Source organism: Aphelocoma coerulescens, chromosome 4 (genome assembly GCF_041296385.1).
Source record: "Aphelocoma coerulescens isolate FSJ_1873_10779 chromosome 4, UR_Acoe_1.0, whole genome shotgun sequence".
In the NCBI taxonomy this organism is placed as follows: Eukaryota; Metazoa; Chordata; class Aves; order Passeriformes; family Corvidae; genus Aphelocoma; species Aphelocoma coerulescens.
The window spans coordinates 13,403,669-13,692,026 of NC_091017.1; the positions used below are offsets into that span (position 1 = coordinate 13,403,669).

The window sequence follows — 288,358 nt, forward strand, 5'->3', positions numbered from 1 at the left end:
CACTGATCTCAGGGATGTTAACAAAGCTTGGGAAGAAGGATGTACCTGTGGACACAGTGGATGTCCCATAGTGCACACTAAAAACGCAGAATTTAGGGGCCAAGAGAACTATGTAACTTGTAGCAAACACACTAATCCCTTTGTTTGCCAAAATGTATAAATAGGAAAAAGCTGTGATAGTTGGGGCGCTTGATCTGTGGATTATCAGGGAGCACCGAGGGTTGTGCAACTCTGAAACAGATACTCTATGTCTCTCTCGAGTATTGGCTTGCTGCACACCGGGCGATCAATCCGGTTTTTGCGGGCATCGGTCGCTGCCCGGCCCGGAGGGGCAAGAGGCGGACGGGCGGGGGCGGGCGAGGGAGCAGCAGCGCCCGAGGCCGATAACGGCCGCCGGGAAAAGGAAGCCTCTCCCCAGCCGGCACTTCCGGCTCGTCCCGTACCCGCGATCACTTCCAGGTCGGGAGTTGGCTTCCGGCGGGATGCGGGTGGCGGCCGGGCCTCGCTCGGTCCCCGCCCTGCTCTGAAGGGCCGCGGCGGCCCGGCCGCGAGAGGGCGCCGGCGGCAGCGCGCGGGGGGCGCGGGTGGGGCGGGCCGGACGCAGCGCCCGGGGCCGGGCCGGGTTCGGGCCCCGCCAGAGCGGGGCCGCCGCCCGCGGAAGATGTGGGCGCACATCTGGGGGTTCCTGTACAGCAACTACTTTCGGTTCTGGCTGAAGTGGATCCTGCGGCTGCTGACGGGGAAGTGCGAGCTGCAGCGCGTCCTGGGCGGCGCGGAGGCGGGCGCGCGGCGGACGCTGAGCATAGGTAATGGAGGGGCCGGGGCCGGGGCCGCGAGATTGCCTCGGAAGCGTCGTGTGGAGCAGCAGAGTCACAGGATCATTTAGCGTGGAAAAGACCTCCAAGATCATCGATTTCAGCCAGTAACTCAGCACTGCCAAGCCCATCACTAAACCATGTCTCCTAGTGCCACATCTTTTAAATCTCTCCGGGAATGATGGTTACTCAACTACTACCCTGGGCAGCCTGTTCAGTGCTTGACAACCCTTTCGGTGATGACACTTTCCCTAATATCCAACCTAAACTTCCCCTGGCACAACCTGAGGACGTTTCCTCTCCTCCTGTCACTGGTTACCTGGGAGAAGGGACTGAACCCCGCCTATCCACAGCCTCCTTTCCAGCGGTTGTAGGGAGCCATCGTGTCCCCCCTGAGCCTCCTGCTTTCCAGTAGCTGGAAACCAGTACCTGGTGTGCATCCCCAGAATTGTCACTCTTCCTTTCATCCCAGCTATCCTATGAGAATTCTAAATCAATGCCAGAGCTAGCTTCCTTGTCTGCTTGCTAAGGAAATTCCAGTGTCATCAAAAAGTGAATCAGAAATCATACCTTTTCCCCCAGAGTCTTCTCATTACTTTGTGTACATGTTTTTACCTTCCTTAAATGAAAAAAATTCACACTGGATAGACATAAATGCATTTTTTGGAGGTGAGGGAGGAAGAGTGATTTAACTTACAGTTCTGCTTGATGCAGAATTTTGATCTAAAATAGCAATTGAAGAAACTACTGAACATTTTTGTGGTTTTACAATAACTTGCGGAAGTGACTGTACTTCCTTATTCTTCAGTAATAAACACAAAATAATTTCTGAGAACAGGAAAACATCAATTGACATACTTCTCTCCTGACACCTTTTCAAATTTGTCTTGGTTTTGTACATGTAATTGATGCTTTAAAAAATCCTAATCTACTTTCAGCATTGTACTGAAGAGTTATAAAAAAATCTGTAAATTAAGACATTCTGTTACCTGACAACATGTTCATTTTAAGATTGAGTAATTTTTTATTATATGTATAAAAGGGATGTAAATTTTTATAATACTTATATACTGCAGGAAGACTTATTGTCAGTTATTTAAAATAGTTCAATTTAACTGTGGCATCTACTTTTTTTCCATATTGCAGAACATTCACTGGAATCATCAAAAAATAAGGTAAGAGATACTAGAGATGAAACTGTAATAAAACCTTTTTTCAGAGACAGATCCCAGAAAAATAACACATGCATTTACTTTTTGAGAGTGGAGAACTGAAGAAGAATAAAGGGCAGAGAGGAGAAAACTTGGAATTTTGTGTTCTGTATGCTAGGTTTATTTAAGGTTTCTCAAAAGCAGTCCCATGCCCCTTCAAATGTTTCTTTCATTGAAATCTCAGTTTTGTTAGCTACCTGTCTCCTAATGCTGAAGCCTTTTTACCTTGGCTGCACTTGTTTCAGTTGGACTAGGAAGAACATATTTCAATTCAGCAGTTGAAAGCAAACAAGAATCTAGACCAAGCAACTCTCCAGCTCTGTATTTATTCTTTATGCAACTCCTATGTAAACGTTGTTTACAGCCTAACAAAGTTACAAATTATGCTTTTATGCCATTATTAGGTTTTAAGAAATGCTGTACATGTTGAAGAAGCTGAAGTGGAGAAGTGTGTCAGAGATATAATGAAAGAAAAGAAGATTGAACAGAAGGATACAGGGTGTGTTTGGAAACCTCTCTCCGTTCTCACTTCTTAGCATGTTCTTCCAGTTGCTTAACCTGATGCAATATTTAGGCCATTCAACACAGGTATTCAGAATGAAATCTGAAAATAAGGTGTGGTTATGTCCTCATCAATTCTAGAAAATGAATTGCAAAGTTGTAATTGATGTGGATTTGGGATTACTGTATCTCTGTTTTGCGAGTCCCTTCTGTTACTCTATATTTCTAGCTATTAATAATCAACCTATTGCGTAGGTTGATTACAAGAACTATGTAATTCCTTAGATATATTTGAGAGAGTATAGTGATGCCTGGTTAATATTTGCATTCATCTGCATAAGTAATTAGTGAGTGAGAGAATAACCAAAATTTTAAAGTCTAATGAAATTCTTCTTTGAAACTGTAAGTATTTCTCACAAAGTTTGAATGTAAGACTTACAAAAAGTTTGCGGGTAGGTGGAGGTACAGGGGTCAGGATGATATATAGAGTTTTCTTACGTCATAACAGATTTTAGCTTATTTTTTTTCTTCTGTAATTTAGGGTAATAGAGTCTGACTGCAGCACAGGAATCAGCTAAAGATACTTAAAGTATGTAAGATCCATGTAATAGTGTACTTAACCAGTATGCTGTAGTTTGAAAAATGCACATAAAGCACTTCCTAGTTCTGGTGTTTACATTGCATTAATATAAGAAAGGTCTTATCTGGTAATTCAGCAAGAATTTATGGCTAAGTAGGCCTATTTAAAAACTTCTCTATGGTGTTTTGTTATTATTTCAGGTTTAAGACAAATTTGCATATATCCTTACTGCAGATATCAGGTTATAAAAAACTGTATTTGAATGTGGAAAACCTGAGGAAGGTCCCATATGATTCAGAAAATGAAGAACACGAGGAACAGTTAATTGAGGTGAAATAATTTTTTAAATACAAATGCTGTTTATTTTTCTTTTCCCCCTCCAAGTCCAATACATTGCATGAACTTATTGGTAGCATTCTTACCAGCTGATCTATTTAAAGCTCTTTTCTACTTACAAACTACAAAGCCATTATAGAACCGACACACTAAAATAAAACCTCAAGCCAAAAAAAAAAAAAAAAGGTAAACTAGAGTTACTTGCAATGGAATTATTTTGTGTGAAATTAGACATAACACATCTAAGTAACAAAACAGGTTTGTTACGGGTCACTGAAGAATCACTGCTAAAAAGGTACTTAACCTTATGGATACATCTAACTTTGTAAACCACTAGTTACTAAATTAAAAGAAGACACTAGTTTTTTCTTATTATTGCATCCCAGTCAATGTCAAGGAAGATAGTTTGATGCTGGAAGATAAAAACTACTTAACTATTTTCTTAGCACTTCATAATTATCTCAACTTGCTATGGAAATCCCAACACTGACAGGTTAAATAAGTATTCATTGAGAATTTGTATTTCAGTTTATAGCTGACCTATTACAAAACGATGCAGAAATTAATTTCTGAGGTGAAACAAGTCTTTGTTTCTTTAGTATTCATACAGCATCTTTGTCTGTGAAGGGAAATTACCACATTTAATGTTAAATGTAATAACTTTCATAACTGCTGAAGTGAGACATTGTAGCAGACTCCAGATTGCTACTAAGAGAAGAGCAGCATGCAGATTGTATCCTGTTCCTTGGTGAATGGTTTCTAGTGTGCAGCAGCAAGTGTTCTGAGTTATGTGACTTGGAATACTTGAGCAGCATAACATGGAAGTATATTTCTGCAGCTCTGGAATTTGCTGATGCCTTACGAGAATCTGAAGGCCAGAATCAGCAAACAGTGGTGTGACATCGGCTTCCAAGGTGATGATCCCAAAACAGACTTCAGAGGAATGGGGCTGCTGGGCTTAATGAATCTGGTGTAAGTGAAAAGAAGTATTTCATTCCTTTTGTAACTAATTTTCATTATCTGTATTTTCTCTAGTTAATGATATTTCTAATAAAAACTGAATAGAAGCAAATAGAAAGGAGTATGTTCAGCATCACTAGTGGCTGCACATTGTAAATGTGGTGTGGTTGGGTGAGGACAAGAAGTGAGGGAAGGGACAGAAATTTACCCAAGACAGGTTATTTTTTGGTTGCCATATGATAGCATTAGTAGGTTGTACCTAACTTGTCAAAAGCTTTAAAAATTCCTGAATGTAAAAATTCTTACTGTAATGAAAAATAGACAAGTTTACATATCTTTGCTAAGATAATTTTTGGACTAGGTTGAACTTCATATTTGATGTTCAGATCACAATGATTTTTTTTTACAGTATTAGTTCATGCTGAATATAATTTAATTTTCTACCTTTTCCTTGGTTTTCATTTTGTGCTATTTTTCAGTACCAGGCTAGTTTTCACCTTTAGTTTAAAGCTACAGATTTTAATGTTGAACACAGTATTTTTTTTCATGAATTTAAAATAATATTTTACACTGCCAGGTATTTTAGTAAGCATTATACCAATGAAGCTCGTCAGATCCTTTCTCGATCAAATCACCCAAAGCTGGGGTAAGTCACTTTAGGATTTTTTCTGGCTTCTTCTATGTAAGAACTCATGTGAAGACTGCTAAATATGTGTCCAGAAAATAAAGAGGAAAATGTTTGTGAGTTTTTTCCATTAAAGAATGAAAAAAGGGTCAAAATAGGTGGGAGAAACCAACCACAGAAAGCAATTTCTAGCTGGGAACTAAGTGCAGCTTTTTTTTTTTTCCAGAATGGATTTGTTGGGACAAAAATGTTGCAAAATATCATCTTTATTTAACACAGTGAATACCTTTAACATTATAGTTAGTTTTATTTGTAATAGACTTAGATTAGATTTAGAAATTCATACTTATTTTTCACCTTCTTACTGATCCTGTGTTGGGATAGTATAGGTTACCTCATAAGATCCTTTTTTTTTTTTTGATAGGTTCCTGCTCTGTACTAGGTATTTACAAACAGGTGTTTTGTTGTTGTTCAGCTTTAAATTTGTTTTCGAAAACTTCGCATATTTGAACATTTAACTAATTTTACAGGGAAATATACTCTCAAACCAGTCAGATAAAATAATCTGATCCCCAGTTAATAATCTGGTCCCTAGTTAACTTGATGGCCTACCAAATAGCAAGAGCCCTTCATGACTTTGATTGTAAATAACATTACCCTGTGCAACTCTGTCCTGAACAGGATATGTGAGACTTTTTGCTCAATTACATAACTATATAATTGGCACAAATTAATTAAATTTTTACTTTTCCTTTCTCCACAAACACTTTAACTGTTGTTTAAGAATTTCTATTATACTTTTTATACCATGTAACAGAAAACCAGATTCTTTCAGCTCAAACAAGAGGTTGAAATAGCCATTCCATTTATACTGCAACAATGTTTTTCACTTCCAGTTTTTAATATTCCAGCAGATCTAAGGATTTCAAATGAACAAGTTGAAGTCAGTGTTGATTAGCCTTACCATCTCAGTATTACAATAACTTTTACATCGTTGGATGCACTAGGGAATGGTCTGTAGATTGGAATCACCCCATCAACAAGTATTACAGGAAAAATTTTGACTCTCACAGCTATCCTAAAGCAGAGTGTGCCAGGGAAGCTTTTATGTCTTTCAATCCATAAGGTAAAACCGTGATTTGTGTTGCAGATACTCCTATGCCATAGTTGGGATCAATCTGACAGAGATGGCATACAGCTTGCTCAAGAACGGTGCTTTAAAGGCTCATCTCTACAACATGGTCTCTGGGTTGCCACAGATGGAGCACTTCCATCAGTTTTACTGTAAGTATCTGTAGCTTCTCTAGAACAGACTACTCAGGATAGGCTGTAACATAGAGTTTGGGCTCTTTGGAGTGCATTTCCACTCTTTTCTCATTAGCCAGAGGGAGCTGTTTGTCTTCTGCATCAGGTATTGGAAACGTACCTGCTGCTTAAACATTGTGCTGCAGAAATGTAAGTTTAAGGATAATTTCTGTGGCTTTCTATATGTTAGAGACTCCAGTCTGAAAACTCAATATTTATCCAGCAAGCATCCAAAAGCTTGCTGTAGATCAGGGTGGGACAGTCCTTGTTTTAAGGGGTTGAAGAGAATCTCAAGGACCACTTAGGACTGGCTAGATCAAGGCATGAAATTTTGGAGGTCATTTTTGCAGATCTGTATTTTATTTTCTTCACAGGTTATCTAGTTTATGAGTTTGACAAGTTCTGGTTTGAAGAGGAACCAGAAAGCATTATGCACTTCAACCAGTACAGAGAGAAATTCCATGAAAAAATTAAGGGACTTCTACTGAATTGCAATGTGGTACTGACCTTACAAGATACAAAGAAACCTTAATTCCTCTGCAGTATATGAGGTTCTGTATCAAAAATCGAGTGATGCATTTGGATGGAAGTCTTGTGTTTCACCAAAAACTGTCTAACAATAGAACTTTTTTTTTTAGAGTAAAAAAAGGAAAATTAGCAAAATTCAGTAAAGAAAGCTTGGACAATCAACCTCTGTTTACAGGTATTTTTATGCTATTCTCCAAAGGCAGCTTTTTGAAAAGAAAGTGAAACATAACCCAACCAACAAACTAACACAAAAAACAACCCACAAATCTGAAGAATCTCTGGATTGCTTACTTTTAAATTTTATTTTATACTTCTTGGTGCAGGGAAATTAAGCAGGTATTTATGCTGCATCATATTTTCTATGAATAGGTTTGACTATTAATGGTCTTTTAAAAGACAGTTTAAGTTCAACTTTTCAACTTTAAATTCCAACCTTTTAATGTAATAGTTGAAGTTCAGTTTTTAGTTGAAATTATTGTGGTTTTAGATTTTTTGTGTTCTTGTTCCTTTATATGTCATTGATTGTTCACTCAACAATGTTGAATTTCTTTGTAATTAAGAGGTCCTCAAAGGGAACATATTATTTGTTTATAATTTTGGAGAAGAGGCTTAATCCATCAGCGTACTGATGTACTTACTAGAAATGACTTCTGGATAAGGAAGTTTATCTATGGATTTGTACCAGCCAATTCCTATGCTTGGAAGAAGTTTAGTTTGCAAACAAACAAAAAGAACCACGTGTCATCAGCATGAGGATAAGATCCTCAGGCTAAAGCTACTCTTTCTAAAAGTATTCCTACTGTAAAAACTTTTGATTCTTTCTAATCTGACTTCAAGTGCTGAGCATGATTGACTCAGTATCTGTTGTCAGCCCTTTCTTTTAGCAGCTAAGGGGGTATTCTTAGTGGGAGGTACAACAGATCTAGTTTAGCCCTTTTATAAAGAAAAACCTTTATTGCAGCCACAATCCTTATTTTGTAAAAATGAATTCACTTCTGAGTACAAGTCTAAAAAAGATGTATTTTCCATGGAAGGGATGCAAATTTGATGCGTTCCTTAGTTGTGCCATCCTCAGACAATCTAGTAAATAGAAATTCATGCCTGTATTGTGACTAATTATTGCTTAGAGCAACTTTAAATGGATTTGGTATGACCATCACTTTGTTTTCTAAGAAGACCTTCTATTAAATAAGTGCCTTCTGCAGTTTTCAATCAGCTTTTTATTTTGATTCTTCTAGCTAGATCACAGCCTTAGAAACTTGAGTAATTTCAGAAAGATTTTTTCACCATATACCTAAATAGCTTACAGTGGCACAAAATTTGTAAGCTAATACAAGCTTTCATATTTTTTTTTTTAATCATCTCAGGTAAACTAGTTAATTTCTAGTCAACGAATTCTCCAGATGAGATTCCTGAAGAATATAAGCATTGAACACAGTGAATGCAAGCATGAGAAGGAAAAAAAAAAAGACAACCCCCTTTTTGTAATGATTGTTATTACACTACATAAGTATGAAAAATAATATGTAATATTATTATAATGCGAATTTCTTAGAGATCATCAAAACCCACTTGGACATGGCCCTAAGCAGCCTCCTTTGAGGGACCCTGCTTTAGGCAGGGGATGGGACTTGGTGATCCCCAGAGGTGCCTTCCCACCCCAGTAATTCTGTGAGTCTGTATTATGTAAATAGTGACTTGTTGCACTGCATCCACCCTTGTGCTCTTGATCCCTTAAATGCTGGGGATCTCTTGCTTGTGGGGAGGCCCCTGATCAGGGTACACAGTACGCGTATATGGGGTAACACAGTTCTCTTTTCTTTTTATGATTCCTTAGGTACAGACGAGAGTCAAACAAGTTGGATGCGTGCAGGGTGGGGAAGGGGTCAGTCTCACCTGTGTTGGGTTGATGCTGTTCTACCAACATTAAAAAAACCCCCAAAACCCAAAAAAAACCACTGTGAAGATTGTCATAGGGAGAGTATTTATGGTTTGCCCTGACTTGTAAACTGAGCAGCTGAACTGGCCAGATTAGATACAAACTGACAATGGGAAGCCCAGGTCTTTTGCTACTCCCCCGTACTTGGATCCTGGAATTCTCACCACTGAAGAGCTGAGGTCCATGGAGAGCATTCTGGGATTCAGGTCCTGTGGTGGAGCTCTGTTTCTCTGAGCCTTGCAGATACTGGACATGCCACAAATCCAAGGAAGGAAGTGGAAAGTGGACTCTTCCCAGTGGCCCAAGTGGTTATTTTCTAGCCCCAGCTTCTCTTGGGTTTGTTTTCATTAATAACTTTCTCTACTGTTTGTAGATCTCCTTTGCAAGCAATATGAGACTGATGTTTTGAATTTCAGAAGTGACCCCAATTATGTTTGGCAGGAGCCAGCAAAGGAGATCCTATTTGTTTCCATCTACTGCCTGCCAGCTAGTTTCAAGATTGTTTGAGCCATCTCTAAAGGCTCATCTGAGCTATGTCTGCAAGCTTTTTTTTTTTTTTTTGCAACAGTTGCAAAAAAAATCTGCACCCATGTATTTTCAGCATTGAAACTTTCACTGGACTCCTTGTTCACGGGGAGACTGACATATTGCTAAGGCTTCTAAAGCCCAACCATAGAGTTTCAGTATTCCTATCACACACCTGAGATGTTTTAGTGTCAAATGTAGTTCATGCTTTTAATAAGATGCATCTTTGCTAGTTTTTTTCTTCTTAAATCAATAGGTGATCTAGAAGTAAACTGTGGCAGTACATGAGGAGAAAAAGTAAATGCAACCATCATCAGATGAGTGAGACATACGGGAATACACTAGTTTGCATGTAATAATTAAGGTGAATGCTTATGTTAGGCTCCAGTGCACCTTCCCAGGAAATCGTTAGAATTTGCATGTGGTTTTATATGATCAACTAGCCCAGTAATTCTGTCTAGGAGTCACTCACTATATGTAGACTAGTACTGGGTGTCCCTGTTTGCACCAGTGGTAGGTTAATTGTATTATGGTAGTAGTTAGAAAATGTACTGAAAAAGGTAAAATTGTGTTTAGAGAAGGCAAGAACAAGGCTTTACTAGTCAGTGGTATTTTATGCTAACCGTTGTAGGGTGACAATTCTAAGGTTATGAAAGACTGGAAATTGAGGTAGGACGCTTTTCTGCAAGTTGATATAATCTTTAAACATCAGAACTTGTTGCTCACAGGTTATTCTAAGGGTCTTAAAAGCTCAGTAAATTATTATTTATAACCATCATGTTTTAAGTACATATCTTACTAGAACTTGCAAGTGCTGTTAGTTTTCTGACTTGCTGCCTCTTTAGAACATTCACTATGTGAAAGCTTGTATGCAATAGTATTTTAAGAAAAAAAATTAAAACTGGAGACAAGGTGGTTCTCTAAATTTGTTGTTGTTCCTGTAGCAACTGTTTAAACAACAAAAGATAGTTTGTTAGTGTATGCTTGAAACATGGTGCCACTCTGTGAACAAAGATGCTCATAGGGATGAAGATAAGCAGAAGATAAGCAGAAGTTTACCACAAGCAATTGTAAAATCTAGTCTTTCACTAAGTAAACACATTGTTTCAGAAGTAACTAACTTGATTGGAAAGCCATCTGAAGACAATGCTACTGAGGAAGAGAGAAACAATGTTTTTAAACTGGTTGTGCTTCTGTCATCTGATAAAGCCATGTAAAGAATAGGGCATTTTGTCCTAAAGGGCAATAGTAAAAGGAGTCAATTTAAACACCTCAGATAAAGAGTTTTGGACTTTCAGTCTTTAAAAAACAAAACAAAAATGCAAACAAAAATTAAACGCACACACACAGCCCCATTGGTTTTCCAAATTTTCCATCCTAGTTTAAATAAAATTTCACCAAAAAAATTACTTAGCCTTGTTTTAGAAATGATGACAAAAAAGTTTGTATTTAGTTAGGTGGGAGTTGAGCAGTCAGTATTCTTGACAATACTGCTAGTGATGTGTGGTGAAGATGTAACCTGTGGCTTCCTTCTGTCATTCTTGTTTGTGTTGCTGTAGTACCATGGTGACCCATCTTTGGACTGGTGTTTCTTGTGCCAGTCTAGATACTGTCTTTCTCTAGGGAATTAAGAACAACCCAGCCCAAGACAACTTGTGGGCAGTTTCTTATGACACTGTGCTTAGATAGCTGCATACTAATAGGAATTCCTGTTTACCACAATATAAAAGCAATAATGTAAACTGTGATGTCTGTGTAATAGAGACGTTTACAATGGTAGCAAATAAAAAACGGGTTATTCCAAAATATTGACAACAGTCGTGTCTTTGGCCTGCTAGAAAATGTAACAATTTTCAGTTTCATGCACTGGGATATGAGTGAAGGCTTTATCCTACCTTTTTCTTCCCCCGTCCTCCCCACTTGCCTCCAGCTTGCTTAGAGGCCTACAGCTCTTGAGCCTGTTATGCAGATGGGCTACCATACTCTGCTGCAAGTGGTAGAAGTTTATTACTGCTTCATTTCAGTTGCTTTTAAAATTCTCACTTGAAAAGAAGCTCTGTCTTAAACTTAAAAAAAAAAAAACAAACTAGCAAAAACCAAAAACCCCACAACCAAACTGACCAAAACCCCCAAAAACCCCACACCAGTAATTTTGTTTGAAGGACCTGGAAGTTAACCCTCTGAGGCAACTCAAAATGTGAGCGTTTTTGTTCAGGAGGAACAAAATTGGAAAGCTGGAGAACACCTCTGGAAAAAGAAAGAGAAACCCTCATGTGTTGATGGTTTGTTGTTTTTTTTCAGACTGTATCTTCTGGCATGCCTTCATACAAGCTATGTTAAATAATTTGCTTGGGTTTTTTTAGCTTATTTGTCTCTCTCAGGCAGCCTTTGTTTCTCCTCCTGAATTCTGGAGAACAAATGCTCTTATTAATGTACCGAAGTGCCATTCCATGAGAATTACAAGATCTTACCTGGAGCAATTTTTTATTTCTACAGAAGCACAGAACAGGCCCTGCCACTACAGGAACATCCCAGTCCTCCAAACTCCAAATGTTGGGTTGATCAGTTACTTAAATGTATTATTTTAGAAAATGGGATGAGCAAGCAGCTACTCAGGAAATCTAAATTGAGATACTGAGTACCACAGGAAAGAGAAGAACCAGAACTTAATTGTCTTCTAAAGTGACATTCTTAGAGATATCTGCCACCATTTATCAGGAACACCTTGCACTGCAGTTAAGACTGACTAAGCTGTATTTCACAGCTTGTATTCCCAGCTCTAAGCCACTCTTGCACAGCAACGGTGCTGCTATCAGCACATGTCCCAGGTTTCTATTAATTAGCCATTTTCCAGTGTAATGTTCACTGCCACATTATCGTTTTTTACTATTTGCTGTCGGGCCAATTTCTGGTTTTGCTATTGAATAAATCAACATTTTAAACCGTGGCACTTTTGGCTGGGGTAGAGTTAATTTCCTTCCTGGGGCTGCTATGGGGCTGTGTTTTGGATTTGTGCTGAACACAGGGTTGATAATATAGAGATGTTTTTGTTATTGCTGAGCAGGGCTTACACAGAGCCAAGGCCTTTTCTGCTTTTCGTGCTGCCACACTGGTGATGAAGTTGGGGTTGCCTTGGAGGGTGGGAGGAGACATGGCCAGGACAGGTGACCCCAACTGACCAAAGGGATATTCCAGACCATGTGACATCATACTCAGTATTTAAAGTAAAGGGAAAGAAGGATGAAAGGGGGCACATTGGGAGTGATGCTGTTTGTCTTCCCAAGTTACATATAATGGGATCCTGCTCTCCTGGAGATGCCTGAACACCTGCCTGCCCATGGGAAGCAGGGAATTCATTCCCGTTTCGCTTTGCTTGTGTGTGTGGTTTTGCTTTCCCTATGAATCTGTCTTTATCTCAACTCACGAGTTTTTAGACTTTTACCCTTCTGATTCTCTCCCTGATCCCACTAGTGGGGGAAAGAGAGAGAGAGTGGGTGCCTGGGCCTCTGTGGCTGCCTGGAGTTAAACCACAACGTTAAAAGTCATAATTGCAGCTTGAACTATATAACACTTGACTGAAGACTATCTTCCAGTTGAAAGAAACAGAAATAGCATAGAAGGAATGTTCTTTCCAACCAGAGGATAAGGCTCAGTAATAGATACAACTGCTTCACTTTCATTCTCACCATAACACTTCTGCTCACCTAAACTGGTGAGCTCTAGTCACAGACCAGCCTTTTCCCTCAGCACCAGGAATTGACACCAGAATTTGAAGGAACACTGGAACCTCATACTCTAACCAAGCAAAAGTCCAGGATACCATGGCACACTCTGCCCTAGTCTAAGCTGATCTACCAACTCATACACAATTCCTCGCTTTGTCTCATTTGTTCAAAATGTTTTACTCTAAGCCCAACTAGTCCACATTTCTTACAAAAATGGGTACAACATATCAACTACTTTTTATGTTAATACCTAATTTCTGATAAAAGGTGTCTTCTAGCTACAGCATCCCTTGTTAGTACTGGATAACCAAGAACTGGAGCAGACCTGGCACCACAGGGATGCCAGAAGTTTGCAGAGCAGCAGCACCAGGATTCACCATGGCATGAACAACCCAAACTTGTTGAGCTGTTCTCCCTGCCTTTAATACACTGGGAGAGTCCTCTCTGACCTACTGCTTCTGCAGTCAGGCAAGCTGTAGATTTAGTGTTTATGCAGCAGCTTCGTTGTGTGGCTCTAAGTATTCTGATGGAATTAAAACTTCCTGACTTTTTTTTGTCGGTTACTGTATCACACCTACTGCTGCCAAACCCAATTACCACAGTTCCATTATGATGCTGCAAAATTAAAGATTAGTAATGAAGGCCCTCTGACAGGAGGGATCCAGAAGCTTGTGGAGTACTCAGGAGATACCAGACCTGGCTGCACAGCCTTCCAAGCAAAAGCACCGTCTCTTTGCCTGACCAGCCACTTTCAGGCTGCTCCCGTTCTCTCCCACAGTTCCTCACATGCCACATGATATATCCCACACCAGCCTCCACCATCTGAATTTATGACACAACACCTGACTTCTACTGTAACAGAAGCTCCAATATCATTGTGTAAGAACTCATGAAGTGCTTTACGCTTTACAACAGTTTTGATGTCATTTTTTCAGTAGGTTTAATACATCACATAATGAGCTGCTTATCTGTCTAACACAAACATTTGCAAGTCTCAACCCTCAGCTCTAACACCTAGAACTCAGGAGCTGCAAGATGCTACAAGGAAGGAGGTAAGCACCACAGAACTTCCAGGTGTTAACAGTGTCTGACTAACCTGGAAGAAAAGCCATAAAGAAATATCCTCAAGTTTTTTCTTTTTTTTTTTTTTTTTAGTAGTGAAAGTTCTATATAAAAGAACCTATAAAAAAGCTCTATAAAATAGCAGCCCCAACTGAACGGTACAATTCACAGAATAAGGAGACTGTATCTCCAAGCACATAAAGCAGAAGACAGAGGTACTTCTAAAGCCATACTCACTTTCTGTGTAGCACACCTGCACATAAAATAAGCCTTTAAAAATATTCACATTTTCCCAGAAATTCCACACCACTGTATGCTGGTCAGTTGCATTCTTGTGTAGCTTTCTGTTCACCAGCTCCCAAACAGCTACTAAAGAACAGGGCACAGCAGATCTTGTCATCAAATAGGCAACTGCACGGTGGTCCTGATCAAGTGAGCAGCCTCATCCAAACAAACCTGGAGCAGATCAGCTCACCTGGCTGCTACCTATAGCAATGCCATTCTTAAAGAGGACCAGGCTCACACTTGGGAGCTTTGCTAATGTGATCAGCAAGGTAAGGAAAGCTGCTAGTGCAAAACAGAAAAAAGTTGCCTTGACAACTGGCTCATGTTACACCAGAGATCCACTTGTGTAAATTCTTGTTACAGTAGCCGGAACAGCATAATTCTTGTGAACCGTTGCATCCCCTGCCCTGTAGGTGGGATGGGAACAAAGCTGACAAGGCCTTCAAAGATAAATGTTTTGGAGCTGTGTCCTATGTGTCTCTAGGGGTGTGTGTAAGCTTGCTGACAGGCTTAAATTCACCTTACCATAACAGACACCTAAAAGAGCTGCAAACTTAAAAAGGTCAGTAGTCCACTTAAGGATGTTAATTCTTAAGGCTGAAGACTTCCATGACAGCTTATTCAGCTGCCAGGCATTACAATAAAGCACCCCACTCTGGCCTTGGCATCTTAAATTAAAACAAAGTAATAGTATCCAAAATGGTGATCATGGCTTCAAATTAATATCATTATTTAATAGATATGTTCTGTCACAGCAGAAAGACTATACTGCTTTTTCATACTGTTACCAGTAGACGTACTTACATTTGTCTGCGTAATAAAGCATAACCACCTCATTTTCCCTCTAGCATGACTTTAATAGTTAAAAATCAAATCTGTGCAGTGTACTTTATTTGTTCACATTACCTATTTGTGGTTAAAAACCACTTCATCTGACAGTTTAAAAGCATTCTTTTAAAATAAAATAATTAAACATAGCTTGTGCTAAAAAAATCTGCAAGTTACATGGATGCAGTATTATACAGGAGTATAAAAAAATCAACAGTATTCTACAGAAAATATTCTCAAAACAGCAAATAAAGATTAGGCATGTAGGCATGATCCTGAAACAAACAGATACGAATTAAAAAACAGCTAACAAAATTTAAAAAAAAATCCCAGATATCTGTATAAAAAAAGCAAGGATTCAAAGTGCAGGTGCTCCAGTTTTCATTTTAACATATTATTCAGTAAGTCAATACAGGATACTATTCATTTCATATAAAGTGACAGTGTTCTCAGTAAGACTTAAACATTCAGTTACATTATCTTGGAGATTTTTTTTCATTACTGCTGCTTTACACTGTAGTAAATAAAGATGTATGCAATACAGGCTTTTATTTTCTTAATCTAACAAGGATATAATAAGTTGGTGGTAAAGGTTACTTTTAAGAACTAAGCTATATTTACTGTAGATCCAGCCTTAGAAGTAGATATATATAATTTTTTTTAAGCTTTTAAAAACAGACTTCAAATTTTGAAACGAGACTCTACCAATTTGTTCTGGGACCTGCACACACTGTCTTTGGATAACACCAGTAAAGCTTCCAAGTCCCCTGGTTAGGAATACAGCCCTGGGCAGGGTCATGTTGGAGATCTTCCTTTGGTGGCCGCAGCTGGGAAAGGGCTTTCTCTCTGCTAAACCCAGGGAAAGGCAAGTGGGCAGAAACCATCACATTAATCCACATTTGTCTGATGTGGCAGCTAGGTTGGGATGGACTTCTCACTTTTACTTGAGCATACCGGTCCTCAGGCAGAGGAAGTTAGGAGCCAGGCAGGTGTCACCGAAGTGGTCTTTCATATATTCAAAAAAGTAAAATCAAAGCATACGTTCAAAGCCTCTTTGGAAAAAAATTGTATGAAATAAAGCTAGGCATCAAGGATGTTGCCTGGAACTTATTTTCACCTGAGGTCCTTTTCAGGTTGACAGCGTCCCCTTAAAATTTTAGGCTCTTCCCATTTTGTTAATTTTTTTTCCCCAAGCATCAGATCTCTATATATGTCTATTTTAAAAATGCACATAAATATTGGCATTAAGTTTACATTTAGAAATTAAGAACTAATCTTTACCATTATACACTGACAGCAATATTAATAATACACACACTTCACTGACAAGCGTTATTTTTTTTTCTGTATTTTGAGTAAAATTTGCATTTGTGTCACATTTCCCACAGAAAGAGTGATTATACTTGAAGATAGTTAAGTTTGCACCCCAACATTTTCACGTTAGTGAAAACAACTATGTTTTGAAAATACCAGGGCCTCTGCCAGGTACTAATAAATAGAGAATAAAAAGAAAAAATAAAATAAAAAACCCGACTGCCTTTTATCCCGACATAGTAGAGATTTCATAGTCACTGGCCGAGGTTATTGGTTTACCCCTCATCCTTATGTTTTTAGCATTAGTAATCCTAGCCATCATGGACACAGGCTTGTCAAAGTACCTGACCAGCGCTGGCTCAGTCAGAAGGGAGGCTAAAAACTGTTCGAAGGTGATGGCCCAGTCCCTGTCAATGCTTGTGCTCCTGCGGAGGGCAGGGGTGTGGTTGCTCCGCACCAGAACTGTGTCCTCCCCGATGTCCTCACAGTGCAGCTTCTCCTCGTCATGTGAGCCCGCGCTCAGCACCGAGTAGGAGGACATGGAACTGTCATCTTTCGTGTCGTCATCGGAAATGAGCATGGAGGAACAGGCTCCGTTGTCCCTGGGAGAAGAGTCTTCCAGCTTAATGTCTTCCATCTGCATGCCCAGGGCGCTGTCGGTGCAAGCGGCCTCCTCCTCGCTGGCCATGAGGCTGCCCCGGAATGCCTTGTGCTGTTCCAGGGCGTACTGCTGGTGCTCCTTCTTCTGGAACAGCTCGCTCTGAATAGCTTTGCTGCAGTTGTTGCTGCTGTCTGTGTCGTTGGGGGGCTGCATGCTGAAGAGCTTCCCAACCTCCCCGATCTCCAGAAGCAAGCTCGTCACGGCAGCCGTAGCATGGTACAGGTCCTGCTCATTGGGGTCTTCACTGAACATGTTGTACATCGTCTTGCACAGCTCAATGAACTGCCCCTAAACACAGGGGGAAGAAACATTAACAAGAGCAGGAAAAAATCGTGCCAACATCTTCCAAATCAGTTTTAAAAGTCTAGGATTGAGGCACAACACAAGAGTTTATGTGACTAAAGAGAAATTCGAAATAACCCAGGTGCAGTCTAGGACTGCAGTCAGATATGTTGTGATCTCAAGGGTATTTAGAATAAATTATTGGATGTTTTGTCCAACATATCACAAATATAATTCTCTGCAGCCACAGGAGGGCAACAGAGGGTGAGCAGTGAGACACCTCACACTCATTTTGGTGAATTTTCTTGCAGGAATGATGCTAAGTATAACTAAGGGTTTGCTAAAACTGATGGGAAGTAATGAAAAATGAAGACCTGCAGCACTCTTTAGCTGACTGAAGTAACTTAGCTGGATACAAGTCTTTTGAAATTCAAAACTGATGAACTAAATAGAAAGATTTGCTCAGGGCTACCTTAAGTAAGAATCATTGTTCTACAGGGAATAAACCTTCCCTATGTGCTCTAGAGGAAACAGCTATCCGAGTGGGTCCCCTCCTCCTTAGCAGCTGTGGATCTAAGGGAAATGAAGCTAGCATTACAAATTACAAAACATGAAATACTTCTTTCAGGTTATGTTTATAAGACAGTAAGAGCTGGCTGGTGATATTCAGTGTCACATCCTTTTCTAGAGATCAAAATAATATGTTATCATACCTATATGTGAGTATCTCATTTTTGGGATGTTTTGGGAGCTGAATGCCAGTTACAGCATTTTGTAAACAGTAAACTTCTGCAATCAGCAGACTGCTGCTCCGGTAAAAAAGTCTCTGCTCAAAATAAAACCTTTGCTCAGTGTTAATACATTGAATATTTATATATATGTGAAGAAAGTTGAAAGTTAATGAGAAGTAAGTGTCAGCAGAAGTACCTGATTCAGCTTTGGCAAGTCCTTTGTGGTTTTTGCTTTGGATTTATTCTCTTGGCTCCACATTCTCAGGTAATTTCGATTCTCTTGTGAGCTCTTCTTGCCTACTGCCAACCAATTACCCAGAGATGGAGGAAAAAGTCCATGAAGAAACCTTAAATTATTACCTTTATTCCTCACTTTCAAAAGCAGCATCTTTACATGAAATGAAAGATGTAACTCACACAGAGACACCAAGCATACCTTTGTCTGTTTTCAGACTCACTGTAACAAACCCATCATCTACTACTCCATGTTTGTTCCTGCTGTCTAGGCCAACAACTAGGAAGAGGAGGGGCAGGGGGAGAGAGAGATCAGTGTGGGTTTAGATACAGACATTGTTTTCATGTGTACAGTGCAAAAATAACGAAATGTTTACAAATATTTACAAACTGCAAAAAAAGCAGAGTAAAAATTACAGGAATAAATGATGATTTTTGCTTATTCTTATACCTGCTGACAAATTCAATTTAATTTATATCACTACTGAGGCTGGCACAATCTTAGGTTTAGTTCGTGTAGTACAATGATTAACCCGTGCTAACACAACACAACTCCTAGCATGATACATGTTTGGTGATTATACTATTGCATCTTCTTTTGCCTCTCAGGACTTAAAATTGCCATTTCTAGTCTATTAAGTCTTATCTGTACCTTCAAACAACTTTCCTCCCACTTATAACATGAAGGATGGTTTATATTTTTCTTGAATCAGAAAGAAACTTCACATCAAGTATTTCAAGAAGGAGAAAACCATTTAAAGCAGCAGCAATTAGATGCTGGCTCTCATTAGGGCACGTAAGATTTCAAACTGCTGAGCTACATTTTGATGTATCTTTTGCTCTTGGTTTTTTAGAATCTTTTAAGTTCTGATCCAAACACATCTTGAAAGCCAATCTATTTATTCTTATTCTCTACAAAATTATTTCTACTACAACATACTGATGGCATTATTCTGAAAGCACTTCAGCAATGCACAATTCAGGGGGACTCTTAGTATACACATGTCCACACCTCTAAAGATATCAACAAATCTACAGATGCTTCTTAATTCTTTTTACAGAGAATACTTTGCTAACAAAGTTTAATCCAGCTAAAAAGAAGCTCCCTAAAAAGACATGTTGATTGAAATGCATCACCTCATCTTCTCATACCCGAGACAAAAGAGGCCTACCATGTGTACAGTCTGGTGTGATGTCCTCAAAAAAGTACTGAGTAGCTTCAAAAGCAGAGTCTGGCTCTTCTTGCTCAGGGGATGGATCTAAGCAACACAGTAAAATTCTTTCATTAAAATTTCCACCCTTCAATTAAAAACTGAAAGTTATTTCCATTAATACATTTAGAATGTTGATTTCTAGAAGTAAAGGTATGAGGGTGTGATGGGCTAGGATTCATCTCTTCTTAACTCACAGGAGATAAACAACTGGACCTGAATTGTCTCCTTCCCAACATCCAATACTGTCTCATATGGAGCTGTTTGCTTTCAGAAGCTTGCTTGCTTTCAGAGGCTTGCTTAGCCATCTTCCCATGTCTACTTCCAATACTTTCTTCTGTGCAGCTCAGTGTGTCCTAAGCAGGGTGTGAACTCTTTCCTAGCTGGAAAGAGTCTGTCATCATTTGGTATGAGCTTACCAGTCCCCAAATATGAGAAGCTGCATTCTTAAGAACAGATATTTTCTGTAATAGTTCAATTTTTTTAAAAAATTAAGTATTTTTAAAAAGTATTGTAAGTATTTTTTCCCAGTTAAATTACTTAATCACTCAGGCCTACCTCCAAGCAAAGCCAGCTGGGAGCAATCAAGGATGCATGTTCAAAGCATAGAAAGGTGAATGTCCTCTCAAAGTTTTTAGATGTATTTACCAGAGCATGTAAATGTGCACAAGAATTAAACTACCCAAGCAGCTGCAACATTCTTAAAGTGCAAGTTCAGAGAGGACAGCAGTAGGTTCTTTATGGCATGTGTGTGACAAGCCAGAGAGGACACAGTTCCAGTATAGCATTTTCAAAACTGTTTTGAGGTGTTTTCATCCCCTCTCCACCCTTAACTGCCTCTGTCACTTAGCTGAGTCCAGGTTTGTACAGCTCTCTGGAAAATACATCTATGAAACGATCTGGAGCTTCCCTCTGCAAACAGTTCTGCCAGCCCAGAGGGGAAACCAAGAAGCAAGCCTGGGGACAGAAATGAGGAGCCAGGACATGCAGAACATTTCAAACTAGCTTAATTTTCAAACTCTTAAATAGAGTGCATTATGGCAACAATGAAGAACACTGGATTTATGCCTGGGGGATATCACTAACAGGCAAGAGACATACAAATGTTTGTGTAGAGGAAGCAATTGAGGACTGTGAGGGTGCTTTCAGACTTTCAAATCTCTGTCTGGTTAGAGTAGAAGCTCTCTTATTTTACTGCTGTATAAACTGGTACAATAATTCCCACAAATTAATTTTTAATTAGGAAAGCCAGTCATAACAACTCTGCTCCAAATTCCTGTTCTCAGCAAAACAAGAGCTATTTTAACATCATTTACTTACCAGGCAAAACATGCATTTTATACAGGAGCTTCAGCTTCTCTGTGAGATCTCCATGGCACGCTGCACCTAAACAACATTACATGCAGAACATTACTACTCAGCATTCCATGCCATTTGATTTATTATTGCTGCAATATTTTGGTTTAGAGGCTGCTATATGCACTCTGGGAAGTACTGTACCCCTCTACAGTACTTCCCCAGCTCGAGATCATATGGCTTGACTTCTAAGATCATACAGTAGAAATAGTAAAAGAGCACAGACAAATCTACCCTGAATTTTGTACTTCAATCTTGGGTCCTTTATTAAATGCCTATTTCGTAACACTCCATCTATGGTTATGGCATTATCACTCAGAAAGGCCTCCAGCTGGAACATAACATGACCTTTTTTGTGAGGACTTCCGACTTTCTGATCTGAGGATCCAATAACAACATCACATGTCTCAGAGCATTAAAATATTTACAAAAAAAAAAAAAAAAAAAAAGAAAGAGAAATTCAAATAAACAGCATTTATCATAGCTTAGCCATGGACTAAACTGATGTTCAGGCAATATTTTCTGGTGATTTTTTCCACATCAACCCCTATTCTTTTCTGGACTACACTACAATTAGCTGTATGAAATCCAAGAGGTCTGTTGAAGCCCCTCCTTCCAATTAATTAAATAGATAGAACATAGTTTTAAAGTGATGAAATAACCAATAATCAGTTCATAAAACTTCTTGTGACATGCCATTCATAAATAAATGAATTAACCTTCAATAATTAGATTGTGCACAGATTTATTTTACCTTATAGGTGACTGTGTCAACTTGCCTATGCAAACTACAAAGTGTAGTGTGGCAAGTACTAACAATCACAGTCTCTTGTAAAGCTTAACACTCCAATAAATACAGATGTTAGGCCAAAAATTTGAGGACATCTACATTAGCCATTCTGCTTTCAACATGGTCCTTTTTAAGCACAGAACCTCCTTATGTTCCTATCTGGTGTATCATACCATGCAGATAATGCTTTCCTGTGGGGTATGCCCAGCCCCCACCCTGGAGGGACATCTGCTGAGATAAGGAGAGTGCCTAAACCTCCCAGCAGAACTCCCCTGGAAAGGGAGCTACTCTTCAGTTACGGTGAGAAGAAGATAAACGCAGAATCCTCTGGGAGACCCTATGCAGATCCTTTGTAACCCATTGGCCCTTACCCTCTGATACCCACCCCCTGTTTTCCTATAAAGCTAGCCCTCTTCCCCTGCGAGGGCAGAGAGAAGCTCGTCCCTGGCTCCCCTTCGCCAAACTAATAAAGCTACCTCGTGTGGAACAGCTACACGGGACTCTCATCTCTCTCCCTGGTCTGGCCTGGAGGCTGCCCTGCACACCTGAGCTGACAATCACTGAAGAGCTGACAGCTTCTGCATGGGCCCTCCTAGACAGCAGCTGAGGGAAGACATGAGGCCTCGGGAAGACGATCTCTTTTGGGACCATCTCTCCGGACCGGTCACAGCTTCCTTGGTCAGAGCTACTGACCCCACACCAGCTGCCATACTTTCCCTTCTGGTAAAGGCAACATGAAGTAACCAAAGGACAGAATGGGCTGCACTTCTGCATCCTCCATCAACAGGGAACTGCAGGGAAACAGTCACCAAAACAGGATTCAGGGCACAGGGTGACACATGTAGGCTTGCTCATCTCTCTGTCCCCAGATATGAAGAGAACTGAAAAAGCTCCATAGCTACTGCTTGAGATCAATCTGTGTGTGCTTTCTGATGCACACTTTTCCTTCCTCCTAATGCGCCCCTTTTCCTTTTTGCTCAAAATTAGGAAGAGCATTACCAGCAGGTCAAGGGAGGTGATCCTGCCCCTGAAAGGCTTGGAGAAGTGGTGAGGTTAACGCTCTGTTTTTTGAATATCCTCCTCCATTCTGTGGTTGAAAAAAAACTGTTTGCAAAAAAAAAATACACTCAGGTACTCCTTGCAAGACACAGCTTTCATGGTGCTGACTTCAGCAGGAGGCTCTGGCAAGTGCTGCAGTCAGCAGCAGCCACTGGAGAAGTGGGAGAGCTGCGTGCTCTGAGAAGAGAGTATTGCAAAAACACGACAGGAGGCCACTTTGAATCTATGTAGAGATCTCTGTAGTTTACTTGGATGTGCAGTCAACAACCGTCATGCTATAATCCAGTGTGCTACAGGGGTGCAGGGGAGCTTTGTCATGAGTGAATAACCCAAAGAGCTCCTAACCAAGGCTGAAAACCTCTCCTGAGCAGCACAACTCACTGGGCAAACCACCTCTATATTTGGACTATATTATTGCAACAGGGCACAGAGTAAACATAAAGAATACGCCAGTAGGAAGTTCTTAAGCTATTTGTTGTAGGGACAATGAAAAAGAAATGGAATTATTAAAAGTCCTGGGGCATGGTGAAATATGCTCAAACAGATCCATTGTTCTTTTGTTGACTGCATTGTCCTTGCTGCTACTCACATCCTTCTCAATGAATAAAGGGGTCAGCAGGCTTGACTTATATTTTTGGAGGAAAAAAGGTTTTCAAATTATACTACACTGGGCTTAGTTTCTGAAAAATGTGAGTTTGCAGAATGAGCATTTTTGATTGTTTTGCTCACTGAAGATTTTAATTCAGTCATGTTGGCTTATAGCCACATTTGTGTATTTTACATTCATTTCTGTTCACAGTGCTCAAGACTAGCCCTTGTTCTTATTACTCATTACTGATTCCAAAAGATGCTGTCTCAGTCAATAACTGGTTGACTGTTACTAACAGCATCCTGTAAACAGGAAGATTAGTTAATTCCTGGGTCCTCAAAAGGGCATTGAGTGTTACCTGGGAAACAGTACCTCAAATACCAATCACTGCATCATGGGAAGCACTGGGATTTTTTGGGTGGTGTGAAGGGGAGGTGTGCAGACAGTTTTACTGTCACAGCTATTTTGCACTTAAAAGAGAACAGGTGCTGTACAGAGGTTTTAATGCAAGGCTGCATTTGGAGCCCTAATGCTTAAACATACTGTTACAAATAGTTGCTGAAAGCCAGACTGGGAAACTTTTTCACTTTCAAAAAGGATCAAAATGTAGAGCTGGAGGAAATTCCAGGCTGCCGTGTATCAACATGGTAGATGGTGAGATGTTGGGTCATTTACAGCAAACAACTCCTGCTATATTCAAAAAAGGAGTGGCTGGCTCCTACCTCATCTGTGCTTCTTCATGTTAATCCTGGGGCTCACCATGTTGACTTTCATGCCCTGAAATCTTGCTTCTTCAAGACTAAAAACGCTCAGCCTCCCTCTCTGACCTGCACCTCCACTTTCTCCTTTTCAGGGAACTTCCAAACTGCTTTCTGCAGTCTTGGTTACTGACAGAGGTAGCAGCTCAGACTATAACTGTGACTAGGAGTAACACACTGTTAGGCACACGTGTTGCAGTTAATTTTGTGTTGAGTTAGCAGTCAGTGAAATCCTCAAGTCCTAACAGATCTGTTCACATGTTGTCCTTTTCCAGCAATACACCACTGGCTAATGTAGATTCACCTACTAAGACCAGCCTAAACCCCAGAGGGAACCACTGTCACAGGCATGACAAAATGAGCTGAACAGAAACAAACTGGTTTGTCACGTTGCTCTGAAAGTGCTGCGGATCCTCCTTACTTAGCCCAGAGACGAATTCACGGAAGTTGATGAGCAGGTCTCCATTTTCATCCAGAAGCCTGAACAAGCGGGCAGCCAATATATCTGAGTGAGTTCCACATGCCCAGGGGAAGAGGAGGGCGAACATGCCCTTGAACTGCTCAAAGTCAATGCGGTACTGCTCCAGGTAAGGCAGGCTGGGGTCGTGCCGCTCCGTGGCATTGCTGTTTCCTCCCCAGTAGCAGCTGGTCAGGTGTTCTGCCTGAACAGAAGGTAAACACCATGAGATTATCAGCACCTCTATAAACAATTCATTGCTCTCCATGATAAAAAAAATTCCAAACAACTCTTCCACCTGCATTCTTAAAACAATGCAAGATAACACATGCATTTCAATTCACCCAGCCCTTCCACTTCTGGAAGAGGTTTCTCCTCTAACCAGCATAAAAAAGCATCCCTCTATTAAAAAACAAAAAAGAAGGTAAAGCAAAACTTTTTCTGCTTCCTAGTCAGATGAAACATGAAATACCTGTTTTGGTCAGAGCTGTGACTTCACAGGCTTGTTGTGAGTAGTCACCCTCTGCACCCTCATCAAGCTGTCAAGTCAGAAGTCTCATGAAATCTTTATTTAATCTTTAATCATATGGAAATAGCTGTTTATTTGAAATATTTTTTGTTGCACTGTAGATTCTCAAAAATACTGAATAGTGTACTATTCTTTCAGTCTTACTGAAGTCAGTGGAGGTTCTGGAGCTGATTCTGGCAGAATCTAATTCAAAATAATTCAGAAGCTTAGAGAAAAAGATCCCAGCCCTGCACAGCAATCAACTAGGGAGGACTGTCTGACTTGGTCTCACTTATTTCTGGAAGACTGAAAGAAGGCACTACAGGATTTGGACAACTTGGACTTGTCGTTAGAGACGGGAAATTAAAAGGAAATAAATTCTTCATCATATTAAAAAAAAAATTCTGTTATAAAAAAACCAGAGGAAGAAAGTAATTTGTTTTAAGACGTTGTGGATGAAGGTGAAGTTAACGCATTTAAATGCTCACCTTTAAATTTGTGGATCTAATGGCAATGTTGTACAACCAACTTACGAAGACACATCACTTTGTCATATTAAATTCCCATGTAATGCATTAAAGCATTAACAATGGCAGAAATCAGCTATTGCAGTAAGAAAGTATTAACTGTCTGAGACAATAGAACAATTGTGATAAATTCCAAAACTTGGGTTAGGTAGAGAGAGACATATGTTTAGTTCCTAATGACTGATCAAAAGCCACTATCCACTTTTTCATTTAATAGTTTCATCAGTACATACTTTTTTTCCGTGGACAAATCATCTAGTGAATGAATCCTTTCCAGATGTTTAAAAACTGCTTGAGTTTTTATTTTTTTGTATATCAATAATACAGCAGCTAATTCAAGTTTGTGTCAGGATACCCAATAATAACTGACAGACTTGACCTGGTGCTCAGAAAAGACAGAGTCCCACATCAAAAATGAACATTTACACTTCCTGGAGGCACATGATCTTATCTTCACTTAGCTTTACCTTGAAAAGTGCATATAGTTCCTCCAGTTCATCGATAGTAAAAGAAGTCTCTGTCACAATAGTTCGTACCTTTTGAAACACAACATTAACAGTTAGAGATTTGAAATCCATGTCTCACTGAAAAGTTAATTTAAACTTCAGAAACTGACTGAACTTACTATTTGCAAAGAACATTATTTCAGTACTTACCACATTGCGCTTCGTAGTATCTTCTAGGGTTTGGATGACTTTCAGTCTTTGTTTGAATCTCATTTGTTCAATTAAATCTGCCCGGATACTTCCAAATTTCTTGAAAGAGAAAAAGTAGTACATGATTGTCTGTGTATTAATATTCAGAATATTTAGATTGCCTTTAATGTATTTGAGAAATTAATTTAATTACATGATGTACCATAAATGAAGCTGCTGTTAATGCATTTTTCTAACACATTACAAAGTTACAAAGACTTTAGGAATATATCACTAGATTTTATTTTTCCCAAGAACTTATTTTAATTTCAAAGGTCTTTATTCAATTTCAAACTCTCTGATTTCAAACTGTAATATCAGTAGTTAAGAAACTTCTTGCTGGGCAAATCTCTGTGAATAGATTGTTTCGTAAGTCCTCCTGCACAGTTTTATTTCAGCTTGTCCTGAAATGTCTCATAATCACAACAGAAAGAGGATATTGAACTAACTGGATCTCTAATGGCTGAGACAGTACAGCAGTCCTTACATTCTGAGAATCTGAAACCAACTAGCAAGATTGCAATTTCCACTAGGAAGATATTCTCTTTAATACCCAAGTCTTACTTTAGAAAGTTTTATCACAATGCATATAACAGTGTCAGTGTCCTGCACATACTACAAAAACATCCTAGGGGGAAAACCTATTAGGAATAATATTCTGTATTTTCATATGCAGAGGAATGCCTGATCCCTAAGATTTATTTTTGTATAAGTATTGTAAGCAGAAGTTTCTTGTCATCCAAAATCCACTTGTAACACTGAGGAATGCACAGATGATCAGCAGGAACAATAATGCCAGACATCAACTACACCACATATAAAGCTATAAATGGGTGGCAGGACACACTTTCACACAAGATGGGTTTATATTTCCAGTGCAAGTGCATCTACATAAGCAGGTCGTAATTTCCTGGCACATTCTTGTAAAATGAAATTAATGCTAAAGCTGCATTTATAGATAAAGGTGTTCACCTTTATCATGTACCTTGGCAGTAAAAAGAGGCTTCATGTACTTGTGAGCATTTTACAAATAAAGAAGTCTTTCGACAAAAATGGCATGTAGATAAACCTTCATGAATATCAAGCACCACAAAGGTCACAAAAGCTTGAAAAGACAGATCTTTTGTGGCTTTTAGGCCACACCTATTCCAGTAATCAGAGTTTATTCACTGGTCTGGGGGCCAAATAAGAAGGTCTGTTCACATCCATAAAACTAAAACTCATGTAGTCTACCAAAAAGGAAGGTTGCAGGTGATTACCTTCTGGGAATGGTCCTTTGCCCGTGCAAAGTTTCAAACTGTACAAGGAGTTGTTGGAAGGGTGTCACCTGTTCTAGATCAAAACAGTATCAAACCTTTCCACAGCACAGACCTTTGAGTGTCAGCCCTTTAGTTAAAATGGCCAAGATCCAGATACCACTGTACACACAACTGAAGTGTTGAAGGCCTATTTTTTTTCCAAATTACCTAACATACAAATTAAATGAGTTAAACACGTAACAGCTCTGATTATGAGTCTACACTCAGCTAGTGAGTTATGCACAGGCTCTTAAAACTGCAGTGACTATGGATTATTTCAGCCACTTCTACTATAACTATTATGACACCAGGACCTATGGCTTCTGAATTAAATACAAAACTGAATGAAAGGATAAGAGAATTCTTACTAAAAATTGTTTTCAGTATATTAAGAAAGCACTGGCAGTGTAAAACGCACTTGTTATGTATATGCTCTTATTTAAAGACTGTTTCTCCTTTAAAAGTAGAAAGCTTGCTCAGTATCATCACAGAGAGGGGTGCTAATCACTTATTTACCAAAAAATTCTTCTGCATCACTTCAACTTTTACTGGAGACTTCTCATATATGCATCTGACATGACTACATAAGAGCTGGACCGTGTCAGAGCATGATGGAAAGCAGATCTTCATAAAACAATTCAAATATTGTGCCTTTGCCAGTGCCATCAAGTTCTCAGACTCATCACATCACACATGACAAATATCATAAGACAGTCTGGAAGGGACAAAGTTTTCCCCTCTCCTTGGGGATGGTGTGTGTATACTTGAGGGAAAGCAAAGGTCTCCAGAAAAATCCCATCTTTTCTTCAGCTGTAGGTCTTCCTATTATTTTCAAATGATAAATGTCTACAAGACTAAAAATAGATGGTTACTCAGCAAGTATTCTTAACAGTTTAAATTCAAAAAAATAACAAAAATATGCTCAGTTGATATTTTATTCTTTGTAGCTGTAACAAAGCTAGCAGTAAGTTCTCAGCCCTGACTGCACATACCTCATGGAGAAACGTAACAGGTGTAACAGATGCCTTAAAGTTTTTGAATCTTAATAGCTTACTAAAGAATTGTTGGGGTTTTTTTAATAAATTAATTAACAGCAACTCCCTTGAAACTAATTCTCTTTGCACACAGCTCCTGCTTTCCTCACAGTTCCTCACTCCCCATGCTACTTGTTTTGCCTAATTATACTGAAGTGCACTTGGTTATTTACCTAGAAGGAGCTACAAGGTTCTGTGCTGCAGAGGGCCCAAAAAGACAGACTGGCTCTGCATGGAGTCAGGTTATTCATCTTAGAGCAGTTATGCCAATGCAAGCAGTCTTCAAGGTGAGGAAAACGGGAAAATGTAAGGGAAACACAGTTTCACATAAACTCCCTCCTGGCCATTCTGACATCTACCAAACATCCAACTACCCTGATACACTTTTCCTTTTAGCACAGAATACACAAAGGACTGCCTACTTCCTTATTAAACATGGTATGTTAAAGCAAGGTGGGGTTAGGGATATAGGAAGTGCCTTTGACAAAGCTATGCCATTGCTAAGTATAAACCAACTTCCCGAACTAAAATTACTCATTTACTCTGCATGTCAATAGACGAGAATAATGTAAATTAAGGAGAAAAAAATATGTGCATTTTTTCCTTAATTTTTATAAAAAATGGGTATGTCAGTGTAACCATCAGAGGTATTTTAACTGATGACATTTTTTTAAAATTTAAGGACAATGAAACCAGTCTGCAGATTTTAGTTGGTTTTGCAGGCTTTGTCCTGTCCTTTATAGATATAAGTTATTACTAGCTCCTTTCACTTGAATTTTTTTTTAGCTTTGGTGATAGTAGAGAATATAGTCACAATCAGCCCATGGTCACAATCAGCACTTGTTAAGAAAAAAAAAGGCAAAAGAAACAAAGTTTCACTGATAATAGAAAGGTCTTCTGAAATCATACAGATTTCACTACTATTTCAGTTTGGAAAAGCACAAAAAAGCTTAAATGACAATTAGCATTTTTCAAGTTAAAAGTTCAGCCTTTTGTTTGTAAATCACTTTTTGGCTGTGGGCTGCCCTCCTTTGAGGCCTCAGACTTCTCTATGAAACAGCTCCAATTACAAATTTTGGTTAAAGGAAGATGAAAGTCTAACTCCTCTTCCTTGCTCCATTTCAGCCTTCTCAGATGAGTCTGCCTTTCTTCTATGTCCTTTCTGTTTCAAGCAAAGCCAAACCATAGCATCAAATCCTCTGTGAAGCAGAAGTTGTGTGCATTGGCAAGTTCCTGTTAAGAAGTCTTATCCTACCTCATAGGAAGACCTGATTAGCCTGAAGATATCCACCTCAGGATAAGGCTCTACATCATCACTGAGCAGGGAGTGAAGATGAGGAATGGGAGGAAGAGTGCTGTCCTTATTAGTTATGCTGTCCAAATATCTGGTGGGGAAAAAAATAAGGAAATGAGAAACCCAAGATAAATTTGTACGCCCTCCCTTCTGAGGGTTAACAGCATACGGATTGCATATTGATTATCAAATGTAAAAATGATCAAGCCATTCTCTAGGAAGAGTAAGGTTATACTACTGAAATTTATTATGAAAAAAATTCCAAAGTTCCAGCAGCAGCTTGAAAACTGAACATGCTACCAAGCACAAGGAAATCAGAGGTTATACTCAGCAGTATTAGTTCCGATTAAATGACTCAAGCCACTCTATCCATCATCATCCTGTTTCACTGAGATCTGTTTGTTCAAGATCCTACCTAATTCTTCTGAGTTCTACTTAGTCTACTCCCAAAACAATCTCCCTCGACATCAAGGCTTTTTCTTAGTAACATTTAAAAGGCAGCAGGCTGAAGTAACAAAACTCATGTAATCCACTAAAATAATGAATCAAGTTAAATTTCTATAACCAGATTTGGGAAGTTTATTTGAATGTCTTGAAAGAAGGATTTATATCTTGTTGGCCACTTAGCATTATTTTAAAATAATGGAAGGACTACCTTATGTGGATGAAAGGGGACTATAAGCATGTAAAAGATTTACATATATGGTACCGGTTTAAATTTAGTATTTCAACATAGAATATAAATCAGAAGAGCAAGCAAAAAAAACCCCAAAAACATGAAGATACTTAATTTTCTGTAATAAATACCTTCCCAAGACTGTCATGGCTTCTCCATCATCTTTACAGTTAAGCAGCTTGTCTACATTAGCTTCGAGGACAGCAAGTGCTAACTGAAATATCACCTTTATTCCTTCACAGAAGAAACAATCCACAACCACCACTGCACTTTCAAATGGCATTACACTGAGGAAAAGAGTGAGGAACCAGGACAGGGAGATGGTGGAGATTACACCCAAGTCCTGCATGCAGTCATAAAGCTGTGGAATGTAGTCACGAGCCAACTCTTCAAAGACACCTTGATCAACCAATGCTCCTGTTAAAGACAAATAAGGCTAAATTAATCCAGGAGCAACTGACACATTGCCATTTAGGGGAGGAAAAAACCTTCTGTATATCCTATGTATATAAATAAAAAGCCTAAGAATATTTTGCATGGTGCTTATGCACATTTTCTCACTTTCAAATAAGTAGTGGATTCTGTTACACTACTGAGCTATATATACAAATTGAGCCATAATAAGGTTTTTTCTGTTTTAATTATATACTCCATAATAAATAAAAAAGGATTAATTTGGTCTAGCACCAGCTGAAGTTAAACAGTTGCTTGATATTATCATTACTAATTGGAGTAAGACCTCAGCATCACCTGTTGAATGAGGCCAAGGGTGACTGTGAGGGTTTATATTTACTTCAAGAGAACCCCATGTTATACATGCCATTTTAACCAGGACAAGAAGAATAATTTCTAAGGCTGAGTATCTCAAGTATTTGTGAGACATAGTAAAAACAGATTCCATGATACACTGAAGTCACTCGCTTCCACATACACAAGGAAGCTCATCTGACAACAACAGCTTTCTGAAACTTGTGCCCTTTCAAATCAGAGGCACAGGCACAAAAGACTTCTACTGCAAACCGCTAAAGCTCCTGTCTCCACCTTACCACAGTCAGCTAACTGGATCATCTAAAACTCAAATTTTAGCCTCCCATCTCTTCTTAAAAATCTACTTTGCTTAAGCACACTTTAGAATGCCATCTGATCCTAAGTAAGTGATAAACTATTAACTGTAACAGTACCTCTTCAGGAAATTGTCTTTATTCTCCTGAGCAAGCTGTCTTGTCACTAGCATGCACAGATACATCTACCCACATATTTGTTTCAGTACAAATACCACCAATTAATTTGGTTATTTCTTGTAGTGTTGTTTCAAAAATGTCCCCATAGCATACCAACAACTCTTGTGTTGTAGTAGTCAGGCAGCATACGCTCACACAGAGCCACCAGCAGCCAGAAAGCTTCCTCCTCTTTTGCATAAAGGAGGAGCACTGAAGTGACAATATTCATAGCCTAAAAAAAAAGGGAAATACAATTATTCAATATCTAGTGCTGTACCTGGGCAGGTAAGTGGTTAGGAAATTAGCTACATCTCTCCCTGCATATCCCAAACTGTTCGAGTACTTCCCTGTAAAAACAGCAGTGTTTCCCAGTGCTCAAAGAAAGGCTTAAGAAAGCCTCAAATCACAAAAAAATGTTAAGGTTTTTCCTTAGTTTTCTTGTTTTACTGGGGTTTTTTGGTGGGTTTTTGGGTTGGTTGGTTTTGTGTTGCAGATTTTTTTCCTAATCAAGGGCTGACTCGGGTCTGCAAGCATCACTGTTATAATGATACTGATATTCTGCCATAGGTGCTCTTGGGGAATCTGGGTCTGGAGCAGCCAAAACACCTCCCACAGCACTAGTCATGTGCCTGAATTCTCACTGTAGCTGGATCAAATCTCAAGGTTATTAATTACTGTGACAGCTTTACGGACCAGTACTAAAGTGTCTTTCTACTGCTCCTCTGTTAAATAATCTTTGCAAACATTGCAGCTATTACTTAGTACCACACTTTGTTATTAAATAATTTATGATGGTATCTGTTAGAACTGCTTGCACTATGTTGCATCTAGAAGTCTTAACAGTCAGACATTAATCAGGCTTCTTAATACTAATGAGTTTAAGTCTCCTCTTTGCAAAACTACGTAGGAAGGAAAAAAAAAGGCCCAGGTGATAAACCAAAATTATGTAGTAAGAAAGAATGATTTAGGACCAGAAACTAAAGTGACTTGAATTATGGACATAAGAACCTCAAAACCATGCACTGGGGTCAGCATTAACTCTACAGATACATGGTTGGGACTCACAGTCATATCTCCTAGGATGCTTTATTTTTTGCCAAGTGTTTGGGGTTTTTTTGCTTCGATTTTTGTTTGTTTTCTTTTTTTCTTTCTTTTTATTGTTTTGAATGATTGCATGGCATCATTGAAAGAGGAAAGGAGGTTCTGGAGGGTTATAACTTATACACTGAATTCATGATAGGAAGAATAGATAAAAATAGACAATAATTTAAGGCTCAACAGAAAGTGTTTTGGTTTTCAGGAGATTTTTTGTTAATAAGAAAAGAACCCCTTCACGGTTCATTGTCATTTTCTGTAGACAGCTCTGTTATCATCTGTCCAGTTTCCAGATTTATGAGCAGAAAATACGCTTACAGAAAACATCTCTCAACATGTGTGGCTAATACTGCTGTTAGAGCAGGTCCTTGTGTGACGTCCCTCTGGCCTTAGCATTCCTGCCTCTCTGCAGCACTGAGGCTTGAGCTCACAGCACCATCCACACCTCAGTGTACTTCACACAGCCAAACACTCATGCGCATGACTGAAGAAACACGACTGCAAGAAAAGAACTGGAATTCCAGAAACTGAAGGAGTGCAGGGTATTTCAATTACCTGACAATATCCTATGTTTGGATTTCTGAAAGCATAAGCTGTCAAGACTCTCCTTAAAGCAGCAATACCCATCTCATTCTGGAATGCAGGGTGCTCTGGAAGGGAGCGGTGCAGATCCCTCTCTATCTCTTCTGTAGCAAGATTGTATTTTCCCATCGATTTCTCCACTAGGTCCTCATAGTAGCCAGGATGAGTGGCCATTTCATTAATGGCTCCTAGGAGAGGGAGGACAGTATTAAAACCAGGAGAAAAAGGAAGATGCAGGTACAGCATTCCAACATTATGATCTACTCCCCTTCCATTCTGAATGTTACCAAGAACTTTCAAAGCAAATGTGAAAATATTATTTCTTTAAAGGTGATTAAAAAAAAGGATGTGCCTTGATGATTATCACTCCTTCCTGTCTTCTCTACAGGCATTTTTATAATGAGGTTAAAACCTCCCTCAGCCAGAACAGGAGGCATGAAGAACAAACCAACTGTGCAGTCACATGGTATCATGAGCTCCCTCTGCAGCTGGCTGTGGGTTTTGTTATCCTAAATAACTCAAAACTTGTCTCTGAGAAAGCTACTTGCCCTGAGGACAGAGTAGATTAATGTTTGGTTGCAGAGAGTATGATATGTCAGCCAAAAGCAAGAGACAGAAACTCATGAGCTCTATTCCTACTTCTGAAAATGACTCTGTCATCTTGGGCAGGGCACTCAGCCTGAGGGATACCACTGCATGCTCCCAGAGTTGCTATGAGATTTCACTACTGACTTTACAACTTCTCTGGAAAAGAAAATCAAGTGTCAATAGCACAAAGTAATGTACATAGAAAACACAAATTATAGATACACTGTGAATATTGGTCCAAACTAGCTGTTAATAGGACACAAAAAAGAGCTGTGCATTCCTGTGCATATTTTCTGAAAACATTTCTTTAGTGCCCAGCAGCAAAGTGAAGATGTACATTAGTATGTATTACTAGAAGACAGACCTGAAACAGAAAACAAACCTGAAAGCATCATGTGCTCATACCCTAAGTGGTGTGGGTAGCTGTGGTAACTATCTTGGGGAGGGTAGAGCTAAAGAAGGCATATGGTGATAGGTAATGAAGAAAGCCCTAGGTAGGATTGATTTCCATATAACTAATAATAAAATTCTTCAACTTCAAAAAAGAACTTTAAGTGGACACAGATCTAGAGAATCCTTTTTAGCACAGAATCCCAGACAAATATTTTCCCACCATTTTTCACATAATGGAAGCATCTAATAAAATGTTACAGTAGCTTTATTATCAACAAAAAAAAGGTAGTGGTTACATGCAACATGCCTAAACTTTGGAATTCCTTGCAACAATTGCTGTGAAGGCCAACAGCCTAACTGGATCCAGAAATTAATAAATAAATGGGAATTAGGCTTGCTGGTGGTTGCTGAACATCTAGAAGGTCCCTACACTGCTGGCTTCCAGCTACAGAGTATGCATTCTGCTTTTTATATATTCTTCCTTAATTATGTGAGCCTGTTTGAGAAAGGGTATTTTCTGGTCTGAACAGAAATCTTGTCTAAACCCGTCTGATGCCTGTTAACAATCACAACCTTACTTATTCCAAATATTTTCAGACACTTATTATGTGCACCTTTAATTATCTTTGAAATCCTTTCTTCCCTCATGCTTTTGCTTCTATCCCGCAGACACATACAACTGAAAACCTACCTGAAAAGAGCAGCCAAAGTTCCCCCCTCATGCTTTCTGGAATGCCCTTTAGCACAAGGTCTCTTGTTTTCTCTGTACGATACATACAGACCCCTTGGCCATATTCAGCAAAGTGAATCTTCCAGGCCTGTTCCTTCAGGAACTCCTTAGCCTAAAAGCAAAGAAAGGCAGGCACAAAGATGCAGCTTCTCTTTCTAACACTCTGATCCACTAAAACCTTGAGTGCTAAAAAGCCTGCAATATCCTAACTTTCCAAGTGAGCAAGAAATAACTTGGCTACAGTCCAGTTACCTTCTTAATGGGCTGCCTCCTCCCATTTCCTAGTTTCTATGCCAGTACACCTTGCTGTTAAGAGAAGCAGTTATACTTAAGAGCAGGAATACAACCTCTCCTTGAATTACATCCAACTTGCTTTTATGTAGTGAAGTTATTTGTATGGGTAAAACAACAACATGTTCAAGCCTTTACTTCTGTGAAAAATACTGCCTTTTCTTAATTGTCTGGCAGAACAAAACTCTTCTGTGTCAGAAACACGGGTTTTAAAGCAAACATAATTTAACAGTTTTTTCAGTCAGGTGGAGCACTCAGAGGTGTATTTTACCAGCTTAGGGTTGAACTCCTCAGGTGACCTGCGCCGATACATTGTCATTAAAGCCTGAGTTGCTGTTGGAATGCCATTATCATTGAGGTTGAACTGTCGCTCTCCTTCTGACTCAGAGCTCAGGCTTTTGTGAGGGCTGGCAGAAATTAAACTACTTGACCTTGTAAACACCTGTAGAAAGCAGTCACAAGCAATACAGGCATAAAGATGAGCCAGTGTCTGGACTTCTTACTTCACTTTACTTAAAAAATTAAACATGCTAACAGTTAACAAAAACATATGGCAGCAGAAATTAAACCAGTACAGAATAATGAAATAGCTTCCAGTTTCTCAATAGCTCTCCTGAAACACAACCACATTCTAGAACTAGAATTGCTAAGGTAATGTTAACCTTAACTAGCCCTGGGCAACTGAACCAGCTCCCTTGGTCTGTCAACATCATAGGACTGTTAGATTGTGATTTGGAAGAAAAAGGATTTTCTGACTTCTCAAACAGCTTTAAAACTGCATCACAGTAAAATCTCACAGAGCAGTTCACACCAAATGCCTGAAATTGCAAGTAGGCAATCAGGCATATCATATTACAAATTGCAGTAAATGTTTACAATTATTTTGTGTTTATAATTCAGTAGGTAGAATACTTAGATCCATTTACGGCAAAAGTTCCAGCACTATACATGCCTATGTGCTCTGGTGTACAACAACACAGTAATTATACCTCACCATCAACAAAGCAAGTAAAAACAATTATTTTAAGACACCTGTGACAAACAGGGTAGGGCTATTCAGGACAATACTATGGTATGGCTTAGTATAGACTTGGAATGTGAGATCTACCTACATAAAACCAAAATGATATGCCACAAAAGCATTTTCTCCTTTGAGATCTGAGTACTATACTTTGCTGGGTTTAACAGAACTGATGAGGTTGTTATATGAGGCATCTGAATTTCATACATAAAAGCTGGAATTCAGCAGAAGGCTTGACATTCAAAGAGCCTAAGAAAAATGTATCTAATCGTATCGTTTAAGAAACATTTACTTTGCACACATATATAAGGAGGTGGTTCAGAATAGGGAGGGTCATTCGATGTTCAGGACAGGGCTGTTGTCTTCTTGTTAGGTCAAATGTTCCAAAGTGCACTAGCAGTGCAAACCTGCGCAGCTTAGACATTATTTTCAGAAGAATCAAAAGATGGGATTTAGCAGCTAAAGTCTTGAATAAAAGGAGTTTCATGCCAACTGATAATTTCTTCAAATTATTAAAATTCCAGAATTCCATTTGAGTTGGACAAATTAAATAGATATTAAAAGCACTATGCAATTAACCAGTTAATTAACTATGATACTTTCTAACAAGATACACTGTAATTTCAGAATGCAGCAGCAAGAATTAGAGTAGCTCTTCCTCAGCAGTGATGATTTCTCTTAGGTTTAACATGAAAAAGACAGATATCCTAATTGACAAATTTGAACACTTCAGCTCAAAGGCATTAACACAAAAGAGGTCACATTTCTGTGCCTAAAGGTTTAGCTTTGCAAAAACTTCAAGGTGTTTCCTGGTTCCTCTCTCCCCACACCAGTTAAAATCCCCTTCTAGTAAATTATTCATGTTCCTTCACATACCTCATCATCTGAGCTGATATAGCTTCCGGAAATATTTTTATCCAAGTATATTTTTGAAGTGGTTTGTTGCAGAAAGTCTGAGATCCTCTGTACAAGAAAGTCTCTGTCTTTCAAGTTGGCAAAGAGGAACGTCATTCTGTTTTTCGTGCTGATTGACAGTGGGCTGGGCAGCACACTGGAGCTGTCTGCCTTTTCCACTATTGTCACCTAGGGAGAAACAGTTGCTGCAGCTTAAGATCTTTAGTTAATCAAGCTGCTTGGTCTAAGAAATCATCTTAATACAATAAATCCATGCTCCTTCCACCCTTATATCTAATTCCTATGGACACCCCTTTGCCAGAAAACATGGTTTGCATACAAGGTCTTACAAGCCTGAAAGACGAAAGCTTTCATCCTTCAAACAACTGGCTTCAGTACATTTTCCATCAAAACTCCCCTGCACTACTCAGTTGATTTTCCTCAGGCTGTATTTTAAAAGAATCAGTAAAACAAAATTTCGTCTCTGGGATACAAATCTATCAGTTTTTTTGTAGGACTTCCAAATCCCTCTCCTGCTTCCTAGCATCATCAGCACAGGCTGAATCCACAGAAACCTTTGCCTACCTTTTACTGCCAATACATATGAATAAACCATTTTTGAGATGACGCTCCTGTACAACTGTATTTTAGTTGTATTCTGTGAAAACAGTTGCACAGTGTTATTTTAACTGTATTTTCACAGTACACAGAAACTTGCAACCAAGGGAAACTAACCCCATGTCTTCCCTTACAAAGGAAAATAATCTAACCCTGTGAGGTGGAGGCTTCTGTTTGGCCTTCAATTGTTAGGGAAGTGGTCACTAATCTAACTGAACTCCAAACTGTAAACAGTACTCATACCACAATCTACTGAGTACAGGGAACAAGTTCCCTGAGGTTTTGGTAAAGCACATTAACACAAAGAAATGTCAGGGCTAAGTCATACACTGTTGATGAATTATATTAAGAGTTGTGTGTCCTAAACATTACCACTATTAGCCTTAAAAACATACCAATCCATCAAGTTTGTGCACTTCATACATTGAACAAAACACTTCTATGACTTTAGATGATTTCTTAGGTAATGAAAACTGACTTACCGCCTTCAGAATAGAAAGTGGCACATTTAATTTTGCTAGGACTTTTACTTTTGCTCCCTTAACCCTTTTTAAAACAGGAATCAATGGTAAGACGTGAGTGCTATAATATTAATAGCTCTCTAGCTAAATGGATAGGGTAACCATTTTTCATGCATTCTCTTTGAAGACTTATAGACTGCAGTGCACTGCTCAGGTGCTAAACCATTTCTCTGTTCTCCCCACCTCCCTTTATTCTTCTGTTAACTACAAATCTACTAGTTATTCATTAACTTAAAGGACTTCACTAATAGCATATTGAAGTTAGCTTAAAAGTGTTCCCTATGTTTTCTGTTCCACTTAAAAACTCTCTGAGCACAATCAGCACAAAAGACAGACAAGTTCTAAAGGCACAGGACAAACACTATTAAAGCAAGCTTAATTATAGCTCTGCTATAATGAGAGCTGATATCCACTTATTTCCTATTCAATAGAGACACACGTATCTGAAGTGCTTTGTCTTGGAGAGGGCACCTGCTGTAGGTACAGTGAGCAGCGCACTGAAAAACACTGAAAAACACTGAAAGCCACTGAAAAACATCTTTCCCCATCATAATTTCTGAATCAATGCTTTGCTATTGTCTCATCTGTCAAAACACCTCCAGGATATTACAGAACACTGGAATTAACTTAGGGTCTAACCCAAAGCTTTAATTAAATAGAAAGCTTTGCTTTAATTACTAATGGTACTGATCAGTTGTTCTGAGGACTGGCACTACCCCCTGGTTTACTATTCTCCTTGCTGGTGCTGAGACTTAAAGCTGTTCACCCAGAAGCACTTATTCCTTCAGCTACTTCCGTCTCTTCAAGCTTTAAAGCTGCTCCGAATCCTGTGCTGCTGTGACTGTGGTTATCAAAAGCAGTTGCTGAATCTGCATCCAGGAAATGAGGTCCTGTTAAATGAAGACTTTGCTCTCCTCCTCCACCACTTTACCTGCAGGACTGACATTCCCTTTGATTTCCAGACAAACAGTGCAACCATAGTCAAATGTCTCATCCCAAATAACCAAAGTCGTTGCAACAAGTTGCTGAGAAGCTGTATTCAAAGTTTTTTAACAAGTACCCGTTTTACTCTTAATGATTTGTGGAGGAAAACAGTGCCTTGAAATATTCTGTGGTTCTTCAGTCAAGCCAAACTGTCCTTGGTTACATCAGCTTTACTACTACTTCCAAAACTTTCTTAACAAAATTTTCCATTAACCTACAAATCAAGTCAACCACAGAAAAACTCCCCAACGTAATTATTTTTTATTGCATCAAACATACTCTCCCTACTGAACATCTGGTTTAAGTAACCAGCTTTAAAAAGGGAAACACACCAGCTTGAAAAATGCTGACAAAATATTTTCCACATACAAGAATAAACAATGGCAAGTCTGTGTGAAGAGGCAATTCAAAACTTTAGGATTATGAATCTTTTTACATCTGACAAAAGCAAATCTTAACTGATAAGATTCTTTAACAGAATTTCCACTCATCAATCTGGGAAACTTCACCCTCCACTCCTCCCTATGAGGCACAAAACATGGAAAATTGGGCTGTAAATCAGAATACAAGTTATGAGAGAGGAAGAACTCAGAGAGTTATGAAACTGATGGAAAAAACTCCATGTGAATTTTAGTAGTAGGAACTGAGAACTAAGATACACAGTCATTAAATATTACTTAGAACACATCAGAATGGCATGCTCACAAGAGATTAAAAGCATGAAAAGAGGCTTTTCTCCAAAAACAATCAACAAAAATAAACAAATAAAAAATAAATAATAGTAAAAAGACTCCACCAAAATAAAAAAATTCAAAGCTAGGCTGAAATATCTAATAAGATATTGCTTTACTACTTGCCCTATAAATTTAAAAATACAAATATTTACCTCTCGAAGAGGGATAATAAGGCTGCACAAGTTCTCTTCTTTACTAGTAAAGCAAATGTAGTTTGTAGAAACAAACATCTGACCCAAAATATGCATTTTGTTGAATGGAGTCCAAAGAGTACAGTCTGTGTGTCCATCTAATTTCTCATCCTTGGGAAGTCGGAACAATGCACGATATCTCTCGCTCTTTGCTCTGGCATCAAGATCCCTAAAAAACCCACAGAAAGATTTTTGTGTTTTAAGGAATATATAGTACACTTTAAGATATATTTTATGCAAATCATTGCAAGCTACCTGCAAAATATAACTCAGCTAAGCAAGGAGTGTACAGCAAAAAGGTGGAAATAATTTGCATATAGGGGAGGTATAGTCTGCACTTTTGGAAGGTTCTAAAACTACATGAAAAAAAAAAGTCTGCCATGAATGACTTAGACATTCATCCTGAGTTCTCAGAGAGGAAAGACTAAGTGAGTTTTTCATATTCAGCCCTACTGTCTCAGAATATATACAGTGAATCCATTTTTTGCTAATAGTTATAAAAAATGCTTCTTTGAGGCTTATTTATTAACATGATGGAATCCTTAAGGTTAGAGTTTGTTAACAATTTCAAGACAGTCTTGATAATGCATTCAGTGCAAAACACTCAATAGTAAGGACAAACAAAAGTGAATAATGCATTTCGGATGTCACTAAGTAATGAGAAATATAAACAAGCACTGGCTATAATTCTGTACGGTACACTAACATGAACAACATATAAAGAAAAAATGTAAAAGAAACTAACAAGCTGAAGTATGATGTAAAAAAAGCAGAAATATTTTCCAGGTAACTTTTCACCCCTTAGAATTTTATGTCAATTTTTGTATCACTGTTATCTAATTCTAGATTGAATTAATAATCCAGAGTAATTTCTCAATTCCAGCAATAAGACCAAGTATGAATGCTAGGCACATATCTTAACAACACATAAATCACTTTATTACCTACCCCTACTGACATAAAATGGCCTTACAACAGATACCTAAATGCAGCCAGTGTCAGGAGATACACTTAAAGAGCTTCTGAACAAACGAGCATTTGGCTCAAGTAACTTTATTTTTGCAACATGTTAGTATTCAAGTGTTTTCCCTTTCCTATTTCAACCAGATACCAAGTAATTATACTTAAATAATTATTCATATTTTGCCACTGCTGGAATCAACTATTCCTTTTGGAGTTACAGTAAATGGCAGCAACACTAGAAAACTTTTGGACAAAATCCTGCAAGTAAAAGGACTGAGGAGGAACAAATGAGTAAGAGCCAGTGCTACCTACCGTTTTAGAGCAGATACTTTTTTGGGGGATTTCTTTTTCAGTTTGGGTAATGACCTGTCTTGTTCAAATCCTTCATTGTCCAAAAGCTGTCGCATAGCTATATTGGCAAGCTGTTCCATAAGTTTAAATGTCTCACTGATATTAAGGAATACTGAGAAGAAATGTTCGCTTGACCTTGTGCTCACTTTGATCATATCAGGGAAGAGCAGTGTAGCATTCTTCTCAAGCTGAGTGATATCAACCCAACGGATAACTAACTTTGCTGAACAGGAGCAAACAAAAAAACAAGATTCAGTACAAAAGAGCATATTCAGGAGCTTTTAGCTTCTTCTTCCTGTAACATGCATTCAGCTGACTTTTTCTTGCATCTTGAAAAGTTGGGAGCACAGCATAAAGAGACCAAGTTTGTACAAACAAACCATTATCACCTGACAAGCAGCAGATAAAAGAGTTTAAATATCATTTACTTTATTTACAGAACACCACACGAGCATTACAAAGCTAGATGAGCTAACATGACTTATCATTGTCACTGTACTTGCTCAGACTCTGATGTCCTCTTTTCCTATGGAAGCAAAGAAACAGTCTAAACGCATCAGACAGGCTTGTGTTATTTTTACACAGTAAAAAGTTTCAAATATTACAGCCATGACAGAACCTTAGCTCTTCTTCCAACACCAATACAGGTGGAGTCCTTATAGCAGGGACTAAATCCTAGGACTGATCCATTGCCCGTAACCAAATACTGCTCAATTGTTCACCTCTACTGTGCTTTGAATTAACTCCCTGTAGAGCAGACTGGTTGCAGCCACACTATGCAGTTCTTTATTCTGGGTCTCCTCTGAAACCTTTCTGATGCTCTGGTGTTGTACAAATGTAGCTGTGTCATTTAAGGTTGCAAAGTCTGCCAGAATAGTACTTGAGGATTGTGTAAGAGCAGAAGGAGCCAGAACTGGTGTGAACTTGTCCCTGTTCCCTTTCGGGCATAGCCCCTGAGGTGAACTATGTTTCTAGACAATGCCAGGTACTGTTTTACACAGAACTACTTTGAGAAAGACAAAACAAACAAGAGAACAAGCACACAGGTAAGCACTGTGACAAATCAGGGAATTGCTCCCTGCTTCTCTTTTCCTCAGCAGTGTCTTTGTACCTTCAATGATCAGTACATGAACAGTAACAAACTACAGGAGATTTCCTAACAATTTTTAGATGCACAAATTACCATTCCACTGAAAACATACCTTCCCTGCCCATGAGGAAAGAGTAAAAGCAAAGGTGATTAATGCTGAGATACACCCAGCCCTGACGGGGAACCTTCCCCTTCCAGTAACTGCAGGAGTAGTAGTTCACTAATTTCTCTTCTTCTGGCATCCCAAACAGCTTGTGAAATTTCACTATGGCTTCCTTGAATTTTTCTGTGTCATCGTCCTCTTTGATGCCGTTGATTTTGTTGTACTCAGCAATGATGCCCTGGTAGGGAATGGAAGAAGGACACAGTTAGTGGCCATGGGCTATCAGATATCCTAATTCCCATGGCTGTCTGTAGCACAGGCCACAGCGGTTATTGCAATGCCAAGGAAGTCTTTCAGTCATTCTTTGGCTTATGTAGTTATTTACTTTATTCAAGGCTTTCTTTCTGATGACCTTACTCCCTACCGTGCATATGTTAAAAGCAACCAAACACCAACCCCTTGCCAGTACCTTGTTTTAAATTAACCAGCCTAACTCAAATACTCTTAACAGCTCAGTAAAGCACCTATGATCTGTAGTATTAAATGACTTCTATGACCCCTCTTATTGGACCTTGAGCAAAAAAGAAGAGCAGAAGGGGGGAAGAGAAAGAAAAAAACTGCAAGAAATCTTCTATTAGATTAACTAATGGGATGGAAAAAAATTCCCATTTTCAGGTGCAGATGAAAATCATGAAATTTGAAGTGGCAACAGGTAAAAAGATGTTTTTTCATATCTCAAAGACTATACTGAAGTTTCTATACTGAAACTCGACTTTATTAGCTTATTTTCCCAATCTCCTTTACAATCATCTCTATTGTCTTTTATATTAAAAGTTATAAAATGGAAAGTGACATTTTGCCTTTAACTTGCTCCATACTTACGTGAAGAGCAGAGTATAAGACAGAGAAGCATCGTTCACATTTAGTATTCATCCAACTCTAAGAAGTAACAATTTCCTTAAAGGATTATATTTCAAAACACAGATGTCTTCATGTATAAGGTATTTCCATGACCATCTATACCTGATTCACTGATAAAACACAAGCAACTGTGGGATTCTTAAGAGAGCTGACTTACTATATGAAACATTAAAAGAGGAAGAAGGCAAAGCCAGTGCTTTGAACACACACACAGTAAATAGAGTAATTTTGCTTACAATCTTTTACCAAAGTGTTTATTTTTAGATAATTATTAGTACCGAAAAAGTACATTTTGCCAGTATGGCTATTATCTGTCCTATAAAAAGAAATTCTGAGAAAACCAACACCCCTACTTCCCACCAAGCAAACAAATCAATGAAACAGCAACCCTTAACACCTATATGAAGTGTAAATGCCAATAATACAGGATTTAGCTACACAGAAAGGGGGAGGAGACATTATGAGTGCATTTAAAAAAATTGAAATTAAGCCTTGCAATGGAAAAACAGTTGCACAGACTACTGTTAAAGATAGTCAACAGTGCAATTAATTTTAGAACTTAAAAAGCTTTAAGCCCTGCCTATATATTTATATGGGTTTTTAAAAAATCCCACTGCTGTAGCTAAGTGCACTACTCCCAGTTTCCCTGATTTTTTCACACATGTTGCTACTTAGCATCTGGTATTCCATCAAAAAGGCAGAGCAGCCTAGGGACTACCAGCTCCAGTTTGTTTCAAATTCATATCAGTTTTTCTTCCACAGTCATATTTATCATTAACAACATTTGTAGTAATAAATACACTACCTGTATTTTTCCTCTAACAAATGTGTTAATGTCGTTCTCATTTTCAAAGATTGAAAGAGTTTGCAACAAATTCTGTTCCAGCCATTCCCAGTGTTCAGTGATTTCCTTCCTCGAGCAACCTATATAAAAAAAAAGAACCAAACCAAACCAAAAATGAAAAAAGAAATAATTCATTAATGTCAATGTCCTTTTAAACATAAACAAAAACTCCAAGAAAACTTGCCAGTAATTGGAGATGCAATATTTCACTAGATGCTGTCCTTCTGGAAATTCCAAAATTTTCTCATATGCCAATGAAGGCAACAGAATGCAACATTCTGGGCAACTTCTAGGGGAATGTCACAATTCTGGTGGAGCACAGATACATAAATCACATTGCAGAACAGCCTGCATATGTAATCAATATTTCAGAATCACAAATGATTGCCACTGCTACTTCTCCTTAAAACTACTGGATGCAACCAGACCTTTCTGGAACTCAGGAGGTGATCTGAACACTATTTTATTTCTTGTTGGCTTTTACACTGCTGTAAAAAGCAATGATGAAATGCATGAGCTATGTATATAAAACTAAACTGTCATCAGAAAAATTGCTTAGCTCATAAGAGCAGCGACAAGCAGTGCAGACATGCTATCATGATGAACTGTTTCTTAAGCTGTCTCCTTCTGGTTTGTGGTTCATGAATTATTTTTCATCACTTCTTCTGAAACTGGTTTGTTTGATTATTCTCAACCCGTAACAATACATTTCTTTTTTCCCACTGCTTTTTGTCTCCATTATCTTACTATTTACTCTCCCAGTCTCCTCTACAGCAGATCATGCAATCAGCCCAAAACCTACACCCCAGTTCTCAACAATTCATCATCACAGGATAGGTCTTTCTCTTTGCTTTGTTTACTCAGGATTAAAATACACATTTGCTGCAATGTTTTAAACTACAGGTTATTTTATCTCTGTTACTGGAAAGTTTTTGCCTATCTTAGCATATTAAAAGTATTCACCATTTTGCCATCATTGGCCTCCTAGGTAAATTAAGCTCTTCCCTGGCTCTTAGGGAAGGGGAAAACACCCAATTTAACAGTTAAAACACTGCACTTCAAAATACAGAGCCATCAAGTCTGGCTGGAAATAAAAATGAAAATCACTACAACATAGCAACTTGCATGAAAATACATATAATTACCATTACCACAAAAACCCTACAGCAGTTCTATACCTGAAAAACACACAAGCCACTGTAAGAATGACTGATTTTATAGGTGGAGAAGGATCAAAAAAGTCGTTAATTTCCAAACAGAATTTACATATACCACAGTTTTTGCTTTACACTGAGCACGAGCAGACTGGGAGGGACACTGGCATGGGAGACAGCAGGGCTACTACAATATGAAAGGCTGACTGTGTACAACATTTCGCATTCCTAGCCTATCAGTATGCTTAAAATTGTTCTTCCAAAGTAACTAATAACAATTCTCCTGTATTGCTACAGTGGGGATACTGTAACACGCCTATATCAAACCAGGAGTCCCGTGGAAAGGAAATATATATGGACGGATTCTTGATAGATGTTTCAGAGATGTTTATTTCTCCAGCTGCATGGCCGGGGCTCTGCCGAGGAGCTGTCACAGTCACGGGACCTGAGGGTCCTTGCCCGCTCAGGGGAACACAAACCAACCAATGGGGAACGAGGCTGACCAGGGGCAGGGAAACCCCGTGTCTCCCCCCCCAGGGCCCCTCTCCGAGGGCTCCATGGCAGGGGGAGAGACCTCGACACTGTATAATTCAACAGACAGAACTCTAAGCTGTGACACCTTTAACCCAACACTGCACTGGAGAAAGGGCTGTTAACAAGACTTCTTTCCAGAGCTATAAGGCTTCAGATCTACCAGCCAGAATTCTCATATGGCCTAGATCAGTAGAGTTAATATCCATGAAAATTCACCTTGAAATCTAATTATAAACAAATCTGTCTAAACAGTCATTTTAGAGCAGACAAACCCCCTTGGATTACTTTCACCCTCAGAATAGTCTTGTACTGAGCAAGACCAAATGTCATGAACAAATCATGAAACAATCACATTTCTTTGAGTCACTCTGTACAGCTACCTACTGAAGATTATTTATTTATTGAAGGCAGAGAAAAAGACAGATTTCTGTAAAAATAAGAGATTACAGGTACCAATTAACCAGCAGTCTACCCTTAGGGAACAGGGAGGGACAATGCAGGACAAATCAGAGTTGCATAGCTAAATGCAGCCAAAGCCCTTAGTAACCGGTATAATTTTAACAACCCTTTATCAGTTCAGAAAGAATTGCTTTAGTTGCAAATTCATAAAATAACCACAGCGCAGAACCTTAGGGAGCACTGGGCTGCTCAGCTTCAAAGTTGTATAAAAAAATTATTTGCTCTCCATAAAATTTTACCTCCCTGTTTGATCCACACTATTCCCCTCAGGTGACAAGACTATGCTAATGCAGTCTTTTAATTTAACAAAAATAACTAAGCTATCAACCAGGTATTAGGAGACTAAAAGTTCAAGGAACACTCCACAAAAATGGAATCACAGATATATACATTAACTACATTAGCAACTTCAATTAAGGCTAAGATTCATAATTGAAGAGCATGATTATTAATACTAGCTTAAATTTAGACAGAGCACTGTACTTCTACATAAAACCCACAATATCTTTCTCAGAAGAGAAACAAAATTCTTACAGTTCAGCAGCATCATAAATTTCTACATGTATGGTACATTTATTTATTCTGAGGCCATAACTCATAACTCTGCTTTCCATTTTATGCCCCTGCTTGAGGACACACTGTAGGTATAAAACTACAGTCATTATCTATAGGTGTCATGCAAAAAAACCTAAAGAGAAGTCACATGGCCTATTTCCAAAGTCTTAAAAATAAATTCTGAATATATGCACTGTATAAGGGTCTTTGAAGAAACACTATTTTGTTGAGAGCTTTGTGATTGCGCTATTTTCTTTGGAAGAGAGTCTGCAAACAACAAGAAAACTTGTGTCCTCAGCTGCCCCCTTTCAAGTCTATGGGATGGAGGTGGTTACTAGTTGCTGTGCATTGACATCTGGATGAAAATAAATAAACATACAAGCAAGTACTTTTACCCTTCTTTCTCTTCTGAGATCCATGGAAAGCTGACACGCATTACATATGGTCACAGCAGAGTAGATGACAGTACAAAGCATGCCATTAAATACAGATTTGGAAACAACCTTCTTAATACTGACAACTTCATTAATATCTGGTTTTAGTATTAGTTGTCACTAAGGGTAAATTATGTTATATGAATTTTTAAATCTTCAGGGAGTTGGTATTAACGGGTGTAGAAGGAAAAAGATTGTTTGAAGTGATGCCTTCTTTCAGGTCTGATACTACCAAAACCAGTAAAAAATACTTGTGCTAATAAGAGCTATTAGAAAAACTTCTGATTGGATTCAGAACGCGACACTTTGATATCACCTTGTCAGACACAGAAATCATATGCTCCTAAGAACAGAGCCTGCTTTGAACTAAAATTATTAGATCTATAGCAAACCTTCATCTATTCCTCCTTCTCTTCCCTTTCCAAGAGGGTATTTGTCTGGAGGAAAAGTCATCCAAATAATCTAAATGTCAAATTTTATTGGGAGAATGGGCACTAATGAAGTGGCACAGTTAGGCCAGAAGAAGCAATAGCTTCATTAACCAGCATTTTTGAATGTCAGGCAGCACTGAGGGTGCTGGAGGTTACCAGGCCATTAAAGAGATGATAGGTATGTATGCACTTCTCATTTGTTCTCTCTTCTCAATTTTCTTCAAATGAACAGAATTTTGGCTGTTGCCAAAAATGTTGTTGGCAGTGGAACTTTTGAGCTGGAGGAGCTGCACTGAAAAGTTTCCATTTGCTAAGACTGAAAAGCAATACTACCAAACCAATGATCTGACCTGACAAGCTTGGCTAGTCAAAGCTAAATGACCTGGATCTTCTGCATTTAACTCCAAACACTATTTTCAGAGACAGCAGACAAAACCAGAGACTAATTGCATTCTGTTTTATGCTACCCGCAACAGGTACCTGACCACAGAAATAAGCATTTAGTGCAGGATCTGATACATGCGAAAATCCTATTTGATGTACAAAAATATCAACTCAATTGTTTTCACTACTATAATGACAAAATGAGCTCTCTCACTGCTAGATCTGTCCAAGCTGGAGCATTAAAGACCAAAACTCTTGTGTTATTCCATCTCTGTAAGAACATACACTTCTGTAGTTAACTTTAGCCTAGCTACCACCTTGCTGAATTCTAAGTACATTATATTTAGAAAGACCATACACTGCCTGAAATAAACATCCAGGAGGTAGGGCATCCCAGGGATTTAGATGGTATTAACCTGCAGGAGAGAAAGGAAATGTCACACTGCTTGCTATTTAGTATTCACGTGAGTGCTGGGGCTGCACTTTCTTCCTGGTTACCATTGCAAGGGAAGCCAGGTGCCCTGTCTGGGTAACTAGGTTGCTATAATCCAAGTACTCCTCCCAGCAACCTCTTTAGAGACACCCCATCACCCAGGAATGCTGCCATCACTTCAGAAGTGCTGTAGGAGTGAGCCCTGGATATGGAGAAGAGCATGCAAGAAGGAGGAATGGGTACTGCTGGTTTGGGAACATCTTTGGCAGAAGAAAAGTGGGAAATAACAGATGTTTCTGTCCCAGCTCCATGGCCATTTCTGGTTTCATTCAGTCATTGTGCATAACACACACCCCCATGCTGGCATTCAAGGTCTGACTATCAGAAACTCTGGAACATCTGAATTTTATCACTACAACAGGTTTTCATCCTGACCCATTTATTTGTCCTGAGATGACTGTGCTCAGCAGGAAGGATGCTCTCTTAGCTGTGACACAGTATCCAGGAAGAATAAAAATCCATGTCAGTGTATTTGTCCTTACCACAGGCAATAGTCCAGTAGACCAAGTTGTGACACAGTATCCAGGAAAAATAAAAATCCACATGTCAGTGTATTTGTCCTTACCACAGGCAATAGTCCAGTAGACCAAGGAGTCTGGTGCTTGGTAGAGTATTCGATATGGTGCCACTCTGGCACTGGAGTCCAACACGACATCAAGAGTACCCACAAGGAGACCTATGGAAGAGGAAATTCTGATGAACGTACAGTGATGGAAAATCCAAGATCCCACAGGAGGAGGCTCTGCAGCCCCTCCTCATTCCATTTCACCTTCCACAGCAAAATGCAGATCTATATATTCATTCTCACGCTTGTTGTCTCATGTTGTAAAGAGGAAGAGTGATTTAACAGGGAAACATCTTCAGTTTAAACAAGACTTCAACTCTTTGATGTACATCAATGCTAGCACAAAGATGGGCAAATTGAAGCAAAGCAAAAGTTAGTTGTGTTATAAAATCATGTTTAAAAGTTATTTAGTTCTTTTCTGTGTTTCATATACTGCTGGAGCCCTGAGCAGTAAAAAACCTACCAACTACAAACCCTCCTCCAACACCAACAAGAAACCCCAGACAATACACCCTATAAGGGTTCGAAACTCAAATGTCAGATAAGTAAAACTAAAGACGTCCAGCAAAAATAATTGTGCAACAGTCTGATTATTTAGGGTAGGAAGGATCAAAATGCCTCAGAGTCAAGCTGTTTTTCAGATGAAAGGATACTGAGGAAAGACAAAGCCATACTGTTTTCCAGAAGTAGCTTTGAAAATTCTTTGCTCCTGAGGGAGCCACCAACAGCTGCATACCAAAAGCTACCAATAATTCTTAACTATATTTCCACATAGTCTAGATCCTATTTTTATAATAAACTACACATAAAACAAAACTCTAACCCCCCAAACTCTCTCCAAGAAGGACCTATTTATTTTTAAACTATGTAAAAGTTTTCTCCCTTTTCATCTCCACAAAGAATTTTCATCTCCCCTGCAGAGATGTCAGATTTAAACTCTCACGTTGAAAGTCTCAGCAGATTGTTTCAATTGTTTGAAAAAAACCTGAAATATATAAACAACAAATAGATGAACTTTCAGGGATTTTTTTTTTGGTGGAAATATTTATTGGGGTAGAAAAAAGGGGTTTTTTTTTAAACAGCTGAAATAAACTGCATGCTCCAAAAAAAATTTAAAACACTCCTGTTAAAAGCTCTCTTCTCCTTTCAAGTCTCATGTTTTCATCTTTTACTGTCATAGTTTTATTAGTTCCTCATTTTGCTCTGTCGTAACTGGTATACAGAATACTGCTTCCCTTGCTGTTCTTCTTTCAGATTTGTGCTGTGCATCATAAAGATATAAAAGCACTACCCTTTTTCTGTCTCAGTAGGTCCCTCAAATCTAAACTGAAACTAAGAAATACCCCACCTATCAGTGATTTTGTATTTCCCCCATTCTATGTCTTTTATTCGTATTTTGTTTTATACAGATCTTCTCAGGTTGGATCAACTGTAATCTCCTTCTGCTCAATGAATTAACATGCACCACTTCTTAATCCAAGAATTCTGAAATACATGAGAAACAACTTGGGCACAACATCAGGCCATTAGTAAGGTATGCTACAAAGCTGTCTGACAATTATAAGATCCAAACACAAAATATGTAAAATATCCCAATATACGTAAGTCTCACTAGCTTTAGTTGCCTCTCATCTCTCACACAATCTGATTACTGGTTGTACACTGACAAGCTGCCTCTGAACAATTCTCCACCAGCCCTTCTAGATACACCCTGGCTCCTTCCAAACTCAGGAGAATGAAGTAGGTTAAAATGTACCTTTAATTATTTTTTTCTCTCCGAGCTACACAAATGTAGTATGGCCCTGGCCCAGAAGACACATGTCACTTCAACCAAGGGCAAAATCCTCAAACACTTAAAGCTGCCAGTATGGCTCAACTGGAGTGCGGACTAAGCCAGACATTACACTTTGTTCATCATCTGGGTTTGCTGCAAATACAGCAAGAATATTTTCTTTGTGCTTTTCAACTTCACATGACTACTGACAGTAATAAATATGCAATAGGCATGATGTAATATCTAAATAAAGTTGTATGCTGGCCAAATGCAATCTTCTCTGAGATACAGAAACTGTTCATTCCCTGTATTCTTTAAAAATATGCTTGCTTCTTTCCTCCTGCTGTATTTCCAAATTCATTGGCATGTGGGCGATCCTGCCAAACAATTCTGCCCCTAGCTCTTGCAGCGCTGTAAAAATTGGGATATGCAGGTAAGATCAGGAAGTCAGAACAAACCTACTGACTTGTACAGCAACATCATGCTCAAAGGACCTTCCATCCTACTTTCTTCTCCCCTGGATGTGGTAGACAGAGGAGGAACATCCTCCTGTGCCACCAAACACTGTAAGACAGAGCAATGCATTTAAGAAATGTGAAGAGCACTATGAAAAAAAAAAACACCAACAAAAGAGAGAAGCCAGCATTAACTGAAACAACAGATGGGAGGTAGGAAAGGAAAAGAAAACAAAGACTACTTTCCAATGGTGCAGTAAGTAGGAGTTGGTCAAGGGCTTTTCAGAAATTTAAACACGTTGAAAAAATAATCACATAGTGAGGTTAAAGGAAGAAAATTGACAGAATTCCAGAAGATTGCATGGAAATTCAAATCCGAGCTTGCCAAGATAATTGCAACTGACAGTTTATCAGTAACATTTGACTTGTATCATGCAATTGCTGTTTTGACAGACGATATGCGTGATATTAAAAAAAAAATTATGTGTTTTCATAACATGAAAACTTGTGCAACCATGCAGCTACGCCTGCTTGCTCTCCTTCATGAACTGTTCCTTCTTGTGTTGTTAGGTCAGTGTTGGTTGTTTTGGGTTTGGGTATTTGTTGTTTGGTTGGGTTTTTTTGCAATGCAGACATGTGATGCAACCAGAATGAAATCACAGCAGTTCATACTGATAATCTGTTTGAGGATTTTCTACATGAAATAAAAGTGAAAATTAAAAAAAAAAAAAAAAAAAAATTAGAGCATTTAATACTGTTCATTAGTTCATTAATTCTTCACGTAGCAAGTACCTTTTCAGACACGATTACATAACTGAATTTCTATAGAAACAGAACAGGCAACAAAGAATCATACTCCTCAGATTAGACTGGCCCTTGGGCAAGAGCCAGTGAATTACCCAGGCATCAAATCACATGACTACACTGATTGCAAATTTTTTCCCATTATTTCATCAGCATTTCATATGCATTCTGACTGCATAATGAAATAAGGGGAGAAATTTCCAGTGTAAGAATACTAAATCTGCGAGCCATGTTGAAACAAGAGGTTTTCATGAGAAAAGGTTTAAAGCACATGGCATAATTTGTAGGATTAGCATCTGGCTAATCGATGGGAGCCCCAATCCTGAAGGCACGCAAGCATGAGTAACCATATGTGTAGGAACAGTCCCATCACATACACATGCCAGATTTGTAGAGCAACCATACCTATCCATGGGGGCAGGAGTGGAAAAGGGAGGGCTAATGCCTTCACTTTGCTTGATACAACTTTTTAATAAAGTCAGTGTTTTGCAAACTTGAATTCTACAGTGAAGGTCCAGAAGATTTATCACTATTCTCTTTCTTTTCTGTAAAACATAGGCATTAGCAGAGGAAAAATAATGATATATAATATCTGGAGCCAGGGAATACAAAGCCACAACTGGCTGGGGGGCCTGGGCAATTGGTCTTGCATCACATTACTGGAAGGACATACAATGCACTAGAGGGAATTACTGAAAAAGGGGTTCAGTTACCTGATGCACCTTGTGCTGAAGGAAGAAATCACACTATGCTTTACTTATCTGACCACATTCAGTGGCGGCTCACATTTAGTCATAAATTGGAGGGGGAGCCTATAACACTTGCAGAAAGTACAGATTAGTAGTCTTTATTCATTAATTAATTTACGATGTGCTCTACTTGTATCCTTACAACAGTAACCAATTTTCAACCTGTGTTTTTTGCTAGAAGGGATTATGACCACATGAAGCCTGACCTCCTCCATAACACAGACCCCCTTAACAAATTATTCCTATCTCACCAAAGGGTATTTTTCAGAAAGGTAGGTCATCTTGGTTTGAAAACTAAGCCAATAGCTTCAGCCAGTTGAGATTCTCCAAGCACCACTGCAGTCCTTGCTCCTTGGAGACCAGTATTCCAGATGGCTTACAGTCCAGACTGATTACAAACTGTCCACAAACAGTAATGAAATCAAGCAATGACCTGTAGAATCAAGCTGGTACATTTTAAGTTGCCACTGAAAGCACACACACCTAAGAGTACATGGACTCAAAACCTGTCGTAAGTCACAATATCTGTGACTATTTGGACATCCATGGCACAGATCTTTGCTGCAGGAATATTTCTCTCTCTTTTCTTTCTTTTAAAATGTAACTAGTGATTATTCTTTATCTTTCATAATAATTTGCAAGTGTCTTTGTAAAACATCAATTACTGGTGTTTTTAAAGGAAAAGCAAGTTTATGCACTGTACACATGAACAAACTCTTCATTAGCAAAGGATTTTCTTATGACATACACTAACCCTCTTCCACAGAAAGCTATGTTTTCATTTAAAACCACAAAGATTAAGTAGTCTTTATCATCCTTCTACAGTCCCCCTCACAGCAAGATTATATTTGAGAGCCTTTGTGTTTTACCTGTTCAAAGTAAATTGGATTACATATTCAAGAGTGAGGATCTGGATTATATATTACCTTTAGTGCACCCTAATAAAACACTGAAGCCAATGAATTATAATGACACTTCAAAGCTTAAGAATTACCAGCAGCCATGGCTTTGTTGCACAGCAAGCACCACCAAAAAGCTTGGGATGGCATCACAGTGATGCTTCCTAGTCAGCTCTAACCTCAGAGCACAGGTGCTTTCAGCACACACCAGCGACCTGTGACACATCCATTCTTCAGTGACACAGGCAACCTGTGTCACACCTTGCCTCGAGCTGAAGGACGTCACCCTGCAGTTGCTGCCACTGACTGCTGTGCCCTCCCTTCCCCCAGTTTGCCAGAGTACAAACATATGTTATTCACATGGCTCCTGGGAGAAGAGCCCTGCCCTGTCATGTCCTCCTCCCAGATCGACATGAATCCATACCTCAAAACACCTTTTGTTAGAAGATTTTTATCTAAAAATGTCTAAACAAAGAGCATACACGTTTTTAGCACACAGAGCAAATACAAAATCATACACCACAAAGAGGTGTGATATAATACAGGTCAGACTGTGACTCTTGGAGTCATGCTCATGAGCTATCGCTCAGTCTCATGGACGTCAGCAGCCTATTTGTATTTCCTGCAACCAGGAAAACTTGGAATGTCACATGTGTCACTTACAAGAACTTTTCAAAACAGGCACTGTAACATTCCAACACTGAATCAGAAACATACTGCTTAAAAGGTCCCCAGTATTTAAAGCGCGCTGATGACTCCTCTTTCCACTAAAGTAAGATGGATACATAATGAGTTCCGGTCATAAACCTGAAACACCCACGGCACCTATTTAGATTGTGTATGTCAGCTGATTTTCAAGAAAGCTTCAATCAATATGGTTGATTTAAGCCATATTTGCACTCTGAGCATTCAGTTTTATATTGATTTAATGGACAATTAATAAACTCTTCCTAAAGTTTACGTGTTACTTCCTGAGCTATAAAAACAATAACTCATAACAACACATGACTAAAACATACAGCACAAGGGATTGTTTTTCACCGTAACAATAATGAATCGTTACTCTTCCATTCTTTCTCAAGGCAGTTCATGTGATTAGCTCTCTCATTTGTTATTACAGGATGAGGTCATCCCATTACTTGTCTGTCAAAACTCAATCTAGAGGAACAATCTGAACTCCACAGGTAATACTATGGACAAATCCTTTTAAAAGGGAGGGTCAATTCTATTTGATTTAATTTCATGGGAAAGCCTATATAAATGGGAAATACTATACACCACACAAAAATAATTAGAGTGTTCAACTTTCAATACTGGCAGAAATACCCACAAAAGTAAGAATATAACCTTTTCATTGTGAACACCACCCTTAAAACTTTATGAAGGGCAATACTTTTTTAATAGGTGTTCATTCATATAAATGAAGGTAAAATGACTTCTAAAGACTTATTTCCTAACTGTCTTCCTATGTGGCTTATATGGGCATCTAATGTGGTATCAAGAAAACCAAATTCTTCCTCTGAACTTAAGGCAATTAATATTTTTAAATTAACTAAGAAATTAATAATTACATATATTTCTTAAATATATGCATTTCTTAAGAAATTAGGATTTGTTAAGTTTTCCTCAATGTCTGCCTTTGCTGCTCTCTCTTCCTACCAACACAGTTCAATAGAGCACTGATTTGTCCAGCCACCCTTTTCTTTGCACAGGAGTTTTCAAACACGTTCAGTGAAACTGATTTTGAGGAAGAATTGTCACTCTACTGACATTCAGCAAGAAAAGCAGCAAAGCCAGTACTTAACTTTCTCTGTCTGCAGGCTGATGAGCACAAATGAGAGGAGACTGAAAACCTAACCACTAATATTTAAAGAAAAAGCTTGGGAAGGGCCAGTGTGATATCTGGCTCAATTACCAAGGGATAAAGCAGCAACAAACAATCAAGCTTTCATCTGCCCTTCAAGTTTAACAATTGTGATTGAATCAGATTATCTTCCAAATATGTTAATTTAAAAGGGATCAGCTGTACTTGTTAATGTGTACAAACATCTCATGACCATCCCTGTAAAAAAATCTGTACCTTAACTTGAACCTAAATCTGGTTGGGTTTAGACTTTCAGCTTTTACAACTTTTTGTAACTTCTTCTGCTAAGCTGAAGCTCACCGAAAGAGATGATCACTAACGGGACATGCCACAGCTACAAGTATGTGAAAGCTTACAACACAAAGAAAACTGATCTTTTGACAAAACCCCAAACAAATTATCTCACACTACTGAAAAAAAATTTATACTACAGATCAATCACGCCAGACTATATGAAATTATGGAGAAACAGTGAAAAAAATATAGATGGAGTTAACAAATGCCTTCTAGGTGTGATGTAAACAATTACTCATAAGTTTGTAAAAAACACTTAAGAAAAGCATAATCAAATATCACAGACCAAAACAGCAGAGAAGTCACTGAACTTTACTCACAACTAATTATTTTTAAGTATTCCATTCCGTCAGAGTAGCATAAGCAAATTTAAAAGATTTCATCCAACAGGAAAATTTAAATCTGTATCTGCACCAACATAAGATTCAGACAAGCTGTGTAAGATGAAAGAACAAATCAAGTAAGTATGAGCAAATTAAGAAAAAAAACCCACCAACAAATCCCAACATCACCACTGCTAACCTAAGAAAAATTACTGTAAACTGAATCTAGTCAAATAAATCGATTGAGGACTAAAGTGGGCACAGTAAACTCAGCTTGAACTCAGAAGGAACGGTCCTGAAGCATGTTGAAATAGTTTCAGAAAAAGAGAATTTTAAATTCTCATAGTTCTGTCTGAATACCTGCAGACAGATCAGATTTCAATAAGCTATCAGAGGAGGCACTTTACCAGGGAAATGAACAATGCTGAACAGAAGATCCCAGTAACTGTGACTGATAAAATACTGGAAAAAGCACAGGGGAAGAACAAGACAGACTGTGAGGAAAGAACAGTAAAATCCAAAACATTAAAAATGAGCTGAAACTGAGATTTATCTATCTGGAAACTTCAGGAAAAAATAATCACAAATCCAGCACAGAAAACACAGTCTTTCCTTTGGAAAGAAAACAAATGGAAATATTTGGAAGAAGTCCTCTAGAACCTAAGGTCACCTAAGCACCAGATTTAAAGTCCAAATGCAAATGTAATTTCTGAATATCAACATTAATCAGACAACAGAAGTATGCTTAGTAGTCAACAAGATAAAGAAAAGCAAGATTTCAGTCAAATGCTCAGGGCTCTTCATACACATTGTATCATCATGCTTTAGCAAAGTCAATGGCAGAGACAACTCCTTTCTGTTACAGGAAAAGCCATATGAAGTGTGATACTGTGAAGGATAAAACCAAGTAGATTCAACCTGTACCAAGTATTTACAAGAAGAAATACCACATGAGAATACACATGTTTAAACTAAGTTCCAAAGACATTTGAGTATATGCTAGCACACTTTGTGAAACCTTTTTTAGTTCTGCAGGAATCTAATTGAAACTATCAAGGGCCCAAACCTCTGTGAAATATGACATTCTCTTACAGGGATGCGTAACTGGACAGTGGAATGATGGAAATATGGAAACTGATGTGAAGAAGTGCTACTTCTACACCTTTCAGTGTGGGACCGAAGAACAGTAACAAAAACCCTGTAAGCAACACAAACTCCAGTATAATGCAGAAAATTAGTAAGTAGCCTAAACATTGATTGCTTACTGTCTTGTGATCCTGTGCAACATTACCAACAGGGTTTCCTACAAACAGAGATCTCAGGAGAAATAGCAGGCCACCCTGGAATTCCACATGTCAAACAGTAACATTATTTGAAAGGCAAAAATGGCAAAAGGCAGCTCAGCTCAGCAGCCTTGATGGGCCACACTACTCACAGCATAGGAGATGAAGTATCATTCAAGGAAAAGTCTTTGACCAAGAAGCATTAGAGGAGAGAAGGCAAAGCTACACCAAGAAACATCTCAGGCACTGTGTCTCTAGAGCCAACAGTGCCCTGCTGCAAAAGCTGGAGATGGAGACAAGCATTAGACAGGAAGCAAGACACCTTCCAGCTGAGGAACTGGGAAAACATCTGGGAATTCAGAAAGACTGTGAGTCAGTCTGGGGAATCAAACAGCAGTTCAGCCCTGGACATCTGCATGTTCCTTGAAGTGGAAGTGCACTGGTGCGGAGAGGCAAACACACCCACAGCAGATCCTAAGGAGCATCAGAGCAGATTTGGTGTACTGACAAATGACAGCAGAGCATAAGAGACTAACTTCCACTCTGTGGGCCAAAACAATCATGGAAAGCTGACAGACAGGCTGCCCACCCCTACCCATTATGCTAATTGCATCCATTTTGATAAACATTGTATTTCAAGTATCAGAAAGCACATGCTTTCTACTCAAGTCTGACACGCAAAATTCCAACTACTTGAGCCAACAAGGGCAGAAAGTGTCAAGTTTGTTAAAACACGGACCATTCTTTGTTCAGGCCAAAAAGCTTTTCTAAATCTTAAGCAAAAACAGGTTTTCAATCAATGTCTTCCTCAACTCTCTGAACTGACAGGCTGCAAGCAAGACAGAATCTTGGCTCCAAATGTGAGCTATTAATTGTGTTGTCCCGCAAGGCTGCAGAAAAGTCTTTCAAGTTAGAACATTGTCACAGTATTAAAAATTATATTAGATCTGGCGTTGATATGTCGCATCAGCCAGCAAAGCTCAGAACCTCTCCTTTTTGCCTTTCCAGTGTGGAAATTAAATGACAACTTCTTCTGCCAAAATATCTGGGGAGAAGTAGTTCATCAGATCCTTTTATCACCACAAGTCAGCAAATTTCCATCTGCTCTCTTCTACTTAAACATTTGAATCATCCTTGGCAACATTGCACGGACTTACAACTCCTACTGCATCTCTCACATAGGCACTGTCCCAGCTGTAAGCATATATACCCTATCTGCAAAACAATTCACTCCTAAAAACAGTTCTTGCTAGCTAAGAACAACTTATTTCCCTTGGAATTCAAAGATCTCACAAAAACATTTTAAACAAAGTTACTTAGAATTTCATCTCCACTTCACACACAAAAATGTACACAGGCAAAAAGGAGCACAGTAGCCACCAGCTAATTGTACCACGCCCTCAGTCTCCCTTCCTGTAAGCTCTAAGTGAATACATTGCTCTGCCATCAATCACCAGACACAATAGATCCTTACTATAATATCTCCAACTAGAAGAGTTTTGCAAACATTATCACAGCGCAGCAGCACGCAGTTAAGAGACGTTTTTAAACCTACTTGTTGCTTTTGAATGAAAGATACACTTAATAACACAAGCCTTTTAGCTGTTTATAAAGTTTATGACGTTCATGATCTTTACATCCATAAAAGAAATACTGTCATACAGGGCACAGTGCCCAAATGATGGCAGAGATCTGGGTTCATGTTCTGTCCAAATGCCTCTGCTTCAGCTGATGCAGGCTGCTGTGTAAATAAATACACCACATTCCTCTGGAGAAGGAATTATTTCATACAGGCCAAACTACCAGGCTGCCCAGGGAAGCAAGAAGAATATGAGGAAAGAAAATACTTTCTTCCTTGTTGGTGAACAAAAGGAAGATGAAACACCTGATCAAGGGTCACACAGAAGCAAAATGGCATTATGTTCAAAATGGCATTATGTTCAAAATGGCATTATGTTCAAAGCATGAAACAATTTAATTGCAGAGCAAGTTCATCAACCATCAAACACTTTTAAAGCAGAAAAGTACTTTTTTTGGTCTTGTCCTGGAAGATTAATGCAATGATGCAAGATAATGTGAGTCTGCAAAACAGCTATGAAAATCCAATTTAAAATCCAATTTACAATCTTTCCTATTTTCCTTTTGTTAAAAAGAAAAATAAAACCCAAACAACCCTTCAATTAAGGCATGCTTACAAAGAAAAGTCCTACTGATGTGACTACTACTGACATAGACACAATAATTTAAATGAGTCCAGACCCCAATTCAGTATAAAAATGTATCCACACTGCTTATTAGAAAACCTGTGTCTCTGAAGTAAACTACTGACCAAATACACCTTGTTAGCAGAGATGACTTCTATGGACTCACTGATCAGCACTGCCCTAACACATTAAAAGATCATCATCATTCTCCTAACTTGTTACAACACAATATAGTGGAGTATTTAAATAAGAGAGCTTCTCTGTTCAACTGCTACATAAACCAAGGCCAAGAGGAGAGAACCAGTGTAGAAAGGGTGGATTTTCCACCCCTTCCCCCAAAGTGACTGATACTCCTTTTCCTGCAAAGCGTTGGGGCACTCAGAGTGGATCCAGGAGAACAGGTAACTAGAGTACTGTTCCTCTGCTCCAACAAAAACCCAACAAGGAGTACTTTCACCCATCCCCAAGGATACATAAAATACTCGGTTTTGGACTGAGACATGCCAAAAGAAGTCTGCCATGATCACAGATGGAGAGAAGGGCATTACACTTAACTCTGACGAGTTTGCTGATGACAGTTTCATGGCAAACCTAGATTTGAGGGAAATGCCAGAGAATCGATGCTTCTCATTGCGTAGCCACTACTTAAGTTACATGGTGAAGCCATCTAATGTCATCAAACCCACAGTCTCATCAATCTGAAAGTAAATTCTCATTCTACAATTCAAGACAAATGACTTCAAGAGTCAATAATGAGGGAGTAGAAGTCAGCAAAAGTTAGATCACAAAAAAAAAAGGACAGCTGTATTTACATCCTCTCTTGCAAATATGAATTGAAATCATCCCTAGCACAGTTAAAAATCTTGTATACAATATCTCTAGTCAACTTCAAGGACATAGAAATTGGTTTCCCACAGAGCAACCAGGCCAAATTTTACACCATATTCATGGGTGGCTAACTGCTTAGATTATATCTGAGCAAATTTCAGCATTATGTCACTACAGAAAGTGAAATTAAGGAAAAAAAACCAACCCACCACACCGAAGGTTCTTTTTTTCCCTGTTTACTTTTGCCTAGGTAACCTCCACCTTCTTCACAAGATCAGTATCATGTAGAGGCCTTCCAAAGGGTCATCCTAAATGCTGCAATTACTACAAATTACATCTCCTGTGTACCATGTCAGCAGATTTATTTATTCTTTAGCTCAAGATCAGCTAGGTCTTTTAATACCTAGTCTTTCCTACCAAGAACAATCCACTAGCTTTCTCCACCTTCCTTGTCCCTCAACTGGCAGACAACAGCTGTTAAAAGTACTAGTAGAAAATTCCAGTATTTCCATGAAAAACAAATAAACCTAAGTTCTACTTATTACTGTGCCTGTCAAGTTGGGAGTGGCTTGGAGACTCCATCCATCCATCCATCCATCCATCCATCCATCCATCCATCCATCCATCCATCCCTATCACACTTTTTGTTGACCACTGTGTCATAAACCCTTGACATTTTAGCACATGGTCTAGTAAGTTCCCATACATTCCTTTAAATACTGCCAACTCTAATAAATTAGTTAGTCACATGGGATTGATTAGTTAAGGTTTTGGCAACATACCGAAAAAAGCTACAACTTTTTACCAGCCCTTTTCTGTGCAAACAAACAAAACCCCTGGAAATGGACTTGTTGCTACTACATCAATGCCACAGCAGCTGCAGTTCCAGGTAAAGCGCAGGCACTAGTAAGAGCTACGTGGAAAGCAGATTTCAAAATATGTGGAGAATTTCACCTTCTAAATAATACTCACTATACAGACCTCACTCACATACTAAAATAATGGATACAGTGCACAAATATTTAAATTCCAGAAGGGAAGGGGTAATGCAGAAACAAATAACTATTTCTCTATTCTGAACTTCTACCAAATGCTGAAAGCTTATCCGGCCTCCACAAAAAACGGAGTGCACATTTATGAATACTACTTCCATTCAAGGACAAAATCTTCCAAAAGTGTTTTCTCCATCTGTAAAGTGGTTTCACCAATCAGACTATTCCACATACAACTGCATGTGGAATATGGAGTATTGGTATGCATGCACTGTGCAAACAGGTTGAAGAACAGAACCCTAAACTCTCAAAATGTTTCCCCAGTAACTGAGAAATGACTGGAAAATGGATGGCTATCTCAAACCATCTCTAATTCAAAGATAATAAAGTCAGAAAGGTAGAAGAGCGCCTTGTCAGACCTTGAGAGGCCAGGGGGTAATCCATTAAAGGAGAGCCTGAGAAGAATTTTTCAGTAAGCAAAGCAGGGGTGAACTTTTGAGGCAAGACACATTTTTTATGGATTTGCCAATCCTGTCCACACTTCAAAGATTATATATATTTTTTTTTAAAACTACAACCAATGTGGAGCGGCTGTTGGTCACTTCCCACACAAGAATTAGGTAGTTTATCAACACACAACACTGACACAAGATCTCAGCAGACTACATGAAAACACACTTCACAGCGGTGCCTTAGTTTAGAACTGTTTACAAGTCCATAGAGCACTGGAGGGCTGAAGAAACACTTAATCTCACAGCAAACATGTACAGGACCTTGAACCAAACACAGATGCAGCACATATGTTTAGTTCGCTTAGTCGGAAGTACTAGTTGTCATGGAAGTGTGTGAAGACGAAAGCACAGGTTTCAGGAGAATGAGCTTGCTTATTCTGTACCAATTCAAGTACCAGTGGAAACACCATTGGGTTCTGCATCTCCAATCTCATATAAATACCTAAATGTTGCCTAAGAAACGGTGGAAGACCTCGATGAATGTATATGCACAGTATTATTAAAACCTACATGAGTATGATCCAAATCTCTACAAAAGCGTCTCCAGCTGCCAGCATTCGGAAACAAAGCACTCAGGGAACACACTTCCCAAGGACATCTGGAGAATAGGGAGAAGCCGAAGCAAATCTGTTCTCTTCGTAAATTTCTGAATTACAACATTGTCTTATTTTAGGGAAACCGTGCTAAAGGTTCAGCAACAAAATTTTCTCTGAACCTGGGGCAAGTCACACCCTGACGTACGGAGCCATCGGTCTCCCACACAAGGCTCCAGCGCGTAAATCCTCGTGGGAATCTTGGCGCATTCCACGCGCCTTAGCTCGGGCGGGCGGCAGGATCGGGGAGCGCCGCTGCAGCCGCCCCCCGGCCCCTGAGGGACCCCGCACCCCGGGAACCGCCGAGAGCCCCGCCCCGGCCCCGCTGCCACCGCCCTTACCCGCCAGTCCCCCGCCGCCACCATCGCCGCCGTGCCCCTTCCTCCTCTGCAGGATGAAGTAGGGGTTGGCCCGCTCCGTCACCCACAGCGCGTTCGCCAGCAGCACCTCCTCGGGGTTCACCCACATGCTCCCGGCGCGGACAAAGGCGGGCCCGGCGGGCTAAGGGGTGGCTCACGCACGCACCGCCCGCATCAGGCGCCACCATGCCCGGCCGCCGCGGCAGACAGCGCAGCCCCGCGGGCACCGGCGGGCACCGGGCGGAGGCAGCAGCCGCATGCCCCCGCAGCCTCCGCCGCCTATCCGCGCTCCGCCGGGCGCGGAGGGGCGGCTGCTGCGGCCCGGGGCGGCGGCAGCTCCCGCCGCAGCGGTGACATCAGCGCCGGCCCGGCCCCGCACGCTCCGCGCTCCCTCTCGCACAAAGCCCGCGGGACGGCCGCGCACCCGCGCCGTGCGCGCCGCCGATCGCTCCGCCCGCCCCGCGGGGAGCACGCTCCGCGCCCCCGCACCTGAGCGCGGGCACGGGCACACCGGCGGCAAGGCCGCGCCCGGCATCGCTCCGCAGGGACACTGCGGGCAAGAGCCGCGGACCGAGAGCCGCCCTGCCTCGGAGGACTCGGGCTGCCGGGAGACCACAAGCTGGACCCGAGCCGGCAATGCGCGCTCGCACCCCAGAAAGCCAAACGTGTCCTGGGCTGCATCCAAAGCACCGTGGGCAGCAGGTGAGGGAGGCGATACTGTCCCTCTGCTCTGGTGAGACTCCGCCTGAAGTGCTGCATTCAGCTCTGGGGTCCCCAGCCTCCTCTGCACACAGTCTGAGAGAGTTCTGGTTGCTCATCCTGGAGAAGAGAAGGCTCGGGAAGACCTGACAGCACCTTCCAGTACCTGAACGGGCTACAAGAGAGCTGGAGAGGGACGTTTTGATAGGACAAGGAGTGATGGCTTCAAACTGCAAGTGGGCAGGTGTAGATTAGATACCAGGAATAAATTCTTCAGTAGGAGGGTGGAGAGGCACTGGGCACAGGTTGCCCAGAGAAGCTGTGGATGCCTCATCCCTTAAAGCATTCAAGACCAGGCGGGATGGTGCTGGTCTAGTGGGAGGTGTCCCTGCCCATGGCAGGGGGTTGGAATGAGATGATCTTTAAGGTCCCATCCAGCCCAAACCATTCTAAGATTCCCCTTTTAACAGCCTGCCTTGAAAGATTTGGCTTTCTCATCCTGTGGCTCAGACAATTTTGTAAAATTGAATGTTAAAAGGAAGAGCAGGCTCTGGTCTCAACCTGGAAGGAAGCCATCCACAAGGGGAGGTGACACTGCCCTCTTACCACACCCCTTTTCTGTGCCTGTTCTCTGCCATGCCCACATCATGCTTGAAGTTCACCTCTGCTGCTGAAGACCACATTGTGCTTACTGCTAAAGGTCTGGGTAATTTTTGAGGACCTGAAGAGCCCTAGAATAAAGCACACTCAAAGGGAACACTAGTGTGTATAGATAACAGATTTTCTACCCTTGCAGCTCTGAATGCTATTTGATTTCCAAGTTGTCAGGAAAGGACTAGACACACTGACCTCCCTTTAGGTGTAAAACGTTACTTTCCAATCAGATAGGCATCTTTGTTTTATTAAAGATGTTGATAAGGCTAAATTAAGCCCCAAAGACAAAGCCACGTTCTGGGCACAAACTGCTCATGCAGGCTATACTTTATAGTAGAGTCTAGCCTTTTGTCAACTAGTGCTGGCATGGAGCTGGTACCCACAGTCTATCATGTGGAGACAGAGACACGGTCCTGGGAGAAATGACTTTTCATCTGAGGTAGCAGTCATGTGGTTTTTACTGTGTAGGTAAAAAGTTCAGGAGAGGGAGGTGACTGTCCCTGATGTGCACTTAAAAATTGCCAGTTCTTCTGCTCTCAGTTCCACTGCACCGTGGAGAATGTTCATCATCATTGCTGAGGAGGGCAGCTGCACCTTGAATGGAAATGCAGAAGAGCCTCTTCACCATTTCTGAATTTATCACAGAGTGGGATTATTTTGAATTTTAGTACTGTTGAAATGACCTCGCTCTCAAGGGGATTTTTAGGTGTAGTATTTTTAAGGAAAATTTTTGAACAAGAAAGCTTCTTATAGCTTTGAGAAGAAACGTCAATTTGTTTTGTTTTGTTGTTTTTTAAACCAGGTGTAGCTAAAAACTATATGCTAAGTACTTTGAGAGTTAAATTCTAGCCTGGCCTAGTAGTGGCAAAAATTCCAAGTAACTTCCTTTAGTAAAGGCAGGACACACAAGGTTCCTGTGCACAGGATACTCTACTGTAGTTGAAAGCAGTGATGAAGTTAATTTTCTTTGTGAACCGTGCACTTGTCCTCAAGCAGGAAAAAAACTTTATCAGAAGCTGGGCACTCCTGCTTCCCACTTCTAACCTGCTTTTCAGCAGTGGGTACAGACTGATATGAATGGAAAACTCTAAGTGCTGAAAACTATTAGTGCCAATTAGGCAGTTTTATATGCAAGGAGGGTGACATATTACTGGCATAAAGAAAAGCATAATTTGTAATATCTTTCATATTTATCTTCCATTAAGCATTGTAGAACATTTGAATAAAACTCGAAAGAAATGAAATGTCATCACTCAAGTAAATGGCATCGAAAATGAGGGTGCATTGTGTCTTTTTGCTGCTGCATTATAGATAGTATCAAGGCACTTCTAAATGGAAACCTGATCTGCTTTCACTGCAATGTAAAATAGGTATTGTGCTGTCATGGCTGACTTTTTGTTGAAGCCAATGTAAATATTTTTTTCCTGCATGCTCATCACATATCTTTATCCCTCATGCAAAACACTTGTGTGTTTTGGGGTTTTTTTGTGTTTTTTTGGTGGTTTTTTTTTTGAGTCTTCATGCTCAGTCATAAAGTTTCAAATGTTTATTTTTCATCTTGTAGTTTGGGAACTGAGTTGGTTTTGCCAACTCAAAAGGACCTGGTTTTTGGTAGGGAGGGGCACAGAGGTGGCTTCTGTCAGAAGCTGCTGGAAGCTTCCACCATGTCCAACAGAGCCAATCTCTGATGGCTCTGAAATATGGACATGCTGCTGGCCAGAACTGGGCCAATGAGAGAGGTTGGTAACGCCTCTGTGATGACATATTTAAGAAGAAAATCAAAACGAAGTGGGGCACAGTTTTTTTCTAGTCAGAGAAGGGGAGGAGGTGAGAACATATGAGGGGAAACAACATGGTGACACCAAAGTCAGTGGAGAAGGAGGGGGAGGAGGTGCTCCAGGTGCCGGAGCTGAGATTTCCCTGCAGCCCATGGTGCAGCAGCTGTGCCCCTGCAGCCCATGGGGATCCACGGGGGATGCAGAGATCCACCCGCAGCCCGTGGGAGAGGTGCCCGTGCCGGAGCGGGTGGATGCCTGGAGGAGGCTGTGATCCAGTGGGAGACCCGGTGGAGAGAGAGGGCCCTGCTTCCAGGCTGGAGCAGCCTGTCCTTGGAGCACTGCACCCCGTGGAAAGAGAGAGCCACGGCGCAGCAGTTTTGGGAGGACTGTTTGCCCATGGGGGGAATTCACATTGCAGCAGTTTTGGGAGGACTGCTGCTCGTGAGAGTGGACCCACGCTGGAGAAGTTCACAGAGAACTGTGTCCCGTGGGAGTCACCCCACGGTCTCACAGGGGAAGGACTTCTCTCCCTCAGCAGCAGCAGAAGAACTCAGGTGACAAACTGACCAAAACTGCCACCCCCCTGTCCCCCTGTCGGTGGGAAGGAGGGAGGGGTTTGGGGAAAAAAGGTGTTTTTTTAAGGGCTTATTTTACTTCTCATTATCCTCCTCTGACCCTGTTAGTAATAAATTCATTTTGTGCCTCTGAGCTGAGCCTGTTTTGCCTTTGGAGTGTTTTCTCCCGGTCCTTAACTCATGAACCCATCATTAAATTTTTTTCTCTCCTCTGTCCAGCTGTGGCAGGGGAACATAAGTGGCTTTTGTGGGTGCCTGGTGTTTGGCCAGTGTCAAACCATGACAGGAACAAAGTAATGCACTTCTGGTCAGTCCCCTGAATTATTTTAAAATCTGAAATGGAAATAAAAGAATATTTGCCCCTGCAAGTTTTATAATATTTTGTTGAAAAAAATGTACAAGGTTGGAACCTCAGTGTGGTTTTAACACTGAATGGGGCTGTTTAAAGTTCTCTATGCCATTAGATTTAGAACTACAACATATGTCATTCAATTTTGAAAAAAAAAAGAAATCAGGAGCAGATATCAACACAAACTGAGGAGCTATTTCACATAACATATTATAAACCTCCCAGGGAAGAAAATAAACATGATTCTAGAACGACAACCATTCTCTGTAATATCATCATACTAATGGACATTAATATTACTTAAGAAGGAAAAAGATGCAATAAAGAAGGCATTTTATCATTTATTCCCCAGAAGACCTTCTTACAATGGATGTCTTCATTAGACACAGCCAACTGGCATTTGCTAGTGGTTCAAGACAGCCATTCAGTTGACTAGGAGCAAATATAAAACATCAAAAGTTTGAAAGATTATCTTTGAGAAATGCACACCTTACTTAGGTTGAAAGAACAGGTGTATATATTCAGGAGAAACAAACTGACTCCAAGCTTGCAGTCTGGATGAGGAATCTACCTTTCCAAGGAAGGTTAAATAAAAAAGCTTCGTATTCTGAGATGCATTTTTTTTAAAGTCTCTAAAATGATGACAGCTGTTCTTCTGTATGCCACTTATGACTTTTTTTCTCATTGTGAATGATAGCTTTCTTAGGCTTTTTTTTGTTGTGAAGTTCTGCTGTTCTTTCATGACAAATGGACAACTTGGACTGGTAAAAAGTGTTTCCCTATATTTAACTCCCCTTAGGTGTCATATTGACCCCTTTACTCTTTATAAAGCCCTACTGGTGTTCCAGGCTCCCCATGGGTCAGGCAGGTGCCTGTCCACAGCCCACACACCTTTTTGTGGACTGCCCTGCTTCCTGAGGTGTGTTGGATGACTCACAGTTTCCAGCTCTCCTTCATGTCTATACCATCCTTTGAACTCTGATAATTTCTGGAGTGTAGGTGTCAGAGGTGGACTCTGTATGTTAACAGAGATTTACCAGTTTTGGTTTTGTTTTGACAGAAGCAAAGTATTTGCTAGTTTGGAGGCATTATGTCTGAATCCTCTTTTTTTTTTTGACACAGCACTGCACTGGGAACACATTGAGCCTTTTATCCAAAATCCTCACTCTGAAAAACTTTCCAAACCAGTGATCCCTATTTTGGTTTTAACTGACACCCTTTGCCTTATGTCTGGTTTATTGACATAAGCACTAAGCTATAGTATAGTGATCCGAGTCCTTACATCACTATTTACTATCTTGTCAATCCCTATGTCATTTAGAAAAATTGTCATAAAGTTTCTTTAGCATGGAATTGATCATGTAGAATATTAAAATTATACAGGGACTCTTACCAACTTTCCCATGCACTATTATCCCCTTATTCTCCAATATCTCTGTGGGTTTGTTTTACACCCAGATGTTATGACCAAGTTAATTTTATATACAATCTGTCATTACAATTAAAATTTCTTCGGCAAAATCCAGACATATGACACCAACCCTACTATTTCTATTGACCAAAGCTTTCACACTGCCAAAATAGAAGCAAGCTTTGTTTGACAGGACCTACTTCCCACAAGACCATACCTTGATTGTGCAAGAACAATTATATTCTCATCCTGGAACTATTTGTTAACACTGTGGCAGATTAATTATTCTGTTATTGTAACAAAGTTCAGTGATAGACTAACCAGTCCATAGTTTGTTAAGTCTAACTAGCTAATTAATAGAGCGGCTTGTTTCTAAATGTGGAAACCGCGTCACTACACAGATAAATGTATAAGAATTTCAATGTCTGCTATATTCCAGTGGAATGAAAATAGAAAAGGTTTAAGAATGAAAACTCCGAAGAAGTTATTAAATTTCCTACAATAACAAAGCTGGCAATGATAAAGCTGAGAAGAAAAACAGCTCTTTGAATATGACTTAGGAGACTACACTCAGCTGAGCCAGTGTTACTAACATAAATGGAAAGCCAACAAACATTTGATTGCAGCTGATATTTTAATGTAACAGTGCCCTAAAAAAGGCACAGTTACCGTGTTTCAGTGAGATGCCAGGGGAAAAAAAGGGAGGTATACATCTTGGCAAGAGCAGAATTGCCCCTTTTTCTGAAATTCAGTGATCCAAATCCATCTTGCACCTTCCTTTTGGCACCTTCAAGAGCCACAGCAGCCAGGCAGATGAGAAGTCACCAAACCAGTTCAGCCAACAACTTCCTTGGCACTGCTTCTTTAGCATGACATGAATGAGAAAGCTTGAAGACAAATACTGGCAAGGAATGAAGTTTCTTTCAAAGATTTTGATGGTTTCATTACATGCTCATGTAACTAACAATTTTAACCAGTTGGACATGACAGATTTCTTGAAGAACAACATAAGTTATGTTGGACAACAGAGAAACACTGCTCTTAATTTGGCTTTAAGAGTGTTAATACTCAGTAATTATGTAGTCCAGAATCCCGTCATTAATTACTTATGCTAAGTACCTGAATTTAAATACTTTGATATGTGTCATAAGACTTAGTTAGCATTGCCCATTAATTAAGTGGTCAGGTTTGTTTATCCTTAAATTCAGAATTTTTTTTTTTACCCTCGGATGATGTTCCTTGCTTTTCTGTACACTGGTTTTGTTATCTGTGTTGTCCTAAAATAGAGTGCACATCTGATGTGAAATAATTTAGAGAAGCAACACTCCATGAAAAATGAGGAACAAACCTACCTGCAGAAACAAGTAAAAGCCAAGATACTGGTCGGTCCATTTACACATTTTTGTATTAAAGGATTTACAGAGTTAAGTCAATTTGCAGTTATTTATTTGGACAAATGGTGTATAGTTGAATAATCATTACCTTAAGTATTTCACAAGTTACTGTGATGTTTGTTTTTCTTTCTTTTTACCCAGTTTATTTTATCTTTTTAAGTGTCTGAGGTGTTCTCTACTTGCTTACAAAATAGAAGAGTGTGTGGCATACACCAAAGAAACTTATACTGCAACTCCAGTTCAATCAGTGAAGCTAGATTCATCCTTGATGTTTCTTTCTGTGACTAAATACTTAAAAAATTATTATGTGGCAGCTGGTATCTGAATTGACAGTTAAAAACTTCTGTTACATGTTCTTGAAGGAACTAGATGGTTGCTGTAATGCTGATAAAATTTGCTTGGTTTGACATCTAAATGATCGGTAACTGTTTACCACTTACTTGCCTGCTTATTGAAAATAACATGACAGCACCAAGATTAGTTAAGATACTGAAATCTGAAGAGCTGAATTCTTTTGAAAGTATTGCATCATTTGAAGTGGAATACATTAACCCCCCCCCCATAAAAAATGTCATTGTACTTGGTATAATTTAGGAGAGGATTGCCATTGCAGTAGTTCCACACAGCCTTGCAAAAACCCAAGTATGAATTGGTTTCTGCTAATTTTCTGAACAAACCATGTAAGGGAACACTGACCTGGTTCCTCTTCCTCCCTCTCCTTCTTCACTGACCTTGGTGCTCAGTGTTGTTTCACTCACACATTCTCACTCTTCTCTCTAGCTGCAATTGTGTAGTTGAGGTTTTTTTCCTGTCTTAAATCTCTTATCCCAGAGGCGCTGCTACCACTGCTGATGGGCTTTACTTTGGCTGGCTGGCATTGGCTCCATCAGACATAAGGGAAGCTTTTGGCAGCTTCTCACTGAAGCCACCTTGCTACACAAACCTAATACATGAGTTCTCTGAAACCTAAAAGAAGAAAGAATGTAAATTTTTATTGTTATTATTACTGGCTTTGTAGATCAAAAAGAACTGATATATTTCAGCATTCACCAAAAAGCTGTGGACAAAGGAGGCTTTGAAATGTGTGTCTGTAACTTGGGGATGAGATGGTACCCAGTGTGATGTCTACTGGACCCATAGTAAATCTGGAATTTCTTAGGAAGTTTGCAAGAGAATGTTTAGGTGGAGGGAGATAAAAAGTCTCTGATTATCAGAGGAAGGGAAAAGGTATGAATCAATTTTGCAAAGCAGCATAGAAACATTCTGAGCTTAGTCTCAAACCAAAGTACTTCAACTGCCCCCCCTTCACTTGCTTGAAGTTCAGACCTATCCCATCTCCATTCAGTCTCTGGGATTAACTTTCCTCCTTCCAAGGAGGTAGCTGAGGGAAAATGAGCCAGAAAATGCTTGGTCACAGGTGTGTTGCTTCAAGTGAGCACTGGCTGGCTCCTGAGCTACCAGGAGTTGCAAAAGTCACTACAGGGGGACTTTGCCATGACCTAGTGGATATTAAGGAGAGAGTTTAGTCACAATTCACCCCTCAGCCTTTTTGATCGTTCTCACCTCTTGAGTCCAAGCTGCAAAATTTGGTATTTCTGCATTAGAATCATCTTTACTTTCTTCCACCACCCCCCTCTCCCTGTAAGCAGAAGAGAGTAGTAGTTTATTTTGGTATTACAGTAGTGTATTGTCTTGGTTTGAAAGACAGGTTTTTGCCAAGGAAGGCAGGAGTCTGCCTTGAAATGAAAAAGAAAATGCAACCCCCTTCCCTCTGAATTATTATAATTTTGAAATTAAGGGGCTTTCAGGCAAAGATATGAGGAACAGGAATAACAGTTCTTTATTATTTTATATATATGTGTGTATAACAAGGCAAACAAATAACAATATCTATGGCAGTAACAGCAAACAATCACAAACCCAGTCCCAGCCTTCTCGGCTGTCAGGCGCTTTCCCCTTGGGTGCAGTTCCGGTCACAGCCGGCAGGGGCGCTGGCAGCTCCTGGTGAGCAGGGCAGGTGCGATGGTTCCCCACGGCTGCAGGGGGTGCTCCGGAGCAAGCTCAGGGAGCATGCGGCAATGGCAGCCTGGGATCCTGGGAAGAGATGGAACAAAGGCTTCACAAACCCCCTGGGCAGCTGATCTCAGTGTCTGGCCGGACCCTTGGAAACAGCAGGCTGGAACAGCAGGGACAAGCACAAATTCCAGGAGGCAGATGCGATATATCAAACTCCAGAGCTGCAGCGGAACCCCCAGAGGTCTGGGCAGGCAGGATGTGTGGGGCTACAGAGTAGCGAAGGCTCGAAGCAACGGCGGGGGCAGGGCGGCTGCAGCCCAGCTCCCAGCAGGGCAGGGAAAGGCGGGCTTGGGAATCCTGAGGTTTCTCCGGTAGAAGGAAGGCAGCTGGAAAAAAGCAGAAGTCTGCCGTGCTGACGAATTCTGTGAGAAAAGAGACAACTGTTAGTTAAATAAAAAAATTAAAATAATTTATTGAAAACAGAAAAACTGAAAAATTACAGAAATTAGAAAAATATAAAAATTTGGGATCCTATGGCTCAGTAGATGGTATGCCCCAGGAGCGCAGGGATCTGAGATCTTCTGGCTGAGACAGCACTGGACCTCAGGTAGAGAAAAGGATTTGCAGTGCTGGGCTGACTTTTAGCTGGTCCAAAAGTCAGGGGGAAAAAAAATTATTAAAGGCTCCTTAATAGGAGTAAGGCTTTTAATGCCCAGCACTGATGTCCACTATAGCTAGCCTGCAGGGGATCCCCTTCTCTGAGACCTGTCTTGTTGTTTTATAGTGCCTTTGCTCCGCCCCAGTCCACCCACAGCCCGCCTACAGCCCGCCCCTTCGGTTTAAAGTGATTGGTGCTTTCCCTTTGACAGATCATCTCTGTCCACCAATGGCTCGTCGTTGTCAGAGGGGTGGTATCAGTTGAAATAAGGGTGGTAACATGTCCTCATTAAAATTCAGGTTGCCATGGAGTTTGCCTGCAGGGTAACGACTATGGGGCTAAAATAGCTGCTGGCTGTTAGAAACTGGGGTTTTGGAGTTAGTCCTTGGACTAAAGTGCAAAGTAAAAACCCTTGAAAAAAATATTAAAATACATCTAATACATCTTAAAACACTTGTAAAAGTAGACAATGAACATAGGAAAGATAACTCTTATGGTGTACAGGTGGTTTAAATTTTGAAAAGGGGACTAAGTTGGGGATTTTTAACTGGGGAATTTTTAACTGGGAATGGTGCAAATAAACTACTTTGAACAATTGAAAACACTAATAATAGAACTTGATTTTTGTACCTGGGCTGATGGGTTAATTTTAACATTCAATTTAAAAATATTTAACTCAGAATTAATTATTTAAGGCACTTAATATGCAAAGACCAAGCACAATTAGGGATTTCATATATGACAAATTCCTTCCAGCCTCTCTCTCCATCCAAATGCCGGGAACTAACAGCCCACAAGCCCAGGTGAAAGAGAGTAGCCAGATGGACCCCTCCTCTTGCGGCCAGGTCTTTTGTTTTTCTTAAGCACCCAGTAATTTGTCCCCTTGGCAACATGTATGGGGAAAATTCTTTAAGAGAAAAAGAAAACAGAAGGAGAACTCCTAAAACCCCAACATGTGTCTACCCAAAAGAATGTAGAAACCAATACCGTGGATGCAATTTCTGCACAGTTCCTGCTTGAGTACCAGCACATATCATTGTGCAAGTTTCAGAAAAATACAGAAGTTGGTTGTTTGAACATAAACCCACAAAATTAGTGGTAAACTTCAGAGTACAACTCACAGCTTCCTCTCCCTTTGGAGGAAATTTCTGCTCTGAGCTTTGGGCAATTATTTCATATTTGCTTGTGATTGTGTTGTGGCTGCTATGGAAGGAGTTGCTCTGTGCTACCTGTCCTGAGGGAACTCTATGGGAAGAATTTGGAGTGAGGGAACAAGGGACCAGAAGGCACTGGTAAGAATAAGGAATATTCCCCTCAGGAATATTCACAAATGATTCATCAGTCATTTGTAACCATTTCCCTTCCATCCCCTACCTAGGAAAACCTATCAATAAATCAAATGTTGAAGCTGACTACATGTATAGGCAGTAGTTTTCTACAGAAAATTATATTTTGGATCTTTTCAGGTGGATATTCCAAATGGTGTAGAGCTCAAAAACCAAGTGGAATTTTGTGAAATTCTCCTCTTTGCTTAAAAACAGCCACTGAGAGCAGTCATGGAAAATATCAGAAATCTGTTGAGAAAGTCACACAGCCAGCAAGTCATGAACATGCAGAGCTGTGGCAATTGGATTACAACTTCAGTGGCAGTTGAACTACAACAAGAGCTTCCAATACAATTTATATTTTATTTTGCTCTTCATTTGATTTGCAATTCACATGGACTGTTACATCCAAGATGGTCTTGATAACAGCATTTCATGACACTTTGTTAAATGTCCTGTGGGAGTTCTGACATTTTTTTACTCTTCTCTGCTCACTTACCTTGATGTAGCAGAAAAGATATGTAAAAGTTGATCTGTTCAAGAACAGAAATTTCTGTTAAATGTGCGCTGATTTCAGATGGGGTGGAGTTAATTTTCTTCACATCAGATAGTATGGGTCTATGTTTTGGACAACATGTCAGACGTTTTAAAATGTTTTTTGTTCTGAAAACCTGCTACATTTTTTTCTTAGTTTAGAGAGCAAGGTATCAGCGGTATGCTAGAAATCAATAGTCAGGAAGAACTATGTTTGCATGAAGAGCTCTATTTCTAATTTTAGGGGTAGAAATTTGTGTTAGAGAAGCCCTTTAGAACACCATACAAATGAAATCTGCTGTATCAGAGAGGATCATACCTGTGCTTTATACTGCACGTGCTCAAATTGTTCCTAAACCTTCCAGAAATCTAGTATACTTGATAGACATACTCCGAGCTGCACTCCCATCCTGTTTGCCACTGCACATGAAGCTATGTGTAGAACCTTATTGTCTTGGTTTTGAAGACAAATGTAGGAGAAAACGCCCTGGAATGAATGTTTTGTCTAAAAAGAAGGGCTCCAGTAATCCCTTTTTGCCAATGAGAGGACTTGAATACCTGTGGGTGAAAGTGAAAAAAAAGTAAAACTGTTTATTAACAAACCAAGATACCCACAAAGCACAGGAAAAAAAATTGAACCTTACACCCCACTCCCCTCCCCTTGCCACATGGCCAAGAGGCAAAGATGGCAGCTGGCCTTCTTTGTCTCAGGGGATGGGAGGAACAGGAGTTCAGATAGCCGCTCGGGCTGAATAGATGGGAACCTTTCTAGCATTAGTCTCTTCCTCACAAGTGGCGGGTTTTAGTGTCCTGTCTTGTGTAGGTTCAGCTTCTCCAAGGTCTCGGGTTTGGGCAGCTGGCTCCCTGGATGGGCTGGAAAGAAAAAACAAGCCAAGTCTAAAACAGTTCAAGGGAAAAAAACCCAAAAAGCTGCTGAGATGATTCCCAGTACAGCCTCCAGGCTAGGGGAAGGGAAGAAAAAAACTTCTTGCTTCAACCTAGTAAAAAACGAATCCAACAAAAGGAACAATATAGTGTCCTGGTCCTTGCCACCGGAGTACCCAGAGAGAGAGAGCTTGAACCAAACTGCCCTGGAGCCCAAGGCTCCCTGCCCCACCCCCTGGGTCCATCTTAAAGCTACAGCAGCCATTTCTGGGCATAAAGCAGACTGTTAGGGAATAAAGTATTATCACAAAACCACCCCAAGACAATTATGTATTGACTTAAACTATAATTTTACACATTACACTTGAGGGGGTGTAGATACCCACAAACAACCTTTTTGGTAAGGATTTTGAGCTTATGAAAATTTTAATAACTTACGTTAGTGTTACTTTTTCATTTGCAAAACATGAGCTTTTGTAAATTACAGATAATACATTTTATCTACATGCATTTATTTATAGACAATGTATAAGAAGCATTTGCCAATACTAAAGTGTGACAGTATGCAGTGAATCGTTTGCCAGTTTTATTTTCAAATGAAAATATCAGTAAACACACTGTGATCACATTGCCACAGCAGAATTTCTGACAGTCCTGAATTGCAACATTTTGGAGAAACTTGTAGTTTTAGAGGTTTCTGAAAACTGAGACAAACAGGAAGCTTATGGTTCAGATGTAAGAAAAAAAGAGTTGAGAGGTTTCCGAGCTATGTATGCTACTGTTGTAAGTGAAGTACATCTAAAGTAAATTAAAGTTCTTATTATAAGGTAAAATCCAATTAAAAGTTTAATATCTGTATCTTAGTTTGAAAGACAGGTGCCTGCCAAGGAAGGCAGGAACCTCCCTTGGAATGGAAAATATAATCCCCCTCCCTCCAAATTATTATAACTTTGAAATTACAGGGCTTTCAGCCAAAGATATGGGAAAAAGAATAACAGTTCTTTACTAGTTTGTACATGTATAACAAGGCAAACAAAAACAACAACAGCAGCAGCAGCAGCAAGCAGAACCAGAAGCCAGTGCCAGCCTCTCTCGGCCACAGGCCCTTTCCCCTTGGGTGCAGTTCCGCTCACAGCCGGCAGGGGCACTGGTGGCTCCCGGCCGGGCAGGGCGGCTGCGATGATTCCCCCGCGCCTGCAGGGGGCGCTGTGGCGCGAGTTTCGGCCATCTCTCTCCACATGACAATGCGGCTCTGCCGGCAGACGAGATGGAGAAGGGGTTTCCTTTATGAATCCCCAGGGTCAGCCGATCCCCCTCCGGATAGCAAAAGGAGCTGTAGAGGAAAACCTCGGAAACAGCAAGCTGGAACAACCAGGACGAGAAAAATCGTAGAGTGGTAGATGAGATTTATCAGAAACTCGGCAGCTGTAGCTGGAACTACGGGGTGTCCTGGCCGGGGGTGAAAAGCTACAGTGTAGCAAAACCCCTGACCAGTGGCAAAGAAAGGACGGGAGCTGGGCAGTGGCAGCCCGACTCCCCAAACAAGGCAGGGAGAGGCTTTCCAGGATTTCTCGCCATTGCTGACTGGTCCCTGGGTCCAGGCTATGCAGAGCGGGGTAACCTCCAGCAGGGAGCAAGGGTGTTCCCGGGTGCTGGCGCAGCACGTACTGCCTCTGGGCTTCTCAACAGCAGATCAGTGGAGAAATAAGCCAGCAAGCCCAGTCACAGAGCCAAAGCAAAAGAAACAAAAAGAAACAGGCAAAACCCACAGAAGCAGCAGTATCCCTGGTCAGAGACACCGGCTGTGTGTGTCCAGTCGAACAGCCTGCCTAGAACGAAGGGCCTGCCCCTTGCCCTGCCCCCAACTCCCTCCGGAAACCCTGCTTAGCTCCCAAACATCGTGATACCCCTGAAGCCAGGGAGGATGGGGGGAGGGGCAGCTGCAGCCACCACCCCAGACACAAACAAAACAAAACAATACAAAAACCCAAAACCCAATATGGCATAATAAGCCATCCCCAAGATATATCTGTCATTTTGTTCTGCTTATAATCAGCACAGTTTTAGTCTTTGCTACCTTGTTCTGTCACCCCAGGAAAAACCAGATCCCACTACTCTTTCAGATGATGGAGAAGTCATGCTGATGCAACCCAGTGGTTGCAAAGCCATAGCTACAGGGAGCTTGTCTTCATTTGGGTTCCTTTGTTAATTAAGCCACAGTAAATCACTCAATTTTAACAAGCAAACAGAAGCATGTCTTTGGCAGGCTGTGAGCTGCTGCTCTCTCTCCATCCCACTCCTCCTGGCTGCCCACAAAGCAGCTACTGAGAATCTGGGACCAGTGTTTCTGTCTCCACACAAAATACCTACTTTTACTGGCAACAGTGCCAGCTTGGATGCTCAGACAGCTTCTCCACCAGTCTCCTTACTATCACACAGCTAGCCTCTGATACAAGGGCTTTTTGGACCTGGAGCTAGACCTAGCATAGTGTCTGTAAGCTATGGAAACAGCTCCAGGTTAATTCGGTTCAGTACTTGCCTGCTTTCCAGACATCCAAAAAGGTCCTAATGTCTTCCCCTCTAAGGCAAATCTAAGCTTTCCCTTATTTATAGCACTGGATCAAAACATACTAGTATAAAGCTCCCAGGTACCTACTCTGATACACATATGCCGAAACAGCAAAAGCAACAAAAATGTTTCCGATGGAGGCTCATACCCCATCTAGATTAGTGGTGGTAAGTCATCACTTGTTAGCATCGGAAGTCAGGGAAAAACAGTGCCTTGGAGCCATTCAGTAATTTGTGCCAGGACTAAGAGAGGAAGATGAATAATTTCTTCAACCCATTCTTGGCTACTGTGAAAGTGAAAGAAAGAGATGAGAGAAATGAAAGGAGAACACAGAAGTATTACCGCAGGCCTGGTTCCTACGGTATATCACTGTGTCCCGCAGCCATAGGGAGGAGGAGGAGGAGAAGATCCAGCAGGCAGGAATTGTGCAGCAAGATTGATTTATTTAATTATTTTACAAACTCTTTTATAGACTTTTTTCTTCATAGTCTAATTGGACAAAGGACCAGCCACCCCTTGGGGGTGATTGGCCAAAATCCTAAAACATCCATTATCAAAATATTTTCTACTATACCATAAACAAGACTTTCCAAGGTTGCAGGTGGCTTGGTTGTTTACATTCCCTACTACCTCTTCTGCGTGAGAGAAAAGTCTCTCACGGACTTAGAAAATAACAAAAAATCCTCACTAACAGCATTTTTGTACCTACAATTCCCCCCTTTTGTTTTATAAGATAACAACTCTACTATTAATCGTAAATAGAAATCTACATCAGTTATTAATTCTAAATATGTCCTTAAGGCTTTAACTATCTGACTCCAGAACAAGAAATTTAAAATTCAGTCTCTGCTTGTGGAAGGGCTATCCCAGTCTCTGCTTGTAGAAGGACCATCGGCCTGATGGTTGACATCCTGGTCATCATCAGAAGAGTCATTAGGCTGATGATCTACATTCTGGTCGCCATTTGGATGGTTGGCGTTCTGGTCATCATTTGGAGGTTGTCTGTTCTGCCTCTGGTGCTGTAGGTCAGGGCGAACGCATTTTGAAGGTGTTGCCTCTCGGAGGTGTAGCGACCTGGTTCAGGAACGGCACGACGACCACCTCAGGTCGTTCGGACCATCAGCTCACAGACACCAATGTGGTGGACGGCAAAATGGCGTTTATTCATGGATTACATAGGGTTAAATAACCTGGGTTTGCCACGTCACTTCCTTCTGCTCACCTATTACCTGTAGAGGGGAGGGGTTTTACCTGTCCCGTACAACGCGATATCTTCCGAACGCCTGTCCCTAGTCACCTACATTTCCCCCCCCTCTATCCTGAATTACCCGCATTTCCCCCCCCACCAATGATTGATTAAGAAACATACAAAGTATAAATGGTATAAAATTTCAAGAACTAGTAAAACCTACATAACAAGTTATAAAAAGTGGTATAACATTCACAAAATAGATGCGCTCTAGAGCAATTGTTGGCGGTCAACAAATAGAATGTTAACCTTTTCTAACCGGCTTTTAACAAATGACACCAATTTGTTTAGTATGCACGGCCCGAAAATCAACGTTAGGAGTAACATAGTGAGGGGGCCTATTAGAATGGAAATAAGGGTGGTCAGCCATGGAGACTGGTTAAACCATGACTCGAACCATCCTTGTTGGGCTTTTCTTTCTCTTTTCCTCTGGGCTAGCCTTTCCCTTAGTTCAGTCATTGAGTCCCGTACGACTCCGGTGTGGTCTGCACAAAAGCAGCATTCTTCTTTCAAGGCGGCACACAGGCCTCCTTGTTGCATGAGCAGGAGGTCCAGTCCTTGCCTGTTCTGCAGGACGACTTCTGAGAGAGAGGAGACAGATTTCTCTAGAAAGGAGATGGATTTTTCAATTCTTTGTAAGTCCTCATCAATAGTCATCTGCAGCTGAGAAAGTCCCCGGTGTTGGGTCACGAGGGCTGAAACACCTGTGGCCGCGCCGGTGGCTCCAAGGCCGAGCAGCATTGCGATGGTTATGCCTGTTATTATTTCTCTCTTGTGGAGCCGGCTAGGTTCTTCTAGAAGGTGGTACATTTCTTCTTCTTGGTGATACAGGACTCTAGGAACAATTAAAACTTGGACACAAAAGTCAGCAGAGTTATCAAACTTATCAAGAAGCACACAGGGGCTTATTCCGGATCGCTGGCAAACAAACATTCCTGATGTGAATGGGACCACTCACTTATTGATTGTTTTGTCAAGTTTGACAAATTCAGTACAGACATTGCCTATTCGTTTTGCTAAGGCTGCATTGCCAAAGCCCTTGCCTCGGCCTGTGATCTGACTCAGAGTAACTCCCCTTCGGGGGGCGTCCCACCTGCACTGGTGTGGATTTAGTGCTGTTGAGTAGCCAAGAGGAACATTAAGTGCAATGCCTTCGTAAAAAGGGGGTTGCGCATCATAACACAGCCAGCATGATTCTGTGAAGTTTGGGTTTGATTGATTCAATGACAAAAAGGTAGCGTTTAGTACGCTGAGAAACTGATCATAAGGAGCTGACTTAGGTGTTTGGTGGGTAGCTAATGGGCCACGTGGGGAGAAGATGGGGTTTCTATTTACTGTAAGAATCGGATTAGGCCCGACTGGTCGGGATTCTGACGGTAGGAGCTTGACAATTTGTACGTTCACCCAATAGCTGGTAGGGGCGTGAACATACACTGTCCATGCTCTACCCGAGGCCCAACTCTTATGGGCCAGCTGTAGAATTGTCATTCTATAGTGTTTTCAAGTGTGTCTACTCCCATCTTGGGGCAGGTATATTCGCTTGTCAAGTGAGAATTTTGGTTCGCGACAGCCTTGAGGTGCATACTTAACTTGGAGGAACTCATCAGGTCGCTGTGGTTGTCATCTATTGCCCGTCACGATAGTCTCACACCCCCAATACCCACAATGTCCATACCCTGGATAGTTACAGTAGCCTTTACCTGGGTTTGAAGCAGGACACCAATAGGTTTGGTACAGTGAGGAACCACCAAAACTAGGGAATTGTAGATACGAGGGAAAAATGTCTTTTAGCTTAAAATCGAACGATGGGCTGCCTGGTGTGATGGTTTCTTTGATTGCGTTATCACTCGAAAGGTGGCGTAGGACCCACCTGAATGGCTGGTGAGGATGATGTTCTGCATTGGCTTGCCCTCTGCCAAGAAGCTGTAAAAGCAAAATTACGCAAAGATACCGTTGTTGTTTGGATTTCACTGGTGCAGGATTCTCGGGCGCGGTCGGGCTGCTCGATGACTTGTCGCTCTCTTCGCGCACTGGGATGTATCGGTCATGGAGGCATCCAAAGATCCAGTCCTGCAAACAAAACCTCGCAGTTTTCATTAGTCTTATTCTGAAGGTCAGGTTTGATTGACCTAAGTGGACACCATTTGACTCTACCATCTTTTTTAACAGCCGCGTACCCTCACCCCGTGAGCACTAGTCTCCAGCCCTGTTCCCATTCCCCCAACTCGTTTTTGATTACAACTTGCGGGCCTTCGTCTAGTGCTCGAGTGGCCCAGTGTTTTTGGGCGGGACTATTTGTCTCATCCCCCCTAGGGAATTGGTTCAGTGCTAGCAGGGCAGTTGCCAGTATGCGAGCCTGGTCCCCTGGGGGAATGGAATTGGTACAGTCCTCTGTTTTTGCTAGCACTTCCAATTTGGTTTTTAGGGTTTGATTTGCCCGCTCAACAATGGCCTGCCCGGTGCTATTGTACGGGATGCCATGTACCAGAGTGATACCCCACTTTGAAACAAATGTTTGGCTCGATTTTGAAATAAAGTTCGGGCCGTTGTCTGTCTTGATCTGCTTCGGAACACCGAGCCACGCCATAGCTGCCAGCCAGTGTTGGATGGTTGCTTTGGAATCAGTTCTTAGGTATTGTGTGGCCACGATCATTCCACTGTAGGTGTCCACGGTCACAGCAAGCCATGCTCGGGGCTTCAGTAGATGACATAGTGTAAAGTCTGTTTGCCATATTTCTGAGGCTTTAAGGCCTCTGGGGTTGACTCCACTGGACCACAGTGGTGATTTTTGACAGTGGGGGCACGTGGCTACGATGTGTTTCGCATCAGTGGTTGAAATCCCACACCTTTTTGCCAGTGCTTTAGCTCCGATGTGGAGAGACTCATGTAGTTGACGGGCATCTCTCAGTGTCCACAGTCCTTTTGCGGCGGCGTCTGCCTTGTCGTTTCTGATTTGAAAGAATCCTTTAACCGGATTATGGCTGTTAACGTGGATGACAGATATGGTGCCCTTCCGCGAAGAGAGTGCTTCTTCAAGCATCACAGCCACCGTGGACACTGACACGCCAGGCCCTGACATGGCTAGGCAAAGCTTAGCCACAAACATAGAGTCAGTCACAATGTTGAGGTGCTCCTCCGGAAACAGTCCACACGCCAGCACCACGGCGGCTGCTTCGAGTTGCTGGACCGAAAGCGTAGGGTCGGTTGCTTTGATGCACTGCCACTGCTCTCCCGACTGCCATACCGCTGCTGCAGTTGAGGTCAGCGACGATGCGTCTGTGAAGACTGTCGGTCCTGGTTGCGGTCGGTCGATGACTTTTGGTGGGAGATCGATGTCGATGATTGCAAGGAGCTGGGTCCGTGGGGGTTTTGCAGCATAGCGAATCTCTCCTCCAAAACCAGTGAGGGCTATGGCTAAAAGCTCTGATATTGTCGGTGATTGCGCAGAGAGCTGCTTGTGGAAGGGTAGGTATATCCTAGCGGGCTCTGTGCCCAAGTGCCTTAGGGCAAGTCTTCTCCCTTTCATGATAAGGTTGCCAAGACACTCAACTCCTGGGGAGAATGCACGTGACGGCTTTCCCAAGACTACCCACTGTATCGGCTGGGCTTTGTCAGGGGGCCCCTGGGCTAGCGCTCCTACCCCTCCTTTCTTTGTAAAGTGTACATATAAATCAAGTGGTGCTCCCGGGTCCCACCTAGCAAGCGTACTCACAGACATTTGCTGCTCGATAAAGTCGAGCAAGCTTGTCGCTTCTGGTGTCAGAGCTTTCTGTTCCCATGAGTTTTTTCCTCTCAGGAGGTCATTCAAGGGGTCCATGACCTCGGGAGGAATCAGGATGATGTTATGGAGCCATTGTAGAGATCCCACTAGCTGCTGCATATCATGGAGTGTCTTGATATCTCTGCGGATTTTTATCTGGAGCGGGGTTATGTAGGAGCTTGTAATTCCTACTCCTAGAAAGGTTACACATGGTCCCTTTTTTATTTTCGCGCTCGCGATTTCAAAGCCATTTGCTTTCAGGGTCTCTGAGACTGTTGACACTAGTCGGTCTACCTGGCTCGCTGATGGCGCGGCAATCAGGATATCATCCATGTACTGAATAATGGTCGCGGCTGGGTCGCTGTGGCGGACTGGTGCTAGTGCTCGGTCAACCGTGATTTGGCAGATGGTGGGGGAGTTGACCATCCCTTGGGGCAACACCTTCCACTGGAAGCGCAGGTTAGGCCGTTGACTGTTCGGGAAGATGATGGAAAAGGCAAACCGCTCTTTGTCTTCATCATGCAGGGGTATGGAAAAGAAACAGTCTTTAATGTCATGCACCGCGCAGGGCTGCCCTTTTGGTATCATCGAGTTCATGGGCAGCAAGGTTTGGACTGCACCTATTGGTTGGATTTTCTTGTTCACCTCCCGCAGGTCGTGCAGGAGGCGAAAGCCCTCGCCAGATCGTTTGGGTATTACGAAAACCGGGGTGTTCCATGGGCTTGTGGAGGGCTCTATGTGGTTCCGCTGTAGCTCGCGGCTAACGAGCTTGAGGAGGGCGGTCATTCGAGGCTTTGACAAGGGCCACTGCTCGATCCACACCGGGTCAACCGATTTCCATACCAGTTTGATGGGCAGCGGTGGGTATGCGGCAGTGGCCCTTAGAATAAATTTGTCACCCTGACTTTCAGCAGGGCAAGGGCATCCCTCCCCAACAAGGGTGGACATTTTGGCATAACATATGGGAAAAGGGTGGTAGTTTTCTCCGGTCCTTTTTCGGTGCGGAGCGTTATCGCTATCAGTTGGGTGCTTTTTTTGGGCCTGAGATAAACCCCCAACTCCACCCACCATGGGGGCCTCCTCCAGTTTCCAATGTATAGGCCAGTATGTTTCTGGGATGACAGTAACATCTGATCCCGTATCAATCAAAAAGGGGAGACGAATAGCAGAGTCACCTGGGTTGTTGTGGAGACAGCAAACTCCCCACACTATCGGTTGGTGGTTGCCCACTTTCATGGCCAAAGCCACCCAGGGATCTCGCTCCCAGGGGGTTGTTCCTGCTGTGCCTGGAGCGCAGACAGGTTTAACTGAGCCATTGGTTGAGCTGTGGAATTGGTCATTTCCTGGGGGGGCAGTGGGTGTGGGAGCTCCACGGCCCATTGAGGATTGGCATAGCTGGGCCGCTTCATGTCCCGAGTGGGAGGGAGCCCGGATGCCCCCTCCCCCTCCCGTTTCCCTGGAGCTTGGATCTGCATTCTCTGGTAAAATGCCCCTTTTTCCCACATGCCCAGCATGGCCCTCTAGGTCGCGTCTGGTGTGGGGGAACTGCTGTTGATGGAGGCTCCAATTGGGGGCAATTTGTTACAACGTGGCCTGCCTGGCCACACTTAAAGCATGCCATTACACTGGTTATCGCAGTGTGGACGGCTGCCTGGATTGGGGCCAGATGTTCTTCTTTTGCGACATGTTTAATCATATCTGCAATACTGGACCCGGCTGGTAATGACCGTAAAATGTCCTTAGTGGTAGAGTTGCATTGTTGGCGCAAGCATTCTGCCACCACAGGGCCCTTTGCTTCTGAGGGCAAGTTAGAGGAATCAACCACTGCCTGGAGGCGGTCCACAAACTGTGTGAAACTTTCACTCTCGCTCTGCTTTATTGTGGACCATGGCGATGGTCTAGCAATAACTCTGGAAGCAGAGCGGATAGCTTCTCTAGCGGCGCGGGTAGTTGCCGTGACTTCGTGGGCCCGTAGGCCCTCGGCCTGCGCCTGGGGACTGATCATGGTCGGGTCCGTGCCCATTAGCCGCTGCAGGCTGGAGCCGTGGAGGGGGTGGTCTGCCCCAGTTACTAGGGCTAGTTGCTTTGCGCAATCGTCCTCCCATTCTTGTTTGAAAACAATCATCCCTGCCCCATCAAAAATTAATCTGCAGGTTTGTTTAATGTCAAATGGGAGCAGGTCATCCCCTCCAAAAAGGCTGTCAATGAGGGTGGAAACCATAGCCAAATTGATCCCTTTGTCTGCAATTGCTTTAACAATTGCTTGTATATCTTTAGGATTTATCGGTGAGTAAATCCTCTGGTTTCCGGCTTGCCCTCCTACTCAGACCGGGAAAGCTAGCGTGGCTGAAGGGGCCCATTCAGCACAGGCTGTTTTTATCTTTCTCCAGTCTGTAAGTGGAGTATGTTCTTTTTCAAATTTCCCCTTGGCCCGGGTAGGAGCGCGGTGGTTATAGCTTTTATCTATTCTGAAATCATCTTTGTCAGAGTTGGAGTCGGTTACAGACCATTCGTCAAGCCACTCGCTCCAGCTATAGTCCGACTCGGAGCCGGAAGTCGACTGACTGGATACTTCCGGGCTCCGGAGCTTTTTCCCCGGGCTCCTACCCCGCCCCTTTCCCTTAGGATTGGGCCGCTCCTTCCCCCTGGGCTCGCCCCACCTCCTGCTGAGGGAAGCTCTTGCTATATAAGGGCATGTTTCCGGGCGAGCGCTCTGGTTGGCCTTGGTTCCCCCTCTGGGATTCCCCCCCCTTTTCCGTTCACGCGCGTCTGCGGCATCCAGCGGACCTCCGCCGCTCCCGCCGGCCGCGTGTGTGCCCCCCGGCGGACCTCCCCCGCTCCCGCCGGCCGCGTGTGTGCCCCCCGGCGCGCCTCCGCCGCTCCCGCCGGCCACGTGTGTGCACCCCGGCGCATCTCCCCCGCTCCCGCCGGCCACGTGTGTGCCCCCCGGCGCGCCTCCGCCGCTCCCGCCGGCCACGTGTGTGCACCCCGGCGCATCTCCCCCGCTCCCGCCGGCTGCGTGTGTGCCCCCCGGTGCGCCTCCGCCGCTCCCGCCGGCCACGTGTGTGCACCCCCCATGCCCTCCGGGGTCGGCGCCATTCTGCGGGGCATAGGGCGGGGGTCTTGCCCCCGCCGTTTCGGACTCCGCTTTAATGGCAGCCTCCCTGGCTTCCTCCACCAGCCCTCCCCAGAATGACTGCACCCGCTCCTTTCCCTCTGTAGGTAGGGTTGGGCTGGGGGGCTGTGGAGAGGGTGCTTGCTCCTGCGAGACTGTGCGCTCGGCAGGGCTGCTTTCATCTGTAGTTTGCGTGGCCGCACCAACTCCCAACCGCGGTGTGGCCAGCAAACAGTTCCGTGCGGCTTTCCAGGTCTCCTGCTCTTGCAGGGCCTTACGCAAAGCCTGCACGACTTTTCCCCATAATTTAAGGTATTTCCCCGAACCCGAGGACATTGTTTCATCGGCTAGAGCCTTAGTACATCTGTCCCATACTTCTGGGTGGAGGATATCCACCGGTCGGTCTATGACCCCAATTTCCAATAGCCTCGCAACAGCGAGTGTAAAATCTTTCGGTTTGCAATCGATACCCCATTGCTTATGAATCTGAGATATGACCTTCGCGAGAGCTTCCATCCTCCTCGCTGGTCCGGGAGCATCCTCCCCGCCAGGCTGGTCCTGCCGCGCCGGCCACCGTTCACCCATCCAGGCGAATTCCCGATCCCAATTCCGATTCTGGCTCCCGGGTTTCGGCACCACTTGTTGCCTCTCGGAGGCGTAGCGACCTGGTTCAGGAACGGCACGACGACCACCTCAGGTCGTTCGGACCATCAGCTCACAGACACCAATGTGGTGGACGGCAAAATGGCGTTTATTCATGGATTACATAGGGTTAAATAACCTGGGTTTGCCACGTCACTTCCTTCTGCTCACCTATTACCTGTAGAGGGGAGGGGTTTTACCTGTCCCGTACAACGCGATATCTTCCGAACGCCTGTCCCTAGTCACCTACATTTCCCCCCCCTCTATCCTGAATTACCCGCATGAAGGTAGCCACCGTATCCCAGTATCTGTGGAAACGCAAGCATACCCACGACCCCAAATGATGAGCTCATGAGGGTCTTCCCACTGGTTAGTGAGTAAATTCCGTACCCAGACTTTTGCCCGGGGCAGTTGTGTGTTGCCTGCAGACTGCAATGAGAGAAAATGCTTCAAAATAACATGATTATTTGAATTTTGTGGTACTGTAAGGTGATTAATTGTATACAAAGCTTTTTCTAGTCGGCTCTGTGGGGTTTCTCCATGCATTCCCCTTTTCTGTTTGTCCAAAACACGCTTCAAGGTACCATGAGCGCGTTCGACAATGGCTTGGCCAGTAGGAGAATGTGGGATACCAAAGGTATGGTCTACACCCCATAGGTGTAAAAACTGCCGCGTCTTCTCCGAGGCGTAGGCAGGACCATTATCGGTTTTCACAGAAGCTGGCACGCCCAGGACTGAGAAAGCCAATTTCCAATGGGCAATGACATCATGGCCCTTCTCTCCAGTGTGAGCAGTAGCCCACATAGCCGAGGAGAAAGCGTCAATAGACACGTGCACATATTTCAGCCGACCAAATTCTGGGATGTGAGTTACATCCATTTGCCAAATCTGCAAGGCTTTTAGCCCTCTGGGGTTTACCCCCGCTGGCAAAGGTGCAGAGAGTCCATGACAGTCAGCACAAGCACTGACAATGTCGCGCACCTCGGTTGGCGTTAAATGAAACTGCTTCTGCAGGGTATGTGCACTTTGATGGAAGAAACCGTGCAATGCCTTGGCTTGTGCAATTTTGTCAGGCTGAGGCCCTACCCACGCAGGGTTGGCCAGCATGTCAGCCCTGGCATTGCCTTCTGTTAGAAACCCTGGTAAATTGGTGTGGCTTCGAATGTGCAGAATGTAATACGGATGCACTCAAGCTTGAATTGCAGACCACAAGGTTTGCAACAGCGAAAACAGAGCCACATTGTTCACCTCCTTCAGAAGTGAACAATCTAAGTGTTGGGTGATATCTGCTACATAAGCAGAGTCAGTAACCAAATTCAAAGGTTCCTGTGAGAATCGCTGAAAAGCCATGGTAACAGCCCTTAATTGAACTAACTGAGCAGAGCCTGACTCGTGTTCCTTCAGCACTTGCCATTCTGATCCCTCCTTCCAGGTAACAATGGCTTTCCCAGTTTTCCCTGAACCATCTGTAAAGATGGTGGGTCCTTGCACTGGTACTCGGCTATTTCTCGGCCCCAAGGAAAGCACAGTCGATTTTGCCAACTGCAGTAATTTACGGCTGGGCAGATGGTGAGTGATCTGCCCTGAAAAGTTTTGCAGCGCGCTTTGCAAAGGAGCACTATGGATGAGGCTCCACTCAAAGTATTCCTTTGAAATAGGAATGACAATTACTGCAGGATCTGCAGCCATTGTAAACACCGTTGACGGCATTTGATTATCAGAGAAGCGACCAATTCAAACACTGTAATCACAGTCCTTTTTGGCTGGTGAGGCAAAAAGACCCATTCTAGGATATGCAAAGGATCAGGCCATTGTGCATTCCACTGGCCAATGATACTTGTAGGATGGAGGTCTGGAATAGTAATGAAAACGGTGATAGCAATGGAGGGATCCACTCGATAAACCTGACGAGCGGAAACAACCCGTTGGACCTCCTGCAGCGCTTGTCACGCTTCCAGAGTCAACTCCCGAGGTGAATTCAGATCAGGATCCCCTTTTAATGTATTAAAAAGAGGGGAAAACTGCTTTGCAGTTAGACCTAAATAAGGTTGTAACCAATTGATGACACCCAACAGCTTCTGAGCATCATTCAAGGTTTTAATCGAATCCGGGAATTGCACCTCTTGGCGTTGGATAGTTTGGTCCAAAATTTTCACTCCTAAATATTTCCAAGGAGGATGCTGTTGAACTTTCTCCGGAGCTACCTCTAATCCATAGGTATGCAGAGCAGCGAGCAGCTGAGGCTGTATTCTCAGCAGCTCATCCCGAGTGGACGCTGCCACCAGGATATCATCCATGTAGTGGTAGACCGCGTGCATCAGGAAACTGCTTGCGAACTCCGGCTAAAGCTTGGGCGACATACCACTGACAGATAATTGGGCTGTTCCTCATCCCTTGAGGGAGGACCTTCCATTGGTATCTCTTAGCAGGTTCAGCATTGTTAATGGCAGGCACAGTAAAGGCAAATTTTGCTTTGTCATCAGGATGCAAAGGAATTGTGAAAAAACAATCCTTTAAATCAATGATCAGGATGTCCGATCCCATGGGAATCATGGTGGGAGAGGGCATGCCAGGCTGCAATGCCCCCATACCTTCCATTACTGCATTAACTTTCCAGAGGTCCTGCAATAATCTCCATTTCCCTGATTTCTTCTTAATTACGAAAACAGGAGTGTTCCAGGGGCTAGTAGAAGGTTCAAGGTGCCCCTGTTGTAACTGCTCCTGAACCAGCTGATGAAGGGCGTCTAACTTCTCCTTTGGTAGGGGCCACTGCGGCTCAAAGACTGGTGTGTTAGTCAGCCACTGCAAAGGCAGTGTAGGATGCTGTGCGCCCTTACACACAGTGACCCCTACTAAAAATTTGTCCCAATCTGTACGCCCCAAACTGCCAACACATCCCGCCCCCAAAGGTTGCAGGAAGTGGTGGCAACATAAGGCCTAATCGTAGCTGTGTGCCCCTCTGAATCCTTCACCACCACAGACCGTTTGCTTAAATAGCTCTGTGTGGTTCCTCCTAATCCTGCGATGGCCGATCCCACCGGGGCTAAAGGCCATGAGGGAGGCCATGCAGAGAAGGAGATAATAGTTACATCAGCACCCGTATCAATCAAACCTCGAAGCTGAATCTGGGGCGGATGGGCGTTCGGCAGGATCAGGGTACATGTCATCTGTGGCCTTTGGTCAGAGATGTCTGCAGTCCAGAAGGCCTGCGGAAGTCCCGTAGATCCACTGCCGTTATCTTCATGAGTTTGTTGCTCTATCCTGGGGACACAAGACTTAAAAGGCACTAATTTAGCAAGGCAGGTCTTTTCAGGAATAGTGACAGGAGGTTTTTGCATGGAGACCATAGCGCAAATCTGACCTTTAAAGTCAGCGTCAATAACTCCTGAGTGCACTAAGATTCCTTGATGGGCAACATCAGGTTTTCCCACCAGCATCTCACTGGATCCCTGGGCTAAGGGTCCATATGCGTCCAAGGGAACCTTATAAATACCGCTAGAGTCTAAGACGACTGCGGCTGCGGTGTGGACGTCAAACCCGTCTGATCCCTGGGTGCTGTCTGATCCCTGGGTGCCGTCTCTAGGGTGGCTGGGTAGGCCTGTGCCTGTACCTGTGCCACTCTCTGGGGGAGAGACTGCATCGGAGAGCAATTCCCCCTCCTTGCACCCCGGCAGAAGTTTCCCGGCAACGGCTGACCATCAGCATGAGTCCAGTATCTACAGTAGCCCATGCAATGGCCTGGCCTGCCACACCTCTTGCACTGGGGGATCGGTGTGTTCTCTTTTTGGCTCGGCTTAGGCCACTTCCATTTCTTCACCTGTTTTGGTTGCTTTGGTTCATGACCAGAAGATGTGTGAACAGGCTGCAGGAACGCAGCCAAAGCAGACCTTCTCTGGTTCCCAGATCCCACCTTAGCGCAGGCTTCGACCATGTCTGTTACCTCAGGATCCCCTGGTAAAGCATCTATGATTTTTCTGCACTCCTCGTTTGCATTATCTCTCACTAACTGCCTTAACAACAACTGTCTTAACCTGTCATCCTCAACCTGCTTCTCAAGAGAAGCAGCGACTTTCTCTACAAAAGAGAGGAATGACTCTGATTTCCCTTGAACTATTTCAGTATATCGCTTTCTGGGCGCAGACAACTCTATGGTTTTCAACAGGGCAGCCATGCTGACCTGTTGAGCCTGCTGCAGGACGCTAGAGGACAAGTTACCCTGTAGACTGGGATCAGAGAAGGGACCAGTCCCCATCAAAGCATCCACTCCTGCTGTCAGTCTAGGATCAGCAGCAGGGAGCTGCATATTCCCTAATGCAGCCTTGCCGGCCAGCTTTCTCCAGGTTTTCTCAAAAACTGTAAATTGTACAGGTTGAAATAGAATTTGACCTAAGCGTCTGATATCAAATGGAGAAAGCAAATCTGTATTTATCACCCTTATTATCTGCATAACCTCAGCAGAACCTAGTCCATATTGTGCCACCTTGGATTGGAAGTCCTGGGCAACTTTCCAAGCAATTACCTCATGCTTGTCATGCTCCCCTGAATCTGGGAGAGCCTTATACACTGGGAAAGCTTGGATCTCTTTTGGGGAACCAGTACCATCCTGAACTTCTGGCACAGCCTGTGGATGGAGTGTAACAGCTCCCCGGTTACCCCCAGAATCCTCAGATCTATTTGGCATTCCAAGGATTTCTAATAACCTCCAGTCACCCTCCTCCAATGCTCGCATCTTAATAGACTCTAAGAAGTGATTATAATGCGTCAGATGTACTGTTACTGTGCAGTCCTGAAAGGTCCAGGGGCGAGAGTGGCGCAGCCTTTTTCTTCGCCGCGCGGCTACAGCCGCCTGACAACCTGGGGCCAGAACCTCATCTGCCTCACTACTTGACGAGGAAACATCAGCCAAAGGCAACTTTGGGGTGCTGGGAGTGAACAGAAACGGACGGAGAGGGGCACTTTGGCTAAGTTTGCTAGAGGCAGAACAGACAGGATAAACTGCAGTTGGCTGTGCGGCAGTTTTTACAGCAGCTTCTTTATGGGAGGCTGTCTCGGCTGGTCCTGACCGAACCGGTACTGGAACTGCTGCTGCCGTCTCTGGGGCTACAGCCGTTCCTGGCACCGCGGCCGGCACCGCGGCCGGCGCCGCGCTTGTCTCTCGCACAGCAGCCGCGTTCGGCGCGGTCACCGCTTCCGCTGCTGTTTCGTGCTCCCCGGGCATGCTTGGCGCCACCGTCTCTGGCCGGCCCTCTGCGGACGCTCCCAGCTCCGCGCTCCTGCCCGCCACTCCACAGCCACCGCCGCTTCTGGGTTCGCCGCTGGCCGCACCATTTCTTGGCTCAGAGCTGCGTCTCCTCCGTCTGGCGGGGGGGACGCGGGCGGTGCTGGCAGCGTGGCCGGCACGGGCTCGGGCATTTGCCGCTCTAACAGGCTGAGCAGGTCCTCCATCCTTCGGGATAGGTTCGGTAGCTCTGTCAGCAAAGGCAGATGCTGCATTAAAAGGTTGATGGCTCAGTTCTGCGACTGCGCAGAACAGTCCAGCGCCAGGGAGGGCAGTGGAGCACAGCCAGGCAGTCCCGGGGCAGGCACGCCCGGCCCTACGCCCGCTAAAAAGTTAGATCCAGGTGCATACGGAACCAAGCTAGGAGCCTCTCTGGGTGTCCAAGTTGCTAAGCCGCTGATCTGCGGCCCTGGATAAGCTGTGGCCACCGCCCAGCCAAACTGCAAGGCAGGCTGTGCGCCCTGCTGCTGCCTTGACCCCCCCCCGCCTCTGGCGGCACGGGGTCCCTGGGGGCTGCGGAGTCCTGTGATTGTGCAGGGTGAGCCGGCGCAGGCTCTGCCTGTGGAGCCGGGGGGTTTTTCCGAATCCACCATCATTTGCCCTGGAAGCCCAGTCAGCGGGGCCCCCTCGGACATTCCTCCGTCACTCAACACCGAAAGAGGCGATCCAGCCCTGCTATCACCGTCAAGGGCTGTCAGCAGGAAAAATAACAAACGCCAGGTTTTGTATAATTCTAACGCTGCCGGCTCCCCAGTCAGGAGCTCGTGTCGGACAGCGCATCCGAGTTCCTGCCATAAGGAAAAGTCCAGGGCAGTATCTTTGTCCATGGAAATCCCTTCTAAAGTATCCCAGTCTAATAATTCCCGAACTGAGTTTTCAGGAATGGAGGTGCGCAATATGCTAAACACACCTTTCCAGACCAGTACCACAGGGTCAGTTTGTGAGCCGCTGTTCACCATTTCTCAGTTCTGTCGGACCTCCCAGTCCCGGGGGGAGGAAGCAGAACAGCATACCTCTAGAGGAATTCGGCTTGGCTCGCAGCAGCAGGACACGTCAGAGAGTGCAGATCACATCGGGCAGCACCAAATATTACCGCAGGCCTGGGCCCTAGGGTATATCACCGTGTCCTGCAGCCATAGGGAGGAGGAGGAGGAGAAGATCCAGCAGGCAGGAATTGTGCAGCAAGATTGATTTATTTAATTATTTTACAAACTCTTTTATAGACTTTTTTCTTCATAGTCTAATTGGACAAAGGACCAGCCACCCCTTGGGGGTGATTGGCCAAAATCCTAAAACATCCATTATCAAAATATTTTCTACTATACCATAAACAAGACTTTCCAAGGTTGAAGGTGGCTTGGTTGTTTACATTCCCTACTACCTCTTCTGCGTGAGAGAAAAGTCTCTCACGGACTTAGAAAATAACAAAAAATCCTCACTAACAGCATTTTTGTACCTACACAGAAGGAAATGGCTTTAAGTTGAATGGAAGAGAAAAGTATATGTAAATATAGAAATAGAGGCAGAGAAAGAGACAACGAATAGAAATGTATGGAAGAGGGGATGAAGAACAACAAAAGGGAAGAAATTACAAGGACTGAGGCAGCACACCAAATTACCACAGTGTTTTAATGTTGGCAGATTATTTCAGTGTCTTGCTACCTGCTTTCTTGCATCACAGGAGAGTTCCGTCAACAAAAACATGCTGGCAATTCATACCAAGATGTATGCAGTCAACTCTGCCAGGTCCTGGGAAGCGCAGGTGATGAGCAGAAAGCAGTGCACTAGCACAAGGACACATCCATCTCTTTTTCTAGTTCCTCTGGGCAACTCGGTTTTGCCAGGGGTGGTTTCTTTCTGGCTGCCTTTTTCAACTTCAGTTGGAGGCAAATCTCAGTACTTTGGCTAGGATTACATAGGCCCACAGCATCAAAGGAGAGCCACTGCCCTCTCTATCACTGCATTATTTTTCTTCTTCTCCATCATGATGGGATGTGAGCAGGGTCAGGCTTGCTCCACCACAGCAGAATGAAGTTGCCTAGTTTCACTGCACAATTTCAAGGTAAGAAAATACCTCCAAAATACAAACCACTAAAAAAACATGAATAGCTTCAGAAGAGAAATCATGTCACACACAGAAAGCCTTATCCCCATTAATCCTGCTGCTTAGCATCAGCCCAATTTGAGTGGCATAAGCATCTGCCCATTACAGAGAAAAGGATAAGAGATGCTATTCACTGAGGGAAAAACAAACCAACCCACCAAGAGCAGCAAAGCCAATGTGACCTGGAGATCATAAATAATGTAGGAATTGAAGGAGTCATTCGATAATAGTGGGAAAGTGTCGGTTTAGAGACAAGTTTAGGAGAAAAACACTCTGGAATGGGTGTTTCTTCTAAAAAAAAAAGGATTCCAACAATGTCTTTTTGCCTATGAGAAATGAATACTAGGGAATGAAAGTGGAAGAAACCCCCCCAACCATTTATTGAGCAACAGAGTGCCCACATGGCACAGTAAAAAATAAATAAATGTTACATATTGAATTGTCAGACCTTACCCCCCCCCCTCCCCACACACAGACACACTGGAACAAAAACCCCAAATGCCAAGGAAACAAAAGAAAACAACAGCAGTTTACCATGTGGTGGGGAGAAAATGGCGCGGTGTCTCTGTTTGAAAGAGAGGTGTCTGCCAAAGGAAGCCAGGAACCTCCCTTGGAATGGAAAATATGATCCCTCCCTCCAAATTATTGTAACTTTGAAATTACGGGGCTTTCAGGCACAGATATGGGAAAAGGAATAACAGCTCTTTACTAGTTTGTACATGTATAACAAGACAAACAAACAACAGCAGCAGCAGCAAACAGAACCAGAAGCCAGTGCCAGCCTCTCTCGGCCGCGGGCCCTTTCCCCTCGGTGCAGTTCCGCTCACAGCCGGCAGGGGTGCTGGTGGCTCCCGGCCGGGCAGGGCGGCTGCGATGATTCCCCCGCACCTGCAGGGGGCGCTGTGGCGCGAGTTTCAGCCGTCTCTCTCCACATGGCAATGGCGGCTCCACCGGTGGGAGGGGAGAGACAGAGAGAGAGAGAAGGGGCTTTCCTTTGCAAACTCACGGGGGGAAGCTGGTCCTGGTACCCCTCCAGATGGTGAAACGGGCTGTAGCAGGAACCTTGGAGCAGCGGCTGGAAGGGCAGGGGTGGGCACACCCAGGTTAGCAGGCAAAATGTATCAGAAACTCAGCAGCTGTAGCAGGAGCCGTAGGGGGTGTCCCGGCAGGCACCCGGTGCTGGGTTACAGTGTGGCGAAAAACCCGGAGCAGTGGCAGAAAAATGGCTGGGCTGGGCAGCGGCAGCTGGGCTCCCCAGTGCAGCTGGGAGAGGCTCCCTTGGAGTGGAGAGGGGCATTGGGGTCCTGGGTATTCCCCTGAGGCACTTGAGTAGATGGTGAGGGTCCTTTTCCAGTCAGGTCAGGTGTTAATAAGGTCCCAGTTCAACAGCTGCTCTTATGAGCAAAGGCACACTTGTGGTAGGAGCAGTAAGAGACAGAGGTCTGCTGGAATTATTCCCCAGCAACCACAGACCGGCTGTCCCTCCTCCGACCCCGAGAGTGAGTGAGACAGAGAGGAGCTGAGCCCAGCCCCTCACCCCCCAGCCAAATTCTCATGGTATCTCTGCCCTTCCCTCGAGAAGGCCCCTCAGCTGCAAGAGCGAAGCCAGCTGCACTTCTCCCCCTCCTCCTTGGCTACATCTTTTGTCTCTCTTAAGTATTGGTCGTTATTGTCTCTTAGCAAAAAATGGGACAAAATTCTGTGAGAGTAAGAAAAAAACCCAAAAAATCCTAACTGCCAACACGCAGGTTTTCAGGAAAACAAACAAACAAACAAAACCCCCAGTAGATTCAAGCAGCAGTTCGGGCAAACAGATGTGAACCTGGTGAATCTCTGGCATCAGTCCCCTCTTCACAGCCGAAGAAGCATTTGTGCTTTCTCTCGCCAGCTCAGCTTTTTCTGAAACATGGGGCCAAAATGGAGCGGCCTCTTGCCTTTCCTGCCAGTCTCTGATCTCGGACCAAAACCAAACCGTCGAGTTCACTTCGAAAAGATGCCGAAGGATTGTTACTGCAGCCTCTCCAAGGCCAGGGAAGGGAAAAAAACCCCTTCTTGCCTAAGCTAACAAAACCCCAAACTAGACAAGCAAAAAAAACCCCAGACCTCACAATATTCTGGACACCTGGAGAGTGAGGCTTTGGAAAAGCCTGCTGAAGAGCCCCAAGGCTCCCCCCTCCCCCCAGACCCACCTTAAAGCTACAGCAACCAATTTTGGGCATAAGGTAGATGATCAGGGAATAGACTAATAATCATAAAATCACCCCAAGACAGAAAGGAAAGTAGATTGTGTGAGGGTTTAAGTATGACTGAACATGGCAATGAGACACCAGAACGACAAAGAATTAAAGGAACCATTTCAGAAAGGGTTTCCTATCAGAAGGCTCAAAAATACCTTTGGAAAGAAAAAACAGTTAACAAACCAAAGATGACAGAATAAATGAAAGATGACAGCAATGATAAATCAGAAAGGGAATAAAATATGCCTGTACCTAAGATTGATAGTGGAAGAATTTACTTAATAGATTCATGGAGAAAAATCGTTATCTCACAGCTAGTAAGTATATCAATGTGCACACCATGGCTGTCTTAGTGGAACTAATTATTCTTGAAATCTCTATTTTGTCCTAAAAAGAAAAAAAGTAGGATGTATTGAGTTACTCTTTCAAAATAATTTGTCAAGAAATACACGTTTCAAGTAGTATTATATGCTCCACTAAAATACAAAAAAGCTGCTTTGTGGTTTTTTTTCCTATGCAGCATCCAGAAGCAGAGTTGTTAGTGGCACGTAACCAACAACAGGAAACCACTTTCAGCACTTGCATTAGTTTTTCTAGGTATGACTAACTAGGAAATCGTTTCACAACAGGTGGGGCACCAGAGGCATTACTTAGTCCTTAGCTATGCTGGGTAGTTAAGCATACTTTTGAAAATGCAACACTATCCCATAAAATATCAGCTACAAATTATGTAGGGCAGTCCATAAATATAGCAACATACAAAAAGAAAAAACTCCTTTCTAAGTAACTCGTTGAATGTCTTAAACTGATTCCAAGGTTGAAATAATTTTAGGTACAAAACACTGAAAATTTTTATTAACAACAGCCAGTCTTTTAACAAGTGAACATTTTTACCAGTTGGAAGCTCTGAAATGATTCTCAATACTGTTCTAAAGGTTCCCCATGGATAAACGTCATTAGTTTCTCTGTAGAATTAATTTATGATGTATTATTATAGTGTATGCACATGCATTATCAATAGCTTTGTAAACTCATATTAATGGCTTTGGTTTGTCCCCTTCTAGAAGCTGTCAAATGCCAAAGAAAAACTTGATGACCTGTGGGTTTTTTCTTCCCCATTCAGAAGCATTCATGGGCAGCAACTATATCAAAAGTTTACAGCTCATAGCTCATTACAAATCACCAACCACAGACAAGAGAAAATTAGGATTGAAAATAATGACCATAAAATATTTTACTTTGGTTTTTTTTTCCCTGTAGAAGCACAGATGGCTTTCACATAAAGACCAAAATCTGTGTCATTGCGTATTTTGTAGTGTGGGATGGAGGCTTAAGCATTCAATCTCCAAAATTTTACAAGTAATTTAGGAGAAATAGCTATTTTATATCTCAGAACTCAGCTTTTCTGGCAGCCTATCTTTGCACAGAAGTGATATATCTGTAGACATGAAAACAAGTTGTGGAAATTCAAGGAAGTTAATCAGAAAATTTTAGATTGAAAAGTATTGAAGGTAATCTGGTACAACAACTTCAGAAAAGATTGGTTCAATTTTACATAAAATAATCACTAGCCCTAACATATTTCAAAATGCATGTGTGTATAATGGAAAAATCTCAGAAATAAATTTGTTGATATCTGAGAGAAAAGCAGCCAGAAATACTTTTCATACTCTGCACAACTTCCTGACTTATTTCATTTGTGGCTTGCTCTGAAAAGATGATGTGTAATTGCTCTCAAGGCAAGAGGAGAAATGGAGCTTTTCAGAGATTGGAAAGTCATGTGTGTCTGGATCACACTGTTTTTTTTTTCTTTCCTAAAAATAGCAAGGAGGGGGAAGGAAACAAGCTCTTGATACGGGAAGAAATTGCTATAGAAATGAAGACAATCTCACACAAACACATAGCCAGATATTAGAACTATGTAATCCTTAAGGTCCCTTTCAACACAAACCATTCCACAATTCTATGATTTTGAGTAACAGAAGGCCCAGCTGTTGCTTGCACATTTCAGGAAAGCAGTCACAGGCCTTCATGCCTATCTACATGTTTATAGTGTTTTCTTCTCATTCTGACTGATTTCTGGTGTATGTAAATATCTCAAAGGCAGGTGCCAAGTGGATGGTGCCAGACTCTCTTCAGTGGTGCCCAGTGACAGGACCAGAAGCGATGGCCATAAACTGAAACACAAGAAGTTCCACCTCAACATGAAGGTAGCAGAGCACTGAAACAGGCTGCCCAGGGAGGTTGTGGAATCTCCCTCTCTGGAGACATTCCAAGCCCACCTGGACACATTCCTCTGTAACCTGCTGTGGGTGACCCTGCCTTGGCAGGGGGGTTGGACTATATGACCTCCAGAGGTCCCTTCCAACCCTCATGTATTAGGTTACAATGTAAGATGTAACAAAAAGAATATATTCTATTACCATCTATGTAAGGTATTAAGATATAGGGGGCAGTGTTCTTTATCTTCTCTGTGACTCATCCCTGATAACTCCCTCTGGAGAGCTATCTCCTCTAATGGGCCATCAAGGTCTCACAGAGTGACTCATGGAATTACATCATCCCATTGTGAGATGCTCCGCCCAGGGGGAGGAACCAAACATTCCTACCTGGCTATAATTGGAGGCTTGCAACACCATAGGCAGCATTACCACTGGATTTCCAGAGGAAAGGAGCTTGATACCCACCACTGCACCTCCAGAGAAAGACCAGACCCTTCTACAGGATCACTGCTTCAACAGCACCACATCCATCACACCAACAGGACTGTAGCCACCATTTTATCAGACTGCTGCCACCACCCTGACCAACAGGGTGTCAGGTTATGTTCTGACTCCTTGTCAGTTTAAGCCAGTGTTTATGTACTATTGCCTTTATTTTAATTTTCCTGTTAAATTGTAGTTCTGACTTGCAATCTCCCACTGGTTTGCTTTCAAACTAGTACACCTAAGAGTTCTGTGATTGTTTTTGTAAAAATTGATCATGTAGTTGAAAATGCCTCTTGGAGCCAAACCTTCAAGTTTCAGCAGTTGGCTCTAAGCTTTAGACCCCAACCTCTGTTTATGCCTGCAAAAATATCTAATACCCTTCATTCAAATCTGTGAGAGTCCCCAGTGTCCCAAATATAAAGGAAAGTTCTGACATCTTCAGACATCAAACACAACCTGGGTTAAGAACAACACTGAAGGGATCCGTGAATCAGAACCACCCTCGGTAATCATCTGTAATAGATGACAATCAACAAAGTAAATTCTGTTTAAGCTTTGAGTTGTGTCTCACTTGGATCAATATGCATTTCTAATGCAGAAGGACCTTGAGAGAGCACTTCTCTGCAGACCATCATCAGGATATTGAGAGGGTGATGCAGTCAGTCCATGACATTTAACATATACAAGAAACAGGAGTCCCAGTCACAGGTGGATAATGTGCAAAAGAGTTAGGCATCTGTTTCCACCACATTTCCTGTTAAAAACCAAGTAAAACCCAAACCTAGACAATTTGTAGAGGCATTTACCTTCTGATCATCTTGATAATAAAGTGCCAGTAGTAGTTCCAGAAAGCAGGAAAAACCAGTGCTAAGGAAACATTGTTCTGACCTAGTGAGGTTTTCAAGGGCTGGCTGCCAGCTCTAGGTCACTCTCTCAGCATTTCTTGTCTGCTTTTTAGTAGCTGAGTATCAAAGTAATTGGAGAAGGAGGAGGAGAAAAAAGGTGGGGGGAAAAATAATCAGTGGAATCTGGTAATCTGTTCAAAGAATGAAACTCCAGTATAACAGATAACCTGTGTAATAATTCCAAACTAACTCCTCAGACACATTTAAGACCAATTCAACTTCTTCAAGCTTAAGTCTGAAAGTGAATTATATTGATCTGGATTAAGCGCCTACTTTTTTCCTCCCAGAATAAGATTATGCTCCAATGAATCCTTCAAATACAAATATTGCAGTATAAATCCACACCTCCCATGAACCACCTTAATTTTCATGTGTAGACTGTGTTTTGAAGAAGGACAAAATTAAAAATCATTGCTATTAAAAGTATTTCCAAATGATACTTTAGCAGCTGCATCTTAGTTCATGAACATGGGAGCAGGAATAATTTCAAGGTTTGGGATTTTTTCCTTTGATTACCAATCAGTAGACCCCAGACCAGGATGAAAACAGAGTGACACCATGGGGAAGAAAACACTAGCTTCCACCTGGTGCAAATCAACACATCAACAGATTTATGCTGGTCTATTTCAGATGTGTCTCTGGATTACGATGATCTATATTCAAAACTTGGTGTTTTGTGTTCACATGTGCCAACATGGACAGTCTCCCTTTCTGCTAATGGCCTTTGTAACCAGGGGTGCCCACATTTTTTTCCAGATGTTTACCCACATGTTCACATGGAAGGTGGTCTGGTAATGGCCAGAATAGTATAAAATATCTGTAGGATATTTTCATGGAGGAGATTTTCATTCATGCCTCACTCTGCTTTATTGTCTATGGTCCTGAAATATTTATTCGATAAAGCTGCACTGCCTGCTTAACAAATTGCATCTCTCAAACTTATTTATGAGGGATGACAGATGGGGCTACAGTGCAGGGGAACACTGATGGATGGTGGGAGCATATTACGACACCAGCATGGGCATGAAAAATTATTCTTTGATTATTGAGAAGGAAGAGGCCTCTCCTAGCATAGATAAACTGCTGCACTCCCCATTATCTGCTGCATCTCCACTGTCCTCAGTGCAAGAGGAAGGACTGACAAATCAGGGAACCATTATTGCTAATTTGCATTTATCCAGCTTATAAAAATGCATCTCCTAAAGCTCAGAGGTCATGAAAGAATACTTATTTACAAGTCACTTGGCAGAAATATTTTCTTTTTTATAGCATATATTTCAGTGGTAAGCAGCATCAGAGACAGATTGAACACTTCATCCCTTTGAATGTTTAAACCTCTTTTAAACAATTACATTAGTTCAAACAACAGCCAGGTCACTTCCATGGGCTTTGCTGTGCTGCTTGATCCACAGCCTTGCCCTTGCTCTGGATCTAGATTTCAGAATGCATTAAGCAATCTATCTGCCCCCACCTCTGCATCCTCTTTGTGAAGCACATCGCTGTTCTCTCACCTCTCTTCTATCTCCAATAGCACCTAAACCTGGGTATGAGTTGGAAAAGGGGGGCCACTCCACTTAGCATGAAAATATAGCTTTCTATGGCACTGTGAACCAGAGACATCTAAAGACAGGGTCAACCCTGTCTTCCCTCTTCCCTCACTGAGACACATTAAGCTTTCTGCACTGCACAGTGAGGGAGGTGCATTTGGAGAGGAGTTATCCTTCCTCTGCAAGAAATGAAAACCTCTACCTCGTAAAGGAGGGATCCAGGAGAGCACATTGCACATCCTGACTGTTCTGCATGCCCAGCAGCTGAGTATCAGCCTTGGAGGCAGTGCTCACTCATCTGTGAAGCTCAGCAAGCTGACAAGAAGGTAGTTCCTCCATGGGTCAGTGACCTTAAATTTCAAAGGAGTGAGGCAGTGAGCTCAGGAGGAACAAGAACCTGTATGGGAAAGAATCTGTTCCTACAAAGACATCAGACATCAGTCAAGACACCGCTGCAGCACCACTGGGTGTCAATGTGACCCCTTTTCTGATGGGTGCCCCTCAGCCCTCCCAGCCACTGACTCAGGCAATACCACGGGTCAGTCTTTATAGGGTGAGCACAGGGAATGATGCCAGGGATGTCACAGCATCCCCATGAGCATCTACTCGGCTGGATGCAAAGGCACATCCATGCCATGTAGGCAGCAGGACCTCTCACAGGGGTGCCCCACTCCAGCACTGTTTCTTTTATGTGATTTCACCTTCATTTTCCCACCAGAGCTGTGCAGGGAGAAGGCAATGACTTCTGAGGTGGAAAAGCTATTTGCAGGACATACCTGCAGAGAGCATCCTTCTGTGCTGCATCAAGCATGCCGAGGTCTGTCAAAGAGTGTCATTTCCTTCCTCTTTTAAAGGAAAGCACCTCAGAAATATCAGGCTAAAATCTTTCCCCCTCACTTCCTTGTCATTAATGGCAATTTCATTTAGCTACTAGCCCTAGCAAGACATCTTTTCATGTAACTTAACATACACACTGCCTGAAAACATGTATAGAAAAGCTTATTTACTTGAATGAATGACTCAGGGACTCTGTGCAGGGGCAGTGTGCTCATTCACACTTTTGTTGTTTTGGTCCTGACTCCCAGTATCCCAAGCACTGGTGAGGAGCTCACAAGGGGATGTGAAGGGACTGCCAAAGCTGCAGCAAAGCAATGCTCCCTGCCTGGCACACAAAGCAGATCAATTTACTGGACAGGGTTTTGGCATCCCCACCCTTGTCCTTGCTGTTTCCAATAGGTTGGCCACATCTGGGCATGCCTCCTCTTCTCCTTTTGCTCATGGGGTAGCAGCCTTTGGCTGAGTCCCATGTAAGAAATCAGCAACAAGGAGCAAAAACTTTTCCAGAATTAATTAATGGGAACAGGTAACTCTGCCAGCAAAGCATTATCTGGCAGTAGCTGTCAGGCACCAGTGCCCAATCTGCTCACTGTCAATTCATTCCCTTGTTTCTTCATATGAGGTACTTCAGGTTTGCCTGTACCACACTTGGACAACAAAGCATTTGCTGTGCCTGGCCCAAGGGAACGCGTGGCCACACCAGGGTGCTGCTGCAGTGGTTCAGCACCTGCTCTGGCACCACATCGGCTTTTAGAGAAATTAGTTTCATTTTATTTATTTTCCAAGGCTATTGATGGAGCTGCTGCCAGATGGTCTTTCAGGTACACCCTCAGCACTTGCAGCAGAAAGATGTTTCTGGCACTGGGATGTTCTTCCCTGCTTCCATCAGCACCTCTGGCCCAGCTCCCCTGCCTAACCACAGCTCAGAGACCAGCTGCTCATCCACAGGCATTGAATGACACTGCACACTGGTGCTGGAGGGAGATTTTAACTGCATCAGTCCTGGTAAAGCAGATCTGCCCCTTTGGGCAAGTGCAACTCCTCCTGTCAAGGGGCTTTCCACACTCCTCTGCCTGACAAGCTCCCACAGCTGGGCACAGGCACCATGGCTGATCATCCACCGTGTCCCAGAGCCTGGCTTATGGTTCTCCCCAGACATTCCTACTTCCACAAAGACCACAGTCACAGTACCACATTGCTCACAAGGGCAAAAGATTTGCTTCATCTTTAGCCCTGTCCAGTTTTTAATTTCTCATTTTTCTTGCTAGAAAGGACACACTGCATTTCCAGCCAGACAGTCCCTCTAGCCCTTTGCTAATCACATCCTTTCCTGGGGAGGATAAAGAAAGCTGTTTCTGCATTACCTCTAACAGTCTGGGTTTTTTTTAACTCACTACCCATAATTTCGTATACATTTATTTATTTTTTAAAAGCCCAGCTCCATATTTAAGATCAGGAGCATATCTGGAGGTAGGTAGAATCATGAAAATTCCTTGTTAATCCGCCAATGACTTTGGCTGGGCTGACATTTTCCTGGCTATTTTTAGAGTATGACTCAGACCCTGCGCTATGGAGATGGCAGAAATCCCTGTGGGCTGATACCAGAGCCCTGTTCAAAGCTGTGCTGAAACATCACACGAGAGGAAAAGGGAGTCAAAACAGGCAAAGGATTTTGTTTACCTGCCTTTGGGGTTCTCTTTAGAAAAGCAAGTAAACATGGAAAACGAGGTATTATGGCAACATAAGGGGATATTAGGAATGGAAAGGGAAATTGTCTTACCTGGCTCTGACAGGAATATTTCCATCACACCTTTTTGGGCTGGTGGATAAAAACACAGAGCTTTATGAGCTCCTGCTCCTAGATGTGCAGCTGAAAACCCAGAAGACAAATTTTAAGGCTTTTTTCCACAGCCAGTCCTATGAGTATTTAACTGAAGCCCATTTCCCTGCCTGTGTGAAAGTCCATGGCGCAAGTCTCAGCTCCCACCTGGTCTCCTGACCAGTTGTTACTGTGAAGAGAAGACCCACAGCTCTGCTTAACGACTATTTGGTAAGATCCAAGGGTACAGATGGATATTGGGGTTGGGGGAAGAAAATGGGGATGCAGGAGGAAAAGCATCAGTCTTTTGTGGACTGCCTTGTTCTCATTAATAACGGTTATGCATCACTTCACAGAGGGCTGATGTCGTAACTTTAAGGGCTTGTTTTTAAATCCCTGTGTCATCTCCAAGACCTGCCTGCTGAAGCAGCACATCACTGGAGAAGAAGCTATTCCTGTGAGCCAGGTTTCCCTTATGCAAGATGATGCAACCTAAGTCCTCATCAATCTTTAATGCCAGTTAAAGTAGTCAAACCTTCCCTTGAAAAAATTCCCTGGTTCCTCCAGTCACTGGATTTTATTTTTATTTTTTTCTTTCTAATTGCAGAAAACATATTTGGCCTGAAGTGTAATGGAAACTTTGCTGCATCATGAAAAGAAATCATCTAAATTGTTACCTATTACTTCAAACAGACAGCAAGGCATTTCAGTACCCAGCCTGGACATGGGTACCCTGGAAGCTCTGTAAGGGTGGTGAGTACACCCCCCAACTTCTGAAGAACCTGACCCTCTCTTCACCCTGAAAAAGGAAGAAATAAAAGCTATTTTAGCAGAATCCACCACAGTAAGCTGTTCTAGTGCACAGAGCAATGGTGCTTAGGGAAAGGTCGAGCTATCTCCTTACTGTCACCTGTCCCCTAGCTCTCACGCTGGTTCTGTGTGTCACCTGGGTTTGCTGGGCTAGTGATTACAGCCATGTATTAACTAGGGCTTGGAATTAAGAAAAATGCTCTCCACTACAGATCCATAACACACCATAATTAACATGAATCATTTACTTATTTGTCCGTTTCTTGCACTTTCACGTGTCGGAGGAAAATAACTTTAAGGGATGGGACTATGCAACTACACGAATTTATTGTTTAAAATAACAAACGCATCAGTCGAGGTGTGAGATTTCACAACATCCGAGTAATGGCGACTAGTCACAAGATTTAGGGTTACATCATAATTTATAACTTTCTAATCCAATAGATACTTAAAATGACACTTTGTTTTAGATTAATGACCTATCACCTGTGGCACTTCTCACTGCAATGCAGCTATGTCTTGACCAATAACTTCTTATGTCACGTACACACAGTTGTCTCTCTTATACCATCTACTTTCTTAACTTAAACTATATAAAATCACACTATTATATTTTAAAACCCTTCACCAAAACACCCAATGTACAATTTTACTTATAATGATAGGAACACAAGTTTGTAATCCTGTTGCTTAAAGTCCACAAATCTCTGTCAATTAAGCCAGACCTAGTCTCTTCCAGGGTTGCAAATCAAAGCCTCCTTTAATTGCAGGAGTTTCTACTCCTCTGTCTCCCACACTTATTGTCATGGTGCTACTGATCACACCTTCTCTGCTACCTTATGCTATCCAAGTCTCAGCACCTTGTTCCCTGACTTGCTTTGGGATGCCAGGCTGTTTATTCCCCTAGCAGAAGCAGGGTTTTCCTTCATTTCTTTCCCTCTTACCTGGACATATTCTGATTATATTTCATGAGTGAGCTCCCTACTGGTGCTGGGGTGAGAGGGAGCTGACTGAGCCTGTGGCAGGGGGAGGCTGTTTCCAGAGTCAGCAGCACTACATCGATTTCTGTCAGGCAAGGACCTGGCACTCAGCCTGCCCAGGGAAATGTTACCAGTGGCTCCAGAGTGAGGCACAGAACACTCATAGCACATGTAACTGGGCACTGCAGTAATTCACAGGAATGGCAGAAACCTCTGGACCCCATCAGCCAACAAGTGACAAGCAGAAAGCTTTAAGCCCTAAGGAGTTTTTGTCCTGGTTTATTTCCATCCTATAATTATTTTAGTTCTAGTTAGCTCAACTACAGATATTACTTGTGGTGCCATCATCTTAAGCAGTAGCAAATCCCACAGATCAATAGGATATTGCATTATGTTATTTCCTTTCATTGCTTTTAGGTCTCACATCTTCCATGGCTTTATCTCAGGCAGAAGTAAATAACGAAATGACTGTTTTCTGCAATGGCATTTTACACATCCCTTAAGCTTTCTCTACAAAACAAACTAACACCCATTTTCATATCCATCTTTAATGAGGGTAGAAAGTGCTTAGTATCCTACAGTATTTATGACTCTCTAGGTGCTTCTCATAGGAGATATTGGTTTTCTGAGGACTGACTAGAAGTGCTCAAAGCAGACACAGAACACCAGCTAACATGAACCCCAGTGTCATTTCCAGCTCCACCCCAGGAGCCAGCTCTCATGGCAGCCGTGGCTCTTCTGCCCATGGCAGCTCCCCAAGATGAGTGGCAAAAAAATTCCCAATCAAAAAACTCCACTGTACTTCAAATTCATTCATATATATCCTAGAGAACCATCTTTTTCTGCACCTTTTTTGTGATAATCAAACACCTGGCCAGAGTTGCCTGAGCACAGCCAGCACAGAAAGTTGTTGCTGCAGAAAATAGCTCCTCTTGTGTGATCAGAATATGAACAGCTGAGAACTTGCACTAAAAGGAAAGAAGAAAAAATGCACTTCAAAATACAGCAAAGCAGCCAGGCTGCCTTTGACCAGCAATGTGCTGCCAGCTCATGGCCAGAGTACCTCGGAGGGACACTCTAGAGAGGACTCCTGCCCTTATCCTTTGTGGACTAATTAAAATGCTTTCAAGAGACTGCTCTCTGGGAAAAAAAAAAAAAAAAAAAGGTACTGGAAAAGACACTGGAAGGCCTGTACAGTCCCTGAACCTCCCTGTTGGCTTGGTTTGGATGATGCTCATATTTATCTGGTTTCCCAGATGTGTGCATCAGCAGCAGGAGGCCTGACTGGTGGAGGCAATTTTCTCTTGCGCTGGGACAGCAGGAGGAGGATGAACCTTTCCACGTGGTGGTCTCAGGACCTGCATGGAGGAGTTGGCACTTCCCTTCCAGCTTCAGTGGTTGCATCGGCAGCACCAACTCTGGGCCCAGTGGCACCACTCCTCTGCAGCACAAGGAACAAGCTGGGCAATTTTCTGGGATTGCTAGCACTGGCAACATAAAGCTACAGCCATTCAGGTACATTTTCCAAGCTCCTTTCCCAGTTTTCTTTTCACACCTGTTCCATGAACACGTGCACTCCAGAATCACTCTGGAGTTCCTTGCATAAACAAAGCCAAACACTTGTTGAGATGAGCAGGCTGAGCCATCATTGCCTGGGCTTCCTCTTCCTGTACTTTCCCCTATCCAAGCCACTGCTCTTGACATATAACTGAGCAGCAGCCGCTGTTCCCTCCCCAGTCTCGCTCCCAGTTCTCCTGCAACAACATCATCTCACTGCCACATGCATGTCCTGCCCCTTCTTTCCTCCTCCTTGCTTCTGTTTTGCAAGCTGAACTACATCATATCAGGTATCATACTGTGCTGATTTGGCATGGCCTGGTTTTTAGCAGGGGGGAAGGGCCACAAAAGTGGCTTCTGTGAGAAGCTGCTGCAAACTTCCACCATGTCCAGCAGAGCCAATCGCTGATGGTTCTGAAGATGGACATGCTGCTGGCCCAATGAAAGAGTTTGGTAACACCTCTGTGAAGACATATTTAAGAAGCAAATCCAAACAGTGCACGTGTGGATACTAAAAAGCTAGGAGCAGAAGAATTTTCCAGCTGCTGCAGCATCCTGTGAAATTTTTCTTTCTCATGCAAGCTAGCTGAGAAACAGTTTGAGATTTTTGTAAACCAAAACTTTATCTCACAGGTGCAAACTTGTTTTCCAACTATTGTTTTTGGTACACTAGAGAAAATATTTTGAGTGGGCATTGTGGAACCTCCACCTATCATTCTAGAGGGTGGTTGATCAAGGGACCAATTGTATCATGCTCTCTTGCGAACCAAGTTATATAACCCAGCTTGTAATTAAAATAAAATAATTCCATTTCTCCTTGGACCTCTGTCGTGATTCTTGCCGTTTCTTGGTACAATGGTGACATGTGCAGGCAGTTTTTTCCCAGGGGTGGCAAGCTGCCGCTGCTGGGGGCATCCCAGCACTGCAGGCAACCACGCGGCCACCATGGCCATTGCGGCGTGGCCCACAGTGAGCTTTGTCTGCCTGGCCACCCCTAGCCCAGCCATGGTGCAGGCAGAAGGACAAGGGCAGTGGCTTCTCCTTCCTGGTGCCCTGCATGAAGGGAGGTGCTGAATGGTGCCAGTGCCACGGCAGCCACCACCACCCACGCAGTGATGGAGGGTCCACGTGGCCGGCAGCACAGAAACATGGCGAGCAATTCTCTGACATGGGACCTAGATGAGATCAACCTCTTGGCACTGTGAGATGCTGCAAGAATCTTTGAATTAGTGAAACTTGTTGATAATGATACCTACAAACAGCAATTTTTCTTCTAGTTGGAGAAAAGAGGAGTAAGTGAGAACACGTGGAGAAAGACATTGTGGCACCAAGGTCAGTGGAAAGAAAGAGGGGGCGGAGGTGCTCTAATCATCAGAGTTGAAATTCTTCTGCAAGTCATGATGAAGACTATGAAGTCATAGTCTGTGAAGACTATGGTGAAATAGTCTGTCCCCCTGTAATCTATGAAGTCCACGGGGGATGCAGAATTCCACTTGTAGCCCATGGGAAAGGTGCCCACACCGAAGCAAGTGGAGGCAAGAAAAGATGTGTACTAGTTTGAAAACAAACCAGTGGGAGGCACCAAGTCAGAATAACAATTTAATGGGAAAATTAAAGAAAAGGAAAAAAAAAAACTAAAAGAGAACACTGGTTCAAACTGACAGAGTCAAGATACAACCTGAGTCCCTATTAGGCAGGGTGGTGGTAGCAGTCTGGTAGAATGGTGGTTGCGGTCCTCTGAAGCGGTGATCCTGTAGAAAAAATGTCTGCTCTTCCTCAGAAAGTCCAGTGGTAGCTGTGTAGCTCGTGTCCTGTGGAAATCCAGTGGAGAAGGGTTGTCTCTGGTGTTCAGTCTCAGATTATATCCATGATGGGATGCTTGGTTCCTCCCTCTGGGTGGAGCATCTCACAATGGGGTAATGAGTCATGAGGCCAAGTGTTGATTAGGCTCATTAACAGAAGATAGTCTGGAGGGAGTTATCTCTGAGTCATGTGGCAGGACAATGATGGGCCATTAACAGCAAGGTAGTCTGGGGGGAGGAGGCAAGGAAACGCTGCCCCACCTGATTTCAACAGCTCATGAGGATGGTAATAGAATACACCTCAACCCAGGACAAGATAAAATCCAGTGGGGGACCTGAATAGAGAGAGAAGGCCCTGGCTTCCAGAGATAGAGAAAGCCCTTGCTTCCAAACTAGAGCAGCCTATCCTTAAAAGACTGCACCTCGTGGACGGACTGGTGACCCATGTCACAGCAGTTCTGGGAAAACTGTTTTGCCCGTGGGGGGGACTCACGGCATAGCAGAAAGAAAAGACTCCTCTCCCTGAGCGACCTGAAAAAGATCTCTGGTAATGAACTGACCAATACTCACACCCCCTCCCCATCCATGCCCTGTCTCCCTTCGGTGACAGTGGGAAAGAGGGAGGGGCTGGGAAGGCTTATTTTACTTCTCATTATCCTCCTCTTACTCTGTTAATAATAAATTTACTTTATACCTTTAAATTTGAGCCTGTTTTGCCTTTAGAATGTTTTCTCCCAATCCTTATCTCAACTCATGAGCCCTTTGTTTTTTTTCCCTTCCTCTGCTTGGCTATAGCAGAGGGGAGTGAGTGAGTGAATGGTTTTCATGGGTGCCTGGTGTTTTAACCAGTGTCAAACCATGACACACACACACACACACATATATATATATATATAAAGTTTTTCCAAATATCCTGCTCCATTGTAGCTATTTTAAAGGCACAATTCTTTAAAGCACATCTTGTTTGCAGCTGTTTTCATGTGATGATTTGCCACATGACAAGCCAAAGTCAGGTAAACAGAAGGAATTACAGCAGTAACGGAGAAAAGGCAGGGAAGGAGGGGAAATACTCCCGAGCATCAAAGGTTCTGCAGAAGTGAGCAATAAAGGAAATATAAACATTATCCAAGGAACAGATGACCTGATTGCAACCTCTCTCAGTGGGAGTCAGGAATAATGCCGTGGGGTTGGAACAGCAAACTGGGACTGACCAAGAGACTGGAGGCTGAAAACGCATAGAAAGTATTAGAAATTTAGAGGACACCGTCTATTCTTATGTTGTCCCGGGGTGATGTGATGAGGCTGCTTGTCCCTTAGCCGTCCGCTCAGTGCCCAAGGCCGCTGTATCTTTAAGACGGACCCGGGGAGCGGGGCCGGAGCCGCAGGACCGGGCTCGGGTCGGTTCAGCGGCTCGGCCCAGCGGCTCTGGCTGCAGCAGCGCTCCGCCGTGCTCTGCAGGGAGGGCACCGGGGCCAGGGCACTGCTTCTTGGTGGTTTTTCGTTCCCGCTAGCTTGGGAAAAGGTTTTTTTTTCTTTCCTCCCCCTGGCCTCCCTACCTTCCTTCCCTTCTCTCTGGTCCGGGGAGCTGCGGGGTGGCCCCGGCTGGTCCGAACCCCGAGGAAGGCCAGGCCATTGAGCGAGGGGACACACAGGTCTGCCAGCTTCGCCTGCTGTGAGGAGGAGGACCGGCGCTGCAGAATCGACAGGTTTTTTTTCACATCTGCTCTTCTCCAGGCTGCTGTGTGAACTCTCATTCTCCTTCCCGGAGACTGGGGGCACCAGTTGCCAGCCCGTGTATTTTTCTTCTCCAGGCATTTGTTGTATTTTTGAGTTTTTCTGTTCTGCTGTGGGTGGGTGTGTAGGTGTGTGGGTAGAGGATAAGTTTCTGGGGTTAACATCTAATTGTTTTACTCAATCCTTTCTGGTTCCTTGCAGGGACCCCCTGCTTGCAGGGACCCCTTGCTCCCCACCCCCTCCTTTTACCATCCCCCCCCCCCCGTTTTGTTCTGTGTTAATAAACAGTTCCTTCTTTTCACTTTCACCTGCTTTTATCAATTTGTCTCATTGGCAGAGGAAAGGGGGAGGCCCCTTCCCTTTGGAGGAGGTGCTCATTCCAGAGCGTTTCCTCATAAAATTTTGTCTCCAAAACTGAGACATATGTCTTACAAATGTGGGAAACAAAGGCACCCAGTAGATCTGCAGGCAGCTCACAGATCTGGCTCCTGCTCCTCATCCTTCACCGATCTTGAAATAACCTGTCCTGGGGGGTTCTCTCCTGCTGAGATGCTGCCCCAGCCTGAGCTGCTGGTCTTCTCCTTTGGCCACCACTATCCCTCCAGCAAGAAAGTCCCAAAGAGTACCTCCCACACAGCCCTGCTCAGCTTGTGCTCTCACATCTCATACCTGTGGTCCAGGACAATCAATTCCCAGTTCCAATGGTTTTCATAAAAAGAGCAAAAAAAACTCCTTCAAATACCTCTTCCTTAACACACCCACCCACCGAGCTCACCACTGAATCCTCCCTTCAGCTAGTTTACCCCCTGAAATCTTAATAAAAAAGGAAATATTTTAACACGTTGATTTCAAAAGGTTTTTTTTCTTTTTTTTTTTTTTTTTTTTTTTTTTTTTTTTTTTAAGAGGTCAGCAGTATCACCTCCTTCTGAACAGTAAAAATGGAAGCATGGACTCTGAGCTTTAAACCTTTAAACACTAATAGAAGCTTTCGGTCATGTCCTGCAGCTCAATACCAGCAGTTTCTGTACCCCCTGTTCAGTGTCAGAGGCATAGCCCTTTAAAAGGGATCAACAAATTTAGTGAGAAAGGAGCAACAGGGGTGACAACATTTACAGTAAAGTATTAAAAGTAAAAATTTTAAAAAAATAAAGGAAAAGCATTTGACTCTCTGGCTATCAGCAAGCACTACAAACAAAAAGGCAGAAGCAATCCCTGTTTCCATCCAATTTAGAGGATAAACAAGACAGATAATATTTCCTAACACCAGCAAGAATAGCCATACTTGGGAGAGTTTCTGGCATTACAACCAAGGGCAAACCAAAACGAGCTGACAATTCTTCTGCTAGAAAGTCAAAATCATATTTATGCTTTGCATGCAGTTTGTATTTAATATGTCACTTGTGTGAAGTCAGACTTCACATCCCTGAGAGGGTCAAATGCATTTCTGAATTTCTCTGATTAATATCTCTAAGGCCTGAGGAGCGAGATTCAGCACCATTGATTTGCCTTGCTCCTTTGCTGGTGAGGTTTCATCTCAAGGCACATGACCTCGCTGCTGCACACGATTATAACCTTTAACAGAGGAGAGAGAAATTTTCATTGTCAGAGTGAAGCTGCTTTGCCACTGATGGAGTTTGGTGGCCAACAAAACACATGCACAGCACTTGGAATAATCATCACCCACCAGCCATCCCTGTTTCCATGCCCTTGGTTGGTACACTGGACACTGTCAGCAATTTGCCCAAACGAAGCCCATACTAAGCAGGACCCCAGGTCAGAGTAATTCTCCCCCTCAGCCTGACAAGGATGACAAGCCAAACTCCAGAAAATTGCCCACAGAGCCAGACAGAGACAGTAATACCCCATCCCAAAATATTTTGGGTAAGAGAAATATGGCCTTTTGTTAAATAATAGGGAATGCAAAACAAACCCCAGGAAAGTGAAGGATCCTGGGTAGCAATGCACAGGTGTACTCAGGGAGCATTTTAGACCATGAGCTGCTGGCATGGTTTAGCCCCAGCTGTCAATTAAGTATCACACAACTGCTTGCTCACTCCCCCTCATTCCCAGTGGGTGGGGGAGCAGAATCAGGAAAAAAAAAAAGTAAAAAAAAGTGTAACACCCCCTTCCCCCAAACCTGTGGGTTGAGATAAGAACAGTTTAATAACCGAAACTAATTAAAATAATAATGACAATACATAAAAAAAAATTAAGAAAAACAGCTGATGCATGATACAATTGCTCACGACCCACGGACCAATACTTATCTGATCCCGAAAGAGTGATTGGCCTGTTTCTGCGTAACTCCTCACACTTTATATCCTGGGATGATGTTCTGTAGTAGGGGACATAATTTTGACCAGTTTGGCTCTGCTATCCTGGCCATACTCCCTCCAAGCTTTCTGTGCACCTCCTCGCTGGCAGAGCATGGGACACTGCAAAGTCCTTTATTTAGGGTGAGCACTGCTGTAGAACAGCCAACATATCAGTGTGTAATCAATGTTATTCTCATACTAAACCCAGAACACAGCATTGACCAGGTACTTAGAAGAAAATTGACTCTATCCCACCTGAAACAAGGACAGCTGGGCAGACTACTCCAGCAAGGGACAACCAGCTTCAGGGAAAAAATACATTTTCCTACAGGCAAATCCTTAACACCCTGAAGAACAATGCCCCAGCATTGCTCTGAGTCTTTTTCTTCTGTCAAAAAGAAGGTGAACAAAGCCTAGGCATGGCAAGCAAAAGGTAAACAAGCAAGCAGTACTCCCCTTTTGCAGGCTCAGTGGGTCTGTGCCACCAGCCCCCAGAGATACTGCAAATGGCCTTCCAGCTTGCAGAGCATCTGCCTCCCACACACCTGGCTCAGCAGGAAGGGCCCCAGCTGGCCCTTGCCAACAGGCATCTGGGGAATTTGGGCAGTTGCTTGTATTTAAGACTTGGCTGAGCATAAGCAAAGAGAGAAATGGTTTGGTTTTTTTTCCCTTGGCACTAATAATCCTTTTCAAAGCAGTTTCACAGCTGAAAGTCAGTCGGGGTCAATTTGCTGTAGGAAAAATTCCCTGCTCTATTGTCCTTTAGGACGATTAATTTTAAGCCACCACCCTCATCAAAGCAGCACTGTAGCCAACACACCTCTGTGCAATTCTCCTCACCCGCTCTTTGGTATTTTCTGACTCTCACATTCAAGCCGGGCTGAAAACAAAACTCATCTCAGCCTCCCCGGGTGTGAACAACGTACCCTGCTCCCAGGTAGTGCTGCTGGGAGGAGGGAGCTGGTGCCAAGCACCTCCCTGCTGGTGAATGAGTGCATCCCAGGGCTGGGGGGATGAAGTAATTCACACCCTGAAGCTGTATCGCCAGCCTGTGTTGTACCTCGGGGACATGAAACAGCCTGGAGAGGTGGGGGTGATGGCTGAGCTGATGAATGGCACTGAATTAGCTCTGGTGGAATTGTGTCCAGTAAGGTCCATGTACAGATGGAGGCCTCTCATGGTTGGGCTGAAATAGGACATGAGATCCAGTGTGCTACAATGGCCATCATGATCTAATTTGGGATTTTACTGGCCTCAAAATTTCACTCCCATCTGAGTGCAATTCCCAATGCAGGGTAACTCTGGCAATTCATGTCTGGGCCTGCCTGCACAGTCTGATCCATAGCCCAAGCCATGCAAAAATTACCTGCTTTTAAATGGTTTCAGGGCATGCACAAACAGAAGTTTAACCAATTTATTTAAAAAACATCTTTCAGTCAAAATGTAGCTGAAATGTGCCATTTCCTTCCCCGATGGGATTGAGCTGTGGTGGGAGCTGCAGTGTTGGTCTCCAGTCCCACTTTTGTCCCTGTCCTGCTGCTCACCTCCTGCTGAAGCCACAGGTATCCTGGCTGGGTTTTGCTTCGTTTTACCTGGCCATGACCTGGGGTAGCAGTTCTGCTCCCCTCTACCAAATCTGCTGGCTCCTGGGCAAGACACACAGCTTTCCTGGGCTTCCTTTCAAACACACCCTGGGTGACCCAGGGAATCTCATGAAGCGGCTGACAAGGGCTAATTGCAGCCTTTTAATTAAGTGACCTGCAGCCCTCGATCCCTATCCCGCAGGTGCAGTGCTGCTCCAGAATATGTAGCAATTCACGCCCCAAACCTGGAGGGAATGGTTTGGTGGCTTCCTGTGCTTCCTCACCCCTGCTAAGATGCTCAGAAGAGGCTTTTCCCCACCGATAGGATGGACAAGGAGGGAATTCCCCGGGCTGTGCGCAAGGGGGAACGTTCCAGGGAGAGCAGAGAACCCCCTCACAGCGGGACTTTTCACTTGTTTAACACGGTAAATAGTCACTGAATTGGCTCAATATATAAAGCCAGGCCTAGATGGGTGCCAGAGACACCGTGGCGCGGGTAGCCCGCCCGAGGCTGGGCGATGGATTCGCGAGGCAGGAGAGCCTCCTGCTGGAGAGACACGGCGCGGGATGGAGGATGCGGGATGTAGCATGCAGGCAGCTGCCTCTGCCCGCTGTCCCCACGGAGCGACAAACACCCTTTACCGCTGATTTTTGGAACCACTTTCTTAAGTCCTTGAGGCTGCGCCCCTGCCTCCCTTCCATCTCCTCCAACCGTTATTCCTTTGCCTCCAGGAGCCGAGGCTTGGCACCCCATGGCACCTCTGGAGGAGCTCCGGGATGCCCAGGTAGGGGGGCACTGCTGGTGCTTGGGGCTGGGGCATGCAAGTAACATCCAAAACCCATGGGGGTGTTACTGTGTTACTGCCACGGGGCTTGTCTCCATCCTCCTTTCCTGACATTGGGCTCTGCCTGGGGACTCCATGCCATGCAGTTAAGGAAAGGGCAGTGAGGTCTGGAGAAAGGCAGCGAGGACATAGAATCATAGAGCTATGGAATTGTTAAGGCTGGAAAAGACCTCTAAGATCATTAAGTCCAACCATTAACCCAGTGCTGCCAAGCCCACTGCTAAACCAAGTCCCTGAGTGCCACATCTACATCTTTTTGAACCCTTCCAGGGATGATAATTCCACCACTTCCCTGGGCAGCCTATTCCAATTCCTGACCACCCCTTCAGCAAAGAAATTTCTCCTAACATCCAATCTAAACCTCCCCTGCTGCAACTTGAGGCCATTTCCTCTGTCCTGTCACTTGTTGCTTGGGAGAAAAGACAGAATCCCACCTGGCTACACCCTCCTTTCAGGGAGTTGTAGAGTGATAAGGTCTTCCCTGGGCCTCCTTTTCTCCAGTATAAAACCCCCCAGCTCCCTCAGCTGCTCCTCATAGGACTTGTGCTCTGGACCCTTCCCCAGCTTTGTTGCCCTTCTCTGGTCATGCTCCAGCACCTTTATGTCTTTCCTATAGTGATAAGCCCAAGACTGAACACACGCTAAGGCATGGAACAGCATCTCACAAAATAAGACTCAGTGAGCTCAGGCCCTGCAGCCAGGCAGCACTGACACCTGTTTTAGCAGTTGAACTTGATGATCTCAGAGGTGTTTTTGAACCTCAAGAATTCTATGACTCCATAATATAGTAGACCTTTTTAAAACGAGGTGTGGCGTGAAGGGAGTAGACTTGTCCTGGTGTTGCTCCTTTGTAGGTGTCGGCTCCCAGCCCTGGTTGAGTCAGACTAAGTGGGCTGCTGGTTGGAGCCAGCACGGCGGCCCCAAGCAGGGACAGAGGAACAACTTCATCTGAGCTCAGGGCTCTCACAGATGAGTGCTGGGGCTCTGCCAACACATCTAAGGCATTACCGCTCCCAGATGGCTGCTCTGTCCCTCTGCCAGGAGGGACATGCTTCCTAGCTGGAGCAGGAGGAGGGACATCTGCCTAGCCTTCAGCCACCAGGAGTTGCTGCTGGCCTCCCTGTGCAAGCTTGCCTTTGCTCTCAGGTGAGAGGGTGGACCGTAAAGCCAAGCTGCAGATGCAGATGCCCAGGAGGATGTCCAGAGGAACAATGCAGCCTGCAACAGGGAGGGGCTCAGGCACCTGAGGGTAGTGACACTTTCCCACTTCCATTGCTGCCAGGACTCACCAGCAACTTGTTTGCACAGAGATCAAAGCTGAGGAATGAGCATTTTGCAAAATTATAGCCTCACCTATTAAGCACTGATTTCTTACAGCTGAATTCTGATAAATGCACTAGCTCATTCTTTTGGGCCATGAAGTGCTCAGGGATACCCCAAACCTTGATCTCCCCATGTTAGAGAATTATCCTCTCAGTGTTTTTTTCCAGAGCAGCTTCCCGAGACCCAGCACAAGTGAATGCACCTCCTTTTTGGACACCCTAAAAGTGCATTTTCTTTCTTAGCATGGTTTGGATATCATGGGACCCAGAGTTACACATACTGCTGTGCAGTGCAAACCTGGATAAATTCCCTCTGAATCCCACATCCTCTCCATTGTCTGTGATGTGTCTGAGTGTCACCTCCTTGAATCGGAGGAGCGAGTACAATTTGCCTTATTCCTTCTGGAAAAAAAGCCACAAAACAACAGAGCCCAGAGCAGCACAGATTTAATTCCATATTTTGACCAGAAATTAATTCCATATAGAGCGGAGAGTGATGTAGCACGAGCCCCAAGTATGTGCTTGCATCCTGCAATGAATTGCCTGACGCTCTTCGTTATTTATAGCCCTGGTGGCGTTGCCGGCAGCTCCGCGTGGCGCTACCTTTGCTGCGCTACTCCCTCGTCGCCTCTGCCTCCCGCCAGCTGTGTTGTGTGCAGCTCACACGGCAACTGCGCACAGCTGCCTGCCAAGGAAAACCGGCCCCGTTCCCCCCGAGCCAGCTAGGAAATGCAGGCAGGGAACAAAGCAGCTGGCAGTCAGGGAGATGCGTGGGGAAGAGCGAGACCGGATTTCTTGGCTAGCAAGACATAAAGCCTCTTTCCAAAGACAACCGAGGGTTTGTTTTGGTGTGGAGGGCTTCTGCCCTTGGAGCAGGGCTGGTGGGATGGGAGCTTCAGGCTGTGCTGCTGACTGGCTGACAGGAGTTGGGAGGAGAAAAGTAATTCCCGGCGTTGCTGATAAAGCCACGTTAAATCGCATGCGGTTTTCCTGCTCTGAGCCAGCTGCTGCCCCTCTGTCGTGGACAGAGCAAAGACGAACGGGGTGGGGGTGGGTGCATAGGAGCAAAGAGGCAGCAGGGTCTGGGGAGCTGAGCGTGAACTTGCCCACAGCTGCTGCCTTCCTGGCTCCTGGGTGGAATCCAACTTAGGGCTCCAGCCTATCTGGCATGTGGTCACCTCGAAGGCGGCGCTGTGTCTGGAAAAGAGAGGTGTGTGTGCTGGCGGCACCAGACAGAAAGCAAAAAAAGGTGGGCCAGGATGGGGGCAGGCTGGGACCCGTGGCAAGGCTGTAGCTTGAGCCTGGAGTTGGCTCCTTCAGGGATTTCTCTCTGCCTTCTTTTGCATCTACTGGAAAACTTTTCTGTAAGTCTCTTAAATTACATTTAGGCAGGATTTATACTGTACCTCAAATCTATTGCAAGCAGCATACCTATGCTGGATGACAAAACAACCCCGGGCTCTCCCCCTCGCCCTGCTCCCAGGGATACACAGTGATGTCTGATAAGACAAGGGAAGAGCAGCTGGATGCATGGCAGTCATCTTTTAAAGCTGTTTTAACACATCATGCCCAGTGTCTGGGCTGAGGCTGCAGCTCTCCCTTGAGGTAGCAGAAGCATTTACCTCTCACACAGCTGCTGCTTTCTGATTAGAAGCAACTGAAGGGCAGAGGGGACCAGAGCAGTAATGAGCTGGAGAGGTGTCACGAAGGCCACGCTGTCACTTGGGTTCCTTCCCACTGTACCTTCTGCCTCCTATGAATGCCAAAGTTTGCAGTGGCTGATTTCAGGAAGAAACTCCTCACAAGTTTCACACATCAGGAAATTCCAGGTTTACACAGGCTATTAGAAAATACATACAACACAATAATCAGATTTGTTTTATTAAAAAACTCGCAATAAAATTCCTTTGAATTCACCATCTTAACTTTGAGAGTTGCAATATTTTACTAGTACGTAATAACACAGTCTCACATATTTACATTATAATCCTCTATATAACAAAAATAGCCATGTTGTACTACTGAATAATGCTTCCAAGTATTAGCCTCAACATTTCAGTATTTCCCCCAGCTGAGTCACTGTTTATGCTCTTTAGCATTTACAGTATCTAACAAAGCAAAAAGGACACAAAATAATAAAAAGTATGTGTCTCATGATTTCAGGCAAATCCCTTTAAGATGGTAGTTCTCCGACTCCCACATTTTTCAAGAGAGATAAAGTGCATTGGAGACGAAGATGTATACATTATAAAATGTCAGCAAAGAGTTAAAAGTTTATTTGCAAGACTGTACAAGGAAAAAAAGGCAAAAAAATCTTCACAAACTGCTACTGCACAGTTTTGGCAGCACGTCACAGGTAGCAGGTAAAGGGAGGGAATGAAAAAGCCAACTACCAGAAAAAGGATGGCCCATGCAAATGCCACAGTGTGACTTTGCCATGGCCTTTTGGTAGGTGTTTCCCAAACCAAAGCTGCAGCATAGCCAGAGCCACAGTGCAGGAGTATAACAACCCTGCATCCGCCCAGCTTGCTGAAGCTGGTGGCTCTGCCAGGCAGGGACAGAGGGCTGAAGCCTCCCAGTAAATCTGCTCCTGCTGTCCAGAGCAGGACTGATTACCTTGGAGAATTTCACTGGGACAGACCATTGTCTCTGAACTGGAAATTATTTTGTTAAGCTGTGCACTGATCCATGTGGTATTTATTTCGTTTGGGATTTTTATTTTCTTTATAACACTGGCATTTGCTGGTATGGCTCTGCTGCATGTGAGAAGAGACACGGCTGGAAAAAGCTTTGTAGCCACCACTGAAAACCAGGATACTGCTGCTCTGTTCAGGAACTGCATACAAGTGGGATGCCACTTTTTTTTTTTTTTTGGTCTGCTTATAAACTACTCTAAATAGAAATAATTCTCTTCTGGAAATGGATGGAATGTATATTTTGACAAGTACAAAATTGTTTTAAATGTTCACTAAATACAAGGAACATCTTGGTATAAAAATAACAGACCCACCCACTGTCCCCTCTTTACATATCTAATTATAAAATGGAACAGTCATTTCAGGTTCCTAACATAAAACAAGAATTGAAGATGGCATTACATACATATACAAAACATTTAGGTATTTGACATCTGAAATAACTGTATACATTCAGAGCAAACAAGCATCTTGATCTGGCTATTGTGATTAGTGCTACACAGGACTGAAGAATCAAAAAATAAAGAAGAAAGGGAAAACACTATTTCTCCTTTTTTTCCCTCTAATTTCTTTTCCCATTCACTACAGAAAGAAGTAACTTCCACCAATTCACAATTAAAATACTCGAGAGAGACAAGATTATATTCAGATGGAAAAATCATCTGTTGGCTTTTCATTCAAAATCCACATCTTTCATTTCTTTATTTCTCCCTTTGAAATACAGCTCCTGCTTAGAAGGGTGTTTCCTTGAAAAAGAAATGGGCAGATAAAGGGGCCAAGTGGGTGTCCAGCCCAGCAGGGTAAGCAGCACAGCAGAGGGACAGCCCTTACCCTTGCCTTCACTCTCCATCCCAACCCGCAGCTGCCATCTGCTTCACAAACAAACCCTCCCTGAACAGTCCATCTGGCATTCCTCATTTTCTGAAACTATCAATTAGTTCAGGTAACAGATTGGTAAAATGAAAGAAGTGCTTATTTTGGATCAATTATCCCTATTTAAGAAGCCTGTGAAAGCAACACCTCCAGCCTTGTTTTCCCTCAGCCCTGTAATATACCACATTGTGTTTCCTGCTTGTGCTAACCAAGCCAATTCACTGCCATCATGCTACCTGCCCCAGATACACATTTTGCATCTACAAAACAAATGAGTCCATATGGGCTCAATGTTCATCAACAAAGTTCCAATCCCAGGGTCAGCACTGGCCATGAAGAAGCTTGGCTGTCCTGAACCTGCTGAAAGCCCACGGCCTGCTTTTCACCAAGCCCTGGAATTGAAGGCCAGCTCCTTTCCCTTCTCTGACCTGCTCCAAGAGGTACTGGCAGCATAAAAAACGGGAGGAATCAACACTGTGCAAGTTTGATCCCATGATCTCCTTCCCCTGCAACAAAGGCTCACGCTTGGGCAAACACTTGTGAGATGGGCCAGGAAGGAACAGGCTGGATTTCTCTGCCATTTTAGTTCTGTGAAATGGATGCGCCCCAACGTCAATGCCCTTCTTGCAATGACCTCCTTGGGATTTGATCCAGGGGTCATTACTGAGATCCAAGGGATCACTTATCATATGTGATTTTGGTAATTTATTTTTCCGAACTGCCTCTATAAAGCCTTTTTCTTTAGTGCCACAATCTCCCTCAAACAAAAGGCCTAAAACTGACAAGTGCTTCTGATTTCACTACAGTACAGTTTCCATACTCACATCAACACACTTTTATATGCATACCTGTCAATTTAATTCTATAGAGTACTTAAAGAATGAACTGCAGTGCTATGATAGTCCTGATCCTGGTTTTGAGGCTCTAAAGCAGTCAGAAAATAAAAAACCTCAAACCCTCAGTAAGTGCCAGATCTGTATCCCCACCAGAACAGGTGAGCTGTGGAGAGGGAATTTAGACCTGGTGCCTCACACATCTGCATGCACACATCAGGTTGGTTGTGAGTGCAAAATTCTGCGTGTATAACCTTCTATGCATCCTACTTATTGAACAGACCTTTGGGAAGGCAGCTTAGTGAAACCCAAGAAAATCCAAGTATACTCTGAGCGCAGTTTCTGTCTGACCAAGTTTTATCCTGCAACCCAGCTGGAGTGATGATGAGCCTCACTAAGGCAAATGCTTCTCCCACCTACTACTTGCTCATGGAAAAAAGAGACAAGCGCTTCAGACGACAAGACAGGAATTGCTGGGAGAGGCACAGGATCAGCTTAATAACAAGAGTGTCTTTTCCTGGGAGCCACACAATCCCCTGGCCACTGGCCCCATGCAGGAGGTGCCCCCCCCACCCAGTCATAGTGCCAGCCTGCAGAATTGTATCCGTGAGCACTTGCTTGTCAGAGGGCTCTAGAGGATTTTGTTCTTTCCTGGCTGCAAGCTAAAGGCTGCTCTCCCTTCTCAACAGCCAGTACTGTGTCCCCAGCAGCTGAACCCCACGTACTTAATGCCCAAGCTTAGCGGGCAGCAGTACCAAGGTGTGCATGGACATGCAGACCTGCAGAATTAAGGCTTTCATACATGTTACAAACACAAATCAGGGGGTCTTATTGTTTATAAAGCACCTCAAATTCCCAAGGCAGTTCACAGGTTATATATGCAAAGAATACTGTCAGTCAGGTCAAGCTTTAGGAAAACATTTCCTTTTGACACAGGGGCTTAATTATGCTCATAGAAGACCTTGAAAATAACGTGATTTTGGTACAAGTCCAAAATTAGTCATAAGTGTTTTTTTGAAGAAGGACGGAATAAAACATTTACTTAAGTGCTTTCCTAAGTTCAGGCTTCAGTGATGTGTAACCTGGCTTTGCCCTCATCATCACTTAACAGTGCTCAGAGCTGCAGAACACCTGAGAACAGGGATGGAACATCTTCCCTGAGTGAACCTGCAAGTGGAACTGGGAAAACAGAAGCAGAAAGACTCCTGACCCAGATTTGCTAGGATGCCTCTTCTAAAAGGCATAGCACTAATTGGTGGTATGTCAAACCACTCACCCAGCCTAACACTCTGCCAGTGGCCACCTGTGGACCCTAAGGGACCAGATCTAATATGGGATATTTAGGAAAAGTGTGTGCACAGTGCGAGACCTCAAAAAGTTCTTCATTAACTCTCAAATATGTGCAGGGTCTCAATTACCAAATCTGTGATGCCTTTTTGAGCACAGCTCCCTTTAATGATTTTGCTGGGCAAAGGACCCAGCTCATTATCAGCTGGGAGTTTCCCCTCCTGCCTTGCTTTTCCAGACTTTGCTTGTTCTGCTGTGCCATGGGTGGCTCTGCTATGGCAACAGCTAATTGGTCAATCTGTCCATTGAGATCAACTTAATTCAGTTCATGAAATAAAACACTTTGTGACAGCTCCTCAGAAACCCAAGCAGTTTGGCCAGGAGTTCTCTGCCTGTGTGCTGAGCTACAGTGGGCATATGTGAAAGGATCACTGACAACTCAGACATTGTGTTCGTGATGTTCCTGTGATATGTAGCACCCAGGCTCCAGTGCTGGAGAAGAAATTATACCAGTGTGTGGACTTTCTATAAGGAGCCCTGACTGTATATAACCAGCTTCACTTCTTCCCCTGCAGTCGTCTGAAATGAATTTCATTCCTGGGTCAAAATTGGTGTAAGCACCACTTAAATCTGCATTATTTACAGAGCTTAAGTGGAGCTGATGCAGTACCTTGTGCAAACTCTCTTGTATAGGAGTCAATTTTAACATTAATGTGTCAGGCATTTCCCATAGCAGCAAGGAATAGAGAAGACATAAAAGAATAAGGAAAACAAGACTACAGAACCACAAATAATTGTCAAAACTGACCTAGTGTAACCTCTGGAATAGCCCGTAACTTTCTTTTTTAACCAAGACTTCCACCTGCCTCTATCTCATTAATTGAAAAAAGATTTTCATTCCAATGGCTTCTAAAGATGTAGCAGCACATTTATGGGTCATTTTCATAGAATAACAGAATGGCTTGGGTTGGAAGGAACCTTAAAGATCATCTAGTTCCAAATCCTCTGCCATGGGCAGGGACATCTTTCCCTAGACCAGGTTACTCAGAGCTCCTTCCAACCTGGCCTTGAACACTTCCCGGGACGGGGCATCCACAGCTTCTCTGGGCAACCTGTGGCAGTGCCTCACCACCCTCACAGTAATAATTTATTTCTAATATCTAATTGAAATCTGCCCTCTTTCAGTTTAAAACCTTTACCTCAAGGCTACCCTGCAATTTAGGGACTAAGAACATAAAACAAAATTAAACTAAATGTTTAATTAGTTCTAAATGGACAAAAGAGCATGGAGAATATTTTTTCCTTCCTTCTGTACTAAAGAAGCAAGTCAGCCAAAATTTTAGGGATTGTTCTAAACACATTTGTTCCTGAATAAAATCTAACAAACACAAATTTTTGCTGGAAGCTGGTTTTCACATTTAACAAGTAAATCCACAAGGAGATTAAATGCAGCAAGAGCCCCAACAGTTGCATTTTTAGATGCTACCATGACACTGCCAAGTCAAAATGTTTGACCTCTGCATGAAATTTCAATGTAAGATGAATTGTTGATTCTCTGGATTGACTCAGGAGGCAGTAATGTGATTCAAATCATCTGACTCTCAACAGAAACCATGTACTCTTGTGTAACAGTAAGCTACTTCACAGTTCAGTATTTTGACTGAAAAACCAAATGATGCACTGAACAACTAACAATGAGCTCTCACCTGGAAAGCAGAACTCAGGATAAACTAAATTATTATGTCAGGTCATTATTATTTAGGTGTTTTGATTTATGTTAGTTCTTTTATTTTCAAATTCCCTCCCCAATATATTTTGGTGTACGTATCTGTATACAAATTGCAAATATTCTGTTATGTTTCCATCAACGTTGACAGGGACTCTGGAGGGCAGCAAACCACCTGAACTCTTGTGTTAGATAATAAGCAGACAGAAACTGCTGTCAAAATGTAAGAAATGAAACACACTAAGGGAAAAAGACCGAAAGCAAACCAGAAATTAAACATTTCAAATGGCTGCCTCTTGCTCCATTAGCAATTTCTGACACTGATAGCAGCATCTCCAGATCCTTTGTAAGAATACTGTCACCCACTTAATGCAGAACTGTTAATAAGCAGCCTCTGGAAACCTCTCAGATGCTCCTTTAGCCCACTGATCTGGTTTTGGTCTGTAAAATTAAGAAAAAACCTGATGTTATACTAGATATTTTTTTCCAGCTAGTGAATTGTCATTTGAAGGAAGGCCACTAATGTACTGACACCTGCTAATAGCATAAAATACAGGACAGGACTACATGGATGGAGTGACGCTTTAAGCTTTTCTTTCTCTCCTTCACACAGTACAATACTTGTCTAGAACAGAGCCCTAAGTAAAAGACAAACTAATGCAGTTTTAACCCAAATTTCTGCTAACTCAGAGCTCTCTTACAAGTAAAGGCCTTCAGAATATACCATTTCCAAGCCTTGCAATTAATGAAAGCAGGCTTAACATTAATGCAGGGTGCTGGTGCATCATCCTTCTGAAGCCAGCCACATTTACTTCATGCAGAAACAACAAGGCAATGATAAATCCTGGTAAGATCATGAAGTGACCAGTGAACGGGAATTCAGATTTCTGGATTGAACTCTTGAAAAAGCTGGGGTCAGTCAATAAAAACAGAGTGTCCATCCATAACAAACTGTAAACAAACAAACAAATAAAATAAACATATGCCTTTTCAAAAGAACTCAACAAACATTTGATTGAACAAGTGTAGAAAACACTCAAGCTGTCATTTCAGTTGCATGTTTATGAGCCCCTGAAGAGTTCCATGACTGCTCTCAAGCACGTGGGTAAACTGGAAGTGTGCATCTCCCATGTGAACCAAACGAAGGTGTGTAGATGATGAAACTGCATCCAGGCAGACACAACTGTTGCTATTGCTTTTCATGACCATCTCAGTATGGAGTGTGCAGGAGTGACAGTGCTCTGGAGGCATGTGCATGACTGGTCCAAATCCTAGAAAGCTGACTCGGTCCCTACCTGTGACCTTCCCCTGTCATTTAGTGTTGGATCTCTGTTTCTTTTTCAAGATTTCACCTCTTCGCAGTCTTGATCAGTGGAAAGCTCCACATCGGACAGTCCAACCTCCATTGCCATAATCAATGAAATATCTGAATCACTGCTGACTGCTGGCTCCTGTTCATCTGTGAGGGTAGAAAAGACAGGAAAAGGTCGTATCTTTCTGTTAACGTATTACTAAGTTTTAGTTCTGCAGGTGAAACCCACAGGTCTCTCTACCTCTGAGGTTGTGATTAGATTCCAAACCGTGCCCTTACTCAGTATCTGTCTAAAACACTTCAAAAATATCACAAAATTCAAGCCCATTCATAGTGAAAAACAGGATGAAAAGGATCCTGGATGGGTAACAATTTCTTATCTTAATCCTCCCAGGGCTTTTCATTCACGTCCTTCATGAACTTCTTCCCACTACCTGAGAAATTCCCTCCCTTTTTACTTCATCAACCTGGTATCATCCTACTCTCCCCACAAAGACAGCAAGTTAAGGACAAAGCCACAGGCACCTAGTGGAGCAACTCCAGTCATCAGGAAAACATTCCTAACAGGAAAAAATCTGCCCAAATTCTCATTAAGTGACAGAATCTTGGAGGACATTTTTAAGAGGGCAGTAGTCTAATGTCTGGAAGTACCAATGTGGGAATTGGACCAGGACAAAACAAATCCAGGACTTTGGACCAGGCTACCTGCCTTCTCAAGTGGCTTCTCTCATCCTCTTCTAGTCTCTTTAAATTTACACTTTACTCTGATTTGAAGATACGTTGCAGGTTCTTGATTCAGGCCAAAGGGATCTACCTTAATGCACCATGACCCCAAATACACTAAGAGTTGTGTTACTGACTTCTGCCAAACTGCAAATCACATCAAAACTACAAGCATAGGAAGAGCAACTTGTTTTTGTTTTGATCCCACAGCACTTACCTGTGTGTATTTAGCAGCAAATAAAGCCAACAGATTTTAAAGGACTAAAAGCTAATTTTCTTCCAAGAACAATCAGGAGAAGCAAAGCACACTAGGGAGATTTTCAAAGGCACAAAACCCTCACAGGAGGCTGAGTCCTGAGAGAAAAATTTGATGGTTCATATTTTCAAGTGGTTTAATTACAATGATGGTATTTATACTGTAACAATACAATGTATTTAAATCTGTGGAAGTTTTTTCTTTACATATTTTATTTTTCAGACAATAGAAGCAGAGCCTGATTGATGCTAAAAAGTCTAGAAGTTGAATATCTAAGAATTAATAAGTAAGAAACATGACAGAAGAGCCAAGAAAATAACTCCTCACAGTTTAATTATTCACTTGAAGCTAAGTGAGCACAATTAGTCACCTCTCAAGAGCAGCATGATTTTTAAATCTTTTATAGAAAACACCCCCACATGTGTTTACTTGTGCTGGGATTAGACCTCATGTTCTGTGGAGAAAGCTTGAATGGGGTCTGCATTATTTCAACTGAAAGAGTCAGTGTTTTCCTTTGCAATTCTTCCCAGTTTTCACCCTGGATTATTTTTATACTTTCTTGATTGCAAGATAAATAATTAATGCACACAATATCTTTACATCTCTTTCTGCCCTTTCAATATGACATTAGTAAACATTTCAAGGCTTTGCTTCTGACTATAAATGTTTCCACTGGAGGTGGAGGAAGTATTTACAAGCTGAATGATACAACCTCTGCAGACTTCAGTGGGCTTCAATGACATTGAACCTTTAAGTGAACTGCTAGATCCTAGAGCACATCAGAGCATCTCATATACCTCCAACACCTAAAGCATCATCTTTAGTGCTAACAGCTCCCTGAGCCAGAATAATGTGGTTTCAGACCACTGGATTATTTATCATTCCTCTATAATTAATAGAATTCTTAAGAACAATGAAAATTATGCTTAACAGCAAGTTTATTTTTGCAAGACAGAGTTCCTAAGGCTTAGCCATGTTGAACAGCCACTTGGAGCACTCTTGAGAGCCGAAGTGTTTTCCATCTGACCTAGCTATGCAGAAGAAAAGGACTGGCTGAATGGTGACAGCCAGATGCATGCTGAAGAGGCAGTCAAAGCTGCCAACACCAAATGTCAGAGCATCAAACAAGCAGTGTTTAATAGTGCTGAAATGTTATTTCAAGAATTGTTGTTTCTTCCAGGGTTGCACAGCAGAAAAAAATGTCAAGTGAGTTCAAGACAGGCAGATAGGACAAGACCAGATTTTCAGCTCACCTACCTAATGTCTGATGGAGGTACAGCAGCACCCACTCTCCAAACCAGCAAACTTGAGTTTTACATTACTAATCCTATAAAATTATTCAAATTCTTGGATTTTAGTCTTTGCAAAGTGTGGGCTTTGTTGTTTGTCTTCTTTGGAACTGAAGTGCAGGTCTGCAGGAACAAGGAACAAAGGGAAGATCCTAAAAACACCCATGCCTACGCTCTGGCATTGCTTTTCCAGCACTGTGATAGTGCCTAGAAACAGGAGCACTCCACCTTCCTTGCTTGCTACCAGTGCACCCGTTCAAAATCCTAAAGTTACAGCTTTGGCAGAGTCGGGAGAACAACTCGGACATCACCATCCTTTACAGCTTCCCTTTCAGAGAAGCACTGACATTTCTTTGGAAGCTGTAGGCAACATAAAGAAATTAATGCATCCCTCAGCATTACCCGCTGGCTCCTGTAAACAGGAGTCCTACTGCTGACCCCAAAACACAGAGAATGAAACTCTGGGAGGCTGCAGAAGTTACACCAGACACGGATCAGCTGTAGGTAACTCTGGCTGCAAGGTCTACAAACTGCCTCACTGTGGCTCCCCCACAGAACACAGGCTTGCCAGACTGCGCTGGTTTGTTTTGTTGGGTTTTTCTTTGGCTGGCTGCTCAGTAACACAAGCCAGCACAGTTACTGCTATTTGTTAAAGGTAAGCAAACCTCAACTAAGTTGCAAATGCCAGGAGCTTAGCCTGCGTTTTGCATCCCTGCCTTTTAGATCCTATTTACAATGACAAAGCTTTTACAATCACACAGCTTCTACAGAAGATGCCTGACTCATTGTTAACAACCTTTATGAGACTTTTGCAAATTTTTTGTAATTTTTTGCTGTTTTTAAAGCCCTGAAGTCAGATGAGGATCTCAACTTTCAGTGAAGATCTCAGCTTTCACTTAAAAATAAATGAAGCTTAAGAGGCAAAAAGGAAACAGAGTTTTAAAAATTAAATCTCTAATTTCTAGACAGATTTTATGCTGGAATATCTGACTTGTGATTTTAGATACTTGAGACTGGCAACCCTGTCTAACCACACACACTATAATACTTCCACTGTGTTTTACAGCACTTCCTGTCAAGCCTTTTGCTTAATGAAGTGAAAGGCACATCCCAAGCTGCTTTCCAGCCGGAGTGTTAGTGCCTACAGCAGGGAACTGTAGACTTCCCTCCCACATTCCTCTCATGTCAGTGAAACATAATACACCACAGCACACTGCCTGTCCAGAAAGACTTTTTCCACTCACTTGTATTTCCTGACACACATTCGTTTGAGAGGTGAAATTAACCAAACTCCTTCTCTAGCCATTATTATTTTAAGTCAATTACACTAGCACTGGAAGAGTATCACCACGTAGATTTGGAAGTAGCCTACATAAAGGTGGTACAGCCCTTACTTCTTGAAAACTGAATCAAGTGATGCTTACATTTGAATATTACTGCAATCAAACAAGGATGAAAATAGCTAAGTACACTGATGCTTTGTAAAACAGTAAGATTGCACACTAGTAATAGTTATCTACTGCTGCTGCTATTTGTAACCATTGGTGTAAGTCTGTAGCTGTTGTACACTAATAAATATTCTGAAAGACATTCCTAAGAATTTGATACTGTTTGCAAGAGGCTTGGGAGGGACCTAAGCATTTAACAGTGAGTGAAAAGTGCATTTACAAACCCATTCCTCTGTCAAGCATACAGGCATGGGCACTAGCTGAGATATACTTGCAATGACCCACTCAAGGGTGAGAAACAAGCTGATGAAACTCTGGTGGACTTTGCACTCATGGGGGCCTCACTCCTGCTCACCACTGTGCTCCTTCCAAGGAGGCCATATCCCATACTGTCCTCTGATGTCCCTAGGACACAGACAATGCCATGGGGCTCTCCTAAAATTGCTCTGGCTTGCCTCAGAGGCTGAGATTTCCCCCAAGCTCACCAAGCTGTAAAGGCTGTAAAACCCTGTAACTGGGCTAAAATGTCCATAAGCAATTTGCATCAAGGAAATTAGCAGAAAAATGAGACCACACTAAAATGTTAACAACAAAAGCTTCTCGGCATTAAATATATATAAGGTTTGTCTATGATGGCACTTTTTTCCTTCTCTGGACCTTTGGGTAACTCTCTGCTATTACACCCGTTTGAGAATAAGCAGAGAAGTACTGCTACTCATTTCACATCCTCACTGTGGTGAAATACACCTTCTTTCAGAACTCTTCAGTTTGTGAAGACAGATTTAAACAAAGATATGAACCTCCCGGTGTTAGTTATGCTCCCAGATCTAGACAAGTGTCTAAAATGCAGGCATTACCATAAACCTTATTCCAGTCTGGGGCTCACTTCTAAGAAAACATTCAGATGTGTCTAGAAGGATTTTGCTTTGTAAGAAACCAGAAATGTGACCATCTCCTAGAGCTTTGAGGACCTGATCAGAAAATATATCCAAAGTCATTAGAGGCATTGATATGGGATCTTTATCAAAGCACATTCTGCTCAGCTTGAAACCACAGAAGAATATCAATGCAAGCAGTGCTATTCAGATTTTGTTTCCAGTATCAGAACAACCAGGACACAATTAATCACGATTCATGAGAGAGACATATCTAGAGGCCTCTATTTTTTTTTGTCTGCCTAAGAATGCACTTCATCATGACAGAGTTTAATGTTACCTCCTAATGTTGCCACTGCATCACTTTGCTGTTCATGGTCTAAGAGGAAGAGCATCTTATGAAATTATTACCTCAAATGGCAACTCCTTCCACAACAATACCAGTTAAATTTATCACTAAGACCCCTTCTTTTAAAAACATTACTGATTGTTAAAATCATCCTCAAATTAATCATCCCATAATTCTCATTGGATCATTTTACAAGTCTCAAATTCCTTCCATATAATCTTGAGAATTGTAACACTTTACAGCGGGTAAAAACTGCACTAATATAACATAAAGTATAATACATGTAAAAAATGCCTATAAAATCTCTAATGCAAAAGAAACAGTGGTGATATATCTGAGGAGAAAGGGTTATAAAACCCCTTCTTACTAATGCAGTCCTTCTGTACACAGAGGCTAATAAAATGGATGACTAAGTTTGGCTGGCTACAATTGAGAACAGAGCACTGGGGAATATTTTATTGCTGTTCCCTAGCATCAGAGGGAGATTTATCTGAGCAGCAAAGGGAACAAGTACTTGAGTGTGGTAACTGCTTTTGGAAGGAAAGGTTAGAGTCTTTTTTGTAAATAACAGGCCAGAGCTCTTTGAATGTACTAATGGCAACAGAGCTTCTTCCAGGAGGTAAAGCAGATGATGTCTGAAACATTTTGCAAAGAATACCCAGACACCAGCACACAGAGAAAGAACCACATGCCATTGTTGGAAAAGGTCTGAGGACTGCGGCGGGGGAAGCAATTGCAGACCAGCCAATATGGTTGATAAAAGCAAGCTCCGTTTATTAGCAATCCAGAGGCACTTATATAATATACCAGCTTGTTAACTCTTAAGTGGCTTAAAACCTATCAAAGCACATTTCTGCTTCTACATAATTAGACTACATTGCCAAGCTTCTACTGGTTATGTTATGATTAAAAAAATTCAGAGTTCACCCTCCCTTCTCCTGGTCAGCACATCTTATCTGCACAGCTGCATCTCTTCAAAACTCCCTTTTTGTTTCTCAGGCCTGTTTCTCACACAGGGATTTTCTCATGCAGGTTTTTGCTTGCAAGCCTTTGCTTTGTACAGTTCTTTTATTGATCCCATAATTCTATCAATGATCCATGTCCCTGATCCTCTAATCATTTTGCAACATGCCATGACCTGGTAAGATAAATTCAAGAGGACACTTCAAAAACACGTTTACCTGCACCAAACCCCTAAGTGGTTGAGAGATGTGGTAGATGGGTCTGGATATGACATAAAACACTAGAGACTCTCCCAAAGTAAACTTGTCTCTTTTTTCTTACTACTGAATAAAAAGGCAGCAAAATTTCTTCCTTTAATCTTTTACTAGGATATGTGGTTTGGGAGAACATACAGCATCTCTTAATGGAAAATAGACATAGTTCCTTGTCTTCAAACATCCTGCAGTATGGAGGGCTAACATCATCATCATCATCATCATCATCATCATCATCTGGAAATCACAGCCCAGTATCTCAATCCAAGCATCAAAATGGAGAATTTATTTGTAATATAACTAATTTTCTGAAGTGTAAATTTGGAGCATGTTGTACTTAAGCAATAAACTTTAACACCAGTTACCTTGTGCTTTGGCAAGACCAATAAACTCATTTTCAGAGAGAGCGCAGAAAATATCAGCACCCAAATGCTTTCTCCAAAAGAAAGAAAAAAAATCCATCCAAATAAGGATATATAACACAGGGAGCAGACAGCAAACACATTTGCAGAAAGCTGAGCAAAATAAGGGAAGAACACATACCAGATGTTATTGTAAGGAAGCAGTTGGGCCCAACTGGCTGGAAAAGTAAAACATTTTTTTTCCATTGTGTATATATATGTCTATCTTTAATGAGCATATACTAAATCCTTGGGATTTTACCAAGCAATCAGAACACTCAGCCTTTGAAATTCATAGCACATATTAACATTATTGTAGAAATCAACACTTTGGAGATCAGTCTCCTTGCTGTGAGAGACTGGTTGACATTTTGGGAACTTTTGATCATCTGTCTTAGTGGGGAGCTGTCAACCCTGTCTGTGATACAACAAACATACCTCTGCCAGGTATGACACAAGAAAATCTAGTATTTTTGCTTTCAGTAGAATTTCCTCTTTGTCCTTACTCTCATGTGTAACATGCTCATCATATTCCTGCCCTGGGACCAGCAGGGAAACTCCTTCTGTGGCCTAGATCCTGCAACATCATTTTCTCTTTACGTGACTAGTTTTTCTTCTTTCCCAGTCTAAACTCAGTCAAAATTTGGTCACAAAGATTACCAGAACAGTCAGTGGAGTCATCACACTGTCTCTTGCACTTCATGCTCTTGGATCAGCTCATCCCCATATTCAAGGTCCTTCACAGTTTATCTGCACATCTGGTCTTCACAGAATCATAGAGAGGCTTGGGTTGGAAGATCATCTAGTTCCAGCCCCATGCTGTAAGCAGGGATGCCACCTAACAGATTTTATTCACTACAAAGTGTTTTATTCCATCTTTGACCCCATTCCTCAGTCCCACACTCTCCTCATTTCACCAACAGACAAGAACCACTCTACTTCCTTCAAAACGGGGCATCCAGCCTCTTAAACCTTTGCAAAGCTGCCTATCCTTTCTCCGTCCAGGCCTTCCCACTGTCTAGAAGGAGAGAGGGACAGTGGGATGCTGCTGCACACCCTCCTTTACTGTGCATCACTGGCCATCCTCAGTGCCCAAATACTGCACCAGGTGCACCTCTGGTCAGGACATCATGTTCTCCTGATCCCACAGGAAGTTTCATAAATAAATGTGGAAGTATTTCATTCAATGTACCAACTGGTGCAAATTATTATTATTTAGAACATGCCAAATTATTCATGTACTTGACTGAAAATCAGAAAGTGACATCTCCAATAAGAAGGGAAAAGATTAAAAACCACTGAAGCACAGGGCTGCAAGTACATGACAGTTTTGATTCTCAAGTTCCTTAGCTGCCTTTGGTAATATATTATTGCATTCAACACCTCCAAGCTGTCCCTGCTGTAACCATGCTGTTATACATCTACAACATCAGGTGTGGTATGGGGACTATTTACTTGGTTTTCTTAGCAGATGCTGAATGACCAGGGCTCCTTGGTGTTACTGCAAAACAATGAGCCTGAAGTGATAAAGTTACAGAAAAATCATGCTTTGTCATGTTAATGGTGTGTACAGGATTTTGCAAGGATTATACCAGTAGCCAAGGTGAGACGTGGAGAGATAAACACCCTTTGAGCAGTGAGCAAACACCTTTATTCACATTGCCAGCCATTCAAAACTCTGAGGGGACAGCAGGTGTGAGACAAAAGCAGAGCTAAATGCTGTATCTACTAGTGTGTGTTGTACAACACATGGCCTATTGGTAGGCTGGCAGAATAAAGAGACTTTTACATCCAAACAGTATAATCCTGTGCATCTCAGCTTCCATGGGCTATCCTGGGGACTGCTACTGTGACTGAACTTTCTTATCTATATTTTAAAAACCTGTGTCAGGAGAGTGCTCTGCTTCTAGCAAGCCTGAAAAAAGGAAATAACAGCCTCACTCAGATACTGGATTGAACGAGCAAGAGTGTAATGGTGAAAGTAATTTCAGTTCTCGTGTTCCTTAGTGTAGTGGTTTGGTCCAAAATACCCATTACTGTTTACTAACTAAGGAACATCAGGAAGAACATCCTTTGAAGGGGTGATTTAGAGATGAACCGGCCAACACCAAGCAAGTCCCTCAGAGCAATCATGCTGCAGAGGTATTGCAAGACTCCCCAGCTGGATACAATATCAAACCAGAAGACTCAATGTTAAGACAGTGGTTTCCAAAACTTTTTCTCTGGTCTGATCATGCTGCAGAGCTGTGACCTCTCCTTGGGGAGCTCCATGGCAGAAAGTAGCTGCACAAAGCCAGCTGAGATTTCTCCTCCTCAGGACTGCAGGGAAATGCAAGAAAGCATTTGGTGCCTGGAAGAGCAACCTACCATGGACACAGAATGAGACTAGGACATGGAAGTAGACACGCAGCTTTTTATAGGATGTTAGAAACTTCTCACTCCTTCAAGTCATGTACAAGGTGGCTACTAGACAGTAAAAATCCACACAGGAGCAATTAATTCTGAGAACTTGATGTAAAACATAAGACTGCTGTGACAAACAACCCCCCCATATTTCTGCCTAATCACTATGAACTGCTTCCTCAATTACAAGTATGCACACAGCTATACAGGGAACAGCTTGCCTCTAAGACAACTCCTGTTTATTTTTGAATGAGGGGGTTGGAAAAGCTCACATAAGTCTGCCTGAGTTTGTCTGTCATAGCAGCATGTGCGTGATTTTCCAATCTGTCTCTTTAAATACCTTCTAAGGCATAAGCTCTCAAAAACCCCAGGTCATCAGAAAAGCACAGTACTGAGGAATCAGATACTGAACTCCCAAGAGCAGTTACACCAAACATCCTTCAGCAAAGATGTCACAAAAATACCTGTGCATATATTAGAGGATTTAATGAGCAAATATACAAGGAGGTGGCTGAAGAGCTCAGCAGTGGTGGAATTACTTGAATGAAGTGTGTGTGCATCTCCTCTCCCTCTCTCTCACACATGATCATGACTTCCTATCCAATGCTGCTAACACTGAGCTCCACCTGAGATGCCAAGAAGGATAAAGGGGCAAGTCATTAACCCAGAACTTTGTGGGCTTTAATTCTGTGCATGTTGGTAGGAACTCCCTCCTCATCATGCATGCTGGGGACAGTGATCCTTCGCTGAAATCCAATTCCATTAGAAAAGTCCATAATAAAAATTTCACCCAGGGATGTCTTCTCATTAGATACTAAAAAAAATACATGCAGTCATGAAGCCAAAAGAGAAAACCCTCACAGGGGTGGTGGAAGAACCTATACATCAGATAAGTAATTTTTACTGTCATCACTAGCAAAATGCAAGTTTTAACAGTTACCAACTTTCAAGTTTAACTTTTACTTTAAGGAAAGAACAGTCTTTCATTTTTGTTCAGTATAAGGAAACAACATGCCTGAGAATGGGCTTGACTCTGTTGCAGCAGCAGCTCCATTGCCTGAAGCAGGGCACAGCTGTAGGGCCACTGTGCCTGACAAATCAGAGCAGATTAGGACAGCATTCCATCCACTCACTCTTCAGTATCCTCCACGCTACCCAAGCACTGCCCACAAACACCAGACATGTTGTTTCATGTGCAGAGACCCTAACATTGTATGTCACACCTTTTTTTTTACCCTCTGACACCTCACAATGAAATCAGTGTCCCTCCCACCAGCTCACACATGTGGACTTGCAGAATTTGACCAATTATAGTCTCCTGCCACATACTCACAGGACTGTCAGGTACATGTCCCCAAAAACCTGGGAGACATTGGACCAAAGTACACTGCTTAGGCTAAAGATTAATTCTTGCAAGTCCATAAAAACAGGGAATACTTGACAGAACCAGCACAACAACTTAAAGAAAATATGTTCTTCAACCTTACAAGACTGTCTAACCTGATTTGATTTGGACAGCTTAGTTACATATTTTGTCACAGGACATGGCTTATCTACTTGCTGTAGCTCAAGAGACAAAGCTTGTGTTAAGTGCAATTCAGCTGTAGACAAATTTGTAGCAACAGAAAAAAAACCCCCAGAATCATGGTGCCTCAGCAATTTCTCAATGACTCTCTAAAAAATCCCAGTTTAAAAGCAAAGAACATGCTTTTCAGTCTCCCAGACTCCATCGGGTTGTAGATGTAGTCTTTCTTGATGGTGTGGCATCAGCAATAGTACAATATTCTGCGGACAGGGCTGATGCATATATCAAAACAAAGTAAGAACCTGAACAGATCACTACAGACATACCCTATAGCTTTACTATTTCCTCTCTTTCAAGATGGGTACATAGGCAAACAGATTATAGAATGAGCAATTAAATAAGAACATCCAGTTTTTCATACAGCAGAAATAATTTCTGCTGTTTATATGTCTGTTAGCAATGAAGGAAAATAACGTGACAAGGTGAAGTGTCACCCCTTAATTTCATTCGAATTGTAGTTGTTTTTAAAACTAAATTGTGCTTTCAAAGGTGCTTTCAAAGCATTCCACTAATTTAAATCTCTTCCCTATGGGGCTCTTAGAGTATCCATATACTTCCTCTTTTGAAGCCCCTAATTAAAAATTCTGCAAGGAAGCTTTCTTTAACATCCAGTTTCACAGAATCCTTAGAGAAGGAAGTTTTAATCCTAACTGAAAACAGTGTACACTTAATTTCTAGTGCCCCCTGTTCAGGTACACTCTTGGTAGGTACTTGTATATGATCCTCCCTCATACACACACAGAAAGGACAGCTCTGACCTTTACTGACCACTGACAACACTTAAGATGAGGTACTACCAACTTCTAGAGCTATCAAAAACCTTTCATTTAAAATAATTAACCTCAAATACTTCACTATTCTCAGATTTTCTTCTCTGGAGCCTTATGTGATGATGTTTTAAAACAACAGCAGGAAAAAGGGTAGACAAGTGTAGAGACCAGGCTTTGACACAGCTTCAGTGTAACAGTACCTTTAACACAGGGAGTATTACTCTGTACTTAGAGTGAAGGCTGTAGGAGACCTGCTCTGGGAGGGATGTCCTGGGTAGTTGAGTCTACACTCCACAATTTTAATGGCTGCATGACACAATCCCTTTCAGATTTGCTAGTAATTAGCAACATTCACTACACCAGCTACTTCACTGATCTCTGTGCCAGTGCAGAACTGCAGATGGGTGGCAGCTAAAAGCCCTAATACCTGGTTTTCAAAAGAGCCCTTCATGCAACACTGAACCACAGATTTAATTTTTTTTTCAACATCCTACAGTGACAGATATCTGAGTTCAGTTGCTAACTCTGCTTTCTCTTAAACCTCACAAGGCTATCAAACCTTGCAACACGTTTTATATTCCAGTGTAACTATGCAGCTTTTGAACAGCTTTATTCCAGATCTGATCTTCCCTGCAGCCTACTCAATAGTTTCACTATCAATAATATACCTACAGCTGTGGCCAGCTCTCTGATTGAGAAGCAAATCTGACTAAGATCCCCAACAGCAAAATGTTAACTTTTATACCTAGAAGTTTGTAGCTTCTCACTATTTGGATAGTCTGTGTATTGAGAAGGTCTTTGTGTGCCACTAGGTCTGTGGGTCAGCCTTTTGCAGGGGGTGCAAATTACTCAGACTGCTGCTGGCATTTATGGAGTGGCAGGTAGGGGATGACATTGTCAGCTGATAGAATCTATAAATCTCATATAACTGGGATGGAGTACTAGCAGGAAAAGTAGATTTCTGCAGTCCAAAACAGCCCATAGTTTCCATCAGAAACATCGCTGCAAGGACTTCCTGAAAACTTAAGCCAAACCCCCCGATTTAATTGGTCCAGGTGTAGTTGTTTTTATGAGAAACAAGTCCCTTTTCATTAGTTTAGAAATAATAAAACCCCCCCAAACTCAGAGATTATAGCAAAACCTTTCCTTTCGGAAAAGTAGACCTTTCTAATGTCCTTTGCGTCTTCTTTAGATTGCTACCACAGTTTACTTAGAGGACTAAGCAATATTTTTTACCTAATCAAAAGCATTCCACAGGCAAGAAAAATAAGCACATTTAAAACCCATCACTAGCACATGAAATGAGGATTAAAATATGACTAGGAGGTGTACAGAACCACTGTTTGTTTGGAACGGAGATGTCCAAAACATTACTTGTGTCTTGTGGCAGGGCTAGTGTACCAGATAAAATTCTAACAAGCTTGTCTGTACATTAATGCACACTCACAGAGAACACGAGTACAGAACAACAATCAAAAAAAGCTCTCATAAAGGAAGAGGTCAACTGTTTATCTTGTATGTTCATTTTCAAAAATTTAAATCAGTTGATGCCAATCACCTTTTAACTGAAACACTCTTTTGACAATCCTGCAATAGCTCAACATTTTTTTTCCCATTAAAAATAAAACTGATGTGCCAGGCCAGGCCTGCTACATTCAAATTTTCTCTGAAAAAAATTTATGAAAATAGCTTTATGTAAAGAAGAAAAAAAAAAAGACAATCAGCCTTTACAACAACTGAAACCAAACTGAAAATTTCAATTTAAAGAGTTTAAACTAATTTAATGTGAGTCTTCTTCTGATCCTGTGTGTCCTTCCTGCCTGCCTCCCGTTCTGTCCAAAATGAGCCCGTATTAAAAAGAACAGCAGTTTTTCTTGACCTAAGATCTGAAACCAAGATTTTTGTCTCTCCAGCCTAAAGCAAGAGTGCACACACACTCCCTCTTCATTTACCTACCTTCTTTTGCTTCCTTGCTCATGGTTCACACAAGTAACATGACAAAAAACGTGAGTTTCATTTACTGGATTGCAAAATGCTGGGTGTGCCAAAACCCAGAGAGGGGCCCAGGACAACAAGCAGCAAAACTAACACTGAACAGGGAACTCAATCTCACGTAGAGGCCACTAAAGCTGCCTAAAGGGCACCTGAGGATAATTTCTCACTTGCCAAGAGCCCTTGGAGGCCTGGGTCTGGCTGGTAGGAAATCCTGCAGGGACATCAACAGAAACTGGTTTTAGGCTATATAAATCTAGGGCCGTTTAGCATTTCCTTTCAAATAAGCCTCCAGTCACAATGTACTTTCAACTGAACAACTTCTGGCATCAGAAAATCCCCTCCAGACCCCAGCTTTTACCAGGGATGCTTGCTGAAACGCTCATGGGAACATGAGAAATGCCAAACCCAGGACATCCATTTTCAGAGTTTCTTAGAGCAGTGGATGGGAAAGGTCAATTTAAGTTTCAACAAACTGCAGCTGGAATTTTACTAGAAAATATGTTCATTAGGTCACTTGGCCACCACCACTAGCATCAAGATCTCACTAACACTCTACATGTGAAACTCAAATTGAAACAGAGTAATTTTAAAACACTGCTTCTCTGCATGAAAACCTTTTGTCTCTGTTTCAATTTTTTAAGTTAATATATACTCCTGTTCCACCTTCTTTTGTGTTCTGAGCATTCACACTCCTTGGAGAGGCAGAATAAATAGTTATTACCCTATATACTGATACCTCCCTAGAAAAATAAAAGTAACAAAACCACTCTAAAAACCTGGAAACCAATCACGTAACTTAAAAAAATGCAAGTCTCTGCACTGTTCCTTGTTGTTTCCCTTAGATACACTACTGTAAAGTTAGAGTCAAAACTCTGTGACATTAAGTTCGGTTTTAACCCCATTTGTCATTCCTTTTTATTCAAGTTTCTTCACTTTCCACTCCTCTCATTGAAAAGTGGTAGTTTCCAGAAGGTTCCCAAGCAGTTCCAGAACAAGTTAGACCCCAGGAGCCTTTAGAAAACAAAATACTAAAATATTGGTGTATTTTATATTTACTCTTGAAAAAGGGCTTTTAGAAGCTGAGTACAAATTTATAGTGAATTTTCAGTTTTTACAAGGGAAGCAGTCTTGCATCTTTCAGTCACAATCAAACAAAAACTGAAGGATTAATTTAGGAAAAAAAAAAGAGACAGAAGGAAGAAATTACTTCAAACAAATGTAATTGTTTCTGCCCTGTGGAATATGCAGCCATTATAGTAGTTTAACAATGCACTTTTGAGGGTGAACAATTAAAACCACAACTTTTCTGCCAAAGTTTTTCTGCAAAACTGTTTCCTTGGAAGTGCACTTTTAGACTGCAAGTTTCTCCACAGCTGAAAGCATGTTCCATCTCCCAGAGCAGGTTGGCAGAGGGTCATTTTTCTAAAATTTCCTTCTTTAAGACTATTTTGGTCTTACAGACTGACAGCTATTCATGCGCAGAAAGACAATTTGCTGGTGCCACTACCTTTTCAAAATGCAATTACAGGGAAGTAATGAAGTTTAGCAACACCTCAGTTGAATTCAATATCCTGTGCACTCGGGGGCAAAATCTGAAGTCAGGTTTCTCATGCATACGTGACACACCACATTTGGTGGCTGTCTCCCAAAGAAACCTTAGAAGCTGAAAACGTTGTGTTATTTAATTATCTGTGTGAGGAACTGACAGATTTTAAACCCTCTTTGTGTGATTTTTTCCCCCACACTGAGATGCTACAATTTAATAAATTGAATAAAGCTATTTCAGCTAAGTGGTTTTGATATTCCGACTTTGCCAGTGGCACCCTTATTCTATATATTTTCTATGCACTTCTTCTATAGGAGTATGTTTTTTCATTGTTTTATAGCACTATGCTACCTAGAGAGTGGAAAATAGAGCAAAAATTCACAGAGATCTCCAGGTAAGTTGTTTTGCACATTGTGTATATTAATAAATGGCTTAATTATTGCCACACAACAGACCATATGTTTTTGCCTACTCCCTGAGTGCCTCAGATATATTAACATGAGTTACAATGAAAAGAATAGTCAAATGTATTGGCACTTGCAAAAGACAGTCACAATAAAAGGCCAATTTGGGTGGATATTCATTAATAAAATTACTAAAATTAACTCTGATGGTAGTGTGCATTGTGCTGAGTACAGCCTGAGTATATTCCCCAGGATATCTTGCCACTAGAGTGGCAGAGATGGCATCTAACTGGGCAAGAATATATCCACGTGGGTCTTATTTTCAGCATCCCTAAATGTGAGGGCTTATGCATCTCTCCTGTTCCCAGGTTCTCAAGCAGGAGAAAATCCTTTAACATGTGTGCCAAAAGTTGGATATTTCCTCTTGGATATTGGGCTTGACCCGTTAACTCCTTCTCTTCCAATCATTCCCATTTTCTATAAACACTCATAAGCCACTAAGCCAGTTTCTCCATCTGGCCTATCAGTCTCAAAGCATCAGTTTCAGGCACTATCTTCAATTCAAATTGCCCACATCCAGAACAACAGAAGGTTCAGGTACTAAGAATTTAGTGAGAACTCTCACTTCTAGGTGAAGTGACCTGGTTACTGTGGCAACCCTGGAGGATCCCCAAAGCACCCTTATTTCTGCAGGGGTTGGAGGAAAGTGATAGAAAAAATGAGTAGGACTTCACTAGTATTTTATGAGCAAATACCACTGATTTTTTTTTGTCTGAAATCATAGAGTTTTAGAGACGGTATATGAAAGTTTGAGCTGTTACCCCTACAGAAGTCTGGAGAAAACTTAGAGCAGAGCAGTTCTGTATGCTTCTTCCAGTCCAAACATCTCCCGCAAGACTGTTTTTCTACCATAGAAAAAACTGTCACATAGTTATGTGCACACTCCCCCCTCCCTTCTACTTAATCTCTTCTAAATGCAACTCTCTCATGTTTTTTGAGAAATCAGAACTGCTGGTTACAACACAAAAACTACAAGTGTAAGCATGCACATAATCCTTTAAATTCTTGTGAGAAACCAGTCAGCTTCTTTGTGCAAATGATTCTCTTGCATGTTCACAGTCTCACAGCCTGGATAAATAAGGAGAAAACATTATGTACCAATGACTGGAAACATTTTATCAGCAGAGCTCTTGCCTGACTTCTTTCATCTGAGTTATCTTCACTATGGAGCGCTACAGCAAACACACTCATTATGAAGCAATGCAGCCAAAACAAAATATATGCAAGCAGAATCAAGAGTGACTGCTGCAGAAATGCCACTACTTTCTAAGTGCCTCAGCCTCTTGTTTTCACTCTCTAAGAGGCACAGCTGCCTTTTCATTGTCTTTGCTTTCCCACTAAATTCATGAGATCTGTTTGCTTGCTGTGATCTGCTCTTACCTGTGAGGTTTCTGGAGTGGGTCCATCTCTGTGTATGTACTGACTGATTCAGCAGAGCCTAACCCTGGTAGGGGTCTCTGGGGTCTGCACAGTACAGGTGAGCACTACTTTTGCCTTGTCTATCTGAAATGACAGCAGCAACCAGAGGCACTGACCCTGGAGTCCTCCTGTTCCACTGCCTGCCTTACTACAGAACCACTGCTCTGCCATGCTTCTTATTTTCAGGTGCTGATCCAAGCTGTATCCTTGTGCCTCCCATTTGGTTTTGTTCCTGAATTGATAAGAAAAAGATTCAGAATCAGAGTAGCACACTGTATCTTAAACAGCACTTCCTGATCATTTCAGTGGAGGCCTTTGTGTAAAAACTGATGAGAATAAAATCTCCACAGACAATACAGATGTGAACACGAGTCCTAAATAAACAAGCCGGTTGTACGCAAGATACTGAACATCTCTTGCAAGGCAAGGCTTTCGTTGTCAAGTGTAAATCAAAGGGATCAGCTAGTATGAAGTCATCTGGTCTCTCTGCAGTTCAGATTTGTATTTTACTCTATGTTGTCAATTTTGCTTTAAAAGCTTTTTTTGTTCAGTGTTTTATCCAGCTATCTGCTAAAGACAGAGGGAATACAGAGAAAGATACAAGCTATGTTATCACTGGTGCCAGTCCTCAGGTCCCCTTTTTCCCTGCACACATGCAATACACATTTAGAGAAGTTGGGAATGACACATCTAAGGACACACTTTTGTGCCAACACAGTGTGGTGGCTGGACCCTGATTGCACACAAGGAGCCCACCAAAGTCACTCTATCCCTCTCCTCCTCTCCTGGGCAGGGCAGAGAAAATACAACAAAAGGCAAGTGGATCGAGCTAAAGACAGGGAGAGATCACTCACCAATTACCATCAGGCGCAAAAGGGACTTGACTTGGGGGAGAAATAATTAATTTAATTTATTACCAATCAAAACAGAGTAGGGTAAGGAGAAATAAATCTTAAAAACACCTTCTCTCCACCCCTCCCTTCTTCCTGGGCTTAACTTCACTCCCAAATTCTCTCCTTTTATCCCCCTAGCAGCATAGGGGGGTGGGGGTTGGGGTCAATTCACCACATTTCCTCTGTCGCTCCTTCCTTGTCAGGGGGAGGACTCCTCATACTCTTCCCCTGGGACATGGGATCACTCCCATGGGACACAGGCCTCCAAACTTCTCTAATGTACATCCTTTCCGCAGGCACAGTTCTTCACTAACTGCTCCAGCGTGGGTTGCTTCCATGGGGTGCAGTCCTGAAAGTACAGGCTGCTCCAGCATCTTGGAGCAGGCTGGCACTGGCTCCAATGGACAAATGGGAAGCCTCTGGCATCTTCTCACAAAAGCCACCCATGTAGCCACCCTGCTACCAAAACCTTCCCAAGCGAACCAAAGACCTACAGTTTTTACAGGAGCACTTTTCCTTCCTCAGTTTCATTGTCATAGACAGTAAATCCCTTATGTATCTTGCATTCACTGAATATTAATAAAATGTGTATATACTCAGATATGAGCATTCAAATGAGATTTGAAACTTCATCCTTCCTTTGCCTAGTTGTTTATTCTGATTTCTGAGCAAAACAGACAGCTGTGTAGGGTCCAGTTGTGATGGAGATAGTGTGCTTGCGTCTGGGAATAGTGTTGTGAAAGCTGGCTTCTATGTCCCTCTCTTCTCTTGTGCTCCACATTTCTTTCCTCCTATTGTACTGGCACAACAACTTCTGGATCAGGGAACTGATCCAAATGAAACAAAACCACCAGGAAGAAATTGGTTGGCTTCTGGACTGGGCTTCCAAGGCAGCTACACAACATAAAAGCAACATGAAGGCAGGAATGTAATTTGGGACAGATAGAGGCAAGCTAAAGACTGTTGCAAACCTCAGATGTACAGGCAGACTTATAAATGGAGCTTCCATTAATGAAGGTGAACACTTTCTTCTATATCTCTTCCTAGACTCAAATATTAAGCAACCTTCATCTGCTGCCTTTTTGGGACCCTAGGTTAGTCCAGACTGCTGTGGGTGCTTACCATGCCCTCTGACTGAGCCATATCACAGCTCAGTGGGGACAAGGGGCATTACTGATCTGATGTCCTCATCCTTGCTCTGTACACAGTGTCAATGGACAGAAGATGTGAAACAGAAAACAAACAAACAAATGAGATTTAAATTTCCTCCTTGATTCACAGAAGTTTTGTACATCACTTTTTGCAATTTGCTGTGTAGAAACACATTGTATTTCACTTCTCAATGTATGGAAAGGAGGAACAGTTTTATAATAGAAAAACTTCCCTGTCCATTCAGAGTCTGGCAGGAGTCTGGTAGGTGTATGCAATAATCCAGAGCACATTTTTAGTGCCAGCTATGTTTCACTTGGTGGCTCTTTCAAACCACCAATGCTATGTTGGTGTCAGTGTTTGTCCCAAACAATCCAGGAACTCAGCTCATTGGAAGCTTCAGTCCATGATAATTACTTAGTGCAACATCCACACAAGATTTTAATAGGGCCACCAGGACTTATGTCACACGCCAGGCACATGGGACCCAATCTGCTCAGTCTTTAACTAGGTCCCATCTGTATTCTCTCTCTGAGACAGTATTAGGACTTGTTAATGCAAGTGTTAATAACTTTCTGTATTAATTAGTATCTAGGGAGTTTTTCCACCTTCTCCTCCCCGTTTACATTCTGCCTAAAAAAACCCCACTATTAATAGCAAGGAGGAACAGTCAAATGGTTACAAGACAACAGTGGATCAGATTCTTATCATGCACTTTCATCCACTTCCAAAGGCTGACTATTCTTCACAAAGACATTTTAAAAATACACAGCTCAAAATAATCACCTGAAAAGTTTTATTAATAGATTTAATGAAGAGCTATCAGAGAGATTTGAAAGGGTCCTAACAGTCATGATCAGCTGTATGTTGGCAGGGTTTTATGGAAAGAACAAAATGAGAGGCAGAAAAGGAACTGCTATTGTCTAGACTGCCCACACTGTTTACAGTGTGCCGAACTCTGTGGACTTTGCAGGTGATATGACACCTTGGGGGAAGGTTTGTGGTTTTTCACACTGAAAGTCCTGCCCATGTGTGCAGTAGAATTACTTATGGATCTTCCTCCAACTACAGAGATAGTACTAGTGGGATTTCTGAGGCCCTATGCAGTGGGATAAGACATCCCACTGAATGGAATATAAAAGCTTGTCTAAATTGAAAAACTGGAAATATTTATGAAGGGAGGGAAAAGACAGCACATTATTTACTGCAGAAATTAGTAAGTGCTTGTGGGACATAAATGACCATGGGTGCTATAAAAGAATAAAAGTGTCACCATACATTTAGAATATCTAGCTGCCACTTTCCCAGAAAACTACCTTTTTTACCTGTATCATTCAATCCCAGCTGAGCCTGACCCAAAGAATATTGCAATGGCCTCCTCAAATCCTAAATCCACCCTCTGAAGCTGGTGTAGTTCAGAGCTCCCTCAAGTTCAGATCTTAGCCAAGTCCAGCTCACACTCATATCATATGTAGAGCAGGAAATTCCACCTACACTGAGATTTCCAAAAATGTTAACATTTTGCATAACTCACTTCTAAAAATTAGGCACCACAGATTGTTATTATGCATTATTGTGGAAAAAGATCCTTAGGTTGTCTTCTTTCATATGCTCTGGACAGCTGAAAAAGTCAGAGCAGTAAACTCAGCTGAGATGAACTCTTACGTGTTTCACACTATTTTTCCCCCTCCACTCACCCTTTCTTTTATTTTTTCCAAACCTCCAGTTTTTCACTTTTTCCATCAATACCTTTTCAGCAACCAGCTACAGAAATATAGTACAAGATGCTATCCCCAGGATCCTACACAATATCCCACCACAGAGAGAAAACAGTCACTAAGACTAAACACCAAACAGACTTTGGACTGTGGATATGCCCAAGCGACCTGATGAAGGCTTGGCTCTTGGTAAAAGGCAGCTGAGGGAAACTGCTGGTCCATTTTTAAGTGCTCAGTGCTACTAAACAGGAGATGCTTGGTTTAGCAAGGAACCCTAGGGCTTAGTCCCATCCAGAGGTTCATAGTACACTACATTTCCGAGGGTCCTACAGATATCAGGAGCATGGGGAGCAAAAGAGAGGGAGAGAAGGCGAGATGTCTGCTGAGCATACACACAGAAATAAGAAGAAATGCACTGGCTGAGTTCCAGAAATTAATATCTGGCCCCACTGAAGTAGGCAGGAACTTTGCCACCACGGAGAGAGAATTTACCCAATGTGAACAGTATTCTGGGAATACCCTCCCTCCAGACACACTGTGGGAGGTCTTCTGGCTCTTAATAATCACTAAAACCACAGGAACAGAAATTAAGCCCAAACCAAGACAATACCAGAATGATTAATCAACAGACAAAAAAGAATGTAACAACAATGAAGTGAAAAGTGTTGCAGAAGTGGGCGGAAAGAAGGTGGGAAGTCCTTTACCTCCTGGACCACTGAACTTTGTGAGGAACAAGGAAGGATGCAAGGACTTGTGCTGGGTGCAAGAGGCCACGTCAAGGCTGCACTGGAGTCTCAGAGTCTGCACAGATTCAATAACAAGGGGGAAAAAAATTGTAGTGCAGATTCAGCCTTGGAGTAGTCTCCTGTCACTAATGCTATATAAAGAGGCCAGAACCTAGCAACTTCAGCAAAGATTCCTAGGAGCAATCAGCATCGTCACTTACAAATTCCCAGGCAGGCTAGTTCACAGAAAGGGCACGCTCAGCAAGCTCTGCAGTTGTGTAACTGAGCATTCTGGATATGAGAAATACGATAAACAGACACAATGCCTATAAAGTTCCATCTACTCTGACAGCTATGACCCAGTTAGTTAGCCTACAGCTGCTCTCTGATTTAGTTAGCATGTGGATTCATACCACAACTACATATAAGGTCCTGGATGTTCCCCTTTCACTGACTTAAGAGTTCAGGTTGCCCACAATGCCAAGTTCTACCTTTCAGACTGCCTGAACCCTCCAAATTCACATGAGGCAACTAGAGACTCAAATTCCCGTAACGGCTGGAACTCAGCCCCTGACTCCCAACCAAAGGCCTCTTCTTTGCTGCAGCTCTGCTGCAAAAAGGGACTAAGCGGCTTTTCTGGGAACTACTACAAAATGGACCACCCTGGATGTGGTGATGACAGCAGGGAAACTTGCCCATCCATCACTGACAAATATTCAAATATTCAATACTGCATTGCCCTCTAGATGAGAAATCCAGATGAAGAGTCATGTCTACATGTCAATGATGAATGAATGACAGCAGCTAACTAAACGTTAAACCAGATTTCCCTGAGTGTCCGTGTGACAACCACAGCACAGGCAGGCATTTGGAAGGTCCCAAGGTGCTTCAAGCCTCCCTCAGGACTTATTTCCTCTCAAAACAACTGGAAAGGCCTCCTACCCCGCCCACCCCTCTGACAGTGTGAGGTTCACAACCTTCACAGAGCTCAGGCCAACTGCTCTCTTCTCCTGCTCTCTTCTCCTGCTCTCTCTCACATAACCAGGGCAAAACCCATCTCACAGTCCTTCTCTAGGTATGGCCAGTCTCTTCAGGTGATGAAGATCTCCTGATGCTCTGTAGTTTGCTGTGTGCCTGGTCTTGGTGCAAATTCCTTGTCCATGGGCTCTGCTGTCAGCCCTCAGGATTGTCCAGTCTTCAGGTCTAACTGTCCAATATTATCAAGGGTAAGGGGAAAAATGGAGGATAAGGTGGAAAACAAAGGGCACCAAGGCAAAATAAAGCATCTTTGTAGGCCTTGCAGTATCCTGCTGGCTCTGAGCAAGCTTTTCACCCAGTTACTTAACTTAGCTGGCAACTTGGAAAATGAATTAAAAATGTGTTTGTTCCTTCTGCAGACTCTTGAAACAAATCTGGAGGGAAGAGAGTGCCTGGAGAGTTACTGAGCTCTTGTGCTCCCTGGCAGCCTCAACACCATTGTTACCCCTGGTGAGAAAGCAGAAGAGCTGCTTCTCAGCCTGACAGGATCCTGTGATGAAGAGCACAGACTGCCCCTCATGCTGGGCTTTGGACCAGGCTGCTGGCTTTTCCCAGCATGTGTCATGCAGCTGTGTGCATAAGGGCCACCCCACATCCCTCTTTCCCAGCCTTAACAGTGTGGATCTTCCAGAGAACTGTGGGGCAAGGATCATTACCTGTGAGAGGAATTACTTGCTTCTGGAGTGCTGAAGGGCAGAGCAGAGACCAGCACTTAGCCCAGGCTTTATTACATTGTGGTACCATCTTTCCTTTGTTTTTTAAATCAGCCTCAAATGTATTTAAAAACAATTACTGGAAGGAACAAAATGCCATCTTGTTCTGAACAGCTCTTGCCAGCACGCAAGGAGACTTGAGAAAGCTGAATGCCCCCAGCTGACGGGCTGGCCATGGAAGATGGCTGGGATTATAACCTTGCTGCTCACCCCTTGCTGGATCCAGAACTTAGACCATAAAAGGACCAAACCTGAAACCAGAACCTAATCCACAAAACAGAATGTAAAAATCCATTTCTGGGTCACCTGTATCTAAGGTCACAAGTCCAGTGTTTCTAGAAGTTATGTTTACTGCCATGACACTGGCTGCAATATGAGAGAAAATGGGATATCAAGTCTCTCCACAGAGTAAGAAGAGTAATGTAAAATCATTTCAGCCTAGCTCCATCATGTCTCTCCTACCTTTTACACATCATATTATTACTTGTCTTCTTTTTCATTCCCAGTCCCATAGCAGTACCTAGAAATCATTGAAAATGTATATTTTTTTCCAGAGCCTACACAACTCTACACACAAACCTATATTTTGGCACATTCTTCTACCTACCTTCAAGTATATCTGATGATTTTCTATAATAGTCTTGTCAATACACCAACTAGTATCAAACCCATAGGTATTTTCTACTGATCTGCTATTTTATCTAAAAGTGAGAATTTTAGACTAGCACAGCCCTCACTCAAAACAGCTGACAACATTCCTTTTAAACTGTCAGAAGCAGACTTTCAACAGAGAACATAATTTTTAGGAACAGAGAGGCATGCAGACATTTTGAGAATTACTTATTCAAATGGTACCCTTTTCAAATGGTACGCTTACCCCCCTTACACAAGTGAAAACTAAAGACACTGAAAACTTGTAAAATTCTCTTTTTGTTTTTGTACAAATCATCAGTGTTGTTTCACTGCACTCAAGCTTTCAAGTACAGGAACTCCAACCATCAGTCCAGTACAGCAAAACACATGATGATGAAACTTACTTACCCTGTAGATTCCTGCTGGCCTTAAAATAAGGCCATTGCTCCAGAGAAAAGCCCTCAAAGGCCATGCACTAGAGATGGATTTGTGGTTGGGGTTTCTAGACATTTATTTCAGTGCAAATCCTGCCAGAAATTGGAACTTACTGCTTGTCGCGAAGTTACCCTCGCCAGCCTGGGGAAAGGAGTCTACGTCTTGGATGACTTGTAGCACTCCCACAGTCCGGGCTGGGGGATCCAGGGCCACTGAGCTCTCATTCACAGTTATGTCGCTGGCTCCCGTGATCTGGTTGGTCGGTGGTCCTCCTATGGATGCTTCCAAGTCTGGAGGTATATCATCCATGCAATCTGCATTTGGCTAATGGGAATAAAAAGGAAAAAAATCGAGCTCCTACCTGCTAAAAACATTACATTACTTCTTTCTTCTTCTTCAGATTTCAGTATTGAAAATGGCAACATATAATGAATAAACACACAGAGTTTGTCTTCATGTACTTAAAACTTAATACAGTCTGTTGGAAGGTAGACCCAAAGTATGCCACAGAAACACTGAGTATTAAACTGTATCACCTACAATTGCTAAACATTCTTATTTACACTTCTAAGAGAGTTTGGGAATGTGCACATTAAAAAAGTAACTCACTTATTGGTATGATCTGCTCAACATAGGGAGATTGCTGAATCAGACCACAAATGTAAACAGAGGCAGGAGCTCAAGGGGAATGATTATCCTTTCCTGAAATATACATTTTACAGAGCCAATATCTGAGCTTACAGGAATAAGAATTCAAGGGACCTGCCTGTGGGTGCATCTATGTGTGTGGTGCAAAACTAGAAGCTAAAGCTGTTTATAAGACAAGTTTCTAAACATCAAAAGATCATTTCCTTTGCTAATACTATATTTGCTACAAAATACAATTATGAGGAAAGAAATAAACAGACTATAATGGGAAACTGAAGAGCATTATTCGATTCACAGTCTCTCTTGCTATGTGAAGCAAGACCAGTGACAGAAAGACATAGCAAGACTGAGCTGCAATACATGGACACCTTGTTAAGTTAGGAAATATGGATTTAAGTTGTTTCCATTTATCTTTATTCTCCAGGAACCAGACAGCTAGTCTGGATCAGTCACTTAGGTTTCCTCTAACTTCAGTGGTTTGAGACATTTTTGCTGTGTGATTCATCCCCTACCCCTAGGTATGAATTGCTCCCTCTGCCTTCCCTCTGCTCAGCACTAACCAGAGACAGGGCTTAAGCTGCTAGACTGGAAACCCAACATCCAGATGGCCATTGTCAGAGGAGGTATACTCTGGTGGATCTGATTTTTATTCTATGCTTAGTTGTCTCACATGCCAAGACACTTCAGAAAATCTCAATACCTGCCTATCTCCAACAGGAGGCACCACGCAAAATAGGATACAGCAAAGGCTTAAAGAGAGATTTAACTTTAAACACAAGAGAAATCCCCTTGAATTCAAGCACAGAAGGTTACCATATGTTTACTTCTTTTTTTTTTTTTTTTTAAGACTCAGGAACTTAGCACGTTTTCTCTTTTTTCACACATTTCCTGTCTGATTGTTGTCACCTCTTAAATATTTTTTTCACAAATGTTCCTAATGAAAAAGACAGGCAATTTGAGTAGTCTTGTATCCACAAACTGAAGTTTGGAATGAAAACTAGAATTGTTGTTGTCTGGCTCCAGTCTAATCCACAAGCAGCAAGAATGCCTCAGAATTGGGATAAAAAAGGAACATTCAACTATAGCATGAGGAAACTCATTGAATCTGTACTTTTCCAAGTGAACTACCAATCACTTATCTGTAGGACAGGGATCCAAAATTATCCCTTAGATCTATCACTCTTTCCCTCACTCTTAGCTATTATAAAACAATTTTTTCATAATTTCATTTTAAATTTAATTTACATTTGATGGCAGCGTATATTAAAAACAAAAGGTCTATTTTTCTTTTCTCCTATAGTAAAAACTATTTCAATTTTTCAGGGGATCAGTTGTCTATCCTTTGTTCTGATTCCACTTATTCCTAGAATGGGGTTTTATCACAAACTTTTAAACCTTTTAAAGAGGGGGATTATAATTGAAAGCCAAACCAAACATTAAAGATGCAAAAATAGTATTGCTTGATATTATTAATCCCTTTACTCCTGAATAATTTTTTAGTTGGAAAAAATGCCCCAAACTAAGCAGCATGCTATAAAACTAATTATATGAAACATAATAATAATAACAATTATATTGATACAATATATATAATAATATCTTATATAATGATTATTATGTAATAAAAATAAAAAAAATAATATTATTGATCAGAAAAAAAACCCCAAACCATTATTTCTTTGGCTGCCAGAGTGACCCAGATACATTTGCTACATTTAATTATATTGGTTTCACTTGTGCCCTGCATGTAAGTGCTTTCAGAGCACAATTCCACTAAAGTCAAGGGAAGGCTTTGTATTGACTTCTGAGGGCTTGGCTAAGGCTCTTAGTGAATAGCTTCAAGTCATACAATCCGCTGCCAAAAATGCATGTGACTGCATATCCAGCAGATGTTTGCAGAAAAGGGAGAGAAGCAGAGGGAAAATATTTTATGTGATATGATTGTCCCAATAGCAATGTAGTTCTTTGAAAGTGAAAGACACTTCCACTGGTAATCCATTTCAAATATTGCAGGTGTAGTCTGAGCTGGATTTGCCAGCAAAGAGACAGTGGAAAAGGTCAGACCAACCATTTGCTGGTAGGTAGTTAGTTAATAATCCTATGGAGCTACAGAGTGCCATGGAGAAAAGTGGAGGTGTTGGGGTGCCCAGCTACTGTGAAAATGAGTGCAGGAGTTTTGGTGCCTCATGGCTGCCTGGGAAATCTGAGCTTAGGGTAGATCATATTTAAAGTCTCTATTACAAAGTAAATGCAGAGTTTACTTGTGAATTGAATTGAAACATTTAGATATTCTGGGTTTAACCAATCCTTTCCTGGAAAATCCCAAGTCTTCCAGCTAAATGAAGCACAATATATCCACAGACACACAAGCCAGGTCTTTAATAACAATCATAGGACGAACATGCATGTGGCAGGAAAAAACCCCATAGCCTGTCATGGTAAGATTTCCTCATTCCCATCAGAGGCTGATGCCTGCCTAAGGCTTTTTTCTTCTTTTGTGTGTGGAAATTTCAGCTAAGAGGGCTCATCAAGACCCAAGAATGTGGCTAAGGAATGACATTTTGCTTTATCCACTCTACAGAAATGTTTGCCACCTCTCACTGAGAAGCCCTAGAACTTTACAGGTTCTTTTAGGGCAACATCTTTTCCCACAGCAGCCTATGGACAATTGGCTAAGTGATGAGTCTCTAAAAACACCAGTTCATGTGTGCTGGTGGCTTTTTTGGCTCATGGGAGCACCAGAAAGCACACCTTAGGAAATGATGTCCACCCTAGGCTGCCCTCAGCTGGTGCTGTGCAGTGAGAAGGGTGAGGACAACATGATTTCTATGCAGACAGAAAACAGGTCCTGTGAGCTGAGCAGGAGATCAAAAGGACACAGGTTGGGCAGGAGGGGTTATGCAGAGGAGAAGCAGGAGAGAGCATAAAGTAGGAAAGTGATAAGCATGAGCTGAGGTGTATTTTAGAAAGAGAAGGTAGAAAAAAGAGAGGAAGAGGAGCTACTGATAGCAGTATAGGAATTTTTAACTGTCAAGCTACCAGATGCTCTTAGACCTCCACTTCCTTTGCTGTCAGCCAGAGGAGACCTGACACAAAAGCTACCATCTACTCCAATTTCCCATGGACAGCAGCTCTCACTGTAAGTCACTTTGAGGGATAAGGCTCTCCCTTCATGAACCTATCCAATGATCCATGTATGCCAGTATGCTTCCTCCAAGAGATGGAGAGGGCTGTTTTCAGCTTGTCTTAGAACAACCTGAAGGAAATTTTTACAGAAATTCATACAATAAAATCCCCTAAAAAAACTTTGTTAGCGGAACATTAACATCCAAGTGCTTTATTTTTAGTGTTAAGACAGACCAACACTAAAGCTGATTTGGAAATCTTAACTTGAACCAGTTGTTCATGTAGGTTACAGCAGCATCTTTAATTACATGCCCAGTACAATTATTTCCACAGAAGCTCCATGCAGAAAGCTCTCAGTGAGGAGAGCAGGATGGATGCCCATTCTGCTGTGCAGTACAGAGAAGACAGGGAGCTACGAGAAGGGAAACAATGGCTGTGGAAAGTGAATGGTGCTTCAATTATTCCTGGCAATTAGGTACTTCGACACCTGCCACTACAGAGCTGTTCATATGCAGTGAAATCCAGCCATGTAAACCAAAACTTCTACACATGGCCTCTGGGCATGTTTTTTGTTCCACTAGCTGTGCCCAGCCTCAAACAGCCTGTGGAAATGCTTAGCCTGCAGCAGCAGCCAGTGAAGCCAGTGAGAACTGTGTTCTGGATGTAAATTCTAACAGCACTAAACTTTCTGGGAAGCCTTTAATATCTCACTGCAGCTCTCCAGAAAGCATTGGTCTGGTTTGTCTGTATCTCCTGATTATGAAGCTGGATAAAGAGCAAGTTAATGAAGTGCTTGGACAAAAATCTGAATGGGTCAGTGTGAGAGCAGAAATGGTATGGTGCTGTCAGATGCACAAGGAAGCCATGGAACAATACACTGGGCAGGGAGGTGTCAGAACCGTGTGTAACTGCTCGTGGCAGGCCTGTGAACTAAGACATGGAACCTGGGGAAATATTTCTGTATTTAAGTCTAGGTGCAGAGATGCTGAATGACAGAGATAGCCTTCATTCTGGTTTTTCATCTCAAATGCTGATTTTAACAGTTGAGTTTCGATGTGTTACCCTAGCTACAATGCCCTGCTTCTTTTTCCCCTTTGCATGTTTTTCGTTTGGATTATATTAGGTTTATTAACATATCTGCCTGCAGCCTGCTTCCTAGTCTCCATGAAACGGAGTTCTCTGGGACTGGCTATACCAGCTCCCCAGTATGTTCACGTGAGCTGTTTTACTTCATATAGCTCTTTCAAATGTGAACTGGTGCATCACTGACTGAAGCTCGGGGCGGGGTATTTACAGCACCTGTTAATGCATCAGCTGGAGGTGTTTCATTATTGAACTTCACAAACCTTGCATAGTGGGGGAGAGTGACTCATTCCTTCCTGGTGAAGCCCCTGAGCTTTTTGACAGTTCCAGTTGGGAAACTGTATGGCAGACTGGACAAACACTATCTGAATGCAAACATGTGACTTAGAAAGATCAATTACTTTGGCAGTTTCTAACCACATTTGAATGTTCCAAATAATGAAGAGCTTAACAATTTCTTGTATGTCATGTGCTCCACCACATGCTTAGTAACTGGGAGAAATGGCCCTTAACTGGAGTTAGGAGTACAGATCTTGCTCCAGATAGACTTTAGGAGAAACCTGACAGAAAAGGACTTCCTTCCCCAGAACAAGCAATCAGTTGTCCTTGACAAGTATAGCAGAGAAAATTTTATTTCCAGACTTCCTGCTTTCATATTTGAACCGAGCGCATGATTAAAAAAATAAATCCAGTTCTGAAAGCTATGTGAAAGATTCTATAAAACCACCATAACATCAGCGAACAATCTTCTGCTCCACCAAGCAGGCAACAAGACATGCACATCCCAACACCCAAGCAACCCTCATACACACAGTCTTCCTTGCTAATACAAGTGGGGTGCAGGAGAGAGGTAGAATCAGACATTTCCAATTGTACTTCCCTTTATAAATCAATGAATTATTCAATAACATGGCAAAAAGAGTAAGATGGGAACAGACAGGCAAAGGCTAGGGATATACCCAGGTGGCTGGTGTTTCCCTTCTGCCCCAATGGGCTGCTGTGCAAAGTGCTTACCGGAATCCCTAGAGCTTTTAGAATATTCATTTTACACATAGGGCAGGTACGATGGTCTAGCAGCCAGGGGTCAACACAGGACTTGTGGAAAAGATGCCTGCAATGAAAACCAGGATATCTTAGTTCAAATGCACCACAGCACAATTTACCACTTAGTACCAGATGATACTGAATTCAGTTAAGTGAGAGTATTTCAACTTGTGCAGTTTGTGGCCTCTGCAAGGACTGCAAAACTGGGTCCTACACACACATGGCTAAAACGATTCCTGCAGCAACTCAAGCACATGTGCACATTTCAGTGTGTTTGGAATAGAAGATGTACATAATTAGAGACTTAGGGAAAATATATAAAATGCATTAGCAAACCCCATATTCTTTAAATGTTAAAGGCTGTCAGTAAACAAAAGCTGCTTGCTGGTAAAGGTAAAAATCATTTTAGTTTTTCTTAATGGTTCTACATACAAACCTGAATACACATAATTTAAATGTGAAGCCAGTGAGGGTCTAGTATTTTTCAGGATAGAGGCATAAAGAAATAAATTGAATTAGAAAAAAATATACTTTTCATTTAAACAGAAAAACCAGTACAATGCTTTTTAAAATATTCTCTCTGACTTCCCTGCTCTTTAGAAGCTGCCCATCAGAGAGAGCTCCTATACAATTCCCTGAAGGAATTGTTGCTAATCCTGTTCTGAGTCTGAAGCAACCACTAAGCAACTACCTGAGCTCCATAGCTGCTGGGCAGCACTTTTCCTAGACATTAATCAGGTAGAGGAACTGAAAGTTTCTTGTTTAGCTTTGCCTGATGCAAACTGATAATGACTGTAGAGATCTTTAGTGCGTGTACCTGACTGACTGTACTCTCTCTTGAGAGCATATTCTGTTACATGGAATACTATGAAACATTTCTTCACCCAAAGGGTGGTCAGGCATTGGAACATGCTGCCCAGGGAAGTGGTATCTGAAAGCACTTAAAAGACGTGTGGATGTGGCACTTGGGGCCTTGCCTTAGTGGCTGGCTTGGCAGTGCTGGGTCTGTTGTTGGACTTGAAACACCTAAATATCTGCATGATCCTAAGGCTCTGCCTGGAGCATGGCCCATACCAGCCTCTACGAGGAAATGCAATCTCTGAGAGCGCCAGAGTCATTTAATGTACCAAAGTAACTCTAGATATTTAACAGCTACTTATTCAGCTGAATGGGTCAGCAGACATACTCTGTCACTACACAGCAAATTATTGCATTCTTGTGCTTTGTATCACTTCATACAACTATGGGAAAGAGTAAACGTTCTTGAAGTTTGATCTAGTCCAATTATATCAGCTGGCTGGGGTATCAAACCTCATTTGATCCTGCATGTCAACGTGATTAATCAAATGAAGCATTGTGATATTTAAAGTTTAAGCCACTACTTTACTAAGGCTACTTAAGTTCACAGCTGGCCTTTCAAGCAAGACCTGACCTAATGGATAACAACAAATGAACCAGATTTTGGTCTCTGTCCTGCTTAACATTTCCTTCCTTCTATCTTAGGAGGGGCATATTCAGCACATCATCAGACAAGCATTCTGAATTGGTGAAAGCATAAAGATACAGTTCTTAGGCATGTGTAATTTTACATTTAAAATTCTAACTAACAGATTTGCTTGAGTTTGTTAATTCATGGAGGATACTGAAAGTCCATGTCTTGCCTTTCACCTACATTAAATAACGATGAAATTCTTGTCAGCGATTGGTTTTCTTTAATTATATAATCAAATTCATAAACAAATATGCTTATTGGCCAACATGTTTGTGCCAAAATAATCTGTCCATTTACAAAACTGGATATATTTATTAATCTTTCAGAAAACAAAACAGATTTCCAAAATCTGTTTTGAATAAAAAATACATAGTTTACACCAAGACATTTTACCATAGACCAGAAAATCCCCTTTTGTTTTCAATTTCCAGCTTTGAAAGCCTCAGTCAAACTGGGATTCATATTAGAAAATTTCATGATGTTTGCTCATCATCAAAAGCTTGGAACACTTTCATGCCTTAAAGACCTTAAAATCTGAAATTCAGTGTTCCTAAAGTTGGGTTCAAAAACAATATTCTAAAATAAATCCTAACAATGCCAAGTAATTTAAATACATGACAGATCCTGTCACTTTGCACTTCTCAAAACTAATTTAGCACAGTGTATTATGACTCCATTAATTTCAGATTTAATATACACTACAGAAGGAACTTGATTATTTGACAGAAATACACAGAATAATGGAACGGTACTGAAAATCAGATAAAGATTTGCCTTTTAAAATTTTTGTACTGCATTATACAATGAGCTCTTATAATATCTGTTTTGAACATGTAAACATTTGTGCAGGAAGCAAGGTGGCAGGCTTTGCAGATTTGGATTTGAAAGTTTATTAGGTATAGCACTGTGTACATGCTTATGGCATTCAACAAATTGCCAATTGTTTCATGTTCCAAATTCATGTAAAAGAAGGGTCAGCACAAAGTAAGATGAGAGAGCAACTGCAGTATTTCACTGTCACATGGTAAGACAAAGATGTAAAAAGATCAACTGCAACAAAAATCCCTCCCTTTGAAGTTCTGAATGATGCAAATTTTAAATTGAAGGAGAGGATAGAGCCATCATGGATGATTTCAGAAGTAATGACCCATACAGGGAGACAGTAAGAGATGTTTCAAGCTCAGGCTCAGGACATGGCTTTCACAATCAAAGTCAAAGCCAGAAAACAAAAATACAGTTTTTTTTCCCTGTTGTGTGCAACCACATTCATTGAAAAACCATGTTGATTTGGATGGGTTGGAAAGTTTCTCAAAAGAACTGCAACTGATTAGTTGACAGAGAGGAAGGCGAGAAGTCACAACCTCATAAAAAAAGGTTTTCATAAGGGGAAGGAAACAACTGTTCTCCACCTCTCCCAGGGATAAGAGGCACAACGGTGTTGTTTAAACTGCAGCAAGCGAGATGCAGGTTACACAATAAGAAAGGCTTCGCCACAGTCAAGGTAACGAATCACTGCAATAAATTATCAGGGGAATTTGCAGTCTTCATCCTGGGAGACTGCAGATTGTGTTGGAAAAAGCTGCCAAAAATAACACGTGCGTGCCAGTGCCCCTGTGCTGTTCCAGAGGTGGTGGCCTCCTGGGATCCCTCCCGCACTCTCCTGTGACTGCACGTGGCTGTGCAAAGCTCACAAAACACAAAGCAAAAGAACCTCAGGGTCCCAGAGCATTCCATTTACTATTATCTAAATAGCACTTCACATTTTTTAACTAGAGATTGCTTTTGTTTGTAATGTACTTGTTTTCTTTAAAGCTGCAATTTTAATCATACAAGGAAAAAAAATCATGTTGCACTCAGCCAAAATTATAATAATAATAAAAATAATGACTGTACTACAACGATTGTAAAGCTTTCAGCTTGCCAACAATTTTGAGAGGCTTTTTTTCAAGATTAAGGGAAACTGTTCTCCTCCCACCTTCCATTCCTAGTCTCACCTATGCAAAAAGAGAGGCATATCCCTGATAACCCTAAGTAAGAGCATCAGTTGCCTGGATTAGACATAGGGCTGAAGTAAAGGATTAAGAATTTTTGTGAGAGACTGAGTAGCGCTGTAGTATCCAACAAGAAGGTTTGAGATTTTAGGGGGTGCCTGTACAGTATCATTTACTTCTGAGGAGGACACAAGAAGATGACATTGAGGGTGAGAGGAGGAATCAAAGGGAAGAATGTGTGTGATGAAATAATTTTCAAAGGAAGCTAATAAAAAGAAAAAGCAGTTGTTCATAGAGTGAAGGTTCAGGGGAAAAGAATGAGGTGGAACAAAGTAAGAGAATGTGTTTATTGGTGAAAGAAATGAAATGGCAAAAAAAAGAACTTATGAGGCACTCAGCAGACATAAGGTTGAAAGAAATGTCTTGCCTCTCTGTAGAAGTTTAGTAAAGTTAGTAAAAGTTTAGTAAAGGGCACACACTGGGAGCAGCAGCACCAGTACCTTCTCCAAAGCTGGAGCAGAAAATACAATGGTGTTTTGAAGCTGGAGATGGAAGACAAGCAGAATGAAGTAGGGCTGTGACAAGAGATGTCACTCTGGGAACAACGAACTTGGTTTCATTTGATCTTGTGTCAGTGCCCTCAAACTTCAGAGATGTTTGCTACCATTAAATATAAAACCAGTTGCAAGTCAATGCTTTTTACTTTTACCAAGTGTCATTCCTTATTTATTTAATACACTCTGTAGACTGAAATTTATTAATACAGTCAGTTGTGGGAACTGCCTGACGAAGACCGAGAGGAAGAAGCACAAGTTCATCTGGAATTCTCCTCCGAGCTTTCCAGAGTGGAGTACATAAAAACAGCTATCCCAGTGCCAGCAGAAAAGAAAGGACATTTGGGAAAACAACCAAGTCCTAGTAAACATGTATCTATTTGACTTCTGAGCTCATCTGCTGCCATACTGGTGGCTTAATGACGTTCCCATGTTAGAAACTGCACATGGCTTAACTGAGGATGCCAGAGTGGGAAAACTACAGTCTGTAGGTCTTTATCAAGATATAACACACTCCTACTCACTTCACAGAAACAGAAATTAATCCACTTTCTTTTTTGTTTTAGATGAGGAGATGAGACTGAAAACAGCAGAAAGAATGAGTACCATTTCATGTTTCAGAAATTCAAACCATGTGAGTATGTAAAACACTCCCCTCATAGTTTGTGTAGCAGGACAGCCAGGGTTGGTGAAATAGCTACTTGAGAAAGATCTCTGGGTTTTTATAATTCCAGACTGCTGAGGCTCAGTCTGTGGGTATTTTATAAGACAGTTCTGCTACTCCTACCCTTTTAGCATGAGTCATTTTCTGGACGACCTTTCAAGTCAGCCAAGAACTAAATACCACCTGTTAACTCTGTGTTTCCTATTCACTGTGCTTGACCCAACGCCGTGGATGACAAAGACTCACTGAATTATGAGGTGAGACACAAGTGAAAGCTACAGCTTAGACATATATTTAAGCTGTTGTAGATCTACTTCCAAACACTGCCTGTCTCTGTCATGCAAATTTTCCAAGCTTTATTCTGCTTCTGTGCAAACAGGCTTGATGCCAAACCAAGGTCCACATTTTCTGGTAATTTCTAATTTTTCTGTATTTCTGCTTTATGAAGTGATGTGTTTGTGTCTGCTTGTAGAAAAAAAAAAAAAGAGTTCACATGCAATTTGTCATTGTGGGAGATTTACAGTAGGTCAAATTTATGATTAATCTGTTGCTTTGTGTTAGCCATTTAGTGATGGCAGTAAACAGATTTAGTGAGTCACATGAACTAACAGAAATGGACAGTTTGTAACATTCAAATATCTACTAGGGAACAACATAGCTGGAAAATAATCAAGTATTTTGGTTTCTCAAGCCAGTGAGTATTACTCAGGAGATGAAAGAAGTTCTATTGAAAAAAATAAAATCTCTGCTCTGTATGTGCAGCAGTTCAGATCAGTATTTCTAGGGAAATCAAACACTTGCTGTTCCTCTCCTAGGGGCAGCTGATCCTAGGAAATTTCCTAAGAAATTGATTTCCTCAGAGAAATCCTCCATTAGGTAACAATTCACAAATGACAATACAATAGCACAAAGATGAATACAGCTGTTAGAGGTGGCAAGAGGCTGCACTCCTGTGTCACATCACTGCTGGTGGATGTGCTGCACAGGGCATCTTCTCATGGGGCATGTTTTACTCAGTGCATCTCTTTCTATGGCTGGGGATCTTTTTTGTCAAAAGTCATCCTTTTCTCAGGCCCAGGACAGTGAAAGAAGTAGCTCCATTGGGAGCAGGAGCCTGCTCTATCCCAGGCTGCTGTGGCCAGGGCTCACTTTCAAGTCAGAGGCAAATTCTCCTAAGGCATTTATTCTGGGCTGATTAAAAAAAACAGCGAGGAAAACAGATGAATCAAAACTTTAGTTTAAAAATCCCACTGAAGACTTTGTTGTAGGACCAGGTCAGACAAAATTTCTGACTACCATACCAAACCCTCAGGGTCTCACCACCATCAACACTAGTTCCACTTCACATTGAATAAAGAGGCATTTCAGATATCTTTACCAAGAGATTTTAAACAGGCCAAAATAATAAACTCACCCTTCCCTCCACAAGTTCTCAGGTAATCTCATCAGCCTGAAACTGAGAGCAGAGACTGTCTTGAAGTAGAGATTATTAGAGCTAAAAGCACCTTCAATTTACCTGCAAGGCAATATCCTGACAACATCATTGGGCTTGTAGCCTTCGATACAAACAGCACAGTTATCAAAGTCTGGCTCAGTCTCCTACAGGAAAGAGAATATTCATCATATTCATTTTTTTATTTTGTTAGCTAATCTCTTCATATAAGAGCCTACATGACAAAGTAAAACAGTCACTGAAGCAGACTGCAAATCTAGTAACGCATTTCAAAACCAGCAAGTCAGGTTTTCTGACATGTTTCCAGTTGGAAACTTGCACTGGGAAACATGCAGATTTAGTTAAGATGTTTTAACTTTCAGGATTTTCTGCATCTTTAACTGAATCACGCTCTCTGCCCACTTCATTCCATCCGTAAATCACTTACCAGCACTCCTCCCCCACCTGAAGGACACAGTAGCTAAATAAGCAATTGGCATTTCAGCTCTGCCTTATTGTCCCAGAGGTCTGAAGGAATCCTCGGCACAGAGTTTCATTTAGTAACAAGCATTTTGAAAAATTACCTTGTCACCTCTCCTGATCGTCCTGACTTGCAGTTTGCTGATTGCTTTCTTCGCGGCATCTCCAAGCCGGCGCTGCAATACAAAATTTGCTCTTAAGCAAACAGTAACTCTTCATGCAGAAATCAAAACTTTTTCTCCCTAGGCTTCTTAATAATTTTAAGTACATGGAACAGGGTAGTATATAAATATAAACATAATAATTCATAATAAGGGCACAGTAGGTGCACTACACTGCAGCAGCGAGTACCAATGTAGGTAACAAGTCCACTATTTGGGTATCCTACTTCTTCCCTCTTTTTTTAATGACACTTGTTAAAAAAAATACTGGGCAGTTATCAAAGTGAACACTGAACTTTATTCTTACTTTGTTCCATAACTAGTTCATGATCTTCAGCAGGATACAACTTCTGAAAGTGAGCTGTTAATTTTTTAACCATGAAAACTCTGAATATCTCTCCTGTCTTTTTTCCTGCAATACAGAGTTGTCTACCTTAAAAAAATGAGGTGGAAGCACCTGCAGTTTCTTACAGGTAAAGCACTACATAGTCCTGCAGTAACATCCTGTCCATACGTAACCATTTGCTCATTCTTTGCCTTTCTATGTTTCCCTCCAGTGGACCATAAAGTGATTACCATGTGATGTTTCTGACTGTTCTCCCATATTTCCAAAACACCGTTACTGTGCTGGCAGGGTCACAGCCACCAGGATTAAAGTATGTAATAACAGCCTGATGCAAAACACCCTGTCCTCAGACACTGGAGACGGACATATCTGCCCCTTGCAAGAGGCTGCGAACATTGCGGGGTAGTTCACACAAACGCTGCTCAGCACCCTGTGCTATGGAGCTTGTTCCTGTATCAGTGCTCCAAGGACTTGGCTGCTCACTTGTGCTAATCCAGCAACAAGGCAGTCGGTCTGTAGACAGACTCACAGGCTGGAAAAGTCTTTGGGAGGTCATGTACTCCCACCCCCTGCTCAAGGCTGGATCAACTTCAAAGTCAGAGCTGCATTAGTCAAGTTTTGAATATCTCCAGGAAAGGAAATTTCACAACCTCTGTGGATAATTTCTTCCAGTGCTTAACCAATCTCAGTCTTTTTTCTTCTCTAAACATACTAATGGAATTTCCCTTGCTGGTAATTTGTGACCATTACCCTGTGCACTTCCAGGAAGAGGCTGATTCTGACTCCTCTCCGACCACCCTTTTTGCAGCTGGAAGCAGAGCCCTTCCTGCTCCTCCGCTCCCCAGCCAGCTTAGCAAGCTCCCTTCACCCTTCCTAAGATGCCATGTGCTTCTACACCCAGACCATACTGGTGACCCTCCTTTGGGCACTCCCCATTTTTTCCATGCCTCTCTCACATGGTTTCATGCAGCAACGCCCACACCAGTGTCTTCTTGTCTGCTTTATAACAGTTCATGATAGAGTGTGTTCCAATTTGCCACCAATAAATGAATTGAACTCTTCCCTTCACCTCCCCTCCCAAACCACATTTCCAGCCATGCGTTGTTAGAGAGGAGAGAGACTTAGAGCCTTTGGTGACTCAGAAGGCATTCAACTTTGTGAGCTGGGAAACTCCTATGCAGAGTTCAGAGGGGCCTGTCAGCAGGAAGGGTTTCCAGCTGGATGGGATGAGAGCATGAGGCCAAAAATGGAAGGAAGCTCGAGGTAGTTTATAAATTGAGACCTAATCACCACACAGATACGACCAGTAAATTACCACTTTGGTCTTCAGATTCAATTAAAATCACTGGGTTAAATTTAGAGAGTAAGATTATTGGATTGGAAAGGCTGACAAAACACACGCAATACTGAAAGCAGAGTGCAATTTCAGATCTGGCTAAAGACATGAAAACAATCTTGGGTATCAGGAGATTTACATATGAGCTTTCCAGCAACTTAATTATTGAATGTGAAGGAGTATCTTGTAGTTACACATCTCTTTCTGTGGTCCATTTTTCTCACAGTCTCCCTTAAATAAAAGAATCAAATGAGAGTTGGAAACATTTCTTGTCAGCTATTTGGTTCTTTAATGTAAATCAAAGACAGACTGGTAACATACAGCAAGACAAGAGCTATTATGTCCTGCTTCAGAAAGTGCTTGTGATCTCTTTTTATCATTATTATTACTTTAATGAATGCAATGTCTCAGTTCTTTTTTGCATGTTCTTGAAGGCGAAAGGACAAGATTAAAAACTCATGTACATCTTTGATCTGCCTGCTTCCATGTTTGCTTTCTCTTACCTATCATAAACAGACAAGTTCATAACTTACATGCAAATGAGAATAATTTAGTTTTTGAAAGAACAGGAATTTCTTGGACTAAAGTCAAACTTTCAAAGAATTCTCCTATTTGAATGCAAGGCATGCTATCAATAACCAATGATTTTTCCTAAAAGATGAGAAGTATTACAGCAGTTTAAGGCTTTAAAGTGAGGCTTAGGGATTTACAGTCATAAATCTCATAATCTCACTAGCAAGACTGCAACATTCAGTACTGGACTGGAAGGAGTTAAGCGTATCAGATGCAGTGGTCTTGAGGAGATGGCAGTGCCCATTAAAAAGGATGGACAGTCTCATGGAAAACACCACTTATGTGTTTCTGAGAAAGTAAATGACCGTAAATGCTGTGGAAGAGAAGTTACAGTAAGTGATTCTCCCTTAATGGCCTTACTAAACTACCACCTTTGCAGGGAGATCACCTTGTGCCTTGTGCAGAATGAGACACATCATCAGGATGAGGTATTGGACACATCTATCCACCGACAAAGTTTGCAGGCTCCATCATGGCAAGCATCTTCCCAAACTGCTTCAGAGATTGACATTTCTATTCACTGGTCCAAAACTCTCATTCCAAGCCACAGCCACCAGTCCTCCTCCTCAGATAAATGCTCCACATGCTGAGAGTCACATACTGAAGATTAACCCAGGACATGCAAGATCCTCCTCAACTCTAGTGCAATCACTACCTGCTTTGGCTTTCACTATCCTGCAAAACTGAAGGAGCCCAAGCAGTTTCAAAATGACTTTGTAGAAAACTTCCTCTGAACAAGAAGCCAATGGAAAGAAGAGACATGGAAGAAATGTGGTAAACAAGTCTGGCACTGAAACATCATCCCCTCGTCATTTTCCCATCTCACAAACAATAAAAAGGGAACTCTACTATTACTGGTGAAATATGAAATCTGACACACTGACAGGGTTGGTTTGTTGTTGCTTTTAAGTCTGTGTCCTGGCTATTACAGGGCTGTGACATCAGGTCCCACTTTGCTGTATTATCTCTGGAACTTAACTTGTCATGTAATTCCAAATTGCTTCTAATTAGCTCTGCAATGTGATATTTCTTGATGCAAACAATTCCCACAGCCTTTTACAAATGCTCTCAAATCTCTCATTGTCAGGAGCACTCCAGGAGCAAGTTGATGAGAAAACAGATTTTCTTACACAAATTTATCCTCTTCATATCAAAAGTATTTATCATCAGGGCAACCACCTACTTCCTGGTCATCTTGTTAGGTGGGAAAAAAAGGTTCAATCATGTGAATATTACTACCTATCTTCTACTTCCATATGTACTGTACAGTTGTTGGTGCTAGAGGTGTGGATACAAATATGCAGCTAGCAAGAATTTCTCTTGCTTCTTTCCAGTCCCATGAGATATTTTTCTCTCTCATGGAAGGTATTAGTAGAGTTCTATAAACTGTGAACACCTGTGACCTTGCAAACCTTTGTTTATAGTACAGTAGGAAAATATTTTGACAATGGAAGTTTTAGGATTTTAGCCAATCACCCCCAAAGGCTGATCCTTTGACCAATTAGACTATGAAGAAAAAAGTCTATAAAAGAGTTGTAAAATAATTAATTAGATCAATCTTGCTGCAAAAATCCTGACTGCTGGATCTCTCTTCTCCTCCCTACCACTGCTGGATACCCCAACATAGAGGTATTCTTAAAATTTAAATTCTTAAAAATTAAATGTATTAAAATAAAAATGGATACCTCACCATGTTTGTAGTTGACACCCTGGCTGTAGGTGCACAAGCCCATAGTGGAAGACAATTCTGTGCTCTACTACATTAATGCCCAGCCAAGTGGGGGTGAATAGGCCCTGGCATTCAGTGAGAATCTTTGAAATCCTGATTCTCCACTCATCAAAATCAGGCACCTAATTGGAGTAAGCTGTATCTTCTTTCTGGCATGTGAACTTGGATTTTGCACATATCGTGAGGAAGAATGGTGGCTGAAGATGTAGATGAACTATGTCCGGGTTTCATCTCACTGTGGAGTCACAGGAAATGATTCCAGGAGGTCTTTCTAGCTGCCTCTCTCAATAGTTGGATTCATTGCTTTCTTGATGGATAACTGAATCAGTTCTTTTTGGATTTGCTGCTTGCTCGGAAACTTCATTGAGTGAAAGAAGGGAAGCAGACCTGGAAAGGAGAGTCACCATATACAGAAGGACTAGACAAAAGTGTTTATGAGGCTTGACAAAAGGACACTATGATTTTAACCAGAAATTTGTGATCCCATCCTTGAGCTACAAGAAAATGTGTCAAAGAAAAAAAAAAAACCCAGAACTTTATGGAAAATGGAGAGGAACACTCATGGGAAGGGTAAGAGCAAGCTGAGCTCTTCTGAACGACCTACATCATTATATTCCATAGCCTGGACTAAAAGGAACAAAATTAAACCACAACTAAGCCACTAAACCACTAAGCCACAGCAACCCATTAACACAAATCAGAGTTTTGTCTTTATACTGCTACCATTTATCATATGAAAAGAGCTAATAAAGAGATTAGATGTCAGACAAAACTGTATGAAGAAAAGTGCATGAAGACTTTCTAGTTTGCCCCTTATTACTGCTCAGTTTTGCCCCCTCAAAATAATAATATGTAATTACTTAGGAGGCACGCTTTCTAATTCTTCTGAAGAACAGAACTAGTATCATAACCAAGTTATCAAAACCTCTCCATAGGACAACTGCTTTTGTACATGTTGGTCTCATTCAAAATTTGGAAAGAAAATACTGAGAAGAAAATATGTTTAAACATATCAACACATCAGTTTCAAACTATAACATATTACCTGAATGAGCTTCTTATTTTGCTGAGTTTCATGTTTATGTATGTCTATTTACACTGCTAATCTGCCTGTATAATTACTTGATTGAAAGCACACTTACTCACACACACAAATTAGTCACGCATGTGCTTTTGCAGACAAAGCATCTAAAAATTATCACAGCCGTTGCAGTCACAGTGAATCTGCTGCCAATGATGTTCAAATTCCAGCTGGGATACTCTCATTCTTGCTATCCAAAATTTCAGACTGTATATTTAAAAGGAAAATATATTCTTTCTGTCTGTAAATACAGAGCAGCTGCTCTCTATTTCAGAGAATGCCTGAATTTCAGTGGGGGAAGGCAAGGGATTCCTACACATCAAGTATTTGTTACAGAGTGTGTAGCAGTGCTTTTCTCTACAAGATGATTATTCATACTCTCAAACTTACCTTTTCTGCAGAATAAGCAAGGCAACCCTCCTGGCCCTGACAGTAATTTATTGAGGGTTCAGAAACCTCTCTGAATTACAGTGCATTTTTTTATCCTGCAGTAAAATGGTTATCTCCTCAGATTTCATACATTGATAACATTTTCTACCTGTACCATTAGAATGAAATGTAGAAGCCTCAGCTTCCTAGTTCTGCTGAGATAGTTGCATCCAGACAAGAAAATATTAAATTTATTATTATTGTTGTTACTCTTATTCACTGCTGAACTACCATAAAGATGGACAATGCTTTATAAATCCACTGCTGCTGACTTCTCTTCAGCTCTTTCAAGGGGTTTGGACAAGATGCCAAAACCAATAGCAATGGTTTAATAACATTGGTGGCTACCATTACAGTCCTGTTCAGTGATCATTGTCAAATGAAGAGGGACATGTTTGTTTTTCAAACCCAAGACCCTTCTAAGGAAGCATTAAAATGAGAATACTTTTTTTCTTTATTCAGTTATCATGAACCATTGCTTCACACACACATACCTCACAGTGTTTTAGTCAGCATTTTGATCTCAAGGGTCCTTAGTTATATACCTTGCTATGGCACTTGGCTATATATACCAAAACAATCTTTTCACAAATAAACATCAACTTTCTGTCTATTTTTTGTGTGTTTTCCATAAGGAAAAAAACCCCCATAATATACATACACTATTAATTTCTTTTTTCTCTTGAATCTCATCTATATTGACAGAAGTCTTGGCTTTGCCCAAACACAGTCATTTTTATATTCCCATTCTTTTCACTTGCTTGGGTTTTCTTCTGGTTTTCTGATTTTACTACACATTGACAATTTCTTTTACTTCTATGCTAAATCCCTGGTGATTTTTTGGAAACACAAACAGTTACTCCAGCCCTGCTCACCTGATTTCTGTCTCTGGCATTTGCATAGCGGAATCTCTGGATGTAGTAGAAGACCAGCCATGCCAGGGAGATGATCATCAGCACAATGAAGGAGATGGAGACGAACACCACTGAGGTCCGGCTGACGTACTTCTGCAGGTTGCGTGTTCCGATGGTTATGTACATCATCACAGTAATGTTCCTCTCCAGGAGGCTCACTATTTCTTTTCCTTTGGGTTCAGGAATCATTATTGCTACAACATCTTCTAAGCCTATCAGACAGAGAGAGAAAAGGAACCTTAAGTAAAGCAAGTGATCTCAAAAGGCAATCAGAATCAGAGTATCCTGAATTGGAAGGGACTCACAAAGATCACTGAAGTCCAACTCCTGGCCCTGCACAGGACATCCCAAAAATTCCACCATGTGCCTGAGAACTTTGTCCAAATGGTTCTTGAACTCTGTCAGGCTTGGTTCTGTGACCACTTTCCCGGGGAGCCTGTTCAACCTGCTCAACCACCCCTTTTGGGTGAAGAATCTTTTCTTAATATCCAACCTAAATCTCCCCTGACACATCTTCATGCCATTTCTTCAGGTCCTGTCTCTGCCCACTGGAGAGAAGAGATCAGTGCTTGCCACTTTGCTTCCCTTCCTGACGAAGTTATAACTGTGATGAGGTCACTCCTCAGTCTCCTATTCTCAGGCTGAACAGAAGACCAAGTGACCTCAGCCACTCCTCATATGGCTTTCCCTCCAGACCCCTCCTTTGGACCCTCTCTAATGGCTTAATATCTTTTTTATATTGTGGCACCCAAAACTGCCCCCAGCACTGGAGGTGAGGCTGCCCCAGTGCAGAGCAGAGCAGGACAGTCCCCTCTCTTGCCCAGCTGTCAATGCTGTGCCTGATGCCCCCAGCACACAGCCGGCCCTCTTGGCTGCCAGGGCACCGCTGACTCACATTCAACTTTCCATCAGCCAGGACCCCCAGGTCCCTTTGCACAGCGCTGCTCTCCAGCCTCTCATTCCCCAGTATGTCTGTACATCCAGGGTTGCCCCATCCCAGGTACAGAATCTGGCACTTGCCCTTGCTGAACTTCATATGGTAGGTGATTGCCCAGCCCTCTGATTTGTCCAGCTTTGGCAAAACAGTAACAAGAAAGCTGTGCTTTCTTCTGCTCTTCCCTCCTGCTTACCAAGAGAGAAGTCAGATGGATCTGGTGAAGGTTTCAACTGAAACTAGTTACACAGTGTGTTTCTATATACTAATCTCGGAGAGATATGTAAAATGTGTTCCATGGGTTGACATAAACACAGATTTCCAGCACTACTGAGGCTTATCTGGATGATATTGCTGTAAACACTGCAGAAAGGGAGTCACACTGCATTCAACACTCCATATACATTTATCACAGTCTGTTTTACAGGGTCATGAGTCTGTCAGAGAAGCCCCTCCAAATTCTGCATTCAGATCAGAAACACTTTCAGTCACAGATTCCCACATGGTTTCACAACCAGAATGTGCCAAAGTATCACTGCTCTTGCACCAGGCTAGCAACCAAAGAGCAGCTCAACATGTTCCCAGTGGCTCCCCACAGCCTAAGCCCACACATTTGGGACTCTCTGCTGGCAGCTTGATGCTCCAACTGATACAAGTTTGAAGTCAAGAGCACTGTTTAATTCCACAAAAAATTGCCTCTGTAGCCCCTGACACAGTTTGCAGCATGGCTTCACAAGGATGCAAGTCAGCACAGCTGAGGCAGCAAAATCCCACTAATGGGATGAAGCAGGGACTTCCTACAGTCCTGCCAAGCCTTCTGCCATGATCCTGTGAACTGGGCCCTCCACCACAATCTAGCTATCCTCAACTCTGCACCAGTTTTCCTTTCTGTACAGCACTGTTTGATGTTCCTTGCAACACACATTGCTGAAACTATTTTCCTTTCTTTTCAATTTTAGGTCCCCTGTGTATATGAAATATATGGTCTAAAATTATCTGGGATTCACCAGGTTGTTAAATGCCTTTTATGGCCTCACAAATAAACTATCACTGCTTTATGGTTTAATATTAGGGATATTCTGTCCTTTCATTTCATGAAACAAGCATGTAGACTATTTTTACACCTAAACTATGTTTTGCAGTAGTCAATTGTTCTAAGCAGCTAAGGACAGACAGGGTGTATTGCAATGTAAAAATGGGCTAGAAACAACAGCAAATGAAACAATCGCAAACTGGCATTTAGAAAGGTACAAACTGGGGGTGCCTGAACTCACAGAGCAAGGCTGGGGTGGGGCCTCAGAATTTCAGAAGGAATCCCAGGAAGTCGGCTGATACGTTGTTAATCCCATGGCTATCTGTATTTTCACTGTGGTTGGGACATTCATGGAAATGGGAAGGGATCACTCGGCCGCAAATGGAGGCATGGGAGGGTGACTTGCATTTTCAACAGCATCCCTCTCCCCCCAAGCTGGTATCCAAAGTGAGCTTCACCAGTGCAGCACTGTATCCTGGTCTTCATAGTCCAGTTCAGACACCTCTTCGCTAAAAGACCCTGGGAGGTATAAACCAGGTTTTCAAATGGATCTGGATGCTGAAGACCATGAGGCGTTTGGCAGGACTTTGGATATACACAGGGGGGTGGTGTTCAGCAGAAAACACTAATTGTGGTGGAAACTTTAGAAAATTCTGCTGGGTGCCTGGATCATCTGGAGGTACTGAAATAGCTGTGGCAGACTGCTGCTACTCACAAAAATCTGCTATGAAGCTGGGAACTGAACCCTCTCTCAAGTCTCAGAGCAGAAGTGCAAACACTACCCCTCTTCCTCTCATGAGACTTTCCATCATAACACTTCCCTGATTATGAACAGGTCACTCAATGAATAGAGGGGATCAACAGTTTGGCCGAGTCAGGAGTTTTAGATATCCATGATTGGAAATGTAACCTTCCTGCTGATACTCTTCTATAAAGCATTACTATTTTTCAGCTATTTCCCTTTCTATTTTCTACCAAGAGTCCACCATCAGCCGTCAAGATAAATCTAGCCTTGCAATTGTTCTGATACCTGTTTCTTATAAAAGGCTAATGCAAACATTACCCTAATGGCCTAGGGAGAATTTGCCAAGTCTCAAAGTGGCTGAGAAGGGCACTGGTGTCATGCCAGTAATTTTCCTGCAGTCAGTAAGAAAAATTATCTGGAGCAGGGCTTAGCTGTCCACATGGCTTCCTCTGTTCTTTTCCCTGTCTTTAAAAAAAATAAAAATTTTAAATTCATTCTACAGGAAAACCAAAGCACCAATTTCATGCATAGCCAAAAAGAACCCAGGGTGAAAATTCCCACAGCCAAAAATACTGAATTTAATCAACTGCCCTCAGAAGCCACCACTCTGTCCCACTGACTTATCCAGTACTGACCTTTAACATCATCATCAGTACAACCTAGGACACTGCATGGATATCACCTGAAAGCCTACAGAAATGGAGATAGACACAAACCCATTTCCAGTAGAAAATACAGGTAGTATCTTAACTATTTAATTATCTTGAATCTTGCATGTCTATAAAAACTTTAACAATGTGTTTAATTATGTTTAATTAAATTATGGTTAATTATGTTTAATATAGCTTTAATATTTCTGGACACAGGACGCTAAGCAAACTGCCATGCATATATACTAAATAAAACTCTGTTTCAAAATGCAAAGTAGAAGACACAATTATTCCAAGAGGAAAGCAGCTGCTTTTATTTACTCAAACCCTTAATATATTAAAATTTCAGGCTACCTGGTTATTTTCTTGGAAAACATTACCGCTTGTAATGAAGCACTGTTGGAAAAAATAACCCAAGCAGTGACAAATAATAATCAGATTTTTTTTAATGTTTTACTGAGTTTATGATAATTTCTCCAAGACACTATAGAGAATGCTATTTATCAATAATTTTATTAAGATATGTTTTTAATCTCAAATATGTTCAATATTAGGAAGAAAATAAAAGAAAAAGAAAGTAATTTACTTGTATTTTCTCCCTTTTTAAACAAAATGTTTGTATTATCTCAGCTTCACATAAGCTCCAACATACATAAAAGGTATGCTAATTAAAGAAGGGAAATAACATAATGAGGCATCAGTATTAGAGGTGCATTTTTATGCCCAAGTACATACTTGTTCAACAGAATTATAAAAGAAAAGTATCTAGTAACATGGACTGATGCTTCCCAGGCAAGTTAAATGCTACCACTGCCTTTCATTAAACACACCCACAGTGGGGATTGCGTTTTGTGGCACTCTTGTTCCCTAACACATTTATTTTCTTTTTCTGGCCAACATTAATGCAGAGTTTGACATGAATTTTTAAGTATCTGTCAGGATGAATCAGAGATTCATAAATCAAAGGTATTCAGGCTGCAGTGAATGGATTTTATTTTTCTTCTTTTTTTTTTTGGCTAAGGAAACATTTAACATATCAGTGTTCTCTCCTAATGAGCCAATAACCAAACAAGTAAGGTAGAAATTACAGGCATTTGGGATGATTCAAGTAATTTTAAATTGCTGAAATATATCTGCCTAATTGAGTATTTCTGGGTGGAGAAAATACATGCTTTGGAAAAAGATCCAGAAGACCCTCTCCAAATTCACCCTTTCTGCAGTACTTGGCTATGGAAATACATTTCAGCAGGTATGCTTTTATGCAAAACCTGCAAACTTCAAGGGTAACCATCTATTCACTAGTGACAGAGGAAATGAAAGACTTCAGTGCCATAACTGTGGCTTTTGTAGAAGAAATGAACAGGTTTTAAATCCAGAAGATGTACAAAAATTCTACACCTTGGCTGCAGGCTGAGCTTACAAACCTGTGATATTCCTTGATTTTGCTCTGGGAGCTTCAGAGGTTGCACTGAGCACAGTCCTCTCTTCGCCTCATTAGCAGTCAGGCCCAGCACTGGTGGGCTGCTCCTTTAATGCTTTGTCAGTTTTTGATGGAGGCTCTAAAATGTGGTCTTTCTGACACATTTTAGAATAGGCAGTTTAATTCTTCATGCTTGGCAACAGCTAGAAGTCAGTCAGAGAAGTTAATTGAACTATTTGAATAGAATTTCAATTTGAGAGGCATACAGAGTCTTTTCTCTGAGATATCCTATCAAGATATAAATGAAGATTTGTCTTATATTGTAGATCAAAATCAAGTACTAAAGTGCTTACTTTTACAGATTTTGTCAGTGAAAAGCCAAACACTATTTTGAGTTCAGAAATTGCCCTGACAGTGTTCAGTCCAGCTCAGAGCCCAGGAACAGAAACCTTACATGAAGATGCAAGAGCCTAAGCAACTCTTCCTTACTTCTTGAAGAAACTATTTCATTTTTAGGAATCCATTTCACTAACCAGCAGCTATTGTAAGGAAGTAAAACAGATGCAAATCTAACTGATTCCACATCCCACCCAGGCTCAGCCTGCAGTCCATGCCAGCCCCAGGCAGCGTCAGGGAATTCAGTGGTGGTGGTGATGCTTCCTGGGAGCTCAGCAGTGTTCCTGCACAAGGACTCACTGTGCTGCCAACCACACCAGAGCTCTCCTACCACAGCTCGTGCTGCTGCCTGCATCCCTGTGAATGGATTTTACACTATGGTCTGGATGATGGGTAACATTTTAAAGCAAATTCGGAGCAAAGGACAGACATTTGTTAAAAAATACTATTTTCTTCTATCCAGAACAGCAACTCAGCTGACTAATTACTGCTGAAGAGAATGAAGAGGACTCCATGGTGATGGGCTGTAGTGATTGTCTAAGCTATAGCCATGGCCATCAGAAGATACTACCTTCTCTTGCAGACCTTGCACTCTTTAAAGAGTATTGCTTTATATTTTTGTTTAGTTTCTTTCCAAAGAAGTTACATGAGACATGGTATATAGGCTAATGAGAATGCCATGTAAGTTGTCCTAATATCACAGAATCACAGAAAAGTCTGGGTTGGAAAGGATCTTAAAGATCACCTAGTTCCAACCCCACTGCCATGGGTATGGATGCCATTCATTAGATCAGGTTGCTCAGGGCCCCATCCAACCTGGCCTTGAACTACTATCTTAGTTGCAAAATGTACCCGTGAACTACTATCTTCATAATTGCAACAAGGGTTCCAAGTCTTTAAGACCATCCACTGAGAGCTCAATCTCAGTTCTTCTATCCTGTATGGTGCAATTATAAGTTGATCAGAACAACAGCTGCTACCTGTTTTTCTCCTTAGAAAAAGCCAACAACATAGCCTTACATTATGTTTTTGTGAACTCAAAAATAACATTTGAAAATCAAAGCAGTATTTTAAAAAATCTGATTTCTGAGCTTCACCCAATTTGCGGAAGAAGAAGCATAAGATTGTTTAAACAACGTTCTAGACACTTATGTAGGGGAAGCATTATATTACTGGTAAGAATTCAAACGGGGTAAAAGGATTGTTCCCTGCAGGAACCTTTCCCTACTGGGCATTCAAGGCATTGGTCTCAAACGAAACTATTAACAAATGATACTATAGGAAAAAAATTGGCAGAAGAGCGATATACAGTAAGTGGCAGTAATACATAGTCAACACATCATGTGTCACACGTGAATGACTACAAACTGTCATCTATAATCTCTTGCATAAACTGTCTCAATGCCAGGGTCTAGAAAGGACACCAAATTTCTAATGAGGTTTCATAACAGATATGGGCAGCTACAGATCAGCTTGTCCAAAGGAATTCAGTGAGGTTCCTCACCTAAGACTCTTAAGCCAAAAAGGAGGTTCTGAATAAAATAGGAAGGGCCTCACATGACAACATACAGGGTTAAACCACAGGATCTAGGTGTTCAAAACATCCGAGAGCAACTAGGAAAAAAACCTCCCACGGACCACAAACTGTTGGAGGCTGGAGAGCCATTCTGAAGAGGCAGGATTCAATGTTCATCCTGTGCTTATTCTCTTCCCCAAGCAGCTGCTGTTCATCATTATGAGAAACACCATCTGAGACAGATGGACCTTTGGTCTCAAACCATAGTTTTGTTTTGACACTAACTGGGAACTGAAAGTTTTAACTCCCCTGGAGAGAAGAAAGATTAATTCAAGTCATGACACCAAAACAACAGGGCCAAAGTCAGAAGTCTGATTATACCAGGAAGTCTCTCTATAAGCTGAAATAGGGAAACCATACATGTTTCTGAGACCAGTGATGAAGAAGGAAGGACTGGGACTGAGGCAGTCAGTGCCTCTTGCTTCTCAAAGCCCCAGTGAGGGACTGACTAAAGGCAGAAGGGTGCATTTCTGATGCGGAGGCAGGAGGGTGGGCTGGTGGCTCTGAGCTCTGCACCACATATGTGAACACCAAGTGTCCGCTTCCCCCACAGAGGTATGAACACAGCATAAAGCAGAGGAAAGCAGCAGCAACACCTGAGGTGACTGCATTCTCCATCAACGCTTATGCAGAACATCACACTGGGGTCCTGCAGATGGGCCTGGACACCTCCCCTCTTGGTGCCCATCCCAGAGAGGCGTTACTATCACCAAGGGCAAGGGACTGAGGAGGTTTAAGGCAGGACTTCAGCCTGTGGTGTGGGAAAGCTGCAGAGCAGGATGCAGAAGTCTTTGTCCACCCATTTCTGGGACCCACAGGCACTACCATCGCCTAGGTACCCCCATGCAGCTGCCACTCTGCCCTCCCACCCTGTTGGGTGGAGGAGGAGAGATGCCAGCAGAACAGCAAAGCAGGAATGCTGCTGTTCTCTGTTCCCACTGCTAAAACTGAGACACACCAGGCAGGCAGAGTTAATGCCCTGCCAGGGCGTCCAGCCTGTGAAGAAAAAAATGCAGGGGAAGGCCAGAAGCAAAGACAGCCTCGCAGCACGAAGCCCTGTTTTTGTGGATATCAAAAACTACTGAAGATATAACTACTGAAGTTATCAGAACACAAGACTTCACCATATAATATTTTTTTCTTTTTTTACTCTAGAGCCCTTGCTTTGCGATGATGTAGGTGCTTTGATCTCCTCCCACCCACATTTCTGATTTTTTTTCCTTCTCTGTTATAAAGCAGAGAGATATTTCCTTCAACTTACCCTCTCACTCATTTCCCGCTTCTCCTTAGCACTGCTAGCACTCGCCTTGGTCCTTTGCCCATCTTCCAAAACATTTAACTATAAATCAGGTTTCCTTTAAAAGGCAAATGCAGCAACCATGGAGAGAGGAGCGACACCTTTTCCCTACAGCACTTTCCTATTTGCAAAAGAAGGAAATTCTTTTAGGCAAACTATTTTTTTTTCCTTAGACAATCTTATTGCTATGAAACACCTGTCATTGCAGAAGGATAAGTATCTACTAGGATAATTAAGTGACACGTAGAGAAAAAGGATGTACTGATGTAAATGACTGACTACAGTATTTAAGAATGGGATATAAAAGTTTGCTATTCTGTCCTGAAATGGACAACAACAACCTCCAGCAGAGCTGTTCTTGGTTCATTTCTTTTGATCCTAAATCCAGGAGAGGTAAGATGCTTCTGACTGTGATCTTGCCTGTGAAAAGCAGCTTCAGACATTTTATTGCTGCTTAGGGACAAAGAAATTTCTGATTGTGTTTTTGTAATCAGTGCTGATCTTGCCAAGGCTGTAAGAGTTCAGAATATATTGACTTTCTCTAAATTTTATGCACCAACTGCAGCAAAGGAAAAAGAAGTAAACAGCTACAAAGCTCACAAAATCAAATTCAGCATGATAGCTGCATTTTTCCTTGGCTTCTTTCCCACAATGTCAGCTCATCAGTCTGCTGAACTAACCAATACTAATGAACCAATGTAGTGATATTTATTCATACTTAATTACAGAAAAGAGGCTGTTCTTCAAGAGGTTTTCTTAGGTCCCAACCCAACCTAAGGCACAAATTGTTGAGACACTGTTAATCTTAACCAGGATAGAACTTCATTACAATTGCTAATCCTTTGTACTGAAGACCTCCCTAGAATTTTTCCTTGGTTTCTAAACCATATATACACTGCTAATAGCATATGCCTCTTGTATTCTGTTTTGGAATTTGCACTGGGGTGCTTTATGACTTTTTTTTCATGTACCAGGGGGCCAGAAAAACTCCTTCATGCAGGCCTTACAGCTCAGCTATGCTCCAACTCAGAGCAAAATATGCTACAGGGACAATTTATTAGTAAAATACAACCTTTTCAGAGTTGTGGCAAAATACACCGTCTAAAGCAGAAGCTGCTTTCCTATTTTCAGTGGAATTGTGCCAAAAGAAAATATGCCTTAAATAGCATCTTATGTAGTCAGGGTAGAGTACAATGCAAACACAAACCAGTTAACACACCTGGTGATCTTAGAAAGGTGTAAATATATATTCTCTACACAAAAAAATGCTGCCATTATTATGGAGATTGATCATTATTTCTACATGCATTATTATGAAGCTTTTAATCTAAACTTAAGACACAGAATTGGTGAAATGACCAATCCTGCTCACTTACTCATAATACAAGAGCAAGTGTGAAAAAAATATTAGTGACATATGCAAAATAAACATTTGCCCCTGGAGAGTAGAGAATCATTAGGAAATTTCCAAGCCATTAAAACAAGGAAAAAGAGAAGGTGGCATGTATGCAAAAACATAATTTCAACAAAAATACCTGCTTTCCAATCACTGGCTCTCATCACTGGTCCAAAGACTGGAACTGTATCAGTTCCCAGTGCAAGTCCAACAAGTTTCAAAGGTGCTGTGGCACATGCAGGCTGGTGAGGGCTCTCCCAGCACCTCCTAGGCACAGTGGGTCAGCGCACCAGTTAGCAGAGATCTGCCACCTCAGCACTCCAGTTACTGTCCAGGAACAGCTCAAGTCTACCCTGGCTTCCCTGAGATCCTCACTTCCACAGTGACTCAAGGATGGGACACCACAGGCTGCAGACTGGAGATAAGGGAATAAGAGATGCTGTCTCCTGCTTGGAGAGGCAGGACTATGCACATCTTCCTCCTGCACCATCAAACTTGCCCCTCACAGCAGCCTTGCAGGGCATCTGTTTTTCTCTTCCAGAGAAGATGAACGAAAATCTCCAGACCAAGAGATTAAGACAACTCTGGTTGAAGCCACACACAGCTCTGGCAGCTCTGCATGGGCTGGAGTGGTTTGTGGTTCAGAAAAAGCACAGACTGAAAGAGTAAAGAGCTAGAAAAGAGCATGGCGCATCTGCTGCAGCTTTAGGCAACATCGCTGGGCATACTCCAGTTCAACTGACCCTGAATTAGCTGGACAAGAAACAGACCCAGAACAATAATCCGGAAATTCTGTAAAATTATGTTGGAGAATGGTTAGAGGATCAGGGACATGGATTATTGATAAAACCAGATCAATAGAAGAACTGTACAAAGCAAAGGCCTGCAAGCAAAGGCCTGCATGAGAAAAAGCCTCCATGAGAAGTGCCTGTGTGAGAAACAGGCCGGGGAACAAAAAGGGAGTTTTTAGGAGGTACAGTGCTGTTCTGATTAAAGATGTGCTGACCATGAGAAGGGAGGAAAAACTTTGATCTCTCAAGACAAAACATAAAGCTTGCCAAATGTAGTCTTTTATCTAACCCAATTATGTAGAAGTAAGAATGCGCTTTTGTAAATTTAAACTAATTAAAGAACTGATAAGCATGTACACTCAATACTATATAAGTGCCTCTGTATTGCTAATAAACGAAGCTTGCTCTATCGATCACATTGATTGTCTGCATGGCTTCCCCCACCCGAAGTTGGCAAAATTACTTCAGGGAATTTCCTCTTTCCTCACTTGGGAATACTTCCCCAGAGGTGCAAAAACTGCTTTTATCAGTCTGTGATAAGAACAATGAATTAAAATGGAGCAAAAGAAAGAAAAGAGGGAAAATAAATGGTAAAAAGCAAAACAGAAGGATAAGTAAGTCACATCTCAGGCAGAAGGTGAGGAACACATCAGCAGAGTGAAATAATCCAAAGATGAGGCAGCATATCACCAACACACTTCCAAACCCTCCAACATCGCTGAACATCCCTCAGTGCCATTAGATTTGTATGAGAGTTTTCTAGACTTCTACAATATGTGCCATTAGCTCTCTCTTTTCCAAGTTGAGTAATCCCTGTCTTACTCAGACATTCCTCATATGGAAGCCATTCCATACCTTAGAACATACTTTTCCATATAGGGGTCAGATAGGTTTGATTAACAGTGGCTTGTTTGCCAACATTTTTTTGTAGTTGCTGCCACCTGAAAGACTTATCCAGGAAGAAAAAAGGGCTCAGTTGTTCATGCTCAGCGTAAGTTGTGGCCACAAGCCACAGACCTGATCTACCTTCTTTGTCACCTCCTGTTGGTGTCACAGGGATGACTGATGCCACAAGTCTTTGCACCTTCTGCAAAAGCAGCAGTCAAGTTTTCACGTAGTAGTTAGCCCTCATTTGCTTTAATCAGTGATAACAAAATCATTCTGAAAACTACGAAGAAATACTGAAATTATTTTTCAGTTCAAGCAACCCTTTTATTTATATCTTCCCAGCTCTTGGAAAAACACACACTCGTATGGGTTAAGCAACAGGGGCCCTACCTTAGTTCATTTCACCTCAGACATAAACATGAATAACAAAGTCTCTCTTGGTTTTTGTTGGAGAAATCTTGTTTGCTCAAGAAGCTTGTCGGGGAAACCTTCCATTTTGAGGATGGGGCAGGGCTGCTCAATCTTTGGCCTTCATTTTCAGGCATTATGGTTAAAAGCTGCTTAAAACTGGGGACCTATTCCGTACACTGAAATAAAAAAAAAAAACAAAATCAGCATAAATCAGACAAAAATCAGGGCAAAAATATATTATGTGGGTAATAAAACTCATCTCCTTTGTCAAGAAATCAAGTTTTATTTTATTAGTCTCTTAGACTGTCAGCTTTGCAATTTTCTAGCTGTCCCTACAATCCCTTAGAGAAAGCAATACTTAAAATGTCTAATAAAAAAGAAAAAAATCAAGCACGAGATAAATATTAGGCCTTTCCTATATGATGAACACACTGACATAGTTAATTACCTACACCAGTGCAAACAGATCAGAATAATTTTTAAGAACCTCAACTTCAGAAACTATGAGAGCTTTTAGAGTAAAATATAACTCTTAGTACATTACAGGTCTCTCTGTACACAATGGAAAAAGGTCTGGGGGGTAATAAACTCCTTTTTAACTATCATGTCAGGGTTATCTACACACAAAATTTAGCAACTTTTTGGTTAATGTGATAAAAACAACACAGAATAACATGAATAGAGACATAATTAAGAAGAGTCGAGACAAAATTTAGAACAAGCCACCAAAAAACATTGGTTTGGGGTGGTGGAGGGTTTTCTTAATTAGATTTTTGGTTTTCTTGGGGTTTCTTTTATCCAAATGAACTATCTTGGTGTTAGATAATATTTCTCTGACTGACTGATTCAACTATCAGCTCTGTAGTAAGTGTAATTAGAGTTAACTTTGTCTGCTGCTCTTTAGTCTAACTAAATAACCAACCTAAGCCCTGACTCCTATAGAAAAAGAATGGTGGAAGCAGCTAAAATTCTCTCTTCACCATCACAGCCCCTGAGCTCTCTCTATGCCACTCTTTAGCAGCACCAGCAAGCTGAACTAACCTGGCTGGCACCATGGATTGTGCTGAGCCAGCACAGGCTGCCCAGGCAAGCTGTGGATGCCCCATCCCTGGAAATTTTCAAGGCCAATCCCACCAAAAGGCTGGATGTTATTCTCTGCTGCTGCAACACCACCATCATCTCTCTCAAGTGGCTGTAATAGTGGGTAAATATTATCAGTTGAGAGTGAGGCAAAATGTCCAAGTCACATAGAAAAAGCAAGGAAAACACAGCTCTGGTTTTCCCAACTCACCCATGTCTACAAGTCAAACTTTTTGGCTCCATTAAAACACAGGAGAGAATAATCCAACTCTCTGAGGACTCAAGAGAGTTGAGGAATGTAAGGAATATTTTCTCACACTTCAGTTCTTACATTCGCTTTCGTTAACTCCCAACACATACCTAGTAATGTTCCTGAGGAAAACCCAGCCCAGCCATTTCCCACAACAGAGCCTGCTTCTTACAAAAATAGTGCAATAAAGCAGAATGAGTGGCAGAGGAGGGATGCCAGGGATCATCTGCACCCCAGCACATTTCCTAATGCACTCCTACAAACAAGGTGGTGTTTCTGGGAACAAGGAAGTCAAACAGAAACAGGGAAAAAAGAGACAGAAAACTGGAAAGGCTGTCAGAATAGCAAACCAAAATAAAATCTGCCATATAAGGGTAGAGTTCAGAGGTAACCTAGTGCCAAAGAAAAGTACAATCCTGGGATTTGTAAACAGGAAACAATGAGCACAAGCAGAAAAGAACTGAGAGAAACAATAATGAAAATGCTCGTGGCTGTGGAGAAGGTGTTTTGGAGAGATCTGAAGGATTTCAGGAGCTTTATTGAAAACAGAACCAGGAGTTGACTTGATTATATGTATACACATATAATGTGTATATAGATATATATCTGTATGTACATGTACATATATGCACATATGCTCTGAATGAAAGGGTCTTTGTCTACACTGGAAAATGCTTAGCTAAAGTCTTAAGGTAGCCTTTTCAAATCAGAACTAAACCACAAATAAACAATGGAGTTTTAAACTGTGAGAGTGATTAGACAGGGAAAGTTTATTTTTTGGGAGGAGCATGCTGACTGAAACTTGGATTATCCTTTGTAAACTGATCAGATTAGAAAAATGCAGAAATCCTTCTGTGATTTTTTAGATGTGTACCCCAGCTCCTCAGAAGCTTTGAAACAGAGATGGTAAACTTCCCTGGTCTTATGTCAAGCACATTCAGCTGAGAATTTTACAAAATATGAACTTTTCTGTATCTCTTTCACATGGACAGAAGTCCAAACAAGGGTTCAGCAAGGATGCATACGTGTGTGTGTTTATTTAAGTAGAGTCACCAAAACTAATCTTGGCAACTGCAACTCCCACTTGCATTTGGGCTTAAAGGAACCTGTCAGGGTCCCTTCCCCCCACCATGTAGCCCTGGGAGAGGGGCCCTGGGCAGGAGACACGGGGTTTCTCTGCCCCTGGTCAGCCTCGTTCCCCACTGGTTGTTTTGTGTTCCCCTGCGCGGGCAAGGACCCTCGGGTCCTGTGACTGTATCAGTTCATCGGCAGATCCCGGCTATGCGGCTGGGGAAATAAACATCTCTGAAATGTCTATCAAGAATCCGTCCATATATATTTCTCTTCCACCGGCCTCGTTGTTTGATACATCGTGTTACAGTATCCCCACTGTAGCAATACAGGAGAATGCGGGCAGAACGATCCCCGATCCCTAAGCGAATGATGTGTGTGAGTAAACCCTAGAAACTTTGGATTCCTCTTCTTGTTTTTGTTTTGCTATTCCATATCTAAACTATGGAGGAACTGTGGAAAGACTGTTGGCTCTCAGAGCTGCATATGGACATTCATCTTAAACTTTAAAAGATTCTTGAACAATGATTTGTAAATTTTGTCTTAATTCAAGCTCAAAAGGAACTGAAACATTTCCTTTCATGGTTGTTTAAGAACTTTTTCTATGTTTCTTGGGATTTAATTCTTACCAAAGACTTTTGGAACACCGTTTGGACACAGTTAATTTTTGAGCCAAGATATATGCTGATGGAAGAATATTTTCATGAATATTATTTAATTACTGAGACTGTTGAGCAATGTCAGCTGTGTCCTGGTGAAGGGAAGCCTGCCTCAGAGTCCATGTGACCCAGGCCACGTGCACCGAGTGCTCTGCGAGCAGCAGCGAGGCAATTCCTGCGCACAGGCGGAGCCACGCAAGCCGCAGTGTCGGCAGCGGAGCGAGGCGCGGTGGGAGTGGGGCAACCCGGCAGTGCCCGCCTGGCCCTGTGCAGCGTGTGGTGGAGCGAGCCCCATGAATGCCTGACTAAGAGGGGCAGCGCGCAGGCGGCGGCTGGTGGTGGTGGAGCGGAGCTGTGCCCAGCCAAAATGCGCACTGGAGCAGAGTGCAGGGGGGGCCGCCGCTCGGGGGCCCGGCTGAGACGTGGGTGCAGTGCCTGGCAGCGGCAGTGAAGCTGTGACCAGAGGAGGCGGCGCACAGAGAACTGAGCGGTGGGGCCCAGCCCAACCTGCATGGCCCTGAATGCGACCCCGGGAAGAGCGCGCAGGCACGAGCAGCTCCAATGGCCCCGGCAGCAGTAGCAGCCCTGGCAATTCCAACACGGGAGCAAGCGAAAGAGAAAGCAAAAACACACCGAGACAGAAAACAGCAGCCAGTCGGAAAAAGGAAAAGATCACCGTAGCTAAGGTTTTAGGAATAGTAAAATGGTATAATGTTAAGCAAAATTATGGTTTTATAACAAGATGTGACAACCAAGAAGACATATTTGTTCATAGAACTGCTATTAAAAAGAATAACCCTGAAAAATACATCCCAAGCTTGGGAGATGGAGAGGTGGTGGAATTCAAAATTGTGCAAGGTAGAAGAGGGTTACAAGCAGCGGAGGTCACTGGGTGGGCCTGATGGTGTTTCTGTGAAAGGCAGTATATATGCTAAAAATCGTAGTCATGTTAGACAATATCTCCATTATAAGCTCCCCCTACAGTCTCCCTTTCCTAATCCCACCTTTCCCTTTTAGCCTATATCCTATTACCCCCAGTGTATTCCCAATCCGTTTTTTCAGCCATGGTTTCCCTCACAAAACCATGCCTTTGCCAATTGTTTCCCCAGAAGTCCCTTTCCAATGCTGAGTGGGGGATGAAAAGGGGGAGAGAAGAAATTAAACCCTCTCCTGCCTCAGTTTCCCCACAAAGCATGCTCAGAGAGTCCTGTCTCCCTTCTGTCAGCCTTAAGATGTTCCAGAGAATCTGTTCAGACATTTAAAGACTCAGGAGGGTGGCTTGTTTTATTTTGAAACTGTTCTTGTTATGTTTATCTGGTTGTTTTCAGTGTTAAATTTTAAATCTCTTTTTATTAAAAATAAACGGGTGAAATGTCAGGGTCCCTCCCCCTGCCATGTGGTCCTGGGAGAGGGGCCCTGGGGGGGAGACACGGGGTTTCCCTGCCCGTGGTCAGCCTCGTTCCCCATTGGTTGGTTTGTGTTCCCCTGCGCGGGCAAGGACCCTCAGGTCCTGTGACTGTATCAGTTCATCGGCAGATCCCAGCCACGCTGCTGGAGAAATAAACGTCTTTGAAACATTTATCAAGAATCGGTCCATAGATATTTCTCTTCCATGGGCCTCGTTTGATACATTGTGTTACAGTATCCCCACTGTAGCAGGAACCCGAGTGATGAAATGAGATTATCTGACAGGATGTTTCAGATCACCAGAGGCTGCTGTTCACACGAGTTTCACTAATGAATTCCTTAATGTTTACTATTGAGCTGGTCATCCTTGGCTCCAGGAGAGAGACTGGAGAGGCACCACAAGCTGCACATTACCAAACACAAATGATCTTTCATAAGGTGATGTTCCAACTTGAGCTCAAGAGCAGAAAGCCTAATTCAAAACAAGAAACCGAACAAAAACATACTGGAAAAAAGAAAGGAAAAGAAAAACTCCACAAGTGAAACACAGGAGAAGTGTTTTTTCAGGCTTCTATGAGATGACTGAACCGTGTGAACCCAGAAATAGCTGGCAGTGCTCACCAAACCTCAAGCTCTGCAAGACACACCCAGCCTAAGCTAAACACAGGGAGCCTGAAAAACTACACATTGAGCCTGAAAATGTTTTGAATATGCAGGAAGGGTTGTAGCTCTGATGTGCCTTTCAGATGTAAGGTCTGTATTTCTTTAAAGATGCCATTATTTTTACGTCACTATTACCAAATTCTACAGAGCTGTATGCTTCATAATTGAATGATACAGGGAAATAAATCTTTATTCTTATTTTTAATGTTTCTCAGCCTTTCAAGTATTTGCATGGGAAATGACTTAAGAAAAGACACAATTCAAATCAAGTTGAGATATCTCTGACCACATTAGGATATGCAGAATATGCAGGATATACACACCATTCCATATTTCTGTTGATATATGCTACATTGGACAAAGAAAATCTTGGGTTTCTTAAAACCACTCTTTTAGAACACCAGGGCAGGTAAGACTGATCTCCTTCAGTGAAAATATCAGCCAAAATTTTTATTTCAGGTGTTTTTCATTGCAAACACTTCCCGTCCATTTCTCCTGGAATTACCTTTATTCACAGGCTCCCAAGACATTTACTAAGCAAAGGCTGCAAATGAAATCAAGAACTAAGACAGTGTTACCTGCCCCGTGGGAGGTTCTCTGCTCTAATGAGCAATTACTGCATCACTCCTATTTGTTACCCAGGGATTAGCCAGGTTTCATGGGAACAGTCACTACTACACAGAGTCCTCCTGCAGAGCTTGAAGAGATACAAGATCCTCCAAGAATGCGGCTGTTTTGCCTATACTTCAGTTGGAAATGTGAAATAAAGTTTGCAATAGTGCGCTACAAAAAGACATTACATTATTCCGGCAATTAATGCAAAAGGCTCAAAAATACGGTTCTGTGGCTTTTCTGGCATCATTCTGCACCTGCAGAAGGCATGGGAGCACAGTTCTGCCAAGAAGCAGGACTCAGCAGGTACTCGAGTGGTGGCTCAAGGCAAGGGCAGCAGCAACGCTGGAGTGTGTGGTCACTTTCCATCAAAGCTGCGCCTGTGCAAAGAGTCGAAACTCACGGATTTCCTGAGAGCACACATTCCTAAAGGCTGACAAATCTGAGAATATAAGGTTTGTTGGAGGTTAGGATTTTTCCTTTTTTTTTCCTTTCTCTCAGAGAATTTTCTCCAATTTGTTGCCTAAGAGATGGTAATGAGGATACTTAAGAGAGACAAAAGATGTGGCCTAGATGGGGGAGGGGTGCAGCTGGGTACAGTCTCTTAGCTGGGGGCTTTCTCTTTGGAAGTGCAGAGATATCAGGAGATTCTAGCTGGGGCGTGAGGGGGTGGGCTCTGCCCTCGATTGCTCTCTCCCAGGATTGGAGTGGAGACAGGTGGGATTTGGTGCTGGACTGTTGCTGCCCAGAGGATTCGCTGCCACTACGGAGCTTTTGTCCTCCCACTGCTTCTCCTACCGTGTGTGAGCCTTTGCTCAGAAGAGCAGCTGTTGAACTGGGATATTTCCAACACCTGACCTCACTGGAAAGGGGACTCCGACACCCTCCCCCCTCCTGGAGGGAGTATCTACCGGCTGCCTGCAGCAGCTGCCTGTGGCAGCCCATCTGCCACTGCCCAGCCCCACTGTTTTCTGCTGCTGCTTCAGGGCTTTTTTGCTACACTTTAAGCTGACACCCAGTGCCTGCCTGGACCCCCATAGCTCCTGCTATGGCTTCGGAGTTTTCACTATACTTTGTTTGCCACCCTGGGTGTGCTCGCCTCTGCCGGTCCACCCGTTACTCCGAACTTCCTGATATAGTCCATTTTGCCATCCAGAGGGGCACTGGGATCGGCTGCCCCCATTAGTTTGCAAAGGAAAGCCCCTTCTCTCTCTGTTTCTCCCACCGGTGGAGCCGCCATTGCCATGTGGAGAGAGACGGCTGAAACTCGCAGCACAGCGCCCCCTGCAGGAGTGGGGGAATCATCACAGCCGCCCTGCCCGGCCGGGAGCCACCAGCGCCCCTGCCGGCTGTGAGCGGAACTGCACCGAGGGGAAAGGGCCCGCGGCCGAGAGAGGCTGGCACTGGCTTCTGGTTGTTTGCTGCTGCTGCTGCTGTTTGTCTTGTTATACATGTACAAAGTAGTAAAGAACTGTTATTACTTTTCCCATATCTGTGCCTGAAAGCCCCGTAATTTCAAAGTTACAATAATTTGGAGGTAAGAGTGTCATATTTTCCATTTCAAGGGAAGTTCCCACCTTCCTTGGCAGGCACCTGTCTTTCAAACCAGGACAATGATACAGATTTTGTTTTTAATGCAAAGTTACTGCATTATGTACACTTTTAACAATGATAATGCTGCTGTCTGCATGCTGGGGTGTTTATATCTCTGTGTCATGACCTTTGGTCTTCCCTGCTAATTTTTCTGATTCTGGCTTTAAAGCAGTTAAAACATCAGTTTCCTGATTCTTGTAGATGTTTTGGGGTTCCTGCTATTAAGGGCAAAACCTCTAAGTGCCACTTCCTTGCATTACTGTCAAGTTTGAATAAATTTCTCACTTCTCTTTGTGTTTGTGTTCATCCAGTCTTGAAGCAATTCATAGGCAAGGGTTCAGCAAGGTCAGTGTTATTTAAGACATTAAATGAAGGAACTTCAGAAATAAAAGAGGGAAATACCAAAGACTTTAGAGGAATTTAGTCAAAAAGCAACACACTTTATGTGACAGTTCAATTAAGTAACATTTCCCCGGAACGTGAGCCTGGCAGTCTCAAAGATTGGTACATTAAAAGTCAACACATATGCCAAAAATATTCTTTCTGACACTTAAACCTGGACAGTCACTTCCAGAAGGCAAATGAGAAAGAACAAAAAAGGATCCCAAATTGAATGAAATTCTTCTCTTATCCAGGATTTTGGTGGTGATTTTTTAATGCTTTTTCTGCAAAGATACAGACAAAGTATCTATCAAGAAAGATTTCAGGTTTGTTAGTGCATTCCTTTAGGTATTTTTTCCCTCCTGCAGAGGACAAGCACTTTGGTCTATAAAGTTCTGTCTGGTGACTAACAATGCAAGATTCAGTCCCATGCATACAGCACAGCCATTTCAGACAGTATTTATCCCATCTACAAACAAAATGCACCTAGCTTAATAAAAGGTGGGCCTTTTAAAGAATCCTGCAGCATTGTGGAAAACATTTAAGTCAGTACAGAAAGGGCAGAGTGAGTAAGAGCATTCAGGTTTATAAAGATGCAAACCAAATCTTTGTGCCCCATAACAAAAGTTGCTTTACTGTGAAGAGTAGAGCACTGGCCTAAATGACTTTTTAAGGTCCCTTCTAACAATATTTTGACACGATTCTCTCAGTTACTAGTTTGTAGCACTTACATGCTACATCATGGTGGTTCCTAAAAATATTTAGTTGAAATTTACATGCAAAAAGAAGAAGAAAAAACAAAGGTTCAGAAAAGCCCCATTGAAATAACGCTGTGGATCAGTTGTTTCTGAGCTTCATCTCAAAATATGGCAATCTAAATGTTGTAAGAAAGATAAGAAAAAACACAGAAAAATTAAACCTAACACTTTGAACATAGGATGCCTCAGGCTCTTCCTACAGTCAAAAAAGGATGAGAAATTCATCCTGTGCAGATGCCTTGCTCTCTACAACAATAGATGGAGCTTACCCACCTCCTTCAGACTAGTAGTCTCACTTTCAGGTAACTTGCGTTAAAAAAAGCCAGGATGAATGCCTTCCAAAGCAATCCACCCACTGCCATTGGACAAATCTGTCGGAGACCAAAGAACTCTATTCCACACTCTGAAGGCTGCCCCAAACCACAAAGTTGTTCATCTCAGTTTAATCTCAGTTGAAAAGTGGTTGGAGAAAGCCCGCAGGGAATAATGGCCACACAAACCAATACCTATTTGTTTACAAGAAGTGAGAGAAAAGTCAAGAATGGAATACTTTTTTTACTATCCATAATCAGAGATCATAGCAGAAGCACATATTGTTAAAAAGACAGGCTTTGCCAAGGATCCAAAAGGGAGGTCACTAGGCAATTACTACAGTGGGCTGCACTTACCCAGAGGTTTGAAATCTGTCACTCCATGATATTTTCATTCTCCATGTATGAGGGATTAGCCATCCAGAAACACGGAAAAAAATAGCATGCAAAAATAAAAGGTTCTCTTCAGTCTGATCTCTTCAGACTTCATTTTAGTAGGAAATACTGTTTGCAGCTTTTGAATCAGTTCTCCCATGTCAGGCAGATTAAACAATACAAAACAGAGCACACAAAGACAAACAAAAGCTGGCTTCCATCTAGCCTCAGAGAAACTGCAGTCATTGTCATTCCAAGGCAGAGAGTCCTGCTGCTGACAGGAACATGCAGCCTATGCAAGCTGGTGCTAGTTTGACCAAGAGTGCTACTCAAAATGCTAAAGGGCAGTAGGGCCCTTCAGGGAAAGTGAGCAGTTCAGCTACCCCACTGGAGATAGACATCAGTGGCTTTTGCTGGGATGGCAATTCCCATTTCAGATTTAGCTGTGAAAAAAAGAAAGTAGCATCCAGGCTAAGTGATGCAAAGTGACTTCCATGGATCAATGGCAACACTCTTCAACTTTGAGCAAAGTTTAGTTCACCCAAGCTTTCATTACAGCGTCAAGTTTTTAGAGATCACCATAGTGTCAAGACCTCATGAAAAAGGTTACCACAGAAGGAACTAAAGCTCTCATATCACTGAGTTATCTACAGTGCTGGCTGAAAATGAGGCTGAAAATGCTGCCAGGTTGTATAAAATGGTGTACTAGTTTGAAACCAGTGAGAGATCCCAAGTCAGAATTAAAATTTAATAGGAAAATTAAAATAAATGCAATAGTACAGAAACCCTGACAGAGTCAGAGTACAACCTGACACCCTGTTGGTCAGGGTGGTGGTGGCAGTCTGATTAAATGGTGGCTGCAGTCCTCCTGAAGTGATAGATGTGGTTCTGTTGAAGCGGTGATCCTGTAGAAGGATCTGGTCTTCCTCTGAGGGTCCAGTGGTGGTTACGTAGCTCTTGTCCTCTGGGAATCCAGTAGATAAGAGCTGCCTGTGGTGTTCCAAACCTCAGATGATATCCAGGTAGGAATGCTTGGTTGCTCCCCCTGGGGGGAGCATCTCACAATGGGATGATCTAATTTTATGGGTCAGGCAGTGAGGCTTGATAGCCCATTAACAGAAGATGTCACTCAGGAAGGAGTTATCAGGGATATGTCATGGAAAAGACAGAGAACACTGCCCCACCTGGTTTTAACAGATGGTGACAGAATACATACTTTTGGTTACATCTTACATTGTAACCTAAGACAATTGGTAATGGCTTCAGTAGTTACCAACCCATAATACTGCTGGAAAGTAGCAAGCAGAGATGTTCAGTTTAGAAATTCCTGTATCACTACCCCTGACTGGGAAAGCAAATCCCCAAAAGTTTCAAAGGTTTGATAAAATTTTCTTGCATTTTAAGAGAAAAAGACAACTGTATTGCTCTAATCTGCTTAACCACAGTGGTATTATCAACTCCTCTCACTAAGAAACATTTCAGTGTTAAAAACCATGGTTTTTATTTGGCTGCAAATACCTGTATACATTAAATAGATGTCTGGATTACAGCAAATGCTGCCCTTTTTGGTCTCCTTGTTTATTGAACTGCTCAGCAGTTCATGTACATTACGTGAACTCTTCTTGGGGGACTTAGTTTTGAATTATACATGACACTTCACATTTCTAATCAATAATACAATGCTTTTCATTTTTCAGTAGTTGCTTCATTCATTAACTCCCTGCAACCAAGTTGTTTACATTAAAAAGTATAATTTCTGCTCTTGCTATCTTGTATTTTCACAAAATTCATTTCTGCTCTTGCTATTCTATATTTTCATAGAATGACAGAATTATTAAGGTTGGAAAAAACCTCTGAGATCATCAAATACAATTGTTTCCTCATTTTTAGAAAGAAAGAGTTGGTAAAACTAAACTGTAGCTGTCAAAAGTCACCACTTAAACAAACCTGTTACATAAGCAAATAGTATGTATTTTCATACTCATGACAGGCACGCAGCTAATCTTCAAAATGTCTTTGCTTGGCATACAGTATTAGTCAAATGCTCTGATGGCAAAACCTTGCTGGTTTTATTGGAGTTTCACAAGCCTACTTAGAAGGTACTGGCCCAAAGGAGTCAGAAACTGACCCAAAAGAGGCAGAAACCTGGAACTGTAATGACTTTTGTATCATGTGTCTTGGGCCAAGGCAGACTGACCCTGGGCTACAAAATTAAATAAAATTGGTGCCTGAACCACATGGAGTCCAAGGGGTGCTTTCTTTTGGTGGTGCTTCAGAGCTGCTTGCTGAATAGGAGGGCTGGGATTGAACACCCTGTGGGGCACAGGACAAGATGTCTCTCCACATCAAATCCCCCAGAATAGGATGAGGGAGGAATGGGATGCTGACTTAGAAACAGACTGATTGGCCATGATAATCAAAGAAGACTAAAAAGGTTACAGTTACAACAGGACTAAGGGACAGGAGTCTAGCTGTACATAGGGCAGACCCAAAGAATAACACTGGAAAAGAGCAAACTCAGAGCAAACAGACGAACAGATGATTCAAGAACCCGGGCTGCCCCAGACATGGTTGCTTGCCATCCTTTGGAAATGGAACGGAGAGGACCACCACGTATGATGACACTCTGAGGTTTATCCACGACCCTTCTAGCTATTTGTCTAGAAGCTAAAAATCCACCTGCATTGATCCAGTAGCCCAAAGAGACTCTCTTCTGACTATGGCGTCTTCCAGATTACACACAGCCCTGCCATGCCATTTATACACTCTCCATGGACAGAAATATCCAGGTAGCAATAACATGGGTATATAATGAGACAGGATGCTTCCCCACAGTTGTTAGTTTAAGTTTAGCAAGTCCAGCTAAGCAAACACAAGATTCCCAAAAGATATACACAAACTATGACCCTGTGACTTCACACTGAGGTTTCCTGTTATCACAGAATTATTTAGGTTGGAAAAGACTTTGGAGTCCAACAATTTAACCAGCACTACCAGGTCCAAGACTAAACCATGGCTCTAAGTGCCACATCTACACATCTTCTGAATACCTCCAGGGAGAATACACAGATTTTAAAATCTCTTACTCCTACCCTCATTGCATGACAGCTAGACATATACCAGAGACACTCACATCTGAGCTTACAGGAACAGGTAAAAACCCCATATTGCATCAAGACACAGAATTAAAAAGTGAGTTTCCCTACATCATCCAACCTGTTTGGAAGCAAGCTGTGGAGGAGGAGGCTTTGAGCTGAAGGCACAGGGTTGTCTAGTTCTTGCCTTGTCCCATACTCTATAATTAGTTCAGCCCTGTCTGTACTGGGTGAAATCTCGCATCTGTGATGCCCAAATACATTCTTACATCATTTTCACAGAGTAAAGCAAAATGCAGTCCTGAAAAGGCAAGATTATCTGTAGTTTTAGTGCCTGTTACAAGCCTTTGACTGTTTCTCAGCACTCACTGCAACTTGTGAGAACATTTTCTTGATTTCATTAGGCTTTCACCTCCTAGCAAATGCAGCGTGCTAGCCAGCGTAATTTGTTTTCCCCTGCGAAGAGGCTTTGTGAAAGCTGGAGCTGCAGAGTCTGGATTCACCCTGCACGAACACACTGCAGTAATCTATACAGGTAAAGCACTCGGGGTCTGCACCAGGGTGACCTTGGGATGTGCTCTTTGGCTGTGGCAGTAATGTGGATAAGAGACAGCAAAGTCTCTGAGCAGCACGTGCAAGACGCAGACTCATTCACTCTAATTAGACTTATGTCTTCCCTGCCCCCCTGTATGTCAGGAAAAGTGAGGAAGATGAAGACAAGAGGCTTCACCACTCAGACCTGCAACCTACCAAGTACTAATAAACTGGAACTCAGGAGCCATAGCAAGATCTACTGGACTTAACCAAAACAAGAAAAGACAGTGCAATAAATGCACCCCCATCCCCATCTGTCCTCTAGGTGAAAAGGAAACAGTCTTGCTACATATGGATGGTTCCCACACATACACTGAGAAATAATAACAATCTGTCTATAAACAAAGGAGGCTAACAGTAGCATAGATTGATTTCAGCTCATTTCAGGACTACTCTGTATGAAAAGAAAATAGGTGATGGGACTGTGAGCTTAACCACCCAGGGTCTGGTCAGTATTAAAAAGTGATGAAAAATGTAATTACAGCCTTAGAAGCTGGTCAAGGGAGACTGATGGTGAAACTATGGCTCTACTTTTTTTCCATAAGGGAAGTTGAGGAGAAAAGCTAATGTGATGAATATGTTAGCTGTTAATGCCAAGTTCCATAGGCAGCAGCCTGAAATTTAATCCTACAAATCACTAAAAGGAAAATGTTTGGTTGAAACAGCTTGCTCTCAGAAGAGCTCCCCCCTCCTGCCCCGAGTCTGCTCCTGAACAAGCTGCTGTTGTTCAGCACATCAACAAAACAGATTAACTGTTAGATAATCTGATTTGAGGGGGGAAGCTCCCCACTAGCCAAGCCACACTCTCCTAAAAGCACAGGGTATAAAGAGTCACAAATATTAATAGCACAGGCTGGTCTTTCTCTTGTCTCTGCACAGAGTTTGGAAGCATTTCTTCTCCAGTCAAAAAAGGCAAAGGATTTCATGTGGTGACAGCCTACTCTCTGCTTAAAATGCCCACATAGAGCATTGAAGCTGCTGAGATAAGATACTATTCTAGAACTATAAGCAATGCATATTATGAAAACCTGCCTTTAAAATGACAAATAAACCTCATCTAACAACGCTTTACTTTTAAAATTGCATGTATGTTTTTTATGTTCCTAAGCAGAGAGTTAAACTCCCGTAGTATGTCTTCTTTTTCTTTTGCTTCCAGCAGCTTTTAATTAGTCAGGCCTATTCTCCTCTATCCTGGCAGTGATCCTTTTCAAATGGTTTTATTTCTTGCTGTCAAGTCAATGTGAATGGCTGTTGCTGAATTAGAGAGATCTGCTTTTCTCCACCCAAAGAACTGATTTAAATCATAAAGCACTTACCAGGAAAGAAGCAGGCAGTGAGAAACAGCAGCTGCTGCTTTTTTGAGCAGCTGGACAGCAACAAGCTGACAACATCACAGCAATACTTGGGAATTTTTCAAAATCAGGACCTGTGTATCCTCTGTATAATTTTTTCACATTTACACAGGTTCTAAGAATTTACTTTGTCTGGGCTTCAAAACTGAACCACTATTCTGTGCGACTTTAAGTATTTTGCAAGTATTATACACTACAGTAAGGTAAGTAAAGTACATTGCTCACTGCAAAGAGGAAAGATGTGCACATACGTACTATGAGATACCCGGTTCTGAAAGTCACAACCCAGCCTTAATACTCGCTGGAACTTTCCCAAACATCTAGGACAGCCTTGGACGAACCTGGTCCTTAGGGACTGTGCAGACAAGGGATTTTCACTATGTTTAGTACCTTGAGGGCAAAGGCATGGCTTAGCACAGGTACCTCACCAATCACTGCACCATGGCAGATTAGAGGAGCAAGATCTGTGATGGCTGGCCTGGGAAGGGTTATCTGAGGCCTATATTCTGCAAATTTCTTTGCCAGACACAGACTGATTTGTAGAGCACCTCCTTCCTGAGCTCACTTCCCTGCAGAGGCATTAAATACATCCAAAGCTAAAAAAGTAGCAATCCAAACACTACATTGCCAGTGCACTCTGCTGCCTTTGTTTAGGCTGCAATATTATGCGGGAGGGCATGGAAGCATCTCAGAATTCCTGAAATTCTGGAGAACTAACAAATTCTGACAAAAGAGTTTACTATGTTGTTTAATACAGAGCAATAGTTACAAGAAGAATTTTTAAGTGCAGCCTAAGGCACTGATTTAGTGTATATGTGTAAGGCCACTGGATCACAGCTGAATAACAGCACTGACATCCTGTTGTGTGCATGATGTGCCCAGATGTGTCAAATAAAACGGAGCTGCAGGAAAAGTGATCATCAAGTTACAGTACAAACAAGCACCCATCACAGTGTTGTCCATGCAACGCATTTGTGGAGAGGGGAGAACAGGTGCACACTTGGCACTCAATTAAGAGTTAGTGCCTGCAATCAGGATCCTTGACCATTAATCCCAGAAATTTCCATTTTTGAAAGATGTTCAGTCATTTGGCCAGATGTTTCTTACACAGCCTTTAAAAGAAACTGCCCTATGTCTGTATCATAAATATTTGACTGCCTTAGTCACTTAACAATGGAAATTTATTTAGCCAACAACTTGTTAATAAAAAAACAAACATACAGCTTCCTCTGGATGTTTTGGTTCTTTGCCACACACAGACTACAGGCAACATACAATGAAACAGTACAGTTTTAGATTTTTTTTTAGTAGGGAAGTAATGAAATTTATACTGTCCTAAAACCAACTCTGAAATCTCAAAAACATTCTCTTGAGTTCTAGCTTAACTTGGGTAAATCACTTTCTGTGCAATGCTTTTAGTGATATAAAAAGGTACTCTTGCAATTATGTCCGGCTACTAAATAACTCTTTAAAAATTAACCACCACCCTGCCCAGAGTAGCACATATGTTTTTTCTAATGATGCCAATAACAATTTTGACCAACCAAAGAAAAAGATTCAGAAGTGGAAGCAATGATTATACTAAGTGAAAAAAAATCTCTAATAATGCTTCTCAGAGTTCAAAAATCGGAGAGACTCACTTCCAGTGTCGAAAGAAAAACAAACCAGATCCTATTCTTCTTGGAATGAAAATGCCTTAACTTCAATGGAAACAGTCAAGTTCCATGTGTGAACTTTTCTTCCACTGCTGTTTAACTAGCAGGAACCTGGCTGAGTTCTTCATAAACTTATAGCTTAGTTCATGGCTGCAAAGAACCTCCATAGTTCCTGCACTTTTGCACCAATATGGATTCTGAGCCAAATGCTTGAGTCTGAACACAATCAGCCTCTGAGGATTAAGTCTTTATCTAAGCAGGAAGGGGAGATACCACCCACAAGGACAAATTTCCAGAGATTCCTCTAAACTGATTTTAAAAGCTATTCCAAAAGAGTCATTATTATGATTAAATATCTTCTGTAGTCAAGATGTTCCTACATAATTTTAGACAAATCTGTAGACCTCCAAAATTTTAGCTGGGGCTGTAGTCCAGCCTCTTCTCGCTCAAGAAACATTTTTATGCTAATTTCAGTCTAAGCTGGGAGAAATCCTTTGCGAACTGCTGCCATGGCACATACCATGCCTCAGGCACAAGGCCTCAGACATTCTGCATTTGAGGATCCATTGCCATTGCCAAAAAGCTCAAGTTGCCAATGTGTGTGTGTGTGTGTGTGTGTGGTCATCACATTCTAGAGTAGTTTTTCTTCAAAACATCAGCATGCACCTTCTCAGATACCTCAAATCTGGTTAAACTCCATATAAACTATTTATAAAGTGATTAACCAGCCAAAGCACCCACACTGAAATCAGGACCACCATAGATAGAAAACCTGCCATCCTTCTCTCTTCTAAGCTAGAGATTTATGAGAGTGGTGAGGCAATGGAAGAGGTTGCCCAGAGAAGCTGTGGATACCCCATCCCTGGAATTGTTCAAGGCCAGGTTCAATGGGGCTTTGAGAAACCTGGTCTAGTGGAAGGTGTACCTGCCCATGGCAGAGGGGTTGGAACTCAATGATCTCTGAAGGTCCCTTCCAAGCTAAACCACTCTATGGTTCTATGATTCTATATAAAAGCTACCTTTCCTTAACCTTCTCAGCACTGAGACTCCTTGTAGGTGGTAACAGACAAAGGGAGATTCAAAACCTAATATCAAAGAACCATGTCCCAGTTAATGAGTATTTAGGCAAAGTGTTTAAGTTCCTCACTCTCAGGGCCTTGGTTCGACAGAACAGACAATTGGGGGCCACCTATTCTGCTTCTCAACCTAACCCTTCAGATTGCTTCTCCTGCCTGAACATCTAGTTGGACAAAGGAGGTAATTAAGACTGCAAGCAGCTGGACTGACAAAGGATTGGGACCGCACCTTGTACAAAATGCTTTAGGTTTTCATCTTTTGTGAATCACTTTGTAATGCATTTCAAGAAAGCAAGTGCACGAAGCAGGACAAAGAAACCCCAGAGGTTGTTCCTTCTGTGCCCACGACTACCACACAGAAGTCTGACATCAATAAATGAAGTTATGGTAAAATCAGGAAATGGAAGGCTGTCAGTAGACCTGTTTCCCATAACTACATTGGTATTTGGTGAAGTTTTCAATTTGAACAGCCTGTACTAAACTAGACAGTCTAATTATTCTTTCTCATAACAAACAGTTTTCAAGAAAGAGCCTTCGATGTAGGATGAAAATACCAGATGGATCATCTTCCATTTAAACCATAATGTTGCAGCTAAAGAAAGCATAAGGGTGTTACTCAAATTTTGTGCCCTGTATTCTATGCTCCAGGAGAAACCTGACTGAATGAATAACTACTGAGCATGAGGCATTAAAATATGATTTTTTTATGACTACTAAGAATGAATTTGTCCTACCTTTGTGTCTCTCTGCTATGCTATTACTGAGTAATGGAAGATGGTTCTGTACACATTTATTATCCCAGATTTACTAAACAACAGAAATCAGCTTTCTAATGTCCAGTAAACAATGAACAAAGAAAAATTTTGATTCTCATTTCTCTGCCTACTTTCATCTCACCATCCTGTTATTAGTAAGATGGACTTAAAAAGCCAGTTCTCCCTCTTAGGACAAAGCACAAACCAAACATTCTGTACCATCCAGGATTTTTTTCTGTAGTTCATTTATAAACCAAGGCTTACTGCATCCATAAAGGAATACAGAAGAAAGAAAAGCATCATTTTGTGGGCATTATTACAGCAACAAAATGACAGGAAGCAACCTCTAATCCAGCTACTGGTACATATGGTATACATGCAGAAAATTACCTTAGATCAGCTTACGTTATGTTAGAATCACATTCTATAGTAATGTAAAATATAGGTATATTTTAGTAAAACCAACATTTTTTTCTCCTAAGCAGATTTCAAGTATTAGTATATTTACTTCTCTTTGATGTATATTCTCGTTCTGCATTTAGATGTGAGTAACTCTGTTACGGCTCATCTCATAAAATTGTTTAGAACTTTAATCATCATCATCATTGTAGTGTTTTTTTCTGAGAACAGTATTCTTTCTTCTCTAACTAAAAAGCAGCTAAAATACAGGAGCAGAAACCACTGGTGTGAGGATTCATGGACCTGATGACAGATCATACAACTAAAAAATTACTCCCTGTAGAATGAGTCATCCATGTAAGTACAAAATGAGAAAAAAATCAACATTTAATTTCTATAAAAAATATTAATATAATATTGGTGGAAAATGTAAAAACTAAACTTTCTGCAAAAATTTTTATGAAATATTTTTCCATTTCCATACATCTTCCTTTCCAAATTTGATGTATACTGCTTTTTCATGTAAAAAAAGCCTGAAATCAAAATGTTTTCCATTTCTAGATTAACAGAACATTTGTTCACCTCTTCTCAATCATTTAGCCTTCAGTATAAGACGCAGCAGAACACGGCCTTTTAACATCAGCTCAGATGGGGCTTTTCAGAGTGCACGACACACAAACAAGGAGTGGATCCAAAGAAAACCACTATGGGGACTGTACTATGATTCTAATGACAAAGATCACTAATCACAATGAACACATATTGTGAACCCCATTAGATATACGAAGTAATATTCTAATGGTTCATCACATTATGCTCTAATGACAGAAGATCTCTCCTGAATCTTGAGTGTAGTAACTGAAATACTCAGAAAAGATGGAGCCAACAGAACTCATAAGATGAGAAAGAGAAGGTTTTTATTGTAAAATTACACTAAGAAAGAAGTAACTTTCTGCACTGTCTAGAACCAAGTCCTGTGCCCATAATTTTACACCTACTGCAGTGCATTTTTTCAGCAGGAAGAAAGAAAGTAGCCAGGCATGGTCATTTGCAGTGGGATTCAAGAGCAACAGGACTCCCTCTCAAATACTAAAAATTTTCTTCATAATCACCTTGAATAATAGTTAAGAGCCATAAAATTGAAGAGGCCAAATGTATCATTTATGAGCTGAGAGGATTTCACAGGTTTTTTTCTCTGATAGAAATAAATTTCTCCATGCCTTTATTTTAATTTCTGAAGCACATTAAAGAAAAAAAAAAAAAGAAAGCAGGGTGGTAAAAGTTGACAATTGCCTAAACATCACATCTGAATCTTACATCAAGACAAAAACCTTACTATTTACTTTATTTTTATTTAGGACTTTTCTTCCACAATAGCTCTATATACTTAAACAAGTCATGCTACCATCAGACATATTTTAAAACAAGAGAGAGAAAATCTTTAAATTCTTTTAAATTCTTTTTTTTTCTCCATATTTCCTGACTTCCCTGTTTTAACAAGGTCTTAGAACCATTAGTATAATCTGTGACACAAACCAAGCATGAAGTCTCAAATTAAACACTGTAAAAGACTTCTCCATCGTCAATCAAACTCTTCTGAAATTAATGCTGTATGAGAAGTGTTGTACCAGGAGGACCACAGAGATTTTAAGTATGCAGAGTTATTGTCTTTCTATTACTCGCTATCCATTACATCATTAACTATTACAGGTTTCTACAAGCAAGCACCCCAAAGCAAGGAATAAAAAAAAAAAAAAAAAAAAAAAAAAAAGACAAAGGAATAAATCAAGGGAAAAGAAAACTGTAAGTTGGCAAAGGTGAAAAACCCAGCTTCTGTTCACAGAATTGTCTCTTTTGCATTCAAAAATGAGGCTTAAGGTGGAATACTTATTACAAGTAGCTGTGTTTTTGGAGTCAGTGGCTCCTTCACTTGAACACATCTGGATCTTCCAAGGATCACATATGTCTCGGTTTGAAAGACAGGTGTCTGTCTGCTAAGGAAGGCAGGAGCCTCCCTTGGAATGGCAGATGCGACCCCCTTTCCCTCTGAGTTATTATAATTTTGAAATCAAGGGGGCTTTTAGGCAAAGATGTGGGAAATAGGAATAACAGTTCTTCACTATTACATATATCTATATGTGTATAACAAGGCAAACAAACAACAATAACCATGGCAGGAACAGCAAACAACCACAAACCCAGTCCCAGCCTTCTCGGCTGTCTGGCCCTTTTCCCCTTGGGTGCAGTTCTGCTTGCAGCCAGCAGGGGCGCTGGCGGCTCCCGGTGAGCAGGGCAGGTGTGATGGTTCCCCTGCGGCTGCAGGGGGTGCTCCGGAGCGAGCTCAGGGAGAACGCGGCACTGGTGCCCTGGGATCCCAGGAAGGGATGGGACAAAAGCTTCACAAATCCCTGGGCAGCCGATCCCGGTATCCGGCCGGACCCTCAGGAACAGCAGGCTAGAACGGCAGGCTGGAACAGCAGGCTAGAACAGCAGGGACGAGCAGAAATCCCAGGTGGCAGATGATATGTATCCAAACAGGGAACCCCCCGGAGGTCTGGGCAGCCAGGGTGAGCACGGCTACAATGTAGCAAGGGCTTGAAGCAACGATGGGGGCACGGCGGCCATGGCCCAGCTCCCAGCGGGACAGAGAAGGTGGGCTGGGGATCCTGGGGTTTCTCCAGCAGAAGGAAAAGCAGCCGATGAAAAACAGCCTCCCTCTCCGGCATTTGGGGAGCGACTGTCCGCACACCCAGGTGAAACAAAAGACTAGCCAGATGCACCCCACCCCATAGCCACCTCTTTTGTTTTTCTTAAGTACCCAGCAATTTGTCCCCCTAGCAACAAGTATGGGGAAAAATCCTTTAAGAGAAAAAAAAAATCCAGGAGAGCTCCTAAAACCCCAACAACATATTATATATTCCACAGTGCCTTTTCAGAGACCCAGATGTAGGTATCACTTCAGCACTTTTTTACTGAAAAGCAGCACAAAATGAAAATCTCAGGGAATTCAAGTTCTCTTCTCTTCCATGCTTTGTCTTCTGAGACTTTTGGATGAATAATTCATTAATGGGTGAGTGAAAGAGAAGAGGGAAAAGGTACAAGAGCTTTCTCCTATCATGCACAAAGTGTAAAAGACTGAGTTTTCAGGACAAAACTTGCTCCTCTTTGTAAGTACATGCATATTCGTAACAGCACAGAGGGAAAAGACAATGAACAGTACAGTTGGTATCTTATATTTCTGTGGGAATTCTGTAACAAGCATAGCTAATCTTAAGACTTTGAATCATACTGTGGAAATTTAATGAAAATCTTAAATGTACCCAGAAATTAATGTATTGGGCTCGATTAACTTCTCATAAACATAACTGAAAAACCTGACTGTGATGGGGGCTCTCATTTGGGCTGGAAACCTCCCAGAAGCACTTAGAAAGTTGGTAGCTTTGCCTCTCCCTACTGACTTTGCTATGTGCCCGTCCCTCCCACCTGCAAATGTCACTACAAAGCAGACTGGAAAACACACAGCTCTCCAAGTCTTTCCTGTAACAAAACCCCACCTGTTTGGGATCCTGCTGCAGAAGCTGCACATCCTCACACCTTGCTGAAGCTCTGGGTAGCCACAAAGCACTCAACAACTGTGGGATGTTCCCAGTGTGGCATGCTCCAGCAACGTCTTAAAAGAGTGGGGGGGCTAGGCTTGTCCAAAGACAACGATGAGATTGAGGGGAAGATATCCCTCTTTTTTCCAGAAACAAGTCCTCATATAAAAATGATCTGAATATCAAGCAGAAGTACTAAGGGAAAGAGAGGAGGAAGGAAAAAATAAGAAACTCTGCATGAACCTCACATTTCCTTGTTTCTGGACCTCATAGCTTTTTTGGGGAATAAAAAGCAAAAAAAGCCTTAACAAAAAAAAAAAAGTAGGAACTTAAAATGATTACACTTCCAAGTTTCACACAGAAAAGTGACAAAGAAGAAACCTACAGCACTTTATGGTCTCATTTTGAAAAACTGACAGGTTAGAAAAACAGGTTAGAAAGAAGTACTTAACTGATGGAAATTTGAATGATGAGGGTTGGAGGCCTGCAATGAAATATGTGAGGATGAACTACATTAGTGTAGGTAAAAAGAGTACTTTGAAATACAATAAAATTCATAGCAGGGGACGGCAGTACTCATGGTGGGTAAGGAAGGGAGAGGAACATTAAAAATATAGTTTTCAACTTTTCTCCTTTTACTTTCTGACACACTTGCAGTCATACTCCGGGCATAAGCAATGCTACATAAGAATAGTCATTAAGAATAGCAGTCTTACTCATATTTAATGAAAACTGTATCTCCTACATTTTTTTCTTTATTTAAAGAAATTTAACTACACAGGAACCAGAGCTCTCAATATATTATAAGGAGGATTAATTAACATCACTACTTCTTCTTCCATTTTGGGAGATTATTCAACACAAAAATTCAGAGGACAACTGCAAGTTTTGGCCTCTGTAACACTAATAGTAGTTTCTTAAAAAGTCCCCTTATAGCAGCTTCCCTTAGCAGTGCTGATGGTGAAAAAGGCTTCTATAAAGCACTGAAATGAAAGTTCAAAACAATAAGAAAACAGCATATTTTTTAAAACTGAACAAAACCTCCAACATATGAACTAGGGGAAAAAAAAAAAAGGAAAGCAAAACGAAAATTTATGCCACTGGCAGTGGAAATGGAGAGCTCAATATTTAATTAACCCACTTTCATACCTGCCTACCATTTGTATTCATTGTTTGTTTGGGTTTTTTTTTTCTTTCCTATGTTTAATTACAACATGAACCAGGCACGTCTTTCTTCTAGCAGGTGGATCTCTCCCTCTTCCTTCCAGCTCAGGACAATGTCGGTAAAGATTCGCGTGATAAAACTCTTAGTACATAGGATATGTTGATAAATGAAAGAATAACATTATAACAAATTTAAGGAAATAGTTTTCTTTTTCAAAAGTTATTACATTAAGTAGATCGAGATTTTCATATCACATATGTCACTGACACACAAGTATTAGACACCATCTAATACACCTTTTTGTCAAAAAATAACAGCACTCAACAATATCAAAGCTATCCTTGAAAGGAAGATTTAAAACTCAGTCATAGTGCCTTTATATTCCCAGACAGTATTCCCAATATTATATTTTTCCTGTGATCTCAGTAAGTTTTGTGATACAGCTATTTATGGACCATGACTGCATGCAGATTTAATGTGTTAAGCAATCAATCTTATTAACTGCAGAAGTTTTAATCCACCTTTCTTATGGCAAAGTCTTAATTATCCTTCAGCCATGGTACTTTGCTAATAACAGCCTTTATCACACCTGTTCCAAGTATGTAATTGTGTCCTGTCAACTTTGCCATTCAGAGCTAAGAAAAGAAAGACAACGACCCTGGGACCTTGTACAGGCATATACTGCACTGTCAGCTAAAATGTCTGATATTTTTTACTTGAAGACATTATTTTGTAGTTGATGCTGCAACTAAAAACTATGAAAGAGGTAAAGGAGACGCTAAGGGATATGGCAGTGCTAAAAAGGAAATTCCTGTTTAAAAGAAACACAGCTTAAACAATATAATCAACTGTTATCTTTCTTTACCAAGTTAAAAATAACAATCCAAATGTACTGACCACCGTGTTGCTGGCTAAGATCTGAGCTCTTGATAGCTCATTAAGAATAATAGTGAGTACTTCACCGGGTAACTTGGAGCCAGCTCCAAGTTTAGACAGATCAGGCAGATGCCTGAGACAGCTTTAGGTCAGGGCAGGACAGAGCCCAACCAGCTGCCGGTGCAGTGCCAGGGCTCGGAGCACGTAGCTCTGCAGCCACTGTAGAGACATAGTCCTGCAAACCATTCTCTCCAGGCTCCCCATCTTTTGGTTTTCCCCTGCTCCCTCGCCCCCTTCTTTGGAGGACCCGTGCCCAGGCTAGGCTGCCACAGAGTGCAGGTTTGCCCAGCAGTGGTGGCTTGGCTCAGCTCTATCCTAAGCAGCATTCCCAGCCAGCTCCTGGCCACCAGGCTGACTCACTCCCAAGTCAGTCTGTCTACAGCCAGATTTTTTAATGCATGAACTTTTTGTTTAAATTCATAAAACTGGCATTCCTCCGTGGCTTATTCAGATACTGCTTCCTGCTGCAGCACACAAAGGCCACATTTCTTCCCATTTGGCTTTTAAGTCTGGCCTAGTTAGTGATATCATTGCTAATGACTCTCCAGTCATGGTTCTGCTGTATATATTTTCTTTACCCTTATTTTTGGGCTTCCTACTTCCTCGAAAATATCTCCTCATGCCAAGACCAATCTACTTCAAAACAATTGTGATCCACCAATTTAGTTCATATTAGTCACCTGCAGTATTGACAAATAAGTGAGTTTGCAGACTGTGAACCCTTTGGAGAGGAATTTTGTCAAGTCTAACCTACAGAACATCAATGTATTTTATACATTAAAAGATCTACGGAAAGACAAATCCAGCCTGAACTACTTTTCTGCTACAGCAGGAGGAAGTTGCTAATGTGATTTTCTGTCAAGAAGCACATGTCAGTGTATAAAAACCAGGCTCTTATATTTTAAGTTTCTTTAATTATCTGCCTGCTCAAAGGACCTACACTCATTGTATGCCTCATTCACATCTCCCTTATCATGTGCTCTGGCTGTTCTTCTGCTGTCCAATGCTCCTGGCATTTTTTCCAATAGTCCCCCAAGACACTTCCTCCTGCCACCAAATTCAATGGCCTGAAGAGAGGTGTGCTGTGCCACTTTCTGCTCCTCAGAGTACGTGAGGAACCTGCTCAGGTTGTATCCTGCAGATACAATGCAGGACCTCTGGGAGCCCAGGGTATGCTACAATGCCTACAAGGGTACTGGAAATCTCTGTTTAAGTGACTGAATCCCGCTCCCAAAGTCAGGTTTTTTTTGCTCTGGATAGCAGACACGTATGACACCCTGGTGGCATGCTTCCCATTTGAGGTTGTGTGCATAAATCGCATGTTTTCTGGCAATATCATGTCCTTTAAATGGTCTGTCACCTGTTTTTTCAAGGTGCCTTTTCAAAGCTATGGAATCATACCTCCAGTAAAGGTTTAAATGCCAACTTTGATGCGTAAATAGCAAAGCCAAGCCAGGCAGAGCAGAAGAGAAGATCCTTTTGGTTCAGTGAACAGATGCTGTCCCATCTCATTGGGATCTCTTTTGTGGGTACATACTGCACAGTCATGTGTAACTCTGGGATATGCGTCTGGAACTTCTGGTCTGTATCTTTCATATCCTTCATGCTTTTATCTAAAGCATACCAATAGCAAAACACTTTCAATTATTCTAAACTTACCTATTAAAATGCAGCATTTCCAGATTTGAAGCCTCCTCATTTCTACTCGAGAACATATTACCACACAAATATACAGGGATTAAAGAGACAGAATGAAGGAAACAGCAGTATGTTGGAGTCTTGCTATTAATTATTATTCTCTTAAGGAGTACAGAAAAAAACTCATCAAAATGTGCCTGTTGGTGTTAAGCCCTGGGACTGTGGTGGAGACGTGGAATGGGGGTCAGAGACAGCCACTCATCAGCAGGCTCCTGCAACACCAATGTCTTCAGCAAAAGCAGCAACTCCAAGAAAATAAATACTGCTCTGTGGGATTCTTTTTAGGGGACAAGAAATGGAAAGATGGAAATAGCAGCAAAGGAGGAGACAGAAAGCCTCAGAATCTCTCATCTTTATGCCCCTCTAAAAGAAAACCATGGAGCTCTGGAACTTGGAGATTTCTCAATATGTGTGTGCACGCATGAGGAGGGAGCAAAGTTACAAGGACAGCTCAAAGACATGAGGAGAATTCAGACAGAAAATTAAAAGAGAGCAAGGAAAAAAAAAATCTGATAATCTTAAAATGAAACAAAGCAGTAAAATCAATTTTCACCCCGAGTCATCTCCCTGGTCCCACCCAGGTAATGCAATATTCAGCTTAGACTCAGTTATTTTCAAAACAGCAGTACTTTGGTGTGAACAGCAAGACAACCGGATTCTTCCAGTCACACACCCATCATCCTTTTTCCTGACCTTCACGGGATTCATCAGCACATCAATCTGCCCACCAGATCACTTTCTGCTTAAGCACAAGAGTATGATTAATAAGCAAAGGTAGGGTCAATGAGAACTCAGTCACAGAAGCAATCAGGAAAATACATCTAAATAAATGTGACTGCTGTGGGAAAGGAGAGGTGAATTGTTGTGTGCACTACATGACTCTAATCTTCTGTTTGTACCAACTCCCACCACCATGTTCCCCAAACATGCAAAAAGCGTGGCCCAGAAACCAGTCAGACACAAGGAGTGTTACCTAGAAGGGCTGTGTTTTATTTCCAAAAGGCTGCAGGCATGCTCCTCATAGAGCTATATATGTGAAGAATATTACACAAGGAACAGAGACTAAATTCTGGGACTGAGACTTACCTCATTAGTGGAGCTATATATCAAAGCACAGAAAAAGCAGTTTCATAGACAAGCACATCAATTATATAATTATCCTGCTGGCACCAGTTCAGCCTCTTCTGCTTCCACTGCATTTATATTCAGTTTATGTAAAAACTTTCTGCACACATATTGCTTATTTTTCCATGCATTTCTTATTTATAATTGCTGTTTGCTTTACGTTTGTTAGGTCCTGCACTCACTTGCCCTTGACCTTTTTGTTATTTAAAATAAACAACAAATAACAAATCCCACAAAAAGAAACACTTGCAAAGTGTTTAAAGGAGAAACATCTATTCAAGGAAGAGAGAAAATTACCACATATGCAAAGCAGTGTGGTGACAAACACATGAAATGATTAAGTATTCATATTCTGTCCTGTAACTCCCTTTGCATTTAGCTTTTGAAGAAGGGAAGCAAAACAGAAAGGTGATCACTCCTAACAAGGAATAAAAATGAAACAAACCCAGCTTTTGCAGCCAGATTTTTCTCATCAAGTCCTTTTCTTCCATTAGCTTTGACACATCACTCCTGAACATGCACATCTCAAAGACTCCAGGCAGAGGACACGAAACCTCTCCCTGGTGTTCAGATTTAGGGAACAGTGATGAACCGGCATCTTTCTTCTCTGCCCCTTCATTCCCACTACACTGCATCTGAGCAGATCATTCTTTCAGTTGCTGTTTTTCAGGCAGTGTTTCCCCATGATGCTTTTTTCTGGCAGAGGCAGTGGTCAGTTCATCCAAGCGCCAGGAAAATGAACCAGCAGTTAGGCAAAAATGTGAGTGCAGCTGGCAGAGCAGCAGAAAAAGTAGGCTCATGGCATGCTGTTTGGAAGACAGTCCTCACAGCTTATGCTACTGTCATATTTAGATTAATGATGCATTTTATTTTCTAAACAAGCTAAAATCCCTCCCTTCTTCCCCTCTTGCTCATACACATACAGATGCTCCCATCACACAAATCTCTGTCTCATTATGTACAATTCAGCTACAGCTCACTACAAGCTGATCAAGTTATCTTTGACACTGAAATAGGAATTCAATCTGAAACAGGCTTTCAGAGAAAGGAAGAGTATTGTTATACCTGACCAATCAATCTTTGCTTGTTAAGCAGTACTAAATAATCTCTCTTTAATTCCATCAACTCAGATTAAACCCTCACTTAACGTAAATGCCTTTCCAAGAAATATGTAACATCTTTTTTGACCACAGTCATCTTCATCAGAATTTAGAATTCAGACTTGGTTAGAAATACTTTATCTACTTTCAGAACAGTAGAAAAGTACAACCCAAAAAAAAGATTGTCAAAGGATACCTAATGAAACATTCCAGTAACCCTACTATCAAACTGCTGAATAGACAATGAAATTCAAACATTTCCCAACAGCACAAACACAGAGACAAACCACAGCCAGTATCTGAGTCTATTGTCGCAGTTGCACATCACAGTCTGCCAGGAAAGCCTCCTGACTGCACCAGAAGCTCTGTGGAAGTCTGTGAGCTGTGACATGAAAACAGAGGTCCAGGATGAGAGATACCACTTCACCAACATAATCTAAATTGTATTTTTGGACTCAAAATCTGGGTACTTACCAGAACTACAGCCTGAAATGTCTTGTTCTCTGCGCATCCTCCTGAAGTACTAAGCTCCCATGAGCTATGCAGCACTCAGGACTTCCAACGGATCCACATGCAGCACATTTCCCACTAATAGAGATAATGGAGTGACTTTTTTTTTAAAAAAAACTTGAGTGTTAATAAATAAAAGTATGTGTCTGATTTTCCACCCAGTTATCACCACTGGCAGCTGTACACTCCCCACTTGCAGCTGGGGAGTGTGTGGAGTACAGCTCCAAGTGAGGAATACTGGCTATCCTGAGAACAATCTCCTTGATTTTTGTTGCTTTGTGAGCTTCTGATTACAGGTTGCTGCTGCACTATTGAAACTCTTCAGAGAAATTATCAAAGTGCAAAATTAACCCATTGAGCATATTGAGGATCCAACACTGTCATCAGACAAATTACCCACCAGTTAAAACCTGACAGCATGCCTTCCATGTTTACATGGAACAGGCTGGATCATTTACTTCCATATATCCAGTTTAATAATGTTTAAAGGGTGTTACAAAACCAGATTATTAATACACCAAAACCAATTATTCCTGACCATCAATACATCTCTTGTCCAAGTTCTCATCTCATCTGTGTCTTGTCCTGCTGATAATCTTTTCCATATTCATCCTTAATATTACCAAGTATATCTCACGAGGAAGCTCTGTCTTAATTTTATCCCTCTGGGGGCTTGCAATAACTCAAGCACTTTACATGTTACTCAAATCCTCAGTATGCAACAGAAAGTACTCTGAAAATGGAATGAAGTTATTCCACTGGAAACTCTCCAAAAAGAGATCAGTAACTATTGGGAAACTCTTGGTATTCGCTCCACTGGGAAGGGAATGCAGGTCAATTCATTACAACTGCTATGATCTGACAAGTGTTCTTGGTACCCAGGCCTCCATACAAACAAGCCTTGCTGCATTTTAAATAACAGCTCTCACAGACAGAATAGGCACTGCACATTCCATGGACCTGCTAAAGCATATTTGGTCAATATTAAAGAGAAGGGACAACCCAAGGACTCAAAGAATCCATGACTTGGTGATTACAGAAACTTTTCCAATAATGACATGCACCTAGTCAAGTTCATTTTCCAGCTTTCTATCCCCATTCTGGTCTACTGTTAACTAGACTCTTTTTTTTTTTTTTAACTTAAGTAAACATAACCATCGTTTATCTGCTATCATCAACTCTTGTTGATATATTTTTTTAGACGCTTCTGCAATGACAGAGGAAGAAAGTGAGTTTTGCTTATTTATAGGTATCTGCATTCACCTCTGAGTAGGTGTTGGAGGTTAGGATTTGTTCCTTTTTTAAATTTTCTTTCTCTTAGAGAATTTTTCTCCCATTTGTTGCCTAAGAGACCAGAACAACGAATATTTAAGACAGAAAAATGATGTGGCCAGGATGGGGGGAGGTGGTGCACCTGGCTGCAATCTCTTAGATGGGGGGCTTTCTTTTGGGAAAGGCTGTTTGCTCGTAAGAGAAGCCATTGTACTGGGACCTTTTCAACACCTGACCTCACTGGGAAGGACCCTCACCATCTGCTTGGCCTCAGGGGAAAATCCAGGACCCTGACCCCCTGCAGAGGGAGTGTCTCCTGGTCGCTTGCGGGAGCCTGGCTGCAGCTGCCCAGCCCTGCTGTTTCTGCTGCTGCTTCGGGCTTTTTGCCACACTTTAACCTGACATCCCATGTCCTCCCAATCCCCGTGGCTCCTGACATGGCTTTGGTGTTTTTCCTACACTGAGTCTGCCACCCTGGCTGTTCTTGCCTCTGCCGTTCCAGCCTGCTGCTCTGAAGTTCCTGCTACAGTCCATTTCATGACCCGGAGGGGCACTGAGACTGGCTGCTTCCTGTGGGTTTGCAAAGGAAAGCCCCTTCTCTCTCTCTCTGTCTCTCCCCTCCCACCGGTGGAGCCGCCATTGCCATGTGGAGAGAGACGGCTGAAACTCGCGCCACAGCGCCCCCTGCAGGCGCGGGGGAATCATCGCAGCCGCCCTGCCCAGCTGGGAGCCACCAGCGCCCCTGCCGGCTGTGAGCGGAACTGCACCGAGGGGAAAGGGCCCGCGGCCGAGAGAGGCTGGCACTGGCTTCTGGTTCTGCTTGCTGCTGCTGCTGTTGTTTTTGTTTGCCTTGTTTTATATATTTTTATATATATATATATATATATGTATATACGTATATATATATGCATGTATGTAAGTATGTATATTTTAGTAAAGAACTGTTATTCCTTTTCCCATATCTTTGCCTGAAAGCTCTGTAATTTCCAAGTTATAATAATTTTTAGGGGAGAGGGTCATATTTTCCATTTCAAAGGAAGTTCCCACCTTCCTTGGCAGGCACCTGTCTTTCAAACCAAGACAGTAGGTTCAAGTGAAAATGATTCCATTGCTGTAATAACCTGCTTAATAGGCCTGAATCAGTGAGTACATCACTATAATAGTGTTATAGTATAGTAGGTAAGTAGTGCTAAGGAAAAATATGAACTGGGATGGGGAAAAGGTGACATTCAATCCAAACAGCACAAAGGACCTGCTAGAAAAACTTCAAATTTAAAATGCTTTTGTTGCTCAAGGTTTGATTTTAATAAACTTCATGTGATGCTTTCCAGGAGAAGGCAGCCTGGGGATATGCTATAGCATATTTCAGGGTCAAAATCATTCTGACTGTTGAAACACTCAAAACTACGCCCTTATTATACACTTAACTTGCCCAGAGATAACCTTTGTTAATAGTTCTGAAATATACCAAGCTATGGGCTTCTGAGGATCAGGGCTATTCTCAAATAGACAAATTTTTGATGTGCCTTTCAGAGGTCCTGAGTAGCCACTGTTACTGCTAATGGAAGAGTTGCAGGTGCTTAGCATTCCTCAAAAAAGACCAAAGTTAAATCCCGGAAGGCCATAGCCATTAACTATTTGCAACTTTTCATATCAAATTGGAGTTTGCATAATGAAGTAAATTTTGTCACCAAAAGGGACACAATCTGCAGCAGTGATATGCAATGAAACAAATTTACAACAAGGTTAAAGTAAGCAAATAGAGATTGCCACCTATGCAAAAGGATGTGTACTTAAAGTGTATAGTTTGTTGCATTTATTTTTTTCTTTTAAACCAGCATTGAACAAATAGAGAGAACCACCAAACTTTTAGCTGAACTTGGCCACACCAATACCAAAGTAATTCAAACACCTCATTACTTGATTCCAGTTCCATAGGACAGAGCAGTTCAGCAAAGAGGGTGTTAGTGATGATTCAGTTCAGCACTGAACAAAGATAACACTTATTATTAGCATAAGCAGGTTCAGCCCCCAAAATGTACCATTCCATCACCTGTGGTGATAATGTGTGCTGCATGCATCTTACTTCCCCTTCTAAGGGATAACCAAGGAGCACTGCATCGGAAACAGTATGCCCTGTCTAACTATCCCCATTCTCTAGGATATTCAAGAATAAATTCTTGCTTCCATGGGTTTTGGTGAGGAACAGCACTTACAAGAACCTACAGTATAACTAGAAAACACAAATTTATGTCATTAAGTATATGATACAGCTTTGGGAGGTTTTTCTTTTCCTCCTGAAGCTCTCTGTGTTGAACATAACTCACTGTTATTTTAGCTATTCTTAAGACATCACCAGTAACTTTCTGTGACACATTCTACATTTGACTGGCTGTTTCTTTATTGTTTTTTGTTCAAATTCTTCTAGTATGTTCATTTCTTGAGAGCCCCAGTTGGGGGTGTAAGAAGGATTGTAAATCTTCAGCAGGTTCTGCTCTCAACTTCACTTGCATTTTTCCCAGTAATTTTAGAGAGACAACACAGTCAAGCCAAGCACTGATTACTATGGGACACGGCAAAAACTCATTTTGTGAAAAACATATCCTGCTCTCAAATATATTTCTCTATCAACAAAATACTATTTGTCATTAAGTAAACAAAATGAAAAAGCAGTTTCTCTGCCCCAAGCTCTGTTTTAAATGCCCGAAAGGACCATTTCTCAGAGACAGAAGTCACCATGCACTTCAAATTCTGACTGCACTACTCTGAAGCACTGAATTTTGTATCTCACTCCATCAGTGAGCATTTTCTCTACATTCTAGCAATCAACTAAAGTGAAGAGATAGACAGGATCTTTTTATGGCAAGGGAGTGAGTGCATTGGCATTCAGACAGCGAAGCTTAATCTGGAATTAAACTCTGCGAGCATGCCTTAAATGCCACTTCCACTGCTCATTCACATTATTTTCTCTAAAGGTTTTTCCCCTGAAGCAAATATAATACAATTTTGAATCATCTACCAGCATGTCAGAGCTAGAGTTAAGTGCACTTGTTTTGCATCAGATTTTTTGCTGCTGTTGTGTTCTGATCATTCCAGAGCTAACTAGTGAAACCATCCCAAAATAGCACTGTCAAGAGCTTACAAGGGCAGACGGTCATCTCAGCAATAAAAAGGACTTGTTGAAGAGCATTTCATGTTGAAACAGAATTCTCAATTTATGCTACACAAAGCACTTAGTTTGATTTGGAGCCACAGGTGCTTAGCACCTGAAAAAATTGTTCCAGTTAAACATATGGGGGAGGAAGATAGCGCATCTTTTATTACCAGATTAAATGGCACACAGGAAAAGATCAACAGTGCTGTCAGACAGCTGAATTTCATTTTAGTTCATGATCAAAATATATCCGACTGTTATTTTTATCACAGAGCCCAGATATGGATTATTTTTTCAGGTCTGGATTTGACGAAATGTCTGATAAATAATACTCTTACATACTTTAATCTATTAGAGCTATGTATTATTTTGTAGGTATTACATCTCATGTATTTTTCAAAAAGTAGATCAAAAGATGGAGATATGCAATAAACTGTGTTGATTTAATCTACATATATTTTAATTTTTTTTTTTAATAGAAAATGCTCAGCAAACCATACACTTGCATGAACACAAGGCTGCAAGGCTATAGAAATGTATATGCCATAGTAGGCAGATGAGATTTCAAAACAAATTGCTTTTTTTTGTTATTACAACAGAAATATATCCTAATGCTAATACGAACATTTCCAACTGCAGTGACTGACTTTTTTTTACAGACGGCTTTATTCTGCAAGGCCTTTTCAGAGAGGAGAGACAGATGAAGCTTTAACTAGTTCTTTTCAATAACTTGCATATCAAATATTCTTAATCTGCAAGAAAAATTCTGTGATGTCACATTTAGCAAATAAGCCAACGAATGAAGTGAGCACTGCTCTAGCTGTTAAGTCTTGGCGCACCTTCAGTATTCTTTTATCTTCACATGAGGCTTCAAAGGACAACTGCTCACTACCACTATAATAGACATGGGCTTAAGCACACAGGCAGCCACAACTGAGCTTAGTACTAACTAACTTAGTACTAATTAATACCTCTGTGTTAGCTTTCCAGATCCTTGCAGAAAACCACGATAGGCATGACTTAATTTGACTGTATACAGGGAAGATGTCATTAATAGAAGATACTGCAGCAAAGCAGCTTCACACAATGGAGATTTCCTCTGAAAAGCAAATTAAATACTTCCTCTGCCTGACAGCGAACCCTGCACTCCAGGCACCAGTGTGTTCCTGGGACCGAGCCACAGTTTGTAAAGCTCAGGACTATGATTAAATGGAGATAGAAACTTAATATATTCAAATGCACAGATTTCAAGATAAAAACTTTGTATCTTAAAATTGCATAGATTTGAACATAACAAATTAGCACATCTGGCTAAAAAAGCAAAGTTTTTGCACAAGTAATACAGGAAGTTGCATGAGGTCATAAATATAAAAAGATAATGGAATTCAATTGTGATTCCAAATTATTACAACAGGGAATTATAATGGAAACACTTTCTTTTTAGAAACTATATTGTTTAAAATATTTTAACTGTGTTTTTATCTCAATACTAAAACAGATACATAAGACCTGGCAGCGTTTTTTTAAACTTCAGTGCATGAACATTCTCTTGTGAGGACCTATTTGCAAAACATATTTTTTCAGGGTCACATATACAATGTAGAAAAGTTTACTAACTTTGCCACCAGCTACATAATTTTTTCAGCAAATAATTGCCTTCAAGAAAAATGCCAACTGAAATTTTATTCCTACGATTAGGGCTACCACAATTCTTCCATGATACTCCCTACTCTGATCTCATGTATTTCAGAAATGTTAATACATGGAACAAGACTATTTTTCTTTAGCTAATCATAAACCATCATTTCTAAACAATCATACAGCTCTAAATTAGCCTGGTGGGACCTTCACCCATCATCAAGAGAAATTGAGTTCTGGACTGACAGTAAGAGTGACAACTTGAAGCTTAAAAGACACATTTTAAAAAGTTACAAAAACCAAATACAGGGGGATTAATGGAAGTCTCTTGTCCACCCTACTGCACAGAGAGCACAGTGTTGCAACTAGCACTGTCATTCCAGGCAACGTGCAAAGGAGTTTTGTGCCACAGGCTGAATTGATGCTAAACACACTCACCCAGAGTACACTAACTGGGATTGTAAGAGGTTATAATTGGAGTTCTTGTTCATCTAAAATGAAAACCTATTTCACCCTGTTAAATTCTGACAGTATGACATCTGCATGTACAGAGATGCTGACAGTTGTAACGTTAGAACACATCTCAGAGCCCTCCACCTCTGTGCTATTGTGTTATTACCTTCATTTTGTATTTCACATGGAAATTCAATCTCATTTTCATCTTACTAACAAGTGTGTGATGCTGTATTTATAAGCACTGCAGAAAATGAGGAGTTTGACATTGCCCTACTCTGGTATTTTACATAGAGAAGCTGCTATTTAGGATTCTGCTTTCACTTCATGGAAATGCAACTTGCACCATTTTTTCCCTCATTGAGGACAATGCCTGCCTTCCAAAGGTTTTTTTGTGAGAACCTGACTGCACCACAGTCCTCAGTGAAGACTTCAGTGGGAGCTAGACAAGATTCTCCTGTGGCATGGAGAGAACTGACAAGGCAGAAGGAAAAACACCATAGACAGGATCCACAACGCAGAGAGTTGCATTACTTGTGTTAAAAGCACACCTCTCTTTTCTAGCTAAGCGCTCCTTAAGCTGGCTTGTGGGAGGAAGCTTGGCCCTGATTTGTCACTGCGTATTGATTATACAATGTTAACATCTGTACTCACAGAGCAGAACTTCATTCCACAGGTCTAAGGAATGAACAGGTACTTATTTTAAAAATATTGATAAAAATACCACTTAAAACACTTGTAGCAAATACTTACCACAAATTATATTTCAGCTACTCTAGACCATCAGCTTTCCTTTTCTACTGAACATTATCAAACATTACAGTGAGATAGACATATATGAGGCTATAAACCTATCATATTTTTGCTAGATCACAAGCATTCAGTGGGAAAATAAGAATGAACAGAAGTAAAATTACCCTATCAAATAAAATCAAATAATTAAATCGTGGTGAAACAGAAAAGACCTCAAGAAATACCATAATCTACTCATGGTCTGGTGATGATTCCTGTATTGACAAATATTGCAAGTTTTTTCCCTTCATAACATTTTCTCCCACACCTCACGCTCCTGTATTTCTCATCCACTTCTTTTTCCTGTTACGTGTTCTTTCTTTTGCAGCTCCTGCACTAGTCTTCTGGCTTTCCAAACATCTGTAGCTTTTTGTCATTTCTATTTCCTCTTTTGCAGCACTCATCCTGTTCGGAGCTCTGAATAGCTCCAGAACATGCACGCCTGCCTTTCCATGAGATTGTTCTCCTGGCATTAACAGACGAAGCACAATGTTGGCAACCAGCCTCTGATGAGTCAATGAAACTGTGTGAAATGATGGCACAGCACATGTAATTTTGAGACAATGTGCTACACAATGAGGAAACCTGGAAACTTGTTATTAGCCTCCTTCTGAAGGCTTCTTGTCAAAGGCCCTCAAACAGTAGTGCACTTGATCAGTGACCAGCTTGACTTGTCTTATGCCCAGCCTTAGAAACAAGTTGTCTTTGACTTGAGGCAGGACCATTTCAATTCTGTTCCAGAGGGAGCCATCCCAAGCCAAGGTATGTGTATTGGACAGTAAATTGCACTCCTCATTAAGTTTAAACAAACAAAATAAACAACTGTCATAAACTGAGCCATAAATTGTTCTCTGACAAGTAGATACCTGAGCTGTACACGATGCCTTTTTTTTTACTAACACTGCTTTCCAGCTGGTGATGGAGAGCCTCACAATACGCCTATACTGATACTAGACTGTATTGCCAGCTTTTTTTTAACTCCTCATCCATCTTCACTGACCTAAAAGGCATCTCGTCCCACTCTGTAACATCTGATGTATTAAAAGCAATATTTAATGAAGATGGCTGCTGTTCTCCATTGTCCATTACAGACCTTTGTGTAAGTTTTCTGAGTACAAAAAGGCTCCTTCTTAAATGCAATGTGAGCACATATTTTAAATCTGAAATATGTACTGGATTCTGTGAGAGACCCAAACAGCCAAAGAAATAACAATCCATGTTTACGCAATACTAAGACCAAGTACTCTGATGCCACACAGATCTTCTGTTTTGCTTGATGACTATTCAAATGAGATGTGGAAGCATATTAAGTTCAATTTTTAGCATATTCCATCTCCCGTCTACAAAATAGAATAAAAACCTTTTCATTTGCTGAGAAAAATGCTTTCCCATTCTTACTGCAATCAGTGAATACCTTCATTTTATCTCCCAATTGCTACAATCTTCCCCTTTGCCAAGTCTGCTACAAATAATTAACTATTAATGAATTACAATACATCTTTGACAGGGAGACAGCACAGGATTAAAAATGTCCAGAATCCTAACCACAGACAGGTTTATTTACCAAGTCTTATTCAAAGAAGTCATATTCAAAGTTGAGTAACTACTTTAGGTTTGAGTTCCTATTTGTTTGCAATGATTTAATATCAGTTCCATTAAGGTACAAGAAAATACACAGAGATGTGAAAAATGATAAGAAGATGCTGTCCACAGCCTAGACAGTGTGAAACAGATGGAAACCTAATTAGATAATTCATTGTCATTGAGAGATGTGCAGTTGGGTACTCATAAACTAGACTTATCAGATAGAACTCCATAAAACAAGGTTTACCTTTATCTTAAAGACTGAACTATACCTGCTTGGGCCTTTGCAGAAGAGAAAGCTAACAATTCCAGGTTAGTACTAACCTAGACTTTGAGTTTCAAGCTCTTCACAATTTGGACATGATTTGCAATGTTCAGTTTCTGTGATTAGGTCTGAAGAGCATCTGATGATCTGAAAGCCTTGTGACTACAGGAGGGTGGAGCAGAAAAGCATAATGGTTCTTTGAAGCTACAATGGTGAAGTAGGTAATTATGTACACAAAAGAAAAGTCGAAAAAGCTTGTTTCTGATTTTTCATTGAAGTCATAAAGTACAGAAGGAAGATGCATAGAGAGAAAGATGCAGCTTTTAGCCTTGATGAGAAAAGCTTCCTTGAGAAGACTTGCACATCTAGCTCCTTCACATCTGACAGGAGATGACCAGTCATGCAGCTCTCGCATGAAGAATGAGCATGAACTTTGTATGCGCTCCTGAGAATTATGAACATCCTCACCACCACAAAGAAGCCACAGGCAGATTTACCCAACATGTGTTCACAGATTTTCCAGTGTAAGTAACTGTTCTTCCCTGACCTCAGCTGCCTTTCTTTGAGAAGCCTCCCCTGCCCCTTAAAACATTTTGGATAGAAAGACATTCTACATTTAGTTCCACCATATGTCAGAATATTACAGCAGTTTCAAGAAGATGCAGCTACTGAAACTGTGCAAGAAGACCAGAGACCACCCTTAGGAAAACCACTAATTAAACATGATCAGGCAAGCACATAGCTAATATAGAGAAAATGCATGCCCTGGAACAGTGTGGCTGTGACATGACTTGAAATCACAGTCAGAAGAGAGAGGAAAGAGACAAAGTGAGGGTGAACTGCTAACAGGACAGGAAGTCATCAAGGATATGATAGCTATTCTACAGGAAGAAATGTGGCTCTGTGGGAACAGGGAATATCATTGGGCCAGCCAACCCACAGGGCATGCCGAGACCTGGAGAGTGGGAAGCTGCAGCTCATGTGACAGAAGTGCTGTCAAAAACCAGTATAAACAGCCTAAAGATGTATGGCAGGAAAAGACTGTGTCAACAGTCTGAGGCTGGAAAGCTGGGGCACACACATTACAATGACAGTCCTACTCCCACATGTAAGTTATTTACACTAATTCCAGGCCCTTGGTCCTCTAACAAAGATATCTGATAGTTTTCTGTAGCCCAAACCATTTATCTTAGTTTGGACATTGAGCCACCAATATGGGATATGGGGTGGAATGTCTTGGGTTGACCTTATGATGTGTATCCCATATCGCTGCCTATGCCCAGAAATTAATTTCTGTGTCTTTCTATGCCTCTAAACTGAGCCTGAGAGGGGGAAGGAAAAAATTGAGCAAAACTTTTTCAGGGCAGTTTGCAGCTTGTTCAAGGTCACACAGAGATAGCAGGGTTTTTTTCCTCAGCTGCGACAGGGGAGCGAGGAAGCACCCAGCTTGCTGCTTTCCAGTCAGCTTTTGGCCAGTTGTTTCAGTTTCTTGTTCTCCGGAGAGAGAGACTGAGAGTTGGACTTTGCTTTTCCTTCTCTGGAATTCCGGATTTTCTCCCTTTTCTACTGGACTGCTTTCAACCTCAGAGCACATCAGGAGGACTTTCCATGGGGCACAGAGGGCCTGGCCCTGGCCCAAGCCCCAGCTCTGAGGAGACCAAAGGGAGGACTCTAACACTTTCCCAGGTTTTTCCTCCACAGCGAAACATTTTATTATTTAGCCTTATTTTCCTTTTCCCGTGTGTTTGGTAAATAAATAGTTTTATCTCCTTCACTTTCCTTCGAGGAAAATTTATTTTTTCCCGAACCTGGGGGGGAAGGGGTGGTTGTGCCTTCTCTCAGAGGATATATTTCTAAATTTGGCCAAACTGGAACACCATTTCAAACATTTCAGTGTACAGAGGATTTAGGTACAGGCCCTTCCTCTAAACTGGAAGTTGAACACAGGAATGGGAATCCTTTCTCATCTGACCTCAGATTAGGAAGCTGCTAAGGGGCTTTTGAGCTTTGCCTGCACACTGCTTGCTCTATTTTGCAGATGGTGTAATAAAAACAGCTGCACTTGATGCTCAACATAAGACTTAATCCATATGCAGTTCCACCCTCTGCTTTTTTTGGGAACAAGGCCATTTTACAGAGTTATGGCCCTCCTCACCAAGGGCTGCCATTTCTGCCACAGCACTGCTACTCACCAAGCCTTCAGCTAGGCCAGCATGGAACTATGGAACTGCAAGGTGAATCAGGTCTGATAGGGTCTAGAAAACAAACAAGACTAGTTTCTTTTTTAATTTTAAAAGAGTCTTTTTGAAGCCCAACTCGTTTTGGAAGAGCTAAAAGGGAAGAAAACAGCAAGATGGGAGTGGGAAACAAGTAGCTTGAAGAAAGACAAGGAAGTAAGAGAACAAGAGAGAATGGGGCACTATTACCATCTTCACTGCTTCTCTGTAGAGCCTCCAAAGTTAGAACCATTAGCTTAAAACTGACAATCAGCACCTCACAGCACCTGGCTCCTTATAGAGGGAAGTTTTATGGAGTGCACGAGAGGCACCTGAGGTGGTTTCATTCACATTACAGAAATATATTAATCTCCCCTCCTTAAACTCAATGGGCTGAGTAGTTCTGATCAGGAAGCAGATTTGTAATGCTAATAATCCTGCAGTTCCTTTGATGTGATCCCAATCTAGTAATTGAACCTGTTAAAAGTCACAGAAAATACTTTGCAATCATTGAGCTCAATTAAATCATTGCATTTGTATTTTCAAATGCTTTTAAAGTAACAAACTGCACATGGGAAGCCAGCTTCCTAACACTTGCTGCAGAGGAAAACCAAACCAAACCAAACCAAACCAAACCAAACCAAACAACCCCTGTACTTTTAACCTGGACTCATTGAGCTTTCATTTATAACCCTCCCAAAGAGACCTGGAGGCATCCTCACACTCAGTCATGATCTCTGTCCCAGCAAGCCTTAAAATTAGCCATCCTAGGTGAGTTCATGTGTACCAGATAAATTGCACAAGTATCAGGATATCAGCAGGTGAAACACCATTCAGTGGCTGGGGATGTAAAAAAAAAAAAAAAAAAGTTTTATTCAAATATTGTATTTAACATGAAATCTATTATTTCAGTAGGAGGGAAGGGGCACGGGGAACAACATTTGGTCCAACTACAGTTTGATATAAGCATGTTTAATGTAATTGCCTGGATTATTCTCCCCCTTCAGAGGTATGTTTTCCTTTTTTTTTTTGAGATTTACAAAACTATGAATTGGTAGATTAAAGTAGAATTTCAGAATGTATATGAAAATGATAACATTTAAAAAATTAAATTACAAGAATAGCTCATGAAAGAAGTGAATACAAATGGACTTCAGTTGAAAATGGAGGAAAATTTCAGTCTTATTAGAAAAGAAAACCAAACCAAACCAGTCTTGGTGGGAGTTTAAGCATATGAAATGAGTAAACATATGGAACCGAAACTAGCAAATAGGAAGCCTGGAGAAGCAAGGTGCTGTAGCGATGGGAAGGATCTATTCCCACAGAGTGAAGAAGACACTGGAAGGTTGGAATCCACTCCTGGCACACTGTAAGGTTTGGCTACTCCACCCTTTTTGTATGTTTCTCCATTCTCAAAATTGAATTTTATTTATTTATCCTTGTAAAGAAAACAAAATAGCTATTACTAGTAATTTTGAAAGTTAAAAATCCTTCTTGCAGAGAGACACCATAAGTATTGTATTAATTGTGAAATGTCTACTTAATTAAGTATATTTGTTTGCTACCTGGACTCTTGTTCTGCACTGTGATCTTTAGTGTGAACTGCTGCTCACACAGTCCAGTGAAATTTAAGGAGCACCACCTGGGTAAAAACATACACTGAGTAAAGCTATAAATAGATCAAGCAAATTCATTACATCCATGGTACTTGCCCGCATAAGTATTTTCAGCATGACGGCCTACAACTGTAAAACTACTCTCTTGTTTTCCTACAAGGAACCTTGTCCTTTAAGATGAGGATTTTAGCTAAGGATCTAAACACATCTAACAGAATTTTTAAATTTCATTATCTGAGTTTACTAGGGAGTACACATGTCCAGACGGAGAAGAACAGAGATTGCTCTCTGACTCATTTCTAATCAAGCAGTTGGAAAAATATGGGAACAACATGGGAACAACATTTGTTTCATTTTTGTTCTCAGAAACTTAGAAACTCTTCTCCAGATGGAATCTTTTGCTTTTAGTATTCTGAAAAGCTAATGAATAGAAGACAAGTTCCTGTCCCCAATTTGTTACACCTGTGCATATACAAGCTGCAGGATTGCATTATGACTTGTCTGTATCAAATATTTTATTTACATTTCAGGACAACGCATTTTATTTGCATTATAATACCTGAAAGGTTAAGGACTCGAGTTGGCTGAGACATAATTTTTTTTCCTCCCTCTCTCCTGAGTCCCCCCAAATCAGAGAAGTGCACAGAAGAGGGGTTTCTTAGAACTGTCTAGACATTTTTAATAATTTTTTTTTCTTTTTTTTTTTCATGTCCTCCAGAACTGCAACTGAAATGAACCCCAAAGCACACCAGCAAAAGTACTACCACCATGCCATGTGAACTCAAAAATAGGGCTGTTTATGTCTATGTAGATCATTCATTGGCCAACTCTATACCCTTGGCTCTTCTGTGAGTTCAATACCAGGTGTGGGTTACCTGCTGTAGCTGATCTCCCTGGAGGAAGTTACCATTTTTTTAGATACACGTATGTGAATAAGGACACACAGACAAACATCTGTACCCACAGGCAAAGGATTCATGCTATCTACCCCTAAGTAAAGGTATTTAGATGCCTGCATGGGAGTCATATGCATCAATGGGTCCAAATCTGCTTTAAACAGGCAGAGTCCTTCCTCTGTACTTTTACAAGAACACGACAATGCAGAAATAAATTCCTCTTCAGTCAGAAATACATTCCTCTTAGCACATACTTCTCAGGCAAATTCATGATATTGTGCTGAAACAATCTCTTCACCGTGTGTTGCACATGCTCACATTTCTACAACAAAGCTTTTGTCAGAGTTACCTGTCAGTATTTTCAGGCTTCACCAAAGAGTACATTTTTGCCCACACTACATTTTGTACAGCTGTTACTGATTTTATGGCTAATTATATCGTTTTCCTCATTTCTCTCCAAGATTTAGGCATGCTTTGAGGATGATGAAAACAAAAGCACTTAACATAATGCTGATACCATAGTACATTGCTAATTAGATTCTTGCTTTTTAATGCTCAAATGGATACCCATGCAGATCTTTTTACAGTACCTACTGATTATAAGAGTTTTCCATGCTGGATCTATCGGCAATAGATAAGGCAAAGGCTGTATTTCCCTACTGAAATCTCATTATCTGAACATGTACCAGAGCCAGAAGGTTCAGAGTTTGAATGTGAATTTCATAACTCTTTAAATTACTTGAAACAAGAATTTTATATGAAACATTTCAGATCTAAGATGTTTAGAAACTACATCTTGCCCCAAATTTAGCAAGTTTTAGTATACAAGACAGAGCTGAAGATATCAAGGCATGTTTTTAAGTTGCACAGTTGATTCCAAAGCAAGGTTTGTTTTAAGCCAATCTTCAACAGTAGCTTCTAGTTATTCCCTGATGTATCAGATGTTGTATCATGCAGTTTCAGATACTTACATGCTATTTCACATGCCTGTTTCCTTTCCCGTTACAAAAACAAACCGAACCAAACCAACCGAAAAACCAAAACCACCAAACCCAACAAAAAAAACCCACCAAACCAAAAACACCCAATAAAGCCTAACAACAAACGAAACACATGCTGGCTCCCAGGGAGGAATTCTAGTCATAACTATTGAAAATTTTCCTCTGCTGGTAATATTAGTGCTGTTCATGTATTTCTGTGTTTGGATTGCATCAGAGATGAATTCAGCCCATATGTGAGAGGACATAAAAGGCAGGTAATTCTGTTTACCTTGGTTCTTGTACGATGGCTTATGTTCTCTCTCCTCATTTACTTTTCTGTCTTGGATGACTCAGTGTCTACATACGAGCAGATCAGAACTACAAGCTGAAATCATGAACTTCAGCTACCCTGTTATTTCCATGCTCAATCACCTATCTGAAACCCTCCTTTGATTTCTCATAGTTTTATGTAATTGTAACATTTCTGTTAAGCATTGCTGTGCATTTGATGTTTCTGTCTGGATTCAGCCTCCTACAATTAATCTGGATCAAGGAGATCAAAAGGCAAGATGCCTTTAGGATACAGCAGTACCTCTACAGAGCGAGAGACAGAGAGTCTCTCATTAGCAACCACCTTGATTAGCAGAGAATTTCACTGTAATATGGCATGCTGAAGACTTACAGAGAGGTTAAACAGTTACAGATTTCCAAAATGAAGGTGTAGTAAAAACTGAAAACAACTCATTTGCAGTAAAAAACATCCTTCAGTATCTTGTAATCAGACCCGGAAAAAGAGAGGGTGATCTGAAGCATGTTAGAGAACCAAATGAGATTAACATAGCAGTGGTTTTGAAAATCCCACAAGCTCTCAAAACAGATCGGCATCACTCAAAACATAGTATGTGTGCCATGATGAAGGCACTGAAATCACCATGTGGTATTGCCTATATCGTGGTCTCTTCAGCTGAATGGTATTTCCAGAAAACTTAAGGAAAAAAAGAAAAAAAAAAAAGATTACCAACCAGCCATGTATTTGAAGACCTAATAACTAATCCTCTGTCTGGAACAAATTCAGCCCATATTGAATGCCATCTCAACTTGGTCAGACAGGAAACAGTTTAGAAATGACCTCTGCTAGGCTCATTGTGGAGAGACGTTGTCTCTGTAACTATTTCTATGACAGCTGTCCACATTTATTTGGTATATAGATGGATGGCATAAAACGCAGATTCCACTCCTTCACTGGAGACTGTGAATGCTAATTTTGAGCACTCTCCTAACAACCACCACGGAAGAACTCCCCTCGTGATGAGGCTGTCATCATTGCCATTCCTTCTTAGTACACCAGTTAGTGAAGAAAGGTGTGAAAACCATACTGTTCTCTCTCTCCAAATTTAGAGCAGGTATTTTTGCAGTGCTTCCAGCCCATACCTGCTTGAGATTCAGGAGATTTTATCTTGACTATGGCTTTTGTCAGGCAGCACCCTCTCTCCCTGCCCTTGGAGACAAGCTAGCAGGGATGTGCATCTTGCACACCAGGCTTCTCAGCCTCTTCCAAACACAGCTTTAACAGTACCACACCACCCAATTCCTTTCACTTCATACAAAAGCCATAAGCCTTGTAGGTACCAAATTTTAGCTGTCAGTAGATTTCAGAAAAAAATGTTTTGAAGCCCACTGTCAGAAATGCACAGAAGACATGACCTACTATACTCAAGCTCTTCAAAATGTAAGAAAATTAACTTCTACCTATATAATAAATATAACAATGACTACATATTTTATACATTCACTTGAGGCCAGGTGGACCCTTTTTAAAATGTGCTGGAGAACTACTGCCACTTAATATTTACAGGTTCAAGGCTGACCCATCATTTTACTCAATTACAAAATAATCTTAATGAAGCCCTGGTGTTGTCTACTGTTTTGCCTGGATGGAATCCAACAGATGTGTACAATTCATATGAAATGCTGGCTGTTGATACTTCACTGGCAATGCTGGTGAAAGCCTGGTATTATGTTTGTTGGTGGCTCTTCGGTACTTGACAAAGTATTAAATACTGTGAGGGCAGCAGAAGATATTACAATGAGTTCAGGTATTTATTTTCCTGATTTAACTATTTGGCGATGACATCCTTAGGAAGGTTTGGCATTGACTTCAGCATGGTTAGGATTTCAGAAGTGAGGCTACAAATTAGTGGCATAGGTAAGTGCATTTCTGGAAATCAGCCATCTCAGAATGCCTTTTCTAAGGGAAAGATTAGGGAGTTGGAATTTACAGGACAGTTATTGAAATTCTTTTCATAACATGCAAAAATATAATTAAATTAAATGGGAACTTTGGAGACCCTTAAATAGTGACTAACCTCAAAGTTCAGAAATCAGCACCTGAGCTTGTCTGAAAGCAGTCTGCATATGGAGAGTATGGCCTGTGAAAAGTCAGCTTAGAGCCCAGTCTAATCCCAATTCTCCATGTATGAACTACTGAGATCAGAATATCGTGGGTGGAGAAATTTTTCCTTCTTTGAACTTCTTGTGACTTTTCCAGCCAAGTCATTTATGTGCTTCTTCAAAGTATCGAGGAAAGTGGACCTAAAATTCACCAACCTATTTAAAACTTCATAAATTCTTTCAGTTTTCATGCTACCAAGGCTGTACAGAGCAGCACCCTTTCCCAAAACAAGGTACAATCTCTTCAGTGCTAGAGCCTGGAGGTGCTTGCAGGCTGTGAATATTATCCATTTCAGTGATAGGGACATTCTCATTATTAAAGATGGAAACCAAAATAAAAATGTAATATTTTTTTTTAAGTTGACTTAATATCATGAACTTTATGAATAAAGACTTAATGCATTTTCTCAGATCCTGAAACTCTTGCCAACAAGTGGAGACAACTGTTGGGTAGCAGCATGAACATCAGGTTTATTTACAAATTAATCAAACCTGCAGTAATTCACTGATGGATGGATTCCAATTCTGTTTTATTAAACAAGGAGACACAGGAGAAGGCAAAGTAGGGCCCAGGCCTGTGAAGAGCACAGCACTCACAAACAGATACTAATCACCTCCACTCGCAATGCAGGCCATTCACTTTATGGATTATGAAACATCTTTGAGGTTTGTGGTGGTAAATACAGATTTGCAAAGCACTCAAGACACTACTGAGTCACCTCAGGTATTCATTAGTACTTGTGTATCCTACATTAATATTTGCTTGGTCTAGCAAGTCTTTCTGTGACATTAACACAGTTGTTGTGGGGCACCCGTATGTACTTAAAGGTTATTAAAAGTAATAATTGCATTATTTCCAGGCAGAGCCCTTTAACTAAATATGGCAGTTAGCTTTTTAGGAGTGTCTAAAGGAGGAACATCTGTTAATTTTACATTTCCCTCCTCCTTGGTTACAGTTTCCCATCATCTCAACATAACCCAAACAACTGTCTAAATGGCTAAAACTCCTATCCAAAATTGATATGTACCACTGGTAACATTAAGGAAACCTCTCCGGAATTTCTCAAAGCAAAATGAAGCTGACAGACTGATAAGGCCACAAGGGAGGATGCAAAATTTTATCTCCTGGAACCAAATCTAAAAAACATTACCATTATTATTCCCAAACTGGAATGGGTGTAAGGTAAGGAGCTGCTGTGTATCAGATTGGCCTCAGATATATGTGTATTTCCAAATTAGGCAACTCCCTGATTAGCAAAGAAATGCTGTGTGGCTATTCTAAATTAAATAAACTCCCCTAGCTCACCTAGCAAGTACAAATGACTGGTTGATACACATCTTTAAGCCATCTCCAAATATCTAAAGAGCTGTCCATGCTTCCCACAGCTGTGATTGTTCCTCTGCATGCAATGGTGACACACATCAAATAAAACACAGACAAATAAAACACAGTCTGTTCTGGAGAACAGACAGCAGCTGGGTTTTAAAGGGTTTGGGTGCCCAGCTTTTGCACAGATGGAAGGGGCACAGTGTTCACTGGAAGTTAAGAGGCACCTTTGCTTCTTAGTCAAACTACGTGGAAAAAGGAAAAATAATTAAATCATCTCTTTTAATAGGTATTTATTAAGCATCTCTTTTATTAAATATATAAAGTGTATGTATCTTATTTTTACAATTCCAAATAGAAGTGCTTATTGTAAGGATCTTGAGTATTCACAGTGCTATAGGAGGGCATAAGGTGCACCTGAAGTGACCACAGTAACATTCTTAGTAATAAGCCTCTGGGCTATGTCAGACACTTCTACATCTTTCACAGATGACGTTTCCTCACAGAACCATTTTCAGTGACATTTAGTCAAGGTGCTCAACTTCTAGTCCATTCTCAGCAAGAACTAAATGTGAGCTTAACTATAACCATTTGCGCAAACATTTTCCTCAACTGGGACATGAACTGTTCTCCAAATTAATTTAATGTAATGTACACATAAGAAATAATTTAAAAATAACTACTACTGAGTTTTAAGACAGCCAAATCACTACCTTAGCAAAGTGAGAAGTGGTTTTTAAGTATTGGTCTCATTTGCAAGGAAGAGATTTTAGGAGTTGCTGTATCAGTCCAGGTGAGACCCCATTAAAATTGCCTCCCTGCTATTACTACCAAGGAGTCTATTGCTTTACATATGCATAGTAGCTCCTGTTTTGTGGGCTAACCCACAACAGATTTGGCTAGTCAGAGCCAAAGACAACAGCTTTGTGATAGAATTTGTAGAGCTGTCTTTGCACTGGCACGAAATATTCCTGGTCTGTGGCTAGAAAATGAAAAGACAACAGTAATCATTGTGCTAATTCAACACAACATTGGTTAAGAACTAAGAACAGATTCTACACTTCAAATGTCCAAGGTACTCAACAGGAGATGTTCTACACTAAAAGTTCAGCGCTCGCTTTGTTATTTTCTGCAAGTCTAACAGCAGAAAGATGGCTACATAAATTAGTTAATGGGAATGAAGCCCTTAATTATTGCAGAAAGAAGTGATGTCATGCATATTTAGAAACCAGATAACATAAATTCTCTGGCACCAAAAATTTCTTTGAACTAACAACCATTAGAAAGCATAATTTTGGAAATAAATAGTTATGCAGTCATATTTTTGTTTTAAAAATTGTCTTTGGACTCTCATAACTTGCATCTCAATAAGTTCTGGTTAGTAGACCAGGACAGGAAAGAAAAGGGGGGAGAAAAAAGGCTGTCTGGGTATTCAATACAGAAAAGAGAATGTTTCTAGGTGAAAAAAAAAACCCAAACCAAAACCTCACTAATACTGAACAAAGAAATGTTCCTATGTATCTTCTTAAGCAGGGGTCAGTAGGTCAGGGGAGTAAAGATGACAGATGAGCTCCCTGAAGAATCAATGTGCACTAGATGATCCCGGCTGCCTTAGATAGAGCTCATGGCTTTCACCTGCACTTCAGCTGTTTGGTAGCTTTCTGTATCTAATTCACCTGTGGATCCAACTGGGCAGCACTCTGGGAGCAATGCAACCTGCCGTTCCCAAACTGCTAAAGGCAACGAGAGAAAAACATACAAGCTCAAACCAGAGCTGACCAAGAACCTCGTATTCTCAAGGAATGATCCCACCACCTGTGAAGCCAGCAAGGAAGGACTGGAACAAACAGCAGTGAGGCAGCAGACAAGAAAATGTCAAAGATCATGACAGTGGGTGCCAGCGAGAAATGGGAATCAGTGCAGAACTGAAATGAGGTTTAAGATATATGGGTTAGTCAAAGACATTTCACAGTCTCTGAGAGGAAAACTTCCCACATGATGGGGAGACCACAGGGGTCACCACCTATTTTAATGTCTTTTCTCATCAACATGATCAACCTCTCCAGGATGCAGATTCATCCACATGACTTTTATCTAATAGCTATTTCAGCTGTTTCTCTGGCAAAGCAAATGATGGTACTACTGTCTTTTGAACTATTTCATCCTCACCTGTGATGGTTTTGCTGTTCTAGGTTGCATTCCATCACATTATTCCCTTGTGCTGGCATTAAACAGTTAAATAAAAGTTTTAGAATATAAAGGCTTTCACATCTCTCATGCTGCAAGACAAGCTTCAGCAAATGGCTGGTTGGTGGAGGCTTATGGACACCTCTCTGCATTTGTTAGCTATCTTCAGACACAAAAAATAGAAGTGGCTCGGACTGTTTTTATTGCAAGTGCATTTTCTTTCAGTTTCCTCCTCTATGAGCAAGTCACAAAGAAATATCAAGCTGACTTTGGTTCATCACTGTCACCCAGCTGAGGGCTTTGCAGAGATCCTGTTGTGAAAAGCTGATGTTTCACTCCAGAGGGTTTATCTTTGCCCACAGTGCACAGCTTCTGCCAGAGCAGTTTTGAGTCTCCAAGCGTGGAAGAGAGCTGGGTCATAGTTCCAGAGAAGTATCCTAAAACCATAAGAACTACTATGAACACCTTCTCTAACCTTCCTTGTACAGATGCCACCATAATTTTCCCAGAGAATGGGATATTTTTCCCAGGATTTGACATTTAGAGAACTATCCAGTCCCATGCAAATAACATTAAGGTATGGGCAACCATTTAAGAAATTGCATCATACTACAAGCCTGAGTTTATCTCACTTCCATTGACAACTACTGATCCCTGTTATGCCTTTGTGAGAGCAATCTTTATCTCACACTGAGTGTCGTTCCTGTGTGCATCTAGACACAGTGCTGAAATCTGCTAGTAAAGACACAAAGCAAGGGCTAAAGACTCTACACAGCTTAGGGACTGCACTGTGAGAAGACAGAAAGCTGCTGTCACACAGTCGCAGGGAAAAGAAATTCAGCACTGCAAACCTGAGGTCAGTATCTTTAAATAAAACTGATGATGATCAGATGCATGCATTGATTCCTGGAGAAAAGTGAGTTGGGAAAAAGTCAAGTCTGTGCTCTGGATGGGAACTAGTATCTAAAGCTGGTAGAAGCTGATTAAAATGTAATGTATCATCAAAAAAAGGAAAAGGGAAACCAAACTGCTTCTGAAACTGAAATTCAGAAACATAAAATATTTACTAAAATAAAATTTTTATTCAAACCAGACCTGTAAGATCTTTTCCAGGAACAAAAACTTTCCAAAACAGTTTTCTGTTGAAAATCCGTTTCACTACCTAAGAAAAACAGTTCTGATAGAAAAAAATCCCATCAGTTTTTCTAGCATCCAGGGGAGAGGGGAACTTAATCTTCTTCCATAAAAGCATGAAAGAGAGGACACCACAATTTAGTCCTTTAAGAATTCATGAAAAAGACTTAGGAGTGTTCAGCACAAATGTTTCTATGCACAACAAATGTGCTATGCCTGTCCCTCTTCCAATGACTTCCCAGTTGCTGGTGTCCCACTCCTCTGAGCCCACCCTGAGCAGCAGACAGCAGATGCTCTTTAAAACCAGAGTCAGCTGCAAAGTAAAAGCCACCCAAAGAGCATAATCCTGCACTGCTTCCTCTTACAGTCAAGGTTTATGCAAAGCAAATAGCATTTGGCTCCTTTTGTCAACCTGGTAAGGAGTGGGCAGCAAGGAAAAAAAAAATCAGAATAGAAGAGATAAAAAACAGGTGCAGAGCACATAAAGGGAAAGGGAAGAAAGCAAGAAAAAAAAAAGGGTGAGAAGTCCAAGGAAAAGATTTACAGGAAGCAGGGATAATAAACAAAAAAACCCAACAAACCAAAGGAGAGAAAAAATTAGGCAGAAAATAAAGAGGGTATAGGATTGAAGGAAAGATAAGGCAAGGCAAATATATCAAAGGCAGCACTATAAAAAGACATAATGTATTTTACTCAGACAGCTCCTCATTTTCCAGCATGAGAAATTTTGATAAAGTGTTTAGTAAAGGTATGAATTTGATGGACAACCAGATGGTACTTCCAAACACATGGACACATGAAGAACAATAAGAGACCAGGCACAGAGATTGTGTAAACTTGCAAAAGCTGCCTCTGTCAAGGAGCATGATAGTGGCAGGTAAAACTAGGAGACTGCGAGCATATAGCAAAAGCTTAAAAAGGCACAAGAGGGGAAAGCATACTCCGTGCAAGTGTAAGAAGCAATCATGAATGTGACTGCAGCATCAGACTGTTTTAAAGACTGATTTATTTTTGAGTACAAACAGCGACATGTACTAGAAATATGGCCGAAGATTTAAGATTCTCTAACACAGAGATTTTTGAAAGGGCAAAGGAAAAGCAGAAACAATTTCTGTCTTCTAACAGAAACTACTGAAATGGAAAAGGAAAAAGAATAGGAACATTTTAGCTAGCATCACAGGATGTAACACCAGAGAGATCTTTATCAGATACTGATAGAGAACTCCTGCCTAATTAGAAAATGCAAGAAATCTTTCATAAGGAAGCTTGTTAAGACACCCAGAGCTTTGATCCTGAGGGCCTGGAAATGCTCTGCTGCTATGAGAATAACAATTAGGTGCAAAAGCTTCTGAAGTGCTCCACAAATCAAATTAACCAAAACAATAAAACCATAGGGCTTATTGTGCTGGGTCTGAAACCAGGCAACCCACAACACATATTCAGCTAATGCTGACACATTTTACAGCAATCTTAAGATTAGGCATATACGTTAATTAAAGATGAAACTACCCAGTAGGGTCTGGAGTCCATTCTGAACACGGCTGTGTAATGTCAGGCATATTCAGTGTAACGTAACAGTGGTCATGCTAAAAAAAATAAGAATTTTTTGACATGGACTGCAAGATGAAACAACAAATAGAGGAGCACAGTTTAATGATGTGTGATTTATAAAGCTGGAAGCCAGAGATTAATGTGATGTATAATTCCCTTTAAAATACATATATTTTCTGGTGAGATATTCTTACAATGACTTTCAGAAAAAAGATGGCTTGTAAGCAGAGTCTGGAACAGCGAGAAGCAAACCAAAGAGCATATAAGAAGGGAGGAAGCCCAAGATACGGAACAAATTATGAGGAAGAGTAAAATCCTGTATCCTTAAGTCCATTTCAGTGACAAATGATGGTGGTTTGTAGACAAATATGTCAGTAGTAAGGGGCTGTCTTGGCAGAAAACTATACAACAAGAACTGCTTTGTTATGGAGCACCCCACTGCTGAGGTCCTCTCTCATGATAAAAGCTCACCACACTATGGAATACAAATTAATTTTAAAAAGCTATGTCTCACTAAGTGTGTAGCACAGGAGAGCACTTGCCAACCCATCCTCTTCCATGTATCCCTGGAGGAACTGCATTCCTGTGCAGATATATCTATGTTGCTTCTATCTGGGTTTAAGAAGTATACAAGACATACTCAAGCCAGGACTCTATGGAGTTACATGGCTGTAATTTTCATTTCTGGGGTTTGGGAACTAAAAAGATAAACATTTTTTTCCTTCTAATTTTGTCTCAAACTGAAAGTACCTCTCCAATTTACAGCAATTTATGTACATAAACACAGTTAAACACATCAAATTCAAGACCAAAATTCTGACAAGACCCTCAGGTCTAGCAGTATAATTGAATATTGCTATGATTATACTGCCAGAGGCAAACGAACAGGCACTTCACTTCTTTGACACTATTTATTGGCCACTCTTGAGAGGGAAAGAAATGAACAATTATTTCTTAAAGCTATTATCTTTGAATAACACAAAATAAAGTATGCTAGCTTTTCATATTTCAGTGTGGAATAGCAATAAAACAGTTTAATTTTTTCATTGTCTTCTTCATTTCTACTGAGTTCAGTTTTCCAAGGGTTATTTCAAATAATCTATAGGAGACAGAAAGTAAAGAATGCCCTTGTTAGGCCTCTCCTGTAAAACACAGCTGCATAGTATTGTTGTTTCATATGCAAACAATATTTACAACCTATCTATTAGAACTGGTAAAAGAAGAGGCGTTTCCCTCCCATCCGTTTTTAAACTAAAAACCATTGTTTCCAGCAGGTGGTAAGAATCTAACTCAGTAATTTTCAGCCTAACCTGGCTGAAGAATTACTTCTGATTACACTAATGTGGCCAGTGCATCAGATAGTAGATATAGAGCTGGTAGATTTAATATGGTGAATTTTTTAAGTTAGGGTTTCACCTAACAGGTTTCGGTTTTCTTCTCCAGGTAACGGAAATTGTAGTTCTCAAGAGAATTACATTCTGAGATACTACATCCAAATGCACTCATGAAAAGCAGGATACTCTGAGGGGTCCTTGATCCCTGCTCATCCGCATTGAGGACCTGGTCAAACTGTGCAGTGCCTGACCTGAGGCTGAACCAACCAGATTTCTTTTCCAGAGAAACCAAAACACTACACAGTGAAACGAGGAGAGCGCTGGTCATGAACAAAGTCCAGGATCACATCCCACTGAGGAATCAAGACATAGCACTGTGAAGCCTGTTTGGACACAACCAGTTGCAAAATATTTTGCCACTTCCTTCTTCTTACAATTGCCATATAACTTCCCTAGACTGTGCGGCACAATGTTGGCTTTAAACCTTATTTATCCTTTAGCAGCTATGCCTTTGTAGAAGGTATGAGAATTTAATATTACTGCAAGGTATAGAATTACTAATTAACATTTTCCTACATTTTGTATCGCTTGCCTCAGAACCATTCTCCTTACACAGACTGCATTTGTTTCTGAAGCACCCCGAAATTCTTTCCTTTGCAAGATGCTAAGCAAAAAGCACTGTGATGATACTGGATGGTAACACTGTAGGAAGCAGCCCTGCATTAGTAAGGTGGCAGATTACATGGACTACTCAATCTTTTCCATATCTGATTTCTATGAGTCAATGATTGTATTGTTCACTCCCTTCTGCACCAAAGGAGTCATCAAGTGACTGTTACTCAAATGTAGCTGAAAGGGCAGAAGTGGGGCTTCTTTTGAAATGAATGCTGTTTCTGTGCAGGTTAGCTATGCAGAAATTATTGGGAAATGGAGAAGTTGTTGGCCTACCCCTTCATAAAAGCCTAACTCTTCACCAGCCTGGCTCGTGGTGTACTGAGGCAGACGTCACTTGAAACTCAGTCATCTCACATGACAAAGCACCATGAGCTCCATCAAACAAGTGCTGCACAATAATGGGCTCTTTTAGGTGTTTGCTTACGTGAGAAAAGTAGAAAGTGTCCTCCTCTCTCACCAGGAAAAGACTCTTAGGAGTGCCAACACTGAACTAGTTAGTTTTCTCTCCCTTTTTGCTGAAAATGTTCCTGTCTTCTGTGATGTGGAGTGAAGGGAGGTAGCACAGAAATATATCTGCATCAATTAATGTGCTACACTAAGCCACAGACTGCCACAATATGCTAATAACCCAAGCTAACATTACCACTTTAAAGACAAAATACCAATGGAACTAGGACAAACCACTGCTTTCTCAAAAGCAAGCCATTCTCCTAAGGACTATATATCAAAAGGAGGTGCTCCGGATCACCAGCCAGCAGTTACTGTGGATGTGGACATAGTTTTGTTCCTGAGGAAGATTTTCTTCTTGCTGTGTCACTTCCTACTGCAGAGATCTAAGGACAGCATTTGTATGAATGTCACTGTATACAAATGTTGCAGATAACCAAAGCAGAAATCTAACTGCTTTTGCAATCAATAAGCTTGGAGGATCAATGAAATCTTCAATGAATCAATACTTACCTCTTTGTAGGGAAAGCTGTACCTTATGACTTGATCCAAAGCTCAGTGGACTCTGTGTCCTTCCACTATCTTTCTTCCCACTGTCTGCAGTGGGCTCCGAAGGAGGTACATGACCCAGCCATGAGGGTGAAAGATGCTAGACTCAACATGACAAAAAGCATCCCATCTAATGACAAAACTCAGTGCCCCAGCTGAAGTGGCTGTCCCAAGTAGTACCAGGGACGAATGGTATTTTGTTGTTCTAGTCTGTGAAGGTCAAATTCATTCCTTTCAATTCAGCTTAAGCTAAACTAGTTACCTAACAGCAAGTGCCCCCTCCACCTGGCATACCTGAACACATGGGCAGTAAAGCAGTCTAGAACCTCACCAGAGCAGAACTAGCAGGCAGAAGTGTGGCTCACTAGGGAATGCAGTGGGACAGCCTGTCATCTATAAATCCTGAATTTTGATAAACACAGAGAATTAGGTTTTCAAAAACTGCAGAAAGACAGGCCTACATGATGGATCCAGGAGCCCTTCTAGTTCCTGAGGATGGCAGCACATCCCAGCAATGCCTCAATGGATAGGGCTCAGAGATGCACTAATCTCCATCTCCCTCCCTCACTGAGTTTCTATTAGGAATCAATCTTGGGTACCTGGAACAGAAAAAAATTATGGCAGACTGGAAGGCTGAAATCTCCAACCCTCAATTAATTCACACTTATCCATATGTAAATTCAGTGTGAATGCTCTCAGCACATTTTCCTCATTAGAATTCCACAGAAGTTTAGGAAAACAATTGTTTTAATAAGGAAACAAATGTAATGTAGCTACAGTACTGAATCAAGTTTGTAAAGAGAGAAATCCTCAACTTTGGTGCTTAATTTGCACATCACTACAAATCTACAGGGTAGCCCAAAGCCCAAACTATTACCATCTTAAAATATGTAAAAGGTAAGACTAGTCACTGATCAAGGAACAAAAATCTGAGTACAAAGAAGAAACTCTTATTGAGCTGAATGCTCCCAGGTTGAGGCTGGCCCCTTCAAAGCACATGTGGAAGGACACATCTGAATTTGCAGTGGGATGGCCATGCCTTCCTCATGCAGTCTAAGACACACACACTGCACTTGAGGGCCAGAGAGGGAGGGGAGAAGTCAGAATCATGTACCATCATCTAAGATGGTACAGCTGCTACTTGCTGCTGTGTGTATGAGCCATTACAAAAAAAACAAGGCATCTGCCCTTTATTGCGAAGGGGCTGTCATAGGTGAGGCACGTGACTTAAAATTTTTCATGGGATGCACTGGAAAAGCAGAATACGGAGAATGCAAAACTGCCTGACTAACGCATGTTCCTGGTGCAAAATACATAGGATACAATTTACTTCACATATTAACAGTATCCATTCTGTGAGATAATCTGATGCACCTCAGAATTCCAACTGAATGTTACAAACTACGTAGAATATGATAGATTTGATTTTTACCCACATATGAATCGTGTACAGTCACAGTTAACATTCTTCCCTCATCCCAAGCACCTGACAGGTTCCCAGGCTAGAAGTGGTCCGTGTAGGTTCCCTCAAATATGAACTGTAGAGAAGGAAGTTCTCACCTTGAATCAATTTCTGGAAGGCTCTCTTACTGTCTGTATTCAGAGCTCAGAGGAAATGTTAGGACATGCTACAACAGGTAGTAAGACTACTTCAAATTAATACTAAGTTAATAAATGTAGACACAGTGACTAGGGCCTTTTCAAACCTAGATAATAGCTAATTTGGTCTGAATAAGAAAAAACTTCAATGAGAAACTCCAGCCAACACCATGGATTATTCTTCTGAAGAAAAAAGAACATCCTCTATATTATTAGAGTACTTTTCTGCTAGGGAAGTTGATATTGTAGAAATGCAAAGCACATGAAATAGAAATACTAGATGCTTTTGTTCCTTCTCTGGTTGGATCCTACTTAGTCAAAAAGCAAACGAAGTCATACTCACAGCTCCTACACCATCCTTCAAGCCAATAGAAATAAAGATGCCAGTTTGCACAGGCTGTAGCAAATGATATACAAGCTAAGGACATCCCAGCAGGGGAATCCCAGAGCTCCGCATTCCCTGTGAATGCGGATGTCAGAACTCCACCTCACCCTTCTGGGTGTGCAAGCAGTGATCTCAGTACAAGCTCCCTGAAAGCAAAGGGTTTCCATGGGGTGATGGAACTGGTTCAAATTGCACACTTTGTATTGTATGGGGCTCTATAAATAAGTCCTGCAGAGTCATATTTTAAGATTTCCACAACAAGCCTTGATATAATACTACCCTGGTTTTGATCTGGGGGTGGTGGGAGGGAGATCTCTGGACCCTCCTTCAAGTTCATGCACAGTATCTTGCTAGAGTTGCCTATAGATTTTAAAATCAGGAGGCACCACATGAGCAAAGGGTCATTGGCATGCATTGTAGCAGAAAACAGGAAATATAATTAAACACAGAGCCATGAGGTAAGTTCTTTGGCAGGAGAAAGACACCATTGGGAAGAAAGTGGCAAGGGCAAAGCACTATGAAATAGCAAAGTAACATGGTTAAGGCAGGGAATGAAGCACAGGGGTAGAGATGAAGTAACAAGGGTGAGAGGAGCAGAAAAAGCAGCACAAAGAGGTAAAGTGACAATAAGAGAAAGAAGGCAAAGCAAACAGAAGATAAGAACGTATGTAAGGGAAAAAAACTGTCTTAGGGGTAGTATTACTCTTAGGAGTAAGAGTTATTTAGTAAGGGCAGAAGCCACATTGTTATGCAACAGGATACACTTTTCTGTATAGGAAGAGTTTGTTTAAGTGTCTATGAAACCTCAAAAAAATCTGTGGGAGGAAAATATAAAAGTGAGTAACATCATATTTCTTTTGACTTTTAAATTGCTTTTCAGGTCATATTTCACCCTCCTCTCTCAACCTCCAAGTATTTTCCAGGATGGAATTTTCTTCTTCCCACTCCAGGATTTGGCGTGGGCAGAGCACTGCAGATGCTGCTGAACTCAGAAACCAAGAAACTGATTCATTTTTCCCTTGAATCTTGTGCTATCGTTTAGACTAGGAGCAACCAAATGTCAAAGGCTGCAAGTTAGAAATTTGCAGCCACAATTTTACATGGCTTGAACATTTGCTTTGTCCCAGAGTAAGAGTGGTACTAGAGGGAGAGTAAAGTTCTGAATCCCTGCTAGATTGCTAAATATCTAAGAATAATTATTTTTCCTTCTGTTCCATCAGACTTGTGCTCTAAAACTCCTCTCAGTTTTGACTATGTGCAGAGGACAGGTCTTCTCTAAGGTAAGCCCAACAACTATTATTCAACTTCGCTGAACAAAAATCCTTAGAATGAGGACAAGCTCCTCAAATCAATGAGCAAAGTCCTTCAGTTTCACTGATCATGTTCCACAAGTACAGATTAATTTCTGCAAGTTTCCTTTCATTTCAGCTTCCGGTGCTGTACAAACCCACTGCTAGGTATCAATTCAGTACTCAGAAAGGATTCTCAGAACAAATCCTTTGGAGTCATACGACATAAAAGAAGGTGCTCCCAGGACAATTGATAGTATATTTTTTAAATCGGAGGCCACTTTAGTAAGAAAGTTGCCTTCCCTACTTCATCTTAGACTTTAAAACAAACTAAAACTCTAACATTTGAAAAGGTTAGACACATTTTTTACTCCCACTGTTTCTTAATAAAACACCATTTGTGTGGGAAAACAGCTTAGTGCATACTTTAAAAACAGGCAAACTATTAATTGATCCAACATGTTGGCAGTTTTAGAGAAACTTACTAGAGAAGAATAAACTATGCTGCATCTTAAGTTTTAAAACAGCCTGAGCTTTACTTTGAGGGTGCGTAAGTATGCCAAGCTCCTCCTGCTTTGTACTGTTTAGTATATAATCTGTGATACTTAAAGTAGGAAGAAGTGTAATCTGAATACTGCTAAACCATGGGCAGATAATAAAGCACGGTTTTAAGAAGCTCAAGAGCTTATGAGTTGCTTGTCTCACAAAACCAAAGGAAAACACTACAAAAAAACCCAACTTCCACCAACCCTACCAAAGAAACACTAATTTGCTCAATATAAATGGTTAATCTCTGAAACAGGCTGGACACAAGAGCTTCCAAAAGTCCTGCTTTTGTATCAGCAGTATTTTAGCATTATAGTTAGGCAACAAATTGCTTCTCAGCACATCCAAGCCAGCTAATTTACTGTGGAAATTTTACGTGTCATTAGAATAACATCCTGTTTTGCAGCATTTCTGTGTTTCAGTTTACTCCAACTCTACTAAGATTCTACTGGCATGAAACAGCTGGGCATGATTAGTTACTGGATGGAAACCAAACTGAGATTTCACAATAGGTGGCATTTTATCTCCATGGCATAGAGAGTTGGTATAAAAGACAAGTAACCCCTGGCAAAAAACACTGTCCCTAAATATAAATCTAGAGAACTGTTTTTAAGACATTTTTTCAGATCAAGCGCTGGTATAAAAGCAGTGGGGTTTTTTTTGTGGTCATAAACCAAGGTTTAGGCTGTTTCAAATGACTGGATTTTGACTGGGTTCCAGTTGACAAGCAGTACTGGGACCCGACCACCCATGTGCTGACACTGCAAGCACAAACTCCACCAGAACATTCACCTGGGAGAGTGAAACACTGTCCCCATCCCAGTCCTGGACGACATATCTCATGTTCTCACCAAATCAGATACTCGACATTCCTACTTGATCTCACAGCTTTTACAGTATCGCAGCCAAGACTGTAGACACCGTGTTCTCTACTTTACTGCACCTCCTGATAAGCCTGCACCACAACACTACAACTTCTCCTCTTCCGAAGCCCTCAATCACACTCGATCTCACACGGCACCTGCCAGAGGACTCTCAGGACACAATGAAACACCGGTGCTTCACAGTGGGATCAGCGTCCCATTCTAGACCCAAACTTTACATATTCCAAACTTTTCACCCCTGGAGCACCGGCGTGCATTGCTATGGATGTGCTGCTAGCACATCCATCCTTTGCCACAGCAGCATGGAGAGGAGCTCCATGTCCTCCACGATGGGCACCCACCACTCAGTGACGCCCACAGCCCATCCCGCTCCCTGTCAGGAGGTGCGAGGACAGCTTCCCGCAGTAGCTCCCACCCCAAGAATGTGGGACGGCAGAGCGGGCTGGAAAACAGGGTCCATCTGTCTGCCCCTCAGCACACCCCTGGGGGTGGCGCGGCTCACCTGCGTGAGGCATGGTGATGGTCTCGTTGGCGTTGCTGGAGCCCAAGTTATAGATGACGACGGCGGAGGCGTTCTGGGCGGCGGCGTGGCGGATCTTGTCCTTGTAGGTGCAGTTTCCCCGCGGGATTAGGGCCACCCAGCTCTTGCCCGGCGCCGGGGCGTTGAAGCGGGTGCCGGGGTCGCAGGCGTAGCGGTCTGCGGGCGAGGCGGAGAGGGCCACCTGGCCGCGGGCGTCCTGCTTGGGCGACTGTTCGCCGTAGCGCCCGCACTCGCTCTTCTCGCTGCGGAGCTCGGCGCTGCCGGCCGCCGGGTCGGCGTAGGTGATGTTGACGAAGGCCGTGTACCACTCTTCCTTCTCGGCCACAGTAAAGTCCAGGCACAGCAGATGCACGAAACAAAAGGACAGCAGCCATGTTGAGAGCGCCAGGCTGCGGCACGCTTGGATCACAGACATTGCCATCTTCATCTGCCAGCCCCCCCGCCCGGCCGCCGCCGGTCCGTGCGTGCGTGCGCGCCCCGAGCCGCCGCTCTGAGCGGGGCGGCGCTGCTCCCGCCGGCACCGTGCAGGGACCAGCGAACGAGGGGGGAGGGGGCCCGCCCCTCTGCAGCCGCTGCCTAATTCATGTCGGGGCCGTTTGATTTCCTCGGGCTGGCCCCGTCTCCGCCCTCCCCTCTCCCTCCTCCCTCCTGCCCCTTCCTCCCCTCCCTCGCCCTGCTCGCACAGCTGCCTCCCCCGCTGCTGGCAGCGCGGCCGGGGACGGCGCGGAGGGGGCGGCGCGGTACGGGGGGAGTTTCAGACGCGCACACGGTGGCGCGGGTCCCAATATGGGCTCGGCCTCGGCCCGGCCCCACGGACAGACGCGCTGCCGGCGGAGGGGGTTCCCGGCGGAAGGGACTGCCCTCCCCGGCCTTGTGGAGGGGCTGCCGGCGGTGAGGGTTCCTGGCAGAAGGGGCTCCCGGCGGAGGTGCTCCCGGCGGGGGGTGTTCCTGGCGGAGGGGGATCCTGGCAGAGGGGGTTCCTAGCAGAGGGGGCTCCCGGCGGAGTGGGATCCTGGCAGAGGGGCTCCCGGTGGAGGGGCTGCGCTGCCCGGCCCCGCGGGCGGGGAAGCGCCGGCGGCGGGAGCGGCGCGGCGGCGCCACCTGGCGGGAGCGCGGGGGCCGGTCCCAGGGCCGCCCGTGCCGGGATCCCGGCATCTCCCGGGAGGGCAGCCTGGCACCTTGGAGCGCCCGCTTCAACTGTTTTGCTCTGGTTTTCCCACTTTTCCTGACTGCTGCAGGCGACGCTAAGAAATTTGCAAATGTCAGTGTTAGTGTAACGATGGCGCGCGGCTCAGAGGGGTGCTCGCTTGTACAGAGGTTTTTAAATACACACCCAGTGCGTTTCCAGCTGTACTTTCCAGAATGGAAAGGACAGGTGCGTTTACTAAAATCAGGTGTGAGTGACAGGAGCACAGAAAGCCTCAAAGAACGATGGAGCTGCTCTCTGGAGGCAGTTAAACTATGTGTTTAATTTTGGTTCGGTGAAAGCCCAGACTTGCGGATTTTTAGTGTATGAAACACCCCAAAAGAATTTTGGCCATGAGTTGACGCCTTTCAGAAGGATCAAAACACAGCTGGACTCTATGTCTGTCCATACTAGTGCAAATGATGGCCAAAATTCCACTTTCCTATCACTGTGTTTCTATCACTTCTGTTCAGTAACAGAAGAATTTCTTACAAGATTTATAGGTAGTGCCTATTTTAGCCCATGAGTAAAACCTGCTGCTGGAAATGCCATTCACTTTCATTCAATTGTACCTGAGTATCTCACTTGCGTCAATATTTGCCTCTTTCCAGTTTATGTTCATAGCTGCCCATGATCCAAGCAAACAAGCCTTAGCCATGTTTTACACACACACCTGCTGCTTTGAAAAAGTTAATTCCCCAAAGCTGAAAAAAAGTGCATTTGGGAGAAAAATGTGAATAGGGGAATAAAAGAAGTTTACAGGGAAATACGGTAATTTTACATCAAGCAAGAGGAAAACTTTCCTTGAAAGCCCATTCTTGAAAAAGCAAAGTCAGCAAATGAGAATAATTACCATGTAGAACTAACATTGAAAGGCAAAAGTAGATTGCAATCAACATTTATTAGAAAGTGTTGAGATTTCATCTGGGAAACAAAAACCCTAAGGGGAAAATCCATGCCTGGAAGGGCTATGGGCAATAAAGCATTTGTATACTTAGAAGTGTAAGGATTATTATTAGAAGAGAAGGCTAAAAAAAGTTGTACTAGTTTGAAAACAAACTAGTGGGAGACACCAAGTCAGAATAACAATTTAATAGGAAAACAAAAATAAAGGCAGAAAACACTGGTTCAAACTGACAGAGTCAAGGTACAACCTGAGTCCCTGTTAATCAGGGTGGTGGTAGCAGTCCGATAGAATGGTGGCTGCAGTCCTCTGAAGTGGTGATCCTGTAGAAAAAGGGTCTGCTCTTCCTCAGGTCCAGTGGTGGCTGTGTAGCTCCTGTCCTCTGGAAATCCAGTGGAATGGTTATCTCTGGTGTTCAGAATCTCAGATTATATCCAGGAAGGAATGCTTGGTTCCTCTCTCTTCTGGGTGGAGCATCTCACAATGGGATAGTGAGTCATGAGGCCAAGTGTTGATTAGGCTCATTACCAGAAGATAGTCCGGAGGGACTTATCTCTGAGTCATGTGGCAGGACAATGATGGGCCATTAACAGCAGGGTAGTCTGGGGGAAGGAGGCAAGGAAACACTGCCCCACCTGATTTCAACAGCTCATGAGGATGGTAATAGAATACACTGCAACCCAGGACATTATCCACCCCTTATTATATTACCATCTACATCATCCCAAATCAATACCTTCCTTACACATACACATACATATATATACAATGAAACCCTCCCTACACACAGTTCTCACCTAAGATTAGGTCTCCTTGTGGTACACAACAGGTTTCCCCATCTTTTTGCATTACCCACCAAGTGCAACCAGGTCCTTGACCAAAGACAATCCCATGGATGGGTTTGCCTTTGCCTGAGGTGGGATTAATCCTAACAGTCTTTCCTAAAATACCTCTCAGGTGTACCACAGGGACTCTGTCTCCATCCACTGTGTGCAAGGGTTCAGACTCGGCGGGACCAGCTCGATTGATGGACCCTCGGGTATTGACCATCCAGGTGGCCTTTGCTAAGTTCACTTCCCAATTTTTGAAGGTCCCCCCACGAAGTGCCTTTAGGGTGGTTTTAGGTAGTCCATTGCAGCGTTCAACTTTTCCGGCAGCTAGTGCATGATAAGGAATGTGATATATCCATTCAATACCATGTTCTCTGGCCCAGGTGTTGATGAGGCTGTTCTTAAAATGAGTCCCGTTGTCTGACTCGATCCTCTCAGGGGTGCCATGTCTCCACAGGACTTGCTTTTCCAGGCCCAGATTGGTGTTCTGAGCAGTAGCATGAGGCACAGGGTAGGTCTCCAGCCATCCAGTGGTTGCTTCAACCATGGTCAACACGTAGCACTTGCCTTGGCGGGTTTGGGGAAGGGTGATGTAATCAACTTGCCAGGCTTCCCCATACCTGTACTTTGACCCAAAAGCCCAACAATGTCCTTTTGGGTCCTTGAAATATCCATTTCTGAGATAGTCTATGCCGAGAATGCACGGGGCCCCCAGGCCAGTCATGATGGGGTGTTTCTGTCACTCGTTCCCAGTTAAATTCACTTCAGCTTCCAATAAACTTTCTGGATTTAACCCAACTCTGAGCCTGCCCCCTTTCCTCCGCCGTCTGCCTTTATCGCTGTGGTCCCTTGGAAGGACCCACGAGCCAGACCTCTGATCCCTCCGATATCAGAGGCTGGCCCCCGCAGCCTGCTGTGTCCCGAGCTGACCGGGCTGAGAGGGAACTGTTCCTAGGGGACACAAAGGCAGCTTGGCGCCCAAGCGTGGGGCTTCCCGTTCCATCGGACCCCACGGAAGGGGCATCCTCGGCAAAGGCAGCTTGGCGCCTGGGCGTGGGGCCCCGCTTCCATCGGACCCCACGGAAGGGACTGATTGTTTCGGCAAGTGCGTCATCGGGACATCAAGCTACCCCACCTGAAGCACGCTCTGTTTTAGTGAGCTGCGTTCCTGGGGGTGAGGACGGTAGCTTCGCCACGCTTGCGAAGTCATTCTCGGCGGAGGAACCGGCCGCCTGGAGCTAACCTGGATGCCAGTCAGGTAAGTATTTTTCCCCGGGGGGGGGAAAACTTGCCTCAAAGCCGGTAAAGGCTTTCGGAGGGACCAGTGTCCCCGGCTCTCGAAGAGCCGAACGCAGGACGGTCCCCGGCTCTCGAAGAGCCGAACGTAGGCTGCGCAGCCCCGGAACAAGCGCGGTTCGATTGTCTCTGGTTGGTTTTTGGGAAAACCGGCGTTCCAGGCTTGAAGTTTAGCTCCAAAGACGCTGTGCTGTCGGCTATGAGCGCTAAACTCTCCACAGCACAGAAGGGAGCATTTCTCCAAGTTGCGGGACTCCTTGAGGGTGGGGGGATAAGTTTTTCAAAGGGATGTTTAAAACGGTTTATTCGGTGGCTGTTTCTGCACTTCCCTCAGTGCGCTCAGGATTCGGTTTTGAGCTTTTCCTTTTGGGCCGCGGGAGAAAAACTGGTGCAATCTAATTCTGCCAAAGAGAAAGATTTCTCCTTTCTGTACTTGCAGATTAGGTCGGCGTTGAATAAAAAAAGGGAGAGGGAAGGACGAACAACCCCGAATTCCCCAGTTGTTACCCCTAACCTGTCTCCCGAACCCGTGTCCCCTCAAACGGGCATCCTGAGGAGAGCAACCCGCGATGCGCAGGGCTGCCACCGTCTCCCTGGCTCTCCTCGGGGTTCTCGGAGCCCCCGCTCGGACAGTCCCGGCCAGACTGCCCGAGGTTTATCCCGTTCCCCGGCTTCCCCAGTTGTTAGACCCTGAGTTCGGTTTAGTGATCCAGAGAGTTTAGAAAATGCCCTCCCTGCCCGAGGAGGACAAGATGGCGGGCACCACGTGGAAGGGACCCCCTCTTGCTTTTCCCTGCGCTTTTCCACCCGAAATCCCTTTCTCCCGAGTCCCAACCCCTTTCGCCCCGACCCCTCCTACTCCCAAGCTGGTTCCACCCCTCTTACCCCTCCTACCTGTCACCAGTGCGCGCCCCCGTGCTCCGCCCCCAGAAATCGCGGCTCCATGCCTGGCTGCCACCCACTTCCTGCTTCCGGTTCCCACGCCTGTCCTTCTGGTTCCCACGGTGTCTGGCCGGAAGGGGGAGGGCCTGAGGACTGGAACCCAGAACTGGATCCCATTCCCTCGGCCGCTCCGGTTTTTTATCAGAGGTCCCGGAGAGGAGGAACAACCCATGTCAGCTGGGAACCCCTCTCCCACCAAACAACAAAGGAACTCTGCAAGGCACAGAAGGAGTTTGGGAGAGAAAGCGAATATTTTCGTGGCCTCTTAAAGGCAAATCTCTCCGGAGTAGTAATGACACCTTTCGATCTGCGTCAGCTTTTCTCATGCCTGCTTTCCTCAGCAGAGTTTCTGCTCTGGAAGGCAGCGTGGGAAAGGGAGCTCCGCAAACTCCTTCCAGCGCTCTTCCAAGGTTCTGATATGGACGTTGATGCTGACAATCAGGGGCTTATATTGGACCATCTAAGTGGCGAAGGAGATTGGGCTTTGGCGCTGAAGCAAGCTCAAGGCTTGCCTTTGGAGGTTCTGCAATAGGTCAAGGAAGCGGCCGGTAAGGCATTCCTTGGTCTGAGGCCTGATGTGCCCGTAGAATCCTACTCGCAGGTCTGGCAGCAACCCACTGAGTCATTCCTAAAGTTTCTGGAGAGACTAACCCGAGCTGTAGAGTTGCAGGTCAAGCAGCCGGCGGCCAGGGAAGAGGTCATTGCAGAGATGGCCATGGTGAATGCCAATCCTCAATGCAAGGCAGCCATCCTGAGCCTCCCCCTGGACCCCCCGCCGACCATACAGACTATGTTAGAAGTTTGCGCTGCGAAGGCACCACACCTGCAACCTACCAGCTCGGAGAGACAGCGGCCCAGAGGAACGGCCTCAGTGGGAACAGGAACGCATCACCCTGCAGCGGACCAGAGGAAGACCACGGGCCCGAACACCAAACCACCTCCAACTGTGAACGGCCAGAAGCGAGCCCCGCAGGCCAGGAATACCTGCTTCCTATGTGACCAGCCTGCACATTGGACAAGGGACTGCCCGCTCAAGTGGCAGTTCCTGCAATTTAAAAAGGAACATGAACCTGGGGGACAGGAGGGCCAACTGCAACAAAAAAACTGAATGGGGAGCGCGCGCCCGCCCCGCGTGAAGACAAAAAAGGGACGGGATGCGAGTGGGAGGGGAAACTCAAAGAGGCAAAACTACCAGACACGACTTTACAACCGGACTTGACTTCCTTTTCTGATGGTTCTTTCAGGTTGCAGCTGTTGACACCGCTCCACCTAAAGACCAAAGAGTGGCATACCGCACCGGTAAGCACTGGTAGTGAGCTGTGGGCAGAAGACCAAGGCCCTAACAGGTATGTCATAGTCGGAAATGTTACCTGCACACCACAAGAGATCGAAGTCGCTCCGGGACTGATGACATCTAGTCCCGAAGGACCCGTTCTCTGGCTGCGCTGTGTCCACCCACCTCTGTTCCTGCCCAGAGGGCAGACAGTCGCCCAGGCTATCCCTGTAGAAAGGCCACCCCCAATGGTGTGTGCCACACATGTTATAGGGACAGAGAAGCCTCGGGTAGGCTGCAAGGTCAACAGAGGGGAGGAAGTTCTGCACCTCAGAGGGCTTCTGGACACAGGGGCAGATGTGACGATCATTCCCACACGGGAATGGCTGGCACATTGGGAATTGCAGGACGTGGCTGGACACGTGCAAGGTGTTGGGGGCGTTCAATTGGCCAAACAATCAAAGAGCATTGTGCAAATTAAGGGACCGAGCGGACAATTGGCAAACATACGTCCGTTCGTATTAGACTACAAGGAACCCCTCTTGGGGAGAGACCTCATGCAGCAGTGGGGAGTCACAATTGACCTACCTGACCCCCCGAAAAATTTTTGGGTTGTGGCCACTGAAGAGCACCCTACTCAAAAACTAAATTGGAAAACTGATCACCCCATTTGGGTAGAGCAGTGGTCGCTCTATGGTGAGAAGTTGATGGTGCTCGAGAAGCTCGTGGAGGAGCAACTTGAAAAGGGGAATATCGTGGAATCCAACAGCCCCTGGAATTCCCCTGGCTTTGTTATCAAAAAGCCTAACAAAGACAAATGGCGGCTCCTCCAGGACCTTCGTCAAATTAACAACGTCATTGAAGACATGGGCTCTCTCCAACCAGGGATGCTATCCCCAACGATGCTCCCTCAAAATTGGAATCTGGCAGTAATTGATATCAAAGACTGCTTTTTCCAAATTCCCCTGCACCCTGACGATGCCCCGATAACGATTCCTGTTATCAATCGAGAAGCCCCAAGGAAAAGATACCATTGGAAGGTGTTGCCACAGGGTATGAAGAACAGCCTGACCATCTGCCAATGGTATGTCTCTTCCTTGCTTGCCCCAGTTCGCGCAGCAGCAAAAGGGGCCATCATCTTCCATTATATGGATGATGTCCTCGTGTGTGCCCCCGACAATGACATGCTTGCCAGTGTGCTCGACCTGACAATCAATGCATTGGTTGCTGCAGGGTTCGAGCTCCAAGAGGGAAAGATTCAACGGATGCCACCTTGGAAGTACCTGGGTCTAGAGATTACAAAGCGGACCATTGTGCCGCAAAAATTGGCTATCAGTACTAACATCAAGACTCTGGCAGATGTCCACCAGCTGTGTGGATCTTTAAATTGGGTGAGGCCATGGCTGGGTCTGTCCACCGAAGACCTAGGCCCCCTTTTTGATTTACTAAAAGGGGGAGAGGAGCTTAGTTCTCCCCGGACACTCATCCCAGAGGCGCAAACAGCTCTGGCGAGGGTGCAACATCTAATGTCCACCAGGCAGGCAAGCAGGTATAGGCCTGACTTGCCATTCAAATTCATCATCCTGGGTAATCTGCCACACTTGCACGGGGTTGTCTTCCAATGGGAAGACAACAAAAAGAAGAGCAAAAAGGACCAGGACCGGAGGGATCCCCTCTTAATCATAGAGTGGGTATTTCTCAGCCATCATCGGTCCAAGAGGATGACACAGCCACAAGAGCTGATGGCTGAACTGATCTGGAAAGCTAGGATCCGGATCCGAGAGTTATCAGGATGTGACTTCGACTGCATCCACGTGCCAATTAGGACAAAAACGGGCCAAATTACTAAGGCAATGTTGGAGAGTCTGCTTCGAGATTGTGAAGCATTGCAGTTTGCTCTGGAGGGCTACACAGGCCAGATTTCCTTGCATAGGCCAGCCCACAAAATTTTCAATTCGGAAGTTCAATTCGAATTAAATATTATAAGTGTTCGGAGCAAGGAACCTCTAAAGGCCTTGACAGTTTTTACTGACGCGTCCGGGGTGTCCCATAAGTCCGTGGTGACTTGGAAAAACGCCCAAACTCAGCGGTGGGAGACTGACATCAAAGAGGTGGAAGGATCGCCTCAGGTTGCTGAGTTGGACGCAGTCGTCAGGGCTTTCGAAAGGTTCCCCGAACCCCTAAATTTGGTAACAGACTCTGCATATGTTGCAGGGGTAGTCTCCAGAGCCGAGCACACCATTTTGCATGAGGTCTCCAACATGGACTTGTATGAGTTGCTCTCAAAGTTAATAAATCTGGTCTCCCACCGAGAGCAACCATTTTACGTGATGCACGTCAGGTCACACACGGACCTGCCCGGGTTCATCGCAGAAGGCAACAGGAGGGCAGATGCCCTCGCTGTGCCAGCTGCGATGGCCCCGACTCCAAACGTGTTTGAGTAGGCCAAAATCAGCCATCAGCTGTTCCATCAAAACGCTCCTGCCCTGGTTCGTCAATTCAATCTAAAGCACGACCAGGCCAGGGCAATTGTGGCTACATGTCCAGAATGCCACCAGCTAGCTCTTCCTGCCATTGGTACTGGCGCAAACCCCCGTGGACTTAACAGCTGCGAAGTGTGGCAGATGGACGTGACACATGTTGCTTCATTCAGCAGAATGAAGTACGTACATGTGTCAGTTGATACCTTCTCGGGAGAAGTTTTTTTCCTCTGCCCACACAGGGGAAAAGGCTAGCGATGTCCAAAAGCACTTAGTGCAGGCATTCGCTACCCTGGGCATCCCCAAAGTCATCAAAACGGACAATGGCCCAGAGTATACGTCCAAGGAGTTCAGGAGCTTCCTGCAGCAATGGGGAATAGAACACAAGACTGGCATCCCCTATTCCCCGACAGGTCAAGCCATTGTAGAGAGGGCCCACCAAAACATCAAAAGAATGCTCCAGCGCCAGTGCTCCTCAAAAAAGCTAGAGTCACCTGCTGTCAGGCTCTCAAAGGCATTGTTCACCCTAAATTTCCTCAACTGTGCCTTTGAGAACCTGAACCCACCAATCGTGCGGCACTTTGGGCGGTCTCAGTGGTTGCAAATGAAAGAAAGGCCTCCGGTGTTGGTTAAGGACCCGGAGACTAGGGAGATACAAGGGCCTTATGAACTAGTTACCTGGGGGAAAGGGTACGCATGTGTATCCACCCCCGAGGGCCCTAGGTGGATCCCATCAAAGTGGGTGAAACCGTGTATCTCCCAGGCCATCAGGAAGGGAGATCAAATACCCCCCAAGACCGGGGTAGGCTAGTTGTGTGCCTCTCTGAGCCCCGAGCCCCAAATTTATCCCAGTTGTTATCCCCAGTTTCAACCTTATTTTTCTAAGTTTTTTTTAGTTTAGAGACATCGGAGATGGGTCCTGTGCTGTCAATCCGAGCCGTCGCCGAGGTTCTGCTGATCATCATCACCCTGCAGATGCTCCCATGGCTTGTGTCGTCGTGGATAGTTCCTCAACTGGCAGCCAACGTATGGTCAGTTCTAGTGCGTACCATGGGTCAGGACCACATATGCCTATCCACTGCTGCGGCCCAAAACCCCATGGCTATGTGCCTAGTGGGGATCCCTCTCGAGCAAGAAGAATTTACTTCTCTCCCTGAAAAGCTTGAGCCTATGCAAGCTTCATCAAATACGGGTAAGGCCTCTGTTGCCAAGCCGCCTGTCGACTTGCACCGTCCCCGGGTACCTTATCGGAGACGGCCCCCATTCAGCTGGCACCGCAGGGGAAAGCGTGACACCGACAACCCCCTTGAAAAATGGCTGCCCCGGCTCCCAAGGGCCAGTAGAGAGCCCCAGGAATTAGACCTCCTGGGGTCATACCCGGCTTGCTACTGCGTCCAGTTCCAGTTCGGGCTGTCCCCAGATCTGGAGGCTTTTAAGATCATTGCCCCAAGTCACCGGGAGTACAAAGGAGACAAATGGTGCCTGGCCGTCAGTAAAGTGACCACTGAAAATCCTCACCGGTCACGCCCGAAAAGGTTACCCCGGGGACTGTTCCTCATTTGCGGCGACAGGGCGTGGGCAGGCATCCCCTCTCGCCTATTAGGAGGCCCATGCACAATAGGCCGTTTGACGCTGCTGACACCCAACCAAACAGCAGTCAGCAACTTGCAAAAGAAAACACACCAAACCTCCGAATTGGCAATCAAAAAACGTGAATTGGCTGAACTGGACCAGAATTGTGATTCAGAAGTAATCCATTGGTCCAGACCAAAAGGGGTTGCAATCACCGTGCTCTTGCCATGGGTGGCTGCAGCCAAAGCTTTAGGGGAATTAGGCCACTTAGAATGTTGGGTCGCCAAGCAAGCGAACCTTACTTCAAGCGCCCTAAGTGACCTCCTAAAAGACGAGGAACTGACCAGACAAGCCACCCTACAAAATAGGGTGGCCATTGACTTCCTACTCCTCCTCCATGATCACCGGTGTGAGGAGTTCGAAGGACTATGCTGCCTCAATCTATCATCGAGGGCTGAGAACATCCATAAGACCATCGATAAGATGCAAGCCATGGTGAAGTAGATTCAAAGAGAGACTGGCGACTGGCTCGGCAACATCATCAGCGGATGGGGACTGTCCGGATGGGCTGGATCCATTCTCCGAACCGGACTGATCTTGTTTTTTATTCTCTTAGTTGTCATAATTATGTTCGGACTGCTGAAAAAACTGCTAACCAACATGATTATGAGCTCATCCTCCCCTGCAGACATCAACCAAGCAGAGCTCCCCAAAGACTTTGAACTCGAGCCTATGGCCCAGGAGATGACGTGGTTCGGGGACCTGTACCTGGACTCAGAGTACTGTCCCCAACCCGAATTTATGTCATCTTAAAAAAACAAAAAAGGAGGAGATGTGGGAGTGTGTTTTCTTTGGTTCAGCCCGGGTCTCCCCTCTAAGTTCTTTAAGTTTGGTGTACCCCAGTTGGCGCCCCCCCTGTTTTATTAAAATCACCCTATATGACAGTTTTGTCTCCTCCCAGGACCCTGTCTGTCACTCTGGCACCCTTCCCAGGCTTCTGGAAAGTTCTAGCCAGGGGGCCAGGTGACTGGTCCTGGGAAAGAAGTCCCTCCCTTCCCGTTACATTTGGTTCCCTTATGTGTCCCTCGTTCTGTTTGCCACACCCTTCCCTTCCCTGGTTGGTTGTTCTGTACCCCCCCATGCCCCCCCCCCCCCCCTAAAATGCCCTGCACGAGATCGGCAGGTGCGCTGAGTTGGGCACCCCCTGGGGGTTGAGGTCCCCCCCGTTCAGAGGACCAATAAACTTTCTGGATTTAACCCAACTCTGAGCCTGCCCCCTTTCCTCCGCCGTCTGCCTTTATCGCCGCGGTCCCTTGGAAGGACCCACGAGCCAGACCTCTGATCCCTCCAATATCAGAGGCTGGCCCCTGCAGCCTGCTGTGTCCCGAGCTGACCGGGCTGAGAGGGAACTGTTCCTAGGGGACACAAAGGCAGGACGCCAGCTCCTAATGGCAGAGACTCTTGTTGGTTGTGGCGAGATGTGGTAAATCTCTTCCTTAAGTTCTTTTTTCAGTTTCTGATGGCCTTCTTCAATCAAGCTCCGGACTTCCTCAGCCAAAAGACTTGTTTTCACGGATGAGACATGGATGTGAAACGGGGCTGTGATGGTGTCCTCGTAAATCTTCAGCTTGTTCACCAAAATGCCCACCCTGTCCTCGCCTTCCCTCCATTGCAGCGTTGCCAGGTAACGGGAGCATATCTCTGGTCCAAGGCGTGCAAACCTCAACCACATCTGTGATGTGCACTGGACACCATCTGGGCTCTTAGGAAATCTCTCATCTTCTGAGAAAATGATCTCCAGCACAGCCAATTCCCTCAGGCACCGGATACCTTGTTCCATTGTGCTCCATTTTCCTTGGTGTACCTGGAGGTCTTCTTTACAAAGGTACCTGTCCCTTACACTTGTAAGCAGTCACTGCCAGAGGCTGAGAGTTTCTTGGGTTCTCCCGATCCCCTGGTCAATGACCACATCCCAGGACAGAGATCCCAGTTGCCGGGCCTCACTTCCGTCCAGAATGGTGTCATTGGCTGCAGCGTCCCAGATGCGGAGCAGCCAGGTCAGGATAGACTCGTTTGTCTGGCGGGTGAATTTCCTCCTGTTGCGGGTTGGGTTTGTAACCGGGCGGAAACACCAATTTAGTGTAGTGGTTTGGTCCAAAATACTCATTACTGTTTATCTTCTGTGAGATAAGAATTAGGAGAAATGCAAAGCAGGCACCAACTTGAAAGAATATAAAGAAGTTTATTAACAGACCTAAAAGAAGAAAAGAAAAAAAAAATTATACCACCATCAGAACTCTCCTCCTCCCCCCACCTTCCTCCCTTCTCCCACTGACAATGGAAAAAGACAACCCTTAAGATGTTCAGTCTGTTTACCACTTCCATAATAACCTTGTTCAGTCCATTTAGAAAGAGAAGTCTCTTTTTGCTCATGCTATGAAAACAGTATCACACCGAGACAGCCACCCATTTCCAAATATTGTTCAGTCCATTTAGGAAGAGGAGTTTCTCTGCTCGCAATGTGAGTCCCTTCCCCCGACTTGCAGCTTTTCCCGCAACTGCTTTCGAGGGTCCACTCTTGAAGTTTTTTGGGGTACAATTTTAAGGTTGAGCCGTTCAGAAACAAAGAAACAGAGGCCCTTGTCCTTCCCTGGGAGCAAAGGGTCTTTCTCATCTTCATCGTTAGGACTATCTCTGGGAGCATCTCTAGGAATTGAGGTTTTTCTCCTTTCCCATTTGGAGCAAAAGTCCTCATCTGGTTCATTTGGTTAATCTCTCTGTGTCCAAACTTGTCATGAAATTACAGCTGCGTCAGCATCTGCCTATTGCTTACGAGTTGAACACTCCACCCCCATATCTTCATGAAATTACAACGGGATACTCTGATATATCATAGCTTCACAACAGACTTTCAGCTTTAAGCCTCTCCTCTCTCTCTTCCCTCAGGTTTTCAGCTCTTCACAGCAATAAAAGGGTTAATCTCACCTTGGCCTTGCAGCTGGAATGTGGCTTATCGCTGTTGGTCACCTGACCTCTGCCGGACAGAGGTGCCACTTTGCTGAAATCTTGGCCGCAGTGGAGAGGGGGGGTTCCGAGTCTCTCTGGCTGCCCACGGCAAGACAGTGGGGGGGTTCCATGGCTGGAACAGGCCCATGGCTCCAGGCTGGCCGTGGCCCGGCCCGGCCTGGCCCAAGCAGGGCCTGGCTGGGCCTGCTGGCCCCCGCACGGGGCCTGCAGCCACCTGTCCCAGCACCGGAAACGAGAACAAGCCTGGGGGGGGAGTTTGTCTATTCTTAAGTGTGGATCACAAAGGTGGTCACAACTTTAAGTGGCTTAAAGAATTGTCCATATTCAAACTGGCCAGCTGATAGGTTCTATCAGGTCCCAGAGGAAGCTGTAAGCACCCCTTAGCAAGGACATCCCTTCCGGGACTATGCTTGCTAACCTATGACACCTCCGCAGGTCACGCAGCTCACCCAGGCATAGCAACCGAGTGATGATCTCTGGCTCTGCCTCTTCTGCTGGGTGCGAACGTCCTGCTGCATCCTCGTCAGTCACTATGCGGACTGATTTGCTTTTTGATTTCTTCTTCCGAACAGGGGCAACTGCAATCGGTTTAGGCTGTTCTGGTTCAGTGATGGTTTGCGTGGGGGTGCTGACAGTGCTTTTGGTTCCTTTCTCCTCTGTGTCAGTCTGCGTAGACATGGACGCTGTTGTCTTGCGTCTGGCTTCTTTCTCCTCTGTGTCAGTCTGCGTAGACATGGACGCTGTTGTTTTGCATTTGGTTTCTTTCTTCTCTGTGACAGTCTGTGTAGACATGGTGTTTGTTGCTCTGCTCTTTTTCCCTCCCTCATCCTGAGGATGCTGTGCCATAGCTCTGATTCTGAGCATGGTGTACACGGTGCAGGCTGTACAGAGAAGACAAAGCAGAACTGACAGCAAGTTTATGCCATCTTTGACGTCCAGAGGGAGTTCAATATTTTCAAAGACTGCTGTGCCTGGCCTGAAAGGCTGGAAGAAACCACTCTCTACTCCTCCCACCAGGGGCTGGGTGTGATTGTTGAGGAGATCCCAGACATAGGAGCCCAGACTAGGACAGCCAAACAAAACTGAGTATATATTCCGAATGGCATTCATCGCCTCGCAGGTTATTATGCTATAGACATAATAAACCATTAAAGCAATTCTCATACCATTCCCTGGTTTAACAGGAGTAATGCTACAGGCAGGTAGTTCCCCATGTGAGGAAAAATATAGAGAGCAAGATACAGTACCCATGTAGATGAGCTGAGCACCATGGTGAATAGGTTTCTGTTAATACAAAATTGTAATTCTGACTTTCTCTCAGAGGAGGCCCCACATTGGGCGCCAAATTATGTGCTAGTTTGAAAACAAACCAGTGGGAGGCACCAAGTCAGAATAACAATTTAATGGGAAAAATTAAAGAAAAGGGAAAAAAGAAAGACTAAAGGAAAACACTGGTTCAAACTGACAGAGTCAAGATACAACCTGAGTCCCTGTTAGGCAGGATGGTGGTAGCAGTCTGGTAGAATGGTGGCTGCAGTCCTCTGAAGCAGCGACCCTGTAGAAAAAAAAGGTCTGCTCTTCCTCAGAAGGTCCAGGGGTAGCTGTGTAGCTCCTGTCCTGTGGAAATCCAGTGGAAAAGGGTTGTCTCTGGTGTTCAGAGTCTCAGATTATATCCATGATGGGATGCGTGGTTCCTCCCTCTGGGTGGAGCATCTCACAATGGGGTAATGAGTCATGAGGCCAAGTGTTGATTAGTCTCATTAACAGAAGATGGTCCAGAGGGAGTTATCTCTGAGTCATGTGGCAGGACAATGATGGGCCATTAACAGCAAGATAGTCTGGGGCCAGGAGGCAAGGAAACACTGTCCCACCTGATTTCAACAGCTCATGAAGATGGTAATAGAATACACTGCAACCCAGGACACAGGTGTACTAGTTTGAAAACAAACTAGTGGGAGACACCAAGTCAGAATAACAATTTAATAGGGAAATAAAAGGAGGGGGGAAAAAAATAAAGGCGGATGACACTGGGTTAAACTGAGAGTCGGGATACAACCTGGCACCCTGTTAGTCAGGGTGGTGGTAGCAGTCTGGTAGAATGGTGGCTGCAGTCCTCTGAAGCAGCGACCCTGTAGAAAAAGGGTCTGCTCCCCCTCAGAAGGTCCAGTGGTGGCTATGTAGCTCCTGTCCTCTGGAAATCCAGTGGGAAGGTTGTCTCTGGTGTTCAGTCTCAGATTATATTGATGATGGGATGCTTGGTTCCTCCCTCTGGGTGGAGCATCTCACAATGGGGTAATGAGTCATGAGGCCAAGTGTTGATTAGGCTCATTAACAGAAGATAGTCCGGAGAGAGTTATCTCTGAGTCATGTGGCAGGACAATGATGGGCCATTAACAGAAAGATAGTCTGGGGCCAGGAGGCAAGGAAACACTGTCCCACCTGATTTCAATGGCTCATGATGGTAATAGAATACACTGCAACCCAGGACATCAGGCCAGCCAGACATTTGCCACCACCCTACCCTATGTTCTCTCCTTCAAAAAAACCCAAACCCATAGAAGCATACAAGGCATTGTCACAAATCTTGTTGCCCGAACACAGAGAAAAGCACAATCTCTACTTTTATGTGCTACTGAAAATAATTTTACAGTATCAGTAGCATTGGTATGAGGGGTGTGTTTCTGGATTTGGAATGTTATCTATGACTTTAACAACATATTACAAATTCTCCTCCCCATTTTCCATGTTTCTGAAGTGACAATAACTCCAGCTGAGCTATACCTTGCAGAAAGCTACAAGACCATCATATTCAAACTTGAGTGTGTGAAATAGGGTTAATAAGTAGAAGAGAAGTGGCACGTGGGGAACTCCAGCTCCAGATTCTTGATATATAGAAACTCAGAAGCTGGATTTAGGCAACAGCTGATAATGAGCAAAGGACACATTGAAATTCACTGCATGACTACCTCTAGCATATGCCACAACAGTTTGCCCTTTCACGATGTAAAATTTGTTAGTTTATGCCCTTTTTGGTTTATACCCTTTTTTCTATGCTTACATTGTGCTGGATTGTGTGCCTGTACCAAATCCCAAATGATCTCAACGGAAACAGTAGAAATTTCTTCAGTTAAAGGTGAGGAATCTCCACCATGTTACTAAGCCCCTCTGTTACGGAATCCCATAGTGTTTTGAGGACCTCTATCTGAGCTTCTTGGCACAGTCATCACCAAGAGGTAAAATGGCAAAAGGTTTAAAAAGTAGGCATTAAAAGACTAGGCTGCCTAAATTCCGGCGAAGTAGCGGTTTACCTGGAATTTAGGATTCTTTATCCAGAAGAATACTGAAGGTGGCATTGCAGGATATTGAAAAAGCCTATATTAGGTGTGTTGGCTCTCTTTATCACTAGAGGGAAGATAATCCAGGCAGCAATACAGAGCGTGCAAACTTGATGCCTTATTGTATATAGGACCTAGATAGTCCCAAAATAGAGTCAGTGATTCTGTGTTGAACTGGGCATAGCAAAACTTATGGAAAATACACACCACAGGGTAGGTGAGAAGTCCCTCCTCTCGCTCCTCTCAGGAGGTTCTGGTCAGTTCCCTCTGTCTTGGATGTGACAGTCCCCACGGGGTTAGGGGCCTAGCAGGTGTGACTGGGAGAGGCTTGGGGTTAGTGCTAACTTCAGTGCAGCCTGAAGGCTTCTTGATGCTGATGAATAGCAGGAAAGCTGACTGAAATATGATCTCTCTGCAGGTGCTCAGGAAAAGAAGTTCTTTTGCCTTCCCTGGCTATGAGACTGAAATTGATTCTTTTTTACTGGAGAAGAGTAGATGTTAACATTGGGAGACCATGCAAAGGATAAAGCAATACCATCCCCTCATCCATTTGCTGCCAGTACTGTGCTCTGAGTTACAGACCCCACTGTGTCAGTTCATTTAGAGAGTTAATTGAGCAATATATCTTTTCTTGTCCTAACTGACATTGATAATACTCCATCCATCTTCCTATTCATATGCTAATAGCTGTATTACCTGTCACTTTATTCCAGAATCTTGCCTTAGATTGGGATTCTGCTTCATTCTACTGTAATATTCTCTGAATTACTACAGTTGCCACTGTAGTTCTGGTTTCATTTACTTAGGTAAATTTGAAGTGTTCTTGAGAATGCCTTGACACTCTAAACAAAGTTTCCGAGTGTAGTCCCAGAAAAAAAAAGATCTGTGTTACAGCCAAAATAAACTGCTCACTGGAGCTATAGGAAAACTTCAATAGAATTTATAGGGAAAATGATATTTTCATTTAGAAACTATGAAAAGAGTTTAAAGGAGCCTTAACTTCTTTGATCTCTATTAGGTTTTCATAGTGAGATAGTGCTCCCTGTGTTCCAAAAGCAAAACCTGCCATGTCTCATCATATTTGTTTAGCGTCTTGCTTTCATTAGAGACATTTTTGGTGAAGTACAACACCCCAGGAGATGGCTACTGATGAACACTTTTCTGCCTGTTCCTTATACTATTATAGCTTCCTAAAACTATACAGCATTTGAAAGAAACAGTCACCTTTCTGCAATTTCTTTCTCTTTGTAATAGCTCCTTCAGCTCCCTTAAATTTTCAGCATTTTCCATATTTCTCATTAATCTCATCTAGAGGCTTATTCAGCCCTTAGTCAAAATATTGTCTTTTCCTTTGCAATGTAAAAATATCAAAATGTTAGTTTTCTCCTGTAATTAGATTATTTCCCTTGCTCTCCTATAAAGAGAGGTATTTAAATGTCTCACAGAAAAAGTGAACAGACCCAGGTCTGCAGGGCAGCCAAGGTGGCACTTCCTGCCATCCCGGCCAGGTGGTTTCTCCTGCAGGACACAAGGAACTTGATTAGAAGTTCTCGCCTTACGTACTGCTCCTTTCCTAGTTGTCTCCCTCTAAGGCAGAGCATGTGTAATCAAAAATATCAAAGGTTGACCAGGACCCCCCAAGCTTCTGTTATTAAGCTTAACATCTTCCACAGTCCACAGCATGAAAGAAAATGAGGGAACTACTGTGATGAGCATCTCCCTTAAACAGTCACCCTGACCATCTAAAGACAGTGCTTAGCTTAAGTGTGGAATGGTGCTCAAATTTATATTTCTGAATCTATGCTCACTGCTCTGGTGCTGACAGACACAAAGAGAGTGAAGCACAGTCCTGCTGAGGCAGAATATCTTAACACACAGCTCCAAAATGGTGTCAGTTTCTAGTGTTTTAATTATCTTCCAGGGGAAATATTGTGAAGAACCTAAACCAAACTGTAACCAATAAAAGAGATTCTTTTGTAAAAAACAGACAAATTGGAAATGTATTAATCAAGACTGTGTAATGAGTAGAACCTGCTGCAGAAGCTGCAGAGAAATGTGTGATTAGAGATGATCATGCTGGAAGTTCATGAGATCTGAAAAAAAGAGGGTCATGCTAAGTGCTCGTTAGGTGGTAGTACAATGATAAATATTGGAAACAGAGGTTGCCAGCTTCATGCCATTCTCTAATGCCTAAAAGAAACACAGAACTGAGTCTCTGTGCAGAAAAACCACACTGTCTATTGTGGACAATATATATTAAATATTACTGCAGTTTTCAAATTAGTGGCCGAATTGTGCTTTGCACTATTTTTGTTGAAACATATCAGTGAATATGCTGTAGGACAGTAGTCACACAGACAAAGCTACTTGCTTAACAGACATCCTGTATCTTGCCCCTTAAGCAATCACCAACAAGCCTCTGAATGCAAAAATGAAAAATAGGTGTATCCAGGATAATGGTGGGAAGGATTTTATGGGGCAATTCAAATATATGCAGACATTACTGGTCTTGCTTGAGAGACAGGAAGCATATACCTGAATTAATTGGGCATTCTGTACTAATACACCTTGCTTATGACCTTAAACAGAGGATTTAAACAGTGTCACAGACGCTTGGCCAAGTGAAGACAGTAATACGTTCTCCTGAAAACAGATGTGTGAGGTTACTAACAGATTTTCCCAAGAGAGATTCCTGGGACTGATCACCGTTGACATGATCATAAATGACCACTGTGCCTACAAACAAAATGGAAAATTAATTGACAAAATAAGGTGCCATTGGCAATAGAAAGGCGTGTATGGAATACAGGAAAACCTTATTGATCCAACTGAGAGAGATGTGATGAAATTCAATAGCGCATAATGCCAGGTCATAAATTTACAGACTGAAAACACGTATTTCTGCTCTTAACTGGAAGCTTCTTGGTTGGGATACTGGTTCATGAAGACGACAATGTCACAAAGATCCCATTAACACCCCCTCCCCCTTCAAATGTGGCCTTAAAATGCATTAGCAGACAGGATCAGCAGTGATGGGGGGCATGCAAACCTTTACATGTGAGGCCTCAAGAAAACCCACCTGGAGCTACCCTTGTAGAAGATGCAGAAAAGGGCAGCTAGGAGACTGAGGGAGTAAAAAATTATTTATGAGAAAGTTAAAAGCTTGACAACAAGGGGAAAACTGTACAGGATTTGATACTCTCTGTTGGTATATCAGGAAGACTAAATGCAGTGGAAGGAAAACAGCAGTTTAGGACTTGGCCCTTAAGAAAAAGACTGCAAGTTAATCATATATAAATGGATACAGAAGAAAAGAAAAGGGGAAAGCTGTGAAATTTTCTCATTACCTAACTGGAATTAAAGATGATGTGATAAACCAATGTGAAAGAATTATTAAATGATTGCATGCAATGGCAAGGTTTGGACTAGATGATCCAGGAAATCCCCTTTTTCTATATCCAAATTTAGCTTTAAAGGTTGTTAAGGATATTTCTTTCCTTCCCCTAAAAACAGCATAAATAGCATTATTGGAAGACACCAGACGGTGCTGTCACAGAGAGTTTTACAAGCTCTGTACTTCCAGACTTTCATGTCTGTAGGTTATGGCCAAAATGCTGTGGCACATTAAGCATAGTTTATGATGTTCCCACATATGCTACTAAAGATTGTTTGCTGGTCAGAGCTATGACTGAACAGGCTCTTAGAAGCAGTGCTACTGCTCAAGGGAAGCACTTTCATATGTAGATATTAAAATTCCTCTTCAAATGGTATTTTTACCACCAGTTTGAATGAAAATGGCTCTGAATCCTAGGGATGCCAAGCCCATGAAAAAAATGAGAGCCTAGCATTTTGTTGTCTCATTTTCTTATTTCCTTCCTTGGATCTTTCTTTAAATTACGTGGAAGGGTATTTTTTTACCTGGACTGTGGCTCAGACTACAGTCTACAGAGACTTTGAACTGAGTTAAAGGAAAAGCATGCAGAGTGTTTACTTAAAAATTAATAGAGCTCAGATTTTTGATTTTGGGCTCTTGCCACTTCTCATCCTCTTTGTGCTTTAGATTTCTGTCCTCCTGTAAGGCTAGTTTTCAAAAGTAAGTGTTCTGATGAGTTGTTGTTGTCTGTTCTCATCACTCAGATACTTCAGACACTGCATTTTGGGTTTAGATAATAGCCTTATCCTTTGTATTGCCTCCTCTTACCTCATACATTTATAAACTGTTTAGCACAACAATTACAGTGACAGAGAAATGGTCCATGCTGGAGTGACAGAGAAATGGTCCATGCTGGAGTGACAGAGAAATGGCCCGTGCAGGGGAAGAACTGATGAATGATTTATAAGTACACTTTTAGCAAATAAGTCATTCAAGGAAGTTTGCTCATCAAGTTCTAGTTCTAATCTCTGATGTGGACCTTTTTTTAAATAAAGGATTGAGCACAGCAGTTTGCAGTAACATTGCTGTTTGTCTGACAGAGTTAAATTGCTTAAATCCCTTTATTACATTACACCTTTATTTGGCATATGCCGTAGTCAATATCTTGTCTAAAAGCTGCTTTTTGTGAAGAGACTGAAAGTTTTGTTGTCATATGAGTCAATGCAATGGTTCATTATAACATCACCTTGGGAGAAGAAAAGGCTTTTCTGGAGTCAGTAAGGGTTTGTTTGTTTTTGCTACAGATAGCAAAGACTAATTAGGGTTCCTGTAAGAGAGTCCATTATGATCACCTACTCTGATTTCCTACAACACTAATGATGTTATTAACATTTAAATTGTTAACATTGTTTTCAATATCAGGTGTCATTCCTAGCTTCGTGTTTTATGAGACATTAGGGAAAAAAAGGTAAATTTTCAACATGTTTGCATCTCAAGAATGTATATAGAGGTTTATATTTCACTATGCTTCTCAAATTTTGCAAACTAATTTTTGATCTTCAAAGTAAGTTTGTAGAAATTCATTAGTTGACTCCTAAGCTACCCACGAACATAGAAGAACTTACTTCCACTATAAATCATTTTCCTCCTGCTATCTGCACCATCAATAAAAACTAGCAAGATATTTCAGTAGGTGGCAAAGCTGCCCCACCTGTACTGTGATTACAAGAAGTAGACATGCATGCAAAACATGCATTTAGTAAAAAGCTGTTGTTCTTTTCTCTAGGCACAGCATAGCCTTGTTCTGGTTTCTCTACCTTAAATACTTCAGTTCTAAACAGAGTGCTTGGTTTAGTACTAGTGGCAGCTACCTGTCCTGCTGCATGTTAGCCAACAAGAAGTTTTCTCCCCAAATGCCTTCTTGCTTCCAAATAGTCCGGAGAGTTCTAAGAGAAATATTTTACCATCAAGCCTTCTAAGTTTTAGAAAATCAGCCTTTAGGCAAGTTTTTGAAGACAAAAGGCTGAAATTATTTTTCATGAAGCCCTCACCCCTTTATCTTGTTAGGACATCCAGAGAAGTTAGAGAAAGCACAGGGAGTTCCTCTCCATCTTGAGGCAGGAGAAGCCTCCAGCCTCCTCTCCTCACCATGTGGGGACAAGTCAGGGCTCTGCACTACAGAAGGGAAGGAAGGCTGTGGCTGAGAAACATTTCCACTCTTGAGAGTGGTGGAAGATCCTGTGATTGGAAATCCGTATGTTTGCATGCAATTTTTACAGAGATAGATATATATACTTGTGTTTTTCTGCTAATGTTCTGTTTTTAATAATAATAATAGCTATTCTTATTTTTATCATCATCATCATCATCGTTGAGGAACAGGAGATTAATTGGGCACCTTTCATGTTGCTGAAAGGTTTTCTGGGTAAGTGGCCTCTCTTGGAGCAGGTATCACTTGCATCTTCCTTCTCTTTTTTAAAGCAGAAAGGGAAAGCATACCAAAAAGAAAATGCTCTACTTCCTCTGTAAGCATATGAAAAACTTTATTCAGTTAGTTAGTTATTTACTTAATTATTTATATTTAAAACTTTTAGGACAGTCTGTGGTACTTGGTAGGTAGCTGTATTGGTTTTGCATGGCCTGGTTTTTGGTAGAGGTAGGGCCACAGAGGTGGCTTCTGTCAGAAGCTGCTGGAAGCTTCCACCATGTCCAGCAGAGTCAGTCTCCGATGGCTCTGAAAGATGGACATGCTGCTGGCCAGAACTGGGCCAATGAGAGAGGTTGGTAATGCCTCTGTGATGACATATTTAAGAAGAAAATCAAAACGAAGTGGGGCACAGTTTTTTTCTAGTCAGAGAAGAGGAGGAGGTGAGAACATATGAGGGGAAACAACATGGAGACACCAAGGTCAGTGGAGAAGGAGGGGGAGGAGGTGCTCCAGACACTGGAGCCAAGATTTCCCTGCAGCCCATGGTGCAGCAGCTGTGCCCCTGCAGCCCATGGGGATCCACGGGGGATGCAGAGATCCACCCGCAGCCCATGGGGGAGGTGCCCGTGCTGGAGCAGGTGGATGCCTGGAGGAGGCTGTGATCCAGTGGGAGACCCGGTGGAGAGAGAGGGCCCTGCTTCCAGGCTGGAGCAGCCTGTCCTTGGAGCACTGCACCCCGTGGAAAGAGAGAGCCGCGGTGCAGCAGTTTTGGGAGGACTGCTGCTCGTGAGAGTGGACCCACGCTGGAGAAGTTCACAGAGAACTGTGTCCCGTGGGAGTCACCCCACGGTCTCACAGGGGAAGGACTCCTCTCCCTCAGCAGCAGCGGAAGAACTCAGGTGATGAACTGACCAAACACCCACACCCCATCTCCCTGCACTGTTGGTGGGAAGGAGGGAGGGGTTGGGGGAAAAAAGGTGTTTTTTTAAGGGCTTATTTTACTTCTCATTATCCTCCTCTGACTCTGTTAGTAATAAATTCACTTTGTACCTCTAAGCTGAGCCTGTTTTTCCCTTGGAGTGTTTTCTCCTGGTCCTTATCTCAACTCATGGACTCTTCGTTATTTTTTTTCTCTGCTCTGCCCAGCTGTGACAGGGGAAGGTGAGTGAGCAGCTTTCATGGGTGCCTGGCATTTGGCCAGTGTCAAACCACAACACTAGCCAATCCCTCAGCACAAGGAAGCACTTGATTTTTCCTCCCATTACTGCCTCCAGCTCATACTACACCGCCTGCCAGAAATGACTGGCTTAGATACCAAAGCATAAGATCTTTGCTTTGTGCTAACATCAACCATCAGATGAACGCAGCCTGAAACACCTCACACTGCAGTCTCTGAGTTTTCCAAGACTCTCACTTACAATGATATCTCATGGTAATGAAGTCTCTCTGTTTTTAATCAAGCCTTCCCAAGGTTATTGAGAAGTTTAGATGTGTTCCTTCACTGATCTAGTGAGTTTAGAAATTTTTTTTGTACTGACTTCCCAATCTTCAAGATACAGATTTTACAGTAACATTGGCAGCACATACCCAAAGAGAACAACAAACCACAGGTTTGTCCACAGGCACTGAGGACTTCTTGCACATCACATTTCACAGCATTCTGCACTACCTAGCAGAGGCAAAAAGGAGGTCTAGCAAAGATTTTGATGTTCTACAAAAGATAAATTGTTCCCTCTCTCAAACGCACGAGCAGGTCAGTCAATAGATTTTGAATTTCCAGACTATGGTTAAACATAAACAACGCAATCTTTAAGTTTTTACATGACTAGAGATAGTGGTAACTTTAAAAGAACATTTTCAGCATGCAGTATCATTGAAAACACTAGCCAGTGTGAAAGCAAATTAGATTACTTATAAGCAAGACATTTTAGAAATAAATTTTTCTCCAGCTGATGCAGAATATTTAGTCTCTCCCTCAGCATAAACAGTGAAAATATGGTACTTTCCTGTATACCACCACAGTGCCACAACTTCTGTGTTTTACCCATTTAGACTGATAGGAACATTTACCTGGAAGGCTTTAATTACACAAAGCTTATTTGCTTTTTTGTTTCATTTTTATGGATTATTAAAAAAAAAGCCATTTCAGCTTGGAACATTAACATCAACATGACCGAAATTTCAGCAAAGAGGCAAAACCACCCTCTCTGACAGTATGTTTGTACTCCCCACTTAAATAAAAGATTGCTATAGGAATAGTTAGTGTATGTTGTAACTCTCCCTCATTCAATAGAATCCAAACTCCTTTTAGGCATGGGCCAAGTCTGAATCCTTACCAGGGAACTAACCACAAGAGGTCATCCTTGCTCCATGAGAACCCTTTCTCTGCAGTCTAGGAGAAAAACTGTCTTCACTTATGTACTGGATTTACCCAATATTTTCAGGATTTATAGAACTGAGCATAAAACGGACACAACTGAGATAGTTTGCTTTCTTTATTTAAAAAAAACTTCAGTAGTAAATTCAAAGCAATTTTAAAAAATATGTACCTTTAATACATCTTTTCTCACTTTCCTTAAATGTCTTTCTTGAACCTTTCCACATGCTCATAGTTCAGCTTTAACACAGGGATCAAGGAAGGGGATATTGTTTGGGACCTTTTTCTTGCTAGGAGAAACAGCTACTTATCAGTCCAAAAAAAGAGATAGTACAAATCACAGCTCGCATCCTTCCTTAAGAGATCTTTTGACCTTCAACAATCAATCTTGTCCCTTGTCCTGTTCTCAACTTAAAAAGACTGTTGAAATATTACAAAAATGCTTCTTATCTACTGTTATCTGATCCAAGACTGTCTCACTGGAATAAGAAGGTAGAAAAGTTTGAAAACTGTTTTTTACTTCAAAGATTCTCTTACCCTGATTACTTCCAAAACTTGCTATTTCTTCTCACATAATCTCTTGAAAATGGTTGACTTTCTTACCCATACTTGCAGATTAAAAGTCTTACCTAGGAACCCATCTCATGTCCTAACAGGAGCTTCACCCATGTCATATAGCTTCCTTCACCCATCTCATCAGCTTCCTTTTGTCTTGTCCTGGCACTTGCCATGTTTAGGCCAATTCAGAGTACTGTTAAAATGAGATCATCATTTTATCTTGGCCCTTTTCCTCCGTTAATCTATATTCATCCACTAGCTCTTCCTTATTGTTCATGCCATACTTTTGCCTCCAACTTCCCCTTAAAATGGGCACTGCAATCCCTCTCAAGTTTGCCACTGCTGCAACCTCACCCACCGTGCCACCCTCTGCCTGCTCAATTCCCAAAAAGCACTGCCACGCTTTCTTCCACCTGCTTCACACAGAAGAGCAAATCCTTTTGTTTTCCTTCAAAAGCCTCCTTAAAACCAGTGTCAATTATTCAACTGGCAACATATCAACCTCAATGTAGCCAGGCAACCGTTTGCTTTGATCGCTGCCAATTCTCCTTTCCCTCTTCTTTCCCAGTCTTTCTCAGAAGCCCATCCATATCCAGATGCAAGCTCTTTGAAAAGAGAACCATCTTCTGTACTTTCATGATCCCTTACACCATATTGTCCTACTCCATTCAGAGGGCTTCCATGAAACTGAATCAAATTATCCCAGAGGGCTTAAGTTGTGAGGGAAATGGCTTCCATAGCTTATTTAATGTGGAGGGATGGTCAGTCTGGGAGTGGGTCTGAATGCCAGCAAATCCCATCTGGTTTCAAGCAACACAGTGAACAGTTGAAACCAGAATTATTATCTCGACTACAGACTGCCTTCACTTGGGACCTGTATGATTCCAGAGTGGTTTCCAGACCCAGTCATGATAGAGACAACACAAAATTCACTGAAGTCAACAGCAAACTCACACTGATTCAGCAGAGCTGGGATTTCATCCTCAGCTAGGTGGGCACTTCAGAATCACATCAGCACAAAGAAATTGTAGTGGCCATAGTATCATCTGCAGATATCACCATGGAAACTTCATCACAGATCAAACCTAACAATCCAGGAACATTCAATTAGCACCAGTTGCAGGCTATCCTCATAAGCAGCTACAGTTTATTGAAATACTAGAAGCTTGCAGGACAAATACTGCAAAAGGAAAGAAACCCAATTCAATTACTTCATGGATACATTACACGCCAATCTTCTAGCTATAGAGTTTATATGTCACTGTACTTTAAATTAATTTTTAAATAAAGAATTCCACAATTAATATTTACTTCATGTTTTATCCACAACTGTCCTCATCTCGCTTTTTGTTAGCAGCATTGATGTTAATTAACATTAGAGAAGCAGACAGTCAAACTGAAAAAATAATTATGTTGGGGGAATAAAGACAAAATATGTTAAATATTCTTAATAATTGCACACAAGTACTGTATAAGGAAATCACTGTACTGTGGCTTACACTTGGACACTGCAATATACTGAGTAGCTCTACCAAACAGATGACTTTCTGCTCATGTAGAAAGTTGTTTTTTTATACTACATGAATCATAGTCCAATTTTCAACTACTCTGAATATTCTAACTAGATTACTAGGCCTGACAAAATCCATTTTTATGTTGTATCTAGAGGAAAGTGATAAAAAATATACCATGTAAAATTTTTGAACTTATTATGGCTACTTTGTGTAGAGTAAAAAAACCAACTCTGATTGTTTTACATTTCTATTGTATTTCCCATGAAAATTGCAACATACTTTATGCAGGCAAAGTTCTCTTAATTCTTATACCAAATATTAGCCTTAATGTAAGATTTCATATCTTCCTTCAAATGAACTTTGTCTGCTAAATAAGATTATGCTTATGCACAGATATTCTATTAATTAATGCCCACAGGTTACACCAGCATGCCAGCTTTCATTCATCTGCTGAATCAGTTGTTTTATAGCCAGACAGATGAATCCAGCATAACTGGGCAATCACTACCAAATCCAGGCCCTTTTAGGAAGCTCAAAGTTCAACATACCCTGTAACTTTCATGAAATTAGGAAAAATTGATGAAAGAATTTTCGCTCCTTTTTATCTACAAACTTCATACAAAACCTATTACGGTATCCCGCAGCAGTAGGGAGGAGAGTAGAGATCCAACAGGCAGGAACTGTGCAGCAAGATTGAGTTATTTAATTATTTTACAAACTCTTTTATAGACTTTTTTCTTCATCGTCTAATTGGTCAAAGGATCAGCCACCCCTTGGGGGTGATTGGCTAAAATCCTAAAACATCCATTGTCAAAATATTTTTCTACTGTACCATAAAGAAAGCTTTGCAAGGTCTCCGGTATTCACAGTTTATAGAACTCTGCTATTATCTTCGTGAGAGAGAAAAATATCTCACGGGACTGGAAAGAAGCAAGAGAAATTCTTGCTAACAGCAATATTGTATCCACAAAAACCTTGATTCCATCTGTGTTCATGGGAATCTCCTTTCCCCAAATTTCTCTGCTCATGGTTTCAACCCAGCATTTCAGCCCAAACATATCCTACCCAAAGTCACTGCCTTTCCTGTAACTGTGTGTAGTAATTCTTTGTGATATCTTCTCTCAGCTTATCTGTTCTGACTGCTGATTCCCCATAGATGGCCAGGTAAAGAGCCAAAAAGCATAGCTGGGGTTCTCTCTTTAAGCTACACGAGCTTTTCCTGCACTATACAGTTTTACAGGCGTAACCACACCAGGGAATGTGTTACAGCCATACTGCACTAAACCACCTAGAATATTCTTGGGACTTCCTTCTCTCCCCTCCTGCTCCCCCTCCTCTCACAGTTTTATTTTGCTCACTTTTGTTGAATGAGATCCTATTTCAAAGCAAAATAATACTACTATGAGATATTTAGCAATTTGAATTTCTGGCATAATAAGGACTGCAATTTTACTTTTTCTCCAGTTTATGGGAAGCAGCTCTGAAATAAGCATGAAAGGTATGAAAAACTACAAGAGGAAAGGCAAGTGCCAAAAACACAGAAAAAAGATTAGGTGTGCAGGCCAGCAATTCTGACCAACAAGGGACCAGGGACTACAACCCTGTGATATGTGGGCTGAGAGGGGATTGAAGAGCCGACCTTAAGCTGTGCAACCATCTCGGCTCATCTCAAGGTCCTTGTCCACTTGTCCACTTCTTAGGGCCAAGGGCTGGAGCAAGGATGTATCTCTGAGGACCACAAACAAGGTAACAGTCAACTCCCACAAGCTCAGGACAGACACCAGAATGTGAGCCAAGAGATATGTCACAGCCACCACCAGCTCCAGCAGCTGCCCAGCCAGGACATCCCTACAGCCTGCCCTGTAAGAGCCAGACACAGGGAGGACACTCCAGGATTACCTAGGGCTGGCCAAGAGGCTTTTCTTATCCATCAATTGCCAACAAGCCTCCACCAGGGCAAACCTCGCAGCCTTGCCCGTCAGTGATCGAGTGGGCAGCAAGGATGCTGTCTTTCAGTTCATAATGAACAAAAGCTTCTGAGGGCTCCTAATGTGTATGAGACTATGGAAGGTGCCACCTTCTATCACAGGATGAAAGTGGAAAGTCTTTGTCTGCAAAATTCCCCAAAGGAAAGGCAGTAGGAGCTGTGTAGCAACCTATTTCCAAGCTGGATAATTGTAGTTTATGTTTGCCTGCATTTATCTCCTCATCCTTCTTTCCCAAGGATTTCTGTAGTACTCCCACTTCCTATTTATGAGCTGCAACTGCTCCACAAGAGGGGTAGCTGCACAACAGAGATAGGGAAACAAACTCTTTGAGGATAATATTTGACTAGCTTTCAATAACTGCTTTTATTTTAGCACCTCGGCTCCAGCTCTGTTCTTAGATGGGCTGTGTCACACTGCATTTGTTGTGAGCCTCTGGTGGGCATTGCTACACAGCAAGGATAAAATATCAGCAATTAAAAATCACTCCAAACTTTACATCCACTTCACCTCAGATGCAAACAATGCTATCTGCTACATACCCACCCGTTTGGGTGAGATCAGTACCAGGCTGAAGAGCAACTGTTGAAGCTGAATCCAGAGAAGTCTGATGTAATGGCAGATTGAGTTAATCAGAGGGAAGAATGTGTAATTTCTCTAGCTTTCTTTCAGAACAACTTTCCAGTGCTTCCACTGCTCTTTAGGAGATGCAGGGCACAGATATTCCCTGAGACTCCTTATGGTTGTGACTGTCCAACTGTGAAACGAAGAAATTGTACCACTATCTAACAAGGACCATTGCCCCATTCTGTTCAACACCTTCTCAAGGTCAAACTCAGGCTCACTCATCAACTTCGTGGTGAAAAAAATAGCCTTTTAGAAAACTCCTGGTAACTCCATAGCATTCCTGGAATGTCTTTATATTCATCCAGAGAATGGCACACTCACCTCATTTGCCTTCATTTGTGCCCCACCCAGGGGTGTGGCAGCATCTGAGAGATTGAGATAAAAGAAGAGACCTGCAAGTGGGGGAGGCTGTGACACAAATGTTCCCCTGGGTGCCAGCATGGAGCAGAGGTAGGGTGAGACCAGGGTGACAGTGGGGGCAGTGGGACGCAGGGGCAGCCCAGGTGAGTGTCTTGCTGAAAGTGCCAGACTCAGGAGGTCCGTGTGAAAACGTGGACCTTTACCTTATGCTCAATGAGGAAGCTCCGAAATTCTGTCCCTTCCCTTCTCCCAGCACCTTCAGCAAGTACTCTCAGGCTGTCTTTCCCATTTTACATGCTCTCTCCTCATTGCCAAGTACCTTCAATCCCCAGCTCACCGATGGACGAATGTTGCAGTCAACACCCGCTGCTGTGCAAAACTCGACAGATCCACTAGTGACCACAGAGGCACTTGTTGAGCTTGAAAGCATCCCACAAGAGGGGAAATGTGCACAGCACTCTGAACACATCACTTCCACCTTTCACACAAGTGATCCCATTTGGGCTTCACATTTTCAAAGATCTTAATTAGAGGTCTTCCTTTGATCTTTCTGGGAACTTTAAAAGACCCAGGAGAAACTGCTGGGATGCTGAATTTACTTTAGTCCCTGAAAGCTCATGAATAAATTCAGCAAGTGATGTTTTTTGACAATCCAGTTATTTAATAGCCTTGATTAAACCTTTTTAGAATGACTAGAGGCTCTGAGTGTTATTTATTCATGTTTGAGCAGAGAAACAGTCACTCATGCATAGAAATCCTCAGTGACTCATGGAATGACAGCAATGCATTCGATATGCACAGCAATCCTCAGTCAGTGACACACTCCTGCCCAGATATACTTGGTAACATGCACAGTGACAGCCTGGCCTAGAGCACTGATTTTAGAGGTCCTCGCAGGCTCCCACAGGGCCTCCTCTCCCTTGAAGCTGAAAACAAAACTCCCCAATGACTCCAGCCAATGGTGTCAAAAGAGGCTCCTCCACCTTCTCCTCTGAGCTAAGCCTTTTCTCACCACTGTGGCATTTTGCTGCTGAGGGTTCCCCTATGGTCACTAATGCACTTATGAAAGAAAATCTCATTTTCATTACCTTCACATTTTAATATCTGAATGGAAAAGAGCTGCTGTTTGGCATTTTGGGTTTTATTTTGTTTGGCTTTATATGGAAATTTTACATTAAACAAACATTACACAACAGTAAAGGGGATGAGATGGCTCAGGGGATCAGTAATGGGCTGCGAAGCCTTTCCTTTCTAGGCCAGTGCTCCAGTTCATTCTAGGCTGTTTTAGCTGGATTTAACATAGGAAAACAGCAAGCTCATTTAAAAGGTCTGAGTTCTCTAAAACAAAATAGATTTTAAATTAAATTAACTGACCAGTGACAAAAATACCACTACGCAAATAAACTCCACCAGGCAGGCACTTGCAAAGAACAAATGCAAGCAGCATTTTACTTCACCTGGGTAATGATACAAATGAAAATGCTCTGGAAACATACTGGCTGCCAGGGGCATCCCATCCATCTTCCAGCCCAAATCTGTTACACAACTAGCTTTTGTAGGATGCCTGGAAGGTCTTCAGGCTCAGAGTGGGTCAGACCAAGAGAAGCAGGCAGTGACCAAAAATTATTCCTTTCTAACTTCACTCATCATCATGCAAATTGCAAATTCATAGCCTCAAGGCTCTTGTAGACAAATATTTAACTTCATATAAAATACATAGGCACATCCTAGCTGCAGATGGCAAGTCTGCCCAGAGACATGACACCAACAAGAAACATAATAAAACACACAACTCTTCAAACATCTTGGTACTTCCAGTGACCCATCAGACACACACTCAATGCAGGGACTGCACATCTACAGTGAGTTAGAGAGAACTCTATCTTGTCAAAAAGAGATACAGCCTAGTAAAAATGAGCAAAGAAACCAGCTCCCAGCCCAGAATGCTGTTTTCAGAAACTGCTTGCTTATTTTCTGTCCTTAGGTACAATGGTGTTGCAGTTTTCACTAATGTTTTAAATAACATGTAAATACAGTAAAATAACTGGAACAAACTCTTCAATTCCCCCTCATACTCCATCAAAAAAGCTTTTGCTCAGCTTTTTAACAGCACTATGCTTGAAACAGCTATTATAAAAATGGAAATGTATTTTACAATACATCACCAGTGGATAAGCTCTAGCTCAGAGTAGGATTACAGATTCATTACTCCACAATAAATATAAATAAGGAGTTTAGTGAACATGGTGAGCATATGACTATTTATAGTGACATTTCAATAAGTCTAAATGTACAGATACTTGAGAAGCAATAGAACTGTTATTACAACTTTGCACTATAAATGAAATCTAATAAAACACAGATGAGAATGAATAGAAACGATTTTCAGAACATCAACTAACAGTAGTGGAACATAAACAAATGGGTTTTCTAAATCAATCAGAATACTGAGGACTGATGCCCACTCCTAGAAATGGTTCCAAGTGTCATTTTTCATAGTGCCATAAGCATCTGATTTGACACTCGATTACCTGCATTCAAACATCTTATTTATAATACAGGTATTACATCACCTACACTGTGAAATTCAGTATATGATGAATTGCTGCATGATGCTATGCTACACTGGGTGCAATCCTGTTCTTTATCTACAATGCTTTTCAAAAACACAGTGAGGGCAAATAAGATGGGAACTTGTTAATTTTGTGAAAGAGATGACAAGAGAGAGCTCCTTACAATGTCAGGGAAGAGAACACTTGATGCAAAAATTCTCTTTCAGTCCTCTGAATCAACATCTAAGCCACCCATGTTGTATGCCATAAAACAAACGATCTGTCCTTCAGCTTTCATTAGCTGAATAAATTCAGTATTTAATTCAGCCAGTGCTCAGTGCCACTGATATTAATGTCATCTAAATGGAGCTGTAATTAGACAGGAAAACCATTCAGTTCATATTTGCATAAGATTTCTACAAACAAATTCTACTGAACAAGGAAAAGCCATAATTAAAGGAGAAAAATTGCTATCTAGATAAGAAGTGACACCAAAGAGGAACATGTCACACAGCTCGATAACAGAAGAAAAACATGGAACAGCTGAAATGTTGAATTTGTTAGAACAGTTATTTCAGAAAAATATGGCAAACAAATATTCTACCTCATTTAGGACACAGTCCAACTGCCTTTGAAATCAGTAGGATCCTCCTCTTCAGGATCTTTGCAGGCAGGGTTGTTAATCCTGGGAAAAGGGTGTCCAGAGCAGTTGCGCAATCCCCATCCATGGCAACATTTATGATTAGACAAGGCCTTGACCAGCTTTATTTGATGTGGAAACTTTCTTCAGGACACTTGGATAGGTGACCTCTAGAGGTCCCTTTCTACCTAATTCATTGTCTTATTTTAATAATGTCCATTCTAAATACAAGAGAGTTTCTTGACATCAATGCTTGGGGCTCCAGCACAGAGTGCTTAACCACTCTCGCTTCAAATAACTTTTTTTCTGTATATCAGCTGTAATTCCTCTTGCTGCAGCTTGTGACTGTTGCCTGTCATGTTGTCACTGGGTACCCTTGAGAAGAGCCTGGCTCTGTTTTCTCTATAAATTCCCTTTAGGTCCTCGAAGACAGCAATTAGATCTTCTCAGCCTTCCCTTCTCCAGATTAATCTGTGTCAGCTCTCTTCATACATCACAAAACTATGTCCCCTGAACCTTGAAGCTCTCCCACTGTTGTTCTCTCTCTCTCCCCATGTGGCCCCAGGCTGTAAAGTTTCATACCCATTTGCTCTTGTGCCAGAATAGGGATTTTGCTCACCCCTCCCAGCTGGGCACACTGATAGAAAACCCACTCTCCCATTCTAACCTTTCATTTAGCCAGATGCAGCACATCCTTTTGGCCTCCTCCTATGGGACTGGCTTCTCAGTTTCCTGATCACCTTGGCAGTCTCTTGATCACCTATGTGAATTACTCTCATATCCTGTGACCAATTAAAACAATCACATTTTTCATTCTCTGCCACTTCCACCTGACAAGCCTCCAGCACTGAGAGAGAAATTCTTGTCATCCGTCATCCTCTGTCTGACCTTGTTTTTTTTTTCTTTTTACCTTTTTCATTTTTGTCACACAGGTGCTGCCATTTATCAGGCATCTCCCTCCTCTTCTTCACAAATGAAGCCTCCTAGTGTCACCTATGCAGCAAATATATCACTGTGTGCCAGCCTTTTGATGGGATCAGAGGGATGAGAAACAAGGTAATTTATGATATTACAATCTCATCATGGAAAAACAATACTAATAACTTGCCACCAGACAACAAGTTCTTTCTCCATAACAAAAATTTATAGCTTCCCCCTTTTGTTATAAAATGAGTAACTGATCAGTCTTGCACTATCCCCTCAACTCAGCAATCTTAATTTATATGTGGTAATTAACATATAATGACACATTAATTGTGCACATAAATAAAGTATTACCTTTACTGCATATCTTTCATCTCAAAAAACAAAATGAAAAAGCCCCAGTAAAATACCATGATAAAAATGTTCTTCAGTATTTTGTTGAAGTCATGGAAGAAATGTGAAAAAATGCAACTTGAATATCATAGGAAAGATTAATAGATTTTAATAAAGAAGATGACAACTGAGTGAGCTCCCTGAATCAAGACTCTAATCACTTAACAGCAAAATCTCTCTTTTTGTTTTATCTCTTATGTTTCTTTTCCCTCTTGATACATTCCACAAACATTGACCAGACAAAATAACCATCTAGAAATTTCTTGGGGAACGACTTTCAAGGGCTAAGATTAATGACTGCAAGTATCAGGTATAATAGCAGGGGGAAACAAAAACACACACACAAAAAATCTTTACAACATCTAATTCTAGGAGGCCTACTTTAAAATATTATATTTGAACATGCCAATTCAGGAGACGTCAGTAAAGATTTTTGCCTCAAGTTATTTTCTTTGTTTCCCATTTCTTTATGTAGTTAAATCAGCAAGTATAAATGTCTTCAGACAAAATTATCTTACATCAAACAAATATTGACATGACTTTTAAGGTCAGTTGCTGCAAGGCCAGGATTTAAAAACAAATTAAATTTGATGTATGCTGTTTCAAAGGTCATTTAGAAGGTATATGCTGCACCTATTTTACAATGCAATCCCCATGGAGGCAAACATATTGAATGCTGCAAGGAGACATTGCAATAAGGAAGATAATTATGGTAAAAGGCAGGTAGGTAATAGAGGCTTAATAAGATCAGAACAAGCATATTATTTAGAGAAAAAGACATTTCAGTTCATTCAGTTGAAAGTAAATGACAACAACTCAGGTCAGTATTTATTTCAAGTTGAGAGATAATATGCTTTCTTGTATCTTTAAAGGAACTGAGACATCACAGCAAAAGGCAGTAAAAATATTTCATTGTCATCCAGCATAGTCCAGTGTCACTGCATATGAAGGTCTTATCTGTCCCAGAATATTGCCATTCTGATAGAGGCTGTGCACACACCTAATTTCCTGATTTTCCTTTCTGATCTCAATAATTTTCAGTAGTAGAAGTGAGAAGGCATGAATCCTTTGTTATTACGTGAATAGCTGAAGGAATAAATAAATGTCCATTCCTGAAATGTCCCCTCGCAGCAAAGGAAGAATTTTTATGAGATGAGCAGAGGAAGAAGTGAGCACAACAACTCTGAAAATGGTCAGTGTCCATGTAAGCTGGTACACGGTGCTGCAGTGGCACTACTCAGCTTTGCCACTGGAAAAAGCAAGCCTGCCTTCCGTCAGACAACTGTTCGCAACACTCTTTTGCTGAATTATTCCCATATGTGAATTAACTGCCTTAAAAACATGTCTGACCAGCAACCAGTATGTAATCCATAGTGCCATTGCTCTGCCTTGCCACATGACTCTGAAAGGTGAACAAAAAAGAGAGCGAGGTGGAAAGATACTGCTCAAAATTTCATTGTTCTGTACCCCGGACACCCATTTATTTTTGAGAGATTCTGATTAATTGGTATCCTCTGGCCCTTTGTATAGACAAAACTAACTTTATGAGATGTATGATGACACTGCAGAGTGGAACAGAAGAGAAAACCAGTGCATGCTGCTGCAGGGTTATGCCTTTAGCGTGGGAAGACCAACAGCTCTGCTGTCATTGCATCATTTAGTTTACAGAAGTGACTTTCACTTTTCTCTCTAGTGTCATCTGAAGGTAGCTCAGCTTAGAGTTAAGACAGTCACCAATAAATGTGCTGTCTTGAAAGCTCTTGACTAGACAAACACCGTTTTCAGGCAGTGAAGGGCGGCCCTCACAGAGTCTTGTCCTGTTATCTTGGCCAGCCAGACAGTAGGCATTAAGCAAAGACATGACAGTTCTGGTCCTCTGTAAGGTAATGTGGAATGATAACAGTTCAGAGACACACTCACTGTCCTTCCACTGCTTCTCTCACAAAGGTAACTAAAAATTCCTCTAAAAATGACGCTGACTCTTGTAACTTTCTACATTTTCTTTGAAACAAGCCTGCAACAACTCCCCAGAGACTAGTCCAGTACTGCTAATGGAAATTCTGTAAGCTCTAAATTGGCTATTCTCATCTAATTTTTTTTTAAATTCACTTGTATTACAGCCCTAGGCCACTCTATTGGTTCTGAAAAGAAGATGTTTTACTGTTTTACTGCTCATGAATGAAGTGACAAACTCCTGCCATCTAGAGGGTGGTGCCTGGAACATATTCGAGGCAGATACTGTTTCACAGGGTAAAATAAAACTAAGATAAATATCTTAGTGTCCACATATCTCCTTGGGGTTTTTCCAGATTTCTCCTTCTTTTTCATTCATGTGATGCCATGAAGATTTTTGCCTTTTCTTTTATACCCCTGTTATACCTTTTTACAACTTCTGTATTCCTAGTGCTTTTTGCCTACATTCTTGGATTTGTTTGTTAAGCGAAGAGACTAAACATTTTAGAAGCTTTGTAGCCAGAGATCAGTGTGCCCCAGACCCCAAGGTCCTCTCCAGAACACATTCTGTAAACCAAGATAGAACCATCCAGGGGAAGGTTCCTTGGGGAGGGGGCTCACTTGAGCCTCTCATTGGGGAATCTTGGATAGATATGCTAATTAGTAAAACCTATAATGTTATACCCAATGTTGGAGAGTGGGAGAGAGAGACAGAGAGGATAGATAGACTCGGCAGGGTGCATCTCGATGCATATGACCTAGACGTGGCGCACCTAAGGATCCTTAAAATAAATACCAAGGTAAAATCCCTTTTCCCCTTCTAACTGTGTATGACTCTTGATTTTAAGACCAGGAAAAGGCATCACATGAGTTTGTGTAAAAATGCCCAGTTACATCTGTGTATGTATAATAGTCCTTCAACAGCTCCATTCATTCATGAGAGCAGGTTAGCTGATGAGGCTAATGATTATAAAATAGATTAAGACTTTCTGTTTGTATTTTTTTCCAATGCTACAACATTTATCCTCATTGTCTTCTTGCATTCATGGCTGCCTAAAACAGACTATGATAATCACAAGCAGAATACAAGAATATTGGTGATAAATGGCGTTCATTAAGAAAAGTGAGGTTTACACAAAACCCCTTCTAACATCTCTGAAAAGATGGTATTTTCTACTTAGGTTGTTAGTTAAACAGCGTGTGGCCATGGCTACTGACAATAATTAAAAATTACTTCTCCCCACACTTTCGCACAAAGAAGCGTCCCATTAAGTGACCACAATGATTTTTTTGTCTCTAAACAATAATGCTGTTTTCTGTGCATCCCACTAACCTGCTGTGAAGATCACTTCTTGAAGGAAAAGCGTGACAAGAAAACAAATTGTTGTGGGAGAGTCAACAGCGGCCTCACGAAAGTTAAGTGTCTTCCTGGAGAGGCAATGATGGCCCATGACAACCTGTGTCTCTCTTTAAGCCAAAATCACATTCCATAACCAGCAGCCAACTTTCAGGAAGAATTACATGACCAAGTACAATGTGAAGCAACACAACCTCCTCACTCGAGTGAATCGGTGGTCAAAGCACACAAAGCAATGCCCTAGGTCTTACTTATAGGAAATAATGTATCAAACCCTTCCTAGGTGAAAGACCATGAAATACACTGGAATGCAATCCATGCACTCATCTTCCATTAAATGTATCTATACAATACATCTCATAATGATTTTCACAGACTGAAATATTTCTAGGCAATATCCATCTGTGACAGTGACTTGCATAACCTCAGATGAGACAGAGCTGTGTGCAGCGTTTTTTAATAGCTTGGGTATAATTTCCCTTTTTAAGCTACATTGTATTCCTACCATTAAGATTAATCAATACTTCATTTTAAAAACAGCTCAAGCCACAGATGGAAAGATTTCAGAGATAACTTTTCAGGTGCCAATTACAATCACAACTAATTGTTGCAATTACTATGCCCAAAATTTGGTCTCTTGACAAGTGAAAGCTGAGGTGCAGTTGCCTCGAAAGCAAACAAAATTTGAGGATGGGCCATCCGCTGAGCAGAAGCACCCATGCAAAGAGCTCGTAAAAGCCCTTTCTTGATGCCCACGCCGCAGCTCCGTGAGGAGAAAGGGGCAGAATCGTGCTCGGAACGTTCCCGTCGGGCGGCGCGGGCCGGGCGGGCAGCACACTGCGGCGCATCGCCGCTTCCGGCTTCCGCGCGGCCGCCCGAGCCAGGTGGGAGCGGGGGCGGGAATGGGGGAGGGGGGGAGTGGGGGCGGGCCCGGGGCGCTGAAGGGGCGGCGGTGCCTCAAGGGGGCCGGGTTGGGGGTGCTGGGGGTCCCTGTCCCTTGCGGCTTCCGTGCCCGAGCAAGCGAAGCGGTGTCCAGCTTCCCCCATGCCAAGTGCCCGGAAACGCGGAGCACGGCGGTCCAGGTTGGCAGCGTGATGCGGCACGGTTTGGGGGCGAAAATACTGAAGATGAGGGAAAGCGCTAAAAGCTGAACACTGGCAGTGTGCGTGTGCACGCGAAGAGCAGCCCTGCTGTCGGCGCTTCACCTCACAGCCTCGGAGCAGGTGTCGTCCGGCTCCCGGCGGGACGAGGTGCTGTTCCTGAGGAGGGAGTGGGTCAGAGGGGCGCCTGAGGAAAGCCCCGCACACCTGGGCACTTACAGCACAGCAGCTCCCAGATGTTGCGGGCCCACAGTGCAGTTCTTAGCCACCTTACTTCCAAAAGATGGAGTAAGTCATGGGCATCACAGTGCCTGGAAACTGATTATTGCATTATTAGGGCGTTCAGTCCATGATCCTTTTTACTATGAACTACTGTTAATACAGTTGGTTGTTTTTATTTTTTAAGTTGTGGTTTTGTACGAGTGGTGAAACAGATTTTGAATACACGTAGGGTAGAAGCTGTTTGATGGTCAAGCACAAGAAACCTTGAAATATGGAAAGCCTCTTCTCTGTGTTGGTATCTGTAGCCTGACAAGGGTAGCCCCACAGTTCCCTGCCCCGAAGTGAATAACTCATTCCAGCTGTTCATGATGTCTGTGACAGCAGGGTGGGCCGTGTACCAGCTAATGAGGCAAGGCACTGTCCTGCTCAGCACAGAAGATCCAGGAACCTGCTGGTGCAGTCAGGGTGGGTCTTTAGGACCTCACCAAGGACAAGAAGCTGTGACTTCAGCAGAACTTAGATGCCAAGCATTGTTAATGCACTTCACTTAGCACAACCACCAGTTAAAATCCACCAGCAGTCTTTGGAGCTCTGGTGGGAAGTTTGTGGTCTTTTCCCATAGTTGCCTTAACAAATAATGCAGCAGGAGACAAACAGGAGGTGAAAATTTACAGAATGGAATGCAGTGGTGCTGACCCAGTACTCACATAACATGTTTTAGGGCTTTTCCTTTGAACTGCTGTTCACCTCATTCCTCCACAGCCTCCTGATATCTGAACTCTGCTTCCTTGTGCCACAGCATCAGCCATTAAGTTGGAGAGCCACGCTCACTCCTGCTGCTGTGACCCAGGCATGCTGCAGCATTTCACTCCTGAGTGGGAAACTTCAAATGGAGAAACAGCCCTCGTACAGAATGGTCCCAGTTCAGGAGCTCCAGTGCTCTGGAGGGCAGCACAGCTGTACCCTCTGGGGCTGAGGAGGGAACCAGGCATGGACCTACAACCTCTTATTTTAAGTCCTCCAGGTGCATTTTTCTCTTCCACACGCCCTTCAGGGGAGCTGGACTGCAGACAGATTCCATTGGGTCTTTCCTGCCTGAGCATTTGGTAATAGTGTGCCAAAGGTGGAGGTAGAACACACTACAGAGGCATTTGAATACTAATTAGTGGTTTCAAAAGGGGTGATACTCTGATTTGAAAGGAATTGAAGGTAGACAGGGTTTATGCTGTTGTAATTTCTGGAATCATAACTGTTAAACTGTAATCCAAAAATTAAAAAGATGGTAAATTTCTTAAAAAATTTGAACTCAGGATGGAGACAACAAACAATTTAAATGAAAGCCCAGAGGGAAAGAGTGATAAGAATATTGATCTCTAGGATGTTGTTATTATTGGATGATGTTTGAAAGCATGGAGTCACTCAACAGCTTTGCTAAAAGGACCTGACATTGCAGTTCTGTCGTTACTTAGTTTAGTGCGACTTTCTGAAGACTGCCATCTAAAATTTCTCATAATCTGTGTCCTCAGTAAGCACTGGGGCAGTGCTTTTCCTGAAAACAGTTTGTCATTTTGGTGCTTTCCATTATGAGGGAATGTGAAGAAGTCAAGGTATAAATACTAATCATTAGATTCTGTTGTTAAATCAGCATTTGAGTGGTTTGAAAATTAGTGTGGAGCCTCATATTGGACTCCTAGTGTCAGAAATGTCACACTCTAGAATAATGACAGTTGCCAGTAGGCAGCACAGCAATACAATTTTGACTACAAAATATGACACTAATACAATTTAAGCGATGCAAAATGCTGCAGGATAAGAAAACTGATTTATGTGTGCTATCAAAAGCAAATTTTACTATCTGGTCAGGACAATATATTTCTGTGTTCAGAAAAGTTAGGATTCTTTGATTTTTAAGACCTTTTGAAAGAAGATACTAAATTTTCTTCCAAGTTGAAGCTGCTAGAATTGACTGCTAGAATTGATGCTGCAATTGTCCTTACAGATGCTTATTAAACAGTCAAGGCAGACCAAAACCAGAGGTCCATCACAAATAAACCTACAGATGTAATGGTTTCATTTTTTAAAGGCAAAACGCTTCAAAGATCATTAAACACAAAGTTCAGGACAGTAGAGTTTTCCAGATCACAAGATTCTTTATGGTTCATCACATGGCTCTTCCTTGTGGATTGTCCCCTTATTCTACATTTCAAAAGAAACTTTCAGGCAAGGAGATGAATGGAGATGAAGCACAGTTAATGTAAGATCCAGGTTTAGTGCTGGATGTGTTGTGTGTATCCATGTATTTACACACAGTTTTGTGTGCATTCATTCCATACCTACTTTTCTCCCCACAGATAGTGAAATATGCCTAAAAAAAAGACTGGTGCTCGTAAGAAAGCTGAGAACCGTCGGGAACGTGAGAAGCAGATAAGGGCTTCAAGAGCCAACATAGACTTGGCCAAACATCCTTGTAATGCTTCAATGGTAAATGAACCTGAAGTATTCTGTATTAAAATACCTAATTTTCAATTATGTAAAACCAGTGGTAATACCTTGACTGCATTTAATGCCACTAAAATATCATTCTTCCCACTATCCTTCCTTTATATTTAAGGTTATGTTTGCACCAGACAGAATATTGATTAAAAGGTTTGGATCCTAACTGTAACTCCCTGTGGAGGTCTGTGAATTTTATATATTTTACCTAGAATGAAAATAATTACCAGTGTTTTATTTCTTCTCTTTAGGAATGTGATAAGTGCCAAAGGTAAGATTTTTTTACCCTTCTAAAAACCAGAAGTTTAGTATTTGTTTCAGACATTTTATAGGTCTTTTTTTAATACTTTCTTTTAAGCTTAATACTTTGTTTTTTCCCCTCCATGTGCCTAGACGACAGAAGAACAGAGCTTTTTGTTACTTCTGTAATTCTGTTCAGAAATTGCCCATTTGTGCACAATGTGGTGAGTAGAAATAATGAATGAAAACAAGCTGTCCTCAGTCCTGTTTGTGGTGTTAAACTCGCAGTACCCGTGTTACCATAGCTTTATCTTAAAGTACCTCTGTGATGTGGAGCAGGTTCTTTTGGATCTGCTGTGAATATCCTCCTTGAGAAGTGATCTTGCTTGAGCAGTATATATGTCTCTAACCCCCAGAGGTTTGCAAGCCTGGATCATGGCTTGTCTTCTTTGGAAAACTTTGTCTCACTTCCTTTTAGGTTTGAGAAATCTGACACTTTCCTTAGATTGACAATGTGGAGCATTGTTTCATAACAGCAGCAAAACTAAAAATGCTCTGACTGCTAGCAAGGCACTAGTAAACACGCCTTTTTTAGGGATTATATAATTTCTGATCAATATCAATTAAAGCAACAATATATTATTCACCTTGCATGGGGTTGTAATGTAATCTGCAATATTGTTATTTATGTGGGCTAGAGGGCTGATGCTTTGAAATTAGTAGAGAAGGACTCCTAGTGACAGAACTTATCTGAACCAGGCTAAAATTCCCTGTTTTTTTAAACAGCTGCTGGCTGCAGGATATTCATTTCATACTGAGGTGAATTTTGTTCCACTGTTTCAACACATCATTGGAGATTTTCACTTTGTCATTAAGCAGTTTGGCTGTTTTGGAATTTGACTCTCAGAGCTGCTGACGTGCAGCTTCCAGTGCCTTTGTTGTGACCCACAGATACCGAGCATTTCTGGAAGCCAGGCTGTTAGTGTGCAGTGGCAGTGTGTCACCCTTCATAAGTCTCCCTTCTGTCACCATGCAGTGAAGTACTAAAAACATGCTCTATCTTACGGTTCATATCTGTGCTGAATTTATCTTAATCTGGAGTATGTTTCTAGAGGAAAAGCATTCCTATCAACAACCATACTATATTGAGACCCAGGGTTTTCCAAACAAAGACCATTAGAGCTGTTTGATGCTCAATCAAGCATTGGCGATTATAAACCAACAGCATCTTTCTTAGAGGAGCCTGTTAGGGATGGGAGCTGTGTTCCCATGCTCCACACCCAGTAATGCCCCCACCACTTCTCACTGCCCAGCTAAGCTGCTCTTATGGTGGGACAGAACTAGCAGCAGTTTTAAACACAACTCTTTAAGGTGCCATTGCTGGACTTTGACCTTAGTTTTGTTCTTTGTTTTGACATTTGAAATTTTTGCCAGTGCCTCAAAACACAGAGCAAGACCAACATATTGTCTTACTATCTCGGTACAGGGGCAAGAGATTTGACTGAAAACAGACAATAATTAATTTAACCTAAGGGAGGTGTGAAGATGGGTTGCAGTATGCAGCAATAATGCAAACATCTTTGTTTGCATTATTTTTACCTAGATTTATGGCTGAGCACAGGCATTTAGTTGAAGTGTTGTTCTTACATGAACATGCATTCTATTTTTTTCTATTTTTACATAGTTTTCTTATGGTTGCTTGCCTTTTTATTTTCAACAGGAAAAACCAAATGCATGATGAAGTCTTCAGACTGTGTTATAAAACATGCTGGTGTGTACAGTACTGGACTAGCTATGGTGGTATGTATACAAAATTACAGCCTTTTGCACTATGAGGATGTTCTGTGCAAATCTTCCTGGAAAAAAGGATAAAACAGATTTATGGAATGACAGCATGTACCATTGCCAAGTTTGTTTTTTTCCTCGTTTTTCTGTAACAAACTGATTTTTCCCTTATACTGAAACCCCCAAATTTTTCGATTTTGCATTCAGCTCCTGCAAACTCCAACACGTCCTGGATGCTAATGGATCTGTGTTGGTGGCAGGCCCTAAGCACATGCATGAACAGCACTGGACCCTTACATGCCCCATAGACAATTCTCATTATAATAAGCCTTCATTAAAATGTAGGATTATTCTGCAGAAAGCTGCAGACTTTTGTTGCTGTTGTCTTAGTTACTTCAGAGATCATCAGCATCACAGAGAGGAATCTATTCCATTAGGGGAGAATTTTAATGAACAAAACCCCTCATTTGGGCTCTTAATTAGAAATAATCATAGCATCAGGCCTTTGAAGTTTTGCTCTTAGAAGGACAAGTTAGTGTCTGCATTCTGGAAAGCAAGGTGTGACATGTCACAGCCTCTGGATTAAATGGACTAAACCTCTGTCCTGTTTCTGCCTGTAGCAGTCAGCTGTTCTCAGTAACACACAGCCTTTACATGCTGGCATTCCCAAACTCATCCCATCCATTCACTGGTGCAAGAGTGAATGCATCAACAGTTAAATTAGGATTCATCATTGTTTTCTAAGCTTTGTGTGCATGTAATGCTCATGCTAATTAGTTACCTATGGGCTGAGAAGGCTTCTTAAATGCTACAGTTAAGGATAGCTTATATGGAGATCTTGTAATTTAAACAGTAAAAGTTAAAGAGTCTAACTTACTTCTAATGAGTTATTTGATCTTTGCTCTCTGCAGAGCTTGTCCTCTAATATAGCAGAGTTTAAAATCCAAATGAGTGATTTCAGCTGTAAGAGTCTAGAGGCATTTTTCAGGTCTTCTTTGAAATTTCATTTTTGTTAGAACATTGTTATTGTTTATGGATCTCAGATTTCAACTGGAGAACACAATTTTCCATATGCATAATGTGAGATAAGAAATGTAAAAAACAGAATTGAGATAGATAACTGAATTATTTTGCATCATACTTAATCCTGCAGAAAGGATAGCAAACAAACATGAACTGTGGAGGAGTTTGGTCAGAACACAAGTTTGGTTCAATATTCTCTCACTCAATCAAAATGAGCCCACTGAGAGAATGCATACTAGGATACATTGAGGATTATGGGATAAATCTCTCTCTTGGTATTGCAGAAGTCCTGAGATGGTATCTTGCTGTGATTGCAGGGTGCAATCTGTGATTTCTGTGAAGCCTGGGTGTGTCACGGGAGGAAGTGTCTCAGCACCCATGCGTGTATGTGCCCTCTGGCAGACGCAGAATGCATTGAGTGTGAAAGAAGTGTCTGGGACCATGGTAGGTTGCTCACATTTAAAAATAAGAAAATATAAATTACACTTCTTTCCTTGCATTGCTTAAGTTAGTGCACCTGTATTGTTAACACAGCCTTTTTAGTCTTCACTGATTAGTCCTTACAGTATGTTTGTTCAAAGCAAGGATTCTCCCCGTTTTAAAAACAGACATTACGCAGTGGGAAAGTAAATTACCTGCTCAAGAACATACAGTGCTCAATTTAGGGATGATTTTGTAACCTAAATTATAATGGTTCTATCATCTTAATTATTCACATAATTAAGCACTGCATCAAATTGCTAACACAGTTTTCTGCCATTCTCACTCCATTCTTCTGCACTAGCACAGGTATTTGGACTCCGAGTTGCTTAGGAAACCATACTGGTCTCCATTTGTGGAATCCTTTAAAGTGTTTATTTCAAGTGTGTATCAGAGGTGAGGGTACAAGACTGGATGAGAATGGGATCTGATTTAAGAAAAATACTTAAGGCTACAGTCAAAATGAAGAAAAGTACTAGAAGTAATACTTGCTTTATAATTATGCTTATATTGTAGGATAGCAGGTATTCAGTTTAAAAATGGATGGCATTGTCTAATTTAGGAGTTTGAAGCATTTTTGACAGAAGGGAGAGCTGGTCTTCAGTCAAAAATACTGCCTAAATTGTTTGCAGAGCAGGACTTGATGTCTGTGCCCATTGTTGATTATTTTGCCTTGATAAATCTTTCAGGAGGCAGAATATTCGCCTGCTCTTTTTGCCATGATTTCCTCTGTGAAGATGATCAGTTTGAACATCAAGCCAGCTGCCAAGTTCTGGAAGCAGAGACATTTAAATGTAAGTTAGTTATTTATACTCCCTTTCACCACAGACAAGCAGACTTTCTGCTTGCCTCCTCTGTGCTCCAGAATACTCTCCATCACCTTTCCCAGGTAGATTTTGCCACTGCTAGAGGGAAGCGCCTGTTTCCTGTGTACTGGCTTTTGGTATCCAGTTACCCAGACTAGAACTTTTTTCTCTTTCATGGACCTTCCTCCATGCCAGAGCTTACATGGCAGTTGTTTTCCTGCCAGACTCTTACAGGCCTCCCATGGGAACCTGCCCTTGCAGGAGACAGCATTCTCCAAAGTTGCAGTGTTGGCAGTGGCCAGGACTGCAGCAAAACAACTGGAATCGCTGATGCTGCTTTTTCACTCCACAAAGCTCTGCAGGCAGAAGGAGCTGTCTTACATTCTTCTGACCCAATGATGACCTAATTCTAGATACATGTTCCTCCTGGAAAACAGCTGCCCTAAACAATGCCACCTGTCTTAGTCTGGCTAAACTTTCCCCGATTGCTGTGGAAGGGCCTGTATGCTGGTGAAAGGTTAGCAGCTGCTCAAGTCCTGAGGAAAGCCATGACTCAGTCGTTACCTGATTCAGTGAGATAGGGTGAGCACAGAAGGAAGTGACAAAAATAGTCCAGAGCATGATTTCAGTGTTCATCTCCTCACTGACCAGTGAACTGTGGACATGTGTGTAAGTAATGTATCAAATGCTCACTCTTTCTGAGTAAAGAGTAGGTAGCTGAAGACTTTGTCCTTTTGAACTTTGATTAATTGTGTGGACAAAACCGAAACTGGTATTTGTAAGAGGGCGTGATGCCTGTGCCCAGCTTTGCTCACCTGCTACTCATCTCTGGTTGAAAAAGGGAAACTTCAAGGGAAGTTAAAAAATAAAAAACAACAAAACAAGCCAAGACTATGCATATTTGAAATAACTAAATTTTTCTAGCAGTATTTCTTGCCTAGCCACCATTAACTACGATTTAGTTTATCACAAGACAAGCATTTGTTTGTCCTTCCCAAAACTTGTATTTATGCATTTTGACTATTACAACATTTTCAGTCCTTATTGTAGAAATTTGAGGTGCTCTTTATCATAAGGCTGTTTTCCTTTGAACTGACTAATCTCTTGTCCTAATAGATTTCTCCTGGTCCAGAATATTTGTGATTTCAATGTTACAATCAGTGTCTTTAGACATCTCTTA

At 42.2% G+C, this 288,358-nt stretch overlaps 4 protein-coding genes and 1 long non-coding RNA gene across 13 annotated transcripts in view; 2 read left to right on the forward strand and 3 right to left on the reverse strand.

Moving 5' to 3' along the window:
- The first annotated feature begins 593 nt into the window (after positions 1-593).
- Positions 594-11,131, forward strand: ELMOD2 (ELMO domain containing 2). The gene is made up of 8 exons (XM_069012716.1): positions 594-806; positions 1,962-1,990; positions 2,431-2,525; positions 3,308-3,437; positions 4,282-4,415; positions 4,981-5,049; positions 6,179-6,312; positions 6,708-11,131. Exons 1-8 carry the CDS (start codon positions 662-664, stop codon positions 6,863-6,865), a joined length of 894 nt encoding a protein of 297 aa, XP_068868817.1. The 5' UTR covers positions 594-661; the 3' UTR covers positions 6,866-11,131.
- Positions 11,132-15,233: 4,102 nt separating this feature from the next.
- Positions 15,234-64,151, reverse strand: TBC1D9 (TBC1 domain family member 9). 2 transcript variants are annotated; one of them, XM_069012718.1, is made up of 21 exons: positions 63,758-64,151; positions 49,843-49,953; positions 44,795-44,913; positions 43,078-43,306; positions 41,837-42,098; positions 40,523-40,730; positions 37,496-37,702; positions 35,870-36,040; positions 35,269-35,419; positions 33,570-33,784; positions 32,034-32,151; positions 30,831-31,116; positions 29,985-30,114; positions 26,359-26,457; positions 26,170-26,238; positions 24,632-24,872; positions 20,979-21,044; positions 19,620-19,706; positions 18,650-18,727; positions 18,410-18,510; positions 15,234-17,488 (listed from the first exon to the last, which is right to left on the reverse strand). In XM_069012718.1, the coding sequence occupies exons 1-21, from the start codon at positions 63,882-63,884 to the stop codon at positions 16,766-16,768; spliced, it is 3,798 nt and encodes a 1,265-aa protein (XP_068868819.1). In that variant the 5' UTR covers positions 63,885-64,151; the 3' UTR covers positions 15,234-16,765. The 2 variants fall into 2 exon arrangements, with proteins under 2 accessions (XP_068868819.1, XP_068868818.1); XM_069012717.1 differs by having other exon boundaries at positions 18,410-18,513.
- A 48,405-nt stretch (positions 64,152-112,556) lies between these two features.
- On the reverse strand, positions 112,557-114,515 carry LOC138108955 (uncharacterized). Its single transcript, XR_011150159.1, has 3 exons — positions 114,277-114,515; positions 113,964-114,169; positions 112,557-113,278 (listed from the first exon to the last, which is right to left on the reverse strand). It is a non-coding gene; the product is annotated as an uncharacterized lncRNA (long non-coding RNA).
- Positions 114,516-118,217: 3,702 nt separating this feature from the next.
- On the reverse strand, positions 118,218-241,696 carry RNF150 (ring finger protein 150). 5 transcript variants are annotated; one of them, XR_011150451.1, is made up of 8 exons: positions 241,105-241,696; positions 169,587-169,837; positions 163,161-163,232; positions 162,661-162,743; positions 156,414-156,510; positions 150,656-150,866; positions 119,515-119,611; positions 118,218-118,968 (listed from the first exon to the last, which is right to left on the reverse strand). XR_011150451.1 is itself a non-coding variant. In XM_069012721.1 (8 exons), the coding sequence occupies exons 1-7, from the start codon at positions 241,568-241,570 to the stop codon at positions 126,527-126,529; spliced, it is 1,299 nt and encodes a 432-aa protein (XP_068868822.1). In that variant the 5' UTR covers positions 241,571-241,696; the 3' UTR covers positions 118,218-119,611; positions 126,482-126,526. The 5 variants fall into 5 exon arrangements, 3 of the variants coding, with proteins under 3 accessions (XP_068868822.1, XP_068868823.1, XP_068868821.1); XR_011150450.1 differs by having other exon boundaries at positions 119,394-126,645; XM_069012721.1 differs by adding an exon at positions 126,482-126,645 and having other exon boundaries at positions 118,218-119,611.
- Positions 241,697-279,824: 38,128 nt separating this feature from the next.
- ZNF330 (zinc finger protein 330) overlaps positions 279,825-288,358 on the forward strand; it is an 11,966-nt gene continuing 3,432 nt past the window's right edge. The window contains exons 1-7 of one of the 4 annotated variants that reach the window (XM_069012725.1): positions 279,825-279,913; positions 282,703-282,832; positions 283,096-283,115; positions 283,238-283,308; positions 284,805-284,884; positions 286,210-286,336; positions 287,062-287,166. In XM_069012725.1, coding sequence (XP_068868826.1) covers positions 282,713-282,832; positions 283,096-283,115; positions 283,238-283,308; positions 284,805-284,884; positions 286,210-286,336; positions 287,062-287,166 — 523 coding nt within the window. In that variant the 5' untranslated portion in view covers positions 279,825-279,913; positions 282,703-282,712. Of the gene's footprint in view, positions 279,914-280,005; positions 280,418-282,702; positions 282,833-283,095; positions 283,116-283,237; positions 283,309-284,804; positions 284,885-286,209; positions 286,337-287,061; positions 287,167-288,358 lie in introns of those variants that run through there. The other 3 variants (XM_069012723.1, XM_069012724.1, XM_069012726.1) reach the window with 3 other exon arrangements.

Excerpts from the sequence above, each read along its gene's own strand:
- ELMOD2 (XM_069012716.1), top strand. The coding sequence starts at position 662 with ATGTGGGCGCACATCTGGGGGTTCCTGTACAGCAACTACTTTCGGTTC. Across the intron at positions 3,438-4,281 it reads ACGAGGAACAGTTAATTGAG|CTCTGGAATTTGCTGATGCC; the intron begins GTGAAATAATTT and ends ATATTTCTGCAG. Across the intron at positions 6,313-6,707 it reads GCACTTCCATCAGTTTTACT|GTTATCTAGTTTATGAGTTT; the intron begins GTAAGTATCTGT and ends TTTTCTTCACAG.
- TBC1D9 (XM_069012717.1), bottom strand. The coding sequence starts at position 63,884 with ATGTGGGTGAACCCCGAGGAGGTGCTGCTGGCGAACGCGCTGTGGGTG. Across the intron at positions 44,914-49,842 it reads CTACTGGACTATTGCCTGTG|GTTGCTCGAGGAAGGAAATC; the intron begins GTAAGGACAAAT and ends TTTTTTATATAG. Across the intron at positions 32,152-33,569 it reads CAAACATAGGATATTGTCAG|GCTATGAATATTGTCACTTC; the intron begins GTAATTGAAATA and ends CTTTTTTTTTAG.
- RNF150 (XM_069012721.1), bottom strand. The coding sequence starts at position 241,570 with ATGAAGATGGCAATGTCTGTGATCCAAGCGTGCCGCAGCCTGGCGCTC. Across the intron at positions 169,838-241,104 it reads CATCACCATGCCTCACGCAG|GCTTAGAAGATGTTGTAGCA; the intron begins GTGAGCCGCGCC and ends TCTGTCTGATAG. Across the intron at positions 126,646-150,655 it reads GGGTAACTTCGCGACAAGCA|ATGAACAGGAGCCAGCAGTC; the intron begins GTAAGTTCCAAT and ends CTACCCTCACAG.